General features: G+C 49.9%; 7 protein-coding genes, 1 long non-coding RNA gene, 3 other non-coding genes and 1 pseudogene across 34 annotated transcripts; 4 read left to right on the forward strand and 8 right to left on the reverse strand.

The window, feature by feature from the left end:
* Nucleotides 1-1,839: 1,839 nt before the first annotated feature.
* On the reverse strand, nucleotides 1,840-69,111 carry GCN1 (GCN1 activator of EIF2AK4). Its single transcript, XM_004053986.4, has 58 exons — nucleotides 69,070-69,111; nucleotides 64,537-64,639; nucleotides 59,051-59,114; nucleotides 58,339-58,470; nucleotides 57,800-57,908; nucleotides 53,155-53,253; nucleotides 52,928-53,062; nucleotides 51,986-52,054; nucleotides 51,749-51,857; nucleotides 50,446-50,520; nucleotides 50,049-50,177; nucleotides 49,465-49,515; nucleotides 48,376-48,474; nucleotides 47,958-48,131; nucleotides 44,490-44,642; nucleotides 42,539-42,631; nucleotides 39,020-39,095; nucleotides 38,710-38,869; nucleotides 37,459-37,648; nucleotides 37,236-37,360; nucleotides 36,269-36,447; nucleotides 35,879-35,972; nucleotides 34,530-34,643; nucleotides 34,213-34,411; nucleotides 32,851-33,006; nucleotides 32,240-32,421; nucleotides 31,303-31,383; nucleotides 30,852-30,995; nucleotides 29,983-30,110; nucleotides 29,632-29,821; nucleotides 29,361-29,431; nucleotides 28,135-28,300; nucleotides 27,604-27,798; nucleotides 25,730-25,976; nucleotides 24,512-24,633; nucleotides 24,197-24,311; nucleotides 22,762-22,941; nucleotides 21,647-21,867; nucleotides 19,855-19,923; nucleotides 19,516-19,654; nucleotides 19,232-19,428; nucleotides 18,899-19,041; nucleotides 17,416-17,533; nucleotides 17,099-17,314; nucleotides 15,452-15,616; nucleotides 13,289-13,450; nucleotides 12,917-13,009; nucleotides 12,496-12,639; nucleotides 12,140-12,409; nucleotides 11,801-11,914; nucleotides 11,097-11,327; nucleotides 9,121-9,314; nucleotides 8,879-8,993; nucleotides 6,508-6,604; nucleotides 5,767-5,915; nucleotides 5,228-5,335; nucleotides 3,858-4,076; nucleotides 1,840-2,554 (listed from the first exon to the last, which is right to left on the reverse strand). Exons 1-58 carry the CDS (start codon nucleotides 69,085-69,087, stop codon nucleotides 2,429-2,431), a joined length of 8,016 nt encoding a protein of 2,671 aa, XP_004054034.2. The 5' UTR covers nucleotides 69,088-69,111; the 3' UTR covers nucleotides 1,840-2,428.
* Nucleotides 69,112-71,088: 1,977 nt separating this feature from the next.
* Nucleotides 71,089-75,695, reverse strand: RPLP0 (ribosomal protein lateral stalk subunit P0). 2 transcript variants are annotated; one of them, XM_004053990.4, is made up of 8 exons: nucleotides 75,573-75,695; nucleotides 75,220-75,321; nucleotides 73,791-73,966; nucleotides 73,599-73,686; nucleotides 73,335-73,481; nucleotides 73,035-73,220; nucleotides 71,807-71,947; nucleotides 71,089-71,321 (listed from the first exon to the last, which is right to left on the reverse strand). In XM_004053990.4, exons 2-8 carry the CDS (start codon nucleotides 75,271-75,273, stop codon nucleotides 71,160-71,162), a joined length of 954 nt encoding a protein of 317 aa, XP_004054038.1. In that variant the 5' UTR covers nucleotides 75,274-75,321; nucleotides 75,573-75,695; the 3' UTR covers nucleotides 71,089-71,159. The 2 variants fall into 2 exon arrangements, with proteins under 2 accessions (XP_004054038.1, XP_004054039.1); XM_004053991.4 differs by having other exon boundaries at nucleotides 75,220-75,381; nucleotides 75,573-75,630.
* Nucleotides 75,696-75,760: 65 nt separating this feature from the next.
* LOC101129968 (uncharacterized) lies at nucleotides 75,761-87,185 on the forward strand. Of its 2 annotated transcripts, none has more exons than XR_010129436.1 (3): nucleotides 75,761-75,909; nucleotides 80,988-81,155; nucleotides 86,790-87,185. It is a non-coding gene; the product is annotated as an uncharacterized lncRNA (long non-coding RNA). The 2 variants fall into 2 exon arrangements; XR_002008146.4 differs by having other exon boundaries at nucleotides 75,763-75,909; nucleotides 80,988-81,064.
* Nucleotides 84,849-139,983, reverse strand: PXN (paxillin). Of its 10 annotated transcripts, none has more exons than XM_063694395.1 (15): nucleotides 139,817-139,974; nucleotides 98,575-98,801; nucleotides 98,142-98,257; nucleotides 97,274-97,410; nucleotides 96,960-97,161; nucleotides 96,034-96,169; nucleotides 93,617-94,501; nucleotides 91,264-91,539; nucleotides 90,696-91,004; nucleotides 89,986-90,087; nucleotides 89,527-89,697; nucleotides 89,249-89,422; nucleotides 88,557-88,638; nucleotides 88,263-88,411; nucleotides 84,849-86,995 (listed from the first exon to the last, which is right to left on the reverse strand). In XM_063694395.1, exons 1-15 carry the CDS (start codon nucleotides 139,827-139,829, stop codon nucleotides 86,729-86,731), a joined length of 3,246 nt encoding a protein of 1,081 aa, XP_063550465.1. In that variant the 5' UTR covers nucleotides 139,830-139,974; the 3' UTR covers nucleotides 84,849-86,728. The 10 variants fall into 10 exon arrangements, with proteins under 10 accessions (XP_063550465.1, XP_063550466.1, XP_063550467.1 ...); XM_063694396.1 differs by lacking the exon at nucleotides 139,817-139,974 and adding an exon at nucleotides 100,786-101,536; XM_063694397.1 differs by lacking the exon at nucleotides 139,817-139,974 and adding an exon at nucleotides 99,067-99,146.
* On the forward strand, nucleotides 139,828-156,992 carry LOC101129624 (putative nucleoside diphosphate kinase). Its single transcript, XM_063694542.1, has 3 exons — nucleotides 139,828-139,992; nucleotides 140,327-140,460; nucleotides 156,332-156,992. Exons 1-3 carry the CDS (start codon nucleotides 139,828-139,830, stop codon nucleotides 156,837-156,839), a joined length of 807 nt encoding a protein of 268 aa, XP_063550612.1. The 3' UTR covers nucleotides 156,840-156,992.
* An 8,884-nt stretch (nucleotides 156,993-165,876) lies between these two features.
* Nucleotides 165,877-166,017, reverse strand: LOC115930386 (U4 spliceosomal RNA). Its single transcript, XR_004067012.1, has one exon. It is a non-coding gene; the product is annotated as a U4 spliceosomal RNA (small nuclear RNA).
* Nucleotides 166,018-166,275: 258 nt separating this feature from the next.
* On the forward strand, nucleotides 166,276-188,067 carry SIRT4 (sirtuin 4). 5 transcript variants are annotated; one of them, XM_055358177.2, is made up of 4 exons: nucleotides 166,276-167,411; nucleotides 177,767-178,264; nucleotides 187,206-187,500; nucleotides 187,633-188,067. In XM_055358177.2, exons 1-4 carry the CDS (start codon nucleotides 167,266-167,268, stop codon nucleotides 187,783-187,785), a joined length of 1,092 nt encoding a protein of 363 aa, XP_055214152.1. In that variant the 5' UTR covers nucleotides 166,276-167,265; the 3' UTR covers nucleotides 187,786-188,067. The 5 variants fall into 5 exon arrangements, with proteins under 5 accessions (XP_055214152.1, XP_055214154.1, XP_055214153.1 ...); XM_055358179.1 differs by having other exon boundaries at nucleotides 166,282-167,411; nucleotides 177,767-177,991; XM_055358178.1 differs by having other exon boundaries at nucleotides 166,282-167,411; nucleotides 177,797-178,264.
* Nucleotides 167,214-167,354, reverse strand: LOC115930387 (U4 spliceosomal RNA). Its single transcript, XR_004067013.2, has one exon. It is a non-coding gene; the product is annotated as a U4 spliceosomal RNA (small nuclear RNA).
* Nucleotides 188,068-191,576: 3,509 nt separating the features above from the next.
* On the reverse strand, nucleotides 191,577-191,680 carry LOC115930271 (U6 spliceosomal RNA). Its single transcript, XR_004066924.1, has one exon. It is a non-coding gene; the product is annotated as a U6 spliceosomal RNA (small nuclear RNA).
* Nucleotides 191,681-207,587: 15,907 nt separating this feature from the next.
* PLA2G1B (phospholipase A2 group IB) lies at nucleotides 207,588-213,368 on the reverse strand. The gene is made up of 4 exons (XM_004053996.4): nucleotides 213,262-213,368; nucleotides 211,370-211,529; nucleotides 210,436-210,563; nucleotides 207,588-207,790 (listed from the first exon to the last, which is right to left on the reverse strand). The coding sequence occupies exons 1-4, from the start codon at nucleotides 213,293-213,295 to the stop codon at nucleotides 207,666-207,668; spliced, it is 447 nt and encodes a 148-aa protein (XP_004054044.1). The 5' UTR covers nucleotides 213,296-213,368; the 3' UTR covers nucleotides 207,588-207,665.
* Nucleotides 213,369-227,356: 13,988 nt separating this feature from the next.
* On the reverse strand, nucleotides 227,357-255,470 carry MSI1 (musashi RNA binding protein 1). 9 transcript variants are annotated; one of them, XM_063694404.1, is made up of 16 exons: nucleotides 255,241-255,410; nucleotides 255,041-255,081; nucleotides 254,399-254,480; nucleotides 254,215-254,299; nucleotides 250,914-250,955; nucleotides 249,245-249,337; nucleotides 245,202-245,250; nucleotides 243,997-244,079; nucleotides 243,077-243,194; nucleotides 239,514-239,594; nucleotides 237,566-237,622; nucleotides 234,564-234,617; nucleotides 233,344-233,412; nucleotides 232,033-232,187; nucleotides 231,468-231,530; nucleotides 227,357-228,999 (listed from the first exon to the last, which is right to left on the reverse strand). In XM_063694404.1, the coding sequence occupies exons 1-15, from the start codon at nucleotides 255,297-255,299 to the stop codon at nucleotides 231,489-231,491; spliced, it is 1,110 nt and encodes a 369-aa protein (XP_063550474.1). In that variant the 5' UTR covers nucleotides 255,300-255,410; the 3' UTR covers nucleotides 227,357-228,999; nucleotides 231,468-231,488. The 9 variants fall into 9 exon arrangements, with proteins under 9 accessions (XP_063550474.1, XP_063550473.1, XP_030857040.1 ...); XM_063694403.1 differs by having other exon boundaries at nucleotides 232,033-232,220; XM_031001180.3 differs by lacking the exon at nucleotides 234,564-234,617.
* A 1,942-nt stretch (nucleotides 255,471-257,412) lies between these two features.
* On the forward strand, nucleotides 257,413-257,916 carry LOC101131422 (small ribosomal subunit protein eS27-like; annotated as a pseudogene).
* The last annotated feature ends 24,354 nt before the right edge of the window (nucleotides 257,917-282,270 follow it).

Raw genomic sequence — 282,270 nt, forward strand, 5'->3', positions numbered from 1 at the left:
AGCCGGCATAGGAGAAGTTAAGAGAAAGGCTAAAAATAGAGGTCTGGGGACAGACTGCCATTTACTAGCCATATGACCCTGGGCGAGTGGCCTCTCTGTGCCTCAGTTTCCTCCTCTAGAAAATAGTATTGAGAACCCGCTTCATAGAACTGTTAAGAGGACTAAATGAAATGATAGCAAATGTCATCTGTTGTAGTACCATTAACCTAGAGAGTACCACCACCTACAGAATAACTTTGAGAATAAATTTTTAGAGCTTCTCTTCCAAATTCTTCATTGTACATAAGAGGAAACCGGCCCACGGAGGTCAGATGACTTGCCCAAGGCGAAACAGCTCTACCAGCCTCCAGGACAAACAGCTTTTGCTTCTCTGCTGCTAACCTCAATGTCCCCAGGGTGCTTGGTCTGGGCTGCTGTTCTCAGGATTGCTAGGACTTTGGGGTGACAAGGTCCTTTCTGCGGGCTCCCCTGGCATGTCCATGACAGTCCTTCATGGCTCACTTCCTGGGAGCTTACACCCTCCTTCCAGACTCAGAGAATGCAACTCAATATGCTCTGGGAGCCTTTGAGTCATCCCCGTCTGTCAGTCAAGCTCCATCCATTCCAAACAGAGAGCTCATCCTCCTCCAGTTTCTGGAACTGGTATCTGGTGTTTTTCCTTTGGATTTTGCTTAATGAGTGTCTGATACCTCTAAGTACGTCAGATTCCCCTCCCAGTTGCAGAAGGGGGGCTAAAAGCCACAGGTGGATATCAGCATCTGATCCAAGACCCTGGAGGAAACAGTGAAGATGGTCTCACAGCTTAACAGGTTTCCCAGCTCATGCCCCTCAACAGAAACTTTTCCTGTGTCTCCCCACAGCTGACTGGTGGAGGAGAACACATTTGCAGACAGCCTGATGGACACATGCCCTTGGCAGCTGGGAGGATGCTGATGACCATCCGAATTCCAGAGGCAGAGAACAGTTACCATGGCTACCAAAAGTTGTAGCCATTGGCTGTTCTGGCTACAAGGACTCAGCTGACCTCTCAAGGTCCCTTCCAGCCCTGGGATTCTACAGTTACCTCAAGCCAGCTGACACCATGTCTGCTGCAAGAAAACAGGGCTCATGAGAAGTGCCTCAGAGGTCACCTTGCCTTATTCATTGGAAGTGTTGAGTCACAGGCCTACTTTCCACCTTGGCTGCATTATTAATAACCAAAGTCTTGCTTTTTTTGGCATAGCATTTTTATACCTTTTATAAAGTGAGTTTGCCACTACCACTTTTTCTCTTCCTTTTACAGCTCAGACCAGTAATTTTGACAGAGGTTTGTCCTGTATTGTGGCCAGTGAACAGCCCAGAAAAACTTGCGTCACTAGGCCCAGCGGGGTGTGCTCCATCAGACAGAATGTGTGTGTCACGAGCCTTCTAAGAATCAGGAGGAAGGAAGTCATTCATAAAGGAGGCAGATGCTGAAATGCAACTTTGGCTTCCTCTTCCAAGTCCTTCAACTATAGGAATGTGGCCCTTTCTTATTCACAGAGAGGCTGGATTTCTCTTTACAACCTGAGTACCAGAAGCTCCCTACCTTTCCAAGTCAGAACAGAACAGGAAAGTGGCTAATTCGATCTTCGCATTCTCCACACTGGGGGAGATCACAGGCCAGACTGCACACCTCTCAAAACCCAACCTCAGGACAGAAGTCTACAGAAGTCTACAGGGAATGCTAAGACTTTCGAAAGCAGGAGATACGTCCAGAAATCAGAGAACTGTGAATACTTACAAAAACAGGTGCGAACCTTTCCTTATTCCTGACGCAGGAAGCTTCATGTTTAATGGGTGGAGATTTTTAAAAATCTGTTTATATCAAGATTAAATCAAAGCCTTTATTAAACATTCCTCTTTCAAACAGCCTTTCAAACCTATACCCCTCCCCAGACTTGGGAACTGCCAGAGCTGTGGATCATTTTCATCTGACAGGGGTCAGATCCATTCAGACCTCACAATATTGAAAAGCCAAGCCAGACACACCACACTGGGCAGAGATCCACCGTCTGTGCCCCACTCGGGATCTAGGCAAAAGGTTGGTAGCGCCAGCTCTCAAACCAGAGCTCAAGCACAGGAGAAGAGGAACCCACAGTCTGACCCTGCTATTATAGTTCCAGACCTAGCCATGCTAAACTGGACAAACAGCTCCTGGGCTGCCATTTGCTGAGGCGCATGCGTGCGCTTTTCCTTCTCTTCTCCACAGGAAAAGGTGAGAGATGGAGGAGGCAATTTTCAGTTGTGTGTGGGTTTGATTTAAGGCTTTGGCTGTGGTCTATTGATATATTAAAATACTTTCTGGGAACGCCATCTTCCAAGCTCCCCATTGGAACAAATGTATTTTCAAAAATGAAAACATTGAGCAAAGATGTGGAGTGGCAATGCTGCTGCTGGCCCAGGCCTCTCATGTCAGGATGGTGTCGTCCACCTGCTCCGTGGAGTCGGCCTGGCTGGCCAGCTTCTTCAGGGACCTTCGGTTAACCTCGTTCAGCACCTCCAAACTGGCCACATCCAGGATCTTGGAGAGGGACTGTGGGGAAGGATGAGTGGGAGGAAACATAGTCAGAACATAAGGCTGCCACGTTCTCCAATTGGAGAAAGACAAAAATGAATGTTAACCCCAGAACTAGAGACACTGAGGTGGACTCCGGCAAAATAAGGGACTCAGATGGATCCAGGGAAAGCCAATGAAAACACTCATCATGCTTTTCTATTTTTCCCTTTTTCTTAGAAACAGAGTCTCCCTATGTTGCCCGGCTGATCTTGAATTCCTGGGCTCCAGTGATCCTCCCACCTCGGCTTCCCAAAGTATTGGGATTACAGGCATGAGCCATCGCACCTGGCCCCATCATGCTTTTCATGAGACGAGGCAGTGGGAGTTGCAGCTTTTGGGCTTTTTTTTTTTTTTTGGAGATGGAGTTTCGTTCTTGTCGCCCATGCCGGAATGCAATGGCATGATCTCAGCTCAACACAACCTCCGCCTCCCAGGTTCAAGCGATTCTCCTGCCTCAGCTTCCCGAGTAGCTGAGATTACAGACATAGTGCCACCACACCTGGCTAATTTTGTATTTTTAGTAGAGACGGGGTTTCTCCATGTTGGTCAGGCTGGTCTCGAACTCCTGACCTCCGGTGATCCGCCCACCTTGGCCTCCCAAAAGTGCTGAGATTACAGGCGTCAGCCACCGCGGCTGGCCAGCTTTTGGGCTTTCAAGGTTGCTGGGGGCTGGGGACTGAGTGAACACAACTCTGGGTTTCCTCTGGGCAGCTCTCCTGGGATCTGCTATGTCTGTTTGGGTGTCATGTGAGATTTTATTTGAAGAAAGGGCCCTGCTCGGAAAGAAGTCTGAAAACCATGGGAATGTGTGTTTTCAGGTACTGGGCCAGTCACCCAAATCTTTTTTTTTTTTTTTTTTTTTGAGACGGAGTCTCGCTCTGTCACCCAGGCTGGAGTGCAGTGGTATGATCTCAGCTCACTGCAACTTCCGTCTCCTGGGTTCACGCCATTCTCCTGCCTCAGCCTCCCGAGTAGCTGGGACTACAGCCGCCCACCACGCCTGGCTAATTTTTTTGTATTTTTAGTAGAGACGGGGTTTCACCGTGTTAGCCTTGATCTCCTGACTTGGTGATCTGCCAGCCTCAGCCTCCCAAAGTGCTGGGATTACAGGCGTGAGCCACCGTGCCCAGCCCCAGTCACCCAAATCTTAATCTGCTCCTGAAAGCTAGCACATCCGTGGTGGCAGAGAAGAGCCTGTGGTTTAAATATTTCCATGCTGAAGAAGAGCTGAAAGACAAATGCTCACAACACGTCCTGGTGAGGCCCCCCAGGCTCCCACCTGAAACACCTCTTCGCCCTGCCGCATCTTGAGGAGGTTGACAATTGCCTGGTCGCTGTAGGCCCTGACCACGGTGTTCTTATCCTTGGTGTTGTCAAGAAGAGCCTTCAGGATGGGCTTGATGGCCTGGGGGTCCAGGGGAGGCAGCGGGTCCTTATTTGCCCACCAGATCATCTTCTCAGCCACCAGCCTGATGTCGCTGGATGGGTTCTGCAGACACTGTAAAAAGAACCACAAACAGGCTTTTGGATAGGCACGTCATCTGTTCCTTGAAGCAGCCCAAATGCCCAGCCTCGACACTCTCCCTACAGCATGAACACTGACCCCCCCTGCTCCTGTGGGAGGGTCCCAGCATGACTCGACCCTGGCTCCCTGCACCCTCATCTCATGCCACTCTCCCCTTGGTCATTACTCTCAGCCCGCATGCGTTTTTACTTCCTCGAACATCCCAGGGCCTCGGGCCTCTGCCCTGGCTGGTCCCACACCTTGGGCCGTGCTTGCCCCGGATCCTCTCTAGGTTAGTTCCTTCCCATCCTGCAGGTCTCAGCTCCCATGTCATCCTTTAGAGGTGCCCCCTGCCAATCTTATCTATATCAGGGTCCTTCCCATGGGCTCCAGGGATCCTGTCTGCCTTGTTCATCTCTACACCTTCAGGATAATGCCAAGTGAACAAGCGGGTGCAGGCTGATGTCATCACAGACAAGGCTCAATCGAATCAGGCCCCTCAGAAACTCCGTGGGTTCTCGGTGCTGCGGGGGGAGGCAGTCACTCTTGGGAACCTCATTACTCAAGGCAAGGTCCATGCACAGCACCACTGACACTGTTGCTGAGAGCTGGTTAGAGTACCAGGCATGGCCCCATCTCACTAAAATGCACCCTGGCTCTGACTTCTGTGCACAGTAATGCTTCAGAAGCACGCCATATCACACGGGCCACGGGAGCCCTGCTGGCACATTCCTTAGCTTTCCTAACTAGGGCCTGGCACACAGCACAGTAACCACACCCAGAAGTGCTGGGCCAGCTAGAAGAGGAAGGAGGGAAAAGATAGGTATTAAGATGGGAACCCAGGTCTGTATCTAATTTTACAAAACTAGGGTGCCTAGAAAGAATGCCTAAAATAGCGATTCCTAACTTGATTCAGAGTCACAGGTCAATTTGAGAATCTGACAAAAAGTTAGGCTTTATTGCAGTGGAAAGCACACACAGAAACCCCCTACATTCCATCCCTAAGTGTTCAGCGATCTCCTGGAGGCCGTCCACGGAGAACTAGCACACAACTAGTTGAGGGCGCACTGCTGGTGGTCTCTGATCCTAGGACCTCCTCACAAGCCAGGTGTTAGGGATTAAACACATGCTTGGCCCCCACTCACCTTAACGAACAGGCTGGAAAGTTTGGCTGGCAACTGCCCTCCGCCTGTCTCGATGTGGTGTCTCATGAGAAAGCCCATGCCCCGGACCCCGCTCACCGCAATGGGGATCTGTGGAGAACAGACAGCGCTAGACGGGAGGCCCCCCACCCCTTCCCCAGAGCCAGGAAAACCCCAGTTCATAGTAATCTCCAGGACCCTCCACCACATCACCACCACATCACCCCTTACACCATGGCAGCTCTCAGGCAGGCTGCCCCGGCTGAGGCAGATGAGTACAGTCACTGGTTCCCACGAACAGGGATCCAAGACCTGACCCAGAAGGGGCATCTAGATTCTTCAACCCAAATTCCTTGTTTAGATGATGAAACTGGGGCCCAAAGGGATCAAGTGCTGGTCCAAGGGCACAGCAAGTTACTGACAAAGGTAAAATTAGACCCAAGCTTCTTAAGCCCCAGTCTGGGGTCCACCCGTGCTGTGTCCACAAGGTGCTGCCTATGGGATGTGGCCTATGCCTATGGGACATGGCCCAAATGCCTTACCCTGTCCGCCGTGGCACTGCTCAGGATCATTTCCTGAACATCACTGCTATATCTGCCGGCACAAAGTCTGCCAGGAGCCACATTCACAGCCACGGAAAGTGCCAGGCTCCGCCCGTGCCGAACCATCCAGTCAATGCCGGACACGTCCGCTGGGTGGAAGGACACGACTGGGATCAACCGGTATTTTACAGCACATCCCCAGCACCCATGAGGCCCATGGGCCCAACCCGCTGGAGACCAGTGTGCTGACCCAGAGCACAAGGAAAACTCCAGGCCACATTCACATGGACCTCCCTGCTATCTTGGCAGAAGCTCCCCAAAGCGGCACATTAAGGAAAGTAAGGAAAGCCTGCTCATGAACCACTCCGGGCTTACAGCTGTGTTCTTTGAGCAGAGACACTCAGGGCTACGGGACCACTGCAAATTCAGTATTGTTTGTTTGTTTTAGAGACACGGCCTCGCTCTGTCACCCAGGCTAGAGTGCAGGGGCGTGATCAAGGCTCACTGCAACCTTCAACTCTTGGGCTCAACTGATCCTCCCACCTCAGCCTCCTGAATAGCTGGGACTACAGGTTAGTGCCACCACCCCTGGCCTGGATTTTGCTTTAACTGCTGGATTCCCAAGGAAAGGACAGTCCAGTTGCTAAAAGATCCTCTGAGGGAGGGAGGGAGATGCCCGTCGACTCTTCGCTAGGGCTGAGAGGCCCAGGTCCCTGAAGGGGAACTCTCCAGTGTACTTACCCAGCAAGCACTGCTGTAGAACGGCACTAAGCTCCTCTTCAGTCAAAAAGGCACACAGTTCCCCTAGGCACCCGGCTGAGGAGATGCGAGTGTTGTCCTGACAGGGAAGAGAAGGGAGTGACGGGGTGCAGGGAACAACACCAGCTGTGTGGGAACCAGGGCAGGCAGCTCTAGAGCCCAGGACGGACAGCAACAAAGAAGGTGGAACAAGCCAACTCAGAGACTCAAGATCCAGTCCTTCCTGTAGGCACTCGTGCTCCCCTGCCAGATTGGTTTTTTTTTTTCTGCCACTGGTATGGAGTTAAACATTACACAGCCAGCACTTCACTTAATTATAGAAAACCCCAGTGTGTATGCATATGGTAATCATCCTCGTAATAGCAGTAATAACTGTATTTACATAGCACCTTTCTTCTTAGGAAGGCTGAATGTTTCATATTTATTATCTCAATTACTATCAACAGCCCTGTGAGGCAGGGAGGGGTGGGAGGGGCAGGAGGGGAGGCACCTGCCCCCAGCCACCAGGGAAGCCAGCTAGAGACGGCCACTCTGAGCTCCTTTCTCCCACAGAGCTTGTGTCATCTTGTGGCCAGAATGACTCCTGCTATCTCCCTACAGCATGAGTGCCCCACTGCCACCGAAATTACTTGGGTTCATCCTAGGAAGTCAAACTAAAGCCACTCATCAAGCCAAGGAAGATAAGGAAAGGCAAGCACTTCCTGTTCAAATCAGAGCCAGGTACGCAAGCGGCTCCGTGCTCCTCCCTGGCCAGCTAACTATGGAATACCAAGAGAGGATTTTAAGTTATGTTCCTTATTACAGGTGCCAACTCAACATGTCCCCAAAACAAACCACCAACCAGGGACTCAATAACCCAAAAAGCTAATGCCAGGCTGGCACCCTGAACTGCCACTTTCAATCTGAGTGGAGGTTCAGAGGGTAAGAGAATGGACTGACAGCAGTTTGGGCCTCTGAGGTCGAAGCAGAAGCCCAGGTGCCAAGCTAAAGCTGGCTCTGACACCGACTCTCTCCAACTTCATCTATTTTAAGCTGCACTGTGGTAAAATGCAAATATGTTTCAATACTAACTTTTGCTTGCACTGTACACATGACTCTGTAGAAGCCCCGACAGACTGTGACCAAGACAGCAGACTTTCCCGTCTGTCCCCACAGAGAAGGCTGGGGCTGGAGTCCGACAGCTGGCGCCTGGGGACCAGAACTAGGCCTTTGGAGCCGTGGGAGGTGCAGCAGCAAGTGTGTGTGTTGGGGGTGTGGGCAGGAGGAGTGTGTGTGGGTGTGTGTGTCAATGAAGTGTAAAACCATGTGAGCCCAAAGGCCCTCTCCTCCTAGATTGGCCCTACAAAGTAAATCAGACCACAACAGAGGGCTGCCTGAAAAGGGAACAGAAAACTCTTCTCCATAGACTCAACTCCCTACTGGCCCCACAGTGCTCGCAGCCAAATATTTGACAGATGCTTCCAGACTAGGTGAGGCTGATGGAACTGGGACAGAACCAGGAGTCCAGGGCTTCTGGTTTGGACTCTACTACTTGCTGGGTATGGCCCAGACAAGTCTCACCCTCAAAAATAGACCTCTAAGACTTGCCACCGGGACACACCCTGGAGACCATTTATCCCACTACACACTAAGTTTCTTGAGGTCTGTGACCACGAGGTCTATGCACCTCTGGGATAGGCCCTTTAGCTCGGCAAATGTTTCACAAAACAATAAATAAACCTCTTCATTTTACAAAAGTGGAAATGAGAGGCAGACAGAGAAAGTGACTTCTTTAAGATCAGAGAGCAAATAGGTGAGAGGTCTGGGTCTCTACAAAGCTTACTTGCCTCATCTATAAAATAGAAATAACCGGCCGGGCGCGGTGGCTCACGCCTGTAATCCCAGCACTTTCGGAGCCCGAGGCGGGTGGATCACCTGAGGTCAGGAGTTTGAGACCAGACTGACCAACATGGTGAAACCCTATCTCTACTAAAAGTACAAGTATTAGCTGGGTATGGTGGCGGACACCTGTAATCCCAGCTACTCGGGAGACCGAGGCAGGAGAATCGCTTGATAGGAGGCGGAGGTTGCAGTGAGCCGAGATTGTGCCACTGCACTCCGGCCTGGGTGACACAGCAAGACTCAGCCAAAAAACAAACAAACAAACAGAAATAACCAATATATCCACAATACCTGCCCCGTTTCCCTTGAAACCCAAGGAAATGTTGGTGAAGCATACAGGGTGATAGAAATGTCAGGAATGCTTATTACTACTGAGTTGTACTGGTTCTAACACAAAGTGAAGAACTCAACCTAAGGAGGAGGAGGGAAACCAGTGGTCCAGTGCTGCCACTAGTCCTGCCTGCAGCCGTACCTCATCGTGTCCCAGCATGCTCAGCAGGAGTGAGACGATGTTTTTCCGGATGACGGCATCCACTTTGGCCCCTGCTCCCTGAATCACAAACCTCAGGGCCTGCAGCATGGTGTCCCTGCAGAAGCAATGCACCGCCTTAAGCCCTGGGTGCCTCCACCACCACCCCTCCTGCCAGCGCAGGCTCGGCCCACAGCAAGCCCTGGCCTCCTGGAGGCCACAGTGCTCCCTTGCCAGCGCCGTACCTGACACCTGGGTCCTCCATGGCGCGGATGCCATTGAGCAGCTCTGTGAAGAGGGGATCCACCTTAATGTGGATGGAAATGAGCTTCCCCAGAGCATCTGCGGCCTTCAGGCGCACCCCCCGGTTGGAGTCCTGCAGGGCTTTGGTGAAAGTGGTCTGCAGCTGGGGCAGGAAGGGCTTCAGGGCAATCCCAACCTGTGGGAGGAACCCACATCCATGAAAGACAGTTGTGGTGGACCCAAAGCCACAGTGTACCACAGGCATGAGAACAAATGACAATCCCAAACCACCACAGCGAGTCCAGCTCTCATACAGGGCTGGGGACAGATAGCCCATCAGAGAGGCCAAACACAGACAGGTTTCGCTTGGCCTCCTGGTCATATCCAGCATGCTTTGATACACTGGAGGAGCAGGAGGCCGAGGAGGCGGCGGCCGCTATCTGAGGGAGCTGTCTCGCAGCCTTGGCTGCGTTGGGGTTTGGCTTAGTGGAGACCTGTCCATATCGATAAGTGATTCAAACCCTCCTCTGAATACATTAACAAGCAGGGCAGACTATCGGCAGTGCTGAAGCACAGTTCTAATGCCAAGACAGGGAAAGGGACTCAGCGTATAATTGCAGAGCCCATCTACTGAGCAACTGACAGCAGGATACGCACTCCACATTCAGCCCTCAGAACAAGCCTGTGAAACAAATGACCTTGGAGAATCCTCCCTGCACAAATGTGTACCCACCTAACTAAAAATCCAGTTCAACCCCTGACTATACAGAAACACAGGCACGCTTTTGATAAAATACAGGTGGGTCCAAGAGTAAAGATTTACTTACTGTTTTTTTTTTTTTTTTTTTTTTTTGAGACGGAGTTTTGCTCTTGTTGCCCAGGCTGGAGTGCAAGGCGCGATCTCAGCTCACTGCAACCTCCGCCTCCCGAGTTTAAGCAATTCTCCTGCCTCAGCCTCCTGAGTAGCTGGGATTACAGGCACCCACCACAATGCCCTGCTAATTTTGTATTTTCAGTAGAGACAGGGTTTCTCCATGTTGGTCAGGCTGGTCTCGAACTCCCGACCTCAGGTGATCTGCCCACCTCGGCCTCCCAAAGTGCTGGGATTACAGGCTTGAGCCACCACGCCCGGCTTACTTATTGTTAATTAGGAAAACCAGAGTGACTGTTTGGAGGTTCAGTGCCAATGAAGGTCTGGAAATACTGGAGTTGGGTGGGTGTGCAGGCTGTGGCAGGCACACAAAGGGGATAGGGGGAGCTGGTAAATCTGAGCTGTGCGAGGTCAGGAGTTCGAGACCAGCCTGGTGAAACCCTGTCTCTACTAAAAATACAAAAAAATTAGCCAGGTGTGGTGGCAGACACCTGTAATCCCAGCTACTTGGGAGGCTGAGGCAGAAGAATTGCTTAAACCCAGGAGGCGGAGGTTGCAGTGAGCCGAGATCGCGCCACTGCACTCCAGCTCTGGGTGACAGAGTTAGACTCCGTCTCAAAAACAAAACAAAACAAAACAAAACAAAACACAAAAAAACCCAAAAACTGCAATATCTTTAAACAATGTTTTCCTTGTATTTACGTGGTCCTGAATTTTTTCCTTTGAAAAAGTAGTTTTTCAAAATAATAGTATTTCACATGTACTGAGTGCTTAGTATGTAGCAGGCATCATGCTGGACATAACCTCATCTAATCCCCATATCTAGCAGCCCTTCATGAGGCAGCTGGTATTATTAGTCTCACATTGTAGGTGAGGAAACAGGCTTAGGTTATATGGCTTTCCCAAGGTCATCCTGGTCACAGAGCTAGTAAGGACGACTTGGAATTGACCCATGGTGTAGCATGTCTGAAGTCCAAGGTCTTACCTCCCTCTGCTATGCTGCTCTCCACAATAAACCTGTTGCCCTGCTGCTACATGACACCTTGTATCAGGCTCCTGCAGACAGACCTGTTCTCTAAGATCTGAACAAACTCATCAGCCACTCACCTTAGCCAACAAGAGGCTGAGTGTCTCGAGCAGAGCCGCCTTCACATTCCAGCTGAACCTGTCCCCCAGGATACGGATCAGAGGGCCAGTGATGCTGACCACGGAGGGCCTCAGGGCGTCAGCCGAGGTCAGGCGGATTACCAAGCCTAAGGCTTTGGCTGCCTCCTCCTTCTGCTCAGGGCTGCCAGTCAGGACTCCTTCCCGCAACACTGGAAGGATGGAGGTCACTCCCTGACAAGAGAACCACAACTGAGAGTCAAATCTCAAACACCCTGGGCCCTGGTGTCTCCCATGCAAGCAAAGTGGTCCTGACAGCTGTCCTCCCCTCAACTCCATGGGAGATATTGATTCGGGCTGAATCTCAGGATCACAGCCTGAGAGGGCTGGCTATGGAACGGTCTTGGCAGAGAAAAGATGACAAGGGCCCCAACAGGCCTATCACACAGAGAGAACATGCACTGCTGTTACCCTGTGGCCCACTCACTCTGGCCAAGGTGATCTGCAGAGCTTAAACCAAAGGCAGCATGAACCCTGTCCCCATCTGACTGCCATGGAAGAAAACATGCTGTCTGCGAAGGTGCTGAACACCAACCACCATGGCTACTGCTCCAGCAGCCCCTACCGCAGACCTGGGACAGGGGTAAGGGCCAGAAGGGCACAACAGACTGCATGCCCACAGCCCCCTGCACGAGGCCCTGGCTTACCTTCTTCGGGAGGCAGAATCCTGGCACATGCTCGCCTTTGCTCTCGTTCCCTATGAGCCGGATTTCCTTGTGCAGCTCTTCAATGAGTGCCAACTGGTTGCCAGCATCCAGCTTCTGCAGGAATCCAGGAAAAAGCGAGAGGATGTACAGCCCTCTCAAGACTGCTTCCAAAGAATATATGGGGAAAGCGTGGGCAGGAGTATAAACAAGACTTGCCACGAGTGGGTAAACGCCGAATCTCAGTGACAGGTACACGGGGGATTCTTATAAGTCTATTCCTGTAAATGTCTGGAATTTTCTAAAAGCAAAAGTTGGCTGTGGGGTCAGCAGTCCCCTCACCTTAGTGATGGCATTTAGGGCATCCCAGCTCTCCTCCAGAACCACAGGGCTGGAGTCATTGAAGAGGCGGATCAGGCCCGAGACCAGGCTCCGCAGGTGGCTGGTGTAGTCAGCCTTCGAGCGGGAACAGTAGATGTTGAGGATGATGGCAGCAGCTTGCCTCATGCCCACCTCAGGGCTGCGGGTGGCCTCCAGCAGATCCTCGATGATGATCCGGTGCCCTGTGTCATCCTCTACGGAGAGGATCACAGCCTGACAATTGGCCATCTCCTGCAAACCACAAGGGACATGTGTGCTGAGCAGGGATCCTCCGGGCAGACGGGACATGAGAAAGCAGGAGCAGGCTCGCCCCTTACCAGCTGCTCATCTGGGGTCCCAAGCTTTTCCTTCAGGGCCAGCATGACCGCTGGGAGGATCACGCCAAGATGACGGGTGAGGGCATCACCAGCCACTGACGAAAGGAAAGCCAGCACCCGGGTGTTGACAGGTGGCGTTGTCAGCTGGTGGAATGACAAACATTAACTCAGTGAATACTGTGCCAGGTGCTGCGCTAGGCTCTGGGAACAGACTGGTGGGCAAGAGAGCCCAAGCCCACTGCTCAGAGCCAAGCATCTACTCCAGCATATCTTGGAAGACAACAGGGGAAGGATGTAATGCTTGCACTGCACCCTCCTCCCCCAGCCCCCCAACATCTACGTTCAGAACTGGTCTTCACTGCAGGCCCTGGAATGTCAATGCCCTGGAGCCAGAGGGTGTTGACCACATGTTGGGATTTACCTTGGGCACAAGGTAGGGCAGCACCACACGACTCTTAATAGCCATGACTTGCTTCAGACCATCCAAGGCAAACTCTGACACCTCCTCGTCATCCTGCAGAGGGTGTTGGGGACAACCCTGAGGAATCTGCATCTCTGCTGTCTCAACCAGCCACCGCCAACTTCCTTCTCCACTTGTTTCCCTCCCTCCTGTTGCACCCACATTTCCTCACTGTCGAAGGCGAAGCACAAAGCCAAGTCTGATCTTGCTATACCCACTCCCTCTGGAGGGCCCACATTGCGACTGCCTTGGCAGAATAATCGCCCTGTATTTTCCATCTACAAAGACGGCAAAAGCCAAACTGGTAGGTAGGTGTTCGGTAGATCCACTCACCAGCTGCTTTAGTAAAAATGGGAGAATGTCCTCCAGAGCCTGGTGGCCGATGGTGGAATGCAGCTGCTCGAAAGTCTTGGCTGCCGCCTCTCTGACCTCCTCCAGTGGGTCACACAAAGCCTTCCTTGCCGTGGGCACGAGGGATTCAGAGAAATACAGCACCTGCAATGGCAAGCTACAACTGTACCAGACGCAGGAAAGGCAAAGAAGGAGCAGAAGCAGACAAGAAGCACAGGCAGGGGACTCTGACCCAGCTAGGCCACCCTAACTCTTTGCCTGACTTGTCTTTTAACTTAACTCTTTACTGTGAAATAAAAAAAAGGAGAGAAGGGGCCGGGCACGGTGGCTCACGCCTGTAATCCCAGCACTTTGGGAGGCCAAGGTGGGCGGATGACTTGAGGCCAGGAGTTCGAGACCAGCCTGGTCAACATGGCAAAACCCTATCTCTACTAAAAATACAAAAATTAGCTGGGTGTGGTGGTGCACACCTGTAATCCCAGCTACACAGAAGGCTGAGGCACAAGAATCGCTTGAACCCAGGAAGCAGAGGCTGTAGCCAACAGAGATGGTGCCCCTGTACTCCTGCCTGGGCAGCAGAGTGAGACTGTCTTAAACTAAAAATTAAAAAAAAATTAAAAAGTAGAGAGGGGCCATGCACAGTGGCTCATGCCTGTAGTCCCAACACTTTGGGAGGTGGAGGCAAGAGAATCACTTGAGGCCAGGAGTTTGAGACCAGCATGGGCAACATAGTGAGACCTCATCTCTACTAAAAATGCAAAAATTAGCCAGGTGTGGTGGTGCACACCTATAGTCCCCAGCTACTCAGGAGGCCATAGCGAGAGGATCACTTGAGCCCAGAAGGTCAAGGTTACAATGAGCTATGATCGCACCACTGCACTCCAGCCTGGGTGACAGAGTAAGACCCTGTCTCAATTAAAAAAAAAAAGCAGAGAGGATGTGATGCACCCCCATGTATCCTTCACTGAGACTTAATAATCAACAGCTTGAATCTTTTAGGTGAATTCTCAATATACCTCCCATCTTCTCTAAGAACTGCAAACTCCTTCCCATGGCATCTGGCCCCCTCTCTCCCTGGACTCTTTCTTTTGCTTATTCTCTTGGAAAACTCCAAGTCCTTCTTCAAGTCTCAATCCAGACTTTGTGCTCTATGAAGTCTTTGGGTCTACAATGGAGCAAATAATGGCTTTGCTCCCTCAGTAACGATCCCAGCACAGCAAAGCCCACTCTGCATTCTAATGACTGGTTGGCATGTGGGCCTTGCCATTGGCCTGTGGGGACTTTGCAGACAAGAACTCAGCCTCTGTGGAACTCTACCTCTCCAATGAATCACAACTCTTTTTGATGACAGAATTTCTTTTGATTCCTTGCCAAATGTAAATTTTAAAAACCAAACGTAAGACAAACATCAATATAGGAGAAGAGGGATCCGGTATCCTAGGGATTCAGACAAGGATGCCCAAGCCAAGCAACTGGCCACTTGCTTACATTTCTAGCGGGCCATCCACTTAATTGCTTTGGCGTTTTCATCCAAACACGAAGGCAGTGCCTATAAGCACTCCTAACCTACTCCCCAGGGGGGTCTCCAGGATCATTTGACTCAGGAACCAAGTAAGAGTAATGGACTTCACACCCCTTGAACGTTGCTGCTGTGGAAACAGTATTGTTGCCAGACGTAATATGCTTCCTCCCACTGGGCACCACAACTCTTACCTGCTCCCCTCCTGCTAAGGATGAGTGCACACCCCCTCCCGCTCCCTCCTGCCCTACCCACTCACACAGCTGTCCATCCCCTTTCCCAGAAGGAGGTGCACACATTTTAACTGGACTTATATAGCATCACAAAAGAGACTGATCCTGAGCAACCTCCACAGTTGTAAGAGAGCGATCATCTCCAGTTTCCAAAGGCCGCTCAAGGAGGCATCCAAATCACTTAGCTGTTAGCCTGCAAAACTGACAGGAAAGCTGAGAAGACGGAGCCTCAAGTCCATGTGGCCCAGCCAGCACCTCCCCAGAGTGAGACTGGCCCATCCCTGAGGGCAGCACAAACCCCCTAGAGGTGAACCTCCTTCAGTAGCCCTCCCCCGCCCTCTGGCTCAGGTCGTCTGCAGTGCACAGCTGGCGGGATCCTTGGAAGATACTCACGGCGTCCCGGCTGGTGGACTTCATGATCTCACTTAGGCCAATGCACACACCCTGCCTCTCGTCGCTCTTCTGAGACCTCAGGCCTTCCTCAAGGATGGGGATGATCTCGGGGAGGATTTTCTCCCCTAACTTTCGCACAAGATCTCCCAATGTTCTCGCTGCAATCTGTCAACAGAGACCAATCCAGGAAGTAAAGTCCCTGCAAAGCCCAGGGCACCCAGAGGAGGACTCCAGAATGAGGGCCCTGAAACCTCCCAGGCTTTATCTGAATCACTGACTTAACTTCCCCAAATGCTCTTAACCCTAAAGAGCCCCCAAATACTCTCTGTAGTGCTTGCAAAACACTACCAAAAAATTATCTGTTTCACACACACCTACACAACCTAACATTAAGAGCCAGCAGCACCTTACATATGAACAAAAAATTCATCATCTGCTGCACAGTCAAGGGCCAATTTCCCTGGATGACTGAAGCCTTAACACTGTGCTATGGCTGAGCAGGAGCCGCATCTGGAACAAAGCTTTAAGGAAAAAAAACATCTACTTTCTGAGACCTCATGCAAACCCTTCTTTAGAGCCAAATACACAATTTGCTTGCCAAGGATGGGGGGTTGGAAGTAGACCAAAGGAGATGGGCAGAAATGATCACCAGCCCATCTGGGCACCTCCTCCAGGCCCACTGATCTGTCTGCCCCTGCCAGCGTGCCAGCCTGATCTCATGCCGCACTGCTCCTCCCTGCCTCCTCACTCCAGCCACACTGACCTTGCTCAGCCCCTACTGGTGCTATGTTCCTGCCCACCACGGGACCTCTGCATATCCTGTCTTTGTATCTAAAACATTATTTATTCCCTCTGTCTGGAATGGTCTTTCGCCACCTCCTCACCTGGTTAGTGCTTACTTATCTTTCATCTTCCAGCATCATTTCTTCTGAGAAGTGTTCACTAACACAGGCCCATCCCTCCCCAGCAGGTCAAATGCAGCTATTATAAGCATTTGCAGTGCCACGCAGCACTGGCCACAGTCGCATTTTACATCTCTTTGTGTGGTTATTTGATTAATATCCATCTCCTCGACCAGACTACCTCTCACGAGGATAAGGAATGAAGCTGCCTTTCTTCTCCATTGTGTCCCCAGGTGCTAGGCCCCTGTTTAGTGCACAGGAGATGCTAATAAATATTTGCAGAGGCCAGGCGTGGTGGCTCACGCCTGTAATCCCAGCACTTTGGGAGGCCGAGACGGGCGCATCACGAGGTCAGGAGATTGAGACCATCCTGGCTAACATGCTGAAACCCCGTCTCTACTAAAAATATAAAAAAATAGCCAGGTGTGGTGGTGGATGCCTGTAGTCCCAGCTACTCGGGAGGCTGAGGCAGGAGAATGGCATGAACCTAGGAGGCGGAGCTTGCAGTGAGCTGAGATCGCGCCACTGCACTCCAGCCTGGGCGACAGAGCAAGACTCCACCTCAAAAAAATAAATAAAATAAAAATAATAAAAAAATATTTGCAGAATGACTAAGTAAAGAACACAATGTCCCTCTGTTAGGCAGGGTGGACGGGTACTTTCCCAGGCTCTGCAGACCCAGCCTTCTAGGCTCTGAAAGGAGGCACTGGGGCTGCTGGTCCAAAACAAGGCCCAGGAAACTCACCGTTCTCTTATCTGCACACGTGCTGGCCAGGAAACCCAGCAGGAGCCCAAAGAGAGTGGGTAGGATCTCACGCAAGGTGCGGGGGGTATTGGAGACAACAATCTTCCAGACATGCAGGGACGCCTGCCGCACCACCAGCTGGGTGTCTGAGCGGCCCATGTACAGCCCTGCCAACACCCGGTTCCGCCGCTCTACCCCCAGGGCAGTGATGATCGCCTGCAGCCAGTAGAAGGGGACAGAGAGTAGTGAAGCCTCTATGGCATGGGCATCAGAGCACACCCTACCATCAGCAGGGGCAGAAAAGCCATTGCAGGCACCTTGTTGGACTGGGCAGTTCCAAAGTTATCATCCTCAGAGGCAGTTTCTGTGGTCATCTTCCCAGTGACTCCTGAGATGTGAAACAGGAGATCCCCAAGGAGCTGAACAGAGCTGAACCTGAGAAGGAGGCCAACAACACAGTCACACAGCTGCAAGGAGTGGGCTCGGCACAACTGAGCACTGCACAGAAGATGGAAAGAAGTGCACCCAAAATACTCATGACGGTCATCTTGGAATGGGAAGAGTCAGGTGGTTTACATTTCTTTACACTCGCCCACATATTTTCCAAGTTTTCTACTAATGAACATACATTAATGTTGAGGGAAAAAAACTTTTTAAAAACATGTAAAAATTTCTATAACAAAAGTTATAAAAAATAAAGTGAGTACAAAAGGGGAAGCATTAACAGGCAAGTAGGAAGACTGGTCATCAGAAGTGGAGGAACCAGGAGAGGCCTTAAAGGATAAACTATTTCAGGCCAGGTGCAGTGGCTCACGCCTGTAATCTCAGCACTTTGGGAGGCTAAGGCAGGCGGATCACCTGAGGTCGGGGGTTCGAGACCAGCCTGACCAACATGGAGAAACCACGCCTCTACTAAAAATACAAAATTAGCCAGGCGTGCTGGTGGGTGCCTGTAATCCCAGCTACTCGGAAGGCTGAGGCAGGAGAATCGCTTGAACCCGGGAGGCAGAGGTTGTGGTGAGCCGAGATCATGCCACTGCACTCCAGCCTGGGTGACAGAGCGAGACTCCGTCTCAAAAAGAAAAAAAAAAAAAAAAAAGACCACTGTATGAATGTGCTATATTTTTAAATCAACATCCAATTTTTCAAACGGTAAGCAATACTGCAACAAACATCCTTATGTCTAACAGCTTTAAGCACTTGACCATTCCCTACATCCTTGAAATATATTCCCATAAGTAAAATTTTTAGATTAAAGAATACTTGACACTTAAAATCTGAATACAAATTGGAAGCCTGTATAGAGAGGACTTTTTAAAAAAGAATCAGAATAAAGACATTGCTACAGGAAACTGGAAAAGTTACAAAATGGTTAAAAGCAAGGGTCTGGAAAAAGTTGAGAGAGTTCTTGGCAACATTCTGCTCTTCATTTCTCAACTGGAGTTATCAAAATGCAAAGTTCAGCCCTTTGGATCTTTTTTTTTCTCCTAAGACAGCGTCTTGCTCTGTTGCCCAGGTTGGAGTGCAGTGGCACAATCTTGGCTCACTGCAACCTCTACCTCTGGGGCTCAAGTGATCCTTCCGCCTCAGCCTCCTGTGTAGCTGGGATTACAGGTGTGCACCACCATTCCCAGCTAATTTTTTATTTTTTATAGAGACAGGGTCTCACTATGTTGCCAGGGCTCATCGTAAACTCCTGGGTTTAAGCAATCCTCCTGCCTCGGCTTTCCAGAGTGCTTGGATTATAGGCATGAGCCACCACGCATCATCCCCACTGGGTCTTTCTGCCCAAGTTCTCACCTGATTCTCCAAAGGTCATCAAAGAGGCCTTGCTCTAGCTGGGGCAGCAGCAGGGCGATGGCTGTCTCAGCGTACATGGAGATAACCCGCTGGCCCGCGCGCAGTGCGGTGTCACGCACAAACTCATTCTCATCAGCAAGAGCCTGGGCACACAGAGGGTGGGTCAGCCAGAGCTGCCACCCCCAGGCCCCCAGCCCAAAAAACATGGGGCTCACTGAAGGCTGAGGGCTGTGCAAACCAACCCCACCCAGCAGGGATCTCTAGCTCTCCAGGTGAGCACTTGCCTCCTGCCCTCCTCAAGGACTCTACCCTTGCCAAGGTCATGGTACCTACTTTGAGGATACAGGGGATGATGGGCCCCACATAAGGAGTAAACTTGTCTCCGAAGGTGATGGGCAGGTAGTTAAACATCATAATGTAGCCATCTCGGACATGGGGTGCAATGTCCACTTTGCTGGCTGTAGCCACGATCTCTGGCATCAACTTCTCCAACTTCTCCACCCCCAAACCGGCCATGACCTCAGCCAACCCTGCAACAAAGGACAGAATGAGTCCACTGGATCTGAGGGCCCCTTAGAGCATTCCCAGGCTGGCCACTGGACCTGCTCTGGCCTTACCCTGTGCAGCGCCTGAGCGATCCACAGAGCTCTGCTCATAGGTCAGTGTCTCCATCAGCCACGGCAGCAAGTCCTCAAAGCACGACTCCCCCATGCCCTTCACCATGGCCCCGAGGGCCTTTGCAGATACGGTCCGCACCTGTCAGGTAACCGAGAGCAGAGATGGTGCGAGAAGATGAGGCTCAAAACAAGGTAGCCACATGGGAGCAGGAAGGGGCACCGAGGGCCTCTTTCTCTTTACCCAACAGACACAAAAGCAGCTTTGGGGAATTCTCAGGAATCCATTTATGGGGACTGGATGAGGGGCCTGGCCCATCCCCCAGCCTACCTCAGACTCACCTCAGGCACAGGGTCCAAAAGCGATGCTTTCAGGCCAGGCGTCACGCTGGGCAGGTACGGAGCCAAGTCCTGCAACAACACAGGAGGCGGCTCAGATGAGGCCCGACTCCTGCTTTCTCCAGGCCTGTTCCACTGTGGACCCTGACCTCCCCATTCTGCTGGCAAGGAGTGCTCGGCAGGGGCACCTAGCATGCAAACCTCACTGCCCACGGAACAGGGAGGGCAAGTAAGTCCCCTCTCCAACTGGTTCCTTCAAGGCCCTCTGCAATTGCTCAGCGACTCCTACAAGGGACCCCAGGCCCATCCTCAACAAACAGGAGTTCAATGCTCTTGCACCTCCCACCCTTCTCTTAGGACCAAGGCCTGTCCAGACTCTGGAATCTTTAGCAAATTACTTCTGGTAATTTCCTTTCAGAATTTTATTAACATCTTCCCTTTCTTCATCTCAAAATGTTTATGTCTTTTGATAGAGCATTCAGCTTTAGGGAATAATTTTAAATACAGAAAATGCCTTATGTTCATTGCAGCATCACTTAAAATAGCCAAAAACCTTGGACACTATATGACCAATGATAGAATTATATAAGTTATGGTATAAAAACTTGTTGAGATATTATGTAACTATTAAAAATCAGTTTTGTGAATAACTTGTTATAACTTGGGAATAAGTTTTAAGTTTAGGAATGCCATTTTTAAATGTAATTTTAAAAATTAACAGTAATTGGCCGGGCACGGTGGCTCACGCCTATAATTCCAGCACTTTGGGAGGTCGAGGCGGGTGGATCACCTGAGGTCAGGAGTTCGAGACCAGCCTGGCCAACATGGTTTCACCCTGTCTCTACTAAAAATACAAAAATTAGCCAGGCATGGTGGTGGGCGCCTGTAATCCCAGCTACTCAGGAGGCTGAGGCAGGAGAATCGCTTGAACCCAGGCGGCAGAGGTTGCAGTGAGCCGAGATTGATTCAGTGCACTCCAGCCTGGCAACAGAGCAAGACTCCATCTCAAAAAAAAAAAAAAAAATTTAACAGTAATTATTTTTGTGGTGGGGAACTGTAGATAAAATATTTTGGTTTTCTAATTTTTTTAATTAATTAATTTACTTTTTAAGACAGGGTCTTGCTCTGTCACCCCAGGCTGGAGTGCAGTGGTATTATCACGGCAGTATTATCATGGCTCACTGTATCCTCAACCTCCTGGGCTCAAGCTATCCTCCCATTTCAGCATCCCGAAGTCCTGGGATTACAAGCATTAGCCACCAAGCCTGGTCTGTTTTTCTGGTTTTTTAATTTCCCAAATTTTCTAGGATTAATATAACTTTTATATATTTTTTTGCCCATAGCCTCAGTAAGCAAAGCTGAGCTATGGCAGACAGTGAGACCACACATGCGAGCTCCTAAGGCAGACAGTGAGATCACACATGCAAGCTCTTGGGAGCAAACAAACAAACAAACAAACAAAATCTCCCAAACCAGGCTCTCCTGACAAGAATACAGGAGTATTCTTGTCAAGAGCAAGTAGTCAAAGTGGCAAGCACTTCAACACTCTTGAGAGGTCAAAAGAGAAGACAGGCCTTTCTGGGCCTCAGCTGAGAACTAAGAAGGACTTGAACCACTGCGCTAAGATGCCCAGAGAGCCCAGATTTCCACCCCAAAATGGCTCATTTCTCCCCATAAAAATAATTAGGGACTAACGTCCATAACTTTCCATGTCTAATGTGGGGACTCTGCACCTCTGACTCTGCACTCAAACATCTTCTGGTCTATCCCACACTAGCCTCAGCTGGGCTGCTACCTTCTGGTCTGTCAGGGAGTACATGTTGCCAATAATCTGGGCTGCCATCTTCCGCGTGTCCGTGGAACGGTCCTGGAAGGCTCTCTGGACAATGGGCATGATGAGGGCCAGGGATGGGGCATCAATGAAGTGGACAAACTTGGTGTCCAGCAGGGTCTGCAAGCACTTCTGGGTCTTCCTGGAGGGATCCGTCAGGGCATCCAGGAGGACTGGAGCAATGGCTGCACATCCAAAGAGAAGAGAGCTGGATGATATACATCTATGCAGCTGCAAGGCCCCTGGGCCCCCAGAACTAGAATGGATCAGAAGAGAAGGGAGTCTGGCACACCTCCTCCCTGAAACCCCACAAGTCACCAGCTGGGGAAGACAGGAAACCCACAAAGAGCAATCCTTGTTTCACTCCAACTCTGACCTCAGGTGATCCGCCCGCCTCAGCCTCCCAAAGCGCTGGATTACAGGCATGAGCCACAGAAATAAAATTTTTGAAAAGCATGTATCCTTAGTAAATTTCTGGTTTGCCCTATCGGTAATGGAGAAGTGTGTTGAAATCTCCTACTATGATATAATGTATTTGTTAACTTTTCCCTATAGCTTTATAAATTTTGTTTTATGTATTTTGAGGTTATTCCACTTTCCAGACTGAAGTACTGACTGGGCACTGGCAGCTGAAGCTTAGAATTTAACAAGTGACATCCTGGTCAAGGTGGCTGGCTGGGTTTTGTCCCTAGCGATCGACCTCTTCCCAGTACTCGAGAAAGAACCACATCCAGAGTAGTCAGGTTAATCCTAACCCTTCCTTAACCCTCCCCTCTATCAAAGGCCTCCTGGAATGAGATGGAATAGAAAGTTTTCACAGGTCCTAACATTTTGAATGGTGCTGATGTGGTCCAGATAATGTCATTCAGTTTTGTTGACCTCATGCTCAGCTTAGTGCACAGGGATCTCTTGGAGTCAAACTGCTCCTGAGCCAATGACTCAGTGTCCCTATTTCACTGTGAACATATTTGTCCTCGGAGGCAAAGATCTTAGCTGAATGGGTGCAAGTTCCCTGCAGTGTCCAAAGGCTGCAGCGTTGGTGGGAGGTCAGGGCAAGCACCCTCACGGGAAAGGCCTACCCAGGATCTCCGGATTCCTGATGACGGAGCCGATCTGCCTGAGCGCTTGCTGTCCAGCCTTCTGGACTTTGACATGGGAGTCGGTCAGCACCTCCGTAAGCTTGGGCACAATGTTGGGTAGACAGGATGACAGCTGCTTAGGAGCACAGTACGCCATTGCCCCAAGAAGCTCCACTGACCCTGTGGATAGCAGACACAAGCCCAGTACTGAATCACTGAGCACAGGCCAGCAACTCACCTGTGCTGGCTACATGAGCAAGGGACATCTACCCTGGCCCCTGCAGACTGTGCTCAAGCAGTCACTGGGAGGAGGGGAGAGGGGGCTGGCTCTAGCAGAGGGGTCGAAAAAGCTCTTGTGGCCTGCTGAACAGTGGGATCCCAGGTGAGAGGCAGGGCAGTACGGGAGAAAGAGACCAGGATAGGTAAACCTGGTTTAATCCTTACAGTGAGATCCAAGGCCAATTCATTGAATTTCTCTGAACTGTTTCTTCATCCACAAATGAGAAAACTGATTTAGATTTGTGTTGTTTCAAACTACAGGGTGAAGCCTGAAGGACTGAGAAGGAGGTTGAGTGGGAGGGCCTTAGATGGTGATCCTCCCCCAACTAGAGCAGCTCTACTTTTATCTGTTTGCTTATTAGGGTGCCAGACATTTTATTTATTTATTCTTGAGACAGGGTCTCACGCTGCTGCCCAGGTTGGAGTGTGGTGGCATGATTATAGCTCGCTGCAGCCCCAAACTCCAGGGCTCAAGTGATCCTCCCACTTCAGCCTCCTGAGTAGCTGGGACTACAGGCATGCACCACCACACTTGGCCTATTTTTTTTTTTTTTGTAGAGGTAGGGTCTTGCTGTATTGCCCAGGCTGGTCTAAATTCCTGCCCTCAAGAGATTCTCCTGCCTAAGGTTATTTTCAAAAAGAGCTTTCGTGGGGGGAAAACTTTAAAGCCACAGAAGAGCTTTACAGCTCTAGGATTTCCTAACTTAGGGTTGTGGCTCTTGTCAGAGACCTGTTTCTTGGCATGAAAGTACACAGACTATAGAAAGATCCAACTGCCAGAGGGAGAGCTGGCCAGGCGTGGTGACTCACACCTGCAATCCCAGTGCTTTGGGAGGCCAAGGCAGGAGGGTCACTTGAACCCAGGAATTCAAGGCCAGTCTGGGCAACACAGCGAGACTCCATCATTACAAAAAAAAATACAAAAATTAGCCAGGTGTAGTGGCATGCTCCTGTGAGAATGGTTTGAGCCCCAAAGGTAAAGACCAGCCTGGGTGATAGAGCAAGACTCCATCTCAAATTTTTAAAAAGGCAGAGTCTTAACCCTATCCCTGGTCTGGGGAGCTCACAGGACAAGAGCTGTGGCTACCCAGGATCCTTGCTGAGGCTGGTTTTCACAACAGGAAGCTGGGAAGAGAGGCAGAGCGAGTGGTCTTACCAGCTTTGGTCCGCCACGATTCCTCCTCCAGGGCAGCCAGTAAGGAGGGGAGCACCAGCTTCACCCCGTGAGCACTCAAGTTGCTCATCACAGCCTTGGCACAGTCATCTGCAGCCTCAAGGGAGGAGATAAGACGTTCAGGGGCCTCCTCACCCAAGCAAGGGGCAAGGCCTGACACCAGTCCTAGCGTTCCTCCTATAACCAATGCTTACTGGGGTTCTATTATGTCAGACCCTGTGCCAAGGCCTGCGACAGAGCTGGGAACACATCTCATAAAGTTTCCATGCTGTTCTCCCGAGCAGTCCGGGGACTTACCTCACGCACATACTGGTTTCCATCCCCAAAGCACAGGAGCAGATGGGGCAGCACGTGAACCACATACGGCTCAAAGAGTTTCCCCAGCATGGTGCAGAGCATCTCGAAGGCAAAGAGGGCTCCTAGGGGAAAAGAAGGTGGGACGGCTGGGAAGAGAATGTCCCCTGGGGGTAGCCACAGAGAACAGAAGGGACAGCAACCTCCCTGCCACCTCCCACCCCTCTGGAAACACTCAGAACAGCTGTGGAACTAGTAGATGCCCCATGAGGAAGCAGCACCCTCTGCCTCAGCTCAAGAAGCCCCAGAGAAGGAATGTGGCTGAGCGGAAGGGAGGACAGCGCAGGGGAGCCACCTTCACTTCTTGGCACTAACAGTTAAAAAAGCCAAACCTTGGCCGGGCACGGTGGCTCACACCCATAATCCCAACACTTTGGGAGGCTGAGGCAGGCAGATCACAAGGTCAGGAAATAGAGACCATCCTGGCCAACATGGTGAAACCCCGTCTCTACTAAAAATACAAAAATTAGCTGGGTATGGTAGTGGGCACCTGTAACCCCAGCTACTAGGGTGGCTGAGGTAGGAGAATCGCTTGAACCCAGAAGGTGAAGATTGCAGTGAGCCGAGATTGTGCCTGGAGACAGAGTGGGACTCCATCTCAAAAAAAAAAAAAAAAAGAAAGAAAGAAAAGCCAAATCTCTCTCAGCTAAGGGTGTTGCTGAGTTAGAAATTCGTGGCCGGGCGCGGTGGTTCATGCCTGTAATACCAGCACTTTGGGAGGCTGAGGCGGACAGATCACGAGGTCAGGACATCGAGACCATCCTGGCTAACACGGTGAAACCCCGTCTCTACTAAAAATACAAAAAATTATCCGGGCGAGGTGGCGGGCGCCTGTGGTCCCAGCTACTTGGGAGGCTAAGGCAGGAGAATGGCATGAACCCAGGAGGCTGAGCTTGCAGTGAGCCAAGATCACGCCACTGCACTCTAGCCTGGGTGACAGAGCGAGACTCCGTCTCAAAAAAAAAAAGAAAAGAAAAAAAATTTTGCAAGTCCAAGGAAAGCAGCAAGGACGCAGCTGGACTGGATCGCACACAGCGGGGCCCTCTGTAGTACACCCACAAGCAGCGGCCTCCACCTGGGGTGCCAGGGTCAGATTCCTTCCTCTGGCAACCTGGGGACCGACTTCCCATGCTGGGCAGCCCCAAGCTCAGAGATGCTCACCCTCTCGCCGGCGGAAGTTCTTCTTATCTTGGATGGCATCAGTCAGTGCTGCCATCATCTCCTGTTGCTTCAGCGAGAGGATGCCCAGGCCCTTCACCAGGCCCGCCAGGCCATATGCGGCCCCTTTGCGCTCTGCGTACTTGTCTGACTCCAGCAGCTGCTGCATAAGCCTCTGGATCATCCCTCCAGCATCCTCCTTGATGGCTGGCACGAGGGGTGGCAAGCAGCTGGCTACAGACTCCTGGACCTGGGGAAGGGCCCACCTGTCAATGCTGTGGCTCCACTGCAGCCGTTTCATGGTTGGTGGGGGGTCTGACCATTCTACACAGCACCCACCACTAGATGTCCCAAGCCCCATCTCAGCCACTGCCTGCGGGTGTCACAGGGCACCAGAGAAGCAAACAGGTATACACAGTGTTGTATACCTCTCAGGGTGCACACTACAATCTGCTGACGACAAAAGCTTCGGCCCATATGGTGCCATTTCTGGTCTAAATGGAAAACCTAGGCCTGGGCAGTGGGGCAGGGGACCAAGGAAGGGACTCTAAAGACTAAATCCACTCAGAAAGAAAGCTTCCAGAGAAGTGTGCTGCTCTGCCTCCATAAAAACAGCCCGTGTCTCTGTTTCCAAACTTGTCAAAATCACAGAGAAATTGGGCAGGGCCTTACAGGACCAGGCACAAATTGAGTGGAACCAAAAGACACTCAATCCTGCCTCCCAGCCGCAGCTCACTAAGCCCAGCTTGGGAGCAGCAACCCCGAGGCCATGCTGGCAGGTGCCCAGGTGCGACTCTTTTGCTGCTTGGGCTTTCTGACACCATATTTGACCACAATTTTGGAAACTGGTTTTCAACTGTGCATTTTTTTGGTAAAGTTTTTTGTTGTTTTTTGTTTTATTTTGTTTTTAGAAATAGGGTCTTACTCTGTCACCCAGGCTACAGTGCAGTGGCACAATCATAATTCACTATAACCTTGAATTCCTGGACTCAAGCAATCCTACTGCCTCGGTCTCCTGAGTAGCTAGGAACACAGGCACGGCCTCCACCTCTGGCTAATTTTTAAAGTTTTTGTAGAGACAGGATCTCACTATGTTGCCCAGGCTGGTCTCGAACTACTGGCCTTAAGCAATCCTCCCACCTCAACCTCCTAAAACACTGGGATTATAGGCATGAGCCACCACGCCCAGCCCAACTGTTCATTTTATGAAGACACTCTAGGCGGTCCAAAATGCAAACCACACACACACACACACACACACACACACAATATACATATAAATATATATATAAATTTATATATACATATATAAATTTATATATATATTTATATATACATATATAAATATATATATATATTTATATATACATATATGCATGTTTTTCAAAACAAAAAGAAATTTTGCACTGTAGCTTAGAGGCTACATTAAAATGCACCTGTAACACACAACCAACACACGTAGAGGACCAGGAAAAGGCTTGACATAAGAGAAAGCCTGACCTTTTATTTTTTTTCCCTTTGGATTCTCAGTGCACGTTAGTGAATAGAAAAAAATGAAACTATCTAAGAGGTCTATTAGAACAAAGTAACAAAGAAACTCCCTCTCCAGGGGCGTTCTTCACTATAAACCAGGTGAGTAGAAATAAATGAAACTATCTGGGAGGTCTACTACAACAAAGTAACAAAGAAACTCCCTCTCCAGGAGTGTTCCTGACTATAAACCAGGCTCTCCCCTGGGAGAGGGGGTGAATCCTTAACAAGAACTGGGCTTTCAGGGCCCTGACTGTCCAACTCCGCCCCTAGTATCCCACTGCCTAACCACAGCCGGGTCCCAATTCTCTAACCGACATGTGGGTCCCAGGCCAGATGGCAGGTACCTGCTGGGAGGGGGTGGAGAGGGCAGCGATGAGCTTGGCAACAATGGGCTTCACTTTGGGGTCACTCTTGTCCAGGTGCTTGGCCAGAGAGCCCATCAGGACCACCACACTCTGTCGCACAGCATCGTAGCTGGCATCATTGGGCGCGTTCTTCAGGAACTCCTCGAATACTGGCAACAGCGAGTTGACGTTCTCCTGGAAAGCCAAACCCCTCAGAGCCTCAGGTCAACCCTATAGGCTGCATCTGGGGACAACAGTCCCCGCCCTGAGGACCAAGACCAAGTCTAGCTCTGGGACAGGCATCCTGACATGCCAGCCAGTGGCTCTTCCAGTTTTCTGGCAGGACTGCCACAGACTTAAAAGAATTTAACATACTATCGTGGTCTTTTTGGCTCAAAGTGCTCTGCCAGGACTCTTGGCACTCAGCATTTCTGGCCCCTGCTCAGCCCTAGCGCCTGCCTCCCGTGTCTCCTTAGCAGGCTGGGACCCCCTTACCTTCCCGTGGGTGTTCCCTGGCTGGGACCCCCTTACCTTCCCATGAGTGTTGAGCGTTGCGAGGGCTGCATCCAACATGCACTTCCGGACATCTGGGTGTCGATCGTTGAGGGCATCAGGGACAAAAAATTGAAAGAGTGGCTTCACCTGAGAGCTGTCCAAATACTGGGAGAGCTTGTTGAGGGCCAGCGCCAAGCCACACCTGGGAAAGAAGTGGGAGCACATCAGGAGGGGCAGTCAGGGGGCCTCCTCTGCCAGTGGAACCTCTGCTGGTGCACGGCAAGGAGAGGGAGCTTGCCTGAGGCAAACACTGTTTTGGGGGCAGAGAACAGCCTGAAGCCCACCACCCAGTGCTCACCCAATGTTCTGGAACAACCCACTTGTCATATGGAGACTTGCCATCTGCCCTGATTTTACCTCCTACTGGGTGACCAGCCCTGCGTTGGTTTCCCCAGAGAGGAATGTGAGTGCAATGCTCACCCCTCTACCTGCAAAGCAGGTTGTAAGAGAACACAGAGGTAAAAGAACCAGATGTAGAGGCCTGTGGAAGTGAACACATTCTCCAAGGGCAAAGTGGTATTACTCTTTCCAGTCATGGAGCAAAGAATCTGTGTCCTATCCCTGGCTGATGGTCTGGAATGAAAAATAAGCCAGGATGGGCCCATACACCACCCTACACTGACACACAAGGCCTCATGGGAGTGGACATGGCCAGGATGAGGCATTCAGAGAACTAACACCCTTGCGTGTTTTGAGCCTGCTCTGTGGGAGGCAAGTGTCTTTCAAGGTCCCAGTTGCTCCCAGACATCTGTCTAATCCTCCAACTGCTACTCGTGGGCTCTGTGGAGAAAGGCTGGTAGCTTCTGTTATTGTGCCCTGCATACAGATGAGGAAACAGAGGCCTGGGGAAAAGGAGAAACACGCTCACGGTCACGCAGCTAGTGCAGGAGGGGACACTCTAAGGAACTTACTTAGAGTTAATTTTAATTGATTTAACTTTAGCCACATGCGGTTAGTGGCTACATCTTGGACAGTACAGCCTAGAGAGAGGTGAGGAGGCAGGTCAGAGGCTCTTCTGAAAGATGGTGCCTCACACGGTCCAATCCCACCCCTTCCAGGGGCTGATGGAACTCAGGCCTCCCCGACTCTGAGGGAGGTCCTGCTCTTTCATTATCCCATGCTGCCTCCTCACAGCACCCACCCAGCCAACCTGCCACATCTCACAAAGCTTGGAGTAGAACGAGGCTGAACAATTGTTATACCTGGCTTCCCACTGATCTGGAGGAGATTCTGAAATAACTCGTCCCAAAGCATCCAGCACTGGGGGCGGCCGCTGCAACAGACAAGTTGGTAAATGCTTTGCAACGGGCAGATCGATGACCTGGGCACCAGGATGGTGAGGCAGGAAACTAGCCGCAGCTACCCTGAGCCACCATGAGCCCTGAGATTCCTGTCTGGAGCAGTAGGGGGGTGAGCAGAGACCCACCCAACCGCACACACCCAGACTGCATCAGGGCTGCACAGGTCACTCACGTAGAGCTTCTCCTGGTAAATCTCCATGAGCCTGCCCATAACCTCCGCCGCCTGCCGCTGGTAACGTGCCACTGCTTGGGAGAGGGCTTCGGCCCCTGCCTGCCTTACAGCCGCCTCATGATAGATCACGTCGTCGATCAACAAGGAGCAGAGGTCTGGCTGCAGGTCTAGGCCCATCATTGACCAGAGCCTGTGGGAGATCCAAGGCAGGGGCTGCTTAGACAAAGATCTGCAGCACTTGCCCTGCCAGCCCAGCCCTTCTTCCCACTGGAGGCTGAGTACACTGGGTTCAGTTATTTCCTAAAGGAAGAGAGGATGCAGCAAGAGAAAGCGACATGCTGGCTCTCTCACCTCTCAGCCAGCTTCCGGATCTCCTCCTCCTTGTCAAACTTGACCACCCAGAGTCTCCGCAGAAGGTTCAGGCCATGCTTCTCATCAGTATCAGGTGCTGGCAATACCATGTGGAGTTCCATCAGCCCCTGGAAGGGGTGAGATTGGACCGTGTGAGGCATCATCTTTCAGAAGAGCCTCTGACCTGCCTCCTCACCTCTCTCTAGGCTGTACTGTCCAACATGTAGCCACTAACCGCATGTGGCTAAAGTTAAATCAATTAAAATTAACTCTAAGTAAGTTCCTTAGAGTGTGAGGTGGTAAAATGTTTTTTTAATGTGAAAATTAAAACGTTAAATAAACCAGACAGATAAAAACCTCAGAAAAAGCGTATTCCTTTTGTTCAAAAAAATTTTAAGGAAAAATTTACTATATTGTCATCATTTTCACATTTTACCAAAAGCCAGTGAAAACTCTGTCACATATCAATAGCAGGAGGCTGTGGATCAGCAGGTAGGAACCACTGTCTTACCACTACAAGGGGATGCTTCAGTTTTTGGTCCAAAATCCATGAAGAAAAACCAAGTACATGGCAGTGGGCTAAAGAAATGAACTCCTCCTGCAAGTTAGCTCTGTCCGTGGAAGTACCAAGGTCCACATTCCAGTTTAAAAATTAAGTGAAGTGTTCCAAGGTAAAGGAAAAAATACAGTGATACATCATGACTGCTTAGTGTTCTGATTCTCAGAGAGACCCCAACCGTGTGACTTCTTCTCTTTGCCTCTAGGCCTCCCACCAGGGTGAGGGACATTCTCTCAAATGCCCATCATGCAATTTGCACTTGCATAGAGTAACAAGGGACACTGCAGTGGCTCTGAGACTGAGCACACACCCGGAGCACGGTTTCCCGCACGCTGGCACACGGGGACTGCAAGGCACAGAGCAGCACGTCCACCTCCTCCTGCTCCGCAAAGGCACAGCCATCATCACCACTGCTGCTGGCACACAGGGTGGTCAGGGTGTCTGAAGCCAGAACCTAAGGAGAACATCAATCCACTGGTTCAGTCAGCAAATCATTTACTACTAGGGGGCCAGAGAGGGATATGCACTGAGAACACCCACCCCTACAGCACTGCAAGGGCTAAGACCCCAGCTCCAGTGGCAGGACCCAAGCAAAACCCCTCACTAGCTAACAACAGTCAGGCTGGCTCTCTAAAGCAGTCTTTCTACCAAAGTCCAAAAGTAAGGGCTGAAAGGAAACTAGGACTCCACCCTTAACACTGGGACTTGAGGTCTGGGTCACGAACTGAGTCACAGCAACAGCCAACTGAAAACCACATCACCTGTAAGCGAGGCGAGCCCGTCCCGATCACCCAAGTCAGAAGACGCAGCATGGCCACGCGAGGCAGCAACTCCGGGCCATTCTAGGAGAGAACGGCAGGTAAGTCTAGATGAGGCTGTGGGGAGGTCTCTAACCCAGGCGGCCAATGACAGGGCATCCTCTCACCCACAGGGGAACATTCTGGATCATACAACCGGCCCCATCATAGAAACCTCATTAAGTTTACAACTAGGTCCACAGGTGCTAACCCCAGTCAACCATGATACTCAGGAACTAAAAACTAAATTCTGAAACTTGCTTGAAATTCACACTATGAAATCCAGAAAGACCGTAAATATATGAAGAGACACTCAACTTTACATGAAATGCAAAATAAAATGAGATTATCATTCTTTCACTCATCACTGACGATATTAATACTATCTGAGGTTGCATTAAGGCTTTGAGAAAAGAAAACTCTTGGTGAGAGTATAGCTCAGAATATGCCATATAATCTAGTAATTCCATGTCCAACGAACCTGTCCTAAAGAAATGCTCACACTGGTTAAGTAGGGGGCATATACATACAAGAGGGCACATCAAAGTGCTGCTCAAAACAGGAAAAAGCTAGGAACAACCTTAAGAACTCGTCAACAGGTAAAGAGTTAAGTAAAACATGGTACATCCATAGCATGGAATCTCATGCAGCCAACAAAGTCAATCAGGTGAACTGACATGTACTGGCATGGCAGGAGAGCCAGAGTCTACAATCACATGAAAGAAGCAGTCTAACCCATTTTTGCCTTAAAAAACCCACAACACTGTGTGAGGCTGCTGTTGGTATAAACATACACTCTCTATTTCCCCACCAGGAACTGTTCATGAGACAAAACGTGTCCACAGGCCCTGCCTCCCTGATCCCCTTTAAACCAAGGGGAGAGCAGAGCTTCCCTGCCAACCTCGTCCACCCGCCCGGGTGGGGTGCTGGGGGAGGCCCTCAGCTGGGCTTGGACAGTGAGGATCTGAAGAATCTGGGCCATCCGCTCCTCCTCCTCCTCACTGTGGTGGGGCATCTCCGTCAGCACCATCTTCAGAAACGGGAAGACTAAGGAGAAGGCTGGCGCGGACAAGGGCGCAGCACCTGTGAGAGTGAGAAGCAGATAAGATTCTGCAGGCAGGGCAGGGACCTGGGCCACTGCTGCCTATTTCTATCCTCAGGGAAAGTAGGGAACGGATGGACCAGAGGCCCGTTCTGACACCTGGAAGCACATGGCATGAGGACAGAGACAGCAGCTGGTAGTCCAGTTCTAAAACCAATTCTGCTTCTACTGCCAAACACTGTCCAGTTCCAGGATGTGAGAGTTAAAACAGAGAAGGGGACACCAGTGACAAAAAGTAAACCCTCAACTGGGCTCACTGCAATTCACAGACTACGAAGGTTCAATTCAGAAATCCTCCATATGGTCCAATCCCCCAGGCTCAGGAGGCCCTGGGTGACGCTGTGCCTTGAGCAGCATTCCTGGCACCAGCTCACACCGCCTGGTGCCCCTGATCCCGTCCCAGCCCTTACCTGGCTCCCCCTTGCCCACCCTGCTGGTGATGGTGTGGGTGTGCAGCAGTGTCACCGCCCTCTTCACAGCCACCGACAGCTCTTCCTGGCACCAGGACTTATCCAGGGCACACTCTGGCTTCAGCAGGCGCAGGGTCACGTGGGTCACCAAAGTGCCTGTGTTGAAGAGGAGAGACCCGGCAGGGGATGACACACAGAGATGCGGAATCCAGCCCAGGCTAAAACAGGGGACCCAGTGCCTCATCCTTCTGACTTAAAAAAATATTTCTGCGGCTGGGCGCTGTGGCTGACGCCTGTAATCCCAGCACTTTGGGAGGCCGAGGCGGGCGGATCATGAGGTCAGGAGATTGAGATCATCCTGGCTAACACGGTGAAACCCCATCTCTACTAAAAATACAAAAAATTAGCTGGGCGTGGTGACGGGTGCCTGTAGTCCCAGCTACTCAGGAGGCTCAGGAAGGAGAATGGCATGAACCCGGGAAGCGGAGCTGGCAGTGAGCCAAGATGGTGCCACTGCACTCCAGCCTGGGCGACAGAGTAAGACTCCGTCTCAAAAAAAAAAAAAATCTTTCTGCTTCGCCAAAATCTCCCCAACCTAATTTCTCACTTGATCTTTGTGACAGCCTCAGAGAGCAGGTAGGCAGAGAGTTGCCCTTTGGACATTTAAGAAATGAGTACGCTGACAGGAGACAGGGGCCACCAAAGAGTCATTCAGCCAAGAGTACAGCTGTATCTGTGCAGCATCTCCACCTCTACGCAACAAGCCCAGACAGCCAGGTGACACTTCTGGCAGGTTCCATATGCACCAGCTGACTTTTCCACTCAGAACAGTTCCCAGATTCTAGCCTCACCCATGGGAACATCACCGTTAGGCCAGGATAGAAGTCTGCTGAAGGCCACTAAACAACCCACAAAAGCAAGGCCACCAGAACTGCCAGCCACCCTACCTGGTGTTTGTTTCTCCAGAGCTAAGAGGAAGCTAAAGGTCTCAAGGGCCTCTGCTCACTGCTGTCATGTGGCTGTTCAGGAGATCTGGGCTGGGCTGAGCCACCAAACCATCCTCACTGCCATTGAACTTCTGACTTCTTAGTTTTAAAACTGGTACACAAAGATCGAACACTGACTAGCATCTAAAACCTACTCCTCAGAGGGAGGGCACAGATGTGAAGTGGGAGAGAAGAGGAGGCACTACGTCTCTCCTAAGCATATCCAGCTTGAGTCTCCAAGGCTGCTTCCACAAGAAAACAAAACTCAGCAGCTGAGGTCACCACCCACCTCCCCACAAGCACTCAGGGGCACACCCTGTCCAAGCACTCAGGGGCACCCCTGGGCCATCCCTGCAGCCAGCAAACAAGGACTAACCCAAAGCCTTGAGCCTAGAGGGCATGACACAGGCAGCCAAGGACAAGAAGGGGTTCTTGATCCTGGGAGCAGCCAGGGGAGACTTCAGCAAGGGCAGGAAAGAGTCGACCAAAACAGGGATGTACTGGGTCAGGCCGGACGGGTTCTTGGCCAGGATGATGTCCAGCAGTCCAAGCGCCGCCTCCAGCTCCCTATCCAGCTGCAAGCAGAGTTGTCCAGAAGGCAGGTCAGCAGGGCCCTGCTTGTGACAGCAAGGAGCGGGACCAAGCTGCCCAGCACTCTTCCGGCTTGAGCATGTGGCGGAGGTGGCCACTCACCTCCTGCAGCCGCCTCCGGACCTGCGCCTCCCTGTCTAGCTGGGCCTGCAGCATCTCCTTCTGCTTGCTGGTCAGCTGCACCTCCTCTTTGATGCCTTTCTTCTTCTTTATCTCCTAAAGAGGATGGGCAAACCAACCAATCCCATCTCCAGGGAACAGACCTCCCTCCCCAAAAGAGGAAGGTGAGCTTGCTTCCACACAAACAGCACCATACCAGCTCTAAGTGTGAGTTGGGCCCCTGAACCCACCATGTGCTCCCCCAACCTCCCACAAAGTCCACAGCCACCTGGTTTCTATAGAATGGAGACAGCAATAGAGAAGTAGTTGTTTTACTGGATTCTCTACTGACAAAGGCTAAGAGGGCTTTTTATGTTAGAGAAATAAAGGTTCCTCAATGTACTCAAAAGGGTATTCTGACAGCCAAATGGATTCAGAATCAAAACTTTAGCCTCCTCCTCTCCAACCCCTTCCTACATAAGCTCTCCCACAGGATAAGCTGAAGCTTAGAAAAGGCCTGCTATAGTGGCCTGAGACAACAAGCCACAGAACTCACTCACTCATTCAGCAAACATTTAGTGAGCACCTGGATTGTGCCAGGCACTGTTCCAGATGGCAGGAATATCGTAGGAACAAGATAAAGTCCCTGCCCTCACGGAGCTCACAATCTAGCAGGCGAAGATAGATAATAAACAAGTCAACAAGCACATAAACAAGATGCTTTTGGGTTACAATAAGTGTTAGTAAAGAAACAAATATGATGTTTAGTAAAAGGGAGGAAGGGTGGGGTCTACTTTGGATAGGGTGGACAAGCTGGCCACCTCTCTGAGAAGCGCACATGTGGACTGAGATGTGAAAGACAAGAAGAATCCTGCCTTGTAAAGACAGAGAGAAGAGCAAATGCTGAGACAGGAAAGAGTCCTGTGTGCTCTGCTCCTGTCAGAACCTGCTCTGCCCAAAGCTGAATTCAGCAATCAAGTCATGATTCCCCAGAAGTCCCACTGTACCAGGCGCTGTGCCTGCTATCAGGAGTCTAGATGGGTCCCAGTCTTCAAGGAAGTGGAGGGACAGACATGGAATCCAGCAACACCACTTAGCAGAGGAGACACGTGCACTGTCGCCAGCACCCAGCAGAGAAAGAAACCGGTTTTGAGTTGTGGGTGGAAGAAGCTATGAAGCAAGGGTGAAGGGAAAGTGTGCCAGTGCACCAGACACTGGTCAGGGGCATCAGAGGAGTGTGCCATGGGCCTCAGGATGATCCAAGTGAATAGCATATGTGCAGTGGGAAAAGCCACCAGCTTGAGGCCACCAAGCTCAGCAGCCACCTTCCGTAAGTGCCTCCGTGTACTCACCTCCTTCAGCTCCAGCTCGATGATCTGCTCTTTGAAGGAATAAGCTTTGTTCTCTCGCTTCATGTTGGCCTTTTTTATGCTGTCCTGCTGGGCACTGAAACACCAGAGTGGGTCATCAGCCAGCTTGAAAAGCACCGCAAGTCCTGTCAGCCTCCCGCCAGCCATGCAATTCCAACTAGCTGTTAAGCACTGTGCACCAGCACAGTGCTGGATACTGCACACACTTAAGTACCCAGGACCTAAGCACTGTGCCAGGGACACAACAGGCGCTTAGCCAATGAATGGATAGGCTGTTGCATTCAACTCACAGGAGGCACTGGCTCCATTCTACACACAAGAAAACTATGCCTCGGTGAGCAAAGGAAACTGAGCCCACAAGTGAGGTCTCACCTCTGGATGATGGATTTGTCATACAGCTCCCCAGCAGGGGTCTGCATAATGGCAAACTCCTCCCGCGTCACCAGGCGCAGTGCAGGGTTCTGCACGGAGGCAGTGATGGTGCTGATGAGCTGTGGGAGGACCCGGTCCGGCGACAGGATGGAAAGGGAGCCCATGGCATTCATGGAGGACTGCCAGACAAACGCAGACATGGTCAGTGTGTGCCAAGGCTGGCACTGGCAAGAGGTCCACCACATCTGAATGCCCCTGGCACTGGCTCCCCTTCTTTATGCCACTGCCTTGTTACTCCTGGGCAATGCCCATCACAGTGGCCGGCTGGAGTCTGTGTCTGCTTTCCTCACCAAGCAGTGCTCCTCTGTCTGACACAGCACCTGACGTGAGGTGATACACTCCTTCCCAATTCTCAATCTCCGTGGTTCAGGTGGAGCTGCCCTCACTTTTTCCAGAGGTAGGCATGTGACCCAGAACAGAAGGATGGGCGCAGAGATGAGCATGGCACCCAAGTCAGATTAATCAGGGTCAAAGCGACCCCAAGCCAGTAGACATTATTGAAATATGCAAGCTATTCCCCTAGGAGCTGATGGCGAGACAAAGCCTGGAACTCTAGCAGCTCTTGTGCTACCAGAAAGGGAAAGCCTGAGAATGGAGCCCACATCGTGGAAAACAGAGACAACAGACAAAGATGGATGGGACAGAGTAAGAGAGACATCACCTACAATGTTCCAAGGGCAACATCTGAACCCCTGTAGCCAGTCATATCCTTGGACTTTGCAGGTGAATGAGGCAGTAAGTTCCCTTTTGTGCTTAAACCAGTTTACATTTCTGTCACGTGCAACCAAGGGTCCAAGCCTACATTTCATCCATCTTCACCTGCTTCTTTGAATCCTCTCTTCCTGTACCCTGTGATGAGAGGGCCCCCTCCCCGACCTGAGGCCAGACCACCTCATGTGCCCGTCACCTGGTTTAGGGGACTCTGTGTGGTGATCCTGGGAATGATCTGATCCAGGTGCCTGGTGATAAAGGCTTCAGGATCGATCTTCATCCTGGCAAGAAGTGCTGGCCAAAGTCCAGACTGCACGGCAACTGAAGGGGAAGGGAGCTCCTTGAGGCCTTCTGCCTGGCCTGCTCTTACCCCATCCCCTAAAGCTCTGGGCTCTCCCACACCCACCGCAGCCACGGACCTAAGGATGGGTGGTGGGAGATGATCAGCATTTCCTGGGCCAGTTGTTCAGTGTCGGTGACATCACCCTTGAGCCCTGGCACACCGGAGATGACACACAGAGCCTCCTGCAGGACCCGTGGAGGCACGTAGGCCTTGCCCGCCTCAGTCACCTCTCCAGCATCAGTCACCAAAGCCTCTAAGGGCAGCACCTGTGTGGAGACACATGAGATAATACTGCTAAGAGCCCTGTGCAGGCTTGGAACACAGGAACCAAATATGCTACGGACACAGCGGCCCCTCACTCAGTTCTTCCTTGGGGTCCTTGCTGGAGTAGAAATGGATGCCCAGCTTCCTGCAATGGGACCCACAGGCTGTGCGATGTGCCTGGAAGGAGGAAGCACCTGTGGCTTTGCATCTAAAAAGCCTGCAGGGGTAAAGAAGGCACCAGGAACTGGTCCAGGAGACCCAGCCTGTGGTGGCAAGTCTGTCACTGGCCCACATTCCTCAACAGCCTTAGGGAGGGAGGGAAGCAGTGGAACACGGCACAAAGAGCACAGAAATAAGAGCCAGGTCTTTGAGGGTCTCCCTCCGTCGGGGGAGACCCTGTGCAAGTCATTTGAACTCCTAGAACCCTGGTCAATTCATATGACACAAGAATAACAAGCCCTATTTGTCTTTGAAACGCATTGTTAAAAAAAAAATCAAAAGGAAAAAATGGGTAGAAAATGCTTTAAAAAGTACAAAGTGCTTTAAAAACATAAAGTGTTATTCAATTAATCAAGGATAAAGGGGGAGGGCACGGTGGCTCGTGCCTATAATCCCAACACTTTGGGAAGCCGAGGTAGGAGGATCACTTCAGCCTAGAAGTTCGACATCAGCCTGGGTGACATGGCGAGACCCCATCTCTACAAAAAATCAAAAATCAAAAAATTAGCGGCCACTGCAGGTGGTGTGCACCTATAGTCCCAGCAACTTGGGAGGCTGAGGTGGAAGGATCGCTCAAGCTTGGGAAGTAGAGGTTGCAGTGAGCAAAACAAAAACCCCAAAAACCCTGGAAAAAAGGTTAAGCTACATGTGAAAAAAAGTCTCTGAAAAGGAAAAGGAATCCTATGAAAGATGTTACTGGAGCTTGACGGCAGAGCAGAAGATGCTGGCATCACACAGATTAAGAAAGAACACCCAGGGAGTGGCCCAGCCAAAACCCCATAGCGTAAGCAGGGGCAGCTAAGTGGATCCAAGAGCCCCAGTTCTAGAGCCCAGATGCCCTCACCTTGTGAGAACTGAGGACAGTCTTCAGCTCCTCCAAGAGTCCGTGCGCCAGCTTAAAGCCCCCAAGAGAGGACAGCAGCTTCCGAACTGTCTGCTGAGCCTGCCTGCGGACATGCCAGGTGCGGCTCAGGAGCACCGCCACCAGAGCCCGGTGGTACTGCCTGCAAGCACAGGGACAGACAGGTCTGGGGGAAGGCCAGGAGCAGGGCTTTCCACAGCCAACCCTTCCACCTGCCACACACCCTTTCTCGGGTTCCTGCCAGCCTTTGCCTCATTTGGCCCAAAAGAAAAGGTAAGCCAGCCTCACGTACTGAACTTTGTTGCCAGTGAGTCTATGCGGGTGGTCAAGGAAAAGTCTCTCTGTCAGATGCAACACAGTACACAGGGCTGGGAGGGAAGAAAAGGAGTGGAAGTGTTTTTAAAATAGTTAAGTGTACACATACATACCAATACCCAGAAATAACTGGAATGAACTGAAAATTAACACCAAAATATAAATGTGATTATCACTCGAAGTGAAATTACAGCTTGTTTTTTTCTTTTTTGCTTATGCACACATGTATTTTGGAATCAGTAAAGTATATACTATTTTTATTTTATATATATATACACATATACACATATACACATACATATATACACATATATATATACACACACACACACATATATATATATATATTTTTTTTTTTTTTTTGAGAGAGAGTCACGCTCTGTCGCCCAGGCTGGAGTGCAGTTGCACGATCTCAGGGCTTACTACAAGCTCCGCCTCCCAGGTTCACACCATTCTCCTGCCTCGGCCTCCCGAGTAGCTGGGACTACAGGCACCCGCTAATTTTTTTATATTTTTTAGTAGAGACTGGGTTTCACCATGTTAGCCAGGATGGTCTCGATCTCCTGGCCTCGTGATCCACCCGCCTCAGCCTCCCTAAGTGCTGGGATTACAGGCGTGAGCCACTGCACCCGGCCAAGTTTTGTATTTTTAGTAGAGACGGGGTTTCACCAGGTTGGCCAGGTTGGTCTTGAACTCCTGACCACAGGTGATCCACCTGCCTCGGTCTCCCAAAGTGCTAGGATTACAGGCGTGAGCCACTGCACCTAGCCTATTTTTACTTTTTTTGAGACAGAGTCTCGCTCTGTTGCCCAGGCTACAGTGCAGTGGTGCAGTCTTGGCTCACTACACCCTCCGCCTCCCAGGTTCAACTAATTCTCCTGCCTCAGCCTCCTGAGTAGCTGAGATTACAGAAGCCCACCAGCAAGCCTGGCTAATTTTTTTTTCTATTTTTAGTAGAGACGAGGTTTCACCATGTTGGCCAGGATAATTCTGAACTCCTGACCTCAAGTGATCAGTCCACTTCGGCCTCTCAAGGTGCTAGGATTACAGGCATGAGCCACCATGCCAGGCCTATGTATTTTGTTGTTGTTGTTGTTGTTGTTGTTTTGAGACGGAGTCTTGCTCTGTCACCCAGGCTGGAATACAATGGTGCAATCTTGGCTCACTGCAACCTCCGCCTCCTGGGTTCAAGAGATTCTCCTGCCTCAGCCTCCTGAGTAGCTGGGATTACAGGCACCTGCTACCACACTCAGCTTATTTTTGTATTTTTAGTAGAGACAGGGTTTCACCATGTTGGCCAGGATAGTCTCGATCTCGACCTCATGATCTGCCCGCCTTGGCCTCCCAAAGTGCTGGGATTACAGGCGTGAGCCACCGTGTCCGGCCCCAGCCTATTTTTTTTTAATAATTAAAAATTACGGCCAGGCACAGTGGCTCACGCCTGTAATCCCAGCTCTCTGGGAGGTCAAAGCAGGCAGGTCACCTGAAGTCAGGAGTTCGAGACCAGCCTGGCCAACATAGTAAAACCCCATCTGTGCTAAAAATACAAAAATTAGCCAGGCGTGGTGGTGTGCACCTGTAGTCCCAGCTACTCAAGGAGGCTGAGGCAGGAGAATTGCTTGAACCCGGGAGGTGGAGGTTGCAGTGAGCAGAGATTGCACCACTGCACTCCAGCCTGGGCAACAGAGTGAGACTGTCTCAAAAAAAAAAAAAAAAAGCCTGACCCGGTGGCTCACGCCTGTAATCCCAGCACTTTGGGAGGCCAAGGTGGGCGGATCATGAGGTCAGGAGACCAAGACCAGCCTGGCTAACACTGTGAAACCCGTCTCTTCTAAAAATACAAAAAATTAGCCAGGCGTGGCGGCATGCGCCTGTAGTCCCAGCTACTCAGGAGGCTGAGGCAGGAGAATGGCGTGAACCCGGGAGGCAGAGCTTGCAGTGAGCCAAGATCGCGCCACTGCACTCCAGCGTGGGCGACAGAGCGAGACTCTGTCTCAAAAAAAAAAAAAAAATTACTAAGGCCACGCACGATGGCTCATGTCTGTAACACCAACACTTTTGGAGGCTGAGGCAGGAGAACTGCTTAAGCCCAGGAATTCAAGGTCAGCCTGGGCAACATGGTGAAACCCCCGTCTCTTCAAAAAAAATACAAAAATTAGCCGGATGTGGTGGTGTGCACCTGTAGTCCCAGCTACTCAGGAAGCTGAGGTGGGAGGACCACCTGAGACCAGGGAGGTCGAGGCTGCAGTGAGCCATGACTGTGCCACTGCACTCCAGCCTGGGCAACAGAGTGAGATCCTGTCTCAACAACAACAACAACAACAAATTACTATGGAGTTATAAAAAGAGGCCGGGCATGGTGGCTCATGCCTGTAATCCCAGCACTCTGGGAGGCCGAGGCAGGTGGATCACCTGAGGTCGGGAGTTCGAGACCAGCCTGACCAACATGGAGAAACCCCCATCTCTACTAAGAAAAAAAAAAAAAAAATACAAAATTAGCCTGGTGGTAGTGGCACATGCCTGTAATCCCAGCTACTCGGGAGGCTGAGGCAAGAGAACCGCTTGAACGCAGGGGGAGAGGTTGCGGTGGGCTGAGATCATGCCACTGCACTCCAGCCTGAGCAATAAGAACGAAACTCCATCTCAAAAAAAAAAAAAAAAAAAAGATGAAGTTCATTATATACTGATATGGACTCATTTCCAGGTCTAGAAAGCACAGTACATACGGCAGGCACACTACCATTTGTGTAAAAAAGGTACAGAACAAACATACACAGGTATTTACTTGCATATATATAAAATATCAAGGCTACAGAAGAAGCTAATAAAATTGGTTATCTATAGCCGAGGAACTGGGTAGCCAGAGATCAAAGCAGGGGTATAATTTTCAATGTAGACCCTCTTGTATCTATTTTTGAATTACATTAGTCTATTTCCTTTTCAAAATTTAGCTAAAAATTTTTCTAAAACCAGGAAATGACTAACAGTTGTAGCTCATTAATGGTATGTTGCGATTTATGAGTCAAACGACTCTTCAAATCACCAATTAGTGGCAGACACTCCTAAGGCAACGTAGAATATTAAACACATATTTAAAATTCAACTGTTCCTTTTCTGCCAGGATAGAAACCAGTAGTTTTTGTGTCTCTTGGTGGGGGAGTAGAGCCTGCCATACTCCACAAGAGCTTCTCAGCTGCCTTAACACAAGAAAACCTCCGAGACAGCACCAATTACCCAATCAGCTATAATTACAGCTCATATCGTAGCTCCACAGCCATTACTGCTCTGTCTCCACACATCTCCCAAGTCCCATTTCCGTAACCTTATGTTCCCTACAGGAATGAATTTATTCCCACAACAGCTAAGCTGTTGGCCAGATCACTCTGGCCGAGGTTTTTGCAGACCTGACTGGTTGGTCAAGAAAGGGTCCTCTCTGAAGATTTTCCAAAGAGACTTTGCCTCAATCCCAAGTTCAACTAAGCATGGAGTAACTTACCATCCTCTGAAGCCATGACCAGGAATTTCTCAGAAGTGAAAACCTGCTTTTTCTCATCCACAATCAGCTGCCAGAAACTGCTCAGTTTGACCTCTGCAAGAAACAAAAGGTTACCCCATGACGCAGCTCACCACATCCCCCAGAGCTGATCCACTCCATCCTGAAGCTGCTGGGGTGGGCTTTGCTAACAAACCCTCCTCTGCAGCAGGAGGCTCAGTGCTCTTCCATTTGGGGAACTGACCTCAGTCCTTCTGGTATCACCTCCTGTATGAAACTCTTCGGTGGCTCTCTGCTGCCTACAGCAGCCTAGGTGAACTGCTTCTCATCTGGAATTCCCATCCACCCCAGGCGCCAAGCTGGAATACCTGAGGTTTACAGACTCTGGCTTTCCCTGCCCTTCCCTGACTGGGGCTGTTTGGACTCACACTGGGCCATCCCTTCAGGATAATGAAATCCTTCACAGGCTTCAGGGTACCAGTTCAAATGCTTCCTCCACGAAGCCCTTCCCAATACCCACCCCCCCAACTAAAAGGAATCTCTCCTTCAAAACTGCTCTAATGCCGCATTTTGTCTTAAGCTACGGATATATTTCTGTATTTCCTCACTCCTACTGTGAAGTAAGCACCCTGAAATTTGCTGAAGAAGGTCATGTTCATCTTAGCATTCCCCCAGGTAGCCCAGTGCCTTGCATGGCCACAGTGAGCACACGATATTACATGAGGAGAGCTGAGCTCCATTCCTAACCAAAGGAGTTAAGTTCAGGTGTGTCCCAGTGCAGAGATTGGGAGATGAAATAAAGAAAGCCTGGCCGGGCGCAGTGGCTCACGCCTGTAATCCCAGCACGTTGGGAGGCCGAGGTGGGTGGATCACAAGGTGAGGAGATTGAGACCATCCTGGCTAACACGATGAAACCCTGTCTCTACTAAAAATACAAAAAATTAGCCGCGTGTGGCGGCGTAGCGCCTGTAGTCCCAGCCACTCGGAAGGCTGAGGCAGGAGGCGGAGCTTGCAGTGAGATGAGATTGTGCCACTGCACTCCAACCTGGGCGACAGAGCGAGACTCTATCTCAGAAAAAAAAAAAAAAAGAAAAGAAAAGAAAGGCTGAAATACGATGTAGCCACAAAAAATAATGAGAAAGCTCTTTCTGATGTACTGATTGGGAATCATTTCGAAGATATATTATATATAGTATATATATCATATATTATAAATAATATGGTATATAGCGTATGTTCCCCAGCATGTTCAATTACATAACACACTATGTCTGGACATAAAATTGGTAATACTGTTTTTTCTTTCTTAGACAAAGTCTCACTGTGCCACCCAGGCTGGAGTGCAGTGGCACAATCCCAGCTCACTGCAACCTACGCCTCCTGGGTTCAAGCGATTCTCCTGCCTCAGCCTCCCGAGTAGCTGAGATTACAGGCATGCGCCACCACACCCAGCTAATTTTTGTATTTTTGGTAAAGACGGGGTTTCACCATGTTGGCCAGAATGGTCTCGAAATCTTGACTTCGTGATCCGCCCGCCTCGGCCTCCCAAAGTGCAAAATTGGTAACACCGTTTACAGACAGAAACTTAACGGCTACGGGAAAAGACAGGGCTAAGGAGAAGCTTCTCATGTTATATCCTTTTGAATTTTGTACTGTATGAATGTATAACCAACTGAAACAAACAGTCCCAATACTAAACCCTGGTCCATCTAGGTATCATCTACAAGCCCGTGTAGCACTGGAGCAACAGAATGAAGGAGGACAGTGACACAGTCCCCTGACTGCATTCCCACTGCCCATGCAACCATGAGGTTCATCCTGCAGATGACAAGCAAACCTGTGGCTGATTCAGTGTGGTCAGGACCAAGCTAATCCTGAACATCAAGACACACCTCCCAAGGACTCTTGTCAGAGGCCCCTGTCTCTACCATCCTGGACACCTCTGGACTCATACCAGCCTGTGAGTCAGCCACTGACAACTTCAAGAGCAACAAGGCTGCGGCAACCCCTTCAGTGATGGTGGGAACCTGAGTGCTTTGGGAGGCTGCCTTCTCCACTGTCTGGATGAGCAAGGGCAGTAAGTCCAGGGCCTGCAACAGTGTGTCACCTGTGGAGAGAGGACAAGCACCTTAAAGGACATCCTGATCCTTGGAAATGACAGGACTGAGAAAGGATTTATCTAACCAGCTGTGAACCAGACGACTAAAACCCTTCAGTTAATTTTTCAAATATCTCAAAAAGAAGTGAAGTGAAATCAAAACTTAAATCAAACTCTACAGCCACAAAATTAGAGGGAGAAAGATAATCCTTATGGCCAGGTGCGGTAGCTCACGTCTGTAATCCCAGCACTTTGGGAGGCCGAGGCGGGTGGATCACCTGAGGTTGGGAGTTCCAGACCAGCCTGACCAACATGGAGAAACCCCGTCTCTATTAAAAATACAAAATTAGCTGGGCGTGGTCCAGTTATTCAATTGATGGATAAGCAGAGACATTAGGTGTGTCGCTCAAGGTCACACGGCTAGTTGAGGCAAGTCAGAGCCACCCTCAATCCTGTCAATTCCCATCTGGTACTCTTCCCCCATACAGATGACCTTTGGACCCAAATTCTAAATTTGGGTCCAAATCTGCTGACCTCTGAACTAAACTCATTTAAAACAAAAAGGAAGCCAAGCACAGTGGCTCATGCCTGTAATCCCAGCACTTTGGCAGGCTGAGGCGGGGGGATCATGAGGTCAGGAATTCCAGACCAGCCTGACCAATATGGTGAAACCCTGTCTTAGCCGGGTGGGGTGGCGCACGCCTGTAATCCCAGCTACTCAGGAGGCTGCGGCAGGAGAATCGCTTGAACCCAGGAGGCGGAGGTTGCAGTGAGCCGAGATTGTGCCATTGCACTCCAGCCTGGGTGACAGAACGAGACCCCATCTCCAAAAAAAAAAAAACAGAGAAACCAGTTAAAACTATAGTTTGGCTGGGCGCGGTGGTTCATGCCTATAATCCCAACACTCTGGGAGGCCGAGGCGAGCAGATCACCCGAGGTCAGGAGTTCAAGACCAGCCTGGCCAACATGGCAAAACCCTGTCTCTATTAAAAAATACAAAAATTAGCCAGGCATGGTGGTGGGCATCTGTAATCCCAGCTACTCAGGAGGCTGAGGTTGGAGAATCGCTTAAACCCAGGAGGCGGAGGTTTCAGTGAGCTGAGATCGCGCCACTACACTCCAGCCTGGGTGACAGAAAGAAACTCCATCTCAAAAAAAAACTATAGCTCAAGCACATGTTTTCTTCCCCCCCACCCCAACACCTGGGTTTGTTGTTCCATGTTTCCATAGCTACTAAATGGGTACATCAGAACATTTCACAATGAAAGCAGTTTCCCAGATAATGTTTTAGACTTGAATCCAAAAAATCTTTATTACAGAGGTTTATTTTTGTTTTGTTTTTAAAAGGTTTATTTTATATTATGTTTATTTTAAAAGCAATGAGCATTGAGTTCTGGCACTCTGCATTCCTTTTTTAAAAAATAAATTAAAAATAAATGCAACGAGCAGAACTAGCTCAAGCTGAAGAGACTAGGTAAAACCAAGTTTTTGCCATCTACAATTCAAAGTCCCACCTACAACTGATGGTCATTCAATGCAGCAATAATGCAAACTGATATATATAGTACATAGACTTTTTATATAATTTTTGGTAGAGACAGAGTCTTGCTATGTTTCCCTGGCTGATCTTGAACTCCTGGGCTCAAGCAATCCCGCTGCCTCAGCCACCTGTGTAGCTGGGACCACAGGCATGTACCACCATGCCCAGCTATTTTTTTAATTTTTTTGTAGAGATGGGGGTCTCACTTTGTTGCCCAGGCTGGTCTCAAACTCCTGGGCTCAAGCAGTCCTCCCACCTCAGCCTCCCAAAGTGTTGGGATTACAGGCGTGAGCCAGCTCGCCTGCCTCATAGACTGTTTTTAAGTCATGGATGTGAGTTCACTATATCCCTAAGGCAGCTGAAAATGTATTGAGCGTACATTTCTACCCATGGAAAATCTATGACTTCAATCAGCACTACCTGTGGTTTGAATAAACCTCACAAACCACTGCACAAAGATGATCTATGATTCTGAGCTGGGAGACATATTTCAGAAAAAGATATATTGCTTTCAAATCAGTGCAAAAATCTCTTATGGTCAGATTCTTCTTCCCTTATCATTAAAAGAAATATGTGAGTACAAAGTTCATCAGACAAGACATTTCACACAGAAGAGGGTCCCCTCCCAAGAGGAGGCCCTGGAATCTCCTAGATGTTTCTTTTTCTTTTTTGAGACAGAGTATCACTCTGTCACCCAGGCAGGAGTGCAATGGCTTGATCTCGGCTCACTGCAACCTCTGCCTCCTGGGCTCAAGCGATTCTCCTGCCTCAGCCTCCCGAGTAGCTGGGATTACAAGCACCTGTCATCATACCTGGCTAATTTTTGTATTTTTGTAGAGACAAGGTTACACCATGTTGGCCAGGCTGGTTACGAACTCCTGACCTCAGGTGATCCACCCGCCTCGGCCTCCCAAAGTGCTGGTAGGCGTGAGCCACTGCGCCCAGCCTCTCCTAGATGCTTCTTTAAATACAGTTCATAAGTTTAAATCTTTTTAAAAAGAAATACAAGCATATCTCTGAGATGGAAATCAGTAATAGAGGTTTATAGCTTGGAGACCAAGCTCCTATACAGATTTGAAAGTTTCCCCCAGCTCTGCTTGCCCAAATGACAGTAGGTTCCTCAACACTGAAGGAAGGGCGGTGGTCATTTTTAATAAGTCCAGAGTAAAGTTTACACGAAGTTGGATTTTTTAAACCAGTCTTTTTTTTTTTTTTTTTCCGAGACAGAGTCTTGCTCTGTTGCCCAGGCTGGAGTACAATGGCGCAATCTCGGCTCACTGCAACCTCCGTCTACCGGGTTCAATTCTCCCTGCCTCAGCCTCCCACGTAGCTGAGATTACAGGTGCCCGCCACCATGCCCAGCTAATTTTTGTATTTTTAGTAGAGACGGGGTTTCGCCATGTTGGTCTTGAACTCCTGCCCTCAGGTGATCTGCCCGCCTCGGCCTTCCAAAGTGCTGGGATTACAGGTGTGAGCCACCGCACCCAGCCCTTAAACCAGTCATTTCTCCATGATTTCAGATACTATAGTGACAAGTTCTGGTTCTGGTCCTCTCTGAATAAAGCTTTGTACTTTGAAAGTCTGACAAGGGGGAGAAGCCAGAATTTGTTGTGAAGACTGAATTCGGATTTTGGGCTAAGCCCAATGCTCTCATTTATTTCAGGAAGAAATAAACGGTGCAAAATAAGCTGAACTAACAGGGAAAGTGGGAACACTAATAATACCCTAAAGACTCAGTAACCTCTGCAAGGAGGCCTGGACACTAGCTCTGGGAGTTGTCTTACCCCGGTAAGAGGCCAACATGCACTGCAGGTAGGCGTGCCTCACCGCAGATGTGGAGGTTTTAAGGCTGAAAGCTTTTTTGAACCATTCAGTGAGCTTCTTGGGCACTTCCGTAGTGAATCGGTTACACCAGAGAGCCAGGACTGAGACAGCGTGTACCAAGGTCCCTTCATGAACTAGGGCAAAAAGCAGAAGTCCAGTCAGTCCAATGTCTTATAACCATGTCAAATCATTGCAAGCAGTGCAAAAAACAAGCCAGAGTACAAGCGGGAGGAAGCAGTGATATTTCAGACAGCTACGAGCCTTGCTCTGAGGGAGGTGTGTCTTTAGGAGAGGTTTATGGAAGGAAAGCTCCAACTGTGAAAAACCACGGTCAAGGATGAGTACAGAACGCATGCTCACCATGTTGCACAGAATTACCTTCCTGCTGAAGGAACGGGATGAACAGCTCAGCCACGATCCCATTCAGGACCTGACTGGAAGGTCCAGACACCACGTGATGACTGACGCTCCCAATCCCTAAAAGGCAGATTCCCTGTTCAGTCTCTTATCAGCACAGAACCACAAAGAGGCAAGTCTTCCTACTGCTGCCACCTCCGCACTCTGGGTCACAGACCTCTTCTGTGTCTCCAGCAGGCATACCTCCTTTGGCCATTATTGATCTTCCTTCAATGCCCCCTCTACACCTCCTGCCTTCTATAGAAGCCAAGCCTCCTGCTAGACCTGAACAAGTCCCTCTCGTCAAGCAGGCAAGCAGCAGGGTCCTGGGAGGCAGGCTGGACCCAAGATGGTCACAGGAGTCAAGATGCAAAGAAGGCTTCGCCTTACCTAAGAATTATGTTAAAGCTTATCTACTACTAGGCCAGGCGCAGTGGCTCACGCCTGTAATCCCAGCACTTTGGGAGGCTGAGGCAGGTGCATTATGAGGTCAAGATCGAGACCATCCTGGCCAACATGGTGAAACCCCATCTCTACTAAAAATACAAAAAAATTAGCTGGATGTGGTGGTGCGCGCCTGTAGTCCCAGCTACTCAAGAGGCTGAGGCAGGAGGATTGCTTGAACCCGGGAGGCAGAGGTTGCAGCGAGCCAAGATTGTGCCACTGCGCTCCAGCCTAGCGACAGAGTGAGACCCCATCTCAAAAAAAAAAAAAAAAAAAAAGCTTATCTACTACTAGATCACAGCTCTACTCCTGGCACAGAAATCCTGTACCTGCCTGTAATCCCAGCACTTTGGGAGGCTGAAGCGGGCAGATCACTTGACGCCAGGAGTTCAAGACCAGCCTGGCCAATATGGTGAAACCCCATCTCTACTAAAAATACAAAAAAATTAGCAGGCGTGGTGGTGCGCACCAGTAATCCCAGCTACTAAGGAGGCTGAGGCATGAGGATCGCTTGAACCTGGGAGGCAGAGGTTGCAGTGAGCTGAGATGGCACCACTGCACTCTATCCTAGATGACACAGCAAGACTTTCTCTCAAAAAAAAAAAAAAAAGAAAAGAAATCCTATACCTGAGAGGACGCTCATCTTCTGGGCTACAACAGTTAGTTTTCCTTCCGAGCCTGAGAGGGGAGACAGCAAAGATTCACATTCACATACGCCACATTTCCCAAGAGAGTGAACAATGCAGTCACGTGTGTGATGCCACGATACGGTTTCTGATTCCAGAAGCAGCCTTTGTGTTGTGAAGCTGGGTTTAAAACAACTTTTACTAGCCTTTTGCTTTCTGACTCAAAAAGGAATGTTCCTACAAAAAACTTGAGAAACAGAAAAAATATAAAGAAAAACATTTAAAAGGCACTCATGTCTCCACTACTCAAAAACATTTCTTTTCTGGTGTATTTCCTTTAGTTTTTTCTGCTATGCCTACAAAAATGTGTATCTTAAAAACGAAAAACCTGAGATCACCCCATCCACACCACCCCGTGCAGGGTTTTGTTCATTCACACACATTCACATTCCAGTGTGACGTCCTCCTGGCCACACAGCCTTGCCACAGGCAGACTTGGAGCATCAAGTCCCCTTCAGATCCCAGTTGAGGGAAATACCAGGGGCCACGCCTCAACCACCCGCATGGCCAAGAAGGCTTGCTCACCTCCGAGGATAGCAAATAGGTGCTTGGTCAGGGATTCCATGGCCGAAGAGTCACTGCACTGGCGTGCCAGGTTCCGCAGTGCCAGCACAGCTTCATCCATCAGGCGGGGACTGTTGGATTTCAGGTGACCTGCGCACACAAAGCCACTGCTCAGAAGCAGCCAACAACTGAGCATCCAGACTTTCGTCTTTGTCTTTTCCATGCCCCCATCTCTTCAGTATTAGCTGTTTGCTCTCATTCAAATAATCTCAAGAAAGAAACTGCCAATGTCAATGTAGTTTAGGTTAGGGCCTTATTACTACCCTGAGCTGTCCCCTACCCCTGCTACAACAATTAGGACAAGTACAACCAAACCCAAGGTGACACTTATGGGCTGGAGAGGGGCTGGGATACTCACCAGCCAGTCCTTTCACGATGTCCATGGCATACTGGCTGAGGTCAAGCGTCACTGATGCCAGCAGACTAGAAATAGCTAAGGGGGACAGAAAGCACTGACCATGTCAGTCTAAGCAATAAATTCAACAGATAATTTTGTTCCCCTACTCCCCAGCAAATGCCACTAGGCCTGCTGTCTGGCCCTTCATCTCTACAGGCTACATGAGTAGTCCCAAAGCTCTGCTGAAAAGCTGTATACCTCCCCATCCCGATCAGCAAAAATTGCCTTTCCAACATCCCACCAACACATTTTACTAAGATACACAGGGACAGAGACTCAACCCTCAGATCCCATGATTTCAAGTGCCACCTCCATACTAAGTCCAGAATGTCTACAGAGGAGGTTCTTAACCTGAATGGTCTCTAGAAAGTTCTTTTGGGGAGGTGGAGGGGTAAGAGGATATTTTGTTTTCTTCCACTCAACTCTGAAAGTGAACACTTGATATTTTCTGGGAATCAGAACAATGGCTAGCACCTCCATAAAGCTATGAACTGATCCAGTGGGTTCTTGAACCCCTAAAATTATATGCAGTATTATTAGTGGATATACTTTTGTGCATTCTTCTGACAAGACAGCCCATGACTTTTTCTCTTTTTTTTTTTTTGGACAGGGTCTGGCTCTGTCGCCCAGGCTGGAGTGTAATGGCATGGTCTTGCCTCACTGCAACCTCCACCTCCCGGTTTCAAGTGATTTTCCTGCCTCAGTCTCCTGAGTAGCTAGGACTACAGGCATGTGCCACCACGCCTAATTTTTTTTGTATTTTTATTAGAGACGGGGTTTAACCATGTTGGTCAGGCTGGTTTCAAACTCCTGACCTCAGGTGATCCACCTGCCTCAGCCTCCCAAACTGCTGGGATTACAGGCATGAGCCACCGCGCCTGGCTTCTTGTTTTTTGAGATGGGGTCTCACTCTGTCACTCAGGCTGGATAGAGTGCAGTGTCGCCATCTTGGCTCACTGCAACTTCCACTTCCTGGGCTCAAGCTATCCTCCCACATCAGCCTTCCGAGTTGAGCTCCTGAGCTCAAGTGATCTGCCCACCGCCGCCTCCCAAAGTGCTGGGATTACAGGTGTGAACCAATGCGTCTGGCTTTCAACATAATCGCAAAAGGTCCCCAATCTCTCTCCCAAGGTCCCAACAAGGTAAACAGTGAATACACCCTCCCTCCCTCCCCCCACCACACACACTTCTTCTTGCCAAATATCGAGAATAGAGATATAGGCAACTCATCTCCCTCCCACCATCCTGGTTGACAGCAACCTACTTTCAATAACATTCTCTGGACTCCTCAGTAAGGACTTCTGTATGGTGGGCAGTATCAGATCCTTAAATTCTGAGTGGGACAGGTATCGGAGCAGAGGGGCACAGCTATCCTACAAAGAAAAAGGAATAAGGCACCTAGCCCTCATGGGAACGGACCAAGAAGCAAAAAAGAGTTCAGCATCCCAGAATTGAAAATGGGATCAGTTGTCCAGGTGAGTAACGTCCACCTCTCGCTCACCAACAGGTACTTCGGAGGCTTGACTTTGCTCATCAGGATGTTCTTCATGTAAAAGTCCAGTAGGGCGCTCTAGAGAACACAAAGCTCTGGTTAGATCCTGACATTCTCAAGTATCTCATCACTGGCCTAAGGGGTCCCTCTTGTGAGAGTGCCTCCAAAAAATATAAATCAATGCCCCAAATTTCAGTGTTAAGCATAGAGGTCCCACTGATCACGCAACCCCACTTAAAACCCTTCCACAGCTTTCCATGGCCCCCTGGGATAAAGTCCAAAGTCCTTCGTATGGCTTATAAGGTCCTGCCCACCACTCAGCTGGCTGCGTCTCACTCTAACCCATTCCTGCCACTCCAACCCCGCTCGCCTCCTCTCTGTTCCTGCCCACAGGCTGCTTCCTCTGCCCAAAATGCTCTGCCTCACCTCTTGACCTTGCTAATTCCTCTTCACTCTCAAAGTTCCTTCCTTAGAGTGATGTGTTCTCTGACCCACAGCCTAAATCAGGTCCTTCCGTTGTGGAGTCTCACGACTTCTCACACTTTCCCTTTGTAGCACATACTAGTTATAATTAGCTAGACTATCTGTTTAATGTCAGTTTCTCAGACTCAGTTCCATGGGGGCAGGGGTCATAGCTCCCTTACTCACTGGTGTACCCCCAACACCGGACACAGTGCCTAGAACATGGCAGCCGCTAAATTGGGATGAATAAGTGACTGCATGAACAAGCAAACTATCACCCAAGCCAGAAACAGAAGGGAAACTTTCCAACTCCTAGAAGTTCATGTATCATGGCAAAAGGCCAGAGTCTCACACGAAAAAACCAACAAGTTTCAGATGAGGTCAACAGCTAGGGTCACCAGGGCAAAGCAGGTTCCCATTCCTTCCCTCCAGCGAGCTCCCAACATCCCCAACATAGCAAACCCACAGTCACTCTGCCTTGGCACTTGCCTTGTGCTGACTGACCACGTCCATCTCCTTGTGGCTCGTGCAGAACTGCACCAGCAGCCCCAGCATGCCGGCATAGTTCTGGTTGGGCTCTAGGCTGAGAATGGCTGACAAGTACTGTTCCACCAGCCCGGGGTTCTGAAGAGGAAAGTGCCAGGCAGGTGTTTAAGATGGCAGTGGGGGAGTGGCATGGAAGAAGCAATGCCCACCAGCCCCTGCAGTCCTGTCACCTCTTTCCACAGCTTCGTGAGTTTCTTCACAGCACCATCCACGGCGTGCTTGTGGGAGCCACCCAGCACCTCCAGCAAGAGCAGGCACTGCACTTCCACCTGCCAGGACCAGGGAAGACTCAGGTCAAGGTGGGACATGAGACTGAGGGTCCCATGGCTCTCATAGCCTGCAAAGACCTCCATCAGACCCTCCAAATCCTGGCTTCATCTCCACTCAGCCTCTCCCACTCAACTCCAGCCAGCTCCTCTTCCCTCCACCCCACACATTTAGTTCTGTCCTTTAACGACACTGTTCCCACTAGTGTTCGTTTAATAAATATTTGGTGATCACCTATTATGAATCAGACAATGAAGGCACAAGGGGAGGAAGACAGACATGGTCCCTGCTTTTTTTTTTAAGACGGAGTCTCGCTCTGTCGCCAGGCTGGAGTGCAGTGGCACAATCTTGGCTCACTGCAACCTCCACCTCCCGGGTTCAAGTGATTCTCCTGCCTCAGCCTCCCAAGTAACTGGGACTACAGGTGCGTGCCACCATGCCCAGCTAATTTTTTTTTTTTTTTTTTTTGAGACAGAGTCTCGCTCTGTCGCTCAGGCTGGAGTGCAGTGGTGCGATCTCAGCTCACTGCAAGCTCCGCCTCACGGGTTCACGCCATTCTCCTGCCTCAGCCTCCCGAGTAGCTAGGACTACAGGTGTCCACCACCATGCCCACTTAATTTTTTGTATTTTTAGTAGAGACGGGGTTTCACCCTGTTAGCCAGGATGGTCTCGATCTCCTGACCTCGTGATCCGCCCACCTCGGCCTCCCAAAGTGCTGGGATTACAGGCGTGAGCCACTGCGCCCAGCCGGTCCCTGCTTTCATGTACCTTAGAATTCAGAGGAAAAAAGAGATATTACACAAATAAATACACAAATGAATATACAATTTCAGTGAGGTTTAAGTGCCATGCAGGAAAAGAATAAGGGTCCTGTTTCATTTACTTCTTATCTGCCTTGACCTGTCCTTCATTAATTCCACAAATACTTACTGACCACTGACTACATGGCAGGCTCTATGCTGAGCACTGTGAATACAGAAGTGCATCTTGATATGCGGATTCGAACTGCATGGAGCTCACACCGTCCAACCCAGATTGACATACATAATAGGTCCTTGACTAAAAAAATCTCAGAGGCTGCCAGGCCTAGTGGCTCACACCTGTAATCCCAGCACTTTGGGAGGCCGAGGCAGGCAGATCACCTGAGGTTGGGAGTTCGAGACCAGCCTGACCAACATGGAGAAACCTCGGCTCTACTAAAAATACAAAATTAGCTGGGCGTGGTGGCGCATGCCTGTAACCAAGCTACTCGGGAGGCTGAGGCAGGAGAATCGCTTGAACCCAGGAGGCAGAGGTTGCGGTGAGCCGAGATCACGCCTTTGTACTCCAGCCTGGGCAATGAGAGCGAAACTCCATCTCAAAAAATAAAGGCCAGGTGCAATGGTTCACGCCTGTAATCCCAACACTTTGGGAGGCGGAGGCAGGCGGATCACAAGGTCAAGAGATCGAGACCATCCTGGCCAACATGGTGAAACCCTGTCGCTACTAAAAATACAAAAATTAGCCGGATGTGGTGGCAGGCGCCTGTAGTCCCAGCTACTCAGGAGGAAAATCGCTTGAACCCAGGAGGTGGAGTTTGCAGTGAGCCAAGATAGCGCCACCGCACTCCAGCCTGGTGACAGAGAAAGACTCTGTCTCAAAAAAAAAAAAAAAAAAAATCTCAGAGACTTTATGTGCCATAAATGCCCAAGGTCACTAGTGAGTCGTGTGAACTGCCACCCTCAGAAAACAGATACGCTTGTGGCCGGGCGCGGTGGCTCACGCCTGTAATCCCAGCACTTTGGCAGGCTGAGGCGGGCGGATCACGAGGTCAGGAGATCGAGACCATCCTGGCTAACACGGTGAAACCCTGTCTCTACTAAAAATACAAAAAAAATTAGCTGGGCATGGTGGCAGGCGCCTGTAGTCCCAGCTACTCGGGAGGCTGAGGCAGGAGAATGGCGTGAACCCGTGAGGCGGAGCTTGCACTGAGCCGAGATCGCGCCTCACTGCACTACAGCCTGGGCGACAGAGCGAGACTCCGTCTCAAAAAAAAAAAAAAAAAAAGCAAGCAAGCAGATATGCTTGTGGAAAGCAATGCTGATAAATTCCATTTGCATGTATACAAAATGGCATATGTACAAGGTTATTCTTTGCAGAACTGTTAGTAACAATAAAAAACCGTAAACAGAGGACTCCTTATATATAGAGTAGTATAGAAAGGATTACTGGCTGGGCATGGTGACTCACACCTATAAACCCAGCACTTTGGAAGACCGAAGCAGGTGGTTCCCTTGAGCCCAGGAGTTCGAGACCAACCCGGGCAACAAAAGAAAACCCCATCTCTAAAAAAATACAAAAATTAGCCAGGCATACACCAGCATGCCTGTAGTCCCAGCTACTCAGGAGGCTGAGACAGAAGGATCTCTTGAGCCCAGGAGGTCAAGGCTGCAGTGAGCTGAGATCATGCCACTGTGCTCCAGCCTGGGTGACAGAGCAAGATCTTTGTCTCAAAAAAAAAAAAAAAAAAGAAGTCTGCAGAATCATGGTGTGTGTATAAAAAAAATTTTTAATACATTTTTTTAAAAGTAGGCTGGGCACAACCAGGCGCGGTGGCTCATGCCTGTAATCCCAGCACTTTGGGAGGCCGAGGCGGGCGGATCACCTGAGGTCGGGAGTTCGAGACCAGCCTGACCAACACAGAGAAACCCCATCTCTACTAAAAATAAAAAAGTAGTCGGGCATGGTGGCACATGCCTGTAATCCCAGCCACTTGGGAGGCTGAGGCAGGAGAACTGCTTGAATCCGGGAGGCAGAGGTTGCGGCGAGCCAAGATCGTGCCATTGCACTCCAGCCTATGCAACAAGAGTGAAACTCCGTCTCAAAAAAAAAAAGTAGGCTGGGCACAGTGGCTCATACCTGTAATCCCTGCACTTTGGGAGGCTGAGACAGACGGATCACCTGAGGTCAGGAGTTTGAGACTAGCCTGGCCAACATGGTGAAACCCCATCTCTACTAAAAATACAAAAATTAGCCAGGTGTGGTGGCATGCACATATAGTCCCAGTTATACTCAGGAAGCTGAGGGTTGAGAATTGCTTGAGCCTGGGAGGCAGAGGTTGCAGTGAGCCGAGATTGCGCCACTGCATTCCAACCTGAGTGACAGAATTACACTCTGTCTCTCAAAAAAAAACAAACAAAACAAAACAAAAAAAACCACTCAGTGCAGATAAGCCAATGAGCTTGCCCCTTCTTACAAGGAGGCTTTTGGTACCAATGACACCCATTCCCTGAAGTGGATCCAAGAGAGTCCCAGCTCACAATACGTAATCCTTGACCCTCAAGGTTTCAGCATTCTAATCCATCATCAATCAATTATACTGACAGCCATTCCATGTTTGTCCCCAGAGGTGTGCTGGATAAGCTCCCGGGGATGCAGCCCTCTATCTAACCAGCAGGCTGCTTCATGGAGTGGTACTTGTGTTTCCTAAGGCCGGTCATCACTGGCACCTACCTGCCTGGGACTCTCCAGTTTCCACAGTCATCTCAACCCTCAACTAAACCTGGCTTTGCGACAACTCTTTGAGGTGGACAGGGTGAGTAGTATTTTCTTTCCCACTTTGCAAATGAGGAAATGGGCTCAGAAGTTAAGTGACTCAGCCAAGTCTCATGGACAAGAATCAGATCCAAGGCCAGGCAAAGTGGCTCACGCCTATAATCCCAACACTTTGGGAGGCCAAGGCAGGCGGATCATCTGAGGTCAGGAGCTCAAGGCCCGCCTGGCCACCATGGAAAAACCCTGTCTCCACTAAAAATACAAAAAAATTAGCCAGGCGTGGTGGCAGGCACTTGTAATCCCAGCTACTCGGGAGGCTGAGGCAGGAGAAACGCTTGAACCCAGGAGGCAGAGGTTGCAGTGAGCCGACACCACTGCACTCCAGCCTGAGCAACAGAGCAAGACTCCGTCTCAAAAAAAAAAAACTACTCCTCATGACCTACACTAAGCCTACCCAGGCATATGTCTGCTCTGCTCACCTCCCAACCTGGTGAGCAGACATGGGGAAAGAAAAAGAAGAGAATATGGAAGGAGCAGGTAGAGAATGGAAAGAGGGAATTTAAGAACCAAAACCAAGACAAAAAATCCATTCCATTCACCAGTTCAACACTGAAATCAAACACAAGGAATGGAATGATCAGCCAGAAAAACACCAAGAGGATTTACACTATGATATTTTCTAGTCTACTTGCTTTTTGGCTGTCTTCCCAACTCTGGCCTGTCACGGCTTCCACACATGCCATGAAATCAGGAGCCTCATTTCCGTTGTGCATCACTGCATCTCTAGTGCCTAGCACCATGCCTGACAGAGAAGCTCCAAAATGTCTAATACACCAAACAATGTGATTATGCTGCACTCATGGCCATCCACCAAAGCCACACACCTCGGGACAACTCAGAGTGTCTGGTCACCCAGCACCCAGAAAAGCACTTGGCACCAAGAAGGTGCTGAAACATGCTCTAACTCCTGGCAGAAAGCTGACCCTTGCTACTTCAGAGACACAGGGAACCTACCAGTTTGTTCCAGATGTCTCCCTGTCGCTTGGCTCTCGATGGAAAGACAATGCGCACCAGGAGGCAGGTCCAGGTCAAGGCCAGCAAGGCGGCAGAGCCACTGCTCTTACTGCAGAGCAGAGTTGGGTGTGAGTTCAGAGCAGCAGCCTCCATCTTGAGGACGCACACTGTCCCTAAGGCCCCACCTGGTAATGCAGGACCCTCCCTTCACCTCATGGAACAGAACTTGAAACAAGTTCCCCACAAACCATCTGTGGCAATTCAGGACAAGAAGTCCAGGCTTCAGTGACCAAACTCCCATCTCTTGGCACTGACAACTATAAAAACAGATGGCTTCCACCATTAGGGGCCTGGTGGGCAACTGGTTCCCCTCAAAATGGCCTTGCTTCCACTGTTTCCCAACCCTGCTCCTCGGGAAAGTGGTTTTCTCCACTAAGCTTGCTATCCTGGCTCCTCCCTCTGGTGCACAGTCAACTGCATCAGCTTCTCCTGAGCAGGACTGTACCAATTCTCAGGGGGCCACAACTTTTACCTCTTACCTGGGAACACCTGCTTTGGAGCCTATACCAGAAGACTGCAGAGAGTGTAGAAGGTTCTTAGCAGTGGCTTCTGGCTGGGCCTCAGCCAACTGCTGGATGGCTGCCTGCAAGGCCCTGCGGGAGGCTGCATCTCTAGGGGGAGAGGCAAAGGAAAAGGTGAACATGCAGACCTCAGGCAGAGGCAGGTGCAAGGCTGCTCAGGCCATACACTGGTCTTTCTCAGGAGAAACTGATCACACCATATTCCAGTGGATCACAGAGGAGGGATTAGGAAATAACTAGATAAACTCACCTCCTCCTAGAGTTCTAAAAGTATCTCATAAGGGCAAATAAGCCATTGAGTGTGTAAGGGCAGCACCTACATTTATGGAGCAGTTATAAGGGTCTCAAAGTAGGCCAGATGATTTAACACACATGACTAAATGGCAGCATAAACACACTGACCACTATGGCACAGCAGGCAACTGTTCCAGGCACCTCACGCTTACTAACAACCACCCATGAGATAGAGAATGGCACCATCCCTATTCTGCAGACAAGGAAACTGAGGCACAGAGAGGTTAAGTAACTTGCCCAGGATCTAATGGCTAGGATGTGACATAGCCCAGATTTGGCACCAGGCAGTCTGGCTCTAATCTGGGCTCTAACCAGTACCCTAAATCCCCTCTCTGTACAAAGTGCTCCAGATATGGGGCCTTTGGCTGGGACTCACCTATACCGATGCAGAGTCAAGCAGAACAATTTGCAGAGCCCCTTCACTGCTCCCTCTGGAAGATCTGAAACCAGAGATTACACAGACAGCGGTCAATAAAAAGGACTTGGTAAGCCGCTGGAGTCAGGTATTCTGCCAGACATGATCTCAGCCCACTGGACACTCCCCATATATTTAAGACCTTCCTCCCCAAGAGGAAAAAGCAACAACAAAACAGGACTCTAGGAAAATGCCTGGTACAGAAAAGCTTTGGGTAGACATTTGCTAAATGAATGAAACTAAGAAAATAAAAGTGGCCTCGAAACCTCACATGCCATCAAGAGGAGGTTCAGGAGTGCTGGAATGATTCTACTTCTTGATCTGGGTGCTGGTTATACTGGTGTTTAACATGTGATGATTCAGTGAGCTGTTCCATTAGGAGGCGTACCTTTCTTCACATACATTCTAATAAACGGTTTAAAAAACAGTACAACATTGAAGTACTATGAGGGACCAGAAAAGGGAAGAACACCTATAACTGGAGTGTTTCTGAAAGTCTGAAGGACACATAAGCTTGGCCTGACAGATTAGTAGGCTCTGGAAAAATGGAAAGAGAGGGAGATACATGTGGAGTGCAGGGTTAAGAAGGCATAATACCTATTCAGAATACGAGGAAGAAGAGAGGACTAATAACACCCTAGCTCTTAGTGCTTACAAGACGCCAGACCCTGCTCTAGATCATTCATACACATTCATTCATTTAATCCATATAAGGTGGGCATTGTTATTAAGGCCCCCCCACCTTCTATTTTTCAGACGGAGTCTCACTCTATCGCCCCGGCTGGAGTGTAGTAGTGCGATCTCGGCTCACCGCAACCTCCGCCTCCCAGGTTCAAGTGATTCTCCTGCCTCAGCCATATGAGTAGCTGAGACTAAAGGTGGGCGCCACCACGCCCAGTTAATTTTTGTATTTTTAGTAGAGACAGGGTTTCACTATGTTGGCCATGCTGGTCTCAAACTTGTGACCTTGTGATCCCCCTGCCTCAGCCTCCCAAAGTGCTAAGATTACAGGCGTGAGCCATCGCACCCGGATTAAGCCCATTTTTAAATGAAGAAACCAAGTAATGGGAAACCAAGCCAGCCAGTCAGAGTGAAACAGATACACCCTAACTCTGGAGTGAAACAGATACGATCTAACTCTGGGCAGAAAGAGTTCAACTCTTGGTTGAACAAGAGTGCTCAATATGGCTGGGCGCAGTGGCTCACGCCTGTAATCCCAGCACTTTGGGAGGCCAAGGTGGGAGGATAACTTGAGGTCAGGAGTTCGAGACCAGCCTGGCCAACACGGCGAAACCCCGTCTCTCCTAAAAATACAAAAATTACTTGGGCATGGTGGCACGTGTCTGTAATCCCAGTTACTCAGGAGGCTAAGGTCGGAGGATCACCTAAGCCTGGGAGATTGAGGCTGCAAGGAGAATCGCTTGAACCCAGAAAGTGGAGGTTGCAGTGAGGAGAGATGGCGCCACTGCACTCCAGCCCAGGAGACAGAGCAAGACTCCATCTCAAAAAAAAAAAAAAAAGAGTGCTCAATAATGTTGGAAAGCCAACCTGTGACAAGTGCTGCATGACACAGTGAAGCATGCAAACAAAAGGGAGGAGCTTCTGAGGAGGAGGAAATTTAACCTGCAGTGTAAGACAGACTTATACCGGGTGTAGGAAGAACCTGAGAGCAGGAGGCCCATACCATTCCTCACACTTCAGGCACCTGAATGATGGAAGAGAAATGAATGAGGTACAGGGACGCAGTTTCCCCAGGGCCCTGACCACTGCATTGGTCCATGTGATTTGGGGCTATTTCAGTAACTGGGGAAAAGAATGACTGGGGCCAGAAACAGGTTGTGGCTAAGACAATGACAATAACAGCTAACACACACTGTGAGCTTACCATACCCAGACAATGCGTTACATTTACTCCAACCTATCAGGGAAGTACTACTGCTATCTCCATGTTCAAAGCAAAGAAACAGGCTCAGAGAGGTGAAGTAACTTGAAGTAACAGCCTGTAAGTGGCACAGCCCATCTGAGCCCTTCATCACTGACTGCTGCACTAGATGCCTGTGACTGGAAAGATCGGTATCACATGGCTGTCTTTTCTAACTAGAGGGCTCTGCTGGGAAAGTGACCAGAAAAACCGTCGAGGATGCCATAAAACTCATACATTGAAGCATTAACACACAAGAGACTCTCTGAGATGCTCACAAATAGCAAGTTTACAAGCTTGGGTATCTTACTAGGCATAAGTAGGTCAGAAGCAGCAAATGAGAAGTTGGGTGAAGTGGTAGAAATAGGAAGTAAAAGTGGACAGAAAGGGAGACCCAATCTATATGGCCATGATTTTCTTTTTTTTTTTTTTTGAGACAGAGTTTCGTTCTTGTCACCCAGGCTGGAGTGCAATGGTGCAATCTCAGCTCACTGCAACCTCTGCCTCCCAGGTTCGAGCGATTCTCCTGCCTCAGCCTCCCAAAGTAGCTGGGATTACAGGTGCCCACCACCACATCCAGCTAATTTTTTTGTATTTTTAGTTGACACGGGGTTTCACCATGTTGGCCAGGCTGGTCTTGAACTCCTGACCTCAGGTGATCCATCCTCCTCGGCCTCCTAAAGTGCTGGGATTACAGGTGTGAGCCACAGAGCCCAGCCATGGCCATGGTTTTCAAACTTTAGTAAACATAGGAATCACCTAAAGGACTCGTTAAAACACAAATGCTGGGTTCTGTGCCCAACCTTTTTTTTTTGACACAGGGTCTCACTCTGTCACCCAGGCTGGAAAGCAGTAGCACAATCATGGACCACTGCAGCCTCAACCTCCCGGGCTCAAGCGATCCTCCCACCTCTCAACCTCCCAAGTAGCTGGGGCTACAGCACCTCCAGGATTTCTGATTTGAGTTGCTCCAATGGAGCTGAGAATTTTTATCTCTAACAAGTTCCAAGATGATGCTGATGCTGCCTGTCCAGGGACCACACTTTGAGAGCCAATGCTATACAGTAAAAACAAACATACCAAAAGAAATGAAAAAAAAAAAACAACTAGAATTTATTGAGTGAAGGCAAAATGGTCTTACTCTAATAAGTCATAGAGCTATCCCTTGGTTATGGTGCAGATCAGGATAATCAGATATGCTCAGCATTTCCCAAAATGTGTTCCCCAGACCCTGAACAGATTTTCAGCAAAAAAGAGGTTCAAAGAAAACACTGAATCCAAGGAAGCTTAATAAAGTGAAAACACCTTGTTGCAAATATTCCAAAAGGACATCAAAAACATGACCTCTAGGCTGGGCATGGTGGCTGACGCCTGTAATCCCAGCACTTTGGGAGGCCAAGGCAGGCGGATAACCTGAGATCAGGAGTTCAAGACCAGACTGGCCAACATGGTGAAACCCCATCTCTACTAAAAATACAAATATTAGCTGGGCGTGGTGGCAGGTGCCTGTAATCCCAGCTACTTGGGAGGCTGAGGCAGGAGAATCACTTGAACCCGGGAGGCGGAGGTTGCATTGAGCAGAGGTCGCACCACAGCACTCCAGCCTGGGTGACAGAGGGAGACTCTGTCTCACCAAAAAAAAAAAAACAGAAAAAACACACACAAAAAAACCTCTCCCAACTTATTTGATCTTGGAATCCTTTATTGGCCAATCACCTACTACCATGTTGCTGACTTCCATGGAACACAGATTGGGAAAAATGATATCCCAAGTCATAAAAAAAATGTTTTTGGCCAGGCGCGGTGGCTCACACCTGTAATCCCAGCACTTTGGGCGGATCACAAGGTCAGGAGATCGAGACCATCCTGGCTAGGCTAACACGGTGAAACCCTGTCTCTACTAAAAATACAAAAAATTAGACAGGCGTGGTGGCGGGCACCTGTAGTCCCAGCTACTCCAGAGGCTGAGGCAGAAGAATGATATGAACCCGGGAGGCGGAGCGTGCAGTGAGCTGAGATCATGCCACTGCACTCCAGCCTGGGCAACAGAGTGAGACTCCGTCTCAAAAAGAAAAAAAAAAAAAAAAAAATTTTGTACTCCGTATACTACTTGAGAAAGGTTTTAGCTATCTTTTTTAAATATTTCCAATCAAAATGGTTAAAAGTGTAAATAGCTTTCACACCTGAATGGATAAACTCTCCATGAACCCAAAAGTTTTAACTGTTGCAATTCACACTATAGCAAGGAAATAAACTAAAGGCAGAAGTTGTGCAGGGAGGGGGGAAGAAGGCCATGGTTCCTTTTTTTATTTGAGATGGAGTCTTGCTCTGTCGCCCAGGCTGGAGTGTAGTAGCATGATCTCAGCTCACTGCAACCTCCACTGCCTCCCAGGTTGAAGCGATTCTCCTGCCTCAGCCTCCTGAGTCGCTAGGATTACAGGCGCGTGTCACCATGCCCAGCTAATTTTTGTGTTTTCAGTAGAGACAGGGTTTCACCATGTTGGTCAGGCTGGTCTCGAACTCCTGACCTCGTGATCCACTCGCCTCGGCCTCCCAAACTGTTGGGATTACAGGCGTGAGCCACCACACCCAGGCTTTTTTTTTTTTTTTTTTTTTTCTGAGACGGAGTCTTGCTCTGTTGCCCAGGCTAGAGTGCAGTGGCATAATCTCGGCTCACTGCAACCTCCACCTCCCAGGTTCAAGCAATTCTCCTGCCTCAGCCTCCCTAGTAGCTGGGATTACAGGTGCACACCACCACACCTGGCTAATTTTTGTACTTTTTTTTTTTTTTAATAGAGACGGGGTTTCACCATGTTGGCCAGGATGGTCTCAAACTCCTGACCTTGTGATCTGTCGGCCTCAGCCTCCCAAAGTGCTGGGATTACAGGTGTGAGCCACCGCGCCTGGCCAAGGCCATGGTTCTAAAGAAAGGCAATTTCAGTGGGCCCAGTGACTCGTGCCTGTAACACCGGCATTTTGAGAGGCCGAGGCAGGCGGATCACTTGAGATCAGGAGTTCAGGACCAGCCTGGCCAACATGGTGAAACCCCATCTCTACTAAAAACATGAAAATTAGCTGGGTGTGGTGGCGCACACCTGTAATCCCAGCTACTGGGGAGGCTAAGGCATGAGAATCGCCTGAACCCAGCGAGGCAGAGGTTGTAGTGAGCCGAGAGCGTGCCACTGCACTCCAGCCTGGGCGACATCATGAGACTCTGTCTCAAAAAGAAGAGAAAAAAAAACAAAAAAAAACCCACAATTTATTTTTGATATGGAACACTGTCATTCGAGAAACCCCATCTCTACTAAAAATACAAAAATTAGCCAGGCATGGTGTGGGCACCTGTAATCCCAGCTACTCGGGAGGCTGAGGGCAGGAAAATCGCTTGAACCCAGGAGGTGGAGGTTGCAATGAGCTGAGATCGTGCCATTGCACTTCAGCCAGGGCAACAGTGAGAGACTCTGTCTCAAAAAAAAAAAGAAAAACAATGAATATTGTCCAGGGTATGTGGATGAAAAATAAATACCTTTTCCAGCAACACACTTCCCAAGTTCACTGAGGATTTCTCTCCGTTCCTTTACACTGGCTGTTGTCACCTTCCCTGCAAAACGCTTTAGTGTCTCGGAAACCTGTGAAGGCCAAGCAACAGAAAAATTCACTAGTCAGACTATAAAACTATGAGTGTGTGTGTTGAGGGGTGGGTGTAGAATTTGGGGATCTCTCTAACCTGGGGTTTCTCAACCTCCCCACTGGTGACATTTTGCACTGGGTAATTCTGGTTGTGGGGGCCGTGTTTTTAGCAGCATTCCAGGTCTCTACCCACTCGATGTCAGTAGCAGCCCACCTCCCCCACCCGCCCCAGTTGTGACATTGTCAAATGTCTCCTGGCAGGCAAAATCACTCCCACTTGAGATGTACTGCTTTAATTCAACTAGTCAACAAATCAATATACCTTATTTAAACTTGGGCAATAAGAGGAAACGCAAAGACCTCTGAAAAGAAAATATCCCTTCAGAACTACCCAAAATCTAGCAAGGGCCTGGTACGTGCCAACTATGTTCCCTTTACATTATCTCACTTTAACCTCCCCATAAAGGGAATGTCAGCATCCTGGCAACTCACTGGCAGAGGATAAGCACACTGGCTAAAAGGGGAAAGGTTAGGAGACTGGATCCCAGCTCTGCCTTTTACTAGCTGTGGAAACTTAGTCAAATAATGTCACTCCCCCAATCTTCAGTTTTTTCATCTATAAGATGCGGACAACAGCAGCTACCTCATATGACTGTTATGGAGTTTAAATGAGATTGCGTACAAGGTGCATCTACTCTCATCCCAAGCAAAAAGTTGGCTACTACTACCAAAAAGCCTGCAAGGGAGGCATCAGTATCCCCATTTTATAGGCGATGAAGACACCATCTCCAAGAGAGGAAGTCACTGCTCAGAGTGGGGTCGAGAGCCACAGCACCTGCGTTTTTGAAACTAACTTTGAAACCAAACAGGTCTACAAACTGATGCTAACAAATCTTTAGCTTTCAACAGCCATCGAGTTACCACAGCTGCAGTCCCCTGCATAGGGACATAAGCATAAGACCCAGTGAGGGGGGGCAGTTTGCAAACATCCCTGAAAATCTGCTCTTGAGCAATATTCTACAAGCTACCAAGTGGACAGGTTGTGGATTCATAAGCCGTAGAGCAGAGCATGATAAGGCTCATGTAACTTAACACAGTGGGGTTATCATGTTTTTCTTTTGAGGGTATCTCAAAGGCAGGCCTTATCAGTAGCCTAAGAGTCAAGTGTACACAAAGAAATAAAATAATGCTGAGTTTTTCGTGCTTAAATCCCTGCCATAATTCTATTGGCAATGAATAAAAGAAACTGATGTCCAAAACTGTCTTCTACATAAATGATGTAGTTTTAACTTTAAAATGTCTTTTGTTTTTATAGTCATAGATGCACACAGAGTCAAAACCAAAGAGTTCTGAGAAGTCTGCCATAAAAACCAGTCCCTTGCCCTCACTCTCCATGGGCAACCCTTAGGTTGATCTGGTGGATATTTGGGTAGTTACCTCCATATATCTAAGTATCTCTAAATATGGAGGTAACTTGCATGCGCTTCTTGATTTTTCAGTTTTGCTACCTTTCCACCACAGCTCCCTTTCCTGCTGTGACCCCATCGCACACCCTCCCCATTTCCCCAGTGGAAGTCCCCAGTTTCACATACAGGCTAGGTCAGTAGTCAGCGATTACACTATATGTAAAGGGCATTCAACATCCATTTAATAAACTCTGATTCTTCCCAGCTTTTTTATGCCCCTGGTGTTAATAATTACCCTTTCCCACCTCACTTCAGTTTGACTTGTTTTATCTGTTCTTATAAATAATTAAACCCCAAACTTTTTGCCATTTGTCTAAATCTCAGTACATTTAGGGAGATCAGGTATTCCATCAAATTCCACCTTCCTAAGGAAATCTCTCCCAGAGTTTTCTGACCTGCCCCAATTAGGCATGTGATCCTCTACAGCCGGGGCACAGTTTATCACCCTGAACATGTACTTTCTTGTGTTTGGGTGAAGCACATCCTCCATTTTGTAAACTCCTTGCAAGTATGAAAATGTTCTGGCCAAATACAGAATTCTAGGTTGAAATCATTTTCCTTTAGAATACTGAAGACAAGGCCGGGTGCGGTGGCTCACACCTGTAATCCCAGCACTTTGGGAGGCCGAGGCAGGCAGATCACAAGGTCAGGATCGAGACCATCCTGGCCAACACGGTGAAACCCCGTCTCTACTAAAAATACAAAAAAAAAAATTAGCTGGGCGTGGTGCCGGGTGCCTGTAATCCCAGCTACTCGGGAGGCTGAGGCAGAAGAATCGCTTGAACCCGGGAGGCGGAGGTTGTAGTGAGCCAAGATTGTGCCACTGCACTCTAGCCTGGGCGACAGAGCGAGACTCCGTCTTGAAAAAAAAAAAAAAGAATACTGAAGACAAGGCCGGGCATGGTGGTTCATGCCTGTAATCCCAGCACTTTGGGAGGCCGAGGCGGGCAGATTGCTTGAGGTCAGAAGTTCGAGACCAGCCTACCCAACATGGTGAAACCCTGTCTCTACAAAAACTAGCCGGGCATGGTGGCGCATGCCTGTAATCCCAGCACTTTGGGAGGCCGAGGCGGGCAGATTGCTTGAGGTCAGAAGTTCGAGACCAGCCTACCCAACATGGTGAAACCCTGTCTCTACAAAAACTAGCCGGGCATGGTGGCGCATGCCTGTAATCCCAGCTACTCGGGAAGCTGAGGCAGGAGAATTGCTTGAACCTGGGAGGCAGAGGTTGCAGTGAGTTCAGATCGTGCCATTGCACTCCAGCCTGGGCAACAAGAGAGAAACTCCGTCTCAAAAAATAAAATAAAATAATAAAAAATAATTTCAGGCCAGGTGCGGTGGCTCACGCCTGTAATCCCAGCACTTTGGGAGGCCAAGGCAGAAGGATCACCTGAGGTCAGGAGTTCGAGACCAGCCTGGCCAACATGGAGAAACCCCATCTCTACCAAAAATACAAAAATTATAAAATACAGAAATATTCTCCTGCACCACCCAATACGGTAGCCACTGGCTACATGTGGCTAACTGCACTGAAATGTGGCTGGTACAAGTGAAGAACTAAATTTTTTTTTTTTTTTTTGAGACAGAGTCCCGCTCTTGTTGCTCAGGCTGGAGTGCAGTGGCGCGATCTCAGCTAACTGCAACCTCTGCCTCCCAGGTTCAAGCGATTCTCATGCCTCAGCCTCCTGAGTAGCTGGAATTACAGACATGCCACCATACTCGGTTAATTTTTTGCATTTTTAGTAGAGACGGGGTTTTATCACGTTGGTCAGACTAGTCTCAAACTCCTGACCTCAACTGATCCACCCGCCTTGGCCTCCCAAAGTGCTGGGATTACAGGGTGAGCCACCACGCCCAGCCAAACAACGAATTTTTTTATTTAATTTAATTTTAACAAACTTAAGCCATGTGGCTGCCATACTGGACATTGCAGCTCTAGAGATTTTTCCCTCAAGTGAGTATCAATGTTAAACATTCAGCATGTATTCCCCTAACCCTCTCATACTAAGCTTTTCTTTCTAGGATTCAGTACAACATAACTTGAACATCAGCCACCTGCATAGGAGAGTCTCAATAAATGTCTTTTTGAATGCTTAAGTGGTCATTTTCTGGGCCTACACATAAAAATCAATCCCATCACCCTGGAGACACCAAATCAGCCCAGCTGTCCTTTAGACAGCTGTTCTTCCCCTGCCTCATGACAATGTCTTTTCACCTTAAAACATAACAACTGGGTGGAGGAAAAGGTTTTCCCAGGTCCTTCCTGAACTACAAGGTACCCATAGGTAACACTCAAGGGTGATAAGACTCTTCCTGGACAGGACAGTTCTTTTCACTAACCCTGGATCTGATAACAACCAACATATATCAAGCCGTATTTTATCTCACTGAACCTTCACAACAACCTTTTAAGGTAAGTATTGTTTTAACCTCATTTTACAGATGAAAAGGCAGACTTGGCGGGGTTAAGTCACTTGTTTGGCATGTCACAGAAATCGACGAGCAGGAACTCAAGCCCAGATCTGTATGAATCCAAAGACTACACTCAAAGTCCCTGCTCATAGTAGGTGCTCAAAGAACATTTGCTGAATACAAAGTTTAAGGAAGACTTGGCGTTGGCCCGGGGCTCACAGCCGGAGGGCTTTGGAGAAAAGAAGTAGAGGCTGGGTAAAGTGAACTTTTGCAACTCTGGGGTCGGGCAAAGGCCCCGCCGAGCTCCAGCTGCTGAAGTCGAGCGGGAGCCCCGGACTCCTCGAGCCCGCGGTCTGCCTGCGCCGCCCGGGCCGGGCCAAGCCCGCAGCCGTGAGAGTCCAGCCTGAGACGGCCCCGAGACTACGACCTCCACAGCCACCACCCCCAACGCCCCTAAGCCGAGGAGCGAGAGGGGCCCCGCCCGACGGCCACCGTCCGCACCCAGTCCCTGGCCGCGTTGGCCCCGCTGGCCCCGCAGCCGCCCGCCTCACCTGCGTGTCCGCCGCCATCCTGCCGGGACTGACTCCGGAACCGCTTCCGGAACGCTTCCGGGTCACAGCGTGGCCCACGCGGCAGGGCGAGGCCGGGAGCCAGCGGGGGCAGGGACCCGGGCTTGGTGCCCCCGGGCAGGACGGCGGCCGCTGCAGCCCGGGCAGCCGGATCACGGGCTTAAAGTTGGCCCGCGCCCGAGCCACAAGGCCTCCTCCCCAGGGCCCGCTCTTCAGCCCCGGGCGCCTCGTGGGAGACTAGCGCTTGTAACGTGGTGAGCCCGCGGTGTAACGCTATGGGCCCGCCTTGCAGCCCCTGACCCACTTCCAGCCCGCAGGGCCAGCCCTACGTGGGCCTTTCCTGAGTGAGGACTAAGTTCTTTAGAAAAACAAGTGTTGCTTCCTAGATAGCAGGAACTAAAAACTAGGTAAAAGGGTCGGTGAACTAGTCTTTTGTCCTCAGTTTGTAGTTCAGTTGGCGGATGACTTGTACAGGGTTAGCAAACGTGGCTGGATACGGAGGTCAGGGAAGGTTCAGAACTGAACGAGGCCCCTGCCCTGGGGAAATGCTGGACGCCCCAGGCTGGGAGTTTTGAAGGCCACAGGGCAAGAGGCTACGTGCAGACGTGGCTGCAATTTAGGGAATAGGGTCTCCACAGCTTAGTTGTCGGCCCTGTTAGCAGTGGCTTTCAAACCTTTGACACAGACCTAGTTAGAATGAATATATCATGTTCCAGCAGACAGATCTCTAAGTGAAATACAGGAATCACAACAAAAACACCTATTCTCAGCAGATGCTGCTTTCTCTTTAAATACTGGGGCCAGGCATGGTGGCTCACGCCTGTAATCCCAGCACTTTGGGAGGCTGAGGTGGGTAGATCAACCTAATGTTAGGATTTCCAGACCAGCCTGGTCAACATGACAAAACCTTGTCTCTACTAAAAATACCAAAAAAAAAAAAAAAAAAGGCCGGGCACGGTGGCTCACCCTTGTATAATTCCAGCACTTCGGGAGGACAGGGCGGGCAGATCACAAGGTCAGGAGTTTGAGACCAGCCTGGCCAACATAGTGAAACCCCGTCTCTACTAAAAGTACAAAAAGTAGCCGAGTGGTGGCACATGCCTGTAGTCCCAGCTACTCGGGAGGCTGCGGTGGGAGAACCGCTTGAACCCAAGAGGCAGAGGTTGCAGTGAGCTGAGACCATACCATTGCACTCCAGTCTGGGTGACAGGGCGAGACTGTCTCAACAACAAAAAAATTAGCCCGGTGTGGTGGCAGCCTCCGGTAATTGCAGCTACTTGGGAGGCTGAGGCAGGAGAATCGCTTGAACCCAGGAGGCGGAGGTTGCAGGGAGCCAAGACCAAGCCACTGCACCCCAGTCTCAGATATATTTGAGACTCTCTCAAAAATATAAATTGGTTACCACCTACTGAGTTGGAGCACCACCCAGTTTGAAAAACTTTACTCTAGGGGACTGGCCCCAGCATCCACCAGGTGCCTATCTCAGCTGACACTAAACCTACTCCAAGTATGCAGTGGCCATAGAAACAGTAATTCTAGTGTAATAGTTACAACTGTGTCTAGAAAACTGTATAGGATGTTTGATTGGTAGCTTCATTTAGATACCCAAACATCAACACCTAAATACAAAGCTCTGGTTTTACCATGGCTTTCGTTTCTAGCATATGGCACTATAAACCTCAAAATTAAGGTTCAGGCACATGGTGGCTCAAGCCTGTAATCCTAGCACTTTGGGAGGCTGAGGCAGGATTCCTTGAGGCCAGGAATTTGAGACCAGCTTGTGCAAGATCTCTACAAAAAAAAATTTAAAAATTAGTAGCTGAGTGTCATGGTGTGTGCCTGTAGTCCCAGCTACTTGGGAGGCTGAGATACGAGGATCCCTTGATCCCAGGAGTTCAAGGGTGCAGTGAGTTATGATTACACCACCACACTCCAGCCTGGGCAACAGCCAGACCCTGTGTCAAAAAGGAAAAAAAATTACAAAATTAAGAGTCCAGAGACTTTTTAAAGAAGTAAGCCTTTATTTCCTTGTTTTGCAAATAAAGCTGGCTAAGTTGGTTGCTTTTTGGTGATTAGTCAAAGAGACCAAATCCCATATCCTCGTCCGACTCCTCTGACTCTTCCTTGGCTTCAACCTTAGCTGGGGCTGCAGCAGCAGCAGGAGCAGCTGTGGTGGCAGCAGCCACAGGGGCAGCAGCCACAAAGGCAGATGGATCAGCCAAGAAGGCCTTGACCTGAAAGGAGGGGGAAGTGGTCAAAATGGTCATCCACACTCCTCTATTACCCACCACCCTCCTGCCTTGGTAGAGTTTAAGGACCAACAATATCAAAGTCCATGTGAAGCCTTTCCTGTCAGAAGCAGCCCAAGCAGGACAGCTTGGGTATGGCCTAGTGAGGCAGGGTTCCTAAGGCCCAGCTCTTGCCCATTAACCCCCTCTTTGGGTCTCTTGTCACTTCTCAAGTGAGAAACGTCTTCCCTGCCTCCCAACCTCTCAAATATCCTCTCACAAAATTATCTGCAACTATAAAAGCAGTTGTATAAAAAACAACTGTATTGAACTCTTGGGTTCAAGTTGTATAAAATACAACTGTATATAAAATACAACTGTTGTATATAGTTGTATAAAATACAACTATAAAAGCAGTAAGGTAGAAGGCCACATCACCCTGCTAATTTGTCACAGTCAGGCCCACTGTGGTCCTGGTGGGATCCTTTTACCTTTTCAGCAAGTGGGAAGGTGTAATCCGTCTCCACAGACAAGGCCAGGACTCGTTTGTACCCGTTGATGATAGAATGGGGTACTGATGCAACAGTTGGGTAGCCAATCTGCAGACAGACACTGGCAACATTGCGGACACCCTGGGGGAGGGAAGATTTCATTTTACGTGAGACTCCCTACAGGAAAGGAAATCCAAGTAAGGGTGAATAAAGAGAACCCTTAGCAGACAATAATTGCCAGGTTGGCAGCTCAGTCTCAAGAGAGGCCATTTCATCTCGTACCAAATGCTCCTGGCAGAGCAATTCAGCCCCATCAAATAAATTTTGCCCTTATTCCAAAGCCAGGTATTCTGTATCCATTATTGATGGCATTTACTTCCAAAGCCCCTACCACAACAGTGAAAAGCATAAACGACTAACGTAGCCATTGAGTTCCATGAACGAAAAATGTTTCCAGATGTGAATTTCATTCACTAGTCAAACTTTCAACAAATGAAGCTACCTAAGAGTAGCTAATAATATCTAATTATATACATTAATTTCAATTTTTCATTTGTCCAAGAAATGACATTTTCTATTACTATTATTCATTATTTAAAGGGCATTTTTTTTGTGTGAGACAGTCTCACTCTGTCACTCAGGCCGGAGTGCAGTGGCACCATGTCAGCTCACCGCAATCTCCACCTCTTAAAAGGCTTTTGATGGCAAAATTTGAGTCTCAATGCAGGCCCTAGAATAACAGCCCCAGCACTGTACATCCATTAATTCATTAAATCCTTTGGCCAGGCGCGGTGGCTCATGCCTGTAATCCCAGCACTTTGGGAGGCCGAGGTGGGCGGATCACGAGGTCAGGAGATCGACACCATCCTGGCTAATGCGGTGAAACCTAAAAATACAAAAAAATTAGCCGGGCGTAGTGGCGGGTGCCTGTAGTCCCAGGTACTCGGGAGGCTGAGGCAGGAGAATGGTGTGAACCCGGGAGGCGGAGCTTGCAGTGAGCTGGGAGATTGTGCCACTGCACTCCAGCCTGGGCGACACAGCAAGACTCTGTCTCCAAAAAAAAAAAAAAAAAAAAAAAATCCTACAACAATCTTATGTTGTTACTGACGTTTTACAGATGAGGTAGGTAGACAGATGAAAACACAGTCCTTGGTTACAGGGACTCAGTCTGAACCTTGTCATGCTCTCAACCATCAGTGTAAGAGGGGGCAAGGCTGACAGCATGTACCTCCAGGAAGCGAGAATGCAGAGTTTCCTCTGTGATATCAAGCACTTCAGGGTTGTAGATGCTGCCATTGTCGAACACCTGCTGGATGACCAGCCCAAAGGAGAAGGGGGAGATGTTGAGCATGTTCAGCAGCGTGGCTTCGCTGGCTCCCACTTTGTCTCCAGTCTTGATCAGCTGCACATCACTCTGAACAAGATAATAGTGGGGCAGTAAACACCTGTTGGACAACCAGCAGATCCATGGCCACTAAAAGCAGCTCCCCATTTGCCTGGCTAGCACAGGCAAACCAGGTCCACTCACCAGGATTTCAATGGTGCCCCTGGAGATTTTAGTGGTGATACCTAAAGCCTGGAAAAACGAGGTCTTCTCGGGCCCGAGACCAGTGTTCTGGGCTGGCACAGTGACTTCACATGGGGCAATGGCACCAGCACGGGCAGCAGCTGGCACCTGACAAAGACAACAAACAGTGAGAAAAGCCTCTCCACTCACACAACCTGAGAATGGTCCATTTTGCTTTAAGGAGCAACAACAAAGTCTCTTTAGCCAACCCAATTGTCCCCTTACCTTATTGGCCAGCAACATGTCCCTGATCTCAGTGAGGTCCTCCTTGGTGAACACAAAGCCCACATTCCCCCGGATATGAGGCAGCAGTCTGCAAAGAGAAGTTTATGGGAGACAATCACCTTTCAGCACCATTCTCCAGGAAGAGGGAGACAGGCACTGGGGAGAAAGGACAAAACTGCCAGGGGAACTGACTTCTCCAGAGCTGGGTTGTTTTCCAGGTGCCCTCGGATGGCCTTGCGCATCATGGTGTTCTTGCCCATCAGCACCACGGCCTTCCCGCGAAGGGACATGCGGATCTGCTGCATCTGCTTGGAGCCCACATTGTCTGCTCCCACAATGAAACATTTCGGATAATCATCCAATAGTTGCTACAAAAAACAAGCCAGAGGAGCCAAGCTTAACAGGAAGAAAGAGGGAAAAAAATGCCAGAAGAAACTGAACCCCACAATTTGTTTCCATCCCACTCCCTTTCTTCTAAGCGTTTGAAGTCAGAGGGAGATTGGGAGCTATGTTGTAACACTGCCAAACTGGATGATTGGCTAGCTGGGTATGAATGCTGAAAATTAGGTTTCTACATTCAATTAAGGAGTTTTTTCTTTAATTTTTTACTTAGTTTTTAATTTTTCCCAATTACCAGGCATGCTTCTGATTCACTAAAATGGTTAACAGAATAAAAAAGGAACGTTCCAAGTAAGTTGGTCAAGAGGAGGGCTAGATTCACAGCATTAAAAGCACCACGTTAAGCAAATATAGCAACATTATTATTTGTAAAAACAATCTAGGCGTGTTTATCCGGATTGTTACACAATTCCTTTGGGTTTTGTGTCTGAAAACCTTCTAAGTGTGGGAAAATGTAATACAAGCTATGCTCTACAATGCTGCCTAATTGCTTAAGCGCAGTACAGTCAGCATTTCTGGGCAAGGGAGACCCACCTCAAAGGCCATCCAAAAGTCATTGGACACTTAAGTTTCTTGGCTGACAGGTCCTAAATATGCAACAACTTGCTTCCTTACAATGAGTCATTCCTGACCTCAGACATTCTCAAAAATAGAGTAAAACTGTAATGTGCGGCCGGGCGCGGTGGCTCACACCTGTAATCCTAGCACTTAGGGAGGCCGAGGAAGGTGGATCATGAAGTCAAGAGATCGAGACCATCCTGGCCAACATGGTGAATCCCTGTCTCTACTGAAAATACAAAAATTAGCTGGGTGTGGTGTCGCGCCCCTGTAGTCCCAGCTACTCGGGAGGCTGAAGCAGGAGAATCGCTTGAACCTGGGAAGCGGAGGTTGCAGTGAGCCAAGATCAAGCCACTGCACTCCAGCCTGGACAACAGAGCGAGACTCCGTTTAAAAAAAAAAAAAAAAGTATAAAGCGCGCTCTTTTGGAAGCCAGACAGACCTGGATACGAATGCTGTCATCTTAGGACCCACTTAACTTGCCTGAGCCCGTTTATCTGCAACAGAAGGGACCCATTTTAGGAAATTGTTAACTAAACAGGATTTTCCCAAAAATGGCCTAATTCAGTAGCCGGTGTGAGTAGACCCTCAGCACATAGCAGCTGACTGTCCCTATTTGCGCTGGGGCAACATGAAGGGCAGAGGCGACCCACCCTGCACTTACGATGATCTTAAGGAAGTAGTTGGACTTCCAGGTCGCCCTGTCTTCCCTGGGCATCACGGCGGTGCGTCAGGGATTGCCACGCAGGGTTTAAAGACGATGTCACTGAGGAGAGACAGGGAGCTCAGGCCTGGTCACGCCGACACCCATCCCGCAGTCCCGGGCCTAAGAGGAGCAGGACACGCGCAATCGCCCGCCGGCCCTGCCTAGGGCAGCGGCCGTCATCTCGGGGCGTGCAAGCCGCCACCGAGGCCCCAGGCGGAACAGAATAGGACTCCATGTTCCCAAAGGTCCCCAAAGACCCCTCCATGCTTCCCGCTGGCGACCCCTGGCGCCCATCTAATTAGCACACGAACCTTCCACGAGGACGCCTGGCGAGAGAAGGGCCTCGCGCCCGCGCGTGCCTTTTATATGCGAACAAAGTAGCCAATCAGAAACCGCGGATAGCGCTCCTGTCTATTGGCTGCGCCATCGCCCGTCCGACAAAGCTGAATGAATACAGGCAACCATTGGATAATATCGCTGCCACTCCAGCCAACGGAAAGCCGCCTTTAAGTAGGGTCGCGAAGGAAGGCGCTGCCTCGCGTTGGAGGAGCTTGCTCTGAGCTGCTGCCACCTGCTGGGCTGGAGCTGGAGCTGCGAATTCGGAGTCCCGGTTCCCTGTGCCACCTGGCGAGCTCAGCAAACTAAAAGGTATGACGTGGAGCTGAGACATAATTGCACATGCTTAGAAACAGAATGGTTTCTCTTTTTTTTTTTTTTTTTGAGACGGAGTGTCGCTCTGTCGCCCAGGCTGCAGCGCGGTGGCGCCATCTCGGCTCACTGCAAGCTCCGCCTCCCGGGTTCACGCCATTCTCCTGCCTCAGCCTCCGGAGTAGCTGGGACTACAGGCGCCCGCCACCGTGCTTGGCTAATTTTTTTTTGTATTTTTAGTAAAGACGGGGTTTCATCATGTTCTCCAGGATGGTCTCGATCTCCTGACCTCGTGATCTGCCCGCCTCGGCCTCCCAAAGTGCTGGGATTACAGGCGTAAGCCACCGCGCCCGGCCTCAGAATGGTCTCTCGTCTTCTCTAGTTTTTCCGCCTACCAAAACAGAGGGATCCTTTAAAACCTGGCCGGGCGCGGTGGCTCACGCCTATACTCCCAGCACTTCGGGAGGACGAGGCGGGTGGATCACCTGAGGTCAGGAGTTCGAGACTAGCCTGGCCAACATGGCAAACCCCGTCTCTACTAAAAATACAAAAATTAGCCAGGTGGGGTGGCGCATGCCCGTAATCCCAGCTACTCAGGAGGCCGAGGCAGAAGAATCGCTTGAACCCGGGAGCTGTGAGCTCTGCAGTGAGCTAAGATCACACCATTGCACTCTAGCCTGGGTGACAGAGAGGGACTCCATCTCAAAAAAAAAAAAAAAACACCTAAGTCAGCTCATCTCCTTATCTGCTTAAAACTTTCCGTTTCCTACAGAGTAAAAATCTAAAACCTAAAGTACCTACAAGGCCCTTACCTATCTGTCCCTCACGCCCACTCTGATCATCTCAGATGTTTTCCTCCTCACTTACTTGCTTTCTACCCAGATGATGCTCTGTTGCTTTTCCAGAGCAGGCTTTACTTGGGGGCTTTTGCATTAGCCATTCCCTCTTCCTAGAAAACTAGCCAACAAACATCCATAGAATAATTCACCTCCATCAAATCTTTTTTTTTTTTTTTTTTTTTTTTGAGAAGCAGTCTCACTCCGTTGCCCAGGCTAGAGTGTAGTGGAGCAATCTCAGTTCATTGCAGACTTGACCTCCCAGGCTGAAGCGATCCTCCCACCTCAGCCTCCCAAGTAGCTAGGACTACAGGCACACACCACCACGCCAAGCTAATTTTTTGTACTTTTTGTATAGATGGGGTCTTGCCATGTTGCCCAGGCTGATGTCAAACTCCTGGGCTCAAGCAATCCTCCCACCCTGGCCTCCTAAATTGCTGGGATTACAAGAATGAGGCAACTTGCCCAACCCTGAGATCTCTTTTTTTTTTTTCACTAAAACCTATGGAATTATGTATTAAATGATCCCCAAAAAATCAGCTATTTCAAAATTAAAAATTATTACAAAGAGCTTCATACATCATGTTATATCCTATATCACACACCATAAAACTGTCAGAAGTAGGCCGGGTGCAGGGGCTCATGCCTGTAATCCCAGCACTTTGGGAGGCTGAGGTGGGCAGATCACGAGGTCAGGAGATCCAAACCATCCTGGCTAACACGGTGAAACCCCGTCTCTACTAAAAAATACAAAAAATTAGCCAGGAGTGGTGGCGGGCGCCTGTAATTCCAGCTACTTGGGAGGCTGAGGCAGGAGAATTGCTTGAGCCCAGGAGGCAGAGGTTGCAGTGAGCTGAGATTGCGCCACTGTACTCCAGCCTGGGCGACAGAGCAAGATTCCGTCTCAAAAAAAAAAAAAAAAAGTTAGAAGTAGCTCGATTTCACATTACTGTATTTCTTTTTCTTTTCTTTTCTTTTCTTTTCTTTTTTTTTTGGAGACAGAATTTCACTCTTGTTGCCCAGGGTAGAGTGCAATGGCGTAATCTCGGCTCACCGCAACCTCCACCTCCCAGGTTCAAGTGATTCTCCTGCCACAGCCTCCTGAGTAGCTGGGATTATAGGCATGTGCCACCATGCCCGGCTAATTTTGTATTTTTAGTAGATACGGGGTTTTTCCATTTTGTTCATGCTGGTCTCAAACTCCTGACCTCAGGTGATCCGCCCAGCTCAGCCTCCCAAAGTGCTGGGATTACAGGCGTGAGCCACTGTGCCTGGCCTGGGGCCTCTTTTATTTGTCTTCTTGGCTATCTGTGTTCCATGGGAAGGATGGAAAATAACATGAATGAGATTTAAATGCTCTGTTTTGACAGGTTATTAAGATTCCAATCACTCCAGGTGCGGTGGCTCACGCCTGTAATCCCAGCACTTTGGGAGGCTGAGGTGGGCGGATCACAAGGTCAGGAGATCGAGACCATCCTGTCTAACACAGTGAAACCCCATCTCTACTAAAAATGTGAAAAACTAGCCGGGTGTGGTGGCATGTGCCTGTAATCCCAGCTACTTGGGAGGCTGAGGCAGGACAATGGCGTGAACCCGGGAGGCGGAGCTTGCAGTGAGCCGAGATTGTGCCCCTGCACTCCAGCCTGGGTGACAGAGCGAGACTCTGTCTCAAAAAAAAAAAAGATTCCAATCACAACCTGCCTACTCTCCCTGATCTAGCGAAGTCCAGAAAGGTGGCAGAATGTCTCTAAAGCAGCTACACACACACACACACACACACACACACACACACACACACACACACCAAAAAATGCTAGAAAAGATGGAAGAGTGAGAAAATCAGGCCAACATGAATAATTTGGTAAAGTGGTGGGCGGGGCGGGGGGTGGTGGTAGCAGGTTTAAAACCAAGACACTTGCATGGCAGGGTATATTGGTGCAGCTGACTGGCATAAAATTCCCTGAACAGAATTTAGATATGGGTAGCTCAAGTGCTGTCAATCTCATCTTGTTCTACCATAAATCAATAGCTCCAACTGAGACCTCTGTGGGAGGCCAGGTTCTTATCCTCTGAAATTAGAGCCTACCCACTGTATGAGATTTCCTACCACAGGGCTAGCTCTGTTGCAAGCAGTAGGGTACTGACTCTGATTTCTCTAAAGTCCTTTGTAAATTTTTTTTTTTTTTTGAGATGGAGTTTCACTCTTGCTGCCCAGGCTGGAGTGCAATGGCGTGATCTTAGCTCACCGCAACATCTGCCTCCCAGGTTCAAGCGATTCTCCTGCTTCAGCCTCCTGAGTAGCTGGGATTACAGGCATGCGCCACCACACCGGGCTAATTTTTTGTATTTTTAGTAGAGACGGGGTTTCTCCATGTTGGTCAGGCTGATCTCGAACTCCTGACCTCAGGTGATCTGCCCGCCTCAGCCTCCCAAAGCGCTGGGATTACAGGTGTGAGCCACTGCGCCCAGCTGTAAATATTCTTCTAATGATGCAAATTTCACCATGGTGGGCACAAGCTCGAGTCCTTGGCTCACACCCTTGTTTCCAAGGTTTTTTACGTTAAAACATGGAGGCTTCTGTGGTGAGGGACACTGGGGAATCACTGCAGGATACAGAACTAGGGAGTTGCAAGAATTACAGGAGTCAGAGCACTCTGAAACTATGTAGACTGAAATATGTCAAAAATGACTATCTTTGGTATATCACAAGGGTTTGCCAAACTATAGCTCATGGGCCAAATATGGCTACTGTCTGTTTCTGTAGATAAAGTTGTGGCCGGGCGCAGTGGCTCACACTTGTAATCCCAGCACTTTGGGAGGCCGAGGCGGGTGGATCACGAGGTCGGGAGTTCAAGACCAGCCTGGCCAAGATGGTGAAACCCTGTCTCCACTAAAAATACAAAAATTAGCCCGGCTCGGTGGCAGGCGCCTGTAATCCCAGCTACTCCGGAGGCTGAGGCTGGAGAATCGCTTGAACCCAGGGGATGGAGGTTGCAGTGAGCCAAGATTGTGCCACTGCACTCTAGCCTGGCGACAGAGCAAGACTCCATCTCAAAAAAATGATTATAAAATAAAAATAAATAAATAGGCCAGGCACAGTGGCTCACGCCTGTAATCCCAGCACTTTGGGAGGCCGAGGTGGGTGGATCACGAGGTCAGGAGATCGAGACCATCCTGGCTAACACGGTGAAACCCCGTCTCCACTAAAAATACAAAAAATTAGCCAGGCATGGTGGCAGGCGCCTGTAGTCCCAGCTACTCAGGAGGCTGAGGCAGGAGAATGGCATGAACCCAGGAGGCTGAGCTTGCAGTGCGCTGAGACTGTGCCACTGCACTCCAGCCTGGGCGACAGAGCAAGACCCCATCTCAATAAATAAATAAATAAATAAATAAATAAAGTTTTATGGGACATAGCCTTGCTCACCTATTCGTTTGCACATTGTCTATGGCTGTCACAAATGAGTGGTTACAACAGAGACTGTGTGATCCCCAAAGCTTAAAATATCGACTATTTAGAGTGAGACTCCGTCACAAAAAAAAAAAGAAAAGAAAGTAATTACAGAAAGTCATATAGCAACAAAACTCTCCAGGAAGGGCTTAAAATATCGACTATTTAGAGTGAGACTCCGTCACAAAAAAAAAAAAAAGAAAGAAAAACGAAAAGAAAGTAATTACAGAAAGTCATATAGCAACAAAACTCTCCAGGAAGGTACTTATTAGGATACCTGTTGAAAGAGGCAGTATGTATCGTAGAATGAGCATCAACTTTGAACCTAGATTTGACCCATATTTCTGCTTTTTATTGGGCCGAACAAACCTTGCCTCACAGAGTTATCAGGGTTAAGTGTTACGATCTAACTCAGCAGTCCCCAACCTTTTTGGCAACAGGGACCAGTTTTGTGGAAGACAATTTTTCCACAGACACCAGGGGTCAGAGGGGAGTGTGATTTGGGGATGAAACTTCTACCTCAGATCATCAGGCATTAGATTCTCATAAGGAGCGTGCAACCTAGATCCCTCATATGCGGTTTGCAATAGGGTTCGTGCTCCTGTGAGAATCTAATGCTGCTACCGATCTGACAGGACGACAAGCTCACTCACTCGCCTGCTGCTTGCCTCCTGATGTGCGGCCCAGTTCCTAACAGGCCACAGACCAGTACTGGTCCTTGGCCTGAGAGTTAGGGACCCCGATCTAACTGACAATACTTAGTACTCACTAAACTGTCATGTTCTTCCTTCCAGTCTCTTTGTCTTCATTGTTTCCGGCACTGATCTGAGCACATCATAAGCACAAGACCTGGACACCTTTACAATAAGAGGTAGCATCTGTCTGGAACTCTATCTTGACTCTCACTGGTGCTTTTCCTTTGGTTGATGCAAAGCTTTTGAATCCTTTAGGGAGATGTCATTGTGAGTATCTATGATACTATGCTACTACTATCTATGATCATTGAGAGTATCTGTGGTACTATGATTCTACTATCTATGATCATTGTGAGTGTCTATGATAGTCTCCTGTGCCTTCAAAATCTTTGCCTTCTCCATAGAACTTTCCCAACTAGCTTGTAAGATCCAAAGGTGTGAGACGCACTGATCCAGAACATTCAGGGAGTGTAGTGAGGGGAAGGAAATATAAATTGTCTCGTCAGCAGTTAATTTTTATTTTATTTTATTTTATTTTATTTTTTTTGAGATGGAGCCTCGCTCTGTCGCCCAGGCTGGAGTGCAATGGTGCAATCTCAGTTCACTGCAACCTCCGCCTCCTGGGTTCAAGCAATTCTTCTGCCTTAGTCTCCAGAGTAGCTGGGATTACAGGCACCCACCACCACACCCAGCTAACTTTTTGTATTTTTAGTAGAGACAGGGTTTCACCATGTTCGCCAGGCTAGTCTTGCACTCCTGAGCTCAAGTGATCTGTCGGCCTCGGCCTCCCAAAGTTCTGGGGTTACAGGCATGAGCCACCATGGCCGGCCAGCAGTTATGTTTTGATGTCCTTTTGAGAATGGAAGCCTGTGTGGGTTCCGTTGTCTGCCTTGCTGTGGATCCTGAAAGGTGTTCTGTTGGCACTGGGTGCTGAGCCAGGGGCAGGCTGCGGTGGTCCAATGTTCAGTTGGCATATTTCCACTTGTACTTCAGGCACCCAACTTCCGCCATAGCCTAGGGCTTCAGTCTTCACCCTGAGATCCCTGGTTCCATCATGCTTAGCTCCATTCGGCAACCCGCGGACACCCGAGATCTCTTTTTAATGGCAATGTATTACTGCACACTTCGTATTGTCCTAAGTACTCTGTGCACATTACTGAAGCTAATCTTTGCAACAATCCTCTGAGGAGATACCGTACTGTCAGTACTCCCATTTTATCGATGAGAATACTCACAGGAAGGTTAAATAATTTGCCCAAGTCTCTCAGCCAGTAAGTGATGGCTTCAGAACTGAAATCTAGGAGGAAGTTCAAAGCCCCTGGGCCTCACTGTGCTATACAGTCCATTCCAAACCCTGAGTCAGCCTCCCTCTGAACGCACTTTTCCAAGTATATACATATGCACAAGGTACATTTCCAAGGACCTCCTGGCTGTGATGATATAAATATCATCTCTAATTGTAGTACATCAATATAACGGAATACCATGAAGCCATTAGAAAATGGTACAGATCTATATTTATTGACATGGGAAAATATCCACAAAGCAAAGCGAAAAGCAAATTACAATGAAATATACCATACCTGGCCGGGCATGGTGGCTCACGCCTGTAATCCCAGCACTTTGGGAGGTCGAGGAGGGTGGATCACTTGAGGTCAGGAGTTCGAGACCAGCCTGGCCAACATGGAGAAACCCCGTCTCTACTAAAAGTATAAAAATTAGCCTGGCGTGGTAGCGGGTGCCTGTAATCCCAGCTACTCAGGAGGCTGAGGCAGGAGAATCGCTTGAACCCGGGGGGCAGAGGTTGCAGTGAGCCATGATCGCGCCACTGCACTCCAACCTGGGTGACAGAGTGAGATGCCATCTCAAAAAAAAAAAAAGAGAGAAAAAAAAAGGAAATATACCATACCCATTTCTAGAAATAAAATAAATCCAACATGGGCTGGAAGAATAAACCAAGTTATTCTCTTGAACTCCTGGGCTCAAATGATCCTCCCACCTTGGCCTCCCAAAATGCTAGGATTACAGGCATGAGCCACAGAGCCTGGCCCCATCATTCTCTTTGGGTGAGCGTTGAAGGTAATTTTCACTTCTGAGCTCACTATAGCATGGGAAGGGTTTAAACTAGAATTCAACATGCTGCTTTTGGAGAACCGTTCCAAACAACAGGGAAGCTGTGAAGACACAGCTCAAGGTTAAACAAAGCTGCCCAGGAAGCTCTAGGACAAGCTTGTCCAATCCATGGCCTGTGGGCCACATGTGGCCCAGGATAGCTTTGAATTTGGCCTAATGCAAATTTGTAAACTTTCTTTTTTTTTTTTTTTTTGAGACGGAGTCTCGCTCTCTCACCCAGGCTGGAGTGCAGTGGCGTGATCTTGGCTCACTACAAGCTCTGCCTCCCGGGTTCATGCCATCCTCCTGCCTCAGCCTCCCGAGTAGCTGGGATTACAGGCGCCTGCCACCATGCCTGGCTAATTTTTTGTATTTTTAGTAGAAACGGGGTTTCACCGTGTTAGCCAGGATGGTCTCGATCTCCTGACCTCATGATCTGCCCGTCTCGGCCTCCCAAAGTGCTGGGATTACAGGGCAAATTTGTAAACTTTCTTAAAACATTATGAGATTTGTGATTTTATTATTTTTTTTCTAGCTCATCAGCTATCATTAGTGTATTTTATGTGTGGCCCAAGGCAATTCTTCGTTTTCCAACATGGCCCCAAGGAAGCCAAAAGATTGGACACCCAGCTGGGCGCAGTGGCCCATGCCTGTAATCCCAGCACTTTGGGAGGTCGAGGCAGGCAGATCACTTGGGATCAGCAGTTTGAGACCAGCCTGGCCAACATGGTAAAACCCTGGCTCTACTAAAAATACAAAAATTACCCGGGTGTGGTGGCGGGCACCTGTAATCCCAGCTACTTGGGAGGCTGAGGCATGATAATTGCTTGAACCCAGGAGGTAGAGGCTGCAGTGAACCGAGATCGTGCCACTACACTCTAGCTTGGATGACAGAGTGAGACTCCATCTCAAAAAAAAAAAAAAAAAAAAAAGCCAGGAGTGGTGGCTTATGCCTGTAATTCCAGCACTTTGGGAGCCAGGGCAGATCACTTGAGATCAGGAGTTCGAGACCAGCCTGGCCAACATGGTGAAACCCTGGCTCTACTAAAAATACAAAAATTAGCCGGGTGTGGTGGCTGCTGCCTGTAATCCTAGCTACTCAGGAGGCTGCGGCAGGAGGATCGCTTGAACCTGGGAGGCGGAGGTTGCAGTGAACTGAGATCATGCCACTGTACGCCAGCCTGGGCAGAGTGAGACTCTATCTCAAAAAAAAAAAAAAAATTGGACATCCCTGCTTTAGGGCCTAGGACTGGAGCTCTGGATCTGACCGGAGCAAAGAGGAAGCACGCAAATCCAGACATGACGACGAGGAGGCAGTAGAGACCCATCCTCAACTATAAGTAGCTGCCTTCGGCAGGGAAGGGGCTAACCCACGTTGTGTGGGCTCAGGCACGGCCATGTCTGGTTCCGTGCAGAAACACAGGCAGAGGCAAGCCCTGGGTCCGCATCATGGCTCTGCCCTCACTCAGATTGCCTTGTACATGTAGGTTCTTGTCTTGGAGCCTCTTTCCCTACTTCTAAATGAGTGGAAAGCCACCCACAGGCCCGTGAGTGAGGATGCCCTTGGTAAACCCAGGTGATCACACCCTGGGCAGGCCCTGCCCCACAGGGCCCCATCCCGCTGCTTCCCAGCCTGTCCTCACCAACTGCCCAGGCAAGAGCAAAGCCCACGGGGAGGACCTGTGACCACAGGCAAGGACCACGGACCCCAGCCCCAGGGATTTTGACCTCAAGAAAGGAAACATCCACAATTTACCCTCCATCTGGTGACCCAGCTGCATCTGGGGTGGGTTTGGTCTCTGCTGGGACCATGAGGTTCAGACCACCAAGAAATAGCACTAGCACAGGTGAAAATCATGGGCAAACTTTATTGGCATAAATCACAGGAATTGAAATGGGAAAAGCCAGGTTGGAAGTTTACAGAGAAAAAATAAAATCAAAATCAAATTTTCAAATAACCATTGACTCAGAGAATGGACCCCAGAAACCCCAGTCCCTCTTGGGGAAGATCTAGGGTGGGTCACTATAAACAGAGCAGTAAGGCCTGTGGGTGAAAGTGGAGACATCAGACCTTTGGAGGGGCCGGGCTGACCTTCCCCCACAAAGGAGGGACCCTCTTCGGAGACCCCAGCACACTCGGCTTCTGCCAGGAGGCCAGTGGAGTGGTTTGGACTGTCACCGTTAGACCCCGGTGGGGCCCCTTTCTCCTGATCAGGAGCCCAAGGCCTGGCTCCTCTTTCATCCTTGGTAAAGAGCTCTGGGGGGTTTCCCCAGAGGAGCCTGTCCCTCTACCCCAAATCCTATCATGCTCCCTTATGACCTTGTTTCCAGACCCCCTGAGTGCCGATCCCACCTGTGAAAGGGGAGGAGCAGATCTGGGGAAGGGATATGCCCAGAGGAAATCAACAAGACCAAAGAGACGTCAGAGTCCTGATGGCCAAAATCAGACACCAGCTTTCCTGAGAAGGCAGAAGAGAGAGCCCCATAGAAGCAGTGGGGGCTCAGAAGGTTCAGTGGGTTCACAGGGGAGCAGAGGCTCCTGAGGGCTTACTCAGACAGGAAGCAGCCCCCCAAAACATACTTCCCCTTCTCCTCCCACAGAAACAGAACAGATGAAGTTCAGAATTCTAGGCCCAAAAGGGTGCAACACCCTTCAACCAGTTCCAGTGAAGAGCTTGCTGGCCTGGGAAGTAAAGAAGGGGTTTCCAAATACAGCAGTTTATAAAACAGTCCTGGTGAGCTATGAAGTGAAAGAGGGGGAGTCACAGAGCTGCTCCCAGTTCACCTGCTTGTGCTAACAAACAATAAAATACAAATTGCTTCCCCACCCCAACCCTCAGTACAAAGCAAACTTCACACCAGAGCCACCATCAGTGACAGGCCCAGTGGCGGTGGACGAGGAACGGTGGACGAGGAAGAGAATACAAAAGGGAACGTCTTTAAAATCTCTTCAAAATCATTTTGTATAGAGAAGTAAAAGCAACTGAGGTGATATGAATTCAAACCTCAGTGTAGAAATCTATCAAAGTCAGTACAGTGTCCAGGCGCGCCGTCCCGGAGACGGAGGAAGTGACTAGAAAACATTATTGCTGGAGAGGCTTTTCTCAGTAGAACAAGAGCAGGTATAAAAGGGGAGGGCGGGTCTAAAAGGCAGGGGCAGCCGCCAGGCCTAGGGCGCTGGAAGGCTAGGAGGAGCACAGAGAACCTTCCATGGCCCCTTTGGTTCTCTGCCTTTGGATGGATGGATTTATGCTGGCATTGTCTGGAGGGAGCCGGGTGTCCCCCAGTAATCACAGAACAAAGACAATTAGGTCGGGGGAGGAATAAGGATAAAAAGAGACCCCAACAGACCCTGCCTGCCCTTCCCTGCTCCCCGGCTGCACTGCTGAAATATGAGGAAGAGATGGCTCCAGTGTGGGGTGCTGGCCAGGCCAGTTCGTGGGGACGTACATGGGCTGGGGTGGAGCCCCCAGCCTCTACCCCTGGGGAGGATGGAGAGTGGGCAGCCTAGGGAGAGCTGCAGGAGGGAGGAGGGGGCCCAGAGGCTCTGGCAGGGGTGAAGACAAGCAGGGGACCCCTCACGGCCCTCTGTCCATCCCGCACCAGCGGAGGACAAGGGTTCCAGTTTCAGTCGGGTTTACCCCTTCACCCCCGGGTGAAGTCTCTGGGTCACAGTCGCAGTTGGGGATGCTGGCTGGGGAAGGGGGACAGAGACAGGGGCGGGGCGCCTAGCAGAAGAGCTTGAGGAAGCAGTTCTGACAGTAAGGCTTGTCATTCTGCTCCTTGAAGGTGCCCTTGTTGAGCTGCTTGAGGCAGAAGGCACAGACGAAGTGCTCGGGGTGGAACTTCTTGGCCATGGCAGTGATGCAGCGGCCGGTGATGGGCTTCTGGCAGCCAGAACACAGCGAGCCGCGCCGCTCGTGGTAGTGCACCTCACAGTAGGGCTGCCCGTCGTGCTCGAAGAAGCTGCCGTTCACGAATGGCGTGAAGCATTCCTGCCAGGCGGAGAGAGGGGCTCAGGGAGCTGCCCCTCGGGCTAGAGCCGCACCCCGTGTGATGGGGCCGAGGTGGGCATAGTCGGCACGCTCAGAGTGACTCCTACTTGCTAGGCATTTCCCATGTGCCGTGTTGTCCTAAATGCTCATTTTTCATTTTTATTTTATTAAATAAATTTTTTTGTAGATATGGGGGTCTCACTATATTGCCCATGCTGGTCAAATGTGGCCTCCTGCAATCCTCCCACCTCAGCCTCCCACAGGGCTGGGATTATTTAGTTCTCCCAACAGGGGAGGCAACTGAAGCACACAGGTAAAGTAACTTGCCCAGGGTCATGCAGCTACTGAGTTCACAGCCTGGATTCATACACAGGTCTGACTCCTGAGCACTTAGCCAGGTGGCTGTTAACAGTGTTCCCAGAAACACAGGTGTGACACTGGTCTGTAGTCAAACTCTGCCTCCTAGATTCTCACTGGAGATTCACATCACATATAGGTAGAAAAGGCTCTGAGAGGGGCCGGGTGAGGTGGCTCACACTTGTAATCCCAGCACTTTGGGAGGCCAAGGGAGGCGGATCACCTGAGGTCAGGAGTTCAAGACCAGCCTGGCCAACATGGTGAAACCCCGTCTCTACTGAAAATACAAAAAATTAGCCAGGCATGGGGGCGTGTGCCTGTAATCTCAGCTGCCTGGGAGGCTGAGGCGGGAGAATCACTGGAACTCAGCAGGCAGAGGTTGCAGTCAGCCAAGATCGTGCCACTGCACACCAGTCTGGGCAACAGAGTGAGACTCCGTCTCAAAAAAAAAAAAAAAAAAGAAAAGAAAAGGCTCTGAGAAGTCCTGCAGGGAACAGTGTTTCCCAAACTCCTTTGGTCAGAGAGCCCTTGTTGAATCATTAATAACCCCTGTGGGGCCCCCAGAATGCAGTGGTTTTGGAAACCACTGCCCATTTCTGTTGAGTCTGCTAAATACTTGCATTATCTCATTTAGTTCTCACACACTCTCCTCCCGAATAGGAATGGCCCAGGGCCGCTGCACAGGGCTGGACTGGGGGACATGTCTACCTTGCTCCTGGTTTGTCCCAGCCTCAGTACAAACCCTGGCCCAGGACCTACTGGACTAGAGGAAGGAGATCCCCTGCCTGCTCCCCCAATTAATAACCCCAAATGAGGCCTCTGAGTTGGATCCAGACAGCACAATGAGGAAGACCCCTCTCTCCCCACTGCCTGCTCCTCGCCCCTCCAGATGTGGTCAGGGGCTCCTTACCCGGCACACAAAGCACTCAGGATGCCACAGCGTGTTGAGGGCTGAGATATAGTTCTCCAGGATGGCCCGGGCGCAGCCGCCACACTTGGGTGCGAACATGTCGAAGTAGTCCTTGCGGCAGTAGGCCTTGCCGTCCTTCTCGTGGAACCCTGGGGAGCGGGGGTTTTGGAGGCACAGTTCATTCCGGCTTCCAGAAGTGGAGCCACTCTGACTCCAACCTCAGCAGCGTCTCCCACCCCCACCTCCCCGGCCCTCCTAAGAGGCGGTGGGTCAGTCTGCCGGTCCAGCCCGTACCTTCGGGACCAAAGAAGGCTCCACACTGCGCACAGAAGAAGTGTTCAGGGTGCCACGTCCGGTCAAGGGCCGTCACCACTTTCTGTGAAAGCAAAATGTGGGATCAAGGCTGAGCTCTGGGCAGATCTCACAACTGAGACGCCCAGCAAGGCCGTCCTTCCACCCGCAGCTCATAGCTATAGACAGAGCAAAACACTCCCAAGATGGGGGTCTCTCCTAATTGTGCTGTGAATGCCTCTAAGAATTCAGAGTTACTCAGGATGGGACAAGCCAGACACATACCCTCTCCTCTAATCCTCACCCCAAGTAGAGGGCACAAGTTCTACTATGACTCCCATTTTATAAGTGAAGAAACATAGGCTCAGAGAGGCCAGGCATTTCCTAAGTTCACAGAGCGGGAGAGTGAGGCCGCTGGCATCCAACTCCATTTATCTCCTCAGGGCTCCTGAGTCCTGGGAGTCTCCACAGAAAGGAATCGAGATGGGAGGTGAAGGGAGGTGGGGCTGCCCGATGCACATCGGGACAGGCTGTGGTTCAGGTGTGGCTGTGAATCCGGCCCCACTGTTCCCTAGCCCTGTGAGCCTCGGGCATGTGACCTCTCTGAGCCTCCCACGGCACCCCCTGCATCCTCAGAGGGCTGCGGTGAAGCTGGAATGAGCGGAAGCGGGCGCGGTGCCGGATGAGGAACTCACATCCAGGATGGGGCCGTTGCAGTAGTAGCAGCGCGGGGAGAAGAGGTTGTGGTAGTCCTTTTCACAGTAGGGCTGTCCATCCCGCTCGAAGAAGTTCCGGGATCCGATCTCCTCCTGGCAGTGGGTGCAGACGAAGTGCTCGGGGTGCCACGTCTTCCCCATGGCGGTCACAACCTGAGGAGGAGATGGAATGCGGTCCAGGGCCAAGGCCAGCCCTGGAGCACCCCCACCCCTGCAGGAGTCCACTGGCCACACCCCTGCCCACTCCCCCTCATCACCTGCCCGGCGATGGGCTTCTTGCAGGCCCCGCAGACTCCTTTGGCGACCGTGGCGACCCCCAGCTTGTTCAGGTCAGACTGCAGACTCCCCAGCATGCTGTCTAGCTGGCTCCCGGGCTTCGGGGGCCCCCCAGGGGGTGAGCTGCTCCCTGTCTTCCCCTGGGCCATGAACTGTGGACACAGGGAGGGGGCTGGTCAGGACTCCTGAGGCTCGGGGTACGGTGTCTGGCAGCACAGGGATGGGGGTACTTTTCTCCCTCCTGGACAGATGAGCTGATGGAGACAAGAAGTACAACCTCCTCCAGGGGCCAGGAGCCCTAAAGTGGGAGTGACGTCAGCAGGACTCCTGGTGGTCGGAGGGGCCCACCGGGGTCGGAAAGGCTGAGGGCACCCAGCAGGCATGGCCAAGCCCAGGGAGAGCACGATACGCAGGACACCCAGCCCAGCCTTGGCACTGACCCCTCCCTCGTCCTGCCCTCCGGGGCTGCTCTGCCCGCCGTCCCGAGGCCAGCCGGCCGCCCAGCACCGCTCCCCATCCGCTCTTTGCTCCAGGCCCTGGATCTTAGATAGGGGAAGAGATGAGGATAAGAAATCTTTTTTAAAAATTAAGAAAGAATACAAGACCTTGTCACTGGACTAAAAGGGAATCTAGGATGAGATCTGAGGGTTTCTTCCCCACCGGCAGGACCAAAATTGGGGGAAAAAATCTGGAGAAAAAGAGCCCTGAGAGAGAGGCCCAGGGAGAAAGGAAGGACAGGGAGGGGAGTCGACCAAAGGCAGAGGAAATGGCAAGGGGAGGTGGCCGGGCTCAGTGATGAGGCCTCACTGGGCGCTGGGCCTGGGGGCTGGAAGGGAGGAGACAGGTTTCTGGTCTCCCTTCTGGAGTGGCTTCCTTCCTCGATGGGAGCCCGGGGTAGTACCGAGGACCAGTTGAGGAAGGAGCAGACACGGGTGGACCCACAGAAAAGCAAGAGGGCAGCGGACCTTCTGAGTGGGGGAAGACCGGGGTCAAGGTTTACGGCAGGACTGTGGTTACTGTGCTGGGGCTTGTGGATGGAGGGATGGAGGGTATCTGTGTATGTGTGTGTGCATTTGTGTGTGTGCAGAGTGGGGGATGGCTCAGGCATTAGGGCAGGGGACAGAAAGGGAGGGGCTCCTTTAAGGCCTGCCTGCATCGGGGGGAAGAGCGGGTCCTCATCGGTCTGGCAGCCCACGGACCTCATGGTGTGGGGTGCAGGAGTGGGAAGGGCAGGGCCCTGCACCCCCTCATCATGGGGCTCTTCCCCTGCACTCTGGACCCCAGAAGAACCACAGGTATAAGCTGAGGGCCCCAGGGGGGAGGAGGCGAGCAGGCTGGGCAGGGGAGAAGAGCTGCTGGCCGCGGCGTCTGTGCGATGCTGGAGCAAAGGGACAGAAGGAGAAGCCAGGACAGAGATGGTTCTTCTCAGGGGAATGGGAGAGCCAGGAGGGAAGACAACCTGGGGAGAAGAAAGGAGGGAGAGCGATGAGGAAGAAATCGCCAGCTCAGCCCACAGGGGTGGGGGGACCTCCCCAGGCTCCCCCTGGGCCTTCCCACTCTGCACCAAGAGTGGGGCCAGTCTTCCAAGGTCACAGGAGGCAAGAAACCCCCACCCTCTCCCCAGATCTCCCCTCCGGCCAGCACTGGGGCCAGGGAAGAACCTGGACCCCAGGTGCTTGGCTCTGGCCCAGCCCCAGCCATGGGCATCTCCTCGCCACCTTCTCTACGAGCTGCCCCCCGGCCCGCTTCCCACGTGGCTGCACAGTGATGATGACGCCCTCGGTCAGCCAGTCCTGGGCAGAGGGCCCCGCTGCCTCCGCCGGCTCCTCTGCCTCAGGCTGGATGCCCAGCCGCCCCTGCAGCTCCGCGATGAGCTGTTCCTGGGATGGGGTCCTGCTCAAGGTGGCAGGGTCCAGCCGGCGGCGAGGGGAGGGTTCCCGGGACATGGGGTGTGCGTGGCCAGACTCCCGGCTCCTCCTGATCACAGATCGGATCTAGGGGGAGGGGGAGGGGAGGCTGTCACCGTCCCACTCCCAGCTTGCACAACGCTGCTCAGGCCACACTCAGATGCCTCAGGAGAGGAAGCACAAAAGAAAACCACCAAAGAACCAAGCGGAGGTGGGTGGAGGCACAGGGAGGGGGCAGATTGGACCGGTGGAGGTGGGTAGAGGCAAGGGGAGGGGGCAGATCGGACTGGCTCCAGAAGCACAGGCTGCGAGCGAGACCTCTGACCCAGCATTCACCTCTAAGTTGGCCACTGACCTTGGGCAAGACACTTAATTGCCATGGGCCTCAGCTTCCCCTTCCTTAAAATGGAACCACAAGATTTTCTTGGCTTACCGCACAGGGTTTGCACAAGAATTATTCCAGAGGATATAAGTGCATGCCCTTGACAAGGCATACGGTTTTTTCTTTCTTTTTTCTTTTTTTTAATTTATAATAGAAAAAGTCTTTCCTTCCAGGAACTTTTTTTGGGGGGGGGGGGACGGAGTCTCGCTCTGTCGCCCAGGCTGGAATGCAGTGGCGCAATCTGGTCTCACTGCAACCTCCGCCTCCTGGGTTCAAGAGATTCTCCTGCCTCAGCCTCCTGAGTAGCTGGGATTAAAGGCATGCACCACCACGCCTGGCTAATTTTTGTTGTTGTTGTTGTTTGTTTTTTTTTTAGTAGAGATGGGGTTTCACCATGTTGGTTAGGCTGGTCTCAAACTCCTAACCTCGTGATCTGCCTGCCTCGGCCTCCCAAAGTGCTGGGAATACAGGTGTGAGCCACCGTGCTCAGCTAGCCAAGAACTTTTTTAACTAGTTTTTTTTTTCTTATTTATATTATTATGCTATTATACTTGTTGGTAGTGTTTTGGGGGTTTTTGGTTGTTTCGTTTTGTTTTCCAAAGAGGCATAAAGCTTGGGGGATTTTTTTTTTTTTTTTTTTTTGAGACAGCATCTTGCTCTATTGCTCAGGCTGAATGCAGTGGTGCGATCACAACTCACTGCAGCCTCAAACTCCTGGGCTAAAGCCATCCTCCTGCTTTAGCCTCCCCAGCAGCTGGGACTATAGGCATGTGCAACCACGCCCAGCTAATCTTTAATTTTTTGTAGAGACAGGGTTTCGCTGTGTTGCCTAGGCTGGTCTCAAACTCCTGGGCTCAAGCGATCCTCTTGCCTCAGCCTCCCAAAGTGCTAGGATTACAAGTATAAGCTACTGTGCCAGGGTGAGGCATAAAGTTTTTTGTTGTTGTTGTTGTTTTGTTTTTGTTTTTTGAGACCGAGTTTCGCTCTTGTTGCCCAGGCTGGAGTGCAGTGGTGTGATCTTGGCTCACCGCAACCTCTGCGTCCCGGGTTCAAGTGATTCTCCTGCCTCAGCCTCCCGAGTAGCTGGGATTACAGGCATGCGCCACCATGCCCAGCTAATCTTTTTGTATCTTTAGTAGAGATGGGGTTTCTCCATGTTGGTCAGGCTGGCCTCGAACTCCCGATCTCAGGTGATCCACCCGCCTCGGCCTCCCAAAGTACTGGGATTACAGGTGTGAGCCACCACACCCGGCCCGGCATAAAGTTTTAATTTAAGCAAAAAGCAAGTAATAAAAGTACTGTCAGCCACCTATTGAGGGACCACATGCTGTGTTCTAAACACTTCCCAGGAATTATCTCATTTAGGTCTCCGGACAATCTTGATGGAAATTCTCCCCACTTTACAGATGAGAAAACTGAGGCCGAGGGAGGGGGTTGCCCAAGGTCACAGAGGTAGCAAGTGTTAGACATGTGGTTTGTATCTAGGTCTATCTGGTTCCAAAGTCCATGCTTCTAACCATTTCACCACATCAGAATGTCAAGGCCAGCTCATCTGAAAGGAAAAAGCCTTAACAAGGCAAGAGGTGGGTTGACGCTATGAGAAATGCTGGGTCCACAGAGTCCACTGCCAAGTGCTGACTGTCAGGTCCGGCCACAGTGTCTCAGCATTTTCTGCCCAAGCAGACATGCGCAGAGTGGGAGGCTGCATGCAGTTAGCGAGGAGCGGCCCACACTCAGACCCGCCAATGGCCATGCCCAGCAGCCATGCGAGCTGGTGCCTGCCTGGCCAGAGGTGGAAATCCTCTCCTTGGTGCTGGGTGTGCCCATGGCCATGGCACATGGAAGCTCTGGCTGTTCCTTCCCGTCCTGGGTGGCAGCTTCGGTGGTGCCCTCTGGGCTCCTTGGGGTTTCAGGTCCCTGGGTTGGCCTGGCCACACTTCCCCTCTCGGTCATCTTTGCACCTAGCTGCTCCGTGGTAACTGAGGCAGAGGAGCTGCTTCCCAGCCTCCTTGGCTCTGGCCTTGGCCTCTCCTGCTGTAGGCCGTGTTCCTCCGTGAGAGTCCAGGTATCTGGGAAGATGGCCTGCCGGTCCACTGCCACTACAGCTGGCTCTGTTACTTCTTGGAAGCTTCGAGCGGCTCCAGAGGGGGGCATTCTCTCAGTCCTGAATACCTCCGAAGCCCATGGCCGCTCCCATGTGGCAGCCAAGGCCTCCTCTGGGCATGAAGGGCTGGCTGGTGGCCCCTGGGGCTCCCCAGGCTCTTGGAGAGCTGTGCTCCCAGCACAGGGTACAGTGTGGCAGCGGGGAGCCCCAGAGAGCTCACTTGTGATGGTCGGCAGGTGCCTCCAATCTCGACCCTGACTCTCTGTGCCCACTGCCCACAGAGAACCCTCCACAGAGGGAGACCTTGAGTTGAGGGTGTCAGGCATCACCCCAAGACCAGCCAAATCAAGCCAGCTGGGGGCTACAGGAGGTAGAAGGCCTCGTCCACTCTGCTCAGTACAAGGGAACTCCGGAGTGTGGCCCTGGCCTCGAGGGGAGAGTGTAGTGGTGGGTGGCAAAAATACAGATGGCATGGGAGGAGGAGAAGGAGGAAGGGAGCAGTATGAGGACGGAGCAGAGCTGGACAGCCCCGGGGCACTCAGAGCCACAGTGGAGGAGCTGGTCTGGAGGAGAAGAGAGAAATGCAGAGGGGAGAGGAGAGAGAGAGATGAGGGGAGTGAGGACGGCTGCACCCTGCAGGCGGTGGGCTCGGCCTTAGGGCTGACCAAGGTGGCTGCAAAGCTGACGCACAGGACTGACCCTTGAAGGAGACCCAGACCCCAAAAAGGCTTCCCTGGGCTTTGCGTGCTTAGCCCTCACCAAACCCAAGCAAGAGAAAGCAGCCACCAAGCCGTGCCTGTGGAGCCACCCAGGGAGGGTATGAGAAAGAAAAGACCATGGTGAGGTGGACAAATGGGGAGCCAGGTGGCTATGAAAGACAGCCCCAGGCACAAATGGAGGGAGAGCCAGCCCCAGGGGGCTGCTGAACCCGCCTCAGACACTGGCCCAACTCGGCCATGTCCCTCCGGACAATCCCAGCTTTCCTACACCCCAAGTCCTCTACGTCTTCCAAGTCCTTGCTCCAGGGATCTGACTAAAACCACTGCTGCTTCTCCTGGCATCAGGACACAGGCTGTCTGAGAAAACGGCAGCCTTAAAAGCACCGGGGCACAGCTCCCTCAGGCCAGGCCCTGAATCCAACTTACTTGCTTCTGACCATGGCTGCTCAGAACCACTGGCCTGGAGCTGGAACTATAGCACGAAAGGGTCACAGGGCCAGGCTCAACCCTCCACCCCAGCCACACTCCTATCTCCCACCATGAAACCTCAGCTGAAGGGAGGCTAGGAGACACCATCAGGGCCAAGGGTGCAGGGACCGTTCACTGCCCTCTCACATTCCCTAGGTCATGCCCCAAAGGTCTCCAGCTGACCCACGTGGAAGTGTGAAGTCAGCAGCTGCTGGTGAGTTCTGTCAAAATCAATCCCCATGGAAACACTGAATCCTCTAAATTAAACATCTCAGGCCTGGCAGGACTGGGGAGGCCCAGCAGGGGAGGGGAAGGGCAGGTACCTCGTGCAAGCCTGGCCCCATGGTTTCCCACAGACACGCTCGTGGGAACTCAGAGGCCCTGGAGGGCGAGAGGGGACAGGAGAAGAGTAGCAAGGGAGGCTTGTGGATTCAGGATCAGAGGCAGAAAGAAAGAGGATGTGTTGAGGACAGCTAGCGTGGGAGATGGGGCTCCAGGGCAAATGACCTCCCAGGCACAGGCTCCCAAGTCCCACATGGCCCAGCAGAGAATGCCCTCCCCTACCCAGAGCAGCCATCAACACAAGGTTCTTTGTCCCAGCGTCCCAGCCTCCTGATCCCCTCGACCTGAGATGCTGGGAGCACCCAGGGAGGAAGGAATGTCCCAGCTGAGCACTTCTCCAGCTTGTCTGCCTTCACTGGCTACTGCAATCCTCAGGCAGGCTGACCCGGCCCTCCCTCCCCATCTCCTGGCATCACAGCAAGGCCAGGGCATGACAGTGTCCCTGGCTCAGGGGCAAGGCACCCAAACACTGAGATGCCAAGGTCCAGCTACCCACACTGAGGTAAGGGAGGAGAAGGATGAGGGAGGGGCGGCAGGGCAGGGAAGATGGAGGGTTCACAGGGCACCTTGAAATCCGACAGCGAAGCCATCAGCTCGTCCAGCTCCCTGGTGGCAGAGGAGGCCGAGATGCGTGTCTGCTGTTGGGTGGAGGTGACGCGCTGCGGGCTGCTCATCTCGCCCTGGTTCACAGTGATGGCAGGGCTGCAGGGTGGGCACAGCATCAGTGGGGAGCCCACAGTCAGCCCCACACTTCCCGGGGATCAAATCGACCTCTCACCTCGGACACTGGGGTCTCACCATCCCCAACCCCAGGGAGGTCCACCAGCTCCCTGTCTCTCCTGTAGACCCATCATTGGGTCAGAAGAAAGGGCAGTTCAATGGCACCAGGAAGTGCCAGGAAGACTCCTCTAGCACCCAGCCCAAGTGAAAGCTGGCCTGCGAAACAAGCCCAAGCGCCCTGTGTTTCCTCCACAACACTGGACATGGAGGTGAGGCTACTGCAGTAACACGACGGCACTGGTAAGAGCTCGCGTGTTGGGCACTCACCATGTGTGCCACGCACTACACACCAGAAACCATTCCAAGCGCTTTACATGGATTACTGGTTCTCACCCTTATTGAGGTAGGTGGTCTTATTCCAGTGATCCCATAAGTTCTTGTCCCATTTTACAGATGGGAAAACCAAGGCTTGAGAGCTGACAGTAACTGTCAGAGCCAAGATGTGAACCCCACTGTGTGGCCCCAAAGCCTGTGCTAAGAGCTGCTAAGCTCCAGGCGCCCTCAGCCTGCACAATGTCTGTCCTTTCTGACTGGCAGTGACTGGCTGAAGGCAGGGATGGTGTCCATGTGACTCACCACTATCCCCCCAGTGCCTGGCAAACGGCAGACACGGGAGGGAGTGGGTGATACCAGGGCTAAGGGGACAGACACTGGACCCGGGGCAGGCTGGGCCAGCCCTTCCCCACCTGGGGAGAGCCCAGTGGGTACTCACACAGGGCTGGGCACGGAGCTCTCCAGTTCATCCAAGAGACTCTCCACACTGGGCCGCACGTCCTCCAGGCCCCGGCCCCCATTCCGCTTAGGCTTCTCTTTCGTCAGGGGCCCAGCTTTGCCTCCCAAGGGGCTGTTAGTCTCTGGGACACCATAGAGGGGGCTCAGGGCCCCAGGAAGCGGGGGGCTTGAGTTGGCCTCATCTTGCAGAGAGGAGAGAAAAAGGCTGCTCAGCCCTTGAGCCCTCCTGGGATCTAGAGGTCAGCAGATGGGCCCTGGGCCCTGGTAGACCCTGCCCCAGGGACCCGGTCCTACCTGCAGGGAAGCCTGGCTGGTTATGCTGTACAGCGTTCAGTTCCAGCAGCAGGCGGTCGAGTTCAGAAAGGTTGCTGCCCAGGGACGTGCTCATTACGGTGGGTGAAGGCTCAGCTGATTTCTGCTTGTTGGGGAAGCTTTGAGAGGCAAAGGAAAGAAGACAGTGAGAGATGCTTTCTGGCCTTGTACTGGCTTGGCAGTTCCCAGATTCCCAAGGAGAACAAGGCAGAGGAGATGCGAAGTCTTCCCCCGCAAGAGGACAGAGGGTAGGGAAGGGATGTGGTAAGAAGAGGGGAGGAGGCCAGGCACAGTGGCTCACGCCTGTAATCCCAGCACTTTGGGAGGCCGAGGCGGGCAGATCATGAGGTCAGGAGATTGAGACCATCCTGGCTAACACGGTGAAACCCCATCTCTACTAAAAACTAGCCAGGCGTGGTGGCAGGTGCCTGTAGTCCCAGCTACTTGGGAGGCTGAGGCAGGAGAATGGTGTGAACCCAGGAGGCGGAGCTTGCAGTGAGCCGAGATCACGCAACTGCACTCCAGCCTGGGCGACAGAGTGACAGAGCGAGACCCCGTCTCAAAAAAAAAAAAAAAAAGAAAAGAAAAAAAGAAGAGGGGAGGAACGAAGTCTTGCTTCAGTTCCTCAGCTACACGGAGATGCTGTGATAGCCCAGAATGTCCACTGCATGGAGATGGCACTGATGAGGTAGACGGGCCCACCGACAGGCCTTCTGCAGCTTAAACCAGAATAACCCCACGAGGCCCAGTTGCTATGCCTGCTCCCGGGCCTCCGCTGCCTCCCACCCTGGCCAGGTCCCTGAGATTTCTAAGCAGGAGGGAAGGTGCCCTGGGCAGACTGGGGCAGTACCTGTAGACGTGCTCCTCCTCACCCACTCGGGAGCACGGAGAGCCAACACCGTCCTGAGGGTTGGAGACGCTGGAAGTTTTGGCACTGGAGCCGTACACAGGTGATGAGGACTGAGGCTGCGAGAAGGAGAATGCTCAGAGGCTACCCCGAGGGGAGAAAAAGGAACAGGGGCCAGGAGCAGCTCCAGTCACCCCCAGGAGGCTCCTGCCCACAGCCAGTCTCACCAGGGAATTTCCACAGTTGGGCCAGGAGACCTGTGATTAACCACTTGGTCACTGCTCCACTCACGTGGTGAGTGGGAAGAGCAGTGTCTGGTTGGGAAGGGTCGACTGCCCCAATTCCATTCCATCCCCTGGCTCCCTAAGCCCCTGCCAGCTAAGTTCCCTCTGTCCCCCAGCCTCCTTGGCCTTCCCAGCCACTGTCCCCGCCTCACCTGCTGGTGGATGAATCGGGAGCCACTGGGCTGCCACTGGTCTAAGGGGTCAAGGATTGTGCCATTGAGGGCCTCGCTGGACGGGGGTGGGGGGACGGGGGGTGGCACGGCAATCTCCTGGTATGTGTGGTTTCCAGTTGGGTATGAGTAGGGGGTCTCCTCCGACAAGAACACAGGCCGTTTGGAGATGTGGGAGGTGGTAGACTCCAAGTCCGCCAGCAGGGCGTCTGCAAAGAGAAGGCACGGGTAGCAGGTGAGAACCGAGATCCTGGGGACTCTCCCGTGGCAGGGCCCTCCCTGCCTGCACCTCAAGAGTTAATGCCTTCTAGCACCTGCCCCACCCATGGGAGAAATGACCAGCCTTGGGACAGGAAGCCACCAGCCCCGACCAGCCTAACCAAGAGCCAGCTCCCAAAGCTAACTTCTTCTGGCCACCCACGAATGAAAGTGCTCTAGAGGCAGGCTCTGGGGCTGCCCTGTGGGATCTCCTACCTCTGGGAGTCAGGCACCTGGCACTGCGTTCCCTCCTGACAGGGCCGCGCAGCCGCGAGTGAAGTGCCTGTCTGGAACTCTGAATCTGCAGGGCAACGCGGAGAGAATGGGCGGGAGGGGCCCCACGTCACAGGGAGGGGCCCTGGCTGTGCCAGGCCCTCACTTGATTTCTAAGAGCTTAGGCTTTCCCAGCCCCCGACTGGAAGGGGCACTCAGGATGGTCCCTGCCCTCCTAACCAGGTGGAAGCAGAAGCCCAGGCTCCAGGTTCCTCCTGAGGCTCCAGGCTTATGGGGTAAGGTGTGTGGGGAGGTGGGGGCTGGAGTGAGGCTGGTGCAGCGGTCCCCACCCCCTCAGTGAGCAGGGGGCAAGACTGCTCCATTGGCTGTTTCTGCGGAAGTCTGGCAAGCAGCCCGGCCCCAGAGGCTCCAGGCCCCCACTGTTCTGCTTTTAACAGTGGCAAGGGAGCCAAATCAGCCCTCTAGTGTAAGCTTCCATTACCCTGGCACCTGGCAGCCAACAGGGGGGCACTAGGTCTCCCCAATCTCCAGAAAAGAAGGGTATAGAAGGGCAGGAGTAGGACCTGCTGACCCCCACTTCCTCCGTCCCCTCCTGGGACCCTCAACAGCCCCACGGCTCAGACAGCCTGGCCCTGGATGCCACACCCTCATTCCTGCCCCGTTCACAACTTGCTTGCTCTCAGCTCCCCGGTAACCTGCTGGGTCCAGGGAGCTGACAGCTTGATCCCTAGCCCTCAGGATAATAAACATCTAAAAAGCAATGGCTGCATTTATTGCCACTTATCAGTAGCAGGCAGACTGCTAGGCATTCTAGCAGCATGTACAAGGTCTCCGTTAATCCCCCTAATACCCCCTGTAGCTGGAATTGATTCTCCCCAAAGGGATGAGGAAAGCCGGGCTTGGAGAGGCAGAGGTCAGAGGTGTTTGCTCCGAATAACAAAGCCAGTGAGTGGCACAATTGTCTGACTCCTCAGAAGCCCCAAACCCCAAAAACCTGGCCTGTAAGAGGCCACTATGACTACCAGATGATGCCATACTTAAAGGGTTCAACTTCCTGAATGTTGGAGGCCCAAGCTGTGAGGCCTGCCAGTGTGATCCTTCCTTGTGGCCTTGCTCCCAGTCCCCCAACCTGTGTTCAGAGGAGGGAATAGAGAAGCAAGGCCCTCACCCAGGGCCTCAGTCTATGGGGCCACACCTTGTCCCAGCTGCCTGTCCTGATCTCCTACCCTCAAGGCTAGCCACACCTACCCCATGCTCCTGCCCAGATGGACAGAGGGGATGTCTGTTCCAAGGCCCAGGACCCCGGGTCTGGTCGCCTGACCTCCAAGGAAGTTCAGGTCCTACAGCCCTCCCCGCCCTCCGGGTCCCATGGAGGAGGCCTGGCTTCCTGTCTCTAGCAAACCGGAACTAGAGGGAGTTGGTAGGTATCTAGGTAACGGCAGAAAAGGAACCAGTGTCCAGGCCAATCCCCACGGCCTCTCCAGGGCCACACCTGCTGTCTTGGCTTCACGCAGTGTCCTCATTTCCTCTGGGCCCAATCAGCAATGGGCGGATCCCTCTTTCTCCACCATGGGCAGGGCCAGCTAAGAAACCCCACAGGACTCCCCAGAGCAGGCAACGAATGAGTGCAACCCCAGTAGGGGGCAGGAGCAGCTGCCATCCTTGAAGGCCCACTGGGGCCAGGAGCTTCACCTTTGTTACCTGCCATCCTCACAACGCCACCAGCACAGATGGTATAACTGCGGTTCAGAGGCAGAGTCACATCCCACACTGCCAAGGCTGGATGAAGTGACAATGCTGGACTCTGATCTCAGGTCTCTTGGACTCCAAACACCCAACAGAAGACAAATGGTCAGGCTTCCTTGTCAAACATTTTGAATCAGGGACTCCACCAAACGCCCGCTCCACCACAATGTGATTCTAAGCCTGGGCTTTTGGTTTATGGATTGGATTCGGGTTTACAATGTCACCAGGCTCTTGGGAGCACAGATCCCTAGGCTGGTGAAGTATTGGTGAGAGGATGTAGTCCTGGGGCACAGAGACACAAGATCACTCATTCTGAGGTCGAGCCAGACCTAAGTTCAAGCGCCAGCTCCCCTCTCTACCATCCATGCCACGGGGCAAATCGCTTAGCCTCTCAGGGCCTGTTGTCTCAGTAAGCTCTTGAATAACTCTGACCTCAAAGTACTGGTGTGAGGTTTATAAGGACTAGCAGGTACACTGGAAGCTGCAAACATCAGTTGCAAATATCAGGCTCTCCAGACCCAAGTCACTCTGCAGGAGGAAGCTCCATAGCACATTGGAAGCTTCAAACATCAGATCTGATTTGCTCTGTAAAATCCAGAATAAGGTCTTCCTCCAAGGAGAGCAGTGTAGGTAGGATGCAAAGTACTGACTTCTTCTAAGTCTCCTAAGTCTTTTCTGGGTAGAATATGAGCAAACCATGAAAAGGGCAACCTTGAAAAGAAAAGCAAAGTAATAAAGTAACATTCAAATTGTAGCATGTCCCAGCCTGGGCAAAACAGTGAGAGCCTGTCTCTACAAAAAATTTAAAAATTAGCTGGGTGTGGTGGCGCATGCCTATAGTCCCAGCTATTCAGGAGGCTGAGGTGGGAGGATCACTTGAGAACAGGAGTTGGAGATCGGCTTGGGCAACACAGTGAAACCCCATCTCTACAAAAAATTTAAAAATTAGCTGGGTGTGGTGATATGCGCCTGTAGTCCCAATTACTCAGGAGGCTGAGGCAGGAGGATTGCTTGAGCCCAGGAGGTCAAGACTACAGTGAGCTACAATTGCACCACTGCACTCTAGCCGGGGTGACAGAGCGAGACCCTGTCTTAAAAATAAACAAACAAACAAACAAACCATAGAGTGCAGATGTCAGGGAGAAGGCACATCATTATTCAGTTTTCTCCAAAGTTTTGTCTATTTGAGGGACAGAGAAAAACCCCAGCAAGTCCATCCACCAGCCACAGGGTCTCTGGTATGGCTTCCTCCTCTCTCTCCACCCTTTATTCTCACCTAGTGATTTGGACAGGCAAGGACTAGGCAAGAGGGGTAGGGGTTGGTGCCTCCAAACCCCCCACAGACTCCTCAAGAAAGAAAACCAGAAATATAGGAGGCAAGCCAACAGTAGACTCCTAGCTTTACTTTGATTTCCAATGGGTGCAAATACCTGAGACTTCCCCATAGGCTGCAAAATGGTTAAGGGTCAGAGTCCCCTTGCAAGCTCAGCAAACGTCCCCCCTGGTTTGAGCAAACAGAGCCGGCAGACAATGCACACAGGAGTCCACTTGAAGGCAGAGCCCCATCCCAGCGGGGTCCCCCAGTGTCCAGCTCCAGCCTTTCCCTCTGCTCTAAATATTCCTTCTACTCATACCCCAAGGAAGGTGTCAGGCTATCCACTCTTCAGAGAAAATGGTACCCACTGAAACCATTCGAGACCAGGAATACACCCTCCCTTCCCACATGCTGGGAGGACAGATTCCAGACACGCTGCTCGGAAGTAGTCGGGAGACCTCATTCAAGTTAAGGAAGGCCTCAAATTTCCTTGGCATTACTCTACTAAGTTTCCAGGTCCAGGCCTGGGGCCCTCCAGACCCAAGTCACACTGAAGGAGGAAGCTCTCTCTCTGGGGCTTCCCAACCACTTTCTGGAGGAAACCCACCCTGAATTCTGCAGGTTTTCTGTGTCTCTGGGCCAGCGGAAGTATGCAACATGAGGAGGTAGGCCAGGCTGTCTCGAGGCTGAGGGCGGGCTAGGTGCAAAGTCCCCAGCGAGCCATGGGCAAAGGCCACGGAGCTATGTCCTGGCTCCGCCCTGGCGAGGAAGGGGTGCAGACTGTCTGCTGCTCCCCACCAGAGGGCACCATTGGCCCATCAGCTTCTTGCCACTGGGTAACCTCGTGCAATCTTGGAATTTTCTAGCCGGGGAAGACTGGGGAGCCCCTGGCCATGGGCGCAGTGGGGAAGTTTCTATCCTTAGAGAACAAGGCTGAGCTGGAGGAACACAGCAAGCTACTGGGAGGAACACAGGTAGCCTGGTATCACTTGAAGGCACAACCCAAGGGTGACATGCAGGGCTCTGGAGAACCAGAGGGGTGCACGCCTTCGCTTCCAGGGCCCTGTGCAAATGCAGCACCGTGTGCACCCCTATCTGCACCCCATGGCTGCACCTGGTCGGAGCAACAGCATGGAACAGCTGCAGCTTTGGGTCGGGAGGCCACCCTGGGGCAGGTGGCTGGGCAGAAACAGTGCACTACGGCCAGGCTGAGAGGAAGAAGCCCTTCCCTGGGCCTCAGCAACTGACTGAGCGTAATCCTTACAACCGGTGGGAGCCGCTGGAGGGTTAAGGTACAGACACCCTCAGCCCACTGCTCCGAGGAGGAGGGGACCGGTTCGCCTGCATTCCAGGGCAAGTGCTGCAGCTGCGTCCCTCACATTCCTGTACCCACCTAGGGGCTCCGGGTGGAAGGAAACCTGGGTCCCCTTGTACCTACAATGGGGGGATGTCCCCCAGACTGTGGCTCTGGGGACCCCAGTTGATCCACTGACACATGGCACTCAATATCAGATTAAAGAGAATCAATTAAAACCTTCCGCCCCCACCCCCAACTGCAGCACAGAAACAAGCCAGGCTTCTTCCTCCTACCTAAGCCCCTGCCACTTCTTAGTGTGTGATAAAGACTATCAAGACCATAGGCCTGGAGCTGGACAGGTGCCAAGAGAGAGGAGATAAAAGTCCATCTCTCTGAGGGGGTGGGAGGACCCAGAGCGATTCCATTCTCTCCTCCCAGGCTCTGAGGACTTTCAGTGTTACAACTTGTACGGTGAATCCTCAGTCACCTGGGCTCTGCTCAATGGCTGAATTGCTCGGATAGGCTGCTTAACTGCTTTTGTGCCTCAGTTTCCTTGTCTGCCCAATAGGAATTCCACCATTTTACTCACAGGATTGGGATTACATGAGAAAAAGATATAAAGTGCTGACTTAGCACAGTGCCTGGAATACAGCACACAGGAAATGGGAGTTGCTAAGTAGATTACAAGCTTCTTCCCAGAGAGGTGTTGAGCCCTAGGAGGGGAAAGAAATCACCTCCCCGTCCTATCCAATCCCTGAGGGCAAAGGGTGCTGCCCTCTAGTCCCAGATCAGCAGGAAGCAGGTAAATGTGGGGCATGGAGCCAGCTTTTCCATCCCTTCTTGGAGTTTACAGGCTGCCCTGCCACACCAGCCCCAGCGCCAGGGCCCTGTGGTCCCTGCCCACCTTTGCCATTCTGGACTCCTCCACCAGCAGCCCCAGGCAGAACTAGAAGAGGTATAGTCCTGTGGCCCTCAGGCGGCGCCCCACCTTAGCACACCTTGCATTCTCGAGGCCTGGCCCAGGAGAGGCCCACGTAAGAACAAGGTATTTTCCAGCCACTTCACCCATCTTCTTCTGCAGGCCAATTTCACTCAGCTTTCATTGCCACAGGCAGGGAGCGGCCAGTGCAGCTTCCTTAGGAGCTGACAAGCCAAAGGAAGGAGCAGCAAGCACCGCCCTGAAAGCTCCAGCACCAGCAGCAGCGGGCTGCCATAGCACAGGGGCCTTCCCCGCAGCCCTGGGCCAGCTGTCCATCCCTGCCATCTGATAGGAAACCCAGACTCCCAGAGAGACAAGTCCCTGTCCTAGGGGGTCTGGGGATGCCCAGCCTCATGGCCTGTCTATCCTGTTGGGTCCAGAACTCTGGACAAGGGAGGTTCCCAACCCCCTGATGACCACCTGGGCAGCCTTGGTAGCTCTGAGTGTCAGAGAAGCTGCGGCCTCCTTACAGTTGCCCACGCTCAGGGATATAAGCAGTGAGCGGGGCTTGGCCCTTCCTAAGGAAGGAGCTATGTAAACAGCAGGACCAGCTCAGGGATGGTCTCATCTCAGCCCCTTTGGTGAGACTCTTCCAGATTAGGAAGGAAAACAGAACGGGAAGGCGGGTCTCCCCCCTCCCCCTGGCTCCAAGTTCCCCTCCCCTCCCCTCCCCCAGCCCGGAGCACATGAGCAGTTAGAGCAGAGGTAATCTAATCCGCAGCGGGGTGCTTTCACTCGGTGAGTAAGTCCCCAGGAATGGTGAGCTGGGTATATTTATCCTGATAACCGTCCGTCCTCAGTAAGGGCCAATCCACAATTAGGCCAGATCCACTCTGCCCCACCCACCCCCAGCCCAGGGACCTAGGGCCTGGACACTGACTAGGAACTCAGTCTCCTTGAGGGGCCTTCCCTGCCAATTTGGGTTCTTGTCAACTGTCTCCTCTCCAAGAATTAAGCTCCAGAGAGCAGGGGCCTTGTCGGTCTTGTTCGATGCCATATCCCCAGCAGCTAGAATGAATGGCTGAATGACAGAGGGGCTATGAAGAGGAGGAGGATGGGGAAGCAGCAGTGAGCAGAGCAAACAGCCAGTGCGGAGGAGGGGAGCCAGGATGCCCTGATCCCAGGCCCAGCGGATCAGTGGGGGCCCCTCAGCGGATCCTCTAACCTCTCTGGATGTCTTCTCTATCAAGAAAATGGGCAGAACCCAATTTGTCCCCATTCCTAGTAGCATGCTCTGAGGAGGAGATAATACGATTATGGGTGAGATTTATATAGCACCTTTGAGCTCTTCCGAGTTAGTTTAAATCCAAGATTCTGCTATTATCTGAATCCCAGACAGGAAATGCTCTGCTAAGAGGATGGATGAGAAACGATCAATACCATAGTGTCATTTAAATATTTAATAGCCATGCCTGGAGGTTACAAAGACTCAGCCACCAATTCTCCTCCGCTGACTCATGCCTCACTCAACAGGAACTGCATTTTACGCTTACAGCCCTGAAGGAAGTGTGGGCTGGGGGGTGACACACAGGAAGCCAGGGGAGAAGGCCCGGGAGTCTTCCAGTCAGCCGCCAGGGGAGGAGGGAGTGGTCATTTGGATGAAGTGGTTCTTCCCCAGGCTTCCTACAGGCCTAGCTTAGGAGGGTGGCTTCCTGTATGCTGACGAGCTCTTCCTTGCAGAGGGTGACACAATATGAGTGTGCAGACAGACTGGCTTTATTGGCTACCTGGCTTGTGCCCAAGGTCACAGGGCACAGGTAACCGGAGACCCGAGAGAATAATGGCTGCAAGGCAACTCCAGCAGTCACCCTGAGCTCCAGGCAGAAGACCAACTGTGCCAGGCCCATCTGTACCAGGCACCCACACAAGGCCCACCCATCAGGCTCCTGGCTGCAGCCACTTCCCCATCAAATTGGGCTCCAGGAGCTTAAGCAACAGCAGGTGAGACAAGGCGAAGGCTGCCCAGGTTGACTCTGAGCACTTCTATGCATCTGCCTTAGGCTACAGGCACAGGAGTTCAGGCCAGGCTGGCCAAACACCAGAGTCTTTATCTTCTTTTTTTCTTTTTTTGAGATAAGTCTTGTTCTGCCACTCAGGCTAGAGGCCTGATCATAGCTCATTGCAGCCTAGAATTCTTGGGCTCAAGGGATCTTCCTGCCTCAGCCTCCCGAGTAGCTAGGACTAAAAGCACATGCCACCACACTAGGCTTTTAAAAACTTTTTTGTAGAGACAGGGTCTCGCTATGTTGCCCAAACTGGTCTTGAACTCCTTGCCTCAAGCCATCTTCCTGCCTGGGCCTTCCCAAAGTGCTGAGATTACAGACATGAGCCCACCATGCCCGGCCCCAGAGTCTCTTTCATATTGTAAATAACTCATCTCTCCTGTCCAGAATCAGTGGACCCTCCCTCCTCCAGAGGTCCCAGAACATTGTGGACACATTTCATTGGTCAGATGTCATCCACCTCTTTAGGACGCCCAGAGATGCTAGACCTTTTCAGGTCAAGTCCAGGGCCCCATTCCAGGCCCAACTCACAGCTCCTTCAATGGGTAAAACCCAGATTCACATACAAAAAGACAGCCTCAAACCCAGGAGACTCATGGGCTGGAAAGGTTCTCAGCTGTTCCAAATCGACCCCAGCCCATTCCTGCAATCTGGGCTCTTCCAGGCAAGTTGATCTGTTGCAGAGCAGGGCGGCTCCTTGGGCCTCTCACCCCTGCTAATCACCAACAGAGGTTAGGAGGGGCTCAAAGTGAGTCATCGTCCCACAGAGACCCGAACAAAAAGTTCAAAAGTTTGCCTGTTCCTGAGATGAGCTGCAGTTTTTTTGCGATGTTTGTGGATTTCATAGCATTAGTTACCCACTCTTTGATAATCAGGTTCTCACTAACCAGCCAGCACCTTCCCCTTTTTTCAGGCAGCAAGGTCATTTCCCGAAGTCAGCTCTCGCTTGCCTGACTTCCCCAGTTCTCTTTTCTAAGTCCCTTTAATAGCTCCCACATTTAGCTGGTCACTAAGTCACATCAATTCTTCCTTCGCGGGGCCTCTCCCTGTCATCACTTGCCTCCCTTTCCTTTCATCACCACAGCCAACCACTTGGACTAGCATTCGAATCCATGCTCAGTGCCTACCTGAACTTGACTGCAGCCCCCTGCCCTGGGTTCTCCCAATCTAATCCTTCCTGCAGACACCATCGGCCCGAACTTCTTGGCACCCAGCCTTTTTGGGGCATGCCTCACACTTCACTCTGGCTTCTCCCCCTAGACTGCAGGTCCTCTGTGGGCAAGAACATCCTCCTGCTCCTGAATCCCCACAGCATGGATACCCTCATAGGCCTCCTTTTTTTTTTTGAAATGGAGTCTTGCTCTGTCAACCAGGCTGGAGTGCAGTGGCATGATCTCGGCTCACTGCAGCCTCCACCTCCGGGGTTCAAACGATCCTCCTGCCTCAGTCTCCCAAGTAGCTGGAACTACAGGTACACACCACACCTGGCTAATTTTTGTATTTTCTTAGTAGAGTCGAAGTTTCACATTGTTGGACAGGCTTGTCTCGAACTCCTGACTTCAAGTGATCCACCCACCTCGGCATTCCAAAGTGCTGGGATTACAAGCATAAGCCACTGTGCCCGGCCCTCACAGGCCTCTTAGAGGGGCTTGAATGAATGTGTGCAGAGCAAGGGGTGGAGTTATAATACTCACCCACTGTTGCCCTCTCTGCCTATAAAACAAGGTCAGAAACCCTGGGGATGGCATTCTGTTCTTGACCCTCTCAGAATATGGCCCCAAACTAACCTTCACTGCCTCCTTGGTCCCCCTCACTGCAACCCATGTCTCCAGCCAAACTGGGCTCCCCGCTTCCCTTTTCGCCAGCGTGCCTTTCTTTACAATACTGAATGTGTCCCACCACTACCTCTATCATCGTTCACCTGGTTTGAGCCTCTCGCACAAGGATATCCATACCCCCAGGGGACAGATGGAAGCCAGGGGTACAGGAAGCCACCTCAGGATAAACCCAGAACACTTTGAGGATCAAATGTACTCAGGGGCAAGAAATGTAAATCATTGTCTTAAAACAAACAAGGCTACATTATGGAGTCAAATGCAAAATGCAAGTGAAATCGTAAGATAAAAAGAGAGGCTTCAAGGCCTGCATGGTGGCTTATGCTTGTAATCCCAGCACTTTGGGAGGCCGAGACAGGGAGATTGCTTGAGGCCAGGAGTTTGAAACCATGTTGGCCTGGCCAACATGGTGAAACCTCATCTCTACTCTACTAAAAATACAAAATTTAGTTGAGCATGGTGGTGCATGCCTGTAATCCCAGCCTCTTGGGAGGCTGAGGCAGGAGAACGGCTTAAACCCAGGAGGCAGAAGTTGCAGTGAACAGAGATTGCGCCACTGCACTCCAGCCTGGGCGACAGAGCAAGACTCTGTCTCAAAAAAACAAAACAAAAAAAAAAAGATAAGATTTTGCTCTTGGGGACTTTGGCAAACAATTTTAAGCAGCACCACAAAGCCCCCACTGTCCACACATAAAACCACCCCTGCCCATATCACAGATTTGGCTGGTCTGGTGTCGTTGGGAGCTGGGATGGTCACACAGTTCTTTGGACACCCTCTGGGCATCCCACCTGCATGGCAGTGTGGTAGAGTGGAAGGAATGGGCCATCTAACAGTGAGGAGGATGGGTTCAAATCTGCCACTCACTAGCCTGGGTGACCAGTGACAAGATCATTCTGGGCTTTTGTTTACTCAGGCACCTCATAGCGCACAGGGAGTAATGGATGAAAAAGAATGTGAAAGCCATCCTGGTGGCTGGGGTAAAATAAACGTAAGCCTCCCACTCTGATACACAGGAGACACTCAGTCAATAGATCCACATCACTGATTTTCATCTCCCTTAAGGCCAGCAGGGGGAGGAGTCGGAGCCAGGGACTGCAGCCAGGGATCCTGGGAGCTGTGACAGGTTGTCACTAACTCAGCCTTCTTGCTGAGCAAACCACTGACCTCACCCTTTGTGTCTCGGGTTCATTCCAAGTCCTCCTTGGAGAACATCAGCTGAGCCCAGGCGCCTCCGACTCACTGCCTAGCAAGGACAGAGGCAAGCGAGGGAAGCTGCAGGGCCCCAATGCCTCCACCCCCACCCCATCCCTACTGCCTGCCGGGAAGTCACAGCTGTCTGAGAGGCCTGTGGCTTTGAACCCAGAATCGCGACAATAGAAGGAACTGCCCAAGCTCCACGGTAGCTCCCAGAGGAACCCAGGAGAGAGCAGCCTCTGCTCCTGCCACGGAAGCTCTGAGCCCAGCAGAGTGCCAAAAAGGGATCCAAAGACGGGGCTGCGAGGCTAGAAAGCAGCTCAGGAGGGGGTGAGGAGTGGAACAACCCTTCCTGAGCATCTACCAGGAGCCCAGCCTTGCAGCCCCATTTGTTGCCAGAGATTAGAATGCAGACACCCAGAGCCGCCCCATAAGGCCCCACGAGGACAGCGCTGCCTGACTGCAGAGATCACCCATGTTCTTCCCAGGATGCCCCACAGGGACAGGAATGATCGCTTTCAGCAGCTGTCCCTCCTCTGCTCGTCACCACTCTCCACTCCCACAACACACATCCCCAGAGCCCCCAGAGGAATCCAAAAAGGCGGGCCTGCTGGGTTCCGCTCTACTGCTGCCCACTCCAGGTCTCCTGTTCTCTTTTCTTTCTGCCTCCTCCTCACCCTCTGCCTCAGGAGGGGTCTTGAGCCACAGAGGAGCCCCTAGTGGTGGTACAGAGAGCTCAAGAATTCTGAGAAGGCTGGTGCACTCCATGTTCTGGTCTAACTTGTTGATGTGCAAGGTCGACGCGCACAAGTGTTTTCCCCCCGTGCTACGCTGCTTGTGGTCCCATCTGAACCTCAGGATGCAAGATGGGCCTGCCCTGGGAACCAACCTCTGACCTCACAGAGATGACATCAGAATCATTAAGAGACACACAGGCAGACAAGGGACTCCACTGTAGGCACCAAACCAGCCAACACGGGACAGCCAGCAAGACAGCCAGCCTAGATTTTCCAACCCACAGTCAGCATAGCTGTTCCCTTCAATGGACAGCCACATGTCTCACCCAAGCACTTTTCCCACTGAGCAAAAAAGTAGGCAGTTCCATGTCTTGCCCTCTATACTGCTGTTTTTAACTACTCTGTGTCTGGGCACAAGAGGGCTGCAGACGGCACAACACACTGGGGAAACACAAGCCTGAGCATAGAGCTGTCCTCAGCCACTGGCTCTCGACCCTGACGTGCAATCAGCCATGAGGTGTGCCACCAGTCCTTGGCTAATCATCATAAGGTATGGACATCTGCAACTGATTTTTTTCTTTTTTTGAGACAGGGTCTTGCTCTGTTACCCAGGCTGGAGGGTGGAATACAGTGGCATGATCACAGCTCACTGCAATCTCCACCTCCTGGGCTCCCACCTCAGCCTCCTGAATAGCTGGAACTATAGGTGTGTGCCACCATGACCAGATGATCTTTTTTTTTTTTTTTTTTTGTTATGGAGACAGAGTCTCACTCTGTCACCCAGGCTGGCGTGCAGTGGTGCCATCTCAGCTCACTGCAACCTCCACCTCCCGGGTTTAAGCAGTTCCCTGCCTCAGCCTCCCGAGTAGCTGGGATTACAGGTGCCTGCCACCACACCCAGCTAATTTTTGTATTTTTAGTAGAGACAAGGTTTCACCATCTTGGCCAGGCTGGTCTTGAACTCTTGACCTCGTGATCCACCCACCTTGGCCTCCCAAAGTGCTGGCATTACAGGTGTGAGCCACTGTGCCTGGCCCCAGCTGATCTTTTAATTTTATTTATGTATGTATTTATTTATTTATTTGAGATAAGGTCACACTCTGTCACCCAGGCTGGAGTGCAGTGGTGTGATCATAGCTCACTGCAACCTCAAACTTCTGGGCTCAAGTGATCTTCCCACCTCAGCCTCCCAAGTCATGAGGGCTACAGCACATGCCACCACACTTGGCTAAGTTTTCTATTTTTTGTAGACAGGGTCTTAGGATGTTGCCAGGGCTAGCCTGGAACTCCTGGGCTCAAGCGATCCTCCTGCCTCAGTCTCTCACAGTGCTAGGATTACGGGCATGAGCCACTGCACCTGATCATTGCTTGCTTGCTTATGTATGTACGTGTGTGTGTGTGTGTGTGTGTGTGTCTGTGTGTGTGTGTATACACACACAGAATCTCACTTCTATTGCCCAGGCTGGGGTACAGTGGCATGATCACGGTTCACTGCAACCTCTGCCTCTTGGGTTCAAGCAATTCTTGTGCCTCAGCCTCCCAAGTAGCTGGAATTACAAGCATGTGCCAACACGCCCTGCTAATTTTTATATTTTTAGTAGAGATGGGGTTTCACCATGTTGGCCAGGCTGGTCTTGAACTCCTGCTGGCCATTGCTTTTATTTTGGAGAAAATAAACTGAAGTGGGTTCAAGATGACTCCATGACCATCAGCCCCACCCACATGTGTTCCAGTGCATTTACTTGAGTGAAAGAAAGAGCTAGGAGTGCAAAGAATGCCAGACACACCCTCGGTGTCATCTGAAGGCTATGTCCTGGCAGCGCACCATTTGAAACCACTATCATAGATGGTCACGAGTGCTGAGAAGAAGTGGGGGAGGGGAGTCAGGCTAGCTGCCCCCAGAGTGCTCCCCGAGCTGACCCTCAGTGACCCTTTTGCCTCCCTAGAAGTGTCTACGTCATCCAGCCCTGGGTCTTCTTGGGCACACAAGTTTTGGAAGCCATCTGCTGATTTCAGGGCTCTAGGAAATGCTGAGGCCCCTTGACAGCTGGCGTCCCCACAGAGAGTTGGCACCTCCTGAATAAGGAGTGGTCTCAGGAGGGCCCATCCCATGCACAGAAGCTCCAAGTCTCGTCTCAGTCCCCCCACCCCACTGAGCTTTGTAGGCTCCCCAGGCACAATCACAGGCAGCAGGCCTGACCCAACCCAGGGCGCTGGTGGGATGGCATCACTGAGCTACAAAGGAGGAATGCCCCGGCCACTGTCCTGAAGAGGGCAAGGCCAATTTCTCCGGAGGCCCGGAGCCTTGCCAACTCTCCACATGGGGAAATCTGCCTCTTCCTAGACAGGGAGGAAGCAGATGGAGCTGCAGAGTCACGCTGGGAAACCACAATAGAAAAAAAGGAGAGAAGATATTTTCCTGAAACAAAAAGCACCCAGGGAGACCTCTGGGCTTTCAGTCTGGCTGGTGGAGTTCACGTGTAGGTATATCAAGGTGCAGGGGAGAGGGATAGGGTGGGAACAGAACTCAAATGAGACCACGTCGTAGTTAGCCTGCAAGAAGCCCACTAACTCCAAAGCTGAGGAAGCAGGCCAAGCAGATGCCAAGCCTCGTGGGTAAACTGAATGGAGGTGCCTGTGCCTGGGGGTTCATGCAGCACAGAGGGTTCCAGGGCTCCAACCAGGCTTGGCTGGCCTGGCCTCCCTCCACCATGCCCAGCTGGCTATGCCAGGGATTGATGGGGAGGGGGTACACACCTTGCCCCTGGTTTGGATTTTATTGCAGGAGACACTCTGGGGCTCCGCAAATCCAGCCCAGCAGAGCCAGAGGGCAACAGCAGTACGTGGCCGCAATGCCCAGAAACACCACACAGAAAGTCCCCATGTACACACGTGGAGCATTCCAGAAGGTTGTTTGGAAGTTGGATTTTGAGCTGTGGAGAATGTCTTCTAACAGAAACAATACTCTGAGGGGAAACCGGGTGACTGTTCAGGTAGACTATTTACATCACTAGCTCCAGTGGATGCTAGGTTCTGCAGTGTCTGCAGAGATTGCTGTCTTGCCATGAGGTGCTAGGGTGAGCCCCATCATTCCTCCTTCAGGCAGTACCTGCTCTGTGCCTAGCTATGTATGGGGGGCACAGCTGTCCTTGGACGCTCCTAAGCTAAACTTCCCAAGGACAAGAAATCCCATGCTTCTGCGCCCTAACTACTGTACTGCAACACAGGGAGCTTCGTGGTCAGCTAGGGAACTTCTGACGGGAACCAAACTGTCAGGTGGGGCTGCTCCTTCTCCTCCTGCCCATCTTTATGTTCAGAAAGGAAATGGTCACCAAAAAAGCCAGGGAGCTGAGCAAGCACCTGTCCCACTACTGCCCTTCCTGGTGCCACTAGTTTCTCCTTTTTAAAGGGTGAAAGTTTCTGCTGGGTGTGGTGGATCACGCCTGTAATCCCAGCACTTTGGGAGCCCGAGGCCAACGGATCACCTGAGGTCAAGAGTTCCAAACCAGCCTGGCCAACGTGGTGAGACCCTGTATCCACTAAAAATACAAAAATTTAGGCCAGGCGGGGTGGCTCACGCCTATAATCCCAGCACTTTGGGAGGCTGAGGCGGGTGGATCACAGGTCAGGAGTTCGAGACCAGCCTGGCCAGCATGGTGAAACCCCGTCTCTACTGAAAATACAAAAAATTAGCCAGGCATGGTGGCGCATGCCTGTAGTCCCAGCTACTCGGGAGGCTGAGGCAGGAGAATTGCTTGAACCCGGGAGGCAGAGGTTGCAGTGAGCCAGTATCGTGCCACTGCACTCCAACCTGGGCAACAGAGTGAGACTCCATCTCAAAAACAAAAACAAAATTAGCCAGGTGTGGTGGTGCATGCCTGTAATCCCAGCTACTCAGGAGGCTGAGTGAGGCAACGGAATTGCTGGAACCTGGGAGGCGGAGGTTGCAGTGACCTGAGATCACACCACTGCACTCCAGCCTGGGTGACAGAGCGAGACTCTGTCTCAAATAAATAAATAAATAATAAATTAAATTAAATAAAAAATCTGAGCTAATCTGAATAAATTGAGAGATTTCACATGAAAGCCAGGATTTCTGGCTTCCCAGGATCAGTCAGAAGAGCTAGCTAGCAACACTGGTCTGCTTGGCTGCCTTCTTTGGAACAACATGAAATCTAGCTCCCTTTTTTTTTTTTTTTGGCCCACTTCATCCATTCACATGACCTGCCTGGCCTCTGCAGGTAAGTGAGTATGCAACAAAAATGTAGCACAGGTTTTGTTGCTGAACTACGTGGTTTCAGGTCCAGCTCTGCCACTGGCTAGCATGACACCTCTTTGAGCTCAGTTCCCTCATCTATAGAATGGGTATAATAACTGCCCCTTATATAATGGGGATTGTGGGGTTCCCAAGCCTCACTCAAGCCATTTAGAGGAACAAATAAGATAACAATCATAAAGCAGTCCTGGTACATCACAAGCACACAGCCATGCATATCATTAGTGCCTATCTCACCAGGTGACAGGTGACAGATGGGGGATGAGGAGCTGTCCCACCCACAAAGCTGACATCCCTGATTGCCCCCACCAGAGCAAGTGCATGCCCAGCACTGCAAGCCATAAGCAACTGCAGAGAAGGTGCTCTGACAGGTGTCAGTTAGGTAGTCTGACTCTCCCACAGTGGCTCCAGAGTCATCTGTTAGGACACTGGGACCAGACCATCAGACTGTAAACAAGATCTGGGCTAAAAAGCTGAGAGGCTTTGCAGGACCCAACCAAAACAGCAATCTCTCTCCCTGGCTTTGAAGCCATTCCCAAGTTCAAAGGGTCACCAAGTGGATGCATCTGGAGGCCCCTGCACTCGTGGTGTGGGAAGCTCAGTGCACAAGCCAACAGGAAGAAGGGCACTGCTGATCCTCCCAGGAGTCCAGTCCAAAAGCTGGCATCGCAGCCCCACAGTGCTCCCAATGACGCAAGTGCCAAGAAAGGAGTCCAGGGATGGCCCTTCTGAAGTCTCTGCCTCCTAACTCTGCCAGAGCATTCGCCATTGGAACATCGACATTGACCCACCCAGGACTGACTCCAGAGGCCCTGAGTGTCAGGCATAACAGTGCCCACCCACTCAGGGTGGCCTGCACCTGGCCCCACAATCCACCCTCTTCCTGCTGGCTCAGTTCAGCTCCCCACCCCTGGAGCAAAAGTATTCCACATTCCCTTTTTTTCCCTTTCAAAGGGAAAGGGAGGAAGAGAGCCCCCCAAGGGAGCTAAACTTTATATCAGAAGTCTTAATCTGGCATCTGGAGCTGACCCTCCTGGGGATCTGTGGACCACCTGAAGTTTCACTACCATGTCCCTACCACACTACTCTGGGGAGAGATCCTAATAGTCATGGCCCAAAGGGGTTGGGAATCTGAATGAAACCACTGCCCTAGGCAGGCCTAACAGTGCACCACCCTGCCCCTGTCAGATCACAGCTTGGTCCTTTGAAGACAAGTCTGATCACTAGGGGCTGAAGCTGAAGCTGCCTCATCTTCACCTCAATCCCAGGTGATCGGAATTTCTGGAATGGGACCTGCCTGGACACTGACCCAGGCAGCAAACTCCAGTGAAGCCACCCCAGTTCAGGAGGCACAAAACAGATGTGGCCTCGCTTGGGTATCCAAGGCAGAGCCACCTGCACCTGTCTCACGTGCCTCCTCCAAGACCCTCCCTCCGACGCTCTCACTGGGACAGCCTCACCTTTACTAGTGATGGCTCCAATCATGTTCACAAACACATAGTGTGCACGGGCACTACGCTGGGCATGGGAGGGGCAAATATACAATGCCTGTCCCCGGGGAGCACTGACTAGTAGGAGACTGTCATAAACAAGGGGCAGAAGGCCCTGAAAGCGGCAGTGGGCCAGGAGGAAAGGGGAGGGGCTTTCCAGGCAGAGGTGGAAAACAGCCTGGGAAAGTGCCCAGACAGAGGGGATGGGAGCTCAGAGTGCAAGTCCCAGCTTGATGGAAGAGGAGTCAAGGGCCGAGGGCCCACTGGGGAGTCTGGACTTACAAGGGCAAGCCACAGAAGGAAGGCGGTCAGCAGCAGAACAGCAGGACCAGGCTTGCACTTTACATCACTCAGGCAGGGGAGATCAGAGGGAGGCAGGGCTCAACTGGAGGAAGAGCAAGAGTTGCAATACTCTATGTGAAATCAGGTAAAATCAATGTTACCTGGAAACTGAGTGGATATGGAGAAGGAGTGAGGAGTGCAGGATGCCTCCCATGTTTGTTTCCTGCAGGAGGGATGGAACAGATGAGACAGGGAAGAAGGTCTGCGGCGGGGGTCAGGTAATGACGGTAACAAGGATCAGGAGTCACACCAAGAACAGGCAGAGCCACAGGGTTCCCTGAGCCAGGGCCCAAGGACGTTTTTCTCTGGCCAAGGCACCTATCTAAGTAACAGTTTGTTAAATTATATGGTACCCTTCTCCTGAATACAAGTTGTTCTCCCTGTCTGGCTTTGGGAGAACCTCAGGAAGTTGCATGCAGCCTGCTCTGGGAATTCTCAGAGTGTTCAGGAAGACCATGGGCTCCCTTCCTCTGCCCGCACCCATCTGCACTGAGTCTGCCTCTGAAATTCAAATACAAAGCCAGCCCCATCTCTGACAGCGGTTCTCCAGGAAAAAGAGGGGTCAGCCTAAGCAGGTTATCAGAGGAACCAGATCCTTCCTGCCACATGAGCATGCGGCTCACCACTGGGGCCAGAGGGCCCAGGACACAATCTCAGGCCTCAAACCCTCATGGAAATGCCCTTCAGAACTGACCCACGGCCCCAGCCCCAGCGGACCACAGAGAGGCTTTGCACAGATAAAGCTCATCTCATGGCCAAGTGTGGTGGCTCATGCCTGTAATCCCAGCACTTTGCGAGGCAGAGGCGGGCAGATCACTTGAGGTCAGGAGTTTGAGTCCAGCCTGGCCAACATGGAGAAACCCTGTCTCTACTAAAAATACAAAAATTGGTGTGGTGGTACATGCCTGTAATCCCACCTATTCAGGAGGCTGAGGCAGGAGAATTGCTTGGACCTGGGAGGCAGAGGTTGCAGTGAGCCAAGATTATGCCACTGCACTCCAGCCTGAGCGACAGAGCGAGACTCGGGCTTTAAAAAAAAAAAAAAAAAAAAAAGCTCATCTCACTGTAGGATAACAGATGCCCCAAAGGCCAGCCCCATCTCAGCTATCGTAGCAAGGTCATCCCCAAAAGGTCATTCCAATGAGGATGCAAAGCCTAATGACTGTCCTTGGCCTTGTGGCTCAGGATAAGTTTGATTAGCTTGAAAGATCCAACTGGACACAGGGCACCAAATCACTACCAATGAACTAAACACACATGCTTGCACACACGTCCGCCCTCCAGGCCTCTGCGTGAGCTATTCCCTCTCCCTAGACCTCTCTCCTGTCTTCTTTACCAGGCTAAATCCTTTCTAATGCCTTGAGACTCATAATAGCTTAGTTTATCTTCTTCAACGAGAGGATAAAAAGGATCCATCCTGCCTACCTAGAGAAAAAGCAACGTGTTGCTTTCATGCTGGGAAGGTCTCTTTCCAAAATCTTATTACAGAATGACCATTTAAGTAAAGGACAAAGGTTGGGGCCTTTTCTAAATGTTGAGGTTCTATTTAAACACACAACAAAGGGCTGGGCATGGTGGCTCATGCCTGTAATCCAAGCATTTTGGGAGGCCAAGGCGGGACGATTGCTTGAGGGCAGAAATTTGAGACCAGACTGGGCAACACAGCAAGACCCTGTCTCTACAAAAAAATTTTAAAAATTCGCCAGGTGCCATAGCACATGCCTGTAATCCCAGTTACTTAGGAAGCTGAGGCTGGAAGATGGATTGAACCCAGGTGTTAGAAGCTGCAAGTGAGCTATGATGGCATCACTGCACTCCAGCCTGGGCAACAGAGAAATCCTATCTCTTAAAACACACACAAAACAGAGTCAGTTTAGGATACCATTTCCTCCAGGAAGCCCTCCCCGACCTTACTCTCCTACAAAGGGTTTGAGGCTCCATTCCTTTGAGTTCCCAAAGCACTGTGCACTTCTCCTATGAGAAATCTCAAGCTGGTAGGAACTGTCTGCCTAAGGGGCCATGTCTCACAGCCTAGGAATAGCACATTGTGGGTAGGGAGTACGCCTATATTCATCTTCATCTGAGCACTGGGCAGAGCCTAGCATATAATAGGGGCTCCATGGATGATACCAAACAAATCAACAAATGACCTGCGCCAAGTCAGTCTGCTGCTGAGATCAGCCTTGCCACTTCAGCTCATGCCACCTCCTGGTCCTCCCTAAGAGCTCACTGTATGCAAAGCCCAGTGAGGGAGAGCAACACAGGAGCACAGGGCCCAAGTTGTTCCTACTCTTCTATCCCAGAATGTCACATCTACTGTGATCTAGTTGCCACCACCCCTCCCCAACCAGCAAAACTCCTACCCTAAAATAAACAAACAAAAAAAAAAATAGCTGGGCATGGTGGCCACATCTGTAATTCCAGCACTTTGGGAGGCTGAGGTGGGTGGATCACAAGGTCAGGAGTTCAAGATCAGCCTGGCCAAGACGGTGAAACCCCATCTCTACTAAAAATACAAAACTTGGTTGGGCGCGGTGGCTCACGCCTGTAATCCCAGCACTTTGGGAGGCTGAGGCAGGCGGATCACGAGGTCAGGAGATCGAGACCATCCTGGCTAACACGGTGAAACCCCGTCTCTACTAAAAATACAAAAAAAATTAGCCAGGCGTGGTGGCGGGCGCCTGTAGTCCCAGCTACTCGGGAGGCTGAGGCAGGAGAATGGCGTGAACCCAGGAGGCGGAGCTTGCAGTGAGCAGAGATCGCGCCACTGCACTCCAGCCTGGATGACAGAGTGAGACGCCGTCTCGGGAAAAAAAAAAAAAACTTAGCTGGGCGCAGTGGCAGACGCTTGTAATCCCAGCTACTTAGGAGGCTGAGGCAGGGAATTGTTTGAACCTGGGAGGCAAAGGTTGCAGTAAGCCAAGATCGCGCCACTGCACTCCAGCCTGGGTGACAGAGTGAGACTCCGTCTCAAAACAAATAAATAAATAAAATAAAATAAAATAAATAATAAATAATAAAAAAAAAATCAAAGGAATAGTCCACAAGACTTTGTGGCTGGAGCATAGCCCCTTGTGGGTACTTAAGGTTTAAACTCACTGGGTGGCCTATCTGGCTTCCTTTGTGGGTGGGGAAGGGGAGCTCCAAGATGTGGGCTCAGGGCATAGGAATGAGGCAGCTGGGAGGGAGTTGGGGCCTGGGACTGGGTGACTCTCTGGCTTGGTGCTGGGGAAGGAGGAGGAGGGGCATCACGTAGCAACAGAGCAAGAAGGAACAGGAGTGTGGCAGCCCCAGGCCCTGCAGATCTGGTCACACCTCTCTCCATGGAGCAGAGGAGGCAGGGGACATGAGCTGGAACGTGCGATTTTCTCAAACGTGCACCACCAGAATGTGTCAGCAACACCAAGTGTGGGGCTGTGTAGCCCAGAGAGACTGACAGCATCGATTATCATGACTGAACCACAGATGGGATGAGCCACAAAGCACACACAGATTAGTGAGGCTGAGGGAGTTCACAGGCAGGGAAACTAGCCAGGGAGGAAGAAGACAACACGTTCTCAGACGAGAATAGGAAAAGGAGGGGAAGAAAAAAAAAAAACACAATGTTTTCCCAACATTTTTGTTAACTTCTTTAGACTTTAAAAAAAAAGAATGCGGCCGGGCGCAGTGGCTCACGCCTGTAATCCCAGCACTTTGGGAGGCCAAGGTGGGTGGATCACAAGGTCAGGAGATCGAGACCATCCTGGCTAACACGGTGAAACCCCGTCTCCACTAAAAAATACAAAAAATTAGCCAGGTGTTGTGGTGGGCGCCTGTAGCCCCAGCTACTTGGGAGGCTGAGGCAGCAGAATGGCGTGAACCCAGGAGGCGGAGCTTGCAGTGAGCTGAGATTGCACGACTGCACTCCAGCCTGGGCGACAGAGTGAGACTCCAACTCAAAAAAAAAAAAAAAAGAATGCTAGAAATATTATAGTAAATTTGTGGACAAACATAAAAGGTGGACTACATAGTACGGGTTTCATAATATATGTAGAAATAACACAAAAAACAGGAGGGGGAAATGGAAATATACTGTTCTTACATTATACGTGAAATGGTATGGTATGATTTGAAGGCAGATTGTGATTAATTTAAACCTGCAAACCACAGAGTGACCACTAAAATCAAACCAATGAAGTATAGCTAAATAAGCAAAGAGTGGAAATAAAACGGAACCCTAAAAAATACTCAATGAATCTAAAACAAGGCAAGAGGCCAGACACAATGGCTCACACCTATAATCCCAGCGCATTGGGAGGCCAAGGCAGGAGGATTGTTTGAGGCCAGGAGTTAGAGACCAGCCTGGGCAACACAGTGAGATTCCGTCTCTACAAAAATAAAAATAAAAAATTAGGCTGGGCACAGTGGCTCACGCCTTTAATCCCAGCACTTTGGGAGGCTGAGGTGGGCAGATCACTTGAGGTCAGGAGTTCGAGTCCAGCCTGGCCAACATGGTGAAACCCCATCTCTACTAAAAATACAAAAATTAGCTGGGCATGGTAGTGCATGCCTGTTATCCCAGTTCCTCCAGAGGCTGAGGCATGAGAATCACTTGAACCTGGGAGGCAGAGGTTGCAGTGAGCCAGGCACTCCAGCCTGGGGGACAGAGAAAGACTCTGTCTCAAAAAAAAAAAGAAAAAGAAAAAAGAAAAATTTAGCCAGGCCAGGCGTGGTGGCTCATGCCTGTAATCCCAGCCCTTTGGGAGGCTGAGGCAGGCAGATCATGAGATCAGGAGATCGAGACCATCCTGGCTAACATGGTAAAACCCTGTCTCTACTAAAAATACAAAAAATTAGCTAGGCATGGTGGTGCGTGCCTGTAGTATCAGCTACTCAGGAGGCTGAGGCAGGAGAATCACTTGAACCCGGGAGGCAGAGGTTGCAGTGAGCCAGGATTGCACCACTGCACTCCAGCCTGGGCAATAGAGTGAGACTCTGTCTTAAAAAAAAAAAAGAAAAAGAAAAATGTAGCCGGGCATGTTAGCATATGCCTGTAATCCCAGCTACTCGAGAGGCTAAGGCAGGAGGATCACTTGAGCCTAGGAGTTTGACACTGTAGTAAGCCATGACTGTACCACTGCACTTCAGCCTGGGTGACAGCAAGACCCTGTCTCTATAAAAAAAATTTTTTAAAAAAAGAAGGCTAGAAAAGAAGAAAGAATAAACAGATGGCACAAATGGAAAACGAATGGCAACATGATAGACTTCAGTCTAACCACATTGATAATTACTTTAAAATCTAAAAGGTTTATATACTCTAATTAAAAGGCAGAGATTGTCAGCCTGGGTAGAAATGCAGTATTTAATACATGCTATCTACAAGAAACATACTTTACATATAAAGACACAGATAGATTCAGTGTAAAGCAATGGAGAAAGATATACCATGCAAACACTAATATCAAGGAAGGCAGAGTGGCCCTTTGAGGGAGCCAGCTGGCAGCTGCCACTGAACTCTGGTGTGCCCTCGCCTGCTCCCGAGTTGCCACTGTTTGCCCTCACCCCAGAACAAGTCAGCTAGGAAGCCACACCACAGCTATGGCTTTCAAAGCCATCCGTGGAACTAGAGGTGGCAATTTATTAAATCAGAATTACCCTAGCCCCCGCAACATCAAGTCTCTGGAGAAGGTGTGTGCTGACTTGATCAGAGGTGCAAAGGAAAAGAATCTCAAAGTGAAGGATCAGTTCAGATGCCTACCAAGACTCTGAGAATCATTATAAGAAAAACGCCTCGTGATGAAGGTTCTAGGACAAGGGATCGTTTCCAGATGAGAATCCGCAAGTGACTCACTGACCTGGATTGTCCTCCCTAGATTGCTAAGCAGATTACGTCCATCTGTACTGAGCTGAGATTCAAGGTTAAAGTCGCCACTGCAGATGTTTCAAGCAACTATTTTATTAACAGAATAGCAGTTGTTTAAAAGAAAAAAAGAAAGAAAGTTGAAGTGCTTCTGTTAATATCAGGCAAGGCAGACTTCCAGACAGGAATATTACCAGAGGTAAAGAGGGACATTTCATAATGATGAGTCAACTCGTCATGAAGACGTAATCATCCTAAATGTACACCCACTCAACGACAGAGCTCTAAAGTAGATAAAGCAAAAATGGACAAAATTGAAAAGAAAAAGTGACAAATCCACAATCCTAGTTGGAAAGTGGAGACTTTGACTCTCCAGTTGAGAAAGCTCAATAATTGAGAAAAAACCCTTCCAAAGGAAGCCAGGGGAAGATATAAGCAAATAACCCAAGAGAGGTGAAGAGCAGGAGGACAGCGGGCTGCCAGACTGCTGGTCTGGGGAACATGAGGGACCCCAGCCTTTGCTCACGGTAGAAGAGTGGGCTGGAGGATGGCCACAGAGCAGGAAATGCTCCCTCCTCTGTCCACAGCCCCTAGACCTTCCCCAGAGGGAAGCACGCCAGCTCACACCACACTTCTCCTGGGGTCATTTTCAGTCCCTGATAACCCTGGATAGGAGTCAGTGTTCAACAGCCCCCACTGCCCTCAGCAGACACCTGGTTGATTATGTTTCCTCAATTACTGCACCCCCAAGCACACCATATACAATCCACAGATGACTTTCTCTCTCTCTCTCTCTCTCTCTCTCACACACACACACACACACACACACACACCAGACTGTCCCCTCTCTTCCCTCCTCCCCAGTGGCACCGCATGGCATCACCCTCACTGGCGAGCAGGAATCAGAACAGAGTCTACAATGTGAACAAAGGGCTGTATGCGACAGTCACTGAATCCAATCCCAGCTCCACCACTAACCAGCAACTAACCTCGGGCAAGTTGCTCACCTCTCTGTGCTTCAGTGTCGTCATCTAGAATACCTACTTCAGAGGGCTGTTGTGAGGAAATGATAAGGGAACGTAAGGGAGGTATTTAGAACAGTGGCTGCCACAAAGTGAGTAACACTATATTAATGCTGGCAGTTATGGCCAGGTGCAGTGGTTCACGTCTGTAATCCCAAAACTTTGGGAGGCTGAGGCGGGTGGATCACCTGAGGTCAGGAGTTTGAAACCAGCCTGGCCAACATGGTGAAACTCCATCACTACTAAAAATACAAAACTTAGTCAGATGTGGTGGTGGGCACCTGTGATCCCAGATACGTGGGAGGCTGAGGCACGAGAATCGCTTGAACCTGGGAAGCAGAGGTTGCAGTGAGCCAAGATTGCACCACTGCGCTCCAGCCTGGGCAACAGAGCAAGACTCTGTCTCAAAATAAATAAGTAAATAAATAAATAATAAAATAAAAATCCACAAAACCCCTTTTGTAATTGTGGTCTTAGATGGAAGCTCAATATATAAACAGAGAAAAAGTAAGCAGCTCTGACTGAAGAAGGTGACGGCCACAAACTCCCAACCATAGAAGGAAATGACATCCTAAGGTTCCTTCCAGGTCTGGAAGCACAGGAGGACTCTAAGAAAGAATGGATCAGTCCAGAAGCACAGAGGGGGAGTGCAGACTGATAATACCCAACAGGCCGTTGGGAGGGAAAATCTCACAGACAGTCGAAGCAGGGAGAAGAGGAAGGACGGAGCCAGCATAGAGCCCAAGCCAGTGGTGCCCAAAGGAGCTGCTACCAGCAATGCCCTCAATTGCCAGTGATCAGCCAGCCAAGCATCCCCCAGGATGGTGACACCCCAGCCCCCACGCTTTGGCCAAAGTCAGGCAGATAACAGCTGTCTCCTGGTCACTGTTCCTGCTGCTCTAGAGGCACAAACAGGATGTTTAGAAGCAGATGACCACAAGTGACCACAGGAAGCCATGACAACCGCCTCCAGGTGACGATCTTCTTCCCCAGCTTCTTTCCGGCTTGGCTGCCTCTAAAGACCAGACAAAAAGACTTCAAGTGCCAACTTCCAAAGAGAGAGAAGGGGGAGGAGTTCTTGGAAAGTTCAGGACACAGCAGAAGAGGCCATTTGAGGTGGTGAGGCAGGGAAGAAATGAGACCACCCAGCTATCCCAACAGCTACCTCACCTCAAAGACGCATTGCGCCTGATGAAGCTAAGCAGGGGTGAAGAAACTGCACATCCACTGCTTGGGACAGAGGACCTTCCAAGACAGGCAGCATGTGACCAGGCAGGCTCAGGAGGGCTGCCAAGTCAGGTCTCTGAGGAGTGACTGCAGTGTTCCAGGCATCACGACCACTCCTCCACACCCACCCCAGAGGAGCCCGTCCCACTCGGCTGTCCCAGAGCACATCAGTGATGAGAAACTGCCTTAGCCAGCCAGCCGAGCCAGGAGTACACAGGGGAAATGGCAAATCCAGAGGAAACCAAGTGCAGGCCATCGGACACTCCCATTTCCACCTAAGGAAGAGGAATGTTCCTGGAAACAGAGGGGGCAAAGCTCGGCCAGGACTCTCTGAGCCACTTCAAACCTCCAACAGAGCCCAGGGTGGGTCCCACAGATCAACTGCCCCTAAAGGGGTACAGTCACTGGGCCAGCTTCATGACACAGCTGTGTCCACTCAGTGCACAACCACCAAGTTCACAGTCCAGAAAACCAACTCTCCTTTTTTCTACTGCTACTAGGAGCCTCAGGGGCCAGACCACCCCATGAGGCTTTCTGGATGCCTAGAGTGCTAGGAGAAGCCCAGGGCTGATCTGGGAGTGGATCTCAGCACAGCTCCCTGTGGCAGCTCTCACTAATATTAGTGTTAGATGAGCGATTAGTATAAACCAAGCCACCAAGCCACCTCCTCCCCCACCACTTCCTCATGAAAGCCACCAAAGAGGCTCAGGGGAAATTAAAAGTCATATAACCAAAACCCAACTTAACACCACCAGCCCAAGGGTGTGGCCATTTCACCTCCACAGCAGAGTTCCAAACATTCTCCAACCCATGGCGCCATGAAGAGTCCTAAATCACATTCTTCCAGAAAATAACTGAAGTCAGATTCTTCCCCCAGGCCAAGCTAAGCAACCAAACAGGGCCAACTGCACTAAGTGCCCACCACCAAGGCCACGGGAAATGCAGTCAACCTAAAGATGAAGTGGAAGCTTAAATTCAAAGATTGGGCCAGGTGCAATGGCTCACGTCTGTAATCCCAACACTTTGGGAGGCCGAGGTGAGCAGATCACTTGAGGCCAGGAGTTCAAGACCAGCCTGGCCAACATGGCAAAACCCCATCTCTACTAAAAATACAAAAAATTAGCTGGGCGTGATGGCAGGTGCCTGTGATCCCAGCTACTCGGGAGGCTGAGGCAGGAGAATCGCTTGAACCCAGGAGGCGGAGGTTGCAGTGAGCCGAGATCACGCCACTGCACTCCAGCCTGGGCAACGGAACGAGACTCTGTCTCAAAAAAAATCAATTAATTAAAAAATAAATAAGGCCCGGCATGGTGGCTCACGCCTGTAATCCCAGCACTTTGGGAGGCCAAGGCAGGTGGATCACTTGAGGTCAGGAGTTTGAGACCAGCCTGGCGAACATGGTGAAACCCCACCTCTACCAAAACTACAAAAAATAGCCAGCATGGTGGCACATGCCTGTAATCCCAGCTACTCAGGAGGCTGAGGCAGGAGAATCACTTGAACATGGGAGGCGGAGGCTGCAGTGAGCTGAGATCACGCACCTGCACTCCAGCCTGGATGACAAAGCAAGACTCCATCTCAATAAATAAATAAACAAACAGGCCGCTGCGGTGGCTCACTCCTGTAATCCCAGCACTTTGGGAGGTGAGGCGGGCAGATCATTTGAGGTCAGGAATTCGAGACCAGCCTGGCCAACATGGTGAAACGCTGTCTCCACTAAAAATACAAAAATTAGCTGGGCGTGGTCGTGGGCGCCTGTAATCCCAGCTATTTGGGAGGCTGAGGCAGGAGAATCGCTTGAACCCGGGAGGCAGAGACTGCAGTGAGCCAAGATTGTGCCACTGTACTCCAGCCTGGGCAACAGAGCGAGACTTAGTCTCAAAAATAAATAAATAAACAAACAAATAAATGCCAAGAGAATGATACCAAAAGCCAAACCCTCCACCCCAGGAGTTGTCAAGATTATCCCAAGAATGAACGATAACCGTCACCAGTTACTGAGCACTTTGAAAGTATTTCGGGAAAGTACGTCAGGAAATGCACCTATTTCATGGATTATGAGACCAAGGCTCAGAGTGTAAAGTGATCTGCCAAGGTCACACAAGTAGTAGGCGACAGCATTGATACAGAACCAAGTGTGGCTGATGTCAGAGGCTGGGTTCTATGCCACCTCCCCACCCCAAACCCAGAGAGAACTCAGGTTCTCCAGAGGAGGAAGTGGTTTGCTGCAGGCTCAGCATCACTGTGGGTGTCGCAGTTCATACCCATTTAATCACCAACCACCATCAAGTATTTATTAAGTGACCACAGAGAGAACAGCACAGTGCTTGGTGGCAAGAGATATTTGAAAGGCAGATAAAATCCCTGTCTTCAAAGAGCTTACGGGGCAGAGCGGGAGACAGAAGAAAGCCTAATTTACACAGATCTGTAAAGTTTTACCTTAGCAGGAGGGTCAACAGGCTGGTTAGTTTTATCGGGAAAAAAAAGCCTTCTCAAAAAGGTGGATTCAGCTAAGATTTTAAAGGCAGAGGGTAAGGTGAGTCAGGAGAAGGCTATTTTCTGCAACTTGAACCAACATCTAGACTCAAGGCAGAACTGAGTGGTTGGCACGGTCAGAAGTCAAATGTAATTCAGAGACTGCGATACAAGATACCCCCTAGATCTGGCAACTGCATTTGTCATTAAATATCGAGCACAGAGAGTTCTTAGAATCCCCCAAAGCAGGGGCCAAGTAGGAATATGTGTGAGGCAAGTGAGACCCAATGTAGGCAACAGAAAGGGTCAAATACAAGGCTGGAGCTATTGAGGTTAACCAAGCGGTGACACAGAGTACACACATCCCATGAAGCCTGATCTGATTTTTCAAAAGAAACGACATGTAATGAAACTCCGTCTCTACTAAAAATACAAAAATTAGATGGGCGTGGTGGCGGGCGCCTGTAATCCCAACTACTCGGGAGGTTGAGGTAGGAGAATTGCTTGAACCCAGGAGGCGGAGGTTGCAGTTGAGCCGAGATCATGCCACTGCACTCCAGCCTGGGTGACGCAGTGAGACTCTGTCTCAAAAAGAAAAAAAAAAAAAGGAACAACATGGACTTTTTGGTGCAATCTCCTGATGTTTTAAATGTTGGCAACTAATTTGGAATATTTTGAATACCATGGAGACCAAGCAACAAGGGTCTGCAGACCAAATCTGACCCGTAGATTTCTGATTTCTACCTTGAGGTTTCCCATATGAAAAACCAGAAAGAAGACCAGGCATAGTGGCTCACGCCTGTAATCCCAGCTCTTTGGAAGGCCAAGGCAGGTGGATCACCTGAGGTCAGGAGTTTGAGACCAGCCTGGCCATTATGGTGAAACCCCATCTCTACTAAAAATATGAAAAGTAGCCAGGCATGATGGCACACGCCTGTAGTCTCAGCTACTCAGGAGGCTGAGACAGGAGAATTGCTTGAACCCCAGAGGCGGAGGTTGCAGTGAGCTGAGATCACGCCACTGCACTCTAGCCTGGGTGACAGAGCGAGACTCCATCTCAAAAAAAAAAAAAAGAAAAAAGAAAAAGAAAAAAGAGACCGGGCTAGTTGTGGGAAGACCCACCCAAGGTGCAGGTTCTTGCATCATTGCCTGTGGTAACACTGGGTGTGTTCCCTTCCGCTAACTCCTCTGGGCTTCAGTTTAGCTTCCTCTGAAAGTAGAAAATAACTACTATCTACCTCAAAGGGTGGCTATCAGAACCATATAAAAAATGATCGTCAATGGACAAATAATTAAAATGTGGTTTATACATCCATTGTATATAGATACAGTGAATTATTCAGCCTTAAAAAGGGAGATTCTGCCAATTTGCCACAGCATGGAAGGACGTGCTAAGTAAGATAAGCCAGACACAACAAGAAAAACATTGCATGATCTCACTTATATGTACTATATACATATATTTATTTATTTATTATTTTACTTATTTTTGAGATGGAGTCTTTCTCTGTCACCCAAGCTGGAGTGCAGTGGCGTGATCTTGGCTCATTCCAGCCTCCACCTCTTGGGTTCAGGCGATTCTCCTGCCTCAGGCTCCCAAGTGGCTGAGAGGCCCGTGCCACCACGCTTGGCTAATTTTTGTATTTTTGATAGAGACAGGGTTTCGCCATGTTGGCCAGGCTGGTCTCGAACTCCTAACCTCAGATGATCCACCCACCTCAGCCTCCCAAAGTGCTGGGATTACAGGCGTGAGCCACCACGTCCAGTCCAATATATATATTTATATATCTATAAAGAGGTCAAATACAGAGATCGACAATGAAACAGTGGTTACTATGGGTGGAAGTGGAGAATGGGGAGACGTGGGTCAAAGAATACTAAGTAGCAGATACAAGGGATGCACAAGTTTAGAAATCTAATGTATGACATGAGGGCTGAAGTCAAGAAAATCGTACTCGGGATTTTCGGATTTTTGTTACATAAGTAGATTTAGCTGCTCTTGGCACACAGGAAAGTAGCTGTGAGATGACTGACAGGTTAATCTGCTTCACTTTAGCAACCACCTTACTATCTGTACGTATCCTATAACAACATGTTGTAAACCTCGAATATACACAATAAGGTTTAGTGGTTCTTTTGTTTTTGTTTTGTTTTTTTTTTTTGAAATGGAGTCTCGCTCTGTCACCCAGGCTGGAGTGCAATGGTGTGATCTCAGCTCACTGCAACCTCCGCCTCCCGGGTTCAAGAGATTCTCCTGCCTCAGCCTCCCAAATAGCTGGAATTACAGGCACGTGCCACCACGCTCAGCTAATTTTTGTAATTTTAGTAGAGACGGGGTTTCACCATGTTGGCCAGGCTGGTCTTGATCTCTTGACCTCAAGATCCGCCTGCCTTGGCCTCCCAAAGTGCTGGGATTACAGGTGTGAGCCACAATGCCCGGCCTAAGGTTTAGTTTTTTAAAAAATAAAGAAGCACATGAAAATATTTCCTCAAGCTTAACGTGCTACACAAATGCCCATTATCTAATACAGCCCCAGAGAAGAGAGGGGGCGCTAACAGAGAACAGGCAGTAGATGGGGCCTGGGAGAGTGAAAAGGCAATGAGAAGGGAGTAGATGAGAAGGGAGAGTGGAAAGGAAATGAGTTGAGTCTCTGCTGGCGCGCAGACCGGAAGAATCTGGACAATAGAATTCACGTCAGGGGTGGAAATATAAATTTGGGAGTCACCAGCACACAGGTTATAAAAGAGGTCATGCAGTTGATTAACTGACCGAGGTGCATAGGAGAAAAACAAGGAGTTCAGAGAAATCCTTTGGGAAAACACCCAGGTGCACCTCCACTCAGGGATCAGAGGAGACTTGGGAAAAGAAGGTGGGAGGGTCTCTGGAGAAGCAAGCGGAGCTTAAGGAAGGGAGAAAAAAATATGCAGCTAAAGGGTGAGACAGGTGTCTCAGCAAAAGAGCAAACGTGGAAGAATGGGTCAGACTGTGTTAAAATTTAAAAAGGAGCAGGCCGGGCGCGGTGGCTCACACCTGTAATCCCAGCACTGGGAGACCGAGGCAGGCAGATCACGAGGTCAGGAGTTCAAGACCAGCCTGGCCACTATGGTGAAACCCCGTCTCTACTAAAACCACAAAAATTAGCCGGGCGTGGTGGTGGGCGCCTGTAGTCCCAGCTACTCAGGAGGCTGAGGCAGAAGAATCACTTGAACCCAGGAGGCGGAGGTTGCAGTGAGCCAAGATCATGCCACTGCATTCCAGCCTGGGTGACAGAGAAAGACTCTGTCTCAAAAAAGATAATAATAAATTTAAAAATGAATAAAATAAAAAGGAGCAAAGTAAAAAAGTTAGTAAGTGCAGGTCAGGCACAATGGCTCACATCTATAATTCCAACACTTTGGGAGGCCGAGGTGGGCGGATCACCTGAGCTCAGGAGTTCGAGACCAGCCTGGCCAACATGGCAAACGAAACCCCATCTCTACTAAAAATACAAAATTAGCCAGGCATGGTGGTGTGTGCCTGTAATCTCAGCTACTGCGGACTGCGGGGGTTGGGGGGCGGGGGTGTGGGGCGGAGGCAGGAGGATCGCTTGACCCTGGGAGACAGAGGTTGCAGTGAGCCAAGATCATGCCACTATACTCCATTCTGGGCGGCAGAGCAAGACTCTCTAAAAAACAAAACAAAAAACTGAAGTTAGTTAAAGCAGAAAAGTAAAAAGAGGGAAACAGGCAAGACACATGGTGGCTCACACTTATAATACCAGCACTTTGGAAAGCCAAGGCAGAAGGATTGCTTGAGGCCAGGAGTTCGAGACCAGCCTGAGAAACATAATGAGACTCCGGCTGTATAAAAAATAAAAAATTGGCCAGGCATGGTGGCACGTGCCTGTAGTCCCAGCTGCTGAGGAGGCTGAGGCAGGAGGATCGCTTGAGTTGGAGGTTACAGTGAGCTGTGATCAGATCACTGTACTTCATCCTGGGCAAGAGAACAAGACCCTGTGAGAAAAGAGAAAGAAGAGAAGAGAAGGAGAGGAGAAAAACGGAACCAGAAGAAAAAGGAGAGCCAGGTGGACCTGCAGATGGGGACCTCGGGGCCACATGGGGCCACAGCCATCTACACTGACAGAAGATGATGGCCATGAGGTATAAAAGGGGGTAGAAAAATGGGGACGTGGGGGGTGGAGTAAAGTGTGAGCAAATAGAGGCCATCCTTGAGGATCTGTCTACTGTGTGCTAAGCACCTCACTCAGTCTCCCAACAACGTGGAAGGCAGGCATTGCACCCATTTCATAGCCTGCTTTCAATAGGGTTTTTTTTTTGTTTTTGTTTTTGTTTTGAGACAGAGTCTCGCTCTGTCACCCAGGCTGGAGCGCAGTGGCCTGATCTTGGCTCACCGCAACCTCCGCCTCCCAGGTTCAAGCAATTCTCCTGCCTCAGCCTCCCGAGTAGCTGGGATTACAAGCATGCGCCACCACGCCCAGCTAATTTTTTATTTTAGTAGAGATGGGGTTTCTCCATGTTGGTCAAGCCGGTCTCGAACTCCCAACCTCAGGCCCCAGGTGTTCCACCCGCCTCAGCCTCCCAAAGTGCTGGGATTACAGGCATGAGCCACCGTGCCTGGCCTCAGTAGGGTTTTTATGTTTTAGAAGAGGCCAAAGTCTCCAAGGCTCATTCAAAACAATACACACAGACCGGGATCCAGAAGAGAATCGGCCTGAAACTCCCTGGAGCTCCCTGGAGTGTTCCACCCACCTTGCTCCAGCTCACCCAGAGTTCTACGATTCAAAACAGCTGGAAATGTGTGCCCTGCTCTCCCCAACAAGAAAACAGAACAGAACATGGCTGTTTCTGCCAAGCGAATTCTGAATAAGCTGCATTCCATTTCATTAAAACAATTACCTGAGCTCCAGCCAAGAATTACATAAAGCTTCCTCCCAGCACCACCCCCTCCCCCATAAAACACACATCATGCTGCTTTCAAATAGGCAGAGTGAAGCTCTGAGCCCTCGCTAGAAGACCTCATAGTCCTCGCCAAGTGGCCAGCCTCGGCATCTCTGCATGCTGACATAGATGACATGAGGCTGAAAGAAGACCTTGGCATGAAGCCCTCCCCTCATGAGAGCCTGCTGGCTGCCCAAAATGTTTCTAGTAGGCACCAGGGCCCTCACCTCTGCCTCAGAGCCAAGAGGGCCACTGGTGCCAGAATCCAGCTATTTCCCCAAAACAGACTGGAGGTCCAAGAGGGCCAGCTTTGAGTCAGCACAAACTAGACAGGAGGGACCAAGGGAGTGGGGATTCCAGGAGGGGGAGCCTGAAGGCTGGAAAACTGGATGGTCAGACTTGAGCTATAAGCAAAAGCCTGGGGACACTCAGCCATCACTGCCCACAGGTTAATGGTGTTCCACTGGCCACAGATAAGGGGTTCATGATGTGAGGCAAAAGACATCTCCTCCCCGCCCACAGGCCTCAAGCTGCCCAGAGACCGTTCCCTGAATTGTGTAAAGCCTTGCTGTGGCTGGGCACCGTGGCTCACACCTGTAATCCCAGCACTTTGGGAGGCCAAGGCGGGCGGATCACCTGAGGTCGGGAGTTCGAGACCAGGCTGGCCAACATGGTGAAACCCCATCTCTACTAGAATTACAAAAATTAGTCAGGCGTGATGACGCACGCCCATAATCCTAGCTACTGCAGAGGCTGAGGCACAAGAATCACTTGAACCTGGGAGGCAGAGGTTGCAGTGAGCCAAGATCACACCATTGCACTCCAGCCTGGGTGACAGAGTAAGACTCCGTCTCAAAAAAAAAGAGTCTTGCTCTGCATCCCATCAGCCTGGACAACCCATCTCAAACTCCAACCAGAGTTCAGCATCTCACGTGCTTCAACCCTGGTCTGATTAATGTCATCATGCTCAAATAACTCATGAGGCTGCCTCCACACCTATGGACACACACTGTCTCTGGGCCTGTCTTTTTTCTGCACAGGTCACAGCACTGTGCTCCCCATTTCCCAGCTGATAGTCGGCAGTCACTGTCACCTGAGGCCCCCCCAGCTCCTGTCTCTGCTCACCCAGTCTTCCCACCACCTGCGCAATCACAGGAGACCAACAGTCATTCAGGCCAACCATAGGCAGGCGCAGGCCAGCACCTAGGCCCAACAACTCCAAGCCTGCCATGGAAAAGCAGGGTTTCCTTACTTTTCTCCAACTTTTCACTATAAAAATGTCTAAGCACACAGAGAAGATGAGAGGCCCGGGTACTCTCACTTAGATTGAATGGCTGTCATTGTTTTACCACTTTGTGTAAACGCATGGCCCTTGTGCTCTCTGCCCTTTATGTGTATATCCTTTTTTTCATTATATCATTTAAAACTAAGTTGAGCTGGGTGCAGTGGCTCACGCCTGTAATCCCAGCACTTTGGGAGGCCGAGGTGGGTGGATCACCTGAGGTCGGGAGTTTGAGACCAGCCTGACCAGCCTGACAAACATGGAGAAACCTGGTTTCTACTAAAAATAAAAAAATTAGCCGGGCGTGGTGGTGCATGCCTGTAATCCCAGCTACTTGGGAGACTGAGGCAGGAGAATCGCTTGAACCCAGGAGGCAGAGGTTGTAGTGAGCTGAGATGGTGCCACTGCACTCCAGCCTGGGCAACAAGAGCAAAACTCTGCCTCCAAACAAACAAACAAAAAAAAACAAATAAAACTAAGTTGAGGCCAGGTGGGGTAGCTCACACCTGTAATCCCAGCACTTTGGGAGGCTGAGGCAGGTGGATCACCTGAGGTCAGGAGTTGAAGACCAGCCTAAACAATATGGTGAAACCCCACCTCTACTAAAAATACAAAAATTAGCCGGGTGTGGTGGCATGCACCCATAGTCCCAGCTACTCAGGAGGCTAAGACAGGAGAATTGCTTAAGCCCAGGAGGCGGAGGTTGCAGTGAGCCAAGATCGCGCTGCTGCACTCCAGCCTGGGTGACAGGGCAAGACTCTGCCTCAAAAATAAAAAATGAAAAAGTAAAAATAAGTTGCAAGACATCGTGACACTTCACTCCTAAATACTTTAGCATGCACCTAACAATAACAATATTCTCCCATAAAACCACAATACCACAATCACACAAGAAATAAGCATTAAAAGGCCGTCTTTAAGGGAAGATTTGGCCACTGGGGTTCCACTGGGCCTGGCCAACCGCATGTTCTGTCTACCACTGGCCCAGCATCCAAGGCCTCCCTGGAGAGGCCAGCCCTGAGCACCACTGGTTAGGCAATCGGTTAGTTAGTTGGAAGACTTATCAGGATATGAATGTACACTCAAGGCAAGATATGAGACTCCCAATAAGACCCAGACTGCAAAAGGCAGAGTGGACCCCGTGAGGCTGTCGATGGAGTCTCAGGGCCCATCCCAGGTGAGGAGGGCACCCTGAAGCCATTTCCATGACTTGCTTTGTGAACATTTCTGAGAAAACTCAGCTTCCTGATTCTCTCTTCCTCTCCCCCTCCCATAGGACATCCTTCATTCTCCACCATAAAGTTTTCAACAACTCCCTCCTCTGGATATGGGAAAGACAAGGAGCATGTTTGGGTGCAGCGGGGCTGGGGGCACAGGAAGGCTTCTGATTGCTGAGCAGAGGAGGTGGCAAGGGACCACAGGGGACCTGCCCCGGGTTCTCCTTGGCAGTGGTGCTGTAAGCTCACTGCTGTGTCTCATGAGTAACAGGTGACTGGAGAGGTGACCAGGGAGGGAGGAGTGGGGCCTCCCCTGGAACAGGAGACACTCCCCCCAGGACCCTGCATCCCATCCTGAGTGTGTGTCCCCAAGAAAGAACAAAAAGGCCGGATGCAGTGGCTCACACCTGTAATGCCAACACTTTGGGAGGCCGAGGCGGGTGGATCACCTGAAGTCGGGAGTTCGAGACCAGCCTGACCAACATGGAGAAACCCTGTCTCTACTAAAAATACAAAATTAGCTGGGCATGGTGGCTCATGCCCCCAGCTACTTGGGGGACTGAGGCAGGAGAATCGCTTGAACCCGGGAGGAAGAGATTGCAGTAAGCCGAGATCGCATCACTGCACTCTGGCCTGGGGGGTACTTTTCTTTTTTACAGTGTTTACAGAACTTTTTCTCATAATATTTATTGAGCACTTATTATGTGCAGGCACTGTGCTGGGCACTTTACATGCATTGTTTGTTTGAATCAAGCTGGCCATATGAGGCAGGTTTTATTAGTAGTCCTATTACTACTACCTGTTTTATAAGTGAGGAAACTGAGACACAGAGAGGTGGGCCCACTTGCCCAAGTTCTACAACTAGTGAATGGCAGTGCTAGGATTTGAATCCAGGTGGTCTGGCTGCTGAGCGGGACTTGCAGCCAACTGTTTTGTACACTTTTTTTTGGAGACAGGGTCTGCAGCCTCTGCCTCCCAGGCCCAAGTGTTCCTCTTCCCTCAGCCTCCTGAGTAGCTGGGACTACAGGCATATGCCGTAACGCCCTGCTAATTTTTGAAATTTTTTGTGGAGACAGGGTTTCACCATGTTGCCCAGGCTGTTCTTGAACACCTGGCCTCAAGCAATGTGCCCGCATCAACCTCCCAAAATGCTGGGATTACAGGCATGAGCTATTGCGCCTGGTGCATTCTTTACACTTCTGTTCATAATACTGCATCTGATATGGGTTGCTTTTCTCAAGCTGAGACTACAGGCAAGCGCCACCACGCCCAGCTAATTTTTGTATTTTTAGTAGAGATTGGGTTTCACCACGTTGGCCAGGCTGGTCTTGAACTCCTGACCTCAAAAGATGCACCCACTTCGGCCTCCCAAAGTGCTGGGATTACAGGTGTGAGCCACCATGCCCGGCAGATTTTGTTATTATTAATGAAGGCACTGAGACTAGGATGATCCCCAGAAAGGCTGCAATGAGGATGGAAGTTTATTCAACATCTCTGGAGCGAGGTAAAGATGCAAGAGAAGCTTCAGAGTCAGATACTCCATGCAGGATGACTAAATAGGAGAGGAGGGCTGCTCAGTGGCCCACCAATAACTCTGGCCTTCCATCAGCCTCTCCAGCCAAGGGTACACCCAGTCTCTTCAATGCATGACCATCACTAGGGAAGCTGGAAAAAAGGAATACTGAGATATTCCCTCAAAAGACCTTGAACCTATAGTGACAGGGCTTTGGGTTCCAGTAGGCTGAGCCTTTCTCCATCAAGCTATGTCTGCCCAGGCAGCAGACAGCTTCACATATCAGAAAGGGTACCCGCTGAAGAATCAAACACACCAGGGTTTGAATCCCAGCTCTGCCCCTTACTAGCACAAGCCCAGGAGAAGGTCTGGCACTGATGCAGAGCCCACCAGGAGGGCACCATCGTTGCATGGGTAAATGCCGCCTCTGCCACACGCCCAGCAGCTGGGTGCCCTGACTCTGCCCTAACACACAGAGGGACCACAGACAGGAAAGCCCAAAGTCCAGACTTTCCATGGAAACAGGGAGGCTCCATAGCTCCCAATGCCCCAGGCAACTCCTCTGCCCCCCTAGCACTACCCCCAAGGACAATGAGGCACTGTTTTCCAAAGGGTCAAGACTGCTGAGAAGCTGAAAGAAGACATGTCCAGATTCCAGCAGCAACTGGGCACTGCCAACAGCTGGCTGTTCCCCCTGCTAGAGGATGGGAAGGCAAAACTACCCAGTCTTGCACTGGACACACCCTTTGCCATTTCCTGGGAAGGGCCCCTAGGGCAGAGATTGTTAAAGGTAACTATCAATTACTCAGCAGGCCCCAAGGCTCATCCCCCTGGTTAGTCACCAGCACCTACCACCTTATGATGATTAAGATAACCGGATCTGGAATTGGATGAGCCTGGGTTCAAATCCCAGCACTACCACTAAACTTCCCTGAGCTCAGGTTTCCACATCTATAAAGTGGAGCGAAAACACCTCCCTTTCTGAAAGGTTGTGATACAGCTCGTAAAGTGCTGAGTACAGCGCCTGTCTCCCATGAAGCACACATGATCATGATTAGACCACAGCTGTGGTCAAAGCCCCCACCAAGTACACTGAGAACATGAACAGAGGAAGAGCAAGCAATCGGGTTAGAAAACACAGTCAGAGTGCATCTCAGTGTTGTGGGAACTCTGTCCAGGAAACTCCGGCCAGAACTTGAACAGAGCGAACTCCGGGCCAAACCAGCATCTAAACAGTAATAAGAAAAGCCACCAAGCAGCCACCCCAAAGAACAAAGTGGAGAGAACACACAGGGAAGGGCAGAACACGCTGTGTTGATATTTTTCTGCTCAGAGAGCTATAAATTTGTAACTTATTAAGCAGCACATGGCGAGTCTGTCATTGGCAACTACGGGAAGGAGAAGAGTTCCCCATTTTTTATTAGACCAAAAAACAAAGTCACAGAGGAGGTGATGCACCCTCTGGCCTTGCTACTGGACACACCATAAACTCTCCCCTGTGTTAGGGACCAGGAGGCACACGGCTGAGAACACGCTCAGGAGAAAAATAAAAACAAGAGGTCTGGGCTTTGTGTCCACCCTAACTAAGGAAAACAGCTGACGGGCAGTGTGCTGAGCCGCCATCCAGACAGCTGACGGGGCCCCAGTGCAGAGGCAAATTCCTCTCCCCTCCTGCACACCCCATTCCTCCCACCCCAGGCTCCGGTCAGTCAGGCGTGGCTTGCCCCTTGGGAGCTCAGGCCAAGGAAGTCGGGCAGCCCGGATGTAAGCAACTGGGAGTCTATGGTAGAAAGCAGTAGAAGTTACAGGTGATCGCCATCACCCAGTGGCAACCCCTCCTTCAAGTGCCCTTGCCTCCTCCCCAGGAAAAAAAGTCTTCTCGGTATACAAGAGCCACAGATCTGGGAGCTAGGAATTGGGCTTCCAGTTATGGTTTTGTCATTTCATGGCTGTGCAGCCTTGGGCAAGAGAATCAGCCTCTCTTCGTCTCAGCTTTCTCAATCTGTAAAAAGGCAGGTGGTCATGACAGCATTGGCTTTAAGGTGGAATCTGATAAAAGGGTTGTTGTGAGGATATCACAAATCGAGGTATAGGGAAGTACTCCACAAACAGCATTTTAAATCCCTACAATCCCCTCTCCCGTATACAGTACTCTCTTTCCTTTCAGAACTCAGTTTCCTGGCCCTAAATGGAAGACTGTCAGAAGACAGGAATTCCGGATTTCGATGGCGAGCTCTACAAAGACTTTCTCAGTCCTTGAAACAGCACGGGGACTGCCGAGAAGCAACAGAACTGCACCAGCATTTTAGAAACTGTAACTTTGCTCCCAGTTCCCACTGGGAAAGCACTGAGACTCTTAGATCCTGGTTCAAAGAACATCCCCCAGCCTCCTTCCAGATGAGCTATTTTTATGTGAAAAAAATATATACCTGCCTGGAAGCCATGCCAACCTTGAGCACACTGGAAAAATGGGTGCCAAGCTTGACCCAAAGGCAGAACCACGCTTGGCAGCCATCTCACTCTGCAAAACAAGCAGGACCCTACACCAACCCCAGCTCCAGGATCTCAGGGGCACCCTGATCCCCAAAGGAAGCTGGAGGGAAGCAGTCAAGTCCAGCACCTACAAATAGCCAGTCTTAACTTAGTGCCCGGCGCTGCTTGGTAGAGGTCCATCAGTCCTGTCTGCTGAATCTACTCCTCAGAGCCTGGGACAGAGGAAGCATCAGTGGTCACACAAGCCGCCCACAGTCCAGAGAGGAAAGACAAGGCTCCTACAGAGAAGAAACGTTGCCCCCTCCTCACCTCCCAAGCTCAGGGCCCTCCAGCTACAGGCGTGAAGGGGAGGGAGAGACAGCGAATCCTCCCACTCCTGCGTTCACGCCACCCAAGGCATTCCTAGAACCCTGGCACCAACCCCCTTGGGTTTAGAGTCGGCTTCCAGGAGATACTTTCTTTCCCCTAACACCAGATCAAGACTGGACTGAAAAGAGTAGCCTTGGGGCTCCAATAACAGGAAAACAGTAAAACTCTGTTCTGGGCATCCTGTCCTCTTTCACCTGCGTGGCTTCCAGCAGGGCCTGACGCAGAGAGGGTGGAGGGGACCCTGCTAGCCAGGACACGTTCAGGGATGGTCATACCTTGGGGCCCACCTTCCACCTCATTCCCCTGGCATTTCACCAGAATCTAGGGGTGGGGAGAGAATCAGGACTCCCAAATTACCGTTCTAGACTTAGATACCATGGAAGACGGACTGGTCTGTGAATTGAGAGGCTGGTCCACAGAGTGGGGAGGTCAGTGAGAGAAAATGAGTGATGGGTCCTTGAAACGGGGTGACCAGATTTGAAGTGGGGGGTCAGAAGAGCAGGCAGACTGGGAAACTTGTCTTTGAAATGGGGGTGTGGTCATCACACGCTCATCTCTAGCTTTTGCATCTGACTTGTGAAATGAAAGGCGTGGGCTCCGAGGGGTTATCCCTGAAGGGGGGTGCTAGTCTGTGAAGTGGGGGGCGGCCCTGGAGGGACGGGGAGCAGGTCGAGGAAATGAGGGAGCAGCCCATGAGATCGGGCAGCTGCTCCCCGAGTTGGGCGGTCGATCTGTGAGGTGGGGGTGGGGAGAGGTCTGCGAGGTGAGGGTCCCGTAGCTGACGAGGTGGTCTGCCGCAGGAAGTCTCGTCCCTGCAGCGGACGGGGTGGGTCCCTGAGGGGCGGGCTGGTCCCTGGGGCCCTTCTGGGAGATGGTGATGGGTCCCCGAGGTCGGGGGTCCAGAGGTGAAGCCGTCCCAGACGGGGGGTCGCTGCTGTGCGGTCGTTGCCGGGGCCGGCCTGGCCCGGGACTAAGGCCCGGTTAGGGATCCCAGCCCCGCGGAGCCCCGGCCGGCAGGGACGGGAGCTGAGGCCGGGGCCGCCGAGGGTGGGATCCCGCGGCCCCTGCCGCTCGCTGGCGCCCTCCTGGCCCCAAGCTGCGCGCCTCTCGCCTCCTCCTCCCTCGGCCTCCCGCTCACTCACCGAGGTCGTCCATGGCCGGACCACGGGCGCCGGCTCAGGGTCGCGCTAGCTGCCCGTCCCGGGGCCGCTCCTCTATGCCCCGCAACTTTTCCGCCGCGAGCCTCGGCCCGGAACAGAACGCGCCGCCGCCGCGCGCGCCCGCGCCCGCCGCGCGCCCCGCCCCCGGCCGCCCCCTTGTGCACGCGCGCCCCGCCCCCGGACACCCCCGTGAGCTTGCTGGCCCCGCCCCCTGCGCACGCTGGTCCCGCCCCCGCCAAGAGCCCGGGCAGTGGGCGTCGCTGGGCGGGGCGGTGGCGCCCCCTCGCGGCTAAGTGGGCAGGTGGGCGGCTCCCAGGCCTCCAGCCACTCCCATCCATCTTTCTGTGCCTCTCAAAGTCACTTGCCTGACCCTGCGGATGACAAATCCGTCCACAGTCAGCCATGTGTCTGTGCATTCGTCAGCCACTCGGTCATCACATGCCTGTCCACTGGACAGTCAGTTTTGCCCACCTGTCCGTCTGTCACCTGTAGGTCACCACCCAGGAGGACCATAAATCAGTACCAGGCAAGGCCCGGAGCCCGTGGCTGACCTTTCCTGGGGTCGTCCTCTGGATCAATGGCAGTGCAGCTCGCAGTTCACCCTTTCTGGCCCAAACCCAATACCTGTGTGGTTCCATCTCTCTTAATATTACTTCCACACATTCACCCTCCCTAGACACTTTTCCAAAACTGCATGGGGCAGAGGGGACCCCAGATTAGACATTAAAGGGAAAACTACAGGAAAGTCACACCCAGCGCTCCCACACACTCGGAAATTGGGTAATAATAACAGCTACCATTTATTGAGTGTCTGAATAGACAGACACTATATAGCTATTCTCTAAATTAATCCTCCTAGAGGTACTTCCCTACCCGTTGGGATGGGTGATGGCAGTTTGTGGATTTTATATAAAACTGCTCTGCAAGTACAGCTTCAAGTTCCCCTTGTCCCTCAAGAATCCAGGCCTTCTGGGTCAGGTCAGGTCCTCCAGAAAGCAGATGAGATGCTGAGATAAAGCTAGGGGTAATGCCCGTGACAGAGAAGGGGAAATAAGCAGGGTTGGGCAAGGAGACTCAGATCTGACAAACAGGTCAACCCATCAGGGAATTCCAGGACAAAAAAAAAATGAGAAGTCTCCTTGGGCAGAAGTATCCGGGTTCCAATGCTCCCACCATGTTCAGTCATTTTATAAAGGCAGATCCAAGCAGCTTCTGTGGCTGCCACATTCTCCTATAATAAATTCAAGACCAAAGACTGTTCCTCAAACACTCTATTGTGTGCTTTTCCAGCATCTTTCACATACCTCTATTTTGTTTTAGTTTTTGTGTGTTTTTGTTTTTGTTTGAGATGGAGTCCCAATCTGTTGCCCAGGTTGGAGTGCAGTGGTGCAATCTCAGCTCACTGCAACCTCCGCCTCCCAGGTTCAAGTGATTCTCTTGCCTCCTGCTGGGATTACAGGCGCATACCACCATGCCTGGCTAATTTTTGTATTTTTAGTAGAGATGGAGTTTCACCATGTTGGCCAGGCTGGTCTTGAACTCCTGATCTCAGGTGATCTCCTGCCTCCTGGTGGGATTACAGGCGTGTACTACCATGCCTGGCTAATTTTTGTATTTTTAGTAGAGACAGGGTTTCACCATGTTGGCCAGGCTGGTCTTGAACTCCTGACTTCAGGTGATCCGCCCCCCCTCAGCCTCCCAAAGTGCTGGGATTACAGGTGTGAGCCACCACGCCCAGCCTGTTTTTGTGTTTTTAAGACACAGTCTTGCTTTGTTGCGTAGGCTGGGATGATGAATAAGACTAACATGATGTCTACCTTCTTGAATCTAAAGGTGCGCGCAAAAGAGCAAAGTGGTTAGCATGAAGGATGAGTAGCCTCGCCCCACTCCCAGCTGTGTGGAACAGCATGTGCAAAGGTCTGTAGACAAGACATTTAATACTGACCACAAGCCTAGGAGATGAGCATTGTTAGCCCCTTTTACAGCTGGAAGAGTTGAGAGTCAGAGGTTGAGTTACTCCAGGTCATACAGCTAATAAGTAAGGAAACTGAGATTTGAACCTGGGGAGGCTTATGCCAAGGCCTGGTTATGAAACGGCTAAGTGAAACTGCTAACAACTTAGACCAACCCCAGGGCATACGCTTGTCCACTTCTCCAAAGGTCTAAAACCTTTCTTTTTCAAAGCTGTGTGGTCTGGAAATGCGAGGCACCCATTGAATGGGCAAGTTTCCCATTGGTATGCAGAGTTCTAAAGAGAACTGAAGCTTCAGAGTTGAGTGCTGGTGAACTCGAACACTCAGGTCCCTGCCAGGGATTTCCTCATGTAAATCATTCCTAAACCCCCATTTCCTCCCTGGCTTCCTTCTTCCCTCGGACTCTCACCCCACAGCAATTAAACTTGGTGTCTAGTTCAGGCTGCTACAACAAAATACTGTAGACCAAGTGACTTATAAACAACAGAAATTATTTTTTCACAGTTTTGGAGGCTGAAAGTTCAAGATCAGGGTGCCAGCACAGTCAGGTTCTGGTGAGGGCCCTCTTCTGGGTTGCAGACTGTTGACTTTTTGTACCCTCACATGGCTCAAAGAGGGTCCCTTTAATAAAGGCACTAACTAATCTCTTTCATGAGGGCTCTGCCCTCATGACCTAATCACCTGTCAGGCCTCACCTCCTAACACTATCGAATTGAGATTAGATTTCAACATATGAATTTTCAAGGATATGAACATTCAGTCCCTTGCATTTGATAAAATCAATCAGGTTTTTTCATTCTTCCTAAAGATTAAACGACATTGACAGAGCAGATGGACAACCCTGCTGACTTCTTGCTAGTGGTTCATCTTGGGCAATTTACTCTGTGCCTCAGTTTCTTCCCCTATAGAAAGGTTAATAGTAGCTACCTCTCAGAGTCCTCATAGGACTAAATAAGAAACTACACACCTAGTACTTAGAATGGTCCTTGTCACCACAAAATAACACTCTTCACTCAGCAGTAGAAACAGAACTCGACCAGGCTCACACCTGTAATCCCAGCACTTTGGAAGGCCAAGGCGGGCTGATCACTTGAGGTCAGGAGTTCGAGACCAGCCTGGCCGACATGGCGAAACACCATCTCTACTAAAAATATATAAATTAGCTGGGCATAGTGGTGTGCACCGGTAATTCCAGCTGCTCAGGAGGCTGAGGCAGGAGAATCACCTGAACCCAGGAGACGGAGGTTGCAGTGAGTCAAGATTGCGCCACTGCACTCCTGCCTGTGCAACAGAGTGAGACTCTGTCAAAAAAAAAAAAAGAAAGAAAGAAGGAAGGAAGGATGGAAGGAAGGAAGGAAGGAAGGAAAGAAAGAGAGAGAAAAGAAACAGAATGCAAGCCGGATATGCAATCAAAACTTTTCTTTCTTTTCTTTCTTTTTTTTGAGACAAGAGTCTCACTCTGTCGCCCAGGCTGGAGTGTAGCGGCATGATCTCAGCTCACTGCAAACTCTGCCTCCCGGGTTCAAGTGATTCTCCTGCCTCAGCCTCCTGAGTAGCTAGGATTACAGGCACCCGCTATCACACCCGACTAATTTTTGTATTTTTTTTTTTTTTTTTTTTTTTTTTGAGACGGAGTCTGGCTCTGTCGCCCAGGCTGGAGTGCAGTGGCGCAATCTCAGCTCACTGCAAGCTCCGCCTCCCGGGTTCACGCCATTCTCCTGCCTCAGCCTCCCAAGTAGCTGGGACTACAGGCGCCCGCCACCACGCCCAGCTAATTTTTTCTATTTTTAGTAGAGACGGGGTTTCACCGTGTTAGCTAGGATGGTCTCGATCTCCTGACCTCGTGATCCGCCCGTCTCGGCCTCCCAGAGTGCTGGGATTACAGGCGTGAGCCACCGCGCCTGGCCAATTTTTGCATTTCTTTAAGTAGAGATGGGGTTTCACCATGTTGGCCAGGCTGGTCTTGAACTCCTGACCTCAGGTGATCCCACCTGCCTCACCTCCCAAAGTGCTGGGATTGCAGGTGTGAGACGCCGCGCCCGGCCCAATCAAAACTTTTTTAGCCAAGTGCAATGGCATATGCCTGTAGTCCCACCTACATGGGATACTGAGGCAGGAGGATTGCTTGAGTTTAGGAGTTTGAGTCCAAACTGGGAAACTAGCAAGACCTCCTCTCTAAAAAATATCTTTAAAAAAATAAAAGAAACAGGCCAGGCACGGTGACTCATGCCTGTAATCCCAGCACTTTGGGAGGCCAAGATGGGTGGATTACCTCAGGTCAGGAGTTTGAGACCAGCCTGACCAACATGGTGAAACCCCATCTCTACTAAATATACAAAATTAGCTAGGTGTGGTGGCACATGCCTGTAATCCCAGCTACTTGGGAGGCTGAGTCAGGAGAATCGCTTAAACCCGGGAGGCGGAAGTTGCAGTGGGCCAAGATCGTGCCACTGCACTCCAGCCTGGCTTACAAGAGCAGAACTCCATCTCAAAAAATAAAAAATAAAAAAAATATATGGCCGGGCACGGCGGCTCATGCCTGTAATCCCAGCACTTTAGGAGGCCGAGGTGAGCAAACAACCTGAGGTCAGGAGTTCAAGACCAGCCTGGCTAACAGCCTGGTCTACTAAAAACACAAAAATTAGCCGGGCATGGTGGTGGGCACCTATAATCTCAGCTACTCCAGAGGCTGAGGCAGGAGAATCGCTTGAACCTGGGAGGTGGAGTTTGCAGTGAGCCAAGATCACACCACTGCACTCCAGCCTGGGGGACAGAGTGAGACTCCATCTCAAAATAAATAAATAAAATAGATAAAATTAATGTTAATAATATATTTTATTTAATTCAATATATCCTCAGTGTTGGCTGGGCATGGTGGCTCACACCTGTAATTCCAGCACTTTGGGAGGCCAAGGCGGGAGGATCACAAGGTCAGGAGATCAAGACCATCCTGGCCATGGTGAAACCCCATCTCTACTAAAAATACAAAAATTAGCTGGTGGCACATGCCTGTAATCCCAGCTACTCGGGAGGCTGAGGCAGGAGACTCACTTGAACCAGGGAGTCAGAGGTTGCAGTGAGCTGAGATCCCACCACTGCACTCTAGCCTGGCGACAGAGCAAAATTCTGTCTCAAAAAAAAAAAAAAAAAAAATCCTAAATGTTATCATTTCAACTTGTAATCAATATAACAAAATATCAGTGAGATATCTTACTCTTTTTTGTATGAAGTCTTCAAGATCCCATGTGTATTTTACACTTACAGCACATCTCAATCCAAATAGCCACATTTCTTTTCTTTTCTTTTTTTTTTTTTGAGACAGGGTCTCACTCTGTTGTCCATGCCGGAGTAGAGTGGTGAGACTGAGGCTTACTGCAGCCTCAATCTCCCAGGCTTAAGTGATCCTCCCATCTCTGTCTCCCGGGTAACTGGGACTACAGGCACATGTCACCGCACCTGGCTAATATTTTTTATTTTTAGTAGAGATGAGATTTTGCCATGTTGCCCAGGCTGGTCTTGAACTCCTGGGCTCAAGCCATCCGCCCACCTCTACCTCCCAAAGTGTTGGGATTACAGGCATGAGCCACTGCATCCGGCCCAGCTAGCCACATTTTAAGTACTCAGTAGTCACATGTGGCTAGCGGCTACTGCATTGAACAGTACAGTTTTAAATGTCAGCTGTCATCATTATTTTGGTTTGTTTTTTTTTTTTTGAGATGGAGTCTCGCTCTGTCACCCAGGCTGGAGTGCAATGGCACAATCTCGGCCCACTGCAACCTCGGCCTCCAGGGTTCAAGCAATTCTCCTGCCTCAGCCTCCCGAGTATCTGGGATTACCGGCGCGCACCACTACACCCGGCTAATTTTTGTATTTTTAGTAGAGACGGGGTTTCACCATGTTGGCCAGGGTGGTCTCCAATGCCTGACCTCGTGATCCGCCCACCTTGGCCTCCCAAAGTGCTGGGATTACAGGCATGAGCCACTACGCCTGGCCTATTTTGGGGGTTTTAACCTAAAAATCATTTCCTCAGAAAACTGTTCCCTGACCTGCTGAACTACGTCAGCCCTGTTATTAAAATCTTTTTTTGGGACAGGCGTGGTGGCTCACACCTGTAATCAGCACTTTGGGAGGCAAGACCAGCCTGGCCAATATGGTGAAACCCCCCCGTCTCTACTAAAAATACAAAAACTAGCCAGGTGTGGTGGCGCACACCTGTAATCCCAGCTACTCAGGAGGCTGAGGAAGGAAAATCACTCAAACCCAGGAGGTGGAGGTTGCAGTGAGCTGAGATCGCACCATTGCACTCCAGCCTGGGCAACAGAACAAGACTCCGTCTCAAAAAATAAAAATAAAAATAAATAAAATCTTTTTTTTAGCATTCTAGAAGCACTCATCATGATTATAATTAAATAATTCCTGGCCGGGCGCGGTGGCTCATGCCTGTAATCCCAGCACTTTGGGAGGCTGAGGCAGGCGGATCACGAGGTCAGGAGATCGAGACCATCCTGGCTAACACGGTGAAACCCCATCTCTACTAAAAATACAACAACAAAAAAAAATTAGCCAGGTGTGGTGGCGGGCATCTGTAGTCCCAGCTACTCAGGAGGCTGAGGCAGGAGAATGGCATGAAACCAGGAGGCAGAGCTTGCAGTGAGCCGAGATCGTGCCACTGCACTCCAGCCTGGGTGACAGAGTGAGACTCCTCTCAAAAAAATAAAAAATAAAAAAAAAATAATAATAATAATAATAATAATAATTCCGGCCAGGCACAGTGGCTCATGCCTGTAATCCCAGCATTTTGGGAGGCTGAGGTGGGCAGATCATGAGGTCAAGAGTTAGAGACCATCCTGGACAACATGGTGAAACCCCGTCTCTACTAAAAATACAAAAATTAGCTGGGCGTGGTGGCGCATGCCTGTAGTCCCAGCTACTCGGGAGGCTGAGGCAGGAGAATGGTGTGAACCCGGGAGGTGGGGCTTGCAGTGACCCGAGATTGCGCCACTGCACTCCAGCCTGGTGACAGAGCGAGACTCTGTCTCAAAAATAGTAATAATAATAATTCCTATTAACTTGTTATTTGTGTTTGTCTCCTACTAGACTGTAGGCTTCAGAAAGGTGGAGACCATTTGCTCATTGTTCTATCCCAGTGCTGGCATACAACAGGTGCTCAATAAAGATGTGTTGGGTGAATAACATTTATTAAGCACACACTTAATGAATTAGCCTTAGCACTGCATTAACTAAAGTTGGGAAGAAAGAGGTTAAGAGAAAAAAAGCAGCCGGGCATGGTGGCTCACACGTGTAATTCCAGCACTTTGGGAGGCCAAGGTGGGTGGATCACCTGAGGTCAGGAGTTCAACACCAGCCTGGCCAACATGGCGAAATCCCGTCTCTACTAAAAATACAAAAATTACCGGCCAGGCGTGGTGGCTCACGCAGCTCCCAGCACTTTGGGAGGCTGAGGCAGGTGGATCACCTGAGGTCCGCAGTTCGAGCCCAGCCTGACCAACATGGAGAAACCCCATCTCTACTAAAAATACAAAATTAGCCGGGCGTGGTGGCGCATGCCTGTAATCCCAGCTACTCGGGAGGCTGAGGCAGGAGAATGGCTTGAACCCGGGAGGCGGAGGTTGCTATGAGCCGAGATTGCGCCATTGCACTCCAGCCTGGGCAACAAGAGCGAAACTCTGTCTCAAAAAAAAAAAAAAAAAAAAAAATTACCTGGGCATGGTGGCACATGCCTGTCATCCCAGCTACTAGGGGAGCTGAGGCAGGAGGATCGTTTGAACCTGGGAGGCTTGCAGTGAGCCAAGATCATGCCACTGCACTCCAGCCTGGGCAACAGAGTGAGACTCTGTCTCAAAAAAAAAAAAAAAAAAAAAAGAGAGAGAGAATAAAAGCAGATCCAAAAGAGTCAGTTCCAGAGCTTATAATATAGATGTGGACATTTTCTTTACAAAATCAATAGTTGGTCATTGTGGCAAAGCGTCTCAAAAACTCGAATAAATGGCCAAGCACAGTGGCTCACACCTGTAATCCTAGCACTTGGGAGGCTGAGGCAGGAGGATCACTTGAGCTCAGGAGTTCCAGACCAGCCTGGGCAACATAGTAAGACCTCTTCTTTATTTTTATTTTATTTTTTATTGGATTTCCTTTCAGATTCAGACCTACAGATATCTTTTAAAATAAAAAACTTATTTTAAAATGAGTAAACTAAGATGAAAATTAAAATTATCCATAATCCAAAACTAAAAGAATGACCAGTTGTAGATTTTCCAGAGCGTTCTTTTACACACAAAAAACATACACATATGTTTTTAGATATAAAACATTAAATATATATTTGAATATTTTTGCACACTGTTTTGAAACTTGGTTTTCTCATTTACCCATTTATCACTACTTTGTTTTTTGTTTGGGGTTTTTTTGTTTTTTTTTTTTTTTGGGATAGGGTCTCCCTCTGTCACCCAGGGCTGGAGTACAGTGGTGCAAACACGGCTTACTGCAGCCTTGACCTCCCAGGCTCAAGTGACCCTCCCACCTCAGCCTCCTGAGTAGCTGGGACTACAGGTGTGCACCACCACATCTAGTTATTTTTTTAAATTTTTTGTAGAGCTGGGGGCCTCCCTATGTTGTCCAGCCTGTTCTTGAACTCCTAGGCTCAATCAGTCCTCCAGTCTTGGCCTCCCAAAGAGGTAGAATTACAAGCATGAGCCACTGTGGCCAGTCCAGTGTGAGCATCTTTTCATGGCATTTAACATTCTTCTGAAACATCAATTCCTTGGGTAAAACAGCATTGCATCATATAATTGTACCAGGATTTACTTAGCCAATCTCCTGAAAAAATTTAGTTACTTACAAATTTTCAGTATAATCAGCGATGCTAGGACAACAGCCTTGTAGTTAAATCTCAGAACACTTCCTTAATGATTTCCTGCAGATCAGTTCTTAAGTTGTGGAAGTGTGAGGTTAAGTGTCGCGTTAGTCCGTTTACTATGTGTTGACAAAGTGTGGTCTATAACAGCTGTATCTAGATAAATATATCATGTATATTTCATGAGTACTGAGTTGACATGCAACACTGTAGGGTGGTCCCAGGCATAATTCTCCCAAATGTAGTGTGACTAACTGCCACTGGTGGAATGAGAGGTTGTAGCTAGTACAAAGATTTATTATTTTATTTGTATTTTTGCAGACACAGAGAGGTCTCACTTTGTTGCCTAACTGGTCTCAAACTCCTGGGCTCAAGAAATCCTCCCACCTCGACCTCCCAAAGTGCTGGGATTACAGACATGAGCCACCATGCCCAGCTCAGTTTTTTTTTTTTTCTTCTTTCTGAGACAGAGTCTCGCTCTGTCGCCCAGGCTAGAGTGCAGTGGCGCGATCTCGGCTCACCGCAAGCTCCACCCCCCGGGTTCACGCCATTCTCCTGTCTCAGCCTCCCAAGTAGCTGGGACTACAGGCGCCTGCCACCATGCCTGGCTAATTTTTTGTATTTTTAGTAGAGACGGGGTTTCACCGTGTTAGCCAGTATGGTCTCGATCTCCTGACCTCGTGATCCGCCTGCCTCGGCCTCCCAAAGCGCTAGGATTACAGGCGTGAGCCACCGCGCCCGGCCAGATTCCTTATTTTAATAGTTACATATTTATGTGTTAGAAAATTATCTAATTAGCACATAAAACCTGCGATGGCTCCAATATTATTTATTTATTTATTTATTTATTTAAATTTTTGAGACGGAATCTCGCTTTGTCACCAGGCTGGAGTGCGGTGGCACAATCTTGGCTTACTGCAACCTCCGCCTCCCGGGTTCAAGTGATTCTCCTGCCTCAGCCTCCCGAGTAGCTGGGACTACAGGCGCCCGCCACCACGCCTGGCTAGCTTTTGTATTTTTAGTAGAGATGGGGTTTCACCATGTTGGCCAGGATGGTCTCGATCTCTTGACCTCATGATCCACCTGCCTCGGCTTCCCAATGTGCTGGGATTACAGGCATGAGCCACCGCGCCTGGCCCAGCTCTAATATTATTGTTTAGGATAAAGATAAGGTTTTTTTGTTTGTTTGTTTTAAAGTGGGTCCACTTAAAGAAAACTATGTAGGGGCGGGCACAGTGGCTCATGCCCATAATCCCAGCATTGTGAGAGTCTGAGGGCTGAGGAGGGTGGATCACCTGAGGTCAGGAGTTCAAGACCAGCCTAGCCAACATGGCAAAACGCCATCTCTACTAAAAATACAAAAATTAGCCAGTGTGGTGGTGCGGGCCCCGTAGTCCCAGCTACTTTGGTAGGCTGACGTGGGAGGATCACTTGAGCCTGGGAGGCGGATGTTGCAGTGAACCGAGATTATGCCACTGCACTCCAGCCTGGGTGACACAGCAAGACTTCATCTCAAAAAAAACAAAACAAAACAAAAAAAACAAAACAAGAAGATTTGAGCTAGAATTCCAGTTTTCCTCAGTTCCCATTTGGGGATCCTGGGAGAGTCTCTCAGCCTCAGTTTTCTCATCTGTGAGATGGGGATATTGAGAATTCTTCTCCATATGGCATGCCTGCCTGGAAGGGCTTATAAACAAAGAATTGTGTCTGGGCATGGTGGTTCATGCCTATAATCCCAGTACTTAGGGAAGCCGAGGTGGGCAGATCACTTGAGGTCAGGAGTTCGAGACCAGCCTGGCCAACATGGTGAAACCCCGTCCCTACTAAAAACACAAAAATTAACTGGGTGTGGTGGCGTGCACCTGTAATTCCAGCTACTTGGGAGGCTGAGGCAGGTAGAATCACTTGAACTCAGGAGACAGAGGTTGCAGTAAGCCGAGACTGGGCCACTGCACTCCAGCCTGGGCAACAGAGTGAGACTCCCATCTCAAAAAAAAAAAAAAAAAGTTAAAGAAAACAAAGAATTATAAGGTCAAACAGGATCTCAAGAGATTCTCCAACCTTTTCTCAGGTGAAGGGGCTGGATTTCCACCTTCATCCTCCTCTCTATCACCTAAGGACCTCACATGTTGACCGGGTGTGCACCTGGAAGTCATCCTCTGTTCCTCCCCGTCCTCACTTTCCACACCCAGTTCTGCCTGTCCATCTGCAAAGTGTAGCCCAGTTCCCACCCCTACCCCCTCATTTTCACCTCTGCAATTATATCTCTAGGTGCAGCCACGCACTACCCTCTCTTGCCTGGGATTACTGCATGAACCTCCAAACTGGACCTCTATTGTCAATTTTCTACCCAGAAGCCAATAAGCCAATGTTATCTTTTTAAAAAAAATTTTTTGAGATGGAGTCTTGCTGTATCACCCAGGCTGGAATGCAATGGCGCAATCTTGACTCACTGCAACCGTCGCCTCCCAGGTTCAAGCCATTCTCCTGCTCCAGCCTCCCAAGTAGCTGGGACTACAGGCACGCTATCACGCCCGGCTAATTTTTCTTATTTTTAGTAGAGACAGGGTTTTGCCATGTTGGCCAGGCTGGTTCTGAACTCCTAACCTTGAGTGATCCACCCCCCTCGGCCTCCCAAAGTGCTGGGATTACAGGCGTGAGCCACGGCACCAGCCTAATGTTATCTTATTTTATTTAATTGATTTATTTATTTCGAGACGGAGTCTCACTCTGTCGTCCAGGCTGGAGTGCAGTGGTGTGATCTTGGCTCACCGCAACCTCCGCCTCCCAGGTTCAAGTGATTCTCCTGCCTCAGCCTACTGGGTAGCTGTGATTACAGTCACACGACACAACACCTGGATAATTTTTTGTATTTTTAGTAGAGACAGTGTCTCACCATGTTGGCCAGTCTGGTCTCGAACTCCTGACCTCTGGAGATCCGTCCCCCTCGGCCTCCCAAAGTGCTGGGATTACAGGCGTGAGTACCTGGCAATGTTATGTTTTTTTTTTGTTTTTTAGTATTTATTGATCATTCTTGGGTGTTTCCCAGAGAGGGGGATGTGGCAGGGTCATAGGATAATAGTGGAGAGAAGGTCAGCAGATAAATACGTGAACAAAGGTCTCTGGTTTTCCCAGGCAGAGGTCCCTGCGGCCTTCGGCCTTCAGCAGTGTTTGTGTCCCTGGGTACTTGAGATTAGGGAGTGGTGATGACTCTTAAGGCGCATGCTGCCTTCAAGCATCTGTTTAACAAAGCACATCTTGCACCGCCCTTTATCCATTTAACCCTGAGTTGACACAGCACATGTTTCAGAGAGCACGGGGTTGGGGGTAGGGTTATAGATTAACAGCATCCCAAGGCAGAAGAATTTTTCTTAGTACAGAACAAAATGGTGTCTCCTATGTCTACTTCTTTCTACACAGACACAGTAACAATCTGGTCTCTCTTTCTTTTCCCCACATTTCCCCCTTTTCTTTTCGACAAAACCGCCATCGTCATCATGGCCCGTTCTCGATGGTCGCTGTCTCTTCGGAGCTGTTGGGTACACTTCCCAGGCGGGGCGGCCTGGCAGAGGCGCTCCTCACTTCCCAGACGGGGTGGCGGCCGGGCAGAGGCGCTCCTCACCTCCCAGAAGGGGTGGTGGCTGGGCAGAGGCGCCCCTCACATCCCAGACGATGGGCGGCCGGGCAGAGGCACCCCCCTCCTCCCTGATGGGGCAGCCGGGCAGAAACGCCCCCCACCTCCCAGACGGGGCGGCCGGGCAGAGGCGCCCCCCACCTCCCAGATGAAGGGCGGCCAGGCAGGGGCACTCCCCACCTCCCAGATGAAGGGCGGCCAAGCAGAGGCACTCCCCACCTCCCAGACGGGGGGCCGGGCAGAGACGCCCCTCACCTCCCAGACAGGGCGGCCGGGCAGAGGCGCCCACTTACCAGACGGGGCGGCCAGGTAGAGGCACTCCTCCCAGATGGGGTGGTGGCCGGGGAGAGGTGCTCCTCACCTCCCAGATGGGGTGGCGGCCGGGCAGAGGCACTCTTCGCTTCCCAGACGGGGCGGCCGGGCAGAGGCGCTCCTCGCCTCCCAGACGGGGCGGCCGGGCAGAGGCTGTAATCTTAGCACTTTGGGAGGCCAAGGCAGGTGGCTGGAAGGTGGAGGTTGGAGCGAGCCGAGATCACGCCACTGCACTCCAGCCTGGGCAACACTGAGCATTGAGTGAGCGAGACTCCGTCTGCAATCCCAGCACCCCGGGAGGCCGAGGCGGGCAGACCACTCGAGGTCAGAAGCTGGAGACCAGCCCGGTCAACAGGGCGAAACCCTGTCTCCTCCAAAAATACAAAAACCAGTCAGGCGTGGCGGCACGCGCCCGCAATCCCAGGCACTTGGCAGGCCAAGCCAGGAGAACCAGGGGAGCCCGGGGCAGGGAGGCTGCAGCGAGCCGAGACCACGGCACTACAGTCCAGCCTCGGCAACAGAGGGAGACCGAAGAAAGAAAGAGGGAGAGGGGGATGGGGAGGGGGAGGGGGAGGGAGCTGTTATGTTTTTTTTAAAAAAGTCAACTTTATTGGGCTAAGTGCAGTGGCTCATGCCTGTAATCCTAGCACTTTGGGATCTTGACATAGCTGATCTCAGATCTTGGCATAGCTGTTCACGTGCCACCTCTGCGGGTCCTGAACATTTTATCTAAAGTCTCCCCGTACCCCACCAAATCAGACTCCTTACCCTGGTATTTGTTGAGGTTCACCTTCTGCCATTATATTCTGTGTTTATTTGTGTACTTGTTTATTATTTGTCTCTGCCTCCCCCATTAAAATGTCAGGGCTATGAGAACAGGGACTATGTCTGTCTTGTTTGCTGCTTGTTCACCAGCATCTGGAATGGTAGGTTTGAGTAACTATTTCTGAACGAATGAAAGACTGGCAACATGGAGATGCCAGGAGATGAGTGAGCTGGGCTGCATAATTAGTTGTAGCATCAGGATGAAAACCCCAATGTCCTGGCCCCCAGCCCAAACCTCTCTCCTCCTTCTCAGGCCATTCACTGATCTTCCCAGGACTGACACACAAGACAGTACAGGGGTCTTAACTGCAGTGGTTTTTTGTTTTTTTTGTTTGTTTGTTTGTTTTTTGAGACGGAGTCTCCTCTGTCGCCCAGGCTAGAGTGCAGTAGCGTGATCTCAGCTCACTGCAAGCTCCACCCCTTGAGTTCACACCATTCTCCTGTCTCAGCCTCCCGAGTAGCTGGGACTACAGGTGCCCATCACCATTCCTGGCTAATTTTTTTTTTTGTATTTTTAGTAGAGACGGGGTTTCACCGTGTTAGCCAGGATGGTCTCAGTCTTCTGACCTTGTGATCTGCCCGTCTCAGCCTCCCAAAGTGCTGGGATTACAGGCATGAGCCACCATGCCTGGCCCGTTTTTTTGTTTGTTTGTTTTCCCCAAGATGGAGTCTTGCTCTGTTGCCCAGAGCTGGAGTGCAATGGCACAATCTCGGCTCACTGCAACCTCCGCCTCCTAGGTTCAAGCAATTCTCCTGCCTCAGCCTGGAGTAGCTGGGATTACAGGCGTGATCCACCACACCCGGGTAATTTTTGTATTTTTAGTAGAGATGGGGTTTCACCAAGTTGGCCAGGCGGGTATCGAACTCCTGACCTCGTGATCCACCTGCCTCGGCCTCCCAAAATATTGAGATTACAGGCTTGAGCCACCATGCCCAGCCGCAGTGCTGTTTTTAAGAGCAAGAGACTGGAAACAACTCAAATGTCCATCAATAGGGGGCTGGTTAATTAAATCACATACAGTTCTACAACAGAAAATTATGTAGCCACAGAAAAGATCCCAGGAAGCTCAAATGTACTGAAACGAAACAGCTTCCAAGATCTGAAAACATAACACTGAACGATGTAGGTAACGTGTGTATCATTTGTGGGAAAAAGTGGGATACAATATGTTTATAAGATACTTATACAGGCCGGTGCGGTGGCTCACGTCTGTAATCCCAGCACTTTGGGAGGCCAAGGCAGGCGGATCACGAGGTCAGCAGGTCGAGACCAGCCTGGCCAATTTGATGAAACCCCATCTCTACTAAAAATACAAAAATTAGCCAGGCACGGTGCCTCATGCCTGTAATCCCAGCTACTCGGGAGGCTGAGGCAGGAGAATCACTTGAACCCGGAGGGGGAGGTTGTGTTGAGCAGAGATTGAGCCATTGCACTCTAGCCTGGGCAACAAGAGTGAAACTCCATCTCAAAAAAAAGAAAAAAAAAAAAAGGTACTTATACAAGGCTGGGTGCGGTGGCTCACGCCTGTAATCCCAACACTTTGGGAGGTCAAGGAGGGTGGACTGCTTGAGCCCAGGAGTTCCAGACCAACCTGGGCAACATGGTGAAACCCCATCTCTAAAAAAATACGAAAAAAGTTAGTCGGGCATGGTGGTGGGCCCCTGAGGTAGAGTATCACTTGAGCCCAGGAGGTGAAGCATACAGTGTGCCACTATACTCCAGACTGGAGGACAGAGTGAGGCTGTGTCTAAAAAAAAAAAAAAAAAGATAAAAAAGATACTTATACAAATTGAAACAACTCTGGAAGAATGCACACTACCAATGTTAACTGGCTAGGGTTGGGGCTGGAGGAATGGGGTGGCTGGGAATCAAGAGTAGAAAGGAGATTTCACTAAGTACTCTTTTGCATAGTTTGAATTTTTTTTTTAGGGGCAGAGTCTTGCTCTATCTCCAGGCTGGAGTCCAATGGCACGATCTCGGCTCACTACAACCTCCGCCTGCTGGGTTCAAGCGATTCTCCTGCCTCAGCCTCCTGAGTAGCTGGGATTACAGATGCGTGCCACCATGCCCAGCTAATTTTTTGTATCTTTAGTAGAGATGGGGTCTCACTATGTTGGCCAGGCTGGTCTTGAACTCCTGACCTCGGGTAATCTGCCTGCCTTGGCCACCCAAAGTGCTGGGATTACAGGTGTGAGCCATTGAGCTCGGCCCCCATATGTAACTTAATCTATTGCTAAAACAAATTAATATTTTACAAAAATAGGCCAGGCACAGTGGCTCACACCTGTAATCCCAGCATTTTGGGAGGCCGAGGCGGGCGGATCACGAGGTCAAGAGTTCTAGACCAGCCTGGCCAACATGGTGAAACCCCATCTCTACTAAGAATACAAAAATTAGCCGGGCATGGTGGTATGCCTGTAATCCCAGCTACTGGGGAGGCTGAGGCAGGAGAATCACTTGAACCCAGGAGTGGGAGGTTGCAGTGAGCTGAGATCGCACCATTGCAGTCCAGCCTGGGTGACAAGAGGGAGACTCTGTCTCAAAAAATAAAAATAAAATAAATAAATAAATAAATAAATAATTTTTAAAAAGTACATTTAAAAAAATGTCACTACTGGACGGGTGTGGTGGCTAGTGCCTATAATCTCAGCACTTAGGGAAGCCAGGTGGGAGGATCGCTTGAGTTCAGGAAAACAGCCCATCTTTACAAAACATTAAAAAAGTATCCAGTTGTAGAGGTGCCAACCTGTAGTCCTAGGTACTGGGGATGTTGAGGAAGGAAGATTGCTTGAGCCCAGGAGTTGGAGGCTGCAGTGAGCCATGATCACACCATTACACTCCAACCTGGGTGACAGAGCAAGTCCTTGTTCCAAAAAAGAAAGAGAGGAGCGCAGCGCCGCCGCCCGGCCCCTCCAGCTTCCCGGACCACGGCCAACCTCGAGCGCACCTTCATCACCATCAAGCCGGACAGCATGCAGCGCGGCCTGGTGGGCAAGATCATCAAGCGCTTCGAGCAGAAGGGGTTCCGCCTCATGGCCATGAAGTTCCTCCTGGCCTCTGAAGAACACCTGAAGCAGCACTACATTGACCTGAAGGACCGCCCATTCTTCCCTGGGCTGGTGAAGTACATGAACTCAGGGCCGGTCGTGGCCATGGTCTGGGAGGGGCTGAACGTGGTGAAGACAGGCCGAGTGATGCTTGGGGAGACCAATCCAGCAGATTCTAAGCCAGGCACCATTCGTGGGGACTTTTGCATTCAGGTTGGCAGGAACATCATTCATGGCAGTGATTCAGTAAAAAGTGCTGAAAAAGAAATCAGCCTACGGTTTAAGCCTGAAGAACTGGTTGACTACAAGTCTTGTGCTCATGACTGGGTCTATGAATAAGAGGTGGACACAGCAGCAGTCTCCTTCAGCACGGTGTGGTGTGTCCCTGGACGCAACTCTTCATTCTACTGACTTAGAGGCAACAGGATTGATCATTCTTTTATAGAGCATATTTGCCAATAAAGCTTTTGGAAGCTGGAAAAAAAAAAGAAAGAGAGAAGGGGAGGGAGGGGAGGGAGGAAGGAAGGAAGGAAGGAAGGAAGGAAGGAAGGAAGGAAGGAAGGAAGGAAGGAAGGAAGGAAGGGGAAAGTTAAATAGAAAGAAAGAGACACAGACGGGCCGCGAGCGGTGGCTCATGCCTGTAATCCCAGCACTTTGGGAGGCTGAGGTGGGCGGATCACAAGGTCAGGACATCAAGACCATCGTGGCTAATACAGTGAAACCCCGTCTCTACTAAAAATACAGAAAAGTAGCCGGGCGTGGTAGCACATGCCTGTAGTCCCAGCCACCCGGAAGCCTGAAGCAGGAGAATCAGTTGAACCCGGGAGGCGGAGGTTGCAGTGAGCTGAGATCACGCCACTGCACTCCAGGCTGGGCGATAGAGTGAGACTCCATTTCAAAAAAAAAAGAAAGAAAGAAAAAAGAAAGAAAAGAAAGAAAAAAGAAAGAAAAGAAAGGCAGTACAGACACTAACAAGAGGGGCCTCAACCGCTCAAAAGTGATTCAACTGAGACTTGAAAACGTTTCCTGGAAAAGAGCTAACCCTAGCTTGATGTTTTGCGAAAGGGAGGCTGTGGGAAGAGCATTCTGGAGGGAGGGGTTGGTATTTGGAAAGGTATGCCGAGGGCCCCAGAATAGGGGTAGTAAGATGGAAAGTTTCCAGCCTCCCCTGGCTTATCTCAAGGAGGAGCCTCATGGCTCAGAGGGTGGGTCCTACCAGGCCCTTCGGCCCTCTAGGAGAGGCTCCACGTGTCCAGGAAACCCAAAACAGGCAAGGGTTTAAATCTCAGTTCTGGCTGGGCGCGGTGGCTCACGCATATAATCCCAGTACTTCCCAGGCCGAGGTGGGTGGATCACTTGAGCTCAGGAGGTCGAGACCAGCCTGGGCAACATGGCGAAACCCTGTCTGTACCAAAAAAACAAAAAATTAGCCAGGCGTGGTGGTGGGTGCCTGTGGTCCCAGCTACTCGGGAGGCTGAGGTGGGAGGATCGCTTGAGCTCAGGAGGCGGAGGTTGTGGTCAGCTGAGCTTCCACCACTGCACTCCAGCCTGGGTGACACAGTGAGACCCCATCTAAAAAATAATAATAATAAATAAATAAATAAATAAAAATCCCAGTTCTATCTGCCAACTGTGTAGTCTTAGGCATGATACCTCATCTTTCACCTTTCTGAGCCTCACTTTTCTCTTCAGTAAAATGGGAGTGAGGTTCTACAGCTTTAATAGTAGTTGTGTGGTTTGAGACCAAGTGACTTGACCACTCTGAGCCTCAGTTGCCTTCTTTGTAAATCTGGATAATAAAACATATACATGCCTTCCATGGCTGTTATGTGGATTTAACAACAAAAACAAAAATGCATGAAAAGGGCTGAGAAATTGTAGCTATTAGCATCATCGAAGAACCGAGGTGAGACTTTAGGGCTAAGAGGGAAAAGGACAGATTTGGGGATTTATCCAGCCACTCAAGTGCTGAATCGAGTTGTTGTGAGTTAATAATAAATATTATTATTATTGAGAACACATTGTCTAACATGTGTAAAGCATCATGTTAAGTCTTTAAAACCTAATGGGTGTTTTATGTCTTATTTACAGGCCAGGAAACTGAGGCTTATTAAGTAAAGTCACCTGCTCCCAGCTACAGCTACAAAGTGGAAGAGTCAGGATTCAAACCCAAGACTGTCTGACTCATGAAGGGGAGTGTCAGGGTTGTGCCACAGCCTTTGGGCAAGTCCAGGATTCCCAGCCGACTTGGACACAGTGCCTTGGGAAGGCTCTGGCTGCCCCTGAATTTGGGAGAAGGACACAGTCTGGGTTACTGCCCTGCATAAAACCTTCATGACACCAGAATAAAGCCCAGTGGTTTTTCCTGATCTCATTGGAGGGCCCAGTATGTACCTCCTCACCAACTCTCTCTACTTCCTCCCTTCTCAGCTCCACTCACTGGGAATGATTTTCAGGTTGTTCAATAAGCCTTGTTGGGCCGGGCGTGGTGGCTCATGCCTGTAATCCCAGCACTTTGGGAGGCCAAGGCGGGTGGATCACTTGAGGACAGGAGTTCGAGACCAGCCTGGCCAACATGGCGAAACCCCATCTCTACTAAAAATACAAAAGTCAGCCGGGCGTGGTGGTGCATGACTATAATCCCAGCTACTCAGGAGGCTGAGGCAGGAGAATCACTTGAACCCAGGAGGCAAAGGTTGCAGTAAGCTGAGATCGTGCCACTGTACTCCAGCCTGGGAGACAGAGCAAGACTCCACCTAAAAAAAAAAAAAAAAAAAAAAAAAAAAAAATTGGCCACGATGGCCAGGTATGGTGGCTCCTGCCTGTAATCCCAGCACTCAGGGAGGCCGAAGCAGGTGGATGACCTGAGATCGGGAGTTCGAGACCAGCCTGAACATGGAGAAACCCCATCTCTACTAAAAATACAAAATTAGCCGGGTGTGGTGGCGCATGCCTGTAATATCAGCTACTCAGGAAGCTGAGGCAGGAGAGTCGCTTGAACCTGGGAGACGGAGGTTGCGGTGAACCGAGATTGTGCCATTGCACTTCACCTGGACAACAAGAGTGAAACTCTGTCTCAATAAGTAATAATAATAAATAATACAAAAATTAGCTGGGCATGGTGATGCATGCCTGTAGTCTCAGGTATTTGGGAGGCTAAGGCACAGGAATTACTTGAACCCGGGAGGTGGAGGCTGCAGTGAGTCGAGATTACACCACTGTACTCCAGCCTGGGCAACAGAGACAGAGACTCTATCTCAAAAAAAGAGACAAAAACAAACAAACAAAAACATCGGGCACAGTGGCTCATGCCTCTAATCCCAGCACTTTGGGATGTTGAGGTGGGTGGATCACTTGAGGTCAGGAGTTCGAGACCAGCCTGGCGAATATGGGGAAACCCCATCTCTACTAAACTACAAAATTAGCTGGGCGTGGTAGCCCACACCTGTAATCCCAGCTACTTGGGAGGCTGAGGCAGGAGAATTGCTTGAACCTGAGAGGTGGAGGTTGCAGTGAGCTGAGATCGTGCCATTGGACTCCAGCCTGGGTGACAGACTGAAACTCCAGCTCAAAAAAAAAAAAGAAAGAAAGAAAGAAAGGAAAAAAAGGCTGGGCTCACGCCTGTAATCCCAGCACTTTGGGAGGCCAAGGCAGGCGGATCACCTGAGGTCAGGAATCCGAGACCAGCCTGGTCAACATGGTGGAAACCCATCTCTACTAAAAATACAAAAAATTAGCCAGGTGTGGTGACGAGCACCTGTGATCCCAGCTACTCGGGAGGCTGAGGCCAGAGAATCGCCCGAACCCAGGAGGTGGAGGTTGCAGTGAGCCGAGATTGCGCCACTGCACTCCAGCCTGGGCCACAGAGCGAGACTCTATCTCAACAACAACAACCACAACAGAAAGGCCACATATTCCTGACTCCAGGCCCCTGCCAGTGCTGTTACCACTGCTAAAATCCATCCTGCCCTCTTTGTCCCGGTTAATGCCTCTCCTCCTTCAGTTCACAGCTCAGCTACCTCCTTCTTCAGGAAGCCCTCCTTGACAACTACCCAGGCTTAGCTAGTCAGTCCAATGACCACCCTATCCCCATTAAAGTACTTAACTCTGAAACAGGCACCAAAGGAAGCACTCTTCCCATATGTCACTTAATATTCACCAAATCTCTGGCCGGTCGCAGTGGCTCATGCCTGTAATCCCAGCACTTTGGGAGGCTAAGGCAGGTGGATCAGGAGGTCAGATCGAGACCATCCTGGCTAACACAGTGAAACCCCGTCTCTACTAAAAATACAAAAAATTAGCCGGGTGTGGTGGTGGGTGCCTGTAGTCCCAGCTACTCGGGAGGCTGAGGCACGAGAATCACTTGAACCCAGGAGGTGGAGGTTACAGTGAGCCGAGATTGCGCCACTGCACTCCAGCCTGGGCAGCAGAGCGAGACTCCATCTCAAAAACAAACAAAAAAAAAATACTCACCAAATCTCTCTGGTAGTGGGTCTCATCCTTGCAGAAACATTGGAAGCTTTAACACTCATTTTTTTGCCCTGACCCATTCCTCAGAAATTCTGATTTAATGGGTCTGGAATGCAGCCGGGGCACAGGGATTTTTGTAAAGCTCCTCAGGTGGTTTTCGTGCACACACAGTCAGGGTGGAGACCTACCAAACTCTGAGATAGAATCAGGACTCTTTTTGTTTTTACAGCCAGGGAAACTGAAGCGTGAGAGGGTAGATGAGTGGCTTACCGTCATGCAAGTAGAGAATAACGAAGCAAGGTCTTGAACCCAAGTCTGGTTTCAAAGTTTCATGGGGGAAAAAAAAATCAGTTGGCCTCAGTTAATTTCCCAGCAATGGAGAAACTGTAGAGCTTAGAGCCAGCTCTGTTTTGAGACAGACACTGAGGGCCCCTTGGGCATGGGATATTTTTAACCTAGAAGCTGGTGATTCTTGCTAACATTCTGCAGTGCCTTGAACACTGAGCAGATTGTTTAGGGGTCTGTGGGCTCTTTCCCTGCTGAGATAGCCCTTGTAGTAGGGCTTTTCCATCCTCTGGAACCAGTGGGTGGGAGGGTGGGTGGGGGTTGGCCTCATGGCGGGTGGGGTGGCTAATGTATCCAAGGATATTACCTACATGGTGGATAGGGAGAAGGTCAGTTTTGGATGAGCCCAGATTTCTCCTCCCTCCGAGACATTTTATCTCACCCAACTCAGCCCCTTCTCCCTTCTCTCCACCTGGAAAACAGCTGGAAGACAAACCTAGGTTGAAGCTGGATTGTACACTCAGCGCCTCAGGAGAATGGATGCACGTTCACCCTCCCGCTTCTTCCCCTCCCTGACCCGTGACAGCCCCGTGAAAGCTGCAGAACACTTACAAATGTATATATCAGGCCAGGCGCGGTGGCTCACGCCTGCAATCTCAGCATTTTGGGAGGCCAAGGCTAGTGGATCACGAGGTCAGGAGTTCAAGACCAGCCTGGCAAATGTGGCAAAACTCCGTCTCTACTAAAAATACAAAAATTAGCTGGGTGTGGTGGCACATGCCTGTAATCCCAGCTATTCAGGAGGCTGAGGCAGGAGAATTGCTTGAACCCAGGAGGCAGAGGTTGCAGTGAGCTGAGATCGCACCATTACACTCCAGCCTGGGCAACAGAGCAAGACTCCGTCTCAAAAAAAAAAAAATGTATATGTCAAACCTTCTCCAGCTGTCCTCATATGTGATTTGTTGGGCAAATACATTGGTATAGTCTTAGGGGTGCCAGTATGGGGATATCCCTTAAAACGCAAAATAAGCATGGCCTTTGAGGAGGCAATTCTACCTATAGAAATTTTCCCCACGCCCAGATTACCTGAGGCCAGGAGATCGAGACCAGCCTGACCAATATGGTGAAACCCTGTCTCTACTAAAGATACAAAATTAGCCAGGTGTGGCGGCAGGTGCCTGTAATCCCAGCTATTCGGGAGGCTGAAGCAGGAGAATCGCTCGAACCCGGGAGGCGGAGGTTGCCATCTGCCGAGATCATGCCACTGTACTCCAGCCTGAGCAACAAGAGCAAAACTTCGTCTCAAAAAAAAAAGAAAGAAAGAAAGAAAGAGATTTCACCCCAGAAATACCCCAAGAGTAAGGAAAGATGACGTAGCATCAAGCGTATTCATTATAGCATTGCTTATGGGAAAAACTGGAAAAACTCACGTGTCCAATAATGGGGGATTGGTTAACCTTGGTAGGTCACATCCATATGGGAAAAGGGGAATTAGGTGCTGGCATGGAAAATGTGTCCACAATGTATTGTATAGCAGAAAGAAAAAGGAAGTAATAGAACTATATGTAGAGTATAATCCAATTTTTTTTTTTTTTTTTTTGAGATGGAGTCTCGCTCTGTCGCCCAGGCTGGAGTGCAGTGGCACGATCTTGGCTCACTGCAAGCTCCGCCACCCAGGTTCACGCCATTCTCCTCCTTCGTCCTCCCAAGTAGCTGGGACTACAGGCGCCCGCCACCACGCCTGGCTAATTTTTTTTGTATTTTTAGTAGAGACAGGGTTTCACCATGTTAGCCAGGATGGTCTCGATCTCCTGACCTTGTGATCCACCTGCCTCGGCCTCCCAAAGTGATGGGATTACAGGTGTGAGCCACTGCGCCTGGCCAAGTATAATCCAATTTTTGTTAATAATTATGTTGACCTATAAGTAGAACATTTTGGAGGAATAATCTCACGTACCTGTGACTATCTCCTTGGAGTCAAGGTGAGATTATTGTGGGAGCCTTTGTCACTGTTTCATGTGTATATTTGAATTTTATATACAAACATGCAGTAATTTTTGTATTCAGAAAAAAGAATTTAGATTTGAAACAGAAAACAATGATACGTAAAAATCACATGGAGCCCTCTCTCCCCTCCTTGCCTTGCAGAATAATAACAAAAAAAGGATCCACTTTAATATGGTTAATTTTATGTTATGTAAATTTTACCTCAATTTTTTTGTTTGGATTTTCCTTGTGGGGGATTTTGAGATAGGGTCTCACTCTGTCACCTGGGCTGGAGTGCAGTGGCGATATCACGGTTCACTGCAGCCTCGACCTCCTAGGCTCAAGCAACCCTCCTGCCTCAGCCTCCTGAGTAGCTAGGATTACAGGCAAACACTAATTTTTTAATTTTTCCAGGCACGATGGCTCATGCCTGTAATCTCAGCACGTTGGGAGGCCAAGGCAGGTGGGTGGCTTGAGCCCAGGAGTTTGAGACTAGCTTGAGCAATATGCAAAACTTCCGCCCCTACAAAAAATAAAATAAAATTAGCCGAGTGTGGTGGCACGTGCCTATAGTTCCATCTACTCATGAGGCTGAGGTGAGAGGATCACTTGAGCCTGGGAAGTGGAGATTGCAGTGAGCTGATATTGCATGACTGCATTCCAGCTGGGGTGACAGAGTGAAACCCTGCTCTCTCCAAAAAACAAAAACAAAAAGAACAACAACAAAAACATTCTCATATTTTTTGGTAGAGACAAGCGTCTCATGATGTTGCCCAAGCTGGTCTTGAACTCTTGGACTCAAGAGATCCTCCTGCCTTGGCCTCCCAAAGTGCTGGGATTACAGGCGTGAGCCACCATGCCCAGCCAAGAACCCATCTCTAATAAAAAATCTGCAATAAACAGTAAGTTGAGTTTTCTTCTAGCGTGTGATGATGCTAATTATACAATGCTACATTTCTTCCCCTGCTGTTCAAGCTGTGGACCCTGGACCAGCATCTGCGAACTTTTAGAAATGCAGAATCTTAGTCTCCATCCCAGACCTCCTGAATTGGAATCTCTAGGAATGGGGATTCGATCTGTGTCTTAACAAATTCTCAAGGTTATTTTTATGCATGCCAAAATATAAGAAATTGTTGTAGTTTGATTTTGAAAGGACATGTACTCTTTTCACGTTATTTCTAAGTTTTGGATAACTTTTTTTTTTTTTCTTTTTGAGACGGAGTGTCACTCTGTCGCCCAGGCTGGAGGGTAATGGCGCGGTCTTGGCTCACTGCAATCTCCGCCTCCCGGGTTCAAGCGACTCCCCTGCCTCAGCCTCCCGAGTAGCTGGGATTACAGGCGCCCACTACCATGGCTGGCTAATTTTTTTTTTTTTTTTGTATTTTTAGTAGAGATAGGGTTTCACCGTGTTGGCCAGGCTGGTCTTGAACTCCTGACCTCGTGATCTGCCCGCTCTGGCCTCCCAAAGTGCTGGGATGACAGGCGTGGGCCAACGCTCCCGGCTTCTTCTTTTTTTTTTTTTTTTTGAGACAGAGTCTCACTGTCACCCAGGCTGGAGTGCAGTGGAGCAATTTCAGCTCACTGCTACCTTCACCTCCACGTCTCCAGTCTGTGAGGTCCTTGAACTGGGGACTGAGTTTAATTTGCCACTGGAGCTGTTTTTCCCAGCACCGTCTTTGACCTTGTAGGTATTGTTGCCACCCTTTTTGCCACCTCTTTTTGCTACAGGCTGGAGGAGTCTTTTATGGGCGGTGTCCTAAGCAGGTCCAGCTGGATCCGCCATGCCCAGGGTTGTGACTCCTGAGGACCTCTGTCCATGGACAGCCCAGGTCTTCGTAAAAAGATAAGAGTGGAAGAGGCTGGTGTAGTGGGAACAAGTACCACACTAGGGGCAAGAGAACCTGATCAGCCCCAGCTCTGCCGAGGACTCCACAGTAGGACCTGAGCAATCTTCTGTGCCTTTTTCCCTCTTGTTTGCTTTAAAAGGAAGAAAACGCGGTGGTTCACACTTGTAATCCCAGCACTTCGGGAGGCCGAGGCAGGCGGATCACCTGAGGTCAGGAGTTTGAAACCAGCCTGGCCAAGAAGGCGAAACCCCGTCTCCACTAAAAATACAAAAATGAGCCCGGCGTGGTGTTGGGCTCCCGTAATCCCAGCTACTCCGGAGGCTGAGACAGAGAATCGCTTGAACCCGGAATGTGGAGGTTGCAGTGAGCCAAGATCGCGCCACTGTACTCCAGCCTGGGCAACAGCGAAAACCCCGTCTCAAAAAAAAAAAAAAAAAAAAAGGAAAACTTTGGATGTATTAATGTGTTAGTTTTAGAGTTCCCCTTCCCTTTAAGGGAATCTGTGACCTTCAGTGACAAAGGAAATGGAGTAGCTCACTCGCTGGCTGCATTTGGATGAAAAAGATTAACGGTAGCTGTCTTAGTTAGAACCCAGTCCCCAACATAGCGTGTCATACACCTTGGAAAACAACTCACAGTATTCCCACAAAACCCCGGCCATTCAATCATTGAATACTCCCGAACAACAAAAAAACTATCATGCAAACAAGCTCATAACTTACAGAAACGTAAGACACAACTTACAATAAGGTAAATACCTACAACCTTTTCTTGCACTCTCAATTCAGTCTCCGTAGAGACTGTCAAAAATTGCCAATGCCGACTATATTTCAAGTCGTCATGGCGGGGTATTGGGAAAAGTTTTCAATTAGCAATAATCGCGCCTCGGATAAACCTCATTGGCTACGATACTGCCACTGCGCAAAGCTGAAGAATCTATGTTCGCGCCCCGCTCCCCCCCGGATGATGACTACCATTACATTGAGGGTGAGTGCCTGCCAGTGTGTCCGTGTATATGACGTGTTCCCACTCCACCAGCCGTATTTAAGACCCATCTGCATGGGAGGTTTCTTGTTGTTGGAACATCCCGTGTCAAACATTCACGTTTTGAAAACCATAAGAACATTCGCTTGGGACGCTGGGGAATCTTATGCAAATCAACGTGACGTCACAGAGATGACTCGGTTGAGACTCGAATTTTGAGCGAGAGTGAGCAGTGGGAAAGTGAGCCTGGAGGGCGCAGACGGACGACTAGCTGTGCTCGAGGGTGCGGAAACAGCAGGGTGGGGGAGTTGGAATAATTTTAGGACGTCACTGTGACAAAATCTGAATGGGGAACACGGCTGGGCGCGGTGGCTCACGCCTGTAATCCCAGCACTCTGGGAGGCCGAGGCGGGTGGATCACGAGGTCAGGAGTTCAAGACCAGCCTGGACAAGATGGTGAAACGGGGTCTCTACTAAAAATACAAAAAAATCAGCGGGTTGCGGTGGGCAGGCGCCTGTAATCCCAGCTAGTCGGGAAGCTGAGGCACGAGAATCGCTTGAACCCGGGCGGCAGTTTGCAGCGAGCCGAGATCGCGCCAGTGCACTCCAGCCTGAGCCACAGACTTCGTCTCAATAAGAAAACAACAGTGCGGGAGAAAGAAAACAGGACAGCCAGCTGGCAAGAAAAGTCAACACCGCCCTGCATTTACCTTAAAAGTAGAGATCACAAAAACAGCAACTCCAACTTTCACAAACGCAAATCGCCAAACAGGGGTTCGGCAGAGTTTGCAGCGAGCCGAGATCACGCCAGTGCACTCCAGCCTGAGCGACAAACTTCGTCTCAAAAAGAAAACAGTGCGAGAGAAAGAAAACACGACAGCCAGCTGGCAAGAGAAGTCAACACCGCCCTGCATTTACCTTAAAATTAGACATCACGAAATCAGCAACTCCAAGCTTCACAAACGCAAATCGCTAAACAGGTAACAAACTCGCACCTGCTTTGGAGTGTCAGCTGGTGAAATACTTCTCCATCTCTCATTTGGGGAATTAGCGAACAACTACTTTCGGATTTCCCAAAACCAAACAGACACACATAAAAAACCAAATAAATACCTGTTTTTTTAACTGGAAGAAAATTCAGTCTCCGCAGAGACTGTCAAAAATTGCCAGCGCCGACTATATTGCAAGTCGTCATGGCGGGGTATTGGGAAAAGTTTTCAATTAGCAATAATCGCGCCTCGGATAGACCTCATTGGCTACGATACTGCCACTGCGCAAAGCTAACTTACTACGCCCCCTGCTCATCACTCCCGATAAGCCAGCTTCCTATTTCGGAAAGGTGAGTTTAGGGCCTCTGGAAAAATCTTCACTTATTGGTTGCTTGAAAATTACACAATCCTAGAAAGATGTTTGTGAGCTAGTAGGTGGCTTCTGCATATCGTTGCTGATTTCACTTAGCTAGGTTTTTGTTGATATGAAGCAAAGCACTATGGGAGGAACATGCTAATAGACTTAATTCAGAGACTGCAAAGGGCTTTTGAGAGAAAAGGGATCTAAATCAGGGTTCTGTTCACTTGGCTCCAGATTCAGTGTAACTGACTTCTCCAAAGACGATTATTGTTTTGTCTTTTTTCTTTTTCAAACTTTTTTTTAAATTGTGCCAAAGTATACATAAAATTTACCATTTTAACCTTAAGCGTAAATTCACTGGCATAGAATATGTTCACATTGTTGTGTAACCATCATCACTACTTACCTCCAGAACTTTATCTTTCATGCCCAAGGGTGGAAACTGAGACTCTGTACCTATTAAACCCTTACTCCCTGTTCCCTTCTCCTCCAGCCCCCGTGGCAACCTCTTTTCTACTTTCTATCTCTATGACTTTGTGAGTACTTTATATATATAAATGGAATCATACAATATTTGTCCTTGGGGTCAGTCTTATTTCATTCAGAATAATGTTTTTAAGGTTCATTCATGTTGTAGTATATATCAGGAATTCATTAATTTTATGGCTGAATAATATTTCACTGTATGAGATGGTTATCCTTTTTTTTTTTTTTTTTTTTTTGAGATGGAGTTTTTGCTTTTGTTGCCCAGGCTGGAGTGCAGTGGCATGATCTCGGCTCATTGCAACCTCTGCCTCCCGGATTCAAGCGATTCTCCTGCCTCCGCCTCTCAAGTAGCTGGGATTACAGATGCATGCCACCACTCTTTGTATTTTTAGTAGAGACAGGATTTCACCATGTTGGCCAGGCTGGTCTCAAACTCCTGACCTCATGTGATCTGCCCGCCTCGGCCTCCCAAAGTGCTGGAATTACAGGTGTGAGCCACTTCACCCAGCCCATTTATTCTTGTTTATTATTATTATTTTTTTGAGACGAAGTTTTGCTTTTGTTGCCCAGGCTGGAGCGCAATGGCGAGATCAACCTCCACCTCCCGGGTTCAAGCGATTCTCCTGCCTCAGCCTCCCGAGGAGCTGGGATTATTTTTAGTAGAGACGGAGTTTCACCATGTTGGTCAGGCTGGTCTTGAACTCCTGGCCTCAGGTGATCCACCCGCCTTGGTTTCCCAAAGTGCTGGGATTACAGCCGTGAGCCACCGCGCCCGGTCCCATTCATTCTTTTTTGAGACAGCTTTTGGCTCTGTCGCCCAGGCTGGAATGCAGTGGCGCGATCTCAGCTCACTTCAACCTCTGCTTCCAGGCCTCAAGTGATCCTCCTCCCACTTCAGCTGGATACTTTTTGTATTTTTCGTAAAGACAGGATCTCACCATGTTGCCCAGGCTGGTCTCGAACTCCTGGGCTCAAGCGATCCTCCCATCTTGGCCTCCCAAAGTGCTGGGACTATAGGCATGAGCTGCCGCCCGGATCAACTGTTTATCCTTTTTTTTTTTTTTTTTTTTTTTTTTTTTGAGGGGGAGTCTCGCTCTGTTGCCCAAGCTGGAGTACAGTGACTCAATCTCAGCCCATGCAACCTCCGCCTCTGGGGTTCCAGCAGTTCTCCTGTCTCAGCCTCCCGAGTAACTAACTGGGATTACAGGTGCGTGCCACCAATCCTGGCTAATTTTTGTATTTTTAGTAGAGACAGGGTTTCACCATGTTGGCCAGGCTGGTCTCAAGCTCCTGACCTCAAGTGATCCTCCTGCCTCAGCCTCCCAAAACGGCGCCCGGCCTATCCATTTATTTTTAGATGGACATTGCTGGTTTCCACCTTTTGTCTATGGGAATAATGCTGCTATTGGTGTGCAAATATCAGCTTAAGTTTCTGTTTTCCTTTTTTTTTTGAGACTGAGTTTCGCTCTTGTCGCCCAGTCTGGACTGCAAAGGCGTGATCTCAGCTCACCGCAACCTCTGCCTCCTGGGTTCAAGTGATTCTCCTGCCTCAGCCTCCCAAGTAGCTGGGATTACAGGTATGCGCCACCATGCCTGGCTAATTTTATATATATATATATGTATAAATATATATATAATTTTTTTTTTTTTTTTTTAGTAGAGACAGGGTTTCTCCATGTTGGTCAGGCTGGTCTTGAACTCCTGACCTCAAGTGATCTGCCTGCCTCCGCCTCCCAAAGTGCTGGGATTACAGGTGTGAGCCACCGCGCCTGGCCCCTGTTTTCTATTCTTTGGTGTACATACTTAGAAGTAAAACTGCTGGATCATATGTTAATTCAAAAGGATTTTCTTTGGACACCTTAATTCAAAAAGAGGCTCAAATAATAAGGATTTATTTCCACAGAATGTTCACAGTATCTAAAATTTGAAGCAACTTTCACCCTCACTGCCTGTTTTCCTTCAGGATGTAGAAAGCTATTAGAAACCTGCATCTGGTCTAGGTGTGGTGGCTCGAGCGTGTAATCCCAACACTTTGGGAGGCCAAGGCAGGTGTATCACCTGAGGTCAGGAGTTCAAGATCAGCCTGGCAACATGGCGACATCCCTGTAAATACAAAATACGAAAATACAAAATTACAAAAATACAAAATACAAAAATTAACCGGGCATGGTGGCGCCTCCCTGTAATCCCAGCTACTAGGGGGGCTGAGGCAGGAGGATCGCTTGAACCTGGGAGGTAGAGGTTGCCATGAGCTGAGATCATGCCACTGTAATCCAGCCTGGGTGACAGAGCGAGACTCCGTCTGAAAAAAAAAAAAAAAAAAAAAAAAAAGAAAGTAACATTTCCCCCAACATTTTATTATAAAAAATTGTAAACACGAAAAGTTCAAAGAATTCCTCAGTGAACATTCATGTACTCATCATCCATATACAAAAATGACATTTTTTTTTTTTTTTGAGACGGAGTCTCGCTCTGTCGCCCAGGCTGGAGTGCAGTGGCGCAATCTCGGCTCACTGCAAGCTCCGCCTCCCGGGTTCAAGCCATTCTCCTGCCTCAGCCTCCCGAGTAGCTGGGACTACAGGCACCCGCCACCATGGCCGGCTAATTTTTTCTATTTTTAGTAGAGATGGGGTTTCACCGTGTTAGCCAGGATGGTCAAAAACGACATTTTAAAAGGCCTGTTTGATGCTGATGTGTTATGTGATTATTTCTATCTTGTTTTTTTGTTTTGTTTTGTTTTGTTTTGTTTTTTGTTTTTTTTGAGACATGTTCTCAGTCGCTTAGGTTGGAGCACAGGGGTGAAATCACGGCTCAGTGCAGCCTAAATCTCCTGGGTTCAAGCGATCTTCCCACCTCAGCCTCCCAGGTAGCTGGGACTACAGGCACACACCACCATGCCCAGCTAATTTTTCTGTATTTTTTGTAGATACAGGGTTTCACCATGTTGCCCATGCTGGTCTCCAACTCCTGGGCTCAAGTGATCCGCCCGCCTCGGCCTCCCCAAGGGGTGGGATTACAGGCGTGAGCCACTGCAGCTGATTTCTTATTTAATTCACAGCCTGGATACTGATTTTCCCTACACCAGCTAGGGTAGGGAAAATCAGCAGGAAAAAAAGAAAAGACTAGCAATGTGGTGAATTTAGATTCTTTTACTTTGATCATCCAGTCAAGGATTTAGTCATTAATTCTGGGTGGGGTGGAGTTGTGAGAAAAACACTAGGCCAGGCACGGTGGCTCACGCCTGTAATCCCAGCACTTTGGGAGGCCGAGGCCGGTGGATCACAAGGTCAGGAGTTCAAGACCAGCCTGGCCAAGATGGTGAAACCTCGTCTCTACTAAAAATACAAAAATTAGCTGGGCATGGTGGCGGGCGCCTATAATCCCAGCTACTTGGGAGGCTGACATAGGAGAATCGCTTGAACCCGGTAGGCGGAGGTTGCAGTGAGCCTAGATTGCGCCACTGCACTCCAGCCTGGGCGATAGAGCGAGACTCCGTCTCAAAATAAATAAATAAATACATACATACATACATACATAAAATAAAATAAATAAATAATGGGGCTGGGCGCGGTGGCTCACGCCTGTAATCAAAAAAAAAAAAAAAAAAGAGAGAGAGAGAAAAAGACTAAAGCCCTAATCCTAATCCCGTGAGGGTATCAAAGGAACTTCCTAGCCCTTGAGAATTCTAGAATGGGTGGCCCATTACACTCTCTCAGTAGCTATCAAGTGAAATTGTGTGTTTCACCAGCTGACTTGGATGACAAAAAAAAAAAAAAAAGAAACAAAGCATACAAAAATTAAAAAAAAAAAAAAGAAAGAAAGAAAAAACAAAACAAAACAAAAAAGACCTGGATGACTTCACCGTCCAGGGATGATTTTCCAGCACTATGAGAAAAATTGAAAACTCAGCTAACTTTTCCTCAGAGCAGGAGATTTTTGGGGGCCTAGAAGCACAATAGAATTCCCAACCAATCTCTATTAGTGATGATCATTCCACTTGGAGAACTGAAAAAATAACCTAGGTTTGAACTTTTTCATAGTAACATTGGTGAATGGGGAAGGAGAATGTCACTGTTCTCACATTTTTTAAAGTTATGATCAAATACCCAGAAAATGTGTGCAGAAAATGTGCTGGATTATAATTTTTAAATTTTGGGGGGGATTATAATTTTTTTGACAACGAAAATTTCAGTCTAGCTTCTGGTGCTTTCTTTCAGCAGATGTGGTCAGGTTAACTAATGTAGAAAGGGCTGTCAGTGGCTGGAGTGCAGTCACAGGATCATGGCTCACTGCAGCCTTGAAAAAAAAAGCGGGTGGCCGGGCGCGGTGGCTCACACCTGTAATCCCAGCTACTGGGGAGGCTGAGGCAGGAGAATCGCTTGAACCCGGGAGGCGGAGGTTGCGGTGAGCCAAGATGGCGCCATTGCACTCCAGCCCGGTCAACCAGAGTGAAACTCCATCTCAAAAAAAAAAAAAAAAAAAAAAAAAAGGAGGGGGGCTGTCATATGAGTTTCCTCGCCTAGTAGATCCTACAGCTACTGACTTTCGCTGTTGCTGGAGCTACTACTCCCTGTGTACTAAGGAAACAAGAATCGGCCAGGCTCAGTAGCTCACGCCCGTAATCACAACACTTTGGAAAGCCTAGAGCCCAGGAGTTCGAGACCAGCCTGGGCAACATGGTGAAACCCCGTCTCTACAAAAAAATACAAAAATTAGCTGGGCGTGGTGGCCCACCTGTAGTCCCAGCTACTCAGGACGCTGAGGTGGGAGGATGGTTTGAGTCCAAGAGGTTGAGGCTGTAGTGCGCAGTGATCGTGCCACTGCACTCCCGCCTGGGTGAAAGAGTGAGACCATGTCCCCAAAATAAAAAAATAAGCTTTTAAATAATTAAAGTGGCAGGGCGCAGTGGCTCATGCCTGTAATTCCAGCACTTTGGGAGGCTGAGGAGGGCGGATCGCGAGGTCAGGAGTCCGAGACCATGCTGACAAGCATGGTGAAACCCCGTCTCTACTAAAAATACAAAAATTAGCCGGGCATGGTGGCGGGCACCCGTAATCCCAGCTACTCGGGAGGCTGAGGCAGGAGAATCACTTGAACCCGGGAGGCGGAGGTTGCAGTGATCTGAGATCGTGCCACTGCACTCCAGCCTGGGCACAGAGCAATACTCCGTCTCAAAAAATAAATAAATAAATAAATAGCCGGGCGCGGTGGCTCACGCCTGTAATCCCGGTACTTTGGGAGGCTGAGGCGGGCGGATCACGAGGTCAGGAGATAGAGACCATCCTGGCTAACACGGTGAAACCCCGTCTCTACTAAAAAAAAATACAAAAAATTAGCCGGGCGTGGTGGCGGGCGCCTGTAGTCGGGAGGCTGAGGCAGGAGAACGGCATGAACCCGGGAGGCGGAGCTTGTAGTGGGCTGAGATCGCTCCACTGCACTCCAGCCTGGGCGACAGAGCGAGACTCCGTCTCAAAAATAAATAAATAAATACAATAATAATAATAATAAAAGTGGCGGGGTGCAGTGGCTCACTCCTGTAATCCTAGCATTTTAGGAGACCGAGGCAGGTGGGTCACCTGAGGTCACGAGTTCAAAACGAGCCTGGCCAAAATGACGAAACCCCATCTCTACTAAAAATACAAAAATTAGCCGGGCGCAGTGGCGAGCGCCTGTAATCCCATCTACTCTGGAGGCCGAGGCAGCAGAATCACTTCAGCCGGGAAGGCAGAGGCTTCAGTGAGCGAACATCGCGCCACTGCACTCCAGCCTGGGCAACAGAGCTAGACTCTCTCAAAAAAAAAAAAAAAAAAAATTAAAGTTAGTTTTACTTACAAGTTTTACTGAGGATTACAGACTGAGGGCTATAGTGTGGGTGCAGTTCCATCAGACTGGTCCAACACAGAATTTCAGCCACTCATATACAAGTGGTGAGTGTACGGTGCCTGCGAAATCACATTAAACTTGCTTCAAAGTTACATTAAAGCACAATCATATCAAAGTTTGGGTGCAAGAGTATATCTGGTTATGGATTACAGAGGTATCATCACTAACCCCATCAGACATTATTTTGTGCAGGAAAAGGCAATGACCGGAGTCATTTCTCTTTTAATGAATATAGTGACTTGGAAGAGACATGGAGGGCTGTGTGCTCTATTCTGTTTTGCCTTCAAAGCATCTTTCTGGAGAGCTGTATGTTGTCACAGAGTCAGGGGCTTCATGAAACGATGCTGGCAAGTCGAAATAAGCAGGCCCGGCATGGTGGCTCACACCTGTAATCCCAGCACTTTGGGAGGCCAAAGCAAGAGCTTTCCTTGAGTTCAGGAGTTTGAGACCAGCCTGAGCAACATAGTGAGACCGTGTCTTGACAAAAATAAAAAATAACTAAATTTAGCTGGGCGTGGTGATGGATGCCTGTGATCTCAGCTACTCGAGAGGATGAGGTTGGAGGATCCCTTGGTCCTGGGAAGTAGAAGCTGCGGTGAGCTGTGATGTCACAACTGCACTCCAGCCTGGGTGACAGAACGAGACCCTGTCTCAAAAAAAAAGAAAAAAAAAAAAGCAGAAATGGGCAAACTACTAAATGGTCATTTTGCCAATATTACCTCCAAAGATACAATGATAGAACCAAAAACCTAAAAACTCTTTCTCAAGCTTCCACATTACTTCTCTGCACTTCAGTTCATCTTTATTTATTATTATTATTTTTTAAAGAGATGGGATCTCACTTTGTCACCCAGGCTGAAGTGCAGTCGCACAATTATGGCTCACTGCAGCCTTGATCTCCTGGGCTCAAAGTGATCCTCCCACCTGAGCCTCCTGAGTAGCTGGGACTACAGGCACACACCACCACAGCCCGCTAATTTTGTTTATTTTTTGTAGTGAGTGGGTCTCACTATGTTGCCCAAGCTGGTCTTGAACTTTTGGGCTCAAGTGATCCTCCTGCCTTGGCCTCCCAAAGTGTTGGTATTACAGGTGGGAACCACTGCACTCAGCCCAATTCATCTTAAAACGGGAGAAGGGAGTCCTTAGGTGGTCTTCAAGGTCCCTGCTGGCCACCCACCTTTATGTCCAAAGACACTTATAAATTTATTGATTCAGGTGATGCTGCAGAGCAGCAGTTCTGGTTGTCTACACATTAGGAACAATTAGGAAATTTGTAGATCAGAATCCCTGGGAGTGAGACGCAGGCCTTGTTTGATTAACTTAATAAAAAAAATTAAAAAAATAATAATAAAAAAATTATTTAACTTAATAAAGATAAATAAAATTGGAGAAGCCAAGCAGGTTAAGTACATTAGTCCAAGTATAATACATTTGGCTTCATATTAACTGTAAAAACATCACTTTTGGCTGGGCACAGTGGCTTACGCCTGTAATCCCAGTACTTTGGGAGGCTAGGGTGGGCAGATCATGAGGTCAGGAGATCAAGACCATCCTGGCTAACATGGTGAAACCTTGTCTCTACTAAAAATAAAAAAATTAAAAAAATAAAAAAATAAAAAAAATAAAAAAATAAAAATAAAAAAATTAGCCGGGCGTAGTAGCACGCGCCTGTAATCCCTGCTACTCAGGAGGCTGAGGCAGGAGAATTGCTTGAACCCGGGAGGCTGAGGTTGCAGTGAGCCGAAATGGCACCATTGCACTCCAGCCTGGGCAACAGAGCGAGACTCCATCTCAAAAACAAACAAACAACAACAACAACAACAAACTATCACTTTTTCAGATATGTATAAACACATTTCTTCACAAGTTCAAGGTATTTTACCAATAGCAAATAACTTCATACTGTCGTTGTGAATGAAAAGGCTCACAAACTCTGATGTTTAGAATGAGTCAAATCTAGGCCGGGAACAGTGGCTCAGGCCTGTAATCCCAGCATTCTGGGGGGCCGAGGTTGGCGAATCACCTGAGGTCGGGAGTTCGAGACCAGCCTGGCCAACATGGTGAAACTCTGTCTCTACTAAAAATACAAAAACTTTAAAAAAAGTCAAATTTAGATCCATGATTAATGACGTGCTCATTTCACATTGCATGTTTGTATCAAAACATCTCATGTGGGTAAAGCATAGATAGGCACAGAGAAAAGAAAAAAAGACAAAAAATAAGAGAAAAGATGGCCGGGCGCAGTGGCTCACGCCTATAATCCCAGCACTTTGGGAGGTCAAGGCGTGCGGATCACCTGAGGTTAGGAGTTCAAGACGAGCCTGGCCAACATGGCGAAACCCCCGTCTCTACTAAAAATACAAAAATAATCCCAGCTACTCGGGAGGCTGAGGCAGGAGAATCGGTTGAACCTGGGAGAGGGAGGTTGCAGTGAGCCGAGATCGTGCCACTGCACTCGACTAGAGTTTTTTAAAAAAAACACACACAAAAAAAACTCCGTCTTAAAAAAAAAAGAAAAAAGAAAAAAAATCTTATGTACACTATAAATATATACACCTACTAAGTGCCCACAGAAATTGAAAACAAAGAAAAAAATCCATGATTAAAAGCTTTTATATTAACAGAAGACCTCTGACCAGAAAGAGCCGACAGGGGGCGTTCCTGGATGATCTGGGGCTGTCAATTGCGAGACGCGGAGGATTGTGGGACTTGTAGTTTTTCTCGCATCATTTAAGCTTTCTGGACTACATGTCCCAAAATGCAAATATAATCAGACGGTCCCACTGTGGGGTGTGAAGTGTCCGTAGAGCTGTGAGAGGTAAGTGTGTTCTGTGTGTGCTGCGGATTTCTAGAAGTTGTGGATTTCTTGTGAGGGATTCTATTTCTCCTCTTTGCCCTTGGTGGGACCTGGAAGAGAGTAGTTGTTCCACTGATGCACGTTTTCAGCGGGGGTTTCCCCTGACCCTTTGGTCTCGGGAAACCGGACTGTGTGTTTGTTCAGCTGTTCACGTTTTGCTGTGGAATGTCAAGGAGAAAGCGGGGTCCTGATCTCAGATCTGGAAAGCCAAACATAAAATAATGTTTACATACGGGGTGCACGTCACTAGAGGATTTATGCATTATATCAAATAATATGTCAAAGTTTTTTTTTTTTTTTTTTTTTGAGACGGAGTCTTGCTTCTTCGCCCAGGCTGGAGTGCAATGGCGCGATCTCGGCTCACTGCAACCTCCGCCTCCCGGGTTCAAGCAATTCTCCTGCCTCAGCCTCCCTAGTAGCTGGGATTACGGGCACGTGCCACCATGCCCGGCTAATTTTTTTTGTATTTTTAGTAGAGTCGGGGTTTCACCATGTTGGCCAGGCATGTCTTGAACTCTTGATCTCAAGTGATCTGCCTGCCTCGGCCTCCCAAAGTGCTGCGATTTCAGACGTGAGCCACCGCACCCGGCCCTCTATTGTTACAGCTAGAAAAGCTGACGGGCAGGGGTCTTGTCTCTCTGATGTGTCCAAGTAGCAGAGCTTGCAGTGGAGGGTAAACTAAAATAAGGGGGAAATGAAAAAATAAAAGGAATGCGTGTGTGTGCTTAATTACATGAACAAAATCAAACAAAACCTGACTTATTAGGGCCAGACTCAGAGGCTCACACCTGTAATTCCAGCACGTTGGGAGGCCGAGGCGGGCAGATCACTAGAGCTCAGGAGTTCGAGACCAGCCTGGCCAACATGGTGAAACCCTGCCTCTACTAAAAATACAATAATTAGCCGGGCATGGTGGCCATGTAGTCCCAGCTATTCTGGAGGCTGAGGCAGGAGAATCACTTGAACCCGGGAGGCGGCGGTTACAGTGAGCCAAGATCATGCCACTGTACTCTAGCCTGGGCAACAGAGGGAGACTCTGTCTCAAAACAAAACGAAAACAAACAAAAAATGAGAAAAAAAAAACCCCAGTTTCTCACATGAGGCTTCTTTTTCTCTAGAATGAAGATGAGCTTTGTGTTGACTTTCAGGTCAGCAAAAGGCCGTTGGATCGCAAACCCCAGCCAGCCGTGCTCGAAAGCCTCCATTGGGTTATTTGTGCCAGCAAGTCCTCCTTTGGACCCTGAGAAGGTCAAAGAGTTACAGCGCTTCATCACCCTTTCCAAGAGACTCCTTGTGATGACCGGGGCAGGAATCTCCACCGAATCGGGGATACCAGACTACAGGTCAGAAAAAGTGGGGCTTTATGCCCGCACTGACCGCAGGCCCATCCAGCATGGCGATTTTGTCCGGAGTGCCCCAATCCGCCAGCGGTACTGGGCGAGAAACTTCGTAGGCTGGCCTCAATTCTCCTCCCACCAGCCTAACCCTGCACACTGGGCTTTGAGCACCTGGGAGAAACTCGGAAAGCTGTACTGGTTGGTGACCCAAAATGTGGACGCTTTGCACACCAAGGCGGGGAGTCGGCGCCTGACAGAGCTCCATGGATGCATGGACAGGTGCAGGAGCTGTACACGGTTTGAACGCAAACCCGTGTGTTGTTTTGCGAGAGTAGGGACCTTGGCTGTCTTGATCACCACAGTCTTAGACCTTGAGAAAAGGATTTCAGAGCAAGTTGTTTATTTTGCAGTTGATTCCAGTAAATTCATTGATGGAGCAAGGATGTAAAACAGGAAAGAGAGGAAAGCCAAGAAAGTGTGTGTTAATGAGTGGGTTACTGCCTTGGGCACTGGGGTTCAGTCCTGTGAGGGACCCTCCAACTGTCTAGGACATGCCTGAGGATTGTCTCAATGAAACTTGAGGACTGGGGCCGGGCGCAGTGGCTCACGCCTGTAATCCCAGCATTTTGGGAGGCTGAGGTGGGCAGATCACGTGAGCTCAGGAGTTCGAGACCAGCCTGGCCAACATGGTGAAACCCCATTTCTACTAAAAATACAAAAATTAGCTGGTCATGGTGGCACATGCCTGTAATCCCAGCTACTTGGGAGGCTGAGGCAGGAAAATCTCTTGGGAGGCAGAGGTTGCTGCAGTGAGCCGAGATTGCACCACTATACTCCAGCCTGGGCAACAGTGCAAAAAAAAGAAAAAAAAAAGTTGAGGATGGTGCACAATGGCTCATACCTGTAATCCTAGCACTTTGGAAGGCTGAGGCAGGAAGATTGCTTGAGGCTAACAGTTCAGGACCAACCTGGCAAACACAGTGAGACTCTGTCTCTATATAAGTAAAGTAAATTATATATATATTGTGTATATATATAATATATATAAAATTTATAATATATATAATATATAATATATATAATATATATAATATAATATATATAAAATATATATAATATATATAATATAATATATATAAAATATATATAATATATATAATATAATATATATAAAATATATATAATATATATAATATAATATATATAAAATATATATAATATATATAATATAATATATATAAAATATATATAATATATAATATATATAATATATATAAAATATATATAATATATAATATATATAATATATATAAAATATATATAATATATAATATATATAATATATATAAAATATATATAATATATAATATATATAATATATATAAAATATAAAATATATATAATATATAAAATATATAATATATATAAAATATATAAAATATATAATATATATAATATATATAATATATAATATATAATATATATAATATATAATATATATAATATATATAATATATATTATATATATAATATATATTATATATAATATATATAAAATATATAATATATATAAAATATATAATATATATAAAATATATAATATATATACATTTTTTTAAAAGAAAGTTGAGGCCGGGTGTGGTGGCTCACGCCTGTAATCCCAGCACTTTGGGAGGCTGAGGCAGGCAGATTACCTGAGGTCAGGAGTTCAAGACCAATCTGGTCAACATGGTGAAACCCCGTCTCTACTAAAAATACAAAAATCTGTTGGACATGGTGGCACGCACCTGTAATTCCAGCTACTCAGGAGGCTGAGGCAGGAGAATCGCTTGAACCTGGGAGGTAGAGGTTGCAGTGAGCTGAGATCATGAGCTGAGATCATGCCACCACACCCCAGCCTGGGCAACAGAGCAAAACTCCGTCTCAAAAAGAAAAAAAAAAAAAGAAAGTTGAGCAAGCTAGGGTGATTTTCTTTTTTCTTTTATTTTTTTTTGTGTTTGTGTGTGCACGTGTGTGTGTGTGTGTGTGTGTGTGTGTGTATGACAGGCTCTCACTCTGTCACACAGACTGGGATGTGGTGGTGTGATTATAGCTCACTTCAGCCTCAATCTCTTGGGCTCAAGTGATCCTTTCACCCCAGCCTCCTAAGTAGCTGGGACTACAGGCAAACGCCACCATGCCCAGCTAATTTTTAATTTAATTTTTATTTTTTGTAGAGACGAAGTCTTACTATGTTGCCCAGGCTGGTCTCGAACTCCTGGGCTCATGTGATCCTCCTGCCTTGGCATCTCAAAGTGCTGGGATGACTAGTGTGAGCCACTGTGCTTGGCCTTGAAGCTAGGGTATTTATTCACCATCTCTCATCCCTCATGGGTCCAGGATCACTCTAGGGGAATTAATTCCCTAACATTTTGACTCTGCTCCTCCCAAGGAGGCTTCCATGGGCAGAGAACATCCGAGGCAAGAGAGACACAGGAAACTGCTTGTAAGAAAATTGTGTAGGCCGGGCGTGGCGGCTCATGCCTGTAATCCCAGCACTTTGGGAGGCTGAGGCAGGCGGATCACGAGGTCAGTTGATCGAGACCATCCTGGCTAACATGGTGAAACCCCGTCTCTACTAAAAATACAAAAAATTAGCTGGGCGCAGTGGCGGGCGCCTGTAGTCCCACTACTCGGGAGGCTGAGGCAGGAGAATGGCGTGAACCTGGGAGGCAGAGCTTGCGGTGAGCCGAGATCGCGCCACTGCACTCCAGCCTGGGTGACAGAGCGAGACTCCGTCTCAAAAAAAAAAAAAAAAAAGAAAGAAAATTGTGTGTACCAGGGTGCTGTGGTTCATATCTGTCATCCCAGCAGCTCAGGAGGCCGAGGCAGGAGGATTACTTGAGGCCAGGAGATCAAGACCTGCCTGGGTAACACAGCCAGACTCCGTCTCTACAAAAAATTTTTTTAAGAAAGGAAATTGGCTGGGCACGGTGGCTCGCGCCTGTAATCCCAGCACTTTGGGAGGCTGAGTTGGGCGGATCACCTGAGGTCAGGAGTTTGAGACCAGCCTGACCAACATGGAGAAACCCTGTCTCTACTAAAAATACAAAATTAGCTGGGCGTGGTGGTGCATGCCTGTAATCCTAGCGACTCGGGAGGCTTAGACAGGAGAATAGCTTGAACCCAAGAGGTGGAGGTTGTGGTGAGCCGAGATTGTGCCATTGCACTCCAGCCTGCAGCCTGGGCAACAAGAACAAAACTCCGTCAAAAAAAAAAAACCAAACAAAAAAACAGAGAAAGGAAACTGGGACGGGTGCAGTGGCTCATGCTTGTAATCCCAGCACTTTGGGAGGCAGAGGCAGGCAGATCACTTGAGGTCAGGAGTTCGAGACCATCCTGGCCCACATGGTGAAACCCCATCTCTACTAAAAATACAAAAAATTACCTGGGCATAGTGGCGCACGCCTGTAGTCTCAGCTATTTGGGAAGCTGAGGCACGAGAGTCGCCTGAACCTGGGAGGCAGAGGTTGCAGTGAGCCAAGATTGTGCCACTGCACTCCAGCCTGGACAACAGAGTGAGACTCTATCTCAATAAAAAAACAAAAAGAAAGGAAACTGTTCGAACGTGGCCTTTAGCATGTTCTGAGGAAAATATGAGCTGAACACCAATAGCATGTGCTATAAACTGCTGGGTTTCCAATGCCTAGGATGCCTAGATACATAGACCATAACGTAGCCGGGCAGTAGTCAGAACTCAATCAATAATGAGGGAACAGATACATGGGAGGGTATCATGCTTATGGGTCTGGCAATAATTGTAGCTAATTGGAGACTTATTTCTTTAAGCCCTAGAGAGGCTCCTCTGAGGGCTGAAGTCAGTCTGCCAATGGTGAAATATTTACTGGGTGCCTAGAATGTATGGTGTACATACGTTACACTATGTAGTACATTATAACACTAACTACTGTGCTTCTTAGTGGTCAAAACCAAAGTATAGGCTGGGCTCAGTGGCTCACACCTGTAATCCCACCATTTTGAGAGGCTGAGGGGGGCGGATCACTTGAGCTCAGGAGTTTGAGACCAGCCTGGCCAATATGTCGAAACCCAGTCTCTACTAAAAATAAAAGATTGGCCGGGCGTGGTGGTGGGCACCTGTAGTCCCAGCTACTTGGGAGGCTGAGGCAGGAGAATTGCATGAACATGGGTGGCAGAGGTTGCAGTGAGCCAAGATCGTGCCATTGCACTCCAGCCTGGGCGACAGAGGGAGATTGTCTCAAACAACAAACAAAAACCAAAGTATAAAACATGGCCCACTTTATATGCAAGAACTTTGTAATATTTGGGAAGACACAAAAATAACATAATTGGCCGGGCACGGTGGCTCACGCCTGTAATCCGAGCACTTTGGGAGGCCGAGGCGGGGGGATCACCTGAGGTCAGGAGTTTAAGACCAGCCTGACCAACACGGTGAAACCCTGTCTCTACTAAAAATACAAAATTAGCCAGGCATGGTGGTGCATGCCTATAATCCCAGCTACTCAGGAGGCTGAGACAGGAGAATCGTTTGAACCAGGGAGGCAGAGGTTGTAATGAGCCGAAATCGCACCATTGCACTCCAGCCTGGGCAACAAGAACGAAACTCCTTCTCAAAAAACAACCAAGCAAACAAACAAACAAAAGCACATAATTAATGATAAATGACAACGCATGATTGTTAAATTGTGTGGTTCTTGATTTATATGCTGTGCATGTTCAAATAAACAGATTTAGTAAAGATTGGAATAATCAGTTGAGAAAGCTTTTTTTTAAAAAAAAAAAATTTTAAAAATAGAGACAGGATCTTGCTGTGTTGCCTAGTCTGGTCTCAAACTCCTGAGCTCAAGCCCTCCTCCTGCCTCGACCTTCCAAAGTGTTGGGATTACAGGTGTGAGCCACCATGCCTGGCCCAAGAAAGCTTTTTTTTTTTTTTGAAACAGAGTCTTGTTCTTGTTGCCCAGGCTGGAGTGCAGTGGCATGGTCTCGGCTCACTGCAACCTCCGCCTCCTGGGTTCAAGTGATTCTCCTGCCTCAGCCTCCCAAGTAGTTGGGATTACAGGTGCCTGCCACCACCCCCAGCTAATTTTTTGTATTTGTAGTAGAGGTAGGGTTTCACCATGTTGGCCAGGCTGGTCTTGAACTCACTCCCGACCTTGTGATCCGCCTGCCTCGGCCTCCCAAAGCGCTGGGATTACAGGCGTGAGCCACCGCGCCTGCCCCAAGAAAGCTTTTATGGGTACAGGGGGCTTGAGATTGGCTCAGGTTTGTCTAGGCAAGAGCGGGAAACAGGGCTTTCCAAATGAAGGGAAGTTGTAGATCCCAGAGGAGTCTGGCCTGGCCTCTGTAGAGGTTTGGACCCGGGACTTGCAGAAACCAGATTGTCTGGGAAAGATAGGCCCAAATCATGGTTACATTTGAAAATCAGGCAGTGCAGTTGGGTCTGCTGTGAGACACCAAAGGAGTGTATTAGTGGTTTCTGAGCAAGAAAGCAACATGATAAAAATAGCATTTGAGGAAGGCTAAAGAGGATTAAAAAGAGCAGGTCAGGGAGGTCAGCCTGAAAGACCTAGACTAAGGTGGTATCCAGGGAATTTGAGTTAATGATGCTTATGGATTCATTAAAACAATTTTTTCCGCCGGGCGTGGTGGCTCATGCCTGTAATCTCAGCACTTTGGGATGCCGAAGCAGGCGGATAACCTGAGGTCGGGAGTCAAGACCAGCCTGACCAACATGGAGAAACCCTGTCACTACTAAAAGTACAAGAACAACAAAAAATTAGCCGGGCATGGTGGCACATGCCTGTAATCCCAGCTACTCGGGAGGCTGAGGCAGGAGAATCGCTTGAACCTGGGAGGCGGAGGTTGCGGTGAGCCAAGACTGCGCCATTGCCCTCCAGCCTGGGGGACAAGAGTGAAACTCGGTCTCAAAAAAAACTCACAATTTTTTTCACGATGAAAATCTGTTCTTTTAATAATGAAAATTTCAAACATTCACAAAAGTAAAGAGAATAGTATAATGAATTCTCATATACCATCACCCAGATTCCAAGGTTTTATCAAGATTTTGTCATGTCTACTTTATCCATTCCCTCTGTCTCTTCTTAAGCATTTTAAAACAATCCAGGACTTCTTGACATTTCACAGGGGCCTTTTTTTCTTTTCTTTTTTTTTTTTTTTGAGACAGAGTCTCACTCTGTTGCCTAGGCTGGAGAGCAGTGGTGCGATCTTGGCTCACTGCAACCTCCACCTCCCGGGTTCAACCGATTCTCCTGCCTCAGCCTCCTGAGTAGCTGGGATTACAGGCATGCGGGCATGCGCCACCATGCCCGGCTAATTTTTGTATTTTTGGTAGAGACTGGGTTTCACTGTGTTGGCCAGGCTGGTCTCAAACTCCCGACCTCAGGTGATCTACCTGCCTTGGCCTCCCAAAGTGCTGGGATTACAGGCATGAGCCACTGCGCCCGGCTTTTTTTTTTTGAGATGAAGTCTTGCTCTGTCACCTAGGCTGGAGTACAATGGCATGATCTTGGCTCACTGTAACCTCTACCTCCTGGGTTCAAGCAATTCTCCTGTCTCAACCTCCTGAGTAGCTGGAATTACAGGTGTGCGCCACCACACCCAGCTAATTTTTTTGTATTTTTGTAGAGATGGGGTATCACCATGTTGGCCAGGCGGGTCTCAAACTCCTGACCTCAACTGATCCACCCATCTTGGCCTCCCAAATTGCTGGGATTACAGGTGTGAGTCACCGCGCCCGGCCTGGCCTTTTTTTCTTTTTTAGACGGGGTCTGGTTCTGACACCCAGGCTAGAGTGCAATGGTGCCATCATAACTCCCTGTAACCTAGAACTCCTGGGTAATTAGAACTCCAGCTAATTAAAAAAATTTTTTTTGGCTAGGCATGGTGGCTCATGTCTGTAGTCTCAGCACTTTGGGAGGCCGAGGGGGGCAGATCACAAAAATTAGCTGGGCGTGGTGGCAGGCGCCTGTAATCCTAGCTGCTCGGGAGGCTGAGGCAGGAGAATCGCTTAAGCCCAGGAGGCGGAGGTTGCAGTGAGCCGAGTTCGCGCCATTGCACTCCGCCTGGGCGACAGAGCAAGACCCCGTCTCAAAAAACAAAAAGAAAAGCCAAGAAAATTTTTTTTGTAGAGACAGGGTCTTGCTGTCTACCCAGACTGGTCTGGAACTCCTGGGCTCAAGCGATTCTCTTGCTTTACTCTCCCAAAGTGCTGGGATTACAAGGTGTGAGCCACCATGCCTGGCCACAGGGGTTCTTTTAAGAGAAGAAAATCAACATAATCTGATGGCTGACTAGAACTAAAAGGAGAAAAATGAGGCTGGGTGTGGTGGCTCACACCTATAGTCCCAGCACTTTGGAAGACTAAGGCAGGAGGATTGCTTGAGCCTAGGAGTTAGAGGCTGCAGTGAGCTATGATCATGCCACTGCACTCCAGGTAAGAGCCACCACGCCTGGCCAAGACCCTGTCTCTCTTTTTTTTTTTGAGATGGAGTCTCACTCGTCGCCCAGGCTGGAGTGCAGTGGCGCAATCTCGGCTCACCGCAAGCTCCACCTCCCGGGTTCACACCATTCTCCTGCCTCAGCCTCCCGAGTAGCTGGGACTACAGGCGCCTGCCACCACGGCCGGCTAATTTTTTGTATTTTTAGTAGAGATGGGGTTTCACCATGTTAGCCAGGATGGTCTCGATCTCCTGACCTCGTGATCCGCCCGCCTCGGCCTCCCAAATTGCTGGGATTACAGGCGTGAGCCACCGCGCCCGGCCTGACCCTGTCTCTTAAAAAAAAAAAAAAAAAAAAAAAAATAAGCCGGACGCGGTGGCTCATGCCTGTAATCCCAGCATTTTGGGAGGCCAAGGCGGGCAGATCACCTGAGGTCAAGAGTTCGAGACCAACCTCAACATGGAGAAACCCCGTCTCTACTAAAAATACAAAATTAGCCGGGCATGGTGGTGCATGCCTGTAATCCCAGCTACACGGGAGGCTGAGGCAGGAGAATTGCTTGAACCTGGGAGGCAGAGGTTGCAGTGAGCCAAGATCACGCCATTGCACTCCAGCCTGGGCAACAAGAGCGAAACTCCGTCTCAAAAAAATAAAAAATAAAATAAAAAAATAAAAACAGACACAAAGTGCTCTCCCTCACTGGCTCAAGCTCTGGTGACTGGAGAGGTGAGAAGGGGGGCTGGGTGCAGTGGCTCACACCTGTAATCCCAGCACTTTGGGAGGCCAAGGCAGGCAGATCACCTGAGGTCGGGAGTTTGAGACCAGCCTTACCAACATGGAGAAACCCCATCTCTACCAAAAATACAAAAAAAATTAGTCGGGTGTGGTAGAGCCTGCCTGTAATCCCGGCTACTCAGGAGGCTGAGGCAGGAGAATCGCTTCAGCCCAGGAGGCAGAGGTTGCGGTGAGCCAAGATCATGCCATTGCACTCCAGCCTGGGCAATGAGAGTGAAACTCGCTCTCAAAAAAAAAAAAAAAAAAAAAAGAGAGAGGTGAGAAGGGAACCAGGAGACACTGTGTCCTGGAAACCAAGAAGGAGAAGCATTTTAGAAGGAATGGTAATAGACAGTGGCAAATGCAGCAGATGAGCAAGGGAAAGTATAGAGGGAAAAAACGCAGGTTTGGGCATTAAGGAAATCAGCAGGCAAGGCATTTGCAGTCATGTTAAGGATAAAAGTGAGCTATAGCAGAAGGTTAGGAAGGAGTGTATAGGAAGGAAATTGATGGGCTGGGCGCAGTGGCTCACACCTGTAATCCCAGCACTTTGGGAGGCCAAGGAGGGAGGATTCCTTGAGGCCAGGAGTTTGAGACCAGCCTGGGCGACACAGTGAAACACCATCTCTACCAAAACTACAAAAATTAGCTGGGCGAGGTGGCACGTGTTTGTAGTACAGTCCCTGCCACTCAGGAGGATGAGGTGGGAGGATAACCTGAGCCCAGGAGGTTGAGGCTGCAGTGAGCTGAGATTGTGCCACTGCATTCCAGCCTGGGCAACAGCCAGACCCTGCCTCCAAAAAAAAAAAAAAAAAAAAAATAGAAAGTATGGCTAAAATGGGGTGGGGATTGTGTGTTAGGGAAAGAAAGCAGCGACGGAAGGGCTGAAAATGGTTGGAGATGAAACGTCTCTGACAGCTTTGTGCCTCCCAAGGGCATACTGTTCAGTCGGCGTCTTCCTTGGTTCCAGGGTCCTGTGCTTGGATTGTGGGGAACAGACTCCCCGGGGGGTGCTGCAAGAGCGTTTCCAAGTCCTGAACCCCACCTGGAGTGCTGAGGCCCATGGCCTGGCTCCTGATGGTGACGTCTTTCTCTCAGAGGAGCAAGTCCAGAGCTTTCAGGTCCCAACCTGCGTTCAATGTGGAGGCCGTCTGAAACCAGATGTCGTTTTCTTCGGGGACACAGTGAACCCTGACAAGGTTGATTTTGTGCACAAGCGTGTAAAAGAAGCCGACTCCCTCTTGGTGGTGGGATCATCCTTGCAGGTATCTGACTTGGCGAGAGTGGTAACCACCCTTGTGCGGGATTGGGAGTCCTGGAGAGACACCCTGTTTGGTTTAACTTTTTCTAGATATAGAGAACCTAGACATTCTTATGCGTGTCTTTTCTCCGTGCAGGTATACTCCGGTTACAGGTTTATCCTCACTGCCTGGGAGAAGAAGCTCCCGATTGCAATACTGAACATTGGGCCCACACGGTCGGATGACTTGGCGTGTCTGAAACTGAATTCTCGTTGTGGAGAGTTGCTGCCTTTGATAGACCCATGCTGACCACAGCCTGATATTCCAGAACCTGGAACAGGGACTTTCACTTGAATCTTGCTGCTAAACATAAATGCCTTCTCAAATGACAGATTCCAGTTCCCATTCAACAGAGTAGGGTGCACTGACAAAGTATAGAAGGTTCTAGGTATCTTAATGTGTGGATATTCTTTTTTTTTTTTTTTACAATAAGATATGATTTCACAAGAAAAAAGAGTTGTCAAATGAAGCTACCTTTACAGCTTGGAGTGTACCATTTAGAAATAAAATTGATCATTAATTTGCCTTTTTGATGGAATGTTTGTTTTTTTTTTGCACAAGTAGAACATTATTGTTTATTATTTTCTCTTCTGTGACACGATTGTTCATTACAATCCAAATTAACAGAATTACTAGATATTAAAATACCACAAAATTGGTTTAAAATTGTATCAACTTATTGAGTGTTTTAAAAGTAAGTATGTATTTCAAAAATTATATAATGAGCACATGAAGCCTGTTTTAAGCAATGTTTACAAAAATGAGAAAGAAAGTGATATACAAATGACAAATTCTCCTTAAATGGCCTTTCTTATTATTTTGAGATGGAGCCTTGCTCTATTGCCCGGGCTGCAGTATAGTGGCACGATCTCAGCTCACTGCAACCTCCACCTCCCGGGATCGAGTGATTCTCCTGCCTCAGCCTCCCGAGTAGCTGGGACTACAGGCGCACACCACTATGCCCAGCTAGTTTCTGTATTTTTAGTAAAGATGGGGTTTTGCCATGATGGTCAGGCTGGTCTTGAACTCCTGACCTCAAATGATCCACCTGCCTCACATTCCCAAAGTGCTGGAATTATGGATGTGAGCTACTGCACCCAGCCGTGTTTCTATTACTATAAACTAGTTTGCATTTTCTACTACTTGATATAAATGGAATCACAGACTATGTACTTTTTATGCTCTGGCTTCTTTCACTCAGATAATTATTTCAATATTTATCCTTTTTGTTGTGTGTTTATTCTTTATTACTAAGTAATACCCCATTGTATGAACCTATACATTCATCTTTTGATAAATATTTGAGTTATTTCCAGTTTGGAGCTATTATTACAATTACAGTGGCTACAATATATACAAGTCTTTATGTGGGCACATGCTTTCATTTCATTTGGGTATATTCCTAAGAGTGGAATGGCGGGGAGTATGTTTAGCTTTTTAAGAGAATGCCAAACTATTTTTCCAAGGTAGTTGTATCATTTTATATTCCCATCTTTTAGAGAGAGCTAATTTGTTTTATGCATTCTCTGCAATTATTTTTTCTTTCTTTTTTTTTTCTTTACTTTACTTTTTTTTTTTTTTTTAAGACAGGGTCTTGCTTTGTTGGCCAGGCTGGAGTGCGGTGGCAAAATCTTTTTTTTTTTTTTTTTTTTTTTTTTTTATTGATCATTCTTGGGTGTTTCTCGCAGACGGGGATTTGGCAGGGTTACAGGACAATAGTGGAGGGAAGGTCAGCAGATAAACAAGCGAACAAAGTTCTCGGTTTTCCTAGGCAGAGGACCCTGCGGCCTTCCGCAGTGTTTGTGTCCCTGGGTACTTGAGATTAGGGAGTGGTGATGGCTCTTAACCAGCATGCTGCCTTCAAGCATCTGTTTAACAAAGCACATCTTGCACCGCCCTTAATCCATTCAACCCTGAGTGGATACAGCACATGTTTCAGAGAGCACAGGGTTGGGGGTAAGGTCACAGATCAACAGGATCCCAAGGCAGAAGAATTTTTTCTTAGTACAGAACAAAATGAAGTCTCCCATGTCTACCTCCTTCTACACAGACACGGCAACCATCCGATTTCTCAATATTTTCCCCACCTTTCCCCCCTTTCTATTCCACAAAACCGCCATTGTCATCATGGCCTGTTCTCAATAAGCTGTTGGGTACACCTCCCAGACGGGGTGGTGGCCAGGCAGAGGGGCTCCTCACTTCCCAGTAGGGGCGGCCGGGCAGAGGCGCCCCTCACCTCCCGGACGGGGCGGCTGGCCGGGCAGGGGGCTGACCCCCCCCCCCCCCCCTGGACGGGGCGGCTGGCCGGGCAGAGGGGCTCCTCACTTCCCAGTAGGGGCGGCTGGGCAGAGGCGCCCCTCACCTCCCTCCAGGACGGGGCGGCTGGCCGGGCGGGGGCTGACACCCCCACCTCCCTCCCGGACGGGGCGGCTGGCCAGGCGGGGGGCTGACCCCCCCACCTCCCTCCCGGACGGGGCGGCTGGCCAGGCGGGGGGCTGACCCCCCACCCCCCTCCCGGACGGGGCGGCTGGCTGGGCGGTGGGTTGAACCCCCCACCTCCCTCCCGGACGGGGCGGCTGGCCGGGCAGAGGGGCTCCTCACTTCCCAGTAGGGGCGGCCGGGCAGAGGTGCCCCACACCTCCCAGACGGGGCGGCTGGCCAGGCGGGGGGCTAACCCCCCCACCTCCCTCCCAGACGGGGCGGCTGGCCAGGCAGGGGGCTGACCCCCCCACCTCCCTCCCGGACGGGGCGACTGGCCGGGCAGAGGGGCTCCTCACTTCCCAGTAGGGGCGGCCAGGCAGAGGCGCCCCTCACCTCCCGGACGGGGCGGCTGGCCAGGAGGGGGCCTAACCCCCCCACCTCCCTCCCAGACGGGGCGGCTGGCCGGGCGGGGGGCTGACCCCCCCACCTCCCTCCCGGACGGGGCGGCTGGCCAGGCGGGGGGCTGACCCCCCCACCTCCCTCCCGGACGGGGCGGCTGGCCGGGCAGAGGGGCTCCTCACTTCCCAGTAGGCGCGGCCGGGCAGAGGTGCCCCTCACCTCCCGGACGGGGCGGCTGGCCAGGCAGGGGGCTAACCCCCCCACCTCCCTCCCGGACGGGGCGGCTGGCCGGGCGGGGGGCTGACCCCCCTCACCTCCCTCCCGGACGAGGTGGCTGCCGGGCGGAGACGCTCCTCACTTCCCAGATGGGGTGGCTGCTGGGCGGAGGGGCTCCTCACTTCTCAGACGGGGTGGTTGCCAGGCAGAGGGTCTCCTCACTTCTCAGACGGGGCGGCCGGGCAGAGACGCTCCTCACATCCCGGACGGGGCGGCAGGGCAGAGGTGCTCCCCACATCTCAGACGATGGGCGGCCGGGCAGAGACACTCCTCACTTCCCAGATGTGATGGCGGCCGGGAAGAGGCGCTCCTCGCTTCCTAGATGGGATGGCGGCTGGGCAGAGACGCTCCTCACTTTCCAGACTGGGCAGCCAGGCAGAGGGGCTCCTCACATCCCAGACGATGGGCGGCCAGGTGGAGGCGCTCCTCACTTCCCAGACGGGGTGGCGGCCGGGCAGAGGCTGCAATCTCGGCACCTTGGGAGGCCAAGGCAGGCGGCTGGGAGGTGGAGGTTGTAGCAAGCCGAGATCACGCCACTGCGCTCCAGCCTGGGCACCATTGAGCACTGAGTGAACGAGACTCCGTCTACAATCCCGGCACCTCGGGAGGCCGAGGCTGGCAGATCACTCGCGGTTAGGAGCTGGAGACCAGCCCGGCCAACACAGCGAAACCCCGTCTCCACCAAAAAAATACGAAAACCAGTCAGGCGTGGCGGCGCGCGCCTGCAATCGCAGGCACTGGGCAGGCTGAGGCAGGAGAATCAGGCAGGGAGGTTGCAGTGAGCTGAGATGGCAGCAGTACCGTCCAGCTTTGGATCGGCATCAGAGGGAGACGGTGGAAAGAGAGGGAGAGGGAGACCGTGGGGAGAGGGAGAGGGAGAGGGAGAGGGCATGTGTGGATATTCTTAATTAAAGCTCATTTTTTTAAAATAAAAAATTGTTCAGCTTTATATGAAATGCTTCATGAATTTGTGTGTCATTCTTGCACAGGGGTCATGCTAACCTCTGTATCATTCCAATTTTAGTATATGTGCTGCTGAAGAGAGCACTAAAACTAATTTTTTTTTTATTTGAGACAGGATCTGGCTCTGTCACCCAGGCTGAAGTGCAATGGCCTGACCTCAGCTCACTGCAACTTCTGCCTCCCAGGTTCAAGCCATCCTCCCACCTCTGCCTCCCAAGTAGCTAGGACTACAGGCGTGCACCACCATACCCAACTAATTGTTTGCATTTTTTGTAGAGACAAGGTCTCACTTTGTCACCCAGGCTGGTCTCGAAGTCCTGAGCTCAAGCTGTCCACCCGCCTCAGCCTCCCAAAGTGCTGACTTTATAGGCACGAGCTACCACACCCGGCCAAAACTTTTTTTCTGAGACAGTCTCGCTCTGTTGCCCAGGCTGGAGTGCAGTGGTGTGATCTTGGCTCACTGCATCCTCTGCCTCCTGGATTCAAGTGATTCTCCTGCCTCAGCCTCCCAAGTAGCTGAGATTACAGGCACGTACCACTACACCTGGCTAATTTTTTATAGTTTTGGTAGAGACGAGGTTTCACCATATTGGCCAAGCTGGTCTCAAACTCCTGACCTCAAGTGATCTGCCTGCCTTGGCCTCCCAAAGTGCTGGGATTACAGGCGTGAACCACCATGCCCGGGTGTTTTTTTTGTTTTGTTTTGTCTTTGAGATGGAGTCTCGCTCTGTAGCCCAGGCTAGAGTGCAGTGGCATGATCTTGGCTCACTGCAACCTCTGCCTCCCAGATTCAAGCAATTCTCCTGGCTCAGCCTCCCGAGTAGCTGGGACTACAGGTGCCCACCACCATGCCCGGCTAATTTTTGTATTTTCAGTTCACCATGTTGGCCAGGCTGGTCTTGAACTCCTGGCCTCAAGTGATCCACCTGCCTCAGCCTCCAAAAGTTCTGGGATTACAGGCATGAGCCACCAAGCCCGGCCAGTGGTCATCTTTCCATGTCCTAAGTGCTATGGTATTGTGACTGATAGGCTGATGTTCACAAGCATTCCCTGGACCCCGCTCTTCGTTTATCTTTGCATTCACTTGTTTCATTTCTTTACAGATCCCTAAGGAGCATCCCTTTTTTCTCAAACTAATCGAAGCTCGCTGAGTGCAGCCTGTAGGGGGCAACAAATCAACACCTCTCTGCCAGCCCATCTCTCAACCCAGCAGCTTTCCCAGCTAACGAGTTAAGGTCTAGGCTGAGGAGATTTGCCCCATAACAAAGACTTTTTCAAAGAAGCAGCTGCATTCATTTCCTTTTTATCTCACCTGGCAGGAGAAATGGCCTGGGACATATGTAGGCCAGAGTGGTCTCTGGAGTGCCAACCCAAGGATCTCACTAATTTTGTGGGGTAAGGGTAGAAGCAAATGACTAAACTTATAATCCAAATGGTTAAGTGTCTTTAACTGAACCATTTTGATATAATTTTTGAAAAAATAAGCAATGGCCATGAATGAATTTTTTATTAACCAAGGGATAAAGGAATCTTTCAAAAATAGCACAGCAGCTGGGCATGGTGGCTCAAGCCTGTAATCTCAGCACTTTGGGAGGCCAAAGCGGGCGGATCACGAGGTCATGAGATCGAGACCATCCTGGCTAACACGGTGAAACCCCGTCTCTATTAAAAATACAAAAAAATGGGCCAGGCACAGTGGCTTACTTCTGTAATCCCAGCACTTTGGGAGGCCAAGACAGGCAGATCACGAGGTCAGGAGATCGAGACCATCCTGGCTAACACGATGAAACCCCTTCCCTACTAAAAATACAAAAAAATTAGCTGGGCGTGGTGGCGGGTGCCTGTAGTCCCAGCTACTGGGGAGACTGAGGCAGGAGAATGGCGTGAACCTGGGAGGCGGAGCTTGCAGTGAGCCGAGACCTTGCCACTGCACTCCAGCTTGGGCGACAGAGCAAGACTCCGTCTCAAAAAAATAATAAAAAAATAAAAATAAAAATAGCACACCAGGGCCAGGCACAGTGGCTCACGCCTGTAATCCCTGCACTTTGGGAGGCATAGGCGGGTGGATCACAAGGTCAGGAGATGGAGACCATCCTGGCCAACATGATGAAACCCCGTCTCTACTAAAAATACAAAAATTAGCCAGGCATGGTGGGATGTGCTTGTAGTCCCAGCTACTCAGGAGGCTGACGCAGGAGAATCACTTGAACCAGGGAGGCGGAGGTTGCAGTGAGCCGAGATTGTGCCACTGAACGGCCTGGGTGAAAGAGCAAGACTCTGTCTCAAAAACAAAACAAAACAAAACAAAAAAACCACACTAGGTATGTGGATTGTATGTTTATATATTTAATTATATATATATATATATATATATATATATATATTTTTTTTTTTTTTTTTTGAGACGGAGTCTTGCTCTTTCTCTTTTGCCCAGGCTGGAGTGCAGTGGCGCGATCTTGGCTCACTGCAAGCTCTGCCTCCTGGGTTCATGCCATTCTCCTGCCTCAGCCTCCCAAGTAGCTGGGACTATGGGCGCCAGCCACCACGCCCAGCTAACTTTTTTGTATTTTTAATAGAGACGGGGTTTCGCTGTGTTAGCCAGGATGGTCTTGATCTCCTGACCTCGTGATCCACCCGCCTCGGCCTCCCAAAGTGCTGGGATTATAGGCATGAGCCACCACACCCGGCCTATTTTTTTTTTGAGACGGAACCTCGCTCTGTTGCCCAGGCTGGAGTGCAATGGCATGATCTTGGCTGACTGCAACCTCCACCTCCCGGGTTCAAGGGATTCTCCTGCCTCAGCCTCCCGAGTAGCTGGGATTATAGGCACACGCCACCACGCCCGGCTAATTTTTGTATTTTTAGTAGAGACAGGGTTTCATCATGTTGGTCAGGCTGGTCTCAAACTCCTTATGATCTGCCTGCCTCGGCCTCCCAAAGTGCTGGGATTACAGTTGTGAGCCATCGTGCCCAGCTATATATATATATATTTAATCAGCTAAAAAGAGAATGAGGATTTTTTTTTTTTTGAGATGGAGTCTAGCTCTGTTGTCCAGGCTGGAGTGCAGTGGCGCAATCTTAGCTCACTGCAACCTCTGCCTCCCGGGTTCAAGTGATTCTCCTGACTCAGCCCCCTAGTTAGCTGGGACTACAGGCATGCACCACCATGCCCAGCTAATTTTTGTATTTTTAAACAGAGATAGGGTTTTACCATGTTGGCCAGTCTAGTGTCGAACTTCTGACCTCAAGTGATCTGCCCCCCTCAGTCTCCAAAAGTGCTGAGATTACAGGCATGACCCACCGTACCCGGCGAGAATGGAGCTTTATGACAGTTTTCTAAGGATTGATTTGTACTCCATTTCAGCTGTCAGAATAGACACCTGGCTTGAACCTATTCTGTAGAGAGGAAACAGTTCATTCCTAAATGGGCACTTCAGTTGATTTGTTTCTGCAGAGGAAAGAAGCAAGACTTGTTTGATGCCTGAGTTAGCCAAAAAGAATCAGTATACCAGGCTAAAGCTTTCTGCATAATCTCATCAAAAGTGAGTGGCAGCCCAGGTAACATAGTGAGACCCCATCCCTACAAAAAATTAAAAATTAGCCAGGCATGGCGGTGTGTGGCTATAGTTCCAGTTACTTGGGAGGCTGAGGTGGGAGGATCATTTGAGCCTAGGAGGTCGAGGCTGCAGTGATCTGTGATTGCACCACTGCACTCCAGCCTGGGTGACAGAGCAAGACCCCATCTTAAAAAAAAAAAAGTGAGGTGGATGAAAGAATCACATTCCTGACAGCCTTTTGTCTAAAATCAGGGCAGGCAATACGTGTCCATCCTGTACCTGCCCAGGAAGAAATTTCAGTCAACTAGGATAATCCAAGATTGTGAAAACACAGAGTTCTTTTCACCTGAACAACTGTAGGTTTGCTCATGGTCATTACTCTGAAGAAGTGTAAGGTTGTTGTAAGTAAATCTCTTTCCAGCTTTTTTTGCGGATGAGGATCCTGAATTGCTTTCAACCAGATTTCCTCAGTTACCCAAAGTCAGTACCAACAATTGTATTAAAATCTGGGTCTTGAATCTCAAGCCACAAATCTCACCAACAGTTTTAAAAAAATTATTATTATTATTTTGAGATGGAGTTTCACTCTTGTTACCCAGGCTGGAGTGCAATGGTGTGATCTCAGCTTACTGCAACCTCCACCTCCCAGGTTCAAGCGATTCTCCTGCCTCAGGCTCCCAAGTAGCTGGGACTACAGGTGTGTGCCACCATGCCCAGCTGATTTTTGTATTTTTTGTAGAGATGGGGTTTTGCCATGTTGGCCAGGCTGGTCTCAAACTCCTGACCTCAAGTGATCCACCTGCCTTGGCTTCCCAAAGTGCTGGGATTACAGGTGTGAGCCACCACACCTGGCTTAAAATTATTATTATTTTTTTGTAGAGTCAGGGTCCTGCTCTGTTGCTCAGGTTGGTCTTGAACTCCTGGGCTCAAGCAATCCACCTGGCTCAGCCTCCCAAATTGCTAGGATTACAGGAACCTGCCACAATGCCCAGGCTCATCAAATTACTGACAGACACAGTAGTATTAAGGTACTAAGGATACAAAGATACAACTTATCTTGTCCTCAAGTGGCTAGCAGAGAATATACTCTTTCTCCACCACCACCACCACCCATCTCTCCTTACTCTCTAACAGAAAACATCCGAGTAGTGCACAGAACAACAGAGTCAGAGAAAATTTACTCTATCCCCCATTTTCTTTCTTTTCTTTTCTTTTCTTTTTTTTTTTTTGAGACAGAGTCTCGCCGTGTCACCCAGGCTGGAGTGCAGTGGCGTGATCTCGGCTCACTGCAAGCTCCGCCTCCAGGGTTCACACCATTCTCCTGCTTCAGCCTCCCAAGTAGCTGGGACTACAGGTCCCCGCCACCACACCCGGCTAATTTTTTGTATTTTTAGTAGAGACAGGGTTTCACCATGTTAGCCAGGATGGTCTCAATCTCCTGACCTTGTGATCCGCCCACCTCAGTCTCCCAAAGTGCTGGGATTACAGGCATGAGCCACCGTGCCTGGCCCATTTTATTTCTTAAGAAACTGAAATCCAGATTTACCTAAGGCCACACTATATAATGTCAGAGCCAGGACTAGAATCGAAGTAGACTTTCCTTCCAGTTTTTTTCTTTTTGAGACGGAGTCTTACTGTGTCACCCAAGCTAGAGTGCAGTGGTGCGATGTCAGCTCACTGCAACCTCTGCCTCCTAGGTTCAAGCGATTCTCCTGTGTCAGCCTCCCAAGTAGCTGGGATTACAGGCACCCACCACCACGCCCAGCTAATTTTTGTAGTTTTAGTAAAGACGGGGTTTCACCATCTTGGCCAGGCTGGTCTCGAACTCCTGACCTCAGGTGATCCACCCGCCTTGGCTTCCCAAAGTGCTGGGATTACAGGCGTGAGCCACCGCGCCTGGCCTTTTTAAATTTTTTTTTTTGAGACAGTCTTGCTCTGTCCCCCAGGTTGGAGTGCAATGACTCGATCTTGGCTCACTGAAACCCCCAACTCCCAGGTTCAAGTGATTCTCCTGCCTCAGCCTCCCAAGTAGCTAGGATTACAGGCATGTGCCACCACGTCCGACCAATTTTTGTGTTTTTAGTAGAGACGGGGTTTCACTATGTCAGCCAGGCTGGTCTTGAACTCCTAACCTCACACGATCTGCCCGCCTTGGCCTCCCAAAGTGTTGGGATTACAGGCGTGAGCCACCACGTCTGGCATAGTTTTTTCCTTTTTTTAGCAATCCCGTTTGTCTGCAGATTATGATCAGATTGTGGCAAAGGTGGCCAGCCCAAAGTTGAAGTAAAAACCAGTAGTACACTTGGCCAAGGAGACCAGGAATGGTTACAATGTAGTGGCCTTGCCCAAGATTTCTGCACTTAAAGAAAATGTAATGGCCAACGGAGAGCAGATTAGGCAGCCAGGGAGGGAAGGCAGGCTCTTTTAGCACCTCAGAACTGGCACGAATGATGAAATCAAGTCTGGAGAGCCTCTGGAATGTTTGCTTTGTTCATATTTCCTCCTGAGATGGAATTCTTTCCACCAAAAAATGCACCCCAAGAGGAAGGTGGTATTTCCTGAAGCTGACACTCCTCATGTCTGTCTCCTTGCTTCAAGTCTTTTGCTTTCTACCATCGTGGCAGCTCCTCACCCACTTGCATGTACCCTTCATTAGAGTGACACACTAGTAGTGCGTGCTATCAGTTTGCCACTGGCCTGGTTCTGCGGTCCCAGCTGCACAAGACCAGCCTTAAGCATGACTCTGGGTTGTGTCCCCACTCAGTTGCCTTAGCAGTTCTGCTCCGCTGTCATGGTTTTAGTAAGTGGGATTCACATAGGCAAACAGGTATATAAGACTGGAAACTTCCTCCCCACTAACTCATACTCTTCCTTTTAGTGCTCTCATAAATGGATATCCTTCTCTCACCTCTCCCTGAAATACAAGCATTTATTGGCCGGGCGCGGTGGCTCATGCCTGTAATCCCAGCACTTTGGGAGGCTGATGAGGGTGGATCTCCTGAGGTCAGGAGTTCGAGACCAACCTGGCCAAAATGGCAAAACCCCGTCTCCACCAAAAATACAAAAAATTAGCTTGGTGTGGTGGCAGGTGCCTGTAATCCCAGCTACTCGGGAGGCTGAGGCAGGAGAACTGCTTGAACCCAGGAGGTGGAGGTTGCAGTGAGCCGAGATCGCACTACTGCACTCTAGCCTGGGTGACAGGAGCAAAAGTCTGTCTTAAAAACAAAAAAAAAACCAAAAAACCCTAAGCATTTATTGAGCACATACCATAAACCAAACACTGTGCAAAGCATTTAACAATACATTAACACACTTTTTTTTTTTTTTGAGATGGAGTCTTGCTCTGTCACCCAGGTTGGAATGCAGCGGCATGATTTCGGCTCACTGCAACCTCCACCTCCCGGGTTCAAGCAATTCTCCTGCCTTGGCCTCCCGAGTAACTGGGACTACAGGCGCGCACCACCATGCCCAGGTAACTTTTGTATTTTTAGTAAAGACAGGGTTTTACCATGTTGGCCAGGCTGGTCTTCAACTCCTGACCTCAAATGATCCACCCACCTCAGCCTCCCTAAGTGCTGGGATTACAGGCGTGAGCCACCATGCCCGGCTTTACATTAACCCACTTAATGAAAGTTTACCCCCCAAGAGATGTCTGGGTATACATAAACGTGAACTTGCAAAAGTGAACTAAAGTTTTTCTGAGTAGATCAAAGGAAGGACCAATAGGAAATCCAACACTCCTAGGAAATGTGACCAACTGTCGCAAATTGCCCAGTACTGAGAGATTTCACAGGATGCAGGACTTTCAGTGCTAAAGCCAGGATGAGTTGGTCACCCTGACCATCATCCAACTCACCCAACAGAAGTTGCCCAGATATAATAATTTTTTTTTTTTGAGACAGAGTCTCGCTGTGTTGCCCAGGCTGGAGTGCAGTGGTGCGATCTCGGCTCACTGCAAGCTTCGCCTCTCGGGTTCACGCCATTCTCCTGCCTCAGCCTCTGAGTAGCTGGGACTACAGGCGTACACCACCACGCCTGGCTAATTTTTTTGTATTTTTTTAGTACAGACGGAGTTTCACTGAGTTAGCCAGGATGGTCTCGATCTCCTGACCTCGTGAGCCACCGTACCCAGCCACCCAGATATAATAATTAATTCAAAATATATTATCCTTGCTGAGATTCAATACACTGCTTTGAGATATATATTTTTTACTTACTGTTTATGTCACAATACAGGTAATTTCCACTTCATGAAGAAATAAATTAAACCAATCCAAGAAAGGTTTTTTTTTTTTTTTTTTTGGAGACAGAGTCTAGCTCTGTCACCCAGGCTGGACTACAATGGCACGATCTCACTCACTGCAACCTCTGCACCCCTGCCCCCACCCTCACCCCCGCCCCAGGTTCAAGCGATTCTCCTGCCTAAGCCTCCCAAGTAGCTGGGATCACAGGCACGTGCCACCACACCTGGCTATTTTTTGTATTTTTAGTAGAGATGGGGCTTCGCTATGTTGGCCAGATTGGTCTTGAACTCCTGACCTCAAGCAATCCGCCCGCCTCGGCCTCGTAAAGTGCTGGGATTACAGGTGTGAGCCACTGTGCCCAGCCTAGGTTTTTCTTTTTTTTGTTTTTTTCTCAATTTATTAGAAAAGGAATATAGCATGGAATTAAAACTCTTAGGAAGCCAGGCGAGGTGGCTCATGCCTGTAATCTCAGCACTTTGGGATGCCGAGGTGAGTGGATCACTTGAGGCCAGGAGTTTGACAACAGCCTGGCCAACATGCCAAAACTCTGTCTCTACTAAAAATACAAAAATTTGCCAGGTGTGATGGTGCACACCTGTAGTCCCAGCTACTCAGGAGGCTGAAGCATGAGAATCGCTTGAACGTGGGAGGCAGAGGCTGCAGTGAGCCAAGATTGTGCCACTGCACTCCAGCCTGGGTGACGGAGTGAGACTCTGTCTCAAAAACAAAATAAAACAAAACACAAAAACTTGTAGGTTTTAGATTGACTTGGATTTCAATGCCCCCCCACCCCTTTTTTTTTTTTTTTTTTTTTTGAGACACAGTCTTGCTGTCACCCAGGCTGGAATGCAGTGGCAGGAACAGGGCTCACTGCAGTCTCAACCTCCTTGGCACAAGGAATCCTCCCACATAGCTGGGACCACAGGTGCGTACCACCATGCCTGGCTAATTTTCTGAATTTTTTGTAGAGACGGGATCTCACTATGTTGCCCAGGCTGGTCTCAAACGCCTGGACTCAAGTGATCCTCCCACCTTGGTCTCCCGAAGTGCTGGGATTAAAGGTGTGAGCCACCTTACCCAGTCTCAATCCCAGTTTTTCTACTTACTAGTTAGAAGAGCTTGGACAAGTTATTTTTACCTAACTTCAGGCTCTTTGTAGATGAAGATAATAGTGGCTACCTCTTTGGGTTGGTTTCAAGATTAAGCAGGGCAATGATGCATGTGAAGCTTGTAGCACAGTACCTGGCACGTAATAAGGAAATGCAGCCACTGTCATTAGGAGATGGACAGGATGGTGGAAAAGGAAATCATCATATCTGCCTTTGGCCCACATTGAGTGCTTTTTTTTTGAGACAGAATCTCTGTCGCCCAGGCTGGAGTGCAGTGGCATGATCTCGGCTCACTGCAACTTTCGCCTACCGGGTTCAAGCGATTCTTGGGCCTCAGCCACCGAGTAGCTGGGATTACACGCGTGGGTCACCACACGTGGCTAATTTTAGTATTTTTAGTAGAGACGGGGATTCGCCATGTTGAACTTCCGTCCTGAAGTGATCTGCCCACCTTGGCCTCCCGAAGTGCTGGGATTACATTGTGAACCACCGCGCCCAGCCTCTTTAACTAGACTTCACAATCATCTTCCCCAGAGCCTCATTTCCTTTTTGGGTACCTGTTGGTCTCTTTTTTTTTTTTTTTTGTTTTGAGACCGGGGTGCAGGAGCGCGATCTCGGCTCACCGCAACCTCTGCCTCCCGGGTTCGCGCCATTCTCCTGCCTCAGCCTCCCGAGTAGCTGGGACTACAGGCGCCCGCCACCACGCCCGGCTAATTTTTTTTGTATTTTTTTAGTAGAGACGGGGTTTCACTGTGTTAGCCAGGATGGTCTCGATCTCCTGACCTCGTGATCCACCCGCCTCAGCCTCCCAAAGTGTACCTGTTTGTCTTTTTTAAAAAAGATTGCAAACGAGGCTCGGTGGGAGGCCGAGGTGGGCAGATCACCTGAGGTCAGGAGTTCCAGACTAGCCTGGCCAACATGGTGAAAACTGTCTCTACTAAAAATACAAAAATTAGCCGGGCGTGGTGGCCAGTGCCTGTAACCCCAGCTACTCGGGAGGCTGAGGCTGAAGAATCGCTTGAGCAGAGGAGGCAGAGGCTGCAGTGAGCCAAGGTCATGCCACTGCACTCTGGCCCGGGCGATAGAGCAAGACTCCGTCTCAAAAAAAAAATCATATACACACACACACACACACACACACACACACACACACACACACACACATATATATATAAATGTAAATATATATATAAATGTAAATATATATATAAATGTAAATATATATATATATATAATAATAATAATAGGCCCGGCGCGGTGGCTCATGTGAGTCTGTAATCCCAGCACTTTGGAGGGCCAAGGCGGGTGGATCACCCGACGTCAGGAGTTCGAAACCAGCCAGCCTGACCAACATGGTGAAACCCCGCCTCTACTAAAAATACAGAATTAGCTGGGCATGGTAGCCGGCGCCTGTAATCCCAGCTACTTGGGAGGCCGAGGCAGGAGAATCGCTTGAACCTGGGAGGCGGAGGTTGCAGTGAGCTGAGATAGCGTCATTGCACTCCAGCCTGGGCAACAAGAGCAAAACTCCGTCTCAAAAAATAAAATAAAATAAAAATAATAGTAATAAAAAGTAAAAAAATAGAAAAAGATTACAAATCAAGGCTTGTTTAATGTAATAAAGACTTTCTCAAGAAAAATTAAAGTGCATTATCCTTTCCTCTCCTTCCCCTTAGGAAAATAGTATTTATTGAACATTTACTATACAACAAGCACTTAGGAAGCATTTACACAACATATTTGGACACTTAATTCCCACAACCCTATGATAAGAGCACTATTATTTCGGGTAACCTGCCCAAGGTCACCAAGAGGGTGACTAGGCCAGGAATGAAGGCCAGTCTGTCCAGTTCTGAGTTCGCTCTCGGACTTTCTGCTGTAGAAACCCGGTGGGGTAACAGCAGCTGTACCTGGGGAAGAAGGACAAAGTTCAAGAAACTTCCAGAAGTGACCCAGGCTGGGTTCTGAAAGATAAACATGCCTTCACCAGGTAGGAAAAGGGAGGAAACCACTCATGCAAAAAGCATGGCTGTTACACCACCAAATCTCTTCGGTTTTTTTTCCCCTTCAATGTGGGGGTGGAAATTTAAGTGTAGATTTGGGGCGCCTCAGAGGCCTGTGGCTCGCCCAACATCCCCTTGCCTCTCTGCTTGGCCACCTCTCCTCTCAGCTCCCCTTTGTTCCCTGCACCCCACTTTCCCTACCCCCTAATCCGTCCCCGGGATAAAAGCAATGCAGGCGATGCCCACAGGAAACCGGCAGGAGGAGCTGGGGGACAGGGAAGAGCGACCCGGAGAGTCACATCCACGTGAGTTCGCCCTCTTTTCACACTCTAGCGCCCATTCTGTCCTTCCTGCTGGATTCTGGCTCAGAAGAGCGCCGCCAGGAAACCATGAAGCTGCAGACAGGAGCCGCGGCCGCCTCCACCTCACGCGGACGCCCCGTAGTGTGACCATTGCCAGCCACTGCGCCTGCGCAGACTCGGGTTTCCTGTGCGCGCCAGAGGGGCGGGGCCTGGGCCGGGGAGGGGCAGAAGTAGACCGGGGGCTGGGCCGCCATTCACCAATAGAAAAGAGAGATCGAGAGCCACGTGCTAATAAGATATCCAATCACAATCACATCCTGTGGCGGTGGATTGGGGGCGTGGACTAGAGGTTGATCGGGTTGGGCACGCAGCATCACGTGACACGAAAAGGTAAATACGGCCACGTGGCTTTTTCTCCTTGGCTTCGGCGAAACATTACGTCACACTACCGTCTCTGAACAATTATTTAATGAACTTATGTGATGCGCTAGACAATGTGAAGACAATGCGGTTGCTAGAAATTGTAATCTCTCCATCAAATTACTCTGTCCAGCTTATTTCCTTGTTTCTTCATTCAAATCATCCTAGACATTCAACTAGTTTTCCGTATCCTACTTTCATACAAATGCTCATTTAAAGATTATTAAGGGAATTTATTCTCTCTTTCCCAAGCCTTGATAATGAAAAAGAGGTAGGTTATTTTGTTGTTGGTTTTTTGTTTGTTTTCTTTTTTCTTTTTTTTTTTTTTGAGACAGGGTTTCATTCTATCACCCAGGCCAGAGTGCAGTCTCACTGCAGCCTCAACCTTCTGGGCTCAGGTGATACTGCCATCTCAGCCTCCCGAGTAGCTGGGACTACAGCCATGCAACACCTTGCTGATTTTTTGTAGAGACGGGATTTCACCGTGTTGTCCAGGCTGGACTCAAGCAAGCCTCAGCTTCTCAAAGTGCTGGGATTTACAGGCCTGAGCTACCACGCCCGGCCCAAGAGATAGATTTTTACATCAGAGGATATCTTTAGAGCCTTTAGTAGCCCTGTGACTGCTCTCTCTCTCTCGTTTGTTCTGTCATCTAAATAAATAAATAAATAAGTAAGAAGAAGTAAGCACCATTTTCCTAAAAGCCCACTTTTCTTCCATCCAACAGGGACTTGCAATTTCTTTCCACTGAAGAAATATTTTTTATGGCCTTCACAGTTCGTTGAAGATTAAGGCCAGGTCTAACTTGATTTTGCATCCCTTGAAATTCTTCATAGCACAATATGCAAAGAAGGGTTCTTCGGTTTATGCTTGTTGAATTTCAATTTGAGAATAGTCCCATTCTTGCCTGCCAAAGAATTAAAAAGACCCTGAGCACTGATGACCAACACTTCACTTAGCATTCAGCAACCATTTATTGAGTGTCTCCTGTAGGCAAGTAGAGAAACAAAAGTGGCTAAGACACCTCACTCTGCCTTCAACAAGTTCACAATCTGATAGCACTTCTCTGAATTATCTGGATTTGGGTTCCAAGGTCAGCTATGCCACCCAGGAATTAGTGACTTTTGGCAATCCATTGCATCTTTAAGCCAGTTTCCTCATCCATCAGATGTGGATATAACAGTACCTACAACTATTGAACTTCAAGGATGACAAGATAATTGTGCAAAAGACATGACACCGTCTGGAGCATACAGCATAATATATACAAGGATGCCAGTTTGAAGAGTAGGAAAAAAAGTCTCAGAGCAGACTGAATTGTAGACAGATGCTAACACTAAATCATTGTCTGTGGCCAGCCCCAAATACATTGTATCCTCAGCATTTTGTATGGTGCCTGGCCCAGAGTAAGTGTTCAATAAATAATCATTGAATGGATGAATAAAATGAGGGACCGGGCGCGGTGGCTCACGCCTGTAATCCCAGCACTTTGGGAGGCCAAGTCGGGCAGATCACGAGGTCAGGAGATCGAGAACATCCTGGCCAACATAGTGAAACCCCGTCTCTAAAATACAAAAAATTAGCTGGGCGTGGTGGTGTGTGCCTGAAGTCCCAGCTACTCAGGAGGCTGAGGCAGGGGAATCTCTTGAACCCAGGAGGCAGAGGTTACAGTGAGCCGAGATTGCGCCACTACACTCCAGCCTGGTGACAGAGTGAGAATCTGTCTCAAAAAAAAAAATTATAAATAAATAAATGAGGGAGAAATTATGCCAAAAGATAAGTCCACACACACTCCCTTCTTCAAATGGAAGGTCTTCTACTGCCCACCACATACCCAGAAGTGGCAGCTGTTCTGTCAGTTTCCAGTGGTCTGAAACTGCTTAATGGTGCCTTTTGATAGTGGACAGAGTCTCACTGTGTCACCCAGGCTGGAGTGCAGTGGTGTTATCTTGGCTCACTGCAACCTCTGCCTCCCAGGTTCAAGTGATTCTTCTGTCTCAGCCTCCTGAGTAGCTGGGATTACAGGGGCACGCTACCATGCCCAGCTAAATTTTGTATTTTTTAGTAGAGATGAGGTTTTGCCATGTTGGCCAGGCTGGTCTCGAACTCCTGACCTGAGGTGATCTGCCCTCCTCGGCTTCCCAAAGTACTGGGATTACAGGCGTGAGCCACCATGCCTGGCCTCAACTTTGCTTTTCTGCTTCAGTTCCCTTCTCTGCCTCTCCCCACTTGCTCTGGTGAATTTCTTTCTTTTTTTTCTTTCTTTCTTTGGCCGAGTATCACTCTGTCACCCACGCTGGAGTGCAGTGGTGTGATCTCAGCTCACTACAACCTCAGCCTCCCCGGTTTAAGCCACTCTCCTGCCTCAGCCTCCTGAGTAGTTGGGATTACAGGCCTGTGCCACCATACTCGGCTAATTTTTGTATTTTTTAGTAGAGACAGGGTTTTGCCATGTTGGCCAGGCTGGTCTCAAACTCCTGGCCTCAAGTGATCTGCCCACCTAGACTTCTCAAAGTCCTGGGATTACAGGAGTGAGCCACTGTCCCTGGCTTAGTTCTGGTGAATTTCAATGTAAATGTAGTCATAAATACTCATAGAGGAATTGGGCTGAAGTGACTTAGTGGTTAAAAGCTTGGGCACTGCCACCAGACAGACCTGGCCAAATCCTGATTTTGCCATTTGTGTGATCTTGGACAAATGACTTAACTTCTCTGAATTTTTAGTTCCACATCCATGAAATGGGAGCAAAAATATCAATATCACAGAGCTGGTTTGAACATTTAATGAGATGAGATGTGGAAAACTCAGAACAAGGAAGTATGCAGTAAGTGCTCCAGAAATGCAAGCTGTTATTGGTTTTTCGTTTTGTTTTTTGTTTTTTTTTTTTGTTTGGGTTTTGTGTGTGTGTTTGTTTGAGATAGTGTCTGTCTCTGTCACCCAGGCTGGAGTGCAGGCGTGATCACAGCTAACTGCAGCCTCCAACTCCTGGGCTCAGGGGATCCTTCCACTTCAGCCTCCCTAGTAGCTTGAAACAGGGTCTCACTCTTTCACCCAGGCTGGAGTGCAGTGGTGTGATCATAGCTCACTGCAGCCTCAAACTCCCGGGATCAAGAGATCCTCCTGCCTCAGCCTCTTGAGTAGCTACGATCATAGGCGCGTGCCATCATGCTTGGCTTGTTAATGTTTATTATATTTCATGACTACAGTGTCAAAATTAGCCTGTAGAGTGTGGTGAAGTCTTTTATTTAGAAAAGAAAGTCGTGGCCGTGTGCGGTGGCTCACGCCTGTAATCCCAGCACTTTGGGAGGCCGAGGCGGGCAGATCACGAGGTCAGGAGATCGAGACCATCCTGGCTAACACGGTGAAACCCCGTCTCTACTAAAAATACAAAAAATTAGCTGGGCGTGGTGGCAGGAGCCTGTAAACCCAGCTACTCGGGAAGCTGAGGCAGGAGAATGGCGTGAAACTGGGAGGCGGAGCTTGCAGTGAGCCGAGATTGCACCACTGCACTCCAGCCTGGGCGACACAGTGAGACTCCATCTCAAAAAAAAAAAAAGAAAGTCATTGTAGAAATATGGTTTAATACAGTTGAAAATGGAGGCAGAATCATGAGACGGGGGCAAGGTCTGGCTCAAACTAAAGCCTACCAGTTCAGGCAGAGAAGGGCAGTGGTTCAGCATGTGTTTTCTGTTGTTAGACTTGCCGAGTTCAAATTCCTTCTCTGCTGCTTACTAGATGATAGCATTGGAAAAGTGACCTCTCCTATTGAGCCTCAGCTTAGGAAAATAAGATTTGCTAATAGCGCCAATACCTCACAGGGCTGTCAAGAGGATTTATGGACACACAGTCCTGGTACAGAGTAAATAATCAGTAGATGGTGATTGTTAATCATTACTCAGGTTTCAAGGTGCTTGCTTGCTTCCTGGAAGTGTCTTTCTAATTCAACTTAGCTTCCAAGGCTGGAAGAAATGATATTCACAAAAGACTAGGCAGAGTAGCCAGGCGCGGCGGCTCATGCATGTAATCCCAACACTTTGTGAGGCCGAGCCAGGCAGATCACTTAAGCTGAGGAGTTTGAGACCAGCCAGGGCAACATGGCGAAACTCTGTCTTTACAAAAAATACAAAAATTAGCCAGGCATGGTGGTGCATGCCTATGGTCCCAGCTACTCGGGAGGATGAGGCGGGAGGATTGCTTGAGCCCAGGAGGCGGAGGTTGCAGTGAGGCAAGGTGGCATCACTGCACTCCAGCCTGGGCCACAGAGCAAGACTCCACCTAGAAAAAATAAATACATAAAAATAAAAGAGTAGGCAGAGACCTAGTTTATAGACAGAGAATAAAACAATATCCAAACATGAGGTCTTTCAACAAGGTGGTTTATTGGAGAGTACAGTGTGAGATGAGGCAGATAGAGGTGATACTTTTGAGAGGTGATATTCAACTCTGACAATACTTCTTGGTGTCCAGGTTCTTGTGTGCCTTGTTATATGGAGCTTTTGAAAAGCAGATGGCAGCGTTGAGGTCGCAGTTGCAAATGAAGGCCTCACACTCTTTGTTTTTGCCTGGAGAGGGATGAAAGAAGAACACTGAGCCAAGGTGGACCCTGTTTTGTACAATCTGAGGCAAGAAGAATTAATTGGAATAAGCTGGCAGCCATTCCACTGATGCACATTTAGGGCTGACAGATTAAGTGAATACAAATACATCAGGATGCCCAGTTAAATTTGACTTTCAGATAAACAATCAATGCAATATTTGGGACATATACCCCCCAAAAAATTATCCATTGCATATCTGAAAGTCATATTTATCTGGGCATCCTGTGTTTTTTTGTTTTGTTTTGCTTTTAAGACGGAGTTTCCCTTTTGTTGCTTAGGCTGGAGTGCAGTGGCGCGATCTCAGCTCACTGCAACTTCTGCCTCCTGAGTTCAAGTGATACTCCTACCTCAGACTCCTGAGTAGCTGGGACTACAGGTGCTCGCCACCATGCCCAGCTAATTTTTGTATTTTTATTAGAGAGGGGGTTTCATCATGTTGGCCAGGCTGGTCTCAAACTCCGGACCTCAAGTGATCCATTTGCCTCGGCTTCCCAAAGTGCTGGGATACAGGCGTGAGCCACCATGCCCAGCCTAGTTTCTCTACTTTAAAGCATGTATTTTAAAAATTGTGGAACGTCCTTAAATGGAATACTACATAGACATTTAGAAAAATTAGGTATGCCTGCACATGGAAATTTTCCCAAATAAAAAAAGCTAGTGTATGCCCCAAAAATCTGGAGGAATATGTAACTGGTTATCTTTGGGTAGTAGGATTATAGATGCCTTCCACTTTCCATAATAGATATTTATGTAGAGTTTGAAGTTGCATTACTTTTGGCTTGTTTACTTTTGTAACCAAAATAAACAATAAGATTACAGTTAAAATGCATTTAAACTTTATTACATATAATTTATGTATCTCTGCTTACCTTCAGGAATCTTATTAGTTTTGTTTCTCTCCGATCCTTTATTTTATTTATTTATTTTTTTGAGATAGAGTCTCGCTGTGTCGCCAAGGCTGGAGTGCAGTGGTGGGATCTCGGCTCACTGCAACCTCTGCCTCCCAGGTTCAAGAAATTCTCTTGCCTCAGCCTCCCGAGTAGCTGGGACTACAGGCATGCATCACTACACCCAGCTAATTTTTGTATTTTTAGTAGAGATAGGGTTTCATCATATTGACCAGGCTGGTCTCGAACTTCTCACCTCAAGTGATCCACCCACCTTGGACTTCCAAAGTACTGTGGTTACAGGCTTGAGTCACTGTGCCCAACTGAGTTATTTTTAATTAATATGAACAAACATCCTCTAATGCAGGTTTCTTGTCTTAGTTGCAAACATTAAAAAGAAACTGTGTGTGTGTGTGTGTGTGTGTGTGTGTGTGTGTGTGTGTGTGTGTGTGTGTGTGTATTCCCTGGGGAGAGGGTTCATAGCTTTCATCAGATTTGTAAATTTGTCCTTCTAAAGTGGAGCAGGAGGATGTATAAGCAAATTAAGCCATATTATTCAGTGATTAAAATAGTAACAATGGAAAAAACAGTAACAATAAAGGTTTGAGGCAATATGAAAAAGTCATGACAAGGTGATAAGTGAAAAGGCAGAATGCAAGATTATATTTATTCTGCAAAGTTGTCAAGATTGTTTTAAAAAAAGAAAAAGAAAGTTTATATCTAGGCTATGCATTCATCAATTATTTATTGAGCACCTACTATATGTCAGGCACTGCTCTAGATCTGGGGATATAGCAATAAAGAAAATAGATAGTAATCGGCCAGGCACAGTGACTCACGCCTATAATTCCAGCACTTTGGGACACTGAGGCAGGCAGATCACTTGAGGTCAGGAGTTTGAGACCAGCCTGGGCAACATGGTAAAACCCCATCTCTGCTAAAAATACAAAAAATTAGCCGAGCATGGTGGTGCACGCTTGTAATTCCAGCTACTCAGGAGGCTTAGGCAGGAGAATCACTTGAACCCGGGAGGCAGAGGTTGCAGTGAGCTGAGCGGAGGTTGAGGTGATGAAGTGAGACTCTGTCTCAAAAAAGAAAGGAAGAAAATAGGCAGTAATCCCTGTTCTGTGGATCTTACATTCTATTGGAAAGATGGAATGTAAAGAAATAAGTAGCCGCACATGGTGGCTCACCCCTGTAATCCCAGCACTTTGGGATGCCAAGGTAGGAGGATTGCTTGAACCCAGGAGTTTAAGACAAGCCTGGCCAACGTAGTAAGACCCAGTCTCTACAAAAAAAATTTTTAAATTCGCCAGGCATGGTGGTGCACGCTCGTAGTCCCAGCTACTTGGGAGGCTGAGGTCAGCAGATCCCTTGAGCTCAGGAGGTTGAGGCTACAGTGAGCTATGGTTGCACCACTGTGCTCATGTCTGGGTGACAGAGCAAGACCCTGTCTCTAAACAACAACAAAAAAAACCCAAACCATCACCACTTACAAGCTGTGTGATCTTGGGCAAATAGCTCAGCCTTCTGAGCCTCAGTTTTCTTATCTGTTAAGTGAGGATAATTGTACCTATCCCATAGTGTTGTTCTGAGGATTAAAGGAGACACTGCCCAGAACCAAGAAAATTATCACTAAATCATGGCTGTTGTTACTATTACTTCCCCCCGGCCTACTGAGAACCAACTAGAATTCATAGGTCAAGGAAGGGGTAAACCTACTGCTACAGGTGATTGCCGAGCCAGAGCACGAGTATGAATAGGTGTTGGTGTACGGGTTGTCCAGCAGAGATTTACAGCTGTCCAGATTCTTGGCCTGGTCGTAGCAGTTGTCATGTGTCTGGCAGCACCTGGAAAGTGGGAGGGACAGCTGAGATAGGAGTAAGTGCAGAGCAATAGGTCAGCCCTCACCTGCCCACTCTCAGGAACACGTGGGGATGACTTCGCCAAGATGCTTCAGGAGAAATGATCCTATGGCTTGAAAAAATATAAGTCCTTTTATCATATATTTATTGAAAGCATTTTTTTTTTTTTTTGAGACAGGGTTGCTCTGTTACCCAGGCTGGACTGCAGTGGCACGACCTTGGCTCACTGAAACCTCCAACTCAGTCTCCCAAGTAGCTGGGGTTACAGGCGCTCGCCACCATGTCCGGCTAATTTTTGTATTTTTTAGTAGAGACAGGGTTTCACCATGTTGGCCAGGCTGGTCTCGAACGCCTGACCTCAAGTGATCCGTCCGCCTCGGCCTCCCAAAGTGCTGGGATTACAGGCATGAGCCACCGCGCCTGGCCTGAAAGCGATTTTTAACATGGTTGCAAGAATACAGTAAAATCCTGTATTCAGAAGGTGCAGTGACACTTAACCACTGCTAGAAAATGACACGTGGATAGTTGCTGTGATGTTTACTGTTGCCACATTATGCCACAGGAGGGCAGCATCACCCACTGTTTTGCACGTCGGTCATTGTTTCCATCTCTAACGGGGAGCGTTCGCTACAGGGTCCTCTTGGAACATATTTGTTTATTTGACAAGAGGTGAAAATATGTTATCCTTAGCAGATATGCAAGTCCCCTTTGTATGCCTCCTGAGATCCTTGGCGTCTGCCCCACCCCGCCCCCGGCAGGCACTCCAATTTTCCTCCAGGCGGATCACTTACTTGTCCAATTCATCCACGGGGGTGCCTGAGCCCCCCAAGCCACAGTAGCAGCCGTAGTTGTTGTATTCCAAGAAGGGGTCACTCCCCGGGATCACGCACTTGATCATTTTGCGGAACTGCCACACGGCCCTAGGGCTGATGCCGCTGTCGGCGGCGGCCACTGCAAGAAGACATAGCCAGAGTTCAAATCGGTCTGCCAGCACCCCAGGGACACACTGCCTTCCTGCTCCCTCGGGCCCCACGCTGCCTCCCTGACCCCTGCCAGCTGCCTCCTCTGAAGACCGTTGGACCCAGGAACCTGGTAAAGTGAAAGTGGGTAGAGGTCTTTTTTTTTTAATGAAAACTTTATATATATAAAGTTTATATATATATATATATGTGTGTGTGTGTGTGTGTGTGTATATATATATATATATATATATATATATATATATATTTCTTCTTCTTTTTCTTCTTCTTCTTCTTCTGGGACCCTACCGCCTCAGCTAGGATTACAGGCATGTGCCACCCAGCTAGGCCTGATAGTTTTTTTTTTTTTTTTTTTTTTTTGAGATGGAGTCTTGCTCTGTTGCCCAGGTTGGAGTGCAGTGACACGATTTCAGCTCACTGCAAACTCTGCTTCCCGGGTTCACGCCATTCTCCTGCCTCAGCCTCCCTAGGCCAGATAGTTTTAAACTATCTGCATTGTTTATCCAGTGAATATTTATTGAGCACTTACTACGTGCCAGGCTCTGTCCTAGGAGCTAGAGATACAGCAGTGAACAGATATAATAATACTAATACTAATACTAATAATAATCTCTAGCCTCATGGAGCTTACAACCTAGTGGGAGAGAAAAACAATAAATAATAAATGTGATAAGGCCGGGCGCGGTGGCTCATGCCTGTAATCCCAGCACTTTGGGAGGCCGAGGCAGGCGGATCACAAGGTCATGAGATCGAGACCATCCTGGCTAACACGATGAAACCCCATCTTTATTAAAAATACAAAAAAATTAGCAGGGCGTGGTGGCAGGCGCCTTTAGTCCCAGCTACTGGGGAGGCTGAGGCAGGAGAATGGCATGAACCCAGCAGGTGGAGCTTGCAGCGAGCCGAGATCGCACCACTGTACACCAGCCTTGGCGACAAAGCAAGACTCTGTCTCAATAATAATAAGAATAATAATAAATGTGATAAGTAAGGAAACTGGATACTGCATTAGAAAGGGGAAAAATAGAGCAGGATGAGGAGAATCTAAAAGGGAGGTCACCCAGCCTGGCCAACGTGGTGAAAACCTGTCTCTACCAAAAAAATACAAAAAAATTAGCTGGGCATGGTGGTGTGTGCCAGCTACTTGAGAGCTACAAGTCCCAGCTACTTGAGAGGCTGAGGCAAGAGAATTATTTGAACCCAGGAGACGGACGTTGTAGTGATCTGAGATCACGCCACCGCACTCCAGCCTGGGCGACAGAGTGAGCCCCTGTCTCAAAAATAAAATAAAGTAAAATAAAAATAAAAATTAAAATAAAATAAAATAAATGGGAGATTGGCCTAACTACTTAGTTGACTAAGGTGGGAGGATCACTTGAGCCCACGAGTTGGAAGCTGTGGTGAGCTATGATCATGCCACTGAACTCCAGCCTGGGTGATAGAGCAAGACCCTGTCTGGAAAAAAGAAAATAAAGGCAAGCTTTCTTAGTTCAGGCAATCTGAGTTCAGACTTGCAGGTTGAAAAGGTGCCAGCCTTGAGGGAACCCCAATAGAGGAGCCCTTAAGCCCCACTGGGAACCTCAATTTGAGACTGCGGGGCTAGCCAGCCCTGTTTGCTGTGGCCTGTGGCCCCCATTCCAGAGGAGTGAGATCTTAGCTCACTTGGGAGAGAAAGGCGGGTGGAGCCGGGGAGACTTGCCTACCTGTGAGCAGCACAGCTAGCACAAGGAGTTTCATCTTGCAGTCAAGGTGAGAAAAGAACTAAGATGACCAGTCTCAGGTATAGTCTTATAGTCAGTCTCCACACAACCCCGCCCAGATAAGGCTGGAGTGTTTGCTTTGCTCTTGGCTGAATCTGGGGCTGGCCTTGAATCTGTCTGTTGCAGGAATGACCCTGACGATTTGCCAGCATGGGATCACTGGAAAATATGTTACGCATTTGTCCTTAGCAGCTGTTAACCAAAGGGATGGTTTCTGGAGTTTTCAGATCTTACAATCTTGACCCTCATACCCACCACTTTGTACTCAGCCCAGCGTCATGGGCTGGTTGGGGAAAGCAAAGCCGTCAGTTCAGTCGGACGCTGGGATAAGGGAGACAAGAAGGAAGTGCAGCCTGGGCAACATAGAGAGACCTCATCTCTAAAAAAAAATGTTAACCAGGTGTGGTGGTGGATTGCACCTGTGATCCCAGCAACTCAGGAGGCTGAGATGGGAGGATCTCGTGAGCCAGGGAGGTCAAGGCTGCAATGAACCGTGATTGAGCCTCTGCGGCAGAGTGAGACCCTATTTCAAAAAAAAAAAGAAAGAAAAGAAAAGAAAAAGAAAAAAGATTGCTGCCTGCAGTCTCCATGTCTTATCAAGTGCCTGAATCTGTGCACTGGGTCTAGTTGAATAGTCCCATCAGTCGTGCACCTTGCAGATAAAGAGACAGGTTCAGAGAGTTGCAGTAACTTGCCCAAGGTCACACAGTTGGCAAATGACAAAATAGGGCTCCAGTTTAGATCTGTCTGATTCCAAGGCAGAGGTTTTATTTTTTTTTCCACCACTCCGCTCTGCAGTGTGGGTTTGTGAGAAAAACCTGGGCTTTGGATTCCAAAGGCCTGAGTCTGAATTATAGAATACTAAAGAGCATTAGAACTGTCATATCAGAGGCCAGGCACGGTGGCTCATGCCTGTAATCCCAGCACTTTGGGAGGCTGAGGCTGGCAGATCACCTGAGGTGGAGAGTTCGAGACCAGCCTGACCAACATGGAATAACCCTGTCTCTACTAAAAACACAAAATTAGCCAGGCATGGTGGCACATGCCTGTAATCCCAGCTACTCGGGAGGCTGAGGCAGGAGAATGGCTTGAACCCTGGAGGCGGAGGTTGCGGTGAGCTGAGATCACGCCATTGCACTCCTGCCTAGGGAACAAGAGCAAAACTCCATCTCAAAAAAAACCTGTCACATCACATATCTATTTATTTATATATATTTTTTGAGATGGAGTCTTGCTCTGTTGCCTAGGCTGGAGTGCAATGGCGCGATCTCAGCTCACTGCAAGCTCTGCCTCCCAGGTTCATGCCATTCTCCTGCCTCAGCCTCCCAAGTAGCTGGGACTACAGGCGCCCACCACCACGCCCGGTTAATTTTTTTTTTGTATTTTTAGTAGAGATGGGGTTTCACTGTGTTAGCCAGGATGGTCTCGATCTCCTGACCTCGTGATCCACCTGCCTCGGCCTCCCAAAATGCTGGGATTATAGGCGTGAGCCACTGTGCCCGGCCAAATATCTACATAACATTGTTTAGCTGAAATTCACATAACATTAACCACGTTTAAGTAAACAATTCGGGGGCATTTAGTACCTTCACAGTGTTGTGCAACCATCACCTCTATGGGGTTCCAGAACATTTTTATCACTCCAGAAGGAAACCATGTACCCATTAGCAGTCACACTCCCTCAGCCCCTGGTAACTGCTAATCTGCTTCTCTCTCTCTCTCTCTCTCTTTTGAGACAGAGTTTCGCTCTTGTCACCCAGGCTGGAGTGCAATGGCACGATCTCGGCTTACTGCAACCTCCGCCTCCCAGGTTCAAGCGATTCTCCTGCCTCAGCCTCCCGTGTAGCTGGGAATTACAGGCGCCTGCCAGCATGCCTGGATAATTTTTGTATTTTTAGTAGAGACAAGGTTTCACCATGTTGGTCAGGCTGGTCTCAAACTCCTGATCTCAGGTGATCCACACGCCTCAGCCTCCCAAAATGCTGGGATTACAGGCATGAGCCACTGTGCCTGGCCTCTGATCTGCTTCTCTCTATATAGATTTATAATTGGTTAACTTGGTGCTCTTCTGTTCCTATGTCACCTCTACAACAACCCTGTGGGATAAGGAGGGCCTGGTTATTTAATTTATTTATCTGTTTTTTGTTTTTTTTTTGAGACAAAGTGTTGCTCTGTTTCCCAGACTGATGTGCAGTGACACGATCATAGTTCACTGCAGCCTCAACCTCCTGGGCTCGAGCAATCCTCCCACCTTAGCCTCCCGATTAGTGGGGACTACAGACATGTGTCACCACACCTGGCTAATTTAAAAAAATTTTTTGGGCCAGGCACGGTGGCTCATACCTGTAATCCCAGCACTTGGGGAGACCGAGGCAGGTGGATCACGAGGTCAGGTGATGGAGACCATCCTGGCTAACACAGTGAAACCCTGTCTCTACTAAAGATACAAAAAATAAGCCGGGCATGGTGGCGGGTGCCTGTAGTCTCAGCAACTTGGGAGGCTGAGGCAGAAGAATGGCGTGAACCCAGGAGGCAGAGTTTGCAGTGAGCCGAGATCACGCCACTGTACTCCGGCCTGGGCGACACAGCGAGACTCTGTCTCAAAAAAAATTTTTGGAGACATGGCGTCTCCCTATGTTGCCCAGGCTGGTCTTGAACTCCTGGCCTCAAGTGATCCTCCCATCTAAGCCTCCCAAAGCATTGGGATCACAGGCGTGAGCCACTGTGCCCAGCAACCTTGATAGTTTTGAGGAGTATTGGTCGGGATGACCCTCTCTTGGAATTTGTGTGTGTGGGGGGGTGTGTGTGTGTGTTTGTTGTAGTCTCACTCTGTCGCCCAGGCTGGAGTGCAGTGGCACAATCTCGGCTCACTGCAACCTCTGTCTCCCAGGTTCAAGTGATTCTTGTGCCTCAGCCTCTGAGTAGCTGGGATTACAGGCACGTGCCACCACGCCCAGCTAATTTTTATTTATTTATTTTTATTTATTTTTGAGACGGAGTCTCACTCTGTCACCAGGCTGGAGGGCAGTGGCGCGATCTCAGCTCACTGCAACCTCTGCCTCCCGGGTTCAAGTGATTCTCCTGCCTCAGCCTCCCGAGTAGCTGGGACTACAGGTGCACACCACTGCGTCCAGCTAATTTTTGTATTTTTAGTAGAGACGGGGTTTCACCATGTTGGCCAGGATGGTCTTGATTTCTTGACCTCATGATCTGCCCGCCTCAGCCTCCCAAAGTGCTGGGATTACAGGCGTGAACCACTGCACCTGGCTCTCTATTGGAATTGTCCTGTGTTTTTCTCATAATTAGATTACAGTTATGGGTTTGGGGGAGGAAGACCACAGAGGCAAAGTGCCATTTCATCACATGGCTGCTTTATGTTTAATCATCTCTTTTATGGGCCGGGCATGGTGGCTCATGCCTGCAATCCCAGCACTTTGGGAGGCCGAGGCGGGTGGATCACCTGAGGTCAGGAGATCGAGACCATGGTGAAACCCCATCTCTACTAAAAATACAAAAAATTAGCCGGGCATGGTGGCGGGTGCCTGTTGTCCCAGGTACTCCGGAGCCTGAGGCAGGAGAATGGCGTGAACCCGGGAGGCGGAGCTTGCAGTGAGCCGAGATCGCGCCACTGCCCTCCAGCCCGGGTGACAGAGTGAGACTCTGTCTCAAAATAAATAAATAAAAATAAAAATGAAATACCATTAAAAATTCAATTTCTCGGTCACAATAGCCACATTTCAAGGCTCATAGACACATGTGGCGAGTGGCTGCCAATCTGGGTTCAAGTGATTCTGCCAATCTGGCAGCCACAGAATGTTTCCATGATCACAGAAGGTTCTGTTGGACAGGGCTGCTGTGGATTGTCACAGAGCCTGTCTCAGGGCTGCCCCATGGGAGGTGGGGGCTATGAGGACTAATGGAGGGGGACTTGATTAGGTCAGAATCCCACATCAGCTTGACTGAATGGTCCTGCCTCTGCAGCCCCAGAATGAGTGGTGTCTGCCCAAGCAAAGGGAAGCCTTGCCCAGCAAAATGTTCAGTCCCTCTTATGTGGGTTCCTTGGGGTCATAACAAGACAGAGGACCAGGCACTGCTCCTAGATTTAGGCCCGAAGGATGCTAAGTGGGTGATTGGGGGTGGCTCAAAGAAGGAGAAGCAGCTATGTTGCAAGTAAAGTTATTAATTACCCTTTTTTTCCAGGCTGGAGTGCAGTGGTGCAATCTTGGCTCACTGCAACCTCCACCTCCCAGGTTCAAGTGATTCTTCTGCCCCAGCCTCCTGTGTAGCTGGGACTATAGGCAAGTGCCACCACACCTGGCTAATTTTTGTATTTTTATTAGAGATAGTGTTTTGCCATGTTGGCCAGGCTGGTCTCAAACTCCTGCCCTCAAGTGATCCACCCGCCTCGGTCTCCCAAAGTGCTGGGAATACAGACATGAGCCACTGCACCTAGCTAACGAGTTACTATTAACTGAGCGCTAACTCCATCCCAGGTCCCATATGCTAAGAACCTGGCACAAAGGTCGAGGTAGGTCCAGTACAAACTTCATTTTACAGAGACGACAGCTGAGGCTGAGAGAGGTTAAGTGACTGCCCCAGAGTCACACATCAGGACCAAGATATGAGTTCGATCTGGTTCTCATGCTACCATCTCAGGCTAGGGAGTACTGAAAGTCCCTTGAGGAAGGAACAGATTCAGTCCAACCTACGACTTCCCTCCTTCCCCAGCCCATGAAAGCCTTCCTAAGGACAATCTGGATGAACTCCACGTGCTGGAGTTTAGGCAAAGCACCTGGTGGGGAGGGGGTCCGGCCGCTGCTACAACCCTCTCCCCCTGGAAAGAGACATGCTCACTGTGACAGCCCAGACCTCTGTGGCTCCTGCCACAAAGGTGACAGTATAAGGGACCTGGAAAGGCACTAGGTAGCTCCCCAAGCCCCTACGCTCTTTGTACCTTGACCTTCCACCACCCCAGATCCCTGCACAGGTGTGCGAAGCACAGCCCTTCCCAGCCTGGGAAAAACACACTCTTCAGTGGAAAGAACAGCTAAACATAGCTGCTTGGCCCCTTCAGGTGAGGGCGTACCCATGCTTCAGCAAGGCCACATCTACTTGGCTTCTTTTTTTTTTTTTTTTTTTGAGATGAAGTTTCGCTCTTGTTGCCCAGGCTGGAGTACAATGGCATGATCTCAGCTCACCGCAACCTCTGCCTCCCAGGTTCAAGCAATTCTCCTGCCTCAGCCTCCTGAGTAGCTGGGATTACAGGCAGGCGCCACCACGCCCGGCAAATTTTGTATTTTTAGTAGAGACGGGGTTTCTCCATGTTGAGGCTGGTCTCGAACTCCTGACCTCAGGTGATCCGCCCGCCTCGGCCTCCCAAAGTGCTGGGATTACAGGCGTGAGCCACCGCACCTGGCCAGGTCTACTTGGCTTCTAAAGGATAAGGCTCCTGTTTCTAGGAAGTGCTTAACAGCAGCTACCAGCTACCATCTGCTGAGTGTTTCTATACGCTTGGCACTGTGCTAGCACTGTGCTTTACATATGTTGTCTTTCAGCCTAACAACACTCTTCTGATATCAACACTCTTCTGATATAGTTATTATTACTGTGATGGTTGTCATCATCTTCCCCATCTTATAGATGATGAAGCAGTTTCAGAGAGTGTAAGTAACTTGCTCAAAGTCACATGGCTAGAAAGTGGAGAAAAAAATTTGAACCTGTGTCTACCTGCCTCTGATTCCTGCTCTCTCCAGTGATAACAACAGCAGCAATTAACATGCTGTGAGGCTGTGCTAGGAAGGATACTAAAGAGCCTTGTATAGGCTAGCCCACCATCAGGTGCCAATGAGCGAAATGAGGCAGTATACCGGTGTAACTAAACCTTTTCCACTCCCAAAGCCACCATCCTCAGTGTCAGGATCTTCCTGACAGCCTCCTAACTGCTATAATGGCACTGTCTACCTCCATCTCTCCAGAGAAGGGATAGTGTAGCCAGTGGTTCCCAAACTTGACTGATCCCTGGACTCCCCTGGAAAACTTAAAGAGTGATACAGTCCAGGCATGATGGCTCAGGCTTATAATCCCAGCTATTCTGGAAGCTGAGGCAGGAGGATTGCTTGAGTCAGGAATTCAAGGCCACATTGTGCTATGATTGCACCACTCTACTCCAGCCTGGGCAACAGAGGGAGACCCTGTTTCAAAAAAAAAAAAGGTAATACAGATTATTGGAATGTAAGATGTGCAGGTTGGGTATAAGGATCTGAAATCTGTGGTCTCTCTCTCTCTTTTTTTTTTTTTTTGAGACGATGTCTGGTTCTGTCACCCAGGCTGGAGTGCAGTGGTGCAATCTCGGCTTACTGCAACCCCTGCCTCCCAGGTTCAAGTGATTCTCCAGCCTCAGCCTCCCAAGTAGCTGGGATTACAGGCATGCGCCATCAGGCTTGGCTAATTTTTTTGTATTTTTAGTAGAAATAGGGTTTCACCATGTTGGCCACGTTGGTCTTAAACGTTTGACCTCAGGTGATCTGCCCGCCTTGGCCTCCCAAAGTGCTGGGATTACAGGCATGAGCCACCGCGCCCAGCCGCTCTTTTTTATTTAAATTTTTTTTCAGTAGGCCAGGCACAGTGGCTCATGCCTGTAATCCCAGCACTTTGGGAGGCCGAGGCCAGCGGATCACCCGAGGTTCGGAGTTTGAGACCAGCCTGACCAACATGGAGAAACCCCATCTCTAATAAAAATACAAAATTAGCTGGGTGTGGTGGTGCATGCCTGTAATCCCAGCTACTTGGGAAGCTGAGTCAGGAGAACCGCTTGAACCTGGGAGGCGGAGGTTGCCGTGAACCAAGATCGCATCATTGCACTCCAGCCTGGGCAACCAGAGTGAAACTCCATCTCGAAAAAAAAAATTTTTTTTTTCTAGGCGATTCTGATAGTTATGTAGTTTTAAACCACTGTTTTTTTTTTTTTTTTTTTTTTTTTGAAATGACTATTGGGTTGGGTAGAGGTTACTGGGTGTTATTATGCTTTAAAACTCAAATATACTATATATTTTTTCTCTTCTTTTTTTTTTTTTTTTTTTTTTTTGAGAACTCCATGGGGGAAAACGCCCCCATAATCCAATCACCTCCCACCAGGTCCTTTCTTCCACACTTCGGGAATACAATTTGAGATGAGATTTTGGTGGGAACACAGAGCCAAACCATATCATTCCTCCTTGGCTCCTCCCAAATCTTATGTCCTTTTCACATTTCAAAATCAATCATGCCTTTCCCACAGTCCTCCAAAGTCTTAATTCATTCCAGCAATAACCCAAAAGTCCAAGTTTAAAGTCTCATCTGAGACAAGGTAAGTCCCTCCACCTATGAGTCTGTAAAATAAGAAACAAATTAGTTACTTCCAAGGAACAATGCAGATACAGGCATTGGGTAAATGTTCCCATTCCAAATGAGAGAAATTGGCCAAAACAAAGGGGTCACAGGCCCCATGCAAGTCCGAAACCCAGCAGTGTAGTCATTAAACCTTAAAGCTCTGAAATGATCTCCTTTGACTGCATGTCTCACATCCAGGGCACACTGTGTGGGCGACAAGCCACCCAGGCGCCGAGGCAAGAGACTGAGGACATGAGCTGTTCCAGTATAATAAAATATAAAACGAGAATAGTTATACTAGATATAGATCTTAGATATGATTATATATGAATATCAATAATCATTAGTTGGTAGCAATGACTCTTTATTCCAATATTATAATAATCCTTGCTCTATAATCATAACTTAGGAAAAACCAGGCCATACAGAGATGGGAGCTGAGGGGACATAGTGAGGTGTGACCGGAAGACAAGAGTGCAAGCCTTCTGTTATGCCCGGACAGGGCCACCAGAGGGCTCCTTGGTCTAGCGGTAACGCCAGCGTCTGGGAAGACGCCCGTTGCCAGGCGGACCGTGGTCTGGTGGTAGCATAAGTGTCAAGGGAAAACACCCACTACTTAGCAGACCGGGAAAGGGAGTCTCCCTTTCCCTGGGGGAGTTTAGAGAAGACTCTACTCCTCCACCTCTTGTGGAGGGCCTGACATTAGTCAGGCTCGCCCGTGGTTATCTGGAGGCCTAACCTTCTCCCTGTGATGCTGTGCTTCAGTGGTCACGCTCCTAGTCCGCCTTCATGTTCCATCCTGTACACCTGGCTCTGCCTTCTAGATAGCAGTAGCAAATTAGTGAAAGTACTAAAAGTCTCTAATAAGCAGAAATAATGGCATAAGCTGTCTCTCTCTCTCCCTCTCTCTCTCTGCCTTGGCTGCCAGGCAGGGAAGGGCCCCCTGTCCAGTGGACACGTGACCCACGTGACCTTACATATCATTGGAGATGACTCTCACTCTTTACCCTGCCCCTTTTGCTTTGTATTCAATAAATAACAGTGCAGCCACACATTCAGGGCCACTACCGGTCTCCGCGACTTGGTGATAGTGGTTCCCCGGGCCCAGCTGTCTTTTCTTTTATCTCTTTGTCTTGTGTCTTTATTTCTACACTCTCTCGTCTCTGCATACGGGGAGAGACCCACCGATCCTGTGGGGCTGGACCCTACACACTGATGTAAGGGGTGGGTTCCTAAGGCCTAAGGCAGCTCCATCCTGTGGCTTTGCAGGGTACAGCCCCCATGGCTGCTTTCAGGGGCTACGTACCTGTGGCTTTTCCAGGCACACGGTGTGAGCTGTCAGTGGATCTACCTTTCTGGGGTCTGGAAGATGATGGCCCTCTTCTCAGCTGCACTAGGCAATGCCCCAGTGGGGATTTTGTGTGGGGGCTCCAACCCCACGTTTCCCTTCTGCACTGCCCTAGCAGAGGTTTTCCATGAGGGTTCTGCCCCTGTAGCAGACTTCTGCCTGGACATCCAGGCATTTTCATATGTATTAGTCCGTTTTCATGCTGCTGATAAAGACACTTCTGAGGCTGGAAAGAAAAAAAGATTTAACGGACTTACACTTCCACATGGCTGAGGATGCCTCACAATCATGGCAGAAAGTGAAAGGCATGTCTCACATGGTGGCAGGTAAGAGAAGAGACCTTGTGTAGGGAAACTCCCCCTTATAGAATCATCAGATCTTATGAGACTTATTCACTATCATGAGAACAGCACAGGAAAGACCTGCCCCCATTATTCAATTACCTCACACCACGTCCCTCCCACAACACGTGGGAATTCAAGATGAGATTTGGGTGGGGACACAGCCAAACCATATCACCATACATCCTCTAAAACCTAGACAGAGGTTCCCAAACCTCAACTCTTTTCTTCTGCACACCTGCAGGCCTATCACCACATGGAAGCTGCCAATGCTTGTGGCTTGCACCCTCTGAAGCAATGGCCCAAGCTGTACCTTGGCTCCTTTTAGCCACAGCTGGAGCTGGAGGGGCTGGGATGCAGGGCACCGTGTCTGGGGGCTACACAGAGCAATGGAGCCCTGGATCTGACCCACGAAACCATCTTTCTGTCCTAGGCCTCTGTGCCTGTGATGGTAGGGGCTGTCATGAAGATTTCTGATGTGCCTTGGAGACATTTTCCCCCATGGTCTTGGCCATTAACACATTTGGCTTTTTGTTACTTATGCAAATTTCTGCAGCTGGCTTGAATCCCCAGAAAATGGGTTTTTCTTTTCTACCACATGGTCAGGCTGCAAGTTTTCCAAACCTTTATGCTCTGCTTCCCTTTTAAACATAAGTCCCAATTTCAAACCATCTCTTTGTGAATGCACATGATAGAATGCTTTCAGAAAAGGCCGCTCACCTCTTGAACGCTTTTCTGCTTAGAATTTTCTTCTCCCAGATAACCTAAATAATCTCTCTTAAGTTCAAAGTTCCACAGATCTCTAGGGCAGGAGCAAAATGCCACCAGTCCCTTTGCTAAAGCATAGCAAGAATGACCTTTGCTCCAGGACCAAGTAAGTTCCTCATCTCCATCTGAGACCACCTCAGCCTGGACTTCATTATCCATATCACTATCAACATTTTGGTCAATACCATTCAACAAGTCTCTAAGAAGTTCCAAGCTTTCCCACATCTTCCTGTCTTCTTCTGAGCCCCCCCTAAACTGTTCCGACCTCTGCCTGTTATCCAATTCCAAAGTCACATCTACAAGTTTCAGGTTATCTGTATAGCAGTATGCCTAGCAGAGGTTCCCCATGAGGGCTCTGCCCCTGCAGCTGACTTCTGCCTGGACATCCAGGCATTTTCACATGTATTAGTCAGTTTTCATGCTGCTGATAAAGACATACCTGAGACTGGGAAGAAAAAAAGATTTAATGGATTTATAGTTACACCTGGCTGGGGAGGCCTCACAATCATGGCAAAAGTTGAAAGGCATGTCTCACATGGTGGCAAGACAAGAGAAGAGACCTTGTGTAGGAAAACTCCCCCTTATATAATCATCGGATCTCATGAGAGCTGGTACCAATTCTCTGTATTAGTCTGTTCTCACACTGCTATAAAGATACTACCTGAGACTGGGTAATTTATAAAAAAGGAGGGTTGATAGTTCCACATGTCTGGGAAGCCTCAGGAAACTTACAATCATGGCAGAAGGCAAAGGGGAAGCAAAGCACATCTTACATGGCAGCAGGAGAGAGAGAGCAGAGTGGGGAGTGTTACTTTTAAACCACTGGATCTTGTGAGAACTCACTATCATGAGAACAGCATGGGGGGAACTACCCCCATAATCCAATCACCTCCCACCAGATCCCTCCCTGGGGATTTCAATTCCAGATGAGATTTGGGTGGGGACACAGAGCCAAACCATATCACCCACATACTTCTTTTTTATTGGCTATTTTAAAGCAAATCATAGCTCTCAAGTCATTTTATTCATAAGCACTTCTGTATGCATTTCAAACTTTAAGTATTTTTTAATTCTGGTAAAAAACACAAAGTTTACCATCTTAACCATATTTGAATAGGCAGTTCAGTAGTGTTCAGTATATTCACACTGATAACATTTTTCATCTTGCAAATCCAAAACTGCACCCGTTAAACAACTCTCCTTCTCCCTTGCCCCAGGCTCTGGTAACCACCATTCTACTTTTTGTTTCTGTGAATTTGACTAATCTCAGTACCTCGTATAAGTGGAATCATATAGTATTTCATCCACAGTCTTATTTCACATAACACGATGTAACCTGATGTCCTCAAGGTTCATCCATGTTGTAGTATATGACAGTATTCCCTTCCTTTTTTTTTTTTTTTTTTTTTGAGACAGAGTCTTGCTCTGTCACCCAGGGTGGAGGCTGGAGTGCAGTGGCACTATCTTGGCTCACCGCAACCTCCACCTCCTGGGTTCAAGCGATTCTTCTGCCTCAGCCTCCCAAGTAGCTGGGATTACAGGTGCCCACCACCACGTCTGGCTAATTTTTGTATTTTTAGTAGAGACAGGGTTTCACCATGTTGGCCAGGCTGATCTCAAACTCCTGACCTCAGGTAATCCACCTGCTTTGGTCTCCCAAAGTGCTGGGATTACAGGTGTGAGCCACCACATTCAGCCCAATTTCCTTCCTTTTTAAGGCTGAATAAATAGTCCATTGTACGGATAGATCACATTTTACGTATCCATTTATCCATTGATGGACTTTTGGGTTGTTTCTACCTTTTGGCTATCATGAATATTGCTGCTGTGAACACTGGTGTACAAATATCTGTTTGAAGGGCTGGGTGCGGTGGTGCACACCTGTAATCCCAGCAATGAGTGTGAAGTGGCATCTCATTGTCAACACTAAGCTCTGGGTCAAGTGAAAAGTAAAGACCTTCCCAGGAGGAAAGCAGGAGGGAGAAAGTGCAGAGAATATTTAAAAATATCCACTCTGATTATTTAAGTTAAAGGCACTTGAAAAACAGCAGGAACAAGATGATCACTCTCACCTTTGTGCTGTTTCTTAAAAGCAGATGATGAAATTCCTGAGTGAAAGACCCCCAACCTGTACTGGAAGGAAAGGCAACATCCTTATCTTCAAAGGCGAGAAGTCGGCACCAAGATGATTCTGTGCAGACCCTTGTTAAAGTAATTTTTTTTTTTTTTTTTTGAGACAGGGTCTTGCTCTTGTCACCCAGGCTGGAGTACAGTGGTGCAATCTCAGCTCACTGCAGCCTCTGTCTCTCTGGCTCAAGAAATCCTCCCATCTCAGCCTCCCAAGTAGCTGAGACTACAGGCCTGCACCACCACACAACCAGCTAATTTTTGTATTTTTTTGTAGAGATGGGGTTTTACCATATCACCCAGGCAAGTCTCGAACTGCTGGACTCAAGGGATCCGCCTGCCTCAGCCTCCCAAAGTGTTTCGATTATAGTTGTGAGCCAACGTGCCCAGCCAAAATAGCTTTTTTTTTTCTTTGAGACAGTCTCACTCTGTCACCCAGGCTGGAGTGCAGTGGTGCGACCTTGGCTCACTGCAACCTCTGCCTCCTGGGCTCAAACGATTTTGTGCCTCAGCCTCCCAAGTAGCTGGGACTACAGGTGCGTGCCACCACACCCAGCTAATTTTTTGTATTTTAGTAGAGACGGGGTTTCATGTTGCACAGGGTGGTTTTGAACACCTGAGCTCAGGTGATCCGCCCGCCTTGGCCTCCCAAAGTGCTGGGAGTATAGGCGTGAGCCACCATGCCTGGCCCAAAATAGCTGTTATCTTTTAAGCTTCTCCACATAATTGAGTGGCTTTTTCATAATTTACTATTCTTTGTCCAATCCAGTATATCAGTAACCCTAACTGCTTCTTTTTTTTTTTTTTTTTTTTTTTTTGAGATGGAGTCTGGCTCTGTCGCCCAGGCTGGAGTGCAGTGGCGCAATCTCAGCTCACTGCAAGCTCCGCCTCCCGGATTCATGCCATTCTCCTGCCTCAGCCTCCCGAGTAGCTGGGACTACAGGCGCCCGCCACCACGCCCGGCTAATTTTTTGTATTTTTAGTAGAGACGGGGTTTCACCATGTTAGCCAGGATGGTCTCGATCTCCTGACCTCGTGATCCGCCCGCCTCGGCCTCCCAAAGTGCTGGGATTACAGGCGTGAGCCACCGCGCCCGGCCCTAACTGCTTCTTTAGGTCTTCATTTCTCCCTCTCTCTCTCTTTTTTTTTCTTGAGAGCGAGAGCATCTTGCTCTGTCCTCCAGGCTGGAATGCAGTGTCAAGAACACGGCTCACTGCAGCCTCCAACTCCCAGGGCTCAAGCAATCTTCCCACCTCTGTCCCCTGAGTAGCTGGGACCACAGGCTTGTGCCACCATGCCTAAATAATTTAATATTTTATATAGATGAAGTTCTCACTATGTTGCCCAGGCTGGTCTTGAACCCCTGGCCTCAAGCACTCCTTTTGCCTCAGCCTCCCCAAGTACTGGGATTACAGGTGTGAGCAACCACACTCTGCCTTCATTTCTTTATGGAGGCTCCCATGCCATGTACAACTTTTAATAAATAAGTGTGTACGCTTTTCTCCTATTCTTTTTTTTTTTTTTTTTTTTTTTTGAGACAGAGTCTCACTCTCACCCAGGCTAGAGTGCGGTGGCATGATCTCAGCTCACTGCAGCCTCCAGCTCCAGGGTTCAAGAGACTTTCCTGCCTCAGCCTCCTGAGTAGCTGGGACCACAAGCACCCACCACCACACTCGGCTAATTTTTGTATTTTTAGTAGAGATGGGGTTTCGCCTGTTGACCAGCCTGGTCTCGAACTCCTGACCTCAAGTGATCTGCCCACCTCTGCCTCCCACAGTGCTGGGATTACAGGCATGAGCCACTGTGACTGACTGGCCCTGTTCATCTATCTTGTGTCAATTTAATTCTTGGATCCTGCCAGGACCCTAAGAGGATGGAGGTGAGTCCTGCCATCCCTAAAACAGGAAAATGAGGTATCCCTGAATGCAGAGACACAAGACATTCACAATCCCAGCAACGTTTTCAAATAATTTATTAGGAATTTAAAACTGAAAACAAAACCTGGAAAAAGAAGTTACAGATGTGGAGAGAAGAGACACCGGAGGATGGTAACTTGCTGGCTTCGAAACACCATGTAACATCTTAAAAAAAAAAAAAATCCCCAAGCAAATCAGAAAACGGAATTCCAGGGTCCTGAGCCCATGGTTGGGCCCAGTGGGGTGGAAGGGTCCAGGGATGAGGGAGAGGGAAGCTAAGTGTCTCAGGACTCAGCTCAAACGTGTAGAAAATTAAAAATAAAAACCAATAAAATGCAGCTTCTCTTTTATTAGGAAACATTAAAAAAAAAAAAAAACAAACCCAAAACACGAACAGCCGCGCATCTCAGTAACAAAGATTATTGCTTTGTGTTCTCAGGGCTGATAGGTTAAGCACCTCACACAGACAATTAACTCTCCAAAGGTGGGGTTTCCGGGTGGGGGCAATGCTGGGGAAGAGAGCTCAGGCCCTGGGCCTCATAACTGGGGGACAGGGACACACAGAAGGGGGATGGCAGTGGGTGGGCCTTGGCCCTGCCACGCCAGCCAGGCCACTGTTCATGAAGGTCCAACGCTCTGAACCTTTTTCCTTAGAAGGGGGCTCTGGGGTGAGGGGCTGCCAAGGGACTCTGGCTGTGGGGTCATCCTGGTGGGAAACTTCAGTGAGAGAATGTGGGGGTTCCCTGAGACGCCCTTTGCTTTCCCCTGGGGTCTGCCCTCGCCAGAGCGTCCCCTGGTGCCCACTCATTGCGGGGGTCGAGGGGGAAGGGGGACAGACTGAGCAGAAACCATGAAGCCCCAACCTAGGGAGGGAGCAGGGGAGACCTTTGGAGAGTTAATTCCTGTCCAGCAGTGTCGCTGGGCAAGCCCTGCTCTTCCCACGCCCTTTGCCCCCACACTGGGTTTTTGGAGTGGGCAGGTCCAACCAAGGCCTTGACCCTGAGGGCCTGAGAGAGCGGGCCTGCCGCGGCCACAGCTGAGGCCTGCAAGCTTACAGTAACGGTGTCTGAGGGGACAGAAACAGGGGAGGGGGGAGCCCCTCACCCCCGAGGGGTCTTAGAGAGGGGTGGGCACATCACCTCACAGTATTTACATATGATACAGGACGGGATGGTTCCAGGGGCTCGGCCTGGCCTCCCCGCAGCCCTGCCCTCCTCTCCAGGGCTGGAGGGAGGCGGCCAGGGGCCCACACCCAGATAGACACTTTGTTCTCAGCTGGTGGGGGGCACCTGGCCCCTTGCCCCCTGCGGCCTGGGGCTTCACATTCACAAACCTAGAAATAGTTTAAAAACGGTTTCTTTAAAAAAAAAAAAAAAAAAAAGGGAAAGGGTAAAGGAGGGGAAATCTGAATAAACAACAGGGGTTGGGCTGCGGCCTGTAGCAGGCTCCCTCCGCCTTCACTCTAGCTATGCACAAATCCAAAAGCCTTTTGGGGAGGGGGCGGTCCTAGGGGGGCGCGGCACGGAGGGAGGGATGGACCAGAGGGCTGGGGTGGGCAACCGGCTAATCCAAAATAAATAAAAGCAGGGCCGGGAGAGGGGCGGGTCGGGACGGGGGCAAGGGCGAAGAGGGGGACGTTAGTAGGGGAGCCAGACGCTGTTGGGGGCAGCAGGGCAGGGGCCGGGCCCGGGGAGTTGGGGGCAGGCAGTAGCGGGTCCGAGTCGCTGCAGGGGAGGGGGCGGCGGCTGCGGCTGAGGTCTCCCGCCCCCTCGCTGGCTCACTCGTGGTCCTCAGTCAGCTGCAGGCTGGGGCGCTGGGAACACAGCCAGGAGGTTATGGGGGCTCCCGGGGCACACGCAGCCCTCCCCAGCTCTCTCCCAGAAGAGCTTTGTTCGTAAACTACCCACTTTCTTCTTCTTATTTTTTTAGAGACAGAGTCCAGCTCTGTTGCCCAGGCTGGAGTGCAGTGACAGCGATCATAGTTCACTGCAGCCTCAACCTCCCTAGGCTCAAGTGATCCTCCTGCCTCAGCCTCCTGAGAATCTGGGATTACAGGTAGTATCTGGGACTACAGGTGAAGGCAAACACACTCTGCTCATTTTTGTTGTTGTAGCAGAGATGGGGATTCACTATATTGCCCAGGCTAGTCTCAAACTCTTGTCCTCAAGCCATCCTCCTGCCTTGGCCTCCCAAAGATCTGGGATTACGAATGTGAGCCACCACACCCAGCCAGACTTTGCACTTTCTGTTCCCTGGTTGGATGCCTCTTTCCCCAGATTTTGAATGGCTGGATTTATTCTAATGTCCCCTTCTCAGAGATACCTTCTCTAAACCCCACATCTAAAATAGCCCTGTCATGCACAGTCTGGAATTATCTCATATGTTCACTTGATTTTTGTCCTGTGAAATGAGAGAGGACTTTGTCCGTCTTGTTCATCCTCTTTCCTGGAATGGGGCTCATAAATGAATGGGTGAATGAACAGAACGTCATGGGCTCACAGTCTCCCACCATCTGGATAGACACTGTGATGGCCGTATACACAGTCCCACAAGTCGAGGTATCCTGTTGTTTTTTGTTTGTTGAGGTGGAGTCTTGCTCTGTTGCCCAGGCTGGAGTGCAGTGGCCTGATCTCGGCTCACTGCAGCCTTCGCTTTCTGGGTTCAAGCGATTCTTGTCCCTCAGCCTCCCGAGTAGCTGAGATTACAAGTGCGCACCATCACGCCAGCCAAGTTTTGTATTTTTAGTAGAGATGGGGTTTTACCATGTTGGCCAGGCTGGTCTAGAATTCCTGACCTCAGGTGATCTGCCTGCCTTGGCCCCGCAAAGTGCTGGGATTATAGGTGTGAGCCACTGCGCCCGGCCAAGGTATCCTGTTTTGATAGCTGTGTACTATACTACTGTACACACACTAATTTGTTTAACCACTTTCCTTTTGATGGATATTTCAGTTATTTGCAGTTTTAAAAATAAATGCCTAGAAGTGGAATTGTTGGGTCCAAGGGCATCAATGTTTGAAACTGGGACAAACACTGCCAGACTGCCCCGGGAACCCCTGAGCCACTGTACTTACTTGCTTCTCCCATATCTTGATCAATGCTGGGCAGTGTTCATCTTAAAAAATCTTTGTGGCTGGGCCCGGTGGCTCATGCCTGAAATCCCAGCACTTTGGGAGGCTGAGGCAGAGGAAGATCGTTTGAGCCAGGAGTTCAAGACCAACCTGGGCCACATAATGAGACCCCATCTCTACAAAAAAATTTTTAAAAAACTTAGCCAGGCATGGTGGCATGCTCTTGTGGTCCCAGCTACTTGGGAGGCTGAGGTGGAGGATGGCTTGAGCCTAGGAGTTCCAGGCTGTAGCGAGCTGTGACTGCACACTGCACTGCAGCCTGGGTGGCAGTGAGACCCCATCTCTATTAAAAATAATAATAATAGGGCTGGGCACGGTGGCTCACCCCTGTAATCCCAGCACTTTGGGAGGCTGAGGCAGATGGATCACTTGAGGCTAGGAGTTTGAGACCAGCCTGGCCAACATGGCAAAACTCGTCTCTGCTAAAAACAAAACAAAATACCAAAATTAGCTGGGTGCGGTAGCACATGCCTGTAATCCCAGCTACTCGGGAGGCTGAGACACGAGAATTGCTTGAACCCAGGGGACGAGTTTGCAGTGAGCCAAGATTGCGCCACTGCACTCCAGCCTGGGCGACAGAGCGAGACTCCGTCTAAAAAAATAAAATTAAATAATAGTAATAATAATAAACGATCTTAAAAAATCTTTGTGGCCTGCGCTGGTGGCTCACACCTGTAATCCCAGCACTTTGGGAGACCAGGGCAGGAGAATCCCTTGAGCCCAGGAGTTTGAGACCAGCCTGGGCAACACAGTGAAACCCTGTCTCTACAAAAAAAGTAAAAAAATTAGCCAGGCATGGTGGCATGTGCTTGCAGTCCCAGCTACTCGGGAGGAGTCTGAGGTGGGAGGATCCCTTGAGCCCAGGAGGTCTGGGTGACAGAACGAGATCTTGTCTCAAAAATAATAATAATACTAATAATATTTGCCAACCTGATAGGTGGGATGTGAAGCCTTATTGTTGCTTTGATTTCTGTGTTTAAATGGAGTAGGGTGAGCAGCTTTTCATCTTTATTGACCACAGCTGGTATAAAGATCTGTCTCCCCTGGGACTGTGGTTCTTGAGGGCAGGGATGGGGTCTGTGTCCCAGATTCGATGGCCCAGGACAGGCTTCCCCAGTGCCACCCCACCACCTGCCCACCCCCACATCCTCACCTCCTGCCACCGTCCCCTGCTTCAGTGGTACCCATTGGTGAAGGCTGTGGCAATCAAAGGGCCCTGAAAAGGAAAGAATTTGACTCCTAGATTCCTGGGAAATAGAGGAAGATCAGGGGCTCCTTCTCTCTCTGCAGGACATCTGAAGTGAGGCGCAGACCTCTCTCTACCTGTCCGGATCGCCCCCCCACTGCAGGTCTGCCTACCCGGATCACCTCCCACTGCAGGTCTGCTCAAAGATTCTCCAACAGAGGGCCAGGGAATCTGCACAAACCATACCCTGGATAAAACCAGGGCACCCCTGGAATCAAACCTCCATGTGAGCAGAGATGCCATGTGTCTCATTTGCACCTAGAGCCCACTATGCCTGGCATTCAGAGGTGGTAACTAAGTGCCCACTGAATGAATGATAACCCCCACAGCTCTTCCTTAGTGATCTTTCTCCATTCATCCTCCCTCACCCTCCTTTTGCCCCCAGAGACAAAGAAGGTCTCTCCCTTCCCCAACTTGGGGGTCTCTCAAGGTGTGGGGGGTGAGGTGGGGGCCGCTAGGCCTGGCCACTCACCCCAAGACTGTGGCCGAAGCCGGTGCTGGGGGCGGGGCTGGCGGCGCTGATGTAACTGCTGACCCCCGAGTCCTGGTTGGCCGCCCCGTAGAGCTCAGCCATCGGGCCGGGGCTGGTGGTCCCCAGGAAGCCCCCTGTGCGGCTGGGAGTCGAACCTGGAGGGGGAGCCATCGTCCAGGGGTGAGAGCCTGGCAACCCAGAAAGAAGACGGTGATAGCCCTGGTGCCCTCTGCCACCCCACGGCACCCCCTCAAGCCTGACCCACCCCCCCTAACCTGGACCCCCACATTTCAGAAAGTCCTGTGGGCCCACCTCCTGGAGATCTCCCCATGCCCATCCACCCAGTCACCCCTAGCCCTGACCCCCCTCATCTCGTCTGACCACTCAGCAGCCTCACCTCCTGAGCCCCTTCCCAACCTCTCCCCACCTAGCAGCTGAACGCATGTTCTAAACCCTGACCCGGGTCCCTCTGCTACTTGCAATTTCCACTGTCTCCCCACCACCCGGGCTCCTCCTGCCTCCGTTCTCCACTCCCCACTTCCACACTTTCCCCACCCACTGGCCTCCAAGCCTTTGCATATGCTATTCCCTCAACCAGAAACACTTTTCCTCCTCTTTGCCTTTGAATGCAAAGTTAAGAGGCCCTTCCTCTTGGAAGCCTTCCCTCGCCTCTCCTAGAGGCCCCAGCTGGGAGCTCCTCTGGTACCGGACTCCCCCTAGTGCAGCAGCATCAGCCATCAGCATTATTGCCTTTTTAATACCTGATGCCACCACCAGGCTGCAAGCCCTGGAAGGCAGAGACCCTGTCAGTCTTTTTTTTTTTTCTTTTGAGACAGACGGAGTCTCACTCTGTTGCCCAGGCTGGAGTGCAGTGACGTGATCTCAGCTCACTGCAACCTCTGCCTCCCAGGTTCAAGCGATTCTCCTGCCTTGGCCTCCCGAGTAGCTGGGATTACAGGCGCGCACCACCACGCCCAGCTAATTTTTGTATTTTTAGTAGAGACGGGGTCTCACCATGTTGGCCAGGCTGCTCTGGAACTCCTGACCTCAGGTGATCTGCCCACCTCGGCCTCCCAAAGTGCCAGGATTATAGGCAGGAGCCACCGCGCCCAGCCGACCCTGTCAGTCTTGCTGAGGGCTGGCTCGCCCATGCTGGCACGATGCCCAGCACAGAGCAGGTAATCAGGTGATACTTGAGTGAATGAACAAGTGTCCCTCTGCAAAGGGGTGGCAGTGGCCTTCTCCCCTCCCCTGGACTTCTCTGCTCCCTGTGCTCCCTCATCTCTCTTCCTGCACCTCAGAAGAGCTCACCTGTCCCTCGAACCACAGCCGCTGCCGCCGCCGCTGCCGCCATTGGTCCGTAGGCAGTGAGAGGAATGGCTGAAAGGAAAGGGATGGGCACATCAGCATGGCGGTGAGGGGCAGGGATGGGTGAAAGAGGCCCCTACCTTTTAGGCAGAGCCTGTCCAGCCTGGCCCTACCTCAGAGGGTTCCATGTAGCCCCAGGGTCAAGGCAGAAAAGGCTACCTTGGGCCACACCCTCTGTATCCTGACCTGTGGCATGGATGGAAAAAGGTGGGAGAGAGGACAGCTTCCCAGTGAGTTGCTGAGCCTCAATTTCTCCCCTGGTCTGGGGGGACATGCTTGAATAACCCAAAGCTCATGGAGGGTGGAGGCAGGGCACCCAACCCTGAGAAGCTGCGAAGGTTGCCCGCAGCTGCCCCCTTCTCCAGGATGCCCTTGGCAAAACAGGGATCACTTGGCCCAGAGGTGCCTGGGAGCTCACGTCCTTCTTCACAGCCCACGATAGCTAGTGATAGACAGACATGGGACAGGCCCCCAGGCCTGCTGCCCCCAGGTAGAGCGCCCTAGGGGTCAGGCTGAGGCTGGGCTCACACTGAGGCCATAGCTTTGCACCACACCCTCTGCTGCCTGTCCTGCTCCCCTCGCCCCTGTCTCCTGAGAGCACCCTGAGGGCCTCCCTGACCACCCAGAAATGACCACTGCCTCCCCCAAATCCCCCCAGCCTCTTTGTTTGCCATCTCCTCTTCAGACACAGGCACCTATCCCCTTGTTTGCTGTCTGCCATCATTGTCACCTCTGCAGCACCTAGCACCTTGCCTTGTACACAGCAGGTGTTTAATAACTGCTGAAGGAGTAGAAAGGGCCTCTGCTTAAAACACCCAGTGGCTTGAATGGCTTGAGCCTGGGGCTCCCTGGGGCTGAGAGGTGAGCACCTCCTACTGTGAATCTTTCCTAAAAACTTCATACAGTGGGCTCCTTCTCACTCAGATGCCACCTCCTCTAAGAAGCTTTCCCTGAATACCCCCACTCAGGCGGCCCCTTGTCCCCAACCATAACGCCTTAGCACATTTCCCTGCTTTAATTTCCTCATAGAACTTCTCACCCTCCAAAAATATCTTTTTTTTTTTTAATTAATTTTTTTGTAAAGATAGGGTCTTGGAAAGGCTGGGTGCGGTGGCTCATGCCTGTGATCCCAGCACTTTGGGAGGCCGAGGCGGGCGGATCACCTGAAGTCGGGAGTTCAAGTCCAGCCTGACCAACATGGAGAAACCCCGTCTCTACTAAACAAAAAACAAAAAACAAAATTAGCCAGGCGTGGTGGTGCATGCCTGTAATCCCAGCTACATGGGAGGCTGAGACAGGAGAATCGCTTGCACCCAGGAGGCGGAGGTTGCGGTGAGCCAAGACCGCGCCGTTGCACTCCAGCCTGGGCAACAAGAGCACGACTTCATCTCAAAAAAAATAAATAAATAAAATAAAATAAAATAAAAGATAGGGTCTTGGTATGTTGCCCAAGCTGGTCTCGAACTCCTGACTTCAAGCTATCCTCCTGTGTTGGCCTCTCAAAGTGTTGGGATTACAGGCATGAGCCACAACACCCAGCCCAAAAATATCTTATTTGCTTTGGGGATACTCAGGTAAGCCTTTCTTGTTTTACTTGATTTTTTTTTTTTTTTTTTTTTGAGACAGAGTCTAGCTCTGTTGCCCAGTCTGGAGTGCAGTGGCATGATCTCGGCTCACTGCGACCTCTGCCTCCTGGATTCAAGTGATTCTCCTGGCTCAGCCTCCTAAGTAGCTGGGACTACAGGCGTGCACCATCATGCCTGGCTAATTTTTTTTTTGTATTTTTAGTAGAGATGGGGTTTCACCATGTTGGCCAGGCTGGTCTCAAACTCTTGACCTCAGGTGATCTGCCTGCCTCAGGTTCCCAAAGTGCTGGGATTACAGGCATGCACCACCACGCCCAGCTAATTTTTGTATTTTTTTTTTTTTTTTTTTTTTGAGACGGAGTCTCGCTCTGTCGCCCAGGCTGGAGTGCAGTGGCGCGATCTCGGCTCACTGCAAGCTCCGCCTCCTGGGTTCACGCCATTCTCCTGCCTCAGCCTCCCAGTAGCTGGGATTACAGGCGCCCGCCACCACGCCCAGCTAATTTTTTGTGTTTTTAGTAGAGACGGGGTTTCACCGTGTTAGCCAGGATGGTCTTGATCTCCTGACCTCGTGATCCACCCGCCTTGGCCTCCCAAAGTGCTGGGATTACAGGCGTGAGCCACCGCGCCCGGCCTAATTTTTGTATTTTTAATAGAGATGGGGTTTCACCTTGTTGGCCAGGCTGGTCTTGAACTCCTGACTTCAAGTAATCCACCTGCTGCAGCCTCCCAAAGTGCTGGGATTACAGGCATGAGCCACCACCCCCGGCCTGTTTACTTGTTTACTGCTGTCTCCTTCCTCTGGAATTTCAGTTCCAGGAAGACAGGAACCTTGTCTGTCTCACTCACTGTTGTGTCCCCAGTGCCTGGAGTGGTGTCTGGTACAATGAATATTTATCGAATGCATGAAAAAACCACCCAAGTCTCCTTTTCTCCAAGGCTAGAGGAAAGTTCAGATCCTAGGTGCCCAAGCACTGTTGATCTTGTACCTACTCCCTTGCCTGCCAAGATATCTCTAAAAGGGACATTTCTTCTGTCATTTCTTTAAGGCCAGGGACTGGGCTCTGAGGTCTGTTGTTTGGCTCATTTAGGCATTTTCATAAAGTCAGAGGAGCCAACCCCAGCATGTGCTTACCACACTGTAAAGAATGACTTATTTATATAATCAGTAATTGCTCCCCTCTCTAAACTGCGAGTTCTGTGAGATCAGGGCCTGCCTCTGTCTTACCCCTACTCTGTCCCCAGGGTCTGGGAGAGCATCCTGTGCACAGTAGGTCCGTAACACATGGTGCTCTGTTGCCCAGGCTGGAGTGCAGTGATGCAGTCATGGCTCACCGCAGCCTTCACCTCTTGGGCTCAAACGATCCTCCCACCTCAGCCTCCCAAGTAGCTGGGACTACAGGCATGCACCACCACCACACCTGGCTAGTTTTTTATTTTTTTTTTAGTAGAGATGGGGTTTCACCATGTTGCCCAGGCTAGTCTTGAACTTCTGGCCTCAAGGGATACTCCTGCTTTGGCCTCTCAGAGTGCTGGGATTATAGGCGTGAACCACCATGCCCAGCACACACAGTTCTTAAATGAGTAACAAGGACCTCCTTCCAGCCCTCCACCCTGACAACTACTGGCCAAACTCTCCCTCTTTTCAGGGAAGAGCCTCTGTTACCTGCATCTCTAGGGTTCTCCTCCCCACCCCTTCCTTCACTCCAGGTTTCTCTTCCTCTCCCCCATTTTGGGGGAACCCTGAGCACCCCTTGGAAGGAAGGTCTTATCTAAAGCAGGGTCCATGCTCACGTCTTCCACACATGGCCAGGTTGAGGGGAGAGTCTGGGGGTGGGGTGGGGGAGAAGCAGGTTGGACAGAGAAACCCCGTGCAGCCCACCCCACGTGCTTGCAGTCTCCTCGGCTCAAGGCTGGCCCCGCAGCTGAGCTGGCTGGCCCGAGTGAAGGTGCCAGCCAGGAAACCGGCCCCTGTCACCTTCACCCCACTTGTCCAGAAGTCACCAAAGGGCTGGATTCGGCCCTTGGCAATATTTCATTTGGCTCACAGTGTTTTAAACATTTAGAATCTGTTGCCAACATTGAAAAATAATGGAAAAATTCATACGAAAGCAAAAGCCAGGTTTCTGGCATCTCTGGAAAAACATGAGATCTGAGCATAGTGAGTCTGTATCCCCTCCCGGCAAGAGTCGGCTGGCACCAAGGGCAGGTATGCCCACGCTGGTGTACAGACGTCCCCACCCAGCCCACTTTGCAACGAGTTTGAGACCCTGGCTTGTTCACTGTGGGATCCCAGAGCCTCCATGGAGCCTGGCACACGGGAGGTGCTAGATAAATATTTGCCAAATGGATGAATGAGTGACTTTGCCTCCATCTGCTTGGCTTGGCCCTATGCCCCACCCTTAAGGGCCATGTAGCCGCCCAGACTGGCCAGTGCCCAGGCACAGTCTGCTGTGTCCCCACAGCCGGAGTGCTGGCGGGCAGGAGAAAAGGATCCCACTAGCTTTCCCCAGGAAACTCCCTGGGCCCCTTCTGTTTCTCCCCATGTGGCCTGAGAGGTATACAAAATCCGAGCGACTGACCTGTAAGCTCGGGGAGGACTGGGGCGCTCGGGAGAGGGGTCCGCTCTACACGGAATTCTAAAATGAAACGTAAAACAGCTTAGGAAGAAGCAGGGGAGGCCCCTTGGACATGGCCCAGGGAGGACAAATGCACCCACAGGGACACTGGGCGAGGAGACAGGCCATGCACAGGACCCAAGAGCTGGGGAGGGGGAGAGCACAGTTCCCAGAAGGCAGGGGAGGGCAAGGAGACAGACACAGAGGAGAGACAGAGAGAGAGAGCAGAGTTGCCACCTATACCCTGGGCACGGGGCAGGGCTGGAGCTACGATTCCAGGTGTTGGTTTGTTTCCTTCTTTTCTGTTTCTTTTCTTTTTCTTTCTTTCTCTTTTTTTTTTTTTTTTGAGATGGAGTCTCGCTCTGTTGCCCGGTCTGGAGTGCAGTGGTGCGATCTCGGCTCACTGCAAGCTCTGCCTTCCGGGTTCATGCCATTCTCCTGCCTCAGCCTCCCAAGAAGCTGAGACTACAGGCGCCCGCCACCACGCCCGGATAATTTTTTGTATTTTTAGTAGAGACGGGGTTTCACTGTATTAGCCAGGATGGTCTCGATCTCCTGACCTCGTGACCCGCCCGTCTTGGCCTCCCAAAGTGCTGGGATTACAGGCGTGAACCACAGCGCCCGACCCTTTTTATTTAAAAAAAAAAAAAAAGACAGGGTCTCACTCTGCTGCCCAGGCTGGAATGCAGTGGCATGAACACAGCTCACTACACACTCGACCTCCTGGGCTCAAGCGATCCTCCCACCTCAGCCTCCTGAGTAGCTGGGACCACAGGCGCACAACATCATGCCTGGCTAACTTGTAGAGACAAGGCCTCACTATGTTGCCCAGGCTGATCGCAAACTCATGGGCTCAAGCCATCCTCCCATCTCAGGCTCTTAAAGTGCTGGGATTACAGGCGTGAGTCACCATATCCAGCCTCGGGTGTCTCTAAAAGGCTTACAATTTGACTGTTACCAAAAACATCTCCCAGAATCCTCTTCTCGTGTGTGTGTGTGTGTGTTGGGGGCAGGCAGCCTGATGAAAAGCGACGGCCCTAGAATAGGTAGAATAGGTCAGGCTTGGGTTCAAGTCCCAGCTCTGCCACTTCCTAGTTGGCTCATCTTAGCTTGTCATTCTTCCTCTGAGCCTATGTCCTCATCTCTAAAATGAGGATAAGCATCCTTCCCCCATGAGATTATTGAGAGAATTAGGCAACGTCCCGTACACAAAGTTCTCCAAGCTGAACAGCCCTGGGGCAGAGGATGTAAGTGCTTAGGGGCCCTCCAAATAAATAAGACCCCCAAGTAAATAAATAAATAAATGGCCTTGCAAAAGTTTGGTATTTCTTATTTCAAAGAAAACTGCATTGAATAGTCATCATGGGAAGTCCAGAACTGGGCTTCCTGACATTTACTTTCAGGTCTAGTGTTATCTTTATGTTGGCTTACAAATGAGCGTGGTAATGATAATGCTTTTCAATTGGTTTTCAGCATTTAGGGTCTGAGCATAACACCTTGTCTGGACTTGAAAGAGCTCAGCCTAGAGCCTGGCCGTTATAGGTGTCTGTGATGATGCAACCAACAATGGCCCTCGGAGAGGCCCCCACTACAAGCCCAATGCCCTCTCTGGTGGAAGTGGCAACCCTGGAGTCGGGTGGGGAGGAGAGACAGGCAGGAGGCAGGCAGAGGGTGGCCTGGGAGAAAACGGTGCCATGCAGGGCCACGCTGGGAGCCCCTGTCCCCAGCTTCTGGGGAGGGGTTTGGGGGGGATGGGTGGGGAGAGGCCCTCTTTCCTCAGACATGCCCTTCCTTCCAAGCCTCCAGCAAGCAGACCCCCAGCCATGCACCCCTAGACACACCACCCTGAGAAGTCAGACTGCCCGGGAACCAGGGGCATGCTGGCAGCAGAGGGATACCGAGCAGGACTTACCGGGGAACTGGTAGGTGTAGCCAGGGGCGAGGCCTGTATAACTCCGGCTGGCGTAGGTTGTGGCTTGGAAACCTGGGTAACCTGATGGGGCAAGGGGGCAGTGTCAGATGTCTCATCCACAGGGCGGATCCTGATCATGGAGAAGGACCTGAGCCACTCATGTCCCCTCACCTTCCTTTATCATGAATAATAGCTATACCCTCCAAATACCTTCTTCATACCAAGCCCTGTGCCAAGCACACTGCACACTATTATCCCGTTAAACTCGCCTTAGAGGTAGGTACTGTTAGGCACCCCATTTTACAGACAGGAAACCGAGGCTCTGAAAGGTGACACTTTTTGGCTGAGAATAATCCAATGCTCTTTGAGCTCTGGCTCCTGCTTCCCTCCTGTCCTCATCTCGTGCACGCTGCCCCTCCCTCCCTCTGCTCCAGCCACACTGGCTTCCTTGCTGTTTTTCAGCTTTGCCAAGCTCATTCCCACCTCAGGGCCTTTGCACATGCTGGTGCCTTTGCCTGGAGCACTCTTTGCAGATGACTACATGCCTGAGTCCCTCTCATTGTGCAAGACTCCGAAACATCTTCCCATAGGCGTCCTCCTTCCCATCAGCTACAATTTCTATCATGTCACCTTGGCTTTTCTTAGTACTGATGATCATTATCTGAACTTATATCATGATTTTTTTTTCTTTTTTCTTTTTTAGAGACAGGATCTTGCTCTTTTGCCCAGGCTGGAGTGCACAGTGGTACAATTGTAGGTCACTGCAGCCTCAAACTTCTGGGCTCAAGTGATTCTCCTGCCTCAGCCTCCCTAGTAGCTGTGACTACAAGGTGTGTGCTGCTATGCCTGGCTAATTTTTAATTTTTTTGTAGAGATGGGGTCTTGCTGTATTGCCCAGGCTGGTCTCGAACTACTAGCCTCAAGTGATCTTCCTGCCTTGGTCTGGAATTACAAGCATGAGCCACCACACCTGGCCAGAAAGTACTCAGATTTCTTTAAGTGCTGATTTTCTGTCTTCTCAAAGAAAAATCCAATAGTTAGCAATAATGGTACAATTAAGATTAAAATTCAGATCTGACGGGCTCCAAGCCTCTTAACCACCGATCTCACTATTTGTTAGATAATTTCTTTTTCCACTTTTTTTTTTTGAGATGGAGTTTCACTCTTGTTCCCCAGGCTGGAGTGCAATGGCACGATCTCGGCTCACCGCAACCTCCGCCTCCCAGGTTCAAGCAATTCTCCTGCCTAAGCCTCCCGAGGAGCTGGGAATAAAGGCATGTGCCACTATCCCCAGCTAATTTTGTATTTTTAGTAGAGACAGGGTTTCTCCATGTTGGTCAGGCTGGTCTCGAACTCCCAACCTCAGGTGATCCACCCGCCTCAGCCTCCCAAAGTGCTGGGATTACAGGCGTGAGCCTAACTTCTTTTTCCACCTCTTAAATGAAGGGTGAAAACAGCTCATGAATCACCTTAGAATAAAACTTTCTCAATGTTCTAAATAAAACAAGGTGAAAGAGACAAGACAACTAACTACAATACCTGATTCTAGCCTGGATCTTGTTCTGAAGGACAAAAATATTCTATAAAGAGCATTACTGGGTCTGGCCGGGCATGGTGGCTCATGCCTACCACCACAACACTTTGGGAACCTGAGGTGAGAAGATTGCTTGAGGCCAGGAGTTCGAGACCAGCTGGGCAACATAGTGAGACCCCGTCTCTACCAAAAAAAAAAAAAAAGAGCATTATTGGGTCAATTAATAAAATTGGAAAATAGAAAGTAGATTAGATAAAAATATTGTATCAAGGCCGGGCGCGGTGGCTCACGCCTGTAATCCCAGCACTTTGGGAGGCTGAGGCGGGCAGATCACGAGGTCAGGAGATCAAGACCATCTTGGCTAACACGGTGAAACCCCGTCTCTACTAAAAATACAAAAAATTAGCCGGGCGCAGTGGCGGGCGCCTGTAGTCCCAGCTACTCGGGAGGCTGAGGCAGGAGAATGGTGTGAACCCAGGAGGCAGAGCTTCCAGTGAGCCGAGATCCCGCCACTGCAGTCTGGCCTGCGAAAGAGCGAGACTCCGTCTCAAAAAAAAAAAAAAAAGAAAGAAAAAAATATTGTATCAATTATAAACTTAGGAAGTTGATAACTAAACTGTGGTTACATGAAAGAATATCCCTAATCTTAGGAAGCATCAAAGGGTAAAGGGCCACGATGCATGTAACTAACCCTCAAATGATTCAGTGAAAAATCACAAGTCTGTGTGTGTCTATACATGTGTACATACATATTTGCAAACACACATACACACACATATATACACATAGAGTAAAACTGATCAACCAAAATGGGGGCAAAATGTTAAGAACAGGTGAATCTGATAACAGGGTATATGGATGTTCTTTGCACTGTTTTATTTTTGCAGCTCCTCTGAGTTTGGGATTACTTCCAAATAACATGTTAAAGAAAAAAGAAAAGCTTCAAGGAAGACTGTGCCCTATTTGGAGGCTGCTCGCCTCCCCGACTTCTGACCCTCTAGCCCATGCTGTGCCCCCTCCTCTGAATTCCCAGAGTACCTCTCTGTGTGCCATTCCCCCATGCCTGGCATAAAGACCCCCTTGTACTGTTCTCTTTCTGTATGTACACATCTCATCTCCCCAGGGAGCCTCAGATTTACCACCCTCAGTCTTGGACCCAAAGCACAGCTGACTCCTGCTCAGCTTTCAAGGCTCATGGCAGCCTTCACCTCTTCCAGGAAGTCTCCTCAACCTCCAGGTGGGTTTAGGGGCCTCCCACAGCCTCCAGTCACTCTGTAGTGGCAGTGCCCATTTACGCCTGTCTCCAACTTGAAGGAGAGCCCCATGAGAGCAGGCGCTCCTTCTCAGAAGTTGCTCAATAAATATTACTTGAATGAATAAGACCAGGCAGCCTTCCTTTTGCCCCCTCCAAAGGCCTTTGGGCCTTTGCAAATGCTGTTCCCTCCGCCTGGAACACTTTTCCCCTTCCCGTCTCTCCAGCCTCCCCATCACTGGCTCCTACTCCACCCGCAGACTCAACTTAAATGTAACTTCTCTTCCCACTTCTCCAAGTCATGGTCAAGTTCCCTGTGACCACACTCCCTCGGCACCCTACACTTCTGCATCTGAAATCTATTTTATCTTCTTACTTGTTTTCCCTGCCAGATTGTAAAGAAAGTCATTGTTGCAGTTCCTGGCATAATGTCTGGCATATAGAGTTGCTCAATAACTGTGTACTGGATGGATGAATGGATAGAGGAATGGACAGATGGAGGGATGGATGGACGAGAGAATGGACAGATTGACAGGACCAATGAATATGGTTGGACCTTTCTGCTGGCTACCACCAGAGGGCAGCACCCCCCAACCAAACCACCCCACCTTGGTTAGGTCTGCCAGACCCGACAGATCCCTAGTCCCCACTCCTGCTCAATGACTCAGACAGGAGGAGGGCAGACCACAGGGGAGGTGCAACACCCACACAGCCCCTGCTAGTCCTGGGAGCAGTTCTTTCTGCAGAAAGAAGCCGCAGGCGCAGGCTCGCGCATACCCAGCATGCCGATGCCCAGCATGAAGGCGTCCATTCCGTAGGGCATGACTCGAGACCTCCCCCGGGCTGAGCCCGTTGGCGACATCACCTCCTTTGGCTGAGCTTTCTTACATTCCACCTGCAATGAGACCTGGCGGTTAGTCTTTCCCACAGAGCTAGAGTCATTAGCCCTCTTGTTCCCTGGAAAGCCTCTTTATTAATTTTATTAATTTCACTGTCCAGCTGAAAACTATTTCATGGTTACCACTGATGGAGCACTCACTATGTGCTGGGGAGTGTGTAAACGGCTTTGCATGCAATCGTTCAATGAATGCTTACACCAATACTACCAATACTATGATGGAGGAGCTTTTCCAGTCCCATTTGACAGATGTGGAAACTGAGGCTCAGAGAAGGGAGGTCATCTGCCTGATTAATTACTGTGTGACACTGCCTCCCTGTCTAGGTTTTTAGGGGTTGGAAGAACTGGCTCTGCCTCCACTTACTCAAAGCCCCTCTGCCTGCCTTTAGAACCTCAGAGCTTCCCTGGCAGGCCCCACAAGGAGCCCCAGTCTTCTCTGTGCCTGCGCTCCATCCAATCCCAACTCACCATGTTTTTGTTTTTGTTTTTGTTTTGTTTTGTTTGAGACAGAGTCTCACTCACTCTGTTGCCCAGGCTGGAGTGCCGTGGCGCAATCTCAGCTCACTGCAACCTCCACCTCCCGGGTTCAAGCGATTCTCCTGCCTCAGCCTCCCGAGTAGCTGGGATTACAGGCACGCACCACCACGCCTGGCTAATTTTTGTATTTTTAGTAGAGGCAGGGTTTCACTGTGTTGGCCAATCTGGTCTCAAACTCCTGACCTCATGTAATCTGCCCACCTCAACCTCCCCAAAGTGCTTGGCTTACAGGCGTGAGCCACTGCGCCCGGACCCAACTCACCATTTTGTTGTTGATTTCATGAAAATGAATTTCACACACTTTCTCCACGATGTCCTCACTCTCAAATGTGACAAACCCGAACCCTAGAGGTTGGACAAAGGATAAAGGCAAGGTCAGAACCAGAGCGCAGGGTCAAAACTCAACCCCAGGTCGTACCAATATGCCCGCTCCTCTCTCTCTGGCGAGTGAGAGTTAATGAAAGGCTCTGCTCACAGCCTGGAATCCTCTCAACTATCCACTGAGACAGGGTTTCAAGTCCCAGAATACAGATGAGGAAAATAAGGTTCAGGTACGTGAAGTAACTTGCCCAAGGTCACACAGCAAGTTAGAAAGTGGTAGAGCTGTGATGAGAATACACTCAACATGCTTTTTCTAGTCCTCAGGTGTTTTCCAAAGAGGGAAGAAGGAACACACATGCACACTCATTTAAACTTACACAAAGGTGTACATGTCCAAACATACAAATGTACATAGACACACACACATTCACACATGCACACATCTAGATACCTGCGTATCACACAGACACATGCAGTTACCCTGACATACCAGATATAAACAGACATTTAGGCACAGATACCCCCTTTTGCACAGATACAAATACACACACACACACACACACAGAGCACATACCCCACTCCCAAAATGGACTAAAAGTCCTGAAACAACTGGAGAAACAACCCCGTCTCCTCCTGGGTGTGCCCCAGGGGCTGGAAAGGGATTTCTCAGAAGGTAAGGCCCTCGGGAGAAAAACAGCCAGGTGGCGCACACGCACACGGTGTGGCCCAGATGCTCACAGGTTCAGAGGCAACGGGGCTGGGGGGCTGGGGGCTGGGCAGGAGGTGACTGCCTGGGGCTGTGGAGTCAGCCTGACCCTCGGCGGCCTGGCCTAAGCTCTGGTTACCAGGGACAAGGTAAGCCCGGGCAGAGGCAGACACCACTAGGGTGGGGGTAGGAGACTCAGTGGGTTGCGGGGACTGGGTGGGGGGTGGGTACTCCTCTGTTCCTCTCGTGTGTATGCAATTCGGCAAGTTTCTAGCACAGGAAATGGTAGGACAAAAGCCTTCTGTAAGGCCAGGCCTGGGAGAGGACGCAGATCCTGGGGGATAGGATGTCAGAAGGCGAGATGAAAGGGCAGCTGTGACCTGCAGCCCCCTGGCTGACCACGGGGCCCAGCCTGGGAAGGGGGAGGGGGCCACACTCACCTCGGTGCCGGTTGGTGGTTTTGTCAAACATCAGCATGGCGTCGTCCACCTGAAACACAGCCCGCCATGGAGGACCCAGCAGATACCAGCGGAACCCACTACCACCAAGGAACGGGCTCTGGCAACCCACTGCCCTCTTGCCCACTCCAGGCTTGACCTTCAACCTGCTCCCTGCACAGGGGACAACTTTCCTTCTGCAACCCCACTGAAAACCCTTTTCAATCACCATCATCTCAATGCACCAGCCTGCATTTATTAAGCTCCACTGTCCTTCCAACATTCCCTGCATGGTAAGATCCCCATGGTGTAGATAAGAAAATAGGCTCAGAGAGGTGAAGTTGCCTGCCCAAGATCACACAGCAAGACCTTGACCAAGCTGGGGAGGCACACAGAAGATGCTAGAGAAGGAAATATGGGAGGGAGGAAAATGACAAGATGGGGAAGCAAAAGCCTCATCCCTTTCTGTAAAAGGCCAGGAGGACAGCAACCAGACTGGACTCCCCTCTCCGGCTACAGATCTTTTCCTCTAATTGAGGTTTCCTTTTGCTAGAGGCTGTAATTAAAGCAAGTAGAGTTCAGTGCCTGGGCTGCTTTGCCTCCCACTGACTGGGGGAGGGGAAGGAGACTGGGAAAGGGGGAGGATCTACATCATCCATCCTCTCTTGGACCCCAGTCTACTCTTGTTACTTCCTCTAGGTACCCCTTGGATATACGGTCACCAAAGGCCTTGGTGCCACCTTCCATTTGCCTGCATCTGGTGCCTCCTCCTTGCCCTCTTTCTTAGTTAAGGTCTGAGTCACCTTTGCTATAAATCAGGGGCTGCCTCTGATACCCAACCCAATCCTACTCCAGGCCCCAACCCTCCCCCAAATGACCAGACATCCAAAGGATTAAAAAAAAAACTTTTCTCAAGCCATCAAGCCATGGGTAACCAGCCTCTTCCCTACTCTCCTTCCCTCTACTTCCAGGCCCAGCATCCACCACCTTCTTTTTTTTGGAGACAGAGTCTTACTCTGTCACCCAGGCTGGAGTTCTGTGGCATGATCTCGGCTAACTGCAGCCCCCGCCTCCCAGGTTTAAGCAATTCTCCTGCCTCAGCCTCCTGAGTAGCTGGGATTACAGGTGCATGCCACCACTCCTGGCTAATTTTTGTATTTTAGTAGAGATGGGGTTTCACCATGTTGGCCAGGCTGGTCTCGAACTCCTGGCCTCAAGTGATCCACCCGCCTCAGCCTCCCAAAGTGCTGGGATTACAGGCGTGAGCCACTGGGCCCGACCCCATCATCCACCTTCTAAAGGCCCTCCCCTGCCTCATTAAAGACCCTGAACTACAGTGATCCTCCAGCTCTCCTTAGGCATCAAGCTACAGTGGGCCTCTGACTCCCACTGGGAGAACCAGGATCCCACTGAGCCAGGAGGCAACAAGGTCCCTGGAGAATCTCATGACATCTCTCTTCTCAAAGAGCTGCCTGTACTGGGGCCCATGCAACAGAGTGGCACTCTCACTCCCATCCTATGGACCCACTCTGAGTCCCAATCCCAAATCAGCTGGACCACCCGAATGGGACAATCATTTCAGGTTCAGCACATCTTCCCCACCCCTCACTTAACCAATGAAAAACAGAAACCCAGAAAGAAGGACTGTGATCAAAGCACAGGCTTTGGGTAGGACGGGTCTGAGTTGGAATCCTGGATCCTGCATTTGCTGGTTGGGTAACCTTGGGCAGGTGACTTGATGTTTCTCTGGCTTTGGTTCCTCATCTGTGAAATAGGCATAACAGTGTCTATCTCACAGGTTGAAGTTAAATGAAAGACACCTTTTTTTTTTTTTTTTTTTTTTGGAAAAGGGTTCTCGCTATATTGCCCAGGCTAGTCTTGAACTCCCAGGCTCAAGCAGTCCTCCCATCTCACCCTCCTTGGTAGCTGGGACTACAGGTGTGCACCACCGAGCCTGGCTATGAGAGGATTTAGTGAGATAGTGCATGTGACACTCTTAACTCACAGCACCCAGGATACAGTAAGTGCCTAATAAATAATAGCTATTATTATTATCTTTACAAGGGAGGGACTTGCCCATAGTTACACGGGGGGAACGTGGCAAAGCTGGGGAGAGAGCAGCCAGATACTACTGGCTTGAAGGTTGCATGAGGACAGCGTCTGTGTCATTTAGGGCCATGACCACCATCCTACTGAGCACCTTGACTGGAGGTCAATCATTTTTTGAATGAATGAATGAATGAATGAACGAACCAGCCACACCCTCCCCCAATCCTACAGCTCCGAGTCCCTGCCTGACCCACAAATGGATTCAGCCCAAATCCACAACTTCTCCCACCTTCCTCCACCCAACCCTGCAAGGAAGGCCACCATCCCTGGCCCCACTACACCCTTCAACCTGGGCCTTGGCTGGAGAGGCCCCTAGTGGGACGGTGGGGTTGAGGCCAGGGCAGGGGGCAAAGAAGATGGCTGGGGGTCCGGGTTACCCCCACCGGTGTCCCCTCCTGGGGCTGAGGGGAGGGAGGCTCCCGGCCCAGTGTCCTTAATAGGCTTTGGTCTCCATGGGAACCCGAGGGCAGGGGGGATCGGGCGGAGGGAGGGGAGGCGGCCGAGGCCTGCTGACCAGTAGGAGCCGAGCCGCCAAGTTCGGCGGCCGCTAAGCCTGAGTGGCAGCCATGGCGGCTGACCATTGTTCCCCCCTCGGCGGCGGCCCCACGATCCGGGCGGGGGGCCCCCCGCCGCGGGGCCCTTGGCATTCCCGGCTGTCCCCCTCGCTCCCTGGCAGCCTATTCTCCGGCTCCCCCTGGCCTCCCCGGGCCGGTTTCACATGCCAACGCCGATTTAGGCCCGAACAAAAGACGCGGCCGCTGACGGCTTCTCCTGGGGCCCGGTTGCCATGGCAACGCCGGCCCCGGGGGCAGGCGGCCTCCAATCACAGCTGCTGGATCAGATTAGTGCGAGCTCTAATGCTCGGCGCTCAGACACAAAGACACCCCGCCGCAGCCGAGCCGGGTCTGCTGCTTCCCAGGAGCGCCCTACCCTCTGGGGCCCGGGCCCGCCCGACCTGCCCTCTGTCCCGGACCCAGGTGCCCACCGAGGCACGAAAGCCGAGGCCTCTGGTCCCCCACACCACCAGCCTCAGCTGGCCAGGGGACACCTCCCCCCCCCCACACACAATCCCAGGCCCATTTCCCAGGCCACGTCCCCCTTCGCTTGCCTGGGGGTGACTTGAAGTGTCTTGATGGGAAAGTAGAGACCCAGCCTCTCGCCTGTCTCACCTAAAAGAAGAAAGACCAGGGACCCCGGCCCCAAGCAAAACAACCCTCTTTCCCTCCTAGACTTCAAACGTAGGACCCTCTCTGCCATCTCCCCATGGGACCCCAAAGTTCACATTGTCCACCTTTCAGAGGACACCCTAATGTCGGATGTCGCCACAACATCTACCTCTTCAGAGGCCCAGAAATTAAAGTTCCATGCCCCTTACAGCTCACAGCCAATCCTCTGGGCCTGATCAGGAATTGGGGGGTGCTCTCATCAGTTCCCCCCAATACCCAGGGGACCAGCAGCCCCCCAGCTCTGGCTCCAAGCTCCCCACCTGTGCAAATAGGGTGCCGAGTGCAATCGGGAGGTATATTTATTGCCTCCTTATCATCCTCGCCTGGAAGGAGTGGGGAAAGGTTCAATAGCCTGTGGCCTGGACAGGTGCAAACTCCCAGGAGGCCACGGGGTGACTTGATTGAACTGGCTGTGGGAGCACTGCCTCCCTTGTGAGAATGAAGATAAGTAAGAGAAAAATACAGTGGAAGGGCAACAACAGGGCCAGCTACTGTGTGGCTTCTCTGTCCCGAGGGATATCCTGAGTCTGAAGCTCACAGATGAGCCAGGAGGCTGCAAGGTGGATTGGCCTGGTCTCCCCCCACAGCAGGATCCAGCCCCACTCTCATCTTTTGCAGGAATGGAATGACCTGGCTGGATTCGGCTTGCTAGTGCCCCATTCTACAGTGTGTTCACAGCCCCAGCAGCGAGCGCCCCCAGTTTAAACCCACCTTCCCAAACTGCTCAAAATATTGCTTCACGTCCTCCACCGTGGTGTTCACCGACAGCCCCCCCACAAAGATCTTCTTCGTTCGAGTCACCATCTGTTAGGGGAGGGAATGAGAAAGTGGGCATCTGAGTCCTGTGGCCTACCGCCACCAGCAGGGGCTCGAGCCCCCCTGCCAGGATGCCAGCTGACAAGCTCTCTGTGGCCCCAGCCTCTTTAAAGCCCCCCCCCCCAAGCTCCCTCTTGGACCCCCGCCTCTAGGCCTGTCATGGGCAGCTGTGCACCCACACCCTGGCTGGCTCGAGTGTGCCTCCTTCCTGCCTCCCTCCCTAGGGACTATGTCCAGAAAATGCCTTCTCTAAGGACTAACACAGGGAAGGGGGCGGGCCAGTGACCCAGACCCACAGCCTAACTCTAAGACCTCACTGGCTCTCCTGGGAGACCCCCCAAGGTCCATCACAGAGTTTCCCTGAACTCAGTGCCGACATTTTCCTCATCAGCCTCCTCCCAACACAACCTCTGGCAGCCCCGTGGCCCCAGCCCTGTTTTAGGAAGAACACATGGTCCTAATTACCCCAGGAGCGCATGGCTAATCCGCGGCAATTCCCAGCCCCATCCTAACACTAAAGCACCTTCTGTCACCAAACTGCTTAATGGAATTAACCCAATTCCAACCATGTGCTCCCTGGTGCGGCTTCCTTCGAATACCTGCTCCATAATTGCTTTCAGGCCCTCTACTGGACCCTTCCAGAGATGCCCCTTTCCTGTCTCCCAAAACTCTTCCTCTCCTTCAGCCCTGGCAGGAGTTGGGGGCCTTGATGGAATTCACTGGCCCGGAATCTTAAAGAGCTCTAGTTCCACCTGGCAAAGGAGGAAACCGAACTCTCCTAGAGAGGGACCTCGTCCTAGGACCCATGATAAGTCAGTAAACTCAGGGGTCCTGACCCCATGTTCCGCAATCAGTCTCTCCTTCTGTCCTCTATATTCAATTGCTTCAAAAGGAAGACCTGGCTAGTTGCCCTGAGGCCTAGAATAGACGCTTAGGCCCCTGCCCTGCACCAAAAGTTTTTTGAGTGTTGTATCGCTCAACTGCTCAGAAATCCATTTTCTGCGCACCTTGACCCTCTCACTGGAAGAACTCGCCAGAGCAGCAGGGTAAGAGAGCATTGAGAAAGCAGCCACAGACATCTAAACTGAAAGACAACAGGTGACAGAGTCTGTGGTCCCCTCTGCCTCTGCAAAGGGTGACTGGGGGGATCCAAGGGTAGCTCCCTAGCCTGCCTGTAGCGCGGCCTTAGGGTCTAAGTCTGTCCTGTATTTCACTTCCAGAGGCCTGGGCATCAAGGCTGTGGTCTATGATGTTGGAATTAGACTCAGGCTCCAAACTCTACTGGGTTCAAATACAGGACGATGAATCCTCTGAGTAGCTCCCCTTTCTCCCAACACACACAAGCCCCTCTCCAGTCCACCCCAGAGCTCACGTGGAAAGACATATAGTGTCTTCAGGCCACAGAGCAAGGACGTCAAGAATCCCCTCTTCCCAGCCCAGCCCATTCCACAAACACTTCAAGCAGAGGTTCCAGAAGCATCTTCCAGAGCAGGAAATACTGGGAAAATCACTGCCCAGCATTGCCCATAGTAAGAGAGCTCCTCCCAGACATAGACACACCTACCTTGGGCTGTGCTCGCCGAGGGAAGGCCACCTTAGGGTCAATCTACAAGAAAAGGGAGAGGTAGAAGGGGTCTTGGTTATCGCATTTTTAGAAGAGTGACCACACAGCCTTCAGCCCTCAGGACCTCTCTCCTCCCAGGACACAAAGGTGACAGAAATCACAAAAGCCTCTAGGAGGAGAGAATAGTGGTTAAGCAATTATTTTAATTTTTTCTTCAGACAGAGTCTCACTCTATCACCCAGGCTGGAGTGCAGTGGCACGATCTCAGCTCACTGCAACCTCTGCCTCTCGGGTTCAAGTGATTCTCCTGCCTCAGCCTCCCTAGTAGCTGGGATTACAGGTGCGCACCACCACACCCAGCTAATTTTTGTATTTTTAGTAGAGACGGGGTTTCACCATGTTGGCCAGGCTGGTTTCAAACTCCTGACCTCAGGTGAGCCGCCCGCCTCAGCGTTCCAAAGTGCTGGGATTACAGGCATGAGTCACCATGCCCAGCCAGTTAAGCATTTAGACCCTAACGTCCCACTGCTGGGTTCAAATCCCATTTGCACTGCTTCCCAGCTGTGAGACCATGGACAAGTTATTTCCCCTCTTTGAACGTCAGGGTCAAGTTCACCTGCAAAATGGGCAAATAATAACACCCACCTCAAAGGGTCATCAGCAGATTATTGGAGATAATGCATACAAAGCACTTGGCATGGTGTCTAGCTCACAGCAAAAACACAAACAAAAAAAATGTAAGCTGTCTTATTCCTTCAAGTATCAGGTAAATCGAGGGCCTTCCTTGCGTAACTGACTTCACACAGATGACCTATCTAGGTAAGGCATGCAATTCAGGCTTTGGAAACCCTGCAAATGGGAATACTCTTTGTCTGCAAAAGGCCACAAGCTGAGAGTTCATAACCATCAGGAGTAGGCTCAGTTCTGTTTTCGCAGTACTATCAACATCAAACAGCTCTCCTTGAGGCTGTGAGCAAACAGCTCCTTGATAATGCAGCTAGGCTTGGGGCAAGGCAGAGTGCAGTCTTCGGTGACGTGAAAGGGCATGGGGCTTGACTTAGAAACTCTGGGCCTCTTGCCAAGCCTGTGATCTTGGTAATGCACTCGAACTCTCTGAGCCTCAGTTCCTTCATCTGCAAAGTGGGGACAATCACACCCGCTTTTCCCAGGGGCAGCTGCGGGGAATCAGATGAGATAACGCGGGGTGAAAGCGGCCCTTTGTGAACTGCCCTTCATTGCACAAACAAAGGTGCTATTACCAACAGGCCACCTTTGCCCTTGGCTGTGAACAACCAGAGGGAAAAATCAAGATGCATCTGGGTGTACTCCTGGGTACTATAGCTGTACGACAAACAGCAAAAGACAGGGCATGAGACGCTGTGATCCATGCAGGGCCTACGGGGCCAGGTCAGGCCAGAGCTTTTTGCCACCCACATGGGTGGACGTCATTCATAAGTTCACCAGCCAATCGCAGGGAAGATCTATCTTTTCCCAAAGTTCCTTCTGTTCAAAACTCAGCCTCGTTCTAGGCAGCTGGCTCTGGCTTCTCTCTGAATGGCACAGACCAGGAACTAGCCTCCTACAGGCTCCCCCACTGGAATCTGTCCACAGAGATGGAACCTCCAAAATCCACACTAGGGCAATGCCTCCTCTCCTGCCAAGTCCCACTGGGCTCCAGGGAAAAATCACAACTGCTCATTTCTCCCGCCTGAAGTTTCAATTCCACACCTCCACGGACATGTCCATCCTTCTCTTTCTCCCAGAAGCAGCCGCCCCAGCCACCAGTGCACCACACACAGTCCCCCTACACAGACCCCGATGGGGAGATGGTACCCAAGCCACGATCCCACAGACCCACGCACACCCCATCCCTGACACACCCCACCTCCACTGTGACTCACAGCTGGCAACATAAATAAAACCCAACAAGTAAATAAAAGGTGAAAGTCAGAACTCAAAATAGACTCCCCACAGTAAACCTCCCTCCCACCCCCTTTCCCAGGCTGGAGGACGCCAAACACAGACAAAGCCCTGGCCCTTTTCAGCCCCATCTCCTAAGAATACTCATCTCACCCTCCTTTCTCCCTCATTCTCTTCCCCTTTATCAATCTTCCACTCCTCCATCCCCCAGCCCCTAAATCTCAGCTTCCTCAGCACTGCAGAAGCCATCAGTGCATTCTGAGGACAGGGGATGGTAGCAGAACAGGCAGCTTGATGGCAGATAATCACCAAAAACAATAGGCCACTGTCTCTCCATTTCCAGGCTTGGGTCACTCAGGCTGCGCCAAGAAGATCCTTTCAGAGCCGGCAAAGTTGAGGCCTGGCCTCATTTGCTCATTACTGCGAGCGGGAGCGGGAGCGGGAGCCACTGGGCAGAGATAACAGGAGCTGGGGACAGGCGGTAATTTGACAAATTCTTGGGCACAAGCAGCTATTGTTGCAGGTAAACAGGAGCCAGGGACTGACCCAAGCAGAGAGGCCCAAGGCTGGGGGACAGCCGGGAAGCATGGAGAGAAGAGATCCACACTATCCCTGCCCCCGGCAGACAGACACCCCCATCACATGGTGGTAACCCCCTCCTCTGACTTTTCTCCTTTTCCATCTGCCCTGGAGCCAGCGCCCCCTGCAGGGTCTAAGACACGAAGGAGCTGTGGGACAACAGCAAAATGTTCCATGAGTTTGAATGCCAACCAAGCAGCTTCTCCTAAGATCTAGTCTTCCGAAGGGTCGTTTCCAGGCAAGCTAGAGCCTTTCTCATAAATCCCCTCCGTGGGCAAAGCAGGTCCCTGTCTTCCACACAAAGCAAGGAACTCATTGACCAAAAGTAGGGGGAGGAGGGAAGGAGAGAGGGAGGGGGCTTCAAGGGATGCTTTGCCATTGGTCTGGATGAAGAGGGGGTGTCGCAGAGCCAAATACTAGTTAGAGTTCACAGAAGCCACCGGGTGGGTCAGTGCTACCCTGACTCACCCAATTTGGGCTGGGGGAGGGACCTAGCCCCACCCCAAGCTCTGCTCTGAGGCATCATGATTAGTACTTCTAGGGAGAGGGTGGCGGCTGCCTCTTCCCTCACCAGGACTAGGGGAGGGGGGATGTAGCATCTCATGGCAGGCCAGGGATTTTTCTCCTCCCTCTCCCCCCCAACTCTAGTGACAAAGTTTCAGAGCATGGCAGCCCTCTTACTCAGAAAAACTCCCTCCTTCCTCATGGACCCCGTCCAGCTGTCCCCTGGGGAGAGTCCTGACCCTCTCCTCCGGCAGCCTCCCTCTCCCAAAGGACCCCCGAAGCCCCCAGGGCCACTCACTGTTTTGGAGTCGAGCTCGTGCCGCGATTGCGCCAGCACTTTATCCACCCCCGCCTGGTCCATGAAAGTGACGAAGCCGAAACCCCTGCGCGCCGTAGTGAGGGAGAGGCAGATGGTTACAAGGCAGTGAGTGGCGGGTGGAGGGGGGCGAGCCGGGAGCAGGAGGAGGGGGTGAGGGGCTCACCTGGATCTCTTGGTCAGGGGGTCCCGCATCACCAGACACTCCTTCACCTCCCCGAACTGGCCGAAGTATTCGCGCAGCCCTTCTGTAACCACACACCCGCCTTCGGACCAGCCCGGGCCCCGCGCCCTTCCCCCCTCCCCCGTCCTTTGCCCCCGGTGACCCCGGAGCGGCCCGGCCGCCCCCGCGCCAAGCTGCCCGCGCGCTCTCCACTGCCGCCGCCCCCCACCGCCCTCGCCCCGTTCCCGCTGAGCCTCCTGGCGCCCACCGGGGCCCCGGGAAGCCGAGGGCCGAGCTGGGCTGGAAGGGGGACGGCTCCGGCCGGGTTCCCGCCGCTCCGGGAGCAGCCTCACAAAAGTTTGAGCCGCAGGTGCGAGCGGAGTTGGCGCTGCCGCCGGCGGGTCCCGGGGGCCCAGCCCACCCCCCGATACCCCCTGAACCCCTCATCTGCTCCCCTCCACCCGCTGGGCCGGGTGCGCTCGCGGATCGCCCTGCGCTCTCGGGGTCTCCGGGCGGGGCGCGAAAGAGGGCGCGAGGGCGCCCGGGGTCAGTAGGGCGCAGGGCCGGGCTGGGGTGTCCAGGTCTGGGGCGCCGGGGGGTCCAGGGTGCCCTGCCGGACCGGCGGGCGCTCCCGGGCTCGCTCACCCTGCGTAGTCTGCCAACTGAGTCCCCCGATGAACATCTTGCTGCGGGAGGAGGAGAGACACAAAGGGCCCGCGTGAGCGCCGGGCGCCAGGGCGCAGGGGGCGCGGGCCCGGGCCCCGGGGAGGCCCGGCCCGACCCGGATCGGCCATGTTGGCGGGGCCGGGGCGGGCGCGGGCCAAGCAGGCCGGGCCGGGCCGTACCAGGGGTCGTGCGGCGAGTCCGGGGAGGCGAGGCCGGGCTGGGGCGCGTCAGTCTCCATCGGGAGCCGCGGGCGGCGCGGGCAGCGGAGCGGCGGCGGCGGCGGCGGCGGCGGCGCTCGGCGCGGGGCAGATGAGGAGCGCAGCGAAGGGGGCCGGACGGACAGGCCATGCTGCCCCCTCCCCCGACCCCGCTCGGGCGGGCGGGCGGGGACGGCCGAGGGGAGGGCCCGCCGGGGGCCGACCTGCCGGCTCCTCCCCCCGCCGCCCTGCGCGCATAAAGCCCCGCGCTCGCCCGCGCGCCCGGGCGCCCGCGGAGGCGGCGGCGCCGGGACCCCCCTCCCGCGGGGCTCCTGGGTCTCCGGGGCCGAGCGAGACCCCCGAATCCCGGTGCGGGCCGGGACCAGGGCGCGGCCGCACCCCCCACCCACCCCGGCGCGGGGGCCCGGCCGCGGGAACGCCCTCCCGGAATGAAGCGCTTCCCGGTGCCTTCAAGGTAGCTCGGTTCCGGATCGGGAACCCCCCCCCGGTCTTCCCTCTCAGGTCCCTGCTGTCCAGAATTGAAGAGAACCCCAATCTCCTCGGGTCGGGCGGGAGATAGCCCTAGTGCTCCCCAGTCCCCACATGCTCCATTTCCCCAGTCGGAGCGAGAAGCCGCCCTCAGAGCCCCCAGTTTCCTCCCAGCCTAATTTAGAGCCCCCCACCCCCACCCCAGGGCTCTAATTTAGAGCCCTCGCTCCGTTCCCAGGATCCCATATCCAGTTTGGGGGACCCACTCAGTGCCTCGCGTCCCGAGTGGGGAACCTCCATCAGCACCCCAGTAGAAACCGTATCCTCTTCCCCAATCCGTCCTCAGCCCTTGGTGTCCAAAGTGAGAGTCCCCCTTAGTTTCCCCAAATCCCTGCCGTCCACATTAGTGGACCCTATGGTCTGTTGAGAAAATCCCGCGCCCCAGGCCCGGGTTCCCAGTTTGCCGCCACCCCCACCTCCCGGTGTGAGGAGTCTCCCCTGGTTCTCTCCCTCCCTGGCCGGTTTTTGTGAGATCCATTCAGACTCCTGTCCTGATTCGGGAAACCCGGTTCCAGACACTCACCACCCCCACCACACCGAGGCTGGAGGAAAAGGCAGTGCCTCTTAGAGCCTCCTGTTTCCAGTTCAGGAGCCCAACGCCTCAGCTGTGCACCGTCCCCTCCGAATGACCCCCTTCTTTTGCAGAGGTCTAAGCTCCACCCCATCCCATTGGAAGAGCCTAAACTACCTACCCACTGCATTTGGAATGACTTCCCTCAGTCCCTCTTATTTTGAGGCTACTCCCCATGAAGGCAAACACCTTCCTTTCTACCCCCATCTTCTGGGTCTCTGGGATCCCCCAGTACTTGCACCCAAGGCTCCTTTGAGTCACCTTACGTACCCCTAAAATTCCCTCCCTCCAGCCTGGGAACAACCTTGAGAAAGTATTCTGGTTCACCAGGGGAGCTGCGGGGCCACTCTCCTTATCCCCACCTCTCCTTATCCCCACCTCTCCATATCCCCACCTCTCCATATCCCCACCTCTCCATATCCAAGCCTTAGGACCCTTCACTTCCCCAGCTGAAACCAGCCAAAAAAGGATCAAACCAGGAAGCTTAGGTGGCCAACACCCCTTCTCCCCATCCCTGCTGGGGGTCTCAGTGCCACACAAGCCCCTCCCTCCCAACTCACCTTCTACTCCTTCCCCCATCCCTACCTTAATCCATTCTGTGTAATCCAGTGACAACCCATGTTGACAAGCCCTTTGCTGTTCACCTTCACATTCCATCCTGAATTCAACACCTTTTATTCCTGGGCATCATAACTCTGACCCCTGGAAGGGTGCCCATCCCCCTCTTGATAGCCCTCTTTCCCTCCCCCCACCCCAACCACCAGGCAGAGAAGAAAGTGAGAGACTTACAGTAATGGTTTCCTTGGGGACCTTCTGGGAATGCTCAGCAGGTATATCCTGCCACCCTGTGAGCATAACACTAGAAACAAACTTGCTTTTTCCTGTTTGTGTCCCCTACTCTGCCCCACAGTTTCTCAGCATCCCCTGGACTGGGGACTGGAGGGCCACCCACACAAGGCATTTCTTACCATTCCAACACAAAAGCATTCCAGTTTGTGTTGTAGCAGAGACACAGATGAGGGTGAGCAGGTAGCCTCTGCGGTATTAGGGAGGTGACTCTTCTTAGGTCTGAATTTAAAAAGGGTCATTGGAGAGGTGCGGGGAGTAGGGATCTTCCAGTGTTCCTGGACTTTGGTTTGTGTGCTGGTGCTGCTGGGCAGATGAGCTTGAAGGATAGGAAATGGGTCCTTTCCGGCAGTGGCGACCTACCCACGAGAACATGCCTCTCGAAAGGGATCTCCTTCATCCCTCTCCAGGAGAGAAGAGGAAACAGAAGAAGAAACGCCTGGTGCAGAGTCCCGATTCCTACTTCATGGATATGACATGCCCAGGATGCTATAAAATCACCATGGTCTGTAGCCATGCACAAACGGTAGTTTTGTGTGTTGCCTGCTCCACTGTTCTCTGCCAGCCTACAGGAGGAAAAAGAAGGCTACAGAAGGATGTTCCTTCAGGAGGAAGCAGCACTCAAAGCGCTCTGAATCAAGATGAGTGGGAAACCATCTCAATAAACACATTTTGGATTAAAAAAAAAAAGGAAATGGGTAAGGGCATCTGTTCGGAGTCAGCCAACGCTGTGTAAGAAGTAGCTTGAGATAGGATCCATGTATTAGCATATTCATTCAGAATCTGAGGAGGAAGCATCTACCTCTTTTGGTCAGTAGCTTGTTTGTATCACAGTAACATGGGTTAGACTTAGACAAGTCCTCTTTCAGTGCAGGTGTATCTCAGCTGCAGCAGCTTCAGTCCACTTTGTTCACAACAGGGGCAACAAGTTCTTCTAGAGGTAGCCCTCACAGGACAATGCAGTTGTAAACTCATGATCCTCATAGTAAATTGAGGATCTCAGTGGTATTAAGGAAAAATGATCTTTAGAGCAACAGGCCCAGACTTCAGAATTAAGAGATTAGAGGATGTGGTTCCAGCTCTTTTTCTCTGGTACTACACACACAGAACATCACTCAGAGAATAAAAGAAGAATTTGCTTTATAGTTTTTAAAAAATCCTCTTGAGAAAGGCAGTGGGCAAATGATATTATGCAACTTGGCACAGGTATTTACCGAACATCTTCTACGTACTAGACACTGTCCTAGGTGCTGTAGTCCCAGCAGCTGCCTTTGTAAAGCTTGCATTCTAGAGATGAGTCATACAAGTAAATGAATGAATGAATGAGTCAATTAATGAATGAGTGAATGAATGAATAAACAATAGATAAATAAATGGTGTGTTCAGTTAGATGTTGTAAGTGCCACAGAGAAGGAAGGGTGATAGGGAGGGTGGGTACTATGGGGAAGAAGGTGAGATGAAATTATATATATATATATATATATTTTTTTTTTTTTTTTTTTGAGATGGAGTCTTGCTCTGTCACCCAGGCTGCAGTGCAGTGGCATGATCTCGGCTTACTGCAATCTCTGCCTCTTGGATTCAAGTGATTCTCCTGCCTCAGCCTCCCCAGTAGCTGGGATTACAGGCGTCCACCATCACTCCTGACTAATTTTTTGTATTTTTAATAGAGATGGGGTTTCGCCATGTTGGCCAGGCTGGTCTTGAACGCCTGACCTCAGGTGATCTGCCCACCTCTGCCCTTGAAAGTGTTGGGATTACAGGCGTGAGCCACCACACCTGACCTGAGATGCAATTTTAAATCAACAACATTCTCATGGGGAGGGTGATGTTTTAGCAAAGACTTGAAGGAGATGAGGTAAATGAGTCTACTCTATGATACAGAACTCTCATTTAAGCAGAATGTCTGCATCTCTTAAGTGCAATGATAATCAACGTTCATATTTTGACTTTCACTACTCTAAACCTGTAGGTCAAGTGGACTAGGGATGGATGGGGGCTCAGAAAATGGCAGTTTTTGAACAAACACCTCTATCAGATGAGAAGGCCGAGAGCTGAGGGTTTTCCCTGGCCACTCTTGGAGAAACACAGCTTTAAGATATATTGAAGAGCCTTTGAGAATGACAACAACAAAATTAAATTATAGTCCATGTGGTTTTAGCGTGCAGAGTATTTCACAGTGTTCTCATTCTTTGAAAATGCAATATTGGCCGGGCGCAGTGACTCACGCCTGTAATCCCAGCACTTTGGGAGGCCGAGGCGGGTGGATCACGAGGTCAGGAGTTCGAGACCACCTGGCCAACATGGTGAAACCCGGTCTCTACTAAAAATACAAAAATTAGCCTGGCGTGGTGGCACACGCCTGTAATCCCAGCTACTGGGGAGACTGAGGCAGGAGAATTGCTTGAACTCAGGAGACGGAGGTTGAAGTAAGCTAAGATTGCACCACTGCACTCCAGCCTGGGTGACAGAATGAGACTCCATCTCAGAAAAAAAAAGAACAAAAGAAAATGCAATATCCAAGCAAAGCCCTGAATTACCCGGAACTTCCCATTTCTTGTCCATGCAAGACAAGGAAAAATTTACTGTAAGCTGATTAAGAGCCATGCATTTATAATCAGTCCATTTTACAAACTTCCCCCACTTAAAAAAAAAAAATATATATATATACCTATATATATACTTTATTTTTTCTTTCTTTTTTTGAGGCAGGGTCTCACTCTGTTGCCCAGGCTGGAGCGCAGTGGCACGATGAGGGTTCACTGTAGCCTCAGCCTCCTGGGCTCAAGCAGTCTTCCCAATGCAGCCTCCCAAATAGCTGGGACTACACATGCACACCACCATGCCCAGCTAACTTTTGTTTCGTTTTGTTTTGCAGAACGGGGTCTAACTATGTTGCCCAGGCTGGTCTCAAGCTCCTGGACTCAAGCAATCCTCTGCCACCACGGCCTCCCAAAGTGCTGGGATTACAAATATAAGCCACTATGCCCGGCCTAAAAAGTAGACTTTATTTTTATTGAGGAGAAAGTACAGAGATTTCCCCATACCGCCTGACCCCACATGTGTGTAACCTTTCCCACTGTCAACATCCCCCACCAGAGTGGTACATTTGTTACAATTGGTGAACCTATACTTACACATTGTTATCACCCAGAGTCCATAGTTTAGAGTTCACTCTTGGTTTTATACATTCTATGGGTTTGGGCAAATGTATAAGGACATGTATCTCCCATTATACTGTCATACAGAGTAGTTTCACTGTCCTAAACGTTCTCTGTGCTCCACCTATTTGTTCTCCCCTCCCCCAACCCCTGACAACCCCTGATCTTTCACTCTCCATAGTTTTCTCTTTTCAAGAATGTTATATAGGCCGGACGCGGTGGCTCACGCCTGTAATCCCAGTACTTTGGGAGGCCGAGGCAGGCGGATCACGAGGTCAGGAGATCGAGCCCATCCTGGCTAACATGATGAAACCCCGTCTCTACTAAAAATACAAAAAATTAGCTGGGCGTGGTGGCGGGCGCTTTTAGTTCCAGCTACTCGGGAGGCTGAGGCAGGAGAGTGGCGTGAACCCAGGAGGCAGAGCTTGCAGTGAGCCAAGATCGCCCCGTTGCGCTCCAGCCTGGGCAACAGAGCGAGACTCCGTCTCAAAAAAAAAAAAGAACGTCGTATAGTTTGAATCATACAGTAGTAGCTGTTTCAGATTGGCTTCTTTCACTTAGTAACACACAGTTAAGATTCCTCTATGGTAGCTTTTTTTGTGTGTGGGTTTTATTTTTTTGTTTCTTGGGTTTTTTTGCTCGTTTGTTTTGTTTGTTTGTTTGTTTGAGACAAGGTTTCACTCTGTCGCCCAGGCTAGAGTGCAGTGGTATGTTCAGGCTCACTGCAGCCTCAACCTCTCAGGCTCAAGCAATCCTCCCACCTCAGCCTCCCGAACAGCTGGGACTACAGAATAGCTGGGACTACAGGCACACACCACCGCCCCTGGCTAATTTTTGTATTTTTTGTAGAGACAGGGTTGCACCATGTTGCCCAGGCTGGTCTGGAACTCCTAGCTTCAAGTGATCCACCTGCCTTAGCCTCTCAAAGTGCTGGGATTACAGGTGTGAGCCACCTCGCCTGACCCCCTCTATGTCTTTCCATAGCTTGATAGCTTGTCTGTTTTTAGTGCTGAATAATAGTCTGTGCTCTAGATGTACCACGGTTTATGCATCCCTTCACCTCCTGAAAGACATCTTGGTTGCCTTCAAGTTCTGGCAATTATGATTAAAGCTCAGGTTTTTGTGTGGACATAGGTCTTCAGTCCCCCACTTTTTTGTCCTAATTTTTCTCTCTTTTTTTTTCCTTCTCTCAGATTTCTGGACTCAACCAGAAGGCTATGAGCTGGAGTAATGAAAGCACTTGACTGAGAGTCCAAAGATCCATATGCTGGTCTTGGGACTACCACTGTTTCTGGTTGGGTGGTTCTAGGGATACACCACTTAGCCTTCTGAGCTTCCATTTACTTTCGGAGTTGCTGCAAGACTTAAGTGAGATCATGCATTTGAAAGCACCTTAGACACTCTAAAGCACTATGGGAAAGTAAAGGTAGTCCATCAAAAGCACTATGGGGGTGCCGGGTGTGCTGACTCACGCCTGTAATCCTAGCATTTTGGGAGGCTGAGGTGGACAGATCACTTGAGGTTAGGAGTTTGAGACCAGCCTGGCCAACATGGCAAAACCCTGTCTCTACGAAAAATACAAAAATTGACCAGGCGTGGTGGCACATGCCTGTAATCCCAGCTACTGGGGAGGCTGAGGTGGGAGAATCGCTTGAACCCAGGAGGCGGAGCACTCCCGCCTGGGCAACAGAGTCAGACTCCGAGCAATTATTGTGTCTCAGGCACTTTGCGTTGGGAAACTCATTCAATCCTTGCAACAGCTCTCTGAGGCAGGTCCCTATTTTACAGATCAGGAAATGAAAGCATTGAGAGGTCAACTTGCTAATAAAGATAAGATGGGTGGTAAGTGAGGGGGCTGAGATTTGAATTCAAGTCTGATACCAGAATTCCCATCATGCACTTCATCATGAACATAATTTTATATTATCTACCTATTTAATGCACACACAATGCACCTATTATTACAGATGGTTCTGGAATGTCTGTTATGCAGGAATGGGAGCTCTCTAAGGGAAAGTCCCTTAAACCTCTTTGCATTCTCCTCCACCACCCCTTATCCTCAGGACCATACCTTACACTAAGTACTCAATAGTTGGTTTTTGTTTGTTTGTTTGTTTTTGAGACAGGGTCTCACTCTGTCACTCAGGCTGGAATGCAGTGGCATGATCTCGGCTCACTGCAACCTCTGCCTCCTGGGCTCAAAGGATCCTCCCACCTCAGCCCCCCAAATAGCTGGGACTACAGGCTCAAGCCACCACACTCAGCTAGTTTTTGTATTTTTTATAGAGACAGAGTTTTGCTATGTTGCCCAGGCTGGTCTCAAATTCCTGAGCTCAAGTGATCTGCCCACCTCAGCCTCCCCAAGTGCTGGGATTACAGGCATGAGTCACCATGCCCGGCCTCACTAGTTGTGCTTGCCTAGAAACCATCACTGTGCTAGGGCTGGAGGATGAGATGGTGAATGAGACAGACAGTGATTCCTACTTTCACAGATGTGACAATCTGGAGACACAGTAGTTTTACATACATCTTTTTTGCCTAGGCTGGTCTTGAACTCCTGAGCTCAAGCGATATTCCCGCCTCAGCCTCCCAGAGTGCTGGGATTACATGCATGCGCCACCATGCCTGGCTGATATACATCTTTTTAACCAAGTCATTTGAATCACTGCAATAATTAAATGTAGTAGGTTCTATTAATGTGCTTGCCTTACAGATGATGAAGCTGAAACTCAAACATCTGAAGTGACATGCCCAAGGTCATGCAGCTGGCCAGTCTAAAAATCTAGCTCTACCTGACCCAAACATTATGCTACACTCTGTCTCCATTCCCCACCCCCTGACTTTCCCCGCTGCCCTGGCAGGGAGGGAATTAAATAAACTATTCTGCTTGCCCAGCTGAGAACACCCACAGTCTGTCCAGACCTGCTGACTCTCCCACTTTCTCACTTTCTCACTGTCGCTTCCAATGACAGCCAGGGCTGGTTTGATGTGTCGGTGAAAGGGGGGATGCTTCAGAGTTCTATGGTTTCAGCATCTGAAGTCACCTCTCTGCTGTAATTAACTCTGTGATTTAATCTGCTCAACTAATCATTCTACAATTCAGGGGCCAAAGACAAAGATGTTAAGAGGATGCCTCCTTTATGTTTTATTGTTTTTAATGTTTATTTTGGGAAACTGAAACTGTGGACCTGGAGAAGTGAAACCGCAGGTCTGTCAGTGCTGACGGTGGGGAAGGGGTGCAGGCTGCAGGCAGGGGCTTCTCTTACACTTAGGCCAGACCTAAAGGTGAAGGGCTGGCTAGAGGGGAGGTTCTCATCTCTGAGCCCCATCTGGAGAACAAAGCGCCTTCCCTAGAGCCCAGGTTTTCAGGGACCAGGGAAATAGTTTTTGGAGTTTGTGAACTTAGTGGAAAAAGTATTAGGGAGTTAGGAGCCTCGGGCTCCACCTCTGACCTTGAAGCAGGCTCTTCCCCTCTCTGAGCGCTAGTTTATTCATGTGCAAAATGGAAAGTGGCATATTATTCCAGAGATGGAAAATTGGTTTCAGTTTTTCTACTTGGCCTCCCAAATTACCTCCAAAATGACTGGTAGTGCCTAGGGCTGGGCAAGGATAGAAATCGGGTGATTGATTAGTGATGTCTGCCTTGGTGCATGCAGGTAGTCATGGAACAGTAGAAGGCGTGCTATAGCGTTGCCTTCTCTGGACTAGATGATCACTACATCTTTTCCAGTTTTGGTCTTCTAGAGACCTTACAACAAGAAGGGCAAGGATTAAGAGCTATGCAGCATCCCCAGGAGTCAGACAACCAAGGGAGGAACCATCAAAGTGACAATTTTATTAATAATGATAATACATGATTCTATATGTGGAGGAAAAGAATTTACATCAAACCATAAGCCATTTGCATCAAACCATTAATGTGGTGGGGAGGCGTGTGTGTTAGTATGAGTATGAATTTTTTCTGTGAGTATGGATTTATCTTAACAACCAGAAAACAGTAAAAATAATTTAAATGAGTCTATTTAAAGACTGTTCAAGAACACTGATAGCAGCATTATTCATAATAACCAGAAATTGGAAGTAATCCAAACGTCCATCAACAGGAGAATGGATAAACTATGATATATTCATACAATGGAATACTATGTAAAATGAAAAGGGCCGGGCACCCAACACTTTGGGAGGCCAAGGCAGGTGGATCACTTGAGGCCAGGAGTTCAGGACCAGCCTTGCCAACATGGTGAAACCCCATCTCTACTAAAAATACAAAAATTAGCTGGGTGTGGTGGCACAGGCCTGTAATCCCAGCTACTTGGGAGGCTGAGACAGGAGAATCACTTGAACCTGGGAGGTGGAGGTTGCAGTGTGCCAAGATCACTCCAAGATCACGCAACTGCACTCCAGCCTGGGTGACAGAGATTCCATCTCAAAAAAAAGAAAAAAAGACCATGCTTGGTGGCTCACGCCTGTAATCCCAGCACTTTGGGAGGCTGAGGCGGTCAGATTGCTTGAGGCCAGGAGTTCAAGACCAGCCTGGCCAACATGGTGAAACTGTCTCTACTAAAAATACAAAAATTAGCCGGGTGTGGTGGTGTGAGCCTGTGGTCCCAGCTACTGGGGAGGCTGAGGCAGGAGAATTGCCTGAACCCAGGAAGCAGAGATTGGAGTAAGCCAAGATAGAGATCGTGCCACTGCACTCCAGCCTGGGCAACAGAACAAAACTCCATCTCAAAAAAAAAAAAAAAGAAAAAAACCCACAAATGACAGATACATATAACAATACAAATGAATTTCTTTCTTTCTTTTTTTTTTTGAAACAAAGTCTTGCTCTGTCACCCAGGCTGGAGTGCCTCCCAAGTTTTATATATAAATTTTTAGATATAGCTACAACCCAGATTAAGATACAGATCCATAAAAGTGACCACTTACCACGTGTGGCTACTGAGCACTTGAGATGCAGCTGGCCCAAACTGACCAGTGCTGTAAGTGCAAAATATACATTGGATATCAAAGAATGCAGAAAATGAATGTAAAATACAGTGATAATAATTTTACATTGATTACATGTTGAAATGTAATTTTTGAATATATTATTAAAATAAATTTCACCTGTTTCGTTTTATGTCTTTTTATTTTTATTTATTTATTTATTTATATTTATTTTTTTGAGATGGAGTCTTACTCTTTCACCCAGGCTGGAGTGCAGTGGCGCAATCTTGGCTCATTGCAACCTCCACCTCCTTCGTTCAAATGATTCTTCTGCCTCAGCCTCCCGAGTAGCTGGGATTACAAGCACCCACCACCACACCCAGCTAATTTTTGTATTTTTAGTAGAGACATGGTTTCACCCTGTTGGCCAGGCTGGTCTCCAACTCCTGACCTCAGGTGATCCACTTGCCTCGGCCTCCCAAAGTGCTGGGATTACAGGAGTGAGCCACTGCGCCCGGCCTTTATGTCTTTTTAATGTGGTTCCTAGAAAAATTTTAAATTACATATATGGTTTACAGCTGTAGCTGGCTTTTTTTTTTTTTTTTTTTTTTTTTGAGACAGAGTCTTGCTCTGTTGCCCAAGCTGGAGTGCAGTGGCACGATCTTGGCTCACTGCAAGCTCCGCCTCCCGGGTTCATGCCATTCTCCTGCCTCAGCCTCCCAAGCAGCTGGGACCACAGGCGCCCACCACCACGCCCGGCCAATTTTTTGCATTTTTAGTAGAGATGGGGTTTCACAGTGTTAGTCAGGATGGTCTCAATCTCCTGACCTCGTGATCCGCCTGCCTCAGCCTCCCAAAGTGCTGGGATTACAGGCGTGAGTGTAGCTGGCATTTTATTTCTATTGGGCAGCACTGATATTGAAGCTTTCCTTCCTCCAGAAAGGTATCTCCTGCTTCCAAGTCAATATCTGCTTCCCTCTTCCCAAAGATAAACGCGATTATGACCTGTCTTCCCATTGATTAGTTTTGCCTGTTCCATAATTTCATATAAATGGAATTTTTGTATGTATTTTTTTGCATCTGGCTTCTTTTGCTCATATAGTTTGTTGTTGTTGTTGTTGTTGTTGTTGTTGTTGTTGTTTCAAAACAAGGTCTCACTTTGTCACACAGGCTGGAGTGCAGTGGCATGATCTCGGCTCACAGCAGCCTTGACCTCAAGCAAGTTCAAGCGATCCTCCTGCCTCAGCCTCCTGAGTAGCTGGGACTACAGGCATGCACCACCATCCCCGGCTAATTTTTGTATTTTTCATAGAGATGGGGTTTTGCCATGTTGTCCAGGCTGGTCTCAAACTCCTAGGCTCAAGTGATCTGCCCTCCACCACCTCCCAAAGTGCTAGGATTACAGGCATGAGTCACTGTGCCCGGCCTCAACATACAGTTTTTGAAATTCATCCAAGCCGAGCATAGTGGCTGACACCTCTAATCCCAGCACTTTGTGAGGCCAAGGTGGGAGGATCACTTGAGGCCAGGAGTTCAAGACCAGCCTGGGCAACATAACAAAACCCCACCTCTACAAAAATATAAGAAAATTAGCCAGATATGTTGGTATGAGCCTGTAGTCCCAGCTACTTGAGAGGCTAAGGCAGGAGGATCTCTTTAGCCCAGGAGTTTGAGGAAACAGTGAACCATGATTGTGCCACTGCATTCCAGCCTGGGTGACAGAACAAGACCCTGTCAAAAAAGAAAAAAAGAAGTGAGAGTGAGAGTGATACTTTACAAAAAAAAAAAAAAAAAAACCCAGAAAAAATTAAAAGGGGAATAGGATGAGCAAGTGGAGATAGAGTAACAAAGGTAAAGAAGGATTGAGCTACATCTGGCCGGGTGCGGTGGCTCACGCCTGTAATTCCAGCACTTTGGGAGGCTGAGGCAGGTGGATCACGAGGTCAGGAGATCGAGACCATCCTGGCTAACACAGTGAAACCCCGTCTCTACTAAAAATACAAAAAATTGGCATGGTGGCGGGCGCTTGTAGTCCCAGCTACTCAGAAGGCTGAGGCAGGAGAATGGCGTGAACCCGGGAGGCGGAGCTTGCAGTGAGCCGAGATCGCGCCACTGCACTCCAGCCCGGGCAACAGAGTGAGACTCTATCTCAAAAATAAAATAAAACAAAATAAGGAAGTATTGAGCTACATCCGTGAATCTATTTCCACCAGCAGAGAAATTCACCAGGGCTCAGCGTCCCCAAGACTGGGTGAGAAAATCACAAAAGATCAAATTTGGCAGAAGCTAATCAAGAGTTTACTTTTTGGTCTCAGCATCATATCCCAATTTTTTAGTGTGTCACATGTAACATGTAACTAATAACAACAAAGTAGATATTGACAACTTTACTGAGCCCTTACCATATACAGCACGGTGCTAAGAGCTTTCCTGTCTGATCGCATTTAATCCCCTCTACAGCCTTCTAAAGTTAGTTCTATGATGATCCTCCCATGTTGTAGATGGGGAAACTGAGGCTCAGCAAACTTACCCAAGGATACTACACTCAGAAATGGCAAAGAGGGGATTCAAAGGCAAGTGTCTCTGGTTTCTGGTCTGGTATTTTTAACCACTACCTCTACTGAAGCTTGAGAATGCTTTCTTTGCCTTAAATAAATAAATGAAGAAGAAAAAGAAATAAACAAATGAGGAGAAGTGGAGTCAAGGTTATGTCTATAAATAACGTCACTCTTGCTCCCTGGCCTTTGGACAAGCTCTCCAGAGGGAGAGAGGAAGAGCTGGGGTTACGCAGAATTCAGACTATCTTATCTGAACACCATGGAAGCATGAGTCACGTGGGAATGCCATTCATCAGGAGTGTCCCAATTTTAAAAAGGTTGAGAAAGGCTGCCTTGGAGAGCCTCTGATGCCCCCCTCTTGCTTTATGGATAAACTTAGAGCTCCAAAGAAAGAATTACTTTTCCCAAGGTCACACAGCTAGTACTCAGCAGCTACATCTTTGCCTCTTCTCTTCTCAGTGAATGAATCAAATGTGCCTTTTCCACCGTGTCAGGTACTCTGGAGGTATCCACACCTGAATAAGGCTTGCTGACAGTTCTTGAGGCATTTACGCTCCAGTAAAGGGACAAATTATATCCCAAAGCAAAGTATGAGAGCCTTAAGAGAGCTTTGGAAGCTCAAGGGAGGGAGGGAGTACAGTGGGTTGGAGAGGAAAGGGAAGGCTGGCATCTAAGCTGGGTTGGAAAAGCAGAAACAGAGAAGTGGGCACTCCTCAAAGGAGAGCCAGTGGGTACTTGTGTTGGCTGAACTGTGTATTTACCACCGGCCCAACTATTGCCTCTAGTGTCCACCATGATGTTGAGTCAACATTAAATTATTGGTTAACTGTTGCAGAATAGAACTCATTCAGGGTGGTTTCGGGGGCAGAAAAAAAATTAAATTAAAAAAGAACTCGTTTGGCCAGGCTAGGTGGCTCACGCCTGCAATCTCAGCACTTCGGGAGGCCAAGGTGGGCGGATCACCTGAGGTCAGGAGTTCGAGACCAGCCTGGCTAACCTCATCTCTACTAGAAATATAAAATTACTGGGCATGGTGGCACACACCTGTAATCCTAGCTGCTCAGCTGCTCGGGAGGCTGAGCCACGAGAATCAGTTGAAACTGGGAGGCAGAGGTTGCAGTGAGCTGAGATTGCACCACTGCACTCCAGCCTGGGCGACAGAGTGAAATACCATCTAAAAAAAAAAAAAAAAAAAAAAAAAAAGAACTCATTCATCAGAAATGCAGAGATAAAATTAGCTGAGAGTGGTGTGCATGTCCCTGTAATCCTAGCTAGACAGGAGCCCAAGATAGGAGGACCACTTGAGGTCAGGAGTTCAAGACAGACCAGCCTAAGCAAAAGACTGAGACCCCCACCTCTACTAAAAATAAAAGATTAGCAGAGTATGGTGGCTCATGCCTTGAGTATGGTGGCTCCCAGCCACTTGGGAGGCTGAAGTGGGAGGATCCCTTGAGTCCAGAAGGTAGAGGCTGTAGTGAGTTATGATTGCTCCACTGCATAAATACAGACAATGTGTATTTGTGTGTGTATATTGTAATGTCTGTGTATCCCGAGGTCATATGCTTCTCAAAAGAAAGGACTGTTAGCCAGGCACCGTTACAAACACCTAGGCAACATAACAAGACTCTCACCTCTAAAAATAAATAAATAAATAAATAAATAAATAAAAAGGACTGCTTTCTTCATGTTCCCCATTATGGCTGGCACATAGCAGGCATTCTTTACATCTTGGCTGAATGAACAAATAGGTAAATTGTGGGGAAGACACATTGGCCCCTTTAAGCCTTAAGAAATAATAACCAGCGGGGCGCAGTGGCTCACGCCTGTAATCCCAACACTTTGGGAGGCTGAGGCGGGCAGATCACGAGGTCAGGAGTTCGAGACCAGCCTGGCCAATATGGTGAAATCCTGTCTCTACTAAAAATACAAAAATTAGCCAGGTGAGGTGGCATGCGCCTGTAATCCCAGCTACTCGGGAGGCTGAAGCAGGAGAATTGCTTGAACCTGGGAGGTGGAGGTTGCAGTGAGCCAAGATCGAGCCATTGTACTCCAGTTCTGGGCAACAGAGCAAGATTCTGTCGTGGGAAAAAAAAAAAAATTAGCCTGGCATGGGGGCGGATGCTTGTAATCTCAGCTGTTCAGGAGGTTGAAGCAGGAGGATTGCTTGAACCTGGGAGGCAGAGGTTGCAGTGAGCAGAGATTGCACCATTGCACTCCAGCCTGAGGGACAAGAGTGAAACTCCGTCTCAAAAAAAAAAAAAAAAATGCTAAGTGTAAGGCTCACACCTATAAACCCAACATTCTGGAAGGCCGAGGTGGGAGGATTGCTTGAGGCCAGGAGTTCGAGACCAGCCTGAGCAACAAAGGGAGACTCTGTCTCTACAAAAATTTAAAAATTAGCCAGGCATGGTGGCACTTGCCTGTAGGCCCAGCTACCTGGAAACCTGAGGTGGGAGGATCGCTTGGGCCCGGAAGATCGAGGGTGCGGTGAGCTATGATCGTGCCACTGCATTCCAGCCTGGATACCAGAAGAATACCCTGTCTAAAAAAAAAAAAAAAAGGCTGTTAAGACTTTGCTTTTTAATATAGCTATATGGCTTTTATTTTGAGACGGTGTCTCACTTTGTTGCCTAGGCTGGAGTGCAGTGGTGTGATCTTGGCTCACTGCAACCTCCACCTTCCAGGTTCAAGCGATTCTCCTGTCTCAGCCTCCCAGGTATCTGGGATTGTAGGCCCCTGCTAGCACATCTGGCTAATTTTTGTATTTTTAGTACAGACGGGATTTCATCATGTTGGCCAGGCTGGTCTCGAACTACTAACCTCAGGTGATCCACCTGCCTCAGCCTCCCAAAGTGCTGCAATTATAGGCATGAGCCACCACACGTGGCCAAATACAGCTTAATATAGTGACACACAACTAGGAAATAGATGGAACCAGGATTCAAACACCCGTCCTTCTGATGTGAAATTTTGTGACTCAGAAGAGGGAAGTCAGACCCAACCTGGAGAGCCCACTCCCATGCCTGCCTGCAGCTGTCCCAGCTGTGCCTTTAGAGGGTGGGCTGACCTCACTCTGTCATCAGCAGCACCAGCAAGCACCAGAGGGGTGAGTGTCCCTGGGAGCACTCAAAATCATCCACCAAGAAAAGATCAGGCCTTCTATAGTATTTTTTTCTATTTCATCTCTTTTCCCCGCTCTTTTTTTTTTTTTTTTTTAAGACAGGGTGTGCCTCTGTTGCCCAGGCTGAAGTGCAGCAGTGATGTAATCATAACTCACCGAAGTCTTGAACTCCTGGGTTCAAGCCTTCCTCCCACTTTAGCCTCCTGAGTAGCTAGGACAACAGGTGCTTGCCACTATATCTGGCTAATTTCTTATTTTATTTATTTATTTAGACAGAATCTCACTTTGTCGCCTAGGCTAGATTGTAGTGGCCCAATCTTAGCTCACTGCAATGCAACCTCTTTTTCCCAGGCTCAAGTGATTCTTTTGCCTCAGCCTACTGAGTATCTGGGATTATATGCATGTGCCACCACGCCCAGCTTTTTTTTTTTTTTTTTTTTTTTTTTTTGAGATGGAGTCTCACTCTGTGGCCCAGGTTGGAGGGCAGTGGTGCAATCTCGGCTCACTGCAACCTCTGCCTCCTGGGTTCAAGAGATTCTCCTGCCCCAGCCTCCCAAGTAGCTGGGATTACAGGCACACGCCACCATGCCCAGCTAATTTTTGTATTTTTAGTAGAGATGGGGTTTTGCCACGTTGGCCAGGCTGGTCTCTAATCCCTGACCTCAGGTGATTCGCCTGCCTCAGCATCCCAAAGTGCTTGGATTGCAGGTGCGTGCCACTGCTCCCGGCCTAATTTTTGTATTTTTAGGAGAGACTGGGCTTCACCGTATTGGCCAGGCTGGGCTTGAACTCCTCGCCTCTAGTGATCCACCCACCTCAGCCTCCCAAAGTACTGGGATTACAGGCATGAGACACTGTGCCCAGCCTATTTCATCTTTTTAAAATTTCTTTTGCATAGATGTTTGTAACATAGATATTATAACAGTAGAGTATGTATATATTTTGTAAATATATAAATGTATGTATGCTAGAAATATGAGCTCAAAGATTGTTTCCTCTTAGGGATGTATCATCACAAAAATTTGGAGATCATTTGTTAAGACAGCAAAGACAAAGATTAAAAACAATTATTATAGGATATTTACATGTGAAAGAATAAAGTTGGACCTGGCACCATGTAAAAACAAAATGAACTCAAAATGGATAAAAGAAACACAGGGGTAAATCTTTATGACCTTAAATTTGGCAATTCTTAGTTATGTCACCAAATGCACAAACAACACAAGAAAACAATAGATATATTGGACTTCATTTAAATTTAAAACTTTTGGCTGGGTGCAGTGGCTCATGCCTGTAATCCCAGCATTTTGGGAGGCTAAGCAGGAGGGTTGCTTAAACTCAGGAGTTTGAGACCAGCCTGGGCAACATAGTAAGACCTCGTCTCTACATAAAACAACAACATTTAGCTGGGTGGTGGCACGAGCCTGGAGTCCCAGGTACTTGGAAGGCTAAGGCTTGAGGATGGCTTGAACTCAGGAGTTCGAGGCTGTAGTGAGCTATGATTGTGCCACTGCACTCCAGCATGGGTGACAGAGCAAGACCCTGTCTCAAAATAAATAAATAAATAGATAAATAAAAATAAAAACTTGTGCATCAAAAGGCACTATCAAGAAAGTGAGGCCAGGTGTGGTGGCTGACGCCTATAATCCCAACATTTTGGGACGCCAAGGCAGGCGAATCACTTGAGGTCAGGAGTTCGAGACCAGCCAGGCCAACATGGTAAAACCCCATCTCTATTAAAAATACAAAAAATTAGCTGAGAGTGGTGGTGGGCGCCTGTAGTCCCAGCTACTCGGGAGGCTGAGGTGGGAGAATCGCTGGAACCTGGGAAGTGGAGGTTGCTGTGAGCTAAGATTGTGCCACTGCACTCCAGTCTGGGCAACAGAGCGAGACTCTGTCTCAAAAAAAAAAAAAAAAAGTGAAAAGGGCTGGGTGCAGTGGCTGACACCTGTAACACCTGTAATCTCAGCACTTTGGGAGGCTGAGGTGGGCGGATCACTTGAGGTCAGGAGTTTGAGAACAGCCTGGCCAACATGGTGAAACCCTATCTCTACAAAAAAAAAAAAAATACAAAAATTAGCCAGGCATGGTGGCATGTGCCTGTAGTCCCAGCTACTTGGGAGGCTGAGGCAGGAGGACTTGAGCCCAGGGAGGTCGAGGCTACAGTGAGCTGTGATCAAGCCACTATACTCCAGCCTGGGCAATAAAGTGCTACTCTTTCTCAAAAAATAAATTAATAAATAAGTACAAATAGGCAAAGGACTTGAATAGATATTTCTTCAAAGAAAATACATAAATAGCCAATAAGCTCGTGAAAAGATGTTCATCTTGAGCCATTAGTGAAATGCAAGGCAAAGCCACAATGAGATATCATTCCACACCTACTACCACAGCTATGAATAAATAAATAAATGGAAAATGACAAGTGTTGGCAAGAATGTGGAGAAATTGGAGCTTTCTGTACATTGCCGGTGTGAGCGTAAAATGGTGTGGCACTGTGGAAAACCGTCAGATGGTTTCTCAAAAAGTAAAACAGAATTATCATATGACCCAGATCCTAGGCATATACCCAAAATAATTAAAAACAGGTATTCAGACAAAAACATGCATGATCATAGCAGCACCATTCACGACTGCCAAAAGATTGAAACAACCCAAATGTCCATCAAGTGATGAATGGATAAACAAGATGTAGTATACCCATGTAAGGGAATACTATTTAGCCGTTAAAAGGAATGAAATAGGACACATGCTACAACATGGATAAACCTCAGGGACATCATCCTAAATGAAAAAAACCAGGCTGAGCTCAGGGGTGCATTTTGCCGGCCTTAATCCCAGCACTTTGGGAGGCCAAGCCGGATAGATCGCTTGAATCCAGTAGTTTGAGATCAGCCTGGACAACATGGAGAAACCCTATCTCTACCAAAAATACAAAAAAATTAGTTGGGTGTGGTGGCGGACACCTGTGGTCTCAGCTACTTGGGAGGCTGAGGCAGGAGGATCGCTTGAGCCCGGGAGGTGGAGGTTGCAGTGAGCTGAGATTGCACCACTGCACTCCAACCTGGGTGACAGAGTGAGAGCTCATCTAAAAAAAAAAAAAAAAAAAAAAAAAGGAAAAGAAAAAAGCCAGGTGAAAAAGGTCACATACTGATTCCATTTCTATGAAATGCTATAATTCCATTTCTATGAAATATCTAAAATAGGTAAATCTGTAGAGACAGAAAGCAGGTTAGTGATTGCCAGGGGCGGGGGGAATAAGGAAGGAGAAGTAATTGCTTACTGGATATGATGTTAGAAGTTTGCCTTTAGGGTGATGAAAACGTTGTAAATATACTAAATGCAACTGAAATGCACGCTTTAAAATAGTTAACTTCAATAAAACAAAAATAATTATCATAAAATAAATACATGATCATAGTAAGAAAATATCTTTTTTCAAACAGCACAGAATGGTACTAAGTGACTTCTCTCCATGCTCTATTTCCACTCTTCAAAGGAAATAAAGGATACTACAATTTATGATGTTTTTTCCCCAAATTTATTCCATACAGATAGAAATGTGCGATATGTGTATACATGTTTGTGTGTAGATATTTCCTTTTCCTCTTATGCAAATAGGATTATATTCCATTCAATGTACTGCCTTTTTCTCTTGGCAATGTGTCAATTACCATTCCATATCAATACAGTTTTCTTAATGGCTTCGTAATATGGGCTTCCCATACTCCCCGTCTCTTCATCTTCAGACCTGAGGGCCCCACTGTTTCCCTCCAAGTTCTGAGTCCCAACGCCATCCTGCCTCGGACTTGTCAGTGACTTTGACCTCAATCGTTGCTCCTTCACGTGGCATTGTCAGGAGTCTCTAATATCCAGCAGGTGCCTGGCCCCATGGGCTTTATAAAAATGGCAGCTCCCTTCTTCTGCACCCTGTGCTATGCTAGGGCCAGCTGGGGGTACCATAGAATAATGCCCGAGGGTGTAGACTCCCTGTCTTACCAGCCGTATGACCTCAGGCAAGTGCCCTAACCTCTCTGAGCCTCAGTTTCCTCCGTTGCATTGAGGCTATTCACAGTCCCGTACAATGATGCTCACACAGCGCTGAGCCCAGGGCCCAGCTCGCAGCCAGTCGGCATCACGTGATCTTTCGGGAAGAAAAGGTGGGCAGAGCCCTGGGTCGGTGGCCACCTGCTTTTGGGTAGGGCACTAATACAGGGTGCTGAAGCGGGAAGGTGAGGCCGCGCTGGGCGGCCCTGGGAACCCGGGAAGGAGGCGAGGCTGGAGTGGAAACGATTAGAATGAGAACAAACTGGCTCCTGAATAGAAGCTTTTATTCCTGCCGGAGAGGGCTTTGTTCCCCAAACACGTGACACACAAAAGCCTCTACTTGAATTCGGGAACCCTAATTGGTTCTCAGGTGGGGGAGGAGAGGGGTGTCCGGATTTAGGGATTCCTTAAAGGGACAATACTGTGGGGAGCTGAGCCCAGGGTTCCTCCCCATTGTCAGTGGGAAGGGGTGGCGTGGAGGGGAGGGGATGGGGTAGGGGGGAGGGGAAGAGCTGGACCAGTGGGGGTGGGGCAGCTGTTAGAAGAGGAGGGGGAGGGGAGAGGAAGGGAGAAGGGAAGAGGGAGAGAAGCACAGAGAGACTCAGAGGCCTGCAGCCCCCTGGGCCAGTGCTTGAGAAACAGTAGGCATGGACGGAGGGAAAGAAGGAAGGACGGAGGGAAGGAAGGAAGAGAGGAAGGAGGGGAGGGAAGGAAGGAAGGTAGGAAGGGAGAGAGGAAGGAGGGAGGGAGGGAAGGAGAGGAGGAAGGAAGGAAGAGAGGGAGGAGGGGAGGAAGGAAGGAGAGAAAGAAGGAAGGAAGGTAGGAAGGCAGGGAAAAAGGGGAGGAAGGGGGGAAGGAAGAAAGGAAGGAGAGAGAGAAAAGAAGGAAGGGAGGAATGGAGGGAGGGAAGGGAGGAAGAAAAAGAGGAAGGAAAGAAGGAAGGAAGGAAGGAGCCTGGCACGGTAGCTCACACCTGTAATCCCAGCACTTTGGGAGGCTGAGGTGGGCAGATCACTTGAGGTCAGGAGTTCGAGACCAGCCTGGCCAACATGGTGAAACCCCGTCTCTACTAAAAACACAAAAATTAGCCAGATGTGGTGGCAGGTGCTTGTAATCCCAGCTACTTAGGAGATTGAGGCAGGAGAATTGCTTGAACCCGGGAGGCAGAGGTTACAGTGAGCTGAGATGGTGCCAGAACAAGACTCTGTCTCTTTTTTTTTTTTTTTTTTGAGGCGGAGTCTCGCTCTGTCGCCCAGGCTGGAGTGCAGTGGCATGATCTTGGCTCACTGCAACTGCTGCCTCCCAGGTTCAGGTGATTCTCCTGCTTCAGTCTCCCAAGTAGGTGGGATTACAGGCACCCACCACCACACCCAGCTAATTTTTGTATTTTTACTAGAGACGGGGTTTCACCATGTTGGCCAGGTTGGTCTCAAACTCTCCTGACCTCATCTCAGGTGATCCACTTGCCTTGGCCTCCCCAAGTGCTGGGAGTACAGGCGTGAGCCACTATGCCTGGCTGAGACTCTGTCTCAAAAAAAAAAAAAAAAAAGGACAGAGGAAGGAGAGAAGGAAAGGGAGGGAAGAGGGAAGAAGGAGGGAAGGAAGGAAAGGAGAGGGGGAGGAAGGAACAAGAGAAGGAAGGAAGGAGGGAAGGAAAGTAGGAAGAGAGAGAGAGATTGAGGGAGGAAGTAAGAAAAAAAGGACAGGAGGGAAGGAGAAGGAAAGGAAGGAAGGGAAGAAAAAAGAGAAGGAAGGCAGGAAGGGAGGGAGGGAAGAAAGGAAGGAGGAGGAGGAAGGGAAGGAAGGAAGGGAGGGAGAGAAGAAAGTAAGGAAGAGGGAGGAAGGGAAGGAAGGAGTTCTTAGGATGTCCCTTAAGGCCCTTCCTCCCTCTCCAGCCTGGCCCATTCCACTCTCACTCTCCCTCCCAGTGCTCCAGCCACACTGGCTGCCTTTCAGTTCCTGAGATACCCCAAACTAAGTCCTACCTCAGGACCTTTGCACCTGCTCTCCCGCCTACCTGGAATGCTTCCCACTTACCTGCCCCCCTCTTCCCATGGCAATCCTGCAGTTCAAGTATCACCTATACAGAATAAGTCTTCCTAGACCCCCAGGCCTCTAGCCCATCACCCTGTTTTACTGTCCTCAAGCCCTTAACACTCACAGACATTGATGGAAAATGGCGATTGTGCTCAGCTCTATCCCCTGCCCTCAGCACAATGCTTAACACACAGCAGAAGATCAAAAGATACCTGAGACTATCTGGCTGGCTGAGTGGAAAGGGAGCAGTGGCTGCAATAATGCCCATCATTTCCTGGCTCCAGAGCCATTGTTCTTAGGGTCAGCTGAGCTCAAGCCTCCCTTTGAAACTTTCTAGCCGTGTGGCCTTGGGCAAGTCACTTTGTCTCTGACTTCATTTTCCTTTTTAAAAAATTATTATTATATTTATTTATTTATTTATTTATTTTGAGGCAGAGTCTCATTCACTCTGTGGCCCAGTCTCATTCACTCTGAGTGCAGTGGGCTTCCCAGGTTCAAGAGATTCTCCTGCCTCAGCCTCCCAACTAGCTGGGACTACAGGCGTGTGTCATCACACCTAACTAATTTTTTTTTTTTTGAGATGGCATTTCGCTATTGTTGCCCCAGCTAGAGGGCAATGGTGTGATCTCAGCTCACGGCAACCTCTGCCTCCTGGGTTCAAGTGATGCTCCTGCCTCAGCCTCCTGAGCAGCTGGGATTACAGGCATGCACCACCACGCTTGGCTAATTTTTTTTTTTTGTATGTTTAGTAGAGATGGGGTTTCTCCATGTTGGTCCGGCTGGTCTCGAACTCCTTACCTCAGGTGATCTGCCTGCCTCAGCCTCCCAAAGTTCTGGGATTACAGGCAGGTGTGAGTCACTGCGCCCGGACTTTTTTTTTTTAAACAGAGTCTCGCTCTGTTGCCAGGCTGGAGTGCAGTGGCACGATCTTGGCTCACTGCAACTTCTGACTTCCCGGTTCAAGCGATTATCCTGCCTCAGCCTCCCGAGTAGCTAGGATTACAGGCATGTGCCACCACGCCCAGCTAATTTTTGTATTTTTAGTAGAGACGGGGTTTCACCATGTTGACCAGGATGGTCTCGATCTCCTGACCTTGTGATCGGCCCGCCTCGGCCTCCCAAAGTTCTGGGGTTACAGGTGTGAGCCACTGTGCCTGGCTCTAATTTTTTAATATTTTTAGTAGAGATGGGGTTTCACCATGTTGGCCAGGCTGGTCTTGAACTCCTGACCTCAAGTGATCAGTTTGCCTTGCCCTCCCAAAGTTCTGTGATTACAGTCATGAGCCACCAAATCTGGCCTAAAAATCACTATTTTTTATTTTTAAAAATTTTGTTTGTAGAGATGATGTCTCACCATGTTGCCCAGGCTGATCTTGCACTCCTGGGCTTAAGCCATCCTCCCACCTCAGCCTCCCAAAGTGTTGGTATTAGAGGCGCAAGCCACCACGCTCAGCCTTAACATTTTTAATATACAATTTTGTTGAAGAAACAGGGTCTTGCTACATTGCTCAGGCTGATCTCAAACTCCTGGCCTCAAGTGATCCTCCCGCCTAGGTCTTCCAAAGTGCTGGGATTATTGGCCAGGCGCAGTGACTCACACCTGTAATCCCAGCACTTTGGGAGGCCGAGGTGGGCAGATGACCTGAGGTCAGGAGTTCAAGACCAGTCTGGCCAACGTGGCGAAACCCCATCTCTACAAAATTACAAAAATTAGCTGGGCGTGGTGGCAGGTGCCTGTAATCCCAGCTACTTGGGAGGCTGAGATAGGAGAATCACTTGAACCCGGGAGGCAGAGGTTGCAGTGAGCCGAGATCGTGCCACTGCACTCCAGCCTGGGCGACAGAACAAGACTCTGCCTCAAACAAACAAGCAAACAAAAAAGTGCTGGGATTATAGGCATGAGCCACTGCACCACCGGGCCCCTTTTCTTTAAAAAGCACAGAACCGGCAGGGAGCGGTGGCTCACCCCGTAATCCCAGCACTTTGGGAAGCCGAGGCGGGCGGATCATGAGGTCAGGAGATCAAGACCATCCTGGCTAACACAGTGAAACCCTGTCTCTACTAAAAAAATACAAAAAATTAGCTGTGTGTGATGGCAGGTGCCTGTAGTCCCAGCTACTTGGGAGGCTGAGGCAGGAGAATGGCGTGAAACCGGGAGGCGGAGCTTGCAGTGAGCCGAGATTGCACCGCTGCACTCCAGCCTGGGCGACAGAGTAAGACTCCATCTCAAAAAAAAAAAAAAAAAAAAGCACAGAACCTACCTCACAAGGGCGTTGACAGGATGGCAGAGAGAACAAGCACTGAGCGGGTGCATGATGGGGACCTGGGGAACATTAGCCACGCGGGTAGAAAGGCAGTGGGTATTTCTACAGAAGAGGAAGGACTCCCATTCCCTGAGCCCCAACTCTGTGGCAGACGCTCTCATATGATATTTTAAGAAATACCTGTAAACAACTTTTGAAGCAGGTTTTGATCGTCCCCATTTACAGAAGAGAAAACAGCCTCAGAGAGGTTAAGAGACTTCCTCCGGATCACACAGCTAGTAAGCAGCAGAGCCAGGATTCGAACCCAGCTCTACCATCTATCTCATCCCAAAGACTATGTTCTGCCTACTCTGATCCAAGTGCCCTCTTGGACTTCCAGTGCAAGGAGGCTGTGGGAAGGGGAAGGAAGGGCTTAGGACCCTGAGGGACCTGCAAGGCTGGGGCTGCCCCTGTACCCTCCATTAGCATTCAGCCTGGGCCCTCATTATATGAGTAGGTAGAGTCCTGAGTTCTGGACTATGGGCTCCATGCTTCAGTGAGTTATCTTATTTTATTTATTTTTGTGACAAGTTTTTGCTCTGTCACCCAGGGTGGAATGCGGTGGCAGGATCACAGCTTACTGAAGCCTCAGCCTCCCAGGCTCAAGCGATCTTCCCACCTCAACCTCCCAAGTAGCTGGGACCACAGGCACGCACCACCACACCTGGATAATTTATTTTATTTTATTTTTATGTTTTGAGACAGAGTCTTGCTCTGTTGCCCCGGATGGAATGCGGTGGGGCAATCTCGGCTCACTGCAACCTCCACCTCCCGAGTTCAAGCGATTCTCATGCCTCAGCCTCCTGAGTTGCTGGGATTACAGGCGTGTGCCACCACGCCCAGCTCATTTTTGTATTGTTAGTAGAGACAAGGTTTTGCCATGTTGGCCAGGCTGGTCTGAAACTCAAGTGATCCTCCTGCCTTGGCCTCCCAAAGTGCTAGGATTACAGGCATGAGCCACTGCGCCTGGCCCAGTTACTTATTTTAGAAGTTATATTTGAGCACCTATTCTGTGCCGAGCCCTGGCATGAGCTGTGAACAGGCCGTATCTATCCTAGCTGTGCATTAATGGGGCTTTGGAGGGTGGAAACAGGAGGCCCGGTGAAATCCCCGGTGAGAGCAGCCTTTTCGCCGTGGCCTGCGGTGAAGCACTATGGCAGCACCCACACCTGCCAGGACTGAAGGTATTGTCGGGCCCTCTCCTGCTCCCAGCTGCAGCCAAGGCCCTGTGTACAGGGCCCTTTAAGTAGTCTGCGCCCTCCCTAATTAACCAGCTAAAGAAAGAGCTGGCTTGAAATGGGATTGTGCAGACCCAGCTTTGGGACCTGAGGACGCCGGATCGGGGATTGTTATGCTAATCGCCTGAGATCAGCAGTTCCCGTGCCCTTCAGATGGCAGGTAGCGAGGCCGGGCTCTGCCCAGCGGCTGTGGCTACAGGAGGCCAGGCTTTTCCTCCAGCTTCCGGCTTCCTCTGTTCCCCTCCTTACCCCGTCAGACTTGCCCTGCCTGTCCTCCCACCTGCCCGTTGGCTGGAAGGCTTGGCGTCTCCTAGAAATGTCCAGGCCAGCTCCTCCCACCCTCCAAAGAGAAACTTGCTTGCCTTCAAGCTCGGCGCTAACTGGGGATGCAGAGGCAGGAAGGAGAAGGTACCCAGCTCCTCCTCCTGTATAACCCATTCTCATCTCCAGGCATGAGAGCCTCATTGGTCCCTCCTGCCCCCTTGGGCTCTGGAAAACACACTAGGTGGTGCCTTTGCCGCTTACTAACTATACCATCTTGGGCAAGTGACTGCCTCTCAGAGCCTCAGTTTCCTAATCTGTAAAATAGGTTGATAATAACAGTAGCTACCTCAAAGGGTTGAAATGAGAATAGAATGAGAACAGGCATCTAACATAGCCAGTTCAATTGCTACTGCCCATCCAGCACTGGATAATAGCTCCCTGTGTAGAGCACCCACTATGTGTCAGCCCTATGCTGTATCCTTTTTTTTTTTTTTTGAGACGGGGTCTCACTATGTTGCCCAGGCTGATCTCGAACTCCTGGGCTCAAGCAACTCTCCTGTGTGCCACCATGGCTGGCCCTTTTATAAGGTGTTACCCCATTTTGCCTTGCCTGCCTGCCTGCCTGCCTTCCTTCCTTCCTTCCTTCCTTCCTCCTTCTTTCCTTTCTTTCTTTCTTTTTTGAGACAGTCTCACTTTCTTGCCCAGGCTGGAGTGCAGTGGCACCATCTCGGCTCACTGCAACCTCTGCTGCCCGGGTTCAAGCAATTCTCCTGCCTCAGCCTCCCAAGTAGCTGGGATTAAGGCGCCTGCCACCGTGCCTGGCTAATTTTTGTGGTTTTAGCAGAGACAGGGTTTCACCATCTTGGCCAGGCTAGTCTTGAACTCCTGACCTCATGATCCACCCACCTCAGCCTCCAAAAGTGCTGGGATTACAGGTGTGAGCCACCGCGCCCGGCCCATTTTGCCTTTTCAACCACTCTGTGAGATAATTAACATTATCACCCCCCATTGCACAGATGAAGAAACCAAGGCCCAGAGGGACTGACGCACTTGCTCGAGACCTACCCCAAGCCAGTCTGTTCTCTTAATGTCTATTCTGCAGTTTGATATGTGACCATTCACAGTGAGCTTGGTCAATACAAAGATGTTCCCAGAAACATGTGTCATCGTTATATATTTAATGTGCAGGAGAAAAAAAATTAAAGTAGCATTTTAAGCCTGTGAGTTCACAAATAGTATTGCTTAGGTTAAATATATTTAAGTTCATACAGTGACCAGTGCAAGTATAGTCATAGCGGCTTTATTCCTAATAGCAAAAACTGGAAACAATCAAGACACCCATCAACAAGATAATAGAGGAACAAACCGTGGAACAGCCATATAATGGA

The sequence above is a fragment of the Gorilla gorilla genome, chromosome 10 (assembly GCF_029281585.2).
Source record: "Gorilla gorilla gorilla isolate KB3781 chromosome 10, NHGRI_mGorGor1-v2.1_pri, whole genome shotgun sequence".
Classification (NCBI taxonomy): Eukaryota; Metazoa; Chordata; class Mammalia; order Primates; family Hominidae; genus Gorilla; species Gorilla gorilla.

Bases quoted from the DNA above. Each gene is read 5' to 3' on its own strand.
- RPLP0 (XM_004053990.4), bottom strand. From the start codon at position 75,273: ATGCCCAGGGAAGACAGGGCGACCTGGAAGTCCAACTACTTCCTTAAG. The intron at 73,221-73,334 runs GTGAGTGGACCT...TATCTTGTTCAG, and splicing joins GGGGCACCATTGAAATCCTG to AGTGATGTGCAGCTGATCAA. The intron at 71,322-71,806 runs GTAAAAGGATCC...CCCTCCTTTCAG, and splicing joins CCTTCCCACTTGCTGAAAAG to GTCAAGGCCTTCTTGGCTGA.
- SIRT4 (XM_055358177.2), top strand. From the start codon at position 167,266: ATGGCGGGGTATTGGGAAAAGTTTTCAATTAGCAATAATCGCGCCTCG. The intron at 178,265-187,205 runs GTGCAGGAGCTG...CCTTGGTTCCAG, and splicing joins CTCCATGGATGCATGGACAG to GGTCCTGTGCTTGGATTGTG. The intron at 187,501-187,632 runs GTATCTGACTTG...TTCTCCGTGCAG, and splicing joins TGGTGGGATCATCCTTGCAG to GTATACTCCGGTTACAGGTT.
- PXN (XM_063694395.1), bottom strand. The intron at 94,502-96,033 runs GTGCCCTGTGAA...CTTCTCCTCCAG, and splicing joins CTTCGCTGTCGGATTTCAAG to ACCAGCTCCTCCACTGTGGC. The intron at 91,005-91,263 runs GTGGCGAGGAGA...TCTTCTCCCCAG, and splicing joins GGGGGCAGCTCGTAGAGAAG to GTTGTCTTCCCTCCTGGCTC.
- MSI1 (XM_063694403.1), bottom strand. From the start codon at position 255,299: ATGGAGACTGACGCGCCCCAGCCCGGCCTCGCCTCCCCGGACTCGCCG. The intron at 243,195-243,996 runs GTGAGTTGGGTC...GTCTCATTGCAG, and splicing joins ATGAAATCAACAACAAAATG to GTGGAATGTAAGAAAGCTCA. The intron at 239,595-243,076 runs GTATGCGCGAGC...TTGCCCCATCAG, and splicing joins GCTGGGCATCGGCATGCTGG to GTTACCCAGGTTTCCAAGCC.
- PLA2G1B (XM_004053996.4), bottom strand. From the start codon at position 213,295: ATGAAACTCCTTGTGCTAGCTGTGCTGCTCACAG. The intron at 210,564-211,369 runs GTAAGTGATCCG...CCCACTTTCCAG, and splicing joins CCCGTGGATGAATTGGACAA to GTGCTGCCAGACACATGACA. The intron at 207,791-210,435 runs GTAGGTTTACCC...ATCCCTCTCCAG, and splicing joins CTCGGCAATCACCTGTAGCA to GCAAAAACAAAGAGTGTGAG.
- GCN1 (XM_004053986.4), bottom strand. The intron at 59,115-64,536 runs GTATTTATTTTT...CTCTGGTTTCAG, and splicing joins GAAGTGTGTTGCTGGAAAAG to ATCTTCCAGAGGGAGCAGTG. The intron at 25,977-27,603 runs GTACCTGCCATC...GCCCTTCCCCAG, and splicing joins TCTCCACCCCCTCCCAGCAG to GTCCAGGAGTCTGTAGCCAG.
- LOC101129624 (XM_063694542.1), top strand. From the start codon at position 139,828: ATGGCCGGACCACGGGCGCCGGCTCAGGGTCGCGCTAGCTGCCCGTCC. The intron at 139,993-140,326 runs GTGCACGCGCGC...TGTCACCTGTAG, and splicing joins CCGCCCCCGGCCGCCCCCTT to GTCACCACCCAGGAGGACCA. The intron at 140,461-156,331 runs GTGTGGTTCCAT...GTTCCAAAAAAG, and splicing joins CTGGCCCAAACCCAATACCT to AAAGAGAGGAGCGCAGCGCC.